The 288358-nt window shown below is 33.8% G+C and overlaps 1 long non-coding RNA gene and 1 pseudogene across 2 annotated transcripts; one reads left to right on the forward strand and one right to left on the reverse strand.

Moving 5' to 3' along the window:
• The first annotated feature begins 1871 nt into the window (after positions 1–1871).
• Positions 1872–154507, forward strand: LOC144287528 (uncharacterized). Of its 2 annotated transcripts, none has more exons than XR_013355313.1 (5): positions 1872–1924; positions 144680–144768; positions 151666–151710; positions 153330–153464; positions 154263–154507. It is a non-coding gene; the product is annotated as an uncharacterized LOC144287528 (long non-coding RNA). The 2 variants fall into 2 exon arrangements; XR_013355312.1 differs by having other exon boundaries at positions 1882–1914.
• A 121707-nt stretch (positions 154508–276214) lies between these two features.
• Positions 276215–276534, reverse strand: LOC144287529 (large ribosomal subunit protein eL42-like; annotated as a pseudogene).
• Positions 276535–288358: the final 11824 nt, after the last annotated feature.

The following is a 288358-nucleotide window of genomic DNA, read 5'->3' on the forward strand; positions in this document are numbered from 1 at the left end:
GTTTCACATAAATCTCTACTCTCAGATATATGTATTTCCTAGTTCTTACTTGTTTGTTCATACTTAAGACATAAATCTGCATTTAATACATTCTTTTTACATGTCAATTTATTTTCTATACTGAAGATTAAAAATAACTTTATTAGTATGATAAAGTATTTCCTTAAGTTAGAAAATGTGCTGTGATCTTGAAATTTCAAACTATGAATCCATGTTTTAAGTGGTATATTTTAAATGGTACAGGTCTAATTAGTATAAAAGGCAGATGGTCATTTGGCAGTACACCAAAGTTATAATTTAAGACTGTTTGAAAAATCCTAGTTTGATCCTTTTCTGCTTTCTGTGGCATATGCTTCTTCTGATGGAAGATCAGAATATGTGATGAAGTGAATGATAAATAAGGACATATGGTATATATCTGTCCATTTTTAATGAAGTCCAAGAGTTTAATATGTGTGTTTAAATGCTTCAATGAATCTCAAACTTAACAATGTGTTATAGCATTTGATTATTTTTGTCTTTTCATAATTATGGAGTTATTTTAATAATTGGTCTCTTCAGTTAATTTCCAATAAAACTGCTCTATACATTTTTGAAGATTATGAAATAATAATATTTAATATTTAATCTCAAGGACAGTGAAGTCGGAGAGGTCATACATAGTTCACAGTTCATAGTCTGTGCCAGCAAGTAAAACTTTTTTTAGAATGGCATTTAATAATAATTCCTCGGAGTATATCAGTGATTACATAAAATGATGCATGTTAAGGATTTAGTAGGCTGCATTTTGAAAATACTGAACAATTATTATTATTGTTACTATTCTATCAACTATTCTGTCATTTTATTCATGTAATGATGCTAGCTGATTTTCAGGTAGTTGCTATAAATATGTGCTGTATCATTTATACAGACATGCTTACATTTTGTTCAATGTACTAGAGAATTTTCATCTTGTTAGATAGCTGTCTTCAGTTGAAGTATCATCTTTGGCTTGTCGAGAGATCCAGTAGTTCCTATATAGCAGTGACTACTGCAGTTGTTAGGTCAGTATTCTAATCTTCCATATATTCAGCCTGTAGGGAGACCATATGCCGAAATGGCTTTGTTCATGCTTTTTATTTTCTGAGTTTAGTTGACACCCAATGTTACATCAATTTTAGGTTCACAGCAGAGTGATTCAACTTCTCTGTGTTATTCTATGCTCACCACAAGTGCAGCTATCATCTGCCACCATACAAGGCTATTGATTATTTAACACAGATGAGATCAGCAAGAATAGCATGGTGTCTATTATCTGTGTCACAGAACCAGAGGCATAGACAGTTGGTGCCATGACCGAATGGTTTGATGTGCCACCAAGAAGCCAACCTAGACTGTAGTTAAGTGGTTTTATAAGGGAGGTGAGACTGAAGTTTCTATGCCTTACTAGCTCTATAGAGGTGGATGAGAAACTGCCTCCAGTAAGATGGGGAGCCTCCCATGAGATAGAGAGGTAGATAGGAAATGGCATTTGTGATAGCCTCTTATAAGACTGCCAATTTGACATATTCCTGGGAGAATCAGAGGCCATTCTGCCAAGTAGGTCTTGGGTGATACTGAAGGTGAGATTCACCTATTTCATTTATAGGGAGACATACAAAGTCACCACCATGCCATGGCAGACCATTCACCTACATGTCTATGAATAGTATTCTCTCTTTTTGTATGGAGCTGACAATAGTTTTTGAAATATTTTCTTTGCTTAAAATCTTCCCCGTGTTCCAGGTTATTTTATCTCCATTGATACCACCACCACCATTGTCATCATCATTGTGTCATCACTACAGAAAACTTACAGGTTCCAGACATACATATCATTACCATTTAATCCTCACAGCAGCCCTACAGAGTTCGTATCTCAATCTAAGATGGGTAATGTTATGTATGTCATACAAATATATGCTAATTCTTTTCATAAAAAATATTTTTTATCAAACTTCTCAGCTTTCATGGAGTATTAACCCTATCTCCAGATGAATTGACTTTAAAACATATGGTTCTGTATTATTTGGGTAAATACCTAAGTTGCACAATTGCTGGTTCATAGGGTACTTCTATGATTAACTTTTTGAGGAACCTCTATACTGTTTTCCAGAGTGGCTGCACCAGTTTGCATTCCCACCAACAGTGCAGATCCCCACATCCTTGCGAACACCTTTTGTTTCTTGTGGTGTTGACTTTAGCCATTCTGACATGTGTGAGGTGATATATCATTGTAGTTTTAATTTGTATTTACCTGATGATGAGTGATGTGGAGCTCCGTTGTGAACCCTCCACATAAACAAATTGATGAGGGCATAGATCACTTTCATTTATCTGTGTTTTACAAAAACAAAAGTATATACAGATCAGCCTGATTGGCATTCAGTCTACTATTTGTGTGCTAAATAATTTTCTCACATTGTTCAAGACCAACAGAAGCCTTACAAACATTCATTATTTTACTTCTCTTACTACCGTTTTGGATTAATTGTAGTCAGGCTTTATAATATCGACCTATTTTAAAAGCTCTTACCAAAGAACTCTGAAACTCTTTATAATATTATAAATACTGTTGAAAATATTGTTAAATCGTTTTTTTCCATCATCTTTAAATAAGTATACAAGATAAATTTCTGATTTTCACTACAGGTGTTTTGTCCCTTTTTGAGTAACTAGTTTGTTTCTCCTTTTCATAATTCTAAATAATTTAATTCAGACTTTTAAAAATTCCTTAGAGGAATTTCCTGGTTATGTTTTTAGGTATTCTAGGATGAAAAAAAAATCCCTTTCACTAATAAATATGTTGACTTAATCAAGAAAGTTAATATATGTCATTTTTTTCTCCAGTTTTTCACACCTTTGCTATGTGAGATTTAAACTTCCTAGAAAAGAGTATACTATGTTTTGAAAATAAAAATTTACTTCAGTCTTATTTTCTTAATGTCTCAATAATCAATAATTGATTATATTGACCATATTTTCCTTTGCCCTCACTGCTAAAAAGGAGATAGTTTAAGTTATGGCCCCATATTAGGAAATGAGTAAAACTAGAGAGTAATCCTGGTTTCTTATTTCTATTATTCTTTGCTCTGAATATCTCAAATAATATATTCAACTGCAACTTCCTTTTATGTTCTGTATAAATGCTTTCAATACAGTTTTTCACATTAAAATAGTTGATAATACAATAAATGTTGAACTGATAACCTTGTTCTAGTTATAGAACTATTTCTATTTATTATCATTTCTACTTACCTAAAACTCATAGCAACACAGCAATGGTATATATAGCTTTTTTTTTTTAACAGTTTTATTATCTGGAATATTGTGGAATTTGGTTCAATTTTTAGACTGCATAAACTATGTTATTGAGCCTACTATAGAAAAAGTATTTCTTTCTAATTTTTTTTTACATTATAATAAGATTGTGAAACAAGCATGCATTATTAGGCCAATTGAATTCTCTTAAACATTTTCAACTCATACCACAAGTTCACAAAATCTGCCTCAGGCACTAAAAAACTTAAAAGCCAGTCTGATAGTGTTTCTTACAAATATTCTTTGAATTTTATGACTTGTCTCCCACATGAGGCGTAATAGTTTCAATGTTCTAATTAGTACTTGTGTATATTGCTATTACTTTGTCTCTTTAATCACATTATTAAGACTGTTATGGAGATTCCTTATAGAATCACACTTTATAATAGTGTTTCTAATTTGAATATGTCCTTTTTTATGTTGTCTGATTCTGAAACATCATAAACTCTTTTTATGGGTCCTTTGATAGTAGTCACTTTCCTTCTTTATGCTTGATTAGAACATACAGTACTAAGTAATAAAGAAATTTCCTGAAGCTTTAGAGTTTTAGCATCAGGGAACAAAAAAATGAACTTCCTCTCCCTTGTGTCTTTATGCTGGAACAAGGAAAGGTATTTTTAAGCCAATACCATTTTTGCATTCTTTTTTGGGACATATGCAAGGAATTCTTCTGAAGTTATATTTGATTTTTTTAAAGATTTATTTGTTTATTCATGATAGACAGAAAGAGAGAGAGGAGAGAGAGACAGAGACACAGGAGGAGGGAGAAGGAGGCTCCATGCCTGGACCCCGACGCGGGACTCGATCCCAGGACTCCAGGATCGCGCCCTGGGCCAAAGGCAGGTGCCAAACCACTGAGTCACCCAGGGATCCTCTTATTTTTTTTTTCATTTAAACCTAATTGCCTGTACCCTGATATCCTTAAGACCCTCCTCTCTAAATGAATTTTTTTTGAGTTAACATGTATCATTTTAAAAAGAAAACCTTTGATTTTTTACATATTGATAAACAATACAATAGGGAGAGGGAAAGCCTGATGATAGCTTTCTTTTCTTTTCTTTTTTTTTTAAGATTTTATTTATTGATTGATGAGACAGGCAGAGACATAGGCAGAGGGAGAAGCAGGTTCCCTGCAGGGAGCCTGATAAGGGACTTGATCCCAGGACCCCTGGCATCATGACCTGAGTCAAAGGCAGATGCTCAACCACTGAGCTACACAAGTGCCCTAATGATAGTTTTCTAAAGGCTCCTGAAATGGGACTTCAAGATCTGATTAGAATAGTCTCTGCCTTTATTTCTATCATTTCCCTTAAAAATAAAAATTAGAGAATTGAAAATGGAAACATTTAGCAAAAACTGTATTAGATAGATGTCTTGGCCTATATGTATTTAGGAGTACTTTCACAAAATCCTTTGCGAATATAGGGAGTTTTAGTCTTAAACTTTCAAATGTTTTGCCAATCACTTGGAACATGTGTCCTATACTATGACATAGACTTATTCTAATTGAAACAGAAACATTTTAAATATTTATTTATTTATTGGAAGGGGTGGGCAGAAGAAGGGCAGAGGGAGAAAGAGAATCCTGATAGGAGTTTCCTCTCCGAGCAAGGAGCCTGACATGGGGTTTGCTCCCTTGAGCCTGAGATCATGACCTGAGCTGAAGTCAAGTCAGTTGCTTAAATGCCTGAGTTCCCTAAGCGCCCCAGATGTAAAAATATTTTAATGACTTACATACATTTTTGTGTTAGTTTAATTTTGACTCTCTAGAACAGAATTGCAGAAATTCTTCTCTACAATTTGCTTAATTCCTTTCTCCATTTTAACCTTGCAAATCCCTTATATTAGAATAATTTCAGTCATAGCTGTGTGCCTCCCATTAACCCAGATACATCTGCAAATTCCATCACCATCATAGTCAAAAGAGATATGCAGATTGATTTTGCTATTCTGTTCTAGAATAGAATTTAGTTATGTTTTCTCACTGCTTTTTTGCATTGCTTTGGACAAGAGTTTGATATAGGGCTATCAGATTTAATAAACAAAAATTTAGGACATCCAGTTAAATTTGCATTTCAGATAAACAACAGATAATATTTTAGTTATGTTTTATGGAATATTTGGAACACATGTATACTAAAATGTGTATTTGTTGTGTATCTGAAATACAGATTTTACTGGATGTCTATTTAATTCTACCTTGACGCAGAAAGGGCACAGAACAAGTGTTAACTACTTATGTTCTAAATGTGGAAATGTGTGAGAGTAGAGATAAAGCTGCTGTAAAAGTGCTTTCTAGTTTGCCAAGATAGTTGGATTATACTTGTCACACTATTTCCACTTAGCATATGTAATTTAGAATATAATCAAAAGTCACTTTAAACTTAAAATTTAAATCTTAAAATACAATTTTTGAAATCTAAGGCAATAGTTTTCATTATATCCATTTAAATCAAAGAGCAGAGAATGATGGTTCTGGTCAATGTCAAAATACTTTTGCATCTTGATATGGGATGCCTGAGTGGCTCAGTCAGCTAAGTGAGTGCCTTTGGCTCAGGTCATGATCCCAGGGTCCTGGGATAGAGCCCCACATAGGGCTCCCTTCTTAGTGGGGAGTCCGCTTGTCTCTCTCCCTCTTCCTCTCCCTCTGTCTCTGCCATCCCCTTCCCCCATTCGTGTTCTCTCCCTCAAATAAATAAATAAACAAATAAAATATTAAAAAATACTTTTTCATCTCAACTGAAGATATACTGAGCCTTAGTTGAGTGAGTTGCTTGGGATGTTATACAAGTGTTTGAAGAATGAGAGAAGTGAGAACCACCAGACAGGGCATAGCTGGAGGGCAATTAAACACAGTTTATCATCAGAAAGCAACTAGGAAAGACAAACCAACCAGTTAGCATCAGTAAAGGCATAGTAAACAATCCAGAACTCCGGTTTGTTAAGTGTGGTTTTATTTCTATTTGCAGAGGTGAGAAAGTCTGACAAAAGCAAATTGGTGATAAAGTGGAGGAGTTAGCATGGCAAATTATGTATGCCTGGCTCCACCCTAAGATATTCAGGTCTAGTATATTTAGTAGAGCAATTGTCATTTTTATTTTTTTATTTATTTTTATTTTTTTTAAATTTTTATTTATTTATGATAGTCACACAGAGAGAGAGAGAAAGGCAGAGACACAGGCAGAGGGAGAAGCAGGCTCCATGCACCGGGAGCCTGACGTGGGATTCGATCCCGAGTCTCCAGGATCGCGCCCTGGGCCAAAGGCAGGCGCCAAACCGCTGCGCCACCTGGGGATCCCTGCAATTGTCATTTTTAAAAACCAAAGAGATCAGTTGTAATCTGAATCTGTAGTTGTGTTTGAGATCTCTGGAAAAATCTCCTTTGCCTAAAATATGTTAATAGTAGTATAGTCCACCCCCCCCCCACCCAGTGTATCGCTTGTTTTAAGGCTCCATTTTATTTTTTTATATTTTTAAAGATTTTATTTATTTATTCATGAGAGACACAGAGAAAGAGAGGGAGGCAGAGACAGAAGCAAAGGGAGAAGCAGGCTCCATGCAGGGAGCCCGACGTGGGACTCCATCCTAGATCTCCAGAATCACACCTTGGGCTGAAGGCGGCGCTAAACTGCTGAGCCACCGGCGCTGCCCAAGACTCCTATTTTAATGATTTATATTGTATATTCCATGGACATATAGAATTTAAATTTGTAGAAACATGTGTGTGTGCATGTGTGTGTGTATGTATAAAGGGAATAAAATAATATTTATAGCTTTCCTCCATTTGTAGTGTCAGGAAAAATTTATTTAGGTCAGGCCAGGATTTTTCCCAAGTGTTCTTAGATTAGATGCACAAATAAAATATGCTCTGAGTTCTTGTATATATTTCAATAGATTCCTTTCATGATAACATGTAAATATTATATTGAATACTTGGGTTTGGGAGATTTTTGACCCTTTCTCTCATTAGTTGGTACATGCAACTCTATTCTCATTTAGCTCCCAGTGTTGGAGAAAATATATAAAAGTTTAATGCAAATTCCTTTGTTAGTAAGTTTTTGTTTCTGCCTGAGAGGCTGTAGGTAAATCTCTTTATACTTAGATTTCAGGAATTGTGGAAAGTTGCATTCTAACAAGTTTTTAATTTTTTTTTGTTGAATTAGGAGTATATATTACTATATAAATGGTCTATTAGTATTATTTATGTGCTGCCCAAGCCAGCGAAGAAAATTCTATTTGATCTGTATATACTATGGTATTCAGAATGTATTTCAATAAAATGACTGAATTTCACCTGAGAAGGCCAACTGACCCCTGGAAATATCCACATAGAGAATGAGGGGGATTCACCATCATCCATAGTTTGAATGTTGTGGCTCAGAAAAGTATTTTTGTTATTGACCCAATGCTGACCATGCCCCAGATACTGCTTAAGTTTGGAAAGTTCATAAAATGTGAAGTATATAAAAATAATACAAATGTCTTAAATTATAATAAGTGGTAGACTAAATGGGAACACAAGATGTTGAAATTAGCGGAGCTATCATATTCTTCTCCTTGTAGCCAGGCTATACTCAAATCCACAGTGTCTAGTAGTCATAGAGTGAGCATTCTTTTCTTTAAGAATAAAAATATATTATTTATTGAATGTCTACCATGTACTATGTCTTGTCCTAGGTGTTGGAGATAGAGGATTAAGCAAGATAGGCATGATTCATGCTATCAGTAAGCTTATATTCTAGCGGAAAAGATAGATATTTTACAAACAACAAAGTACTAAATGCCAAATTACTAGGACAAAAAGGCAATAGTTTTCAGAAAGTATAGAATATGAGGAGATAAGGTAGTTTGAAGTGAAAAGGAAATATGCCCTGGGAAGATGATGTTCTAGCTAAGATCTGAAAATGGTTCATTTGGTGAGGAGGTTAGAAGAAGTACACTGAAAATAGAAGACTGCTTATATGGTGACTGCAAGGTAGAAAAGAGTTTGATTGTCAAGTCACTGAATGAAGGTATCTATGCCCGGAGGATAGAAAGCAACAGAGCTAATGGTGAGAGAGGAGATATAAATACAGAAAGCGGGCAGATCATGTAGGGTCTTCTAAGCAATATAGGTTTTATTCTGAAGGCAATAGATCTTGAGCTCTTTTAATCTAATAAATAATCTAACTTTTATTTAAAAAGGAAACAAACTACTTTTGGTTCTGGATGGAAGACAGGAACAAATGTAAATGAAGAGACTGGTAGTGGAAGAGAAAGGAGCAAGTTGGAGTAGGGTTGTATCAGTAGAGATGAAGAGAAATGGGAAAAAAATTTAGATATATTTGGAGATAGGGATCACAGAATTTGGTAGTGACTTAGACATGAGAACTAAATAAAGAATAAACAAAGTATGGAGGTAGTGGTACTGATTTTGAGCAAGTGAATGGATGGAATTATTTTTAGTCACCTAAAAATAAAGAGAATGTAGAAAGTACAGCAGATGAGAAAGGCAGATGATATCAAGATTTGAATTTTGGAAAATCTAAAGGATAAATGTGAGTAAGATATAAATGTAGACATGTTGGCTGTACATTTGAATAGATAGATAAATGATAGATGGTAGAGATAGATGATAGATGATTAGATAGATAGATAGATAGATAGATAGATAGATAGATAGATAGAGCAATCTGACCTGGCACTACAATTTCAGAACCAATGGAATAAAATTATATTTACACCTATGGGGATACACAAGATTTCCTCTTAAAACCATGGAAAGTGGGATATAAAGAGAAATTTATCCTTGAATCTGAGGAAGCTCCACTACTTAAAAAGGGGCAGATCCCTGGGTGGCGCAGCGGTTTGGCGCCTGCCTTTGGCCCGGGGCGCGATCCTGGAGACCCGGGATCGAGTCCCACGTTGGGCTCCCGGTGCATGGAGCCTGCTTCTCCTTCTGCCTGTGTCTCTGCCTCTCTCTCTCTCTCTCTCTCTCTGTGACTATCATAAATAAATAAAAATTAAAAAAAAAAAAAGGGGGCAAAGAAGCAACCAAAGAGGACTAGGAAGGAACAACCAGAGACATATTAAAGAAATAAGAAATTAGAAAAAAAAATGTTGGCAAAGTATATAGGAAATAAAGAAGAAACCTGACAGATTACTTGGGCTTAACTAAATTAATGATCTTTCATGATCCCAACAATTGCTAAAGCCAGTAGAGACTGAATTGATATGTGAATTGAGTAATAGGTGATGAAATGAAGATTATTTGTGTGGACAGCTTGTTCAAAAAGCAATGCTAAAAACAAGAGAAAAAAGCAAATGAAATGAGATTGGAGGTCAAGAATCTGCTCTTTTTCAGAGAGAGAGAGAGATTATAGCTGGTTTGAATATTAAAATTTTTCAGTAGAAACAGATTTAAAATCCAGAAAATAATGAAAATTATCATGTTGAGAATGGATGAGATTCCAGCATATATGAGGTTGTTGATATTTGAAAGGAGTTGATTCTTCATTCCCTGTAACTGGAGTGAAGAATACTCTGGAGGAAAAATATCAGTATTGATGGTTTTTGTTGGAAAGAAAATGGGAAATATGAATCTTAGAGCTATTGTTTTTTTTTCTCACCAAAATATGAAGGCAGCTGAGGTTTGGATAGGAGATGGAAAATGAGTACTTGGTTCAGAAGAAGTTAGAAAACAGAATGAAATATTTGACATAGTGAGTAAGAAAGTAAGCTTACAAGAGAATTACATTACATTTCAGCAATATGTTAAAAGCCTATCTGAGGATAGTGATCATGAACATATAGTAATTCCAAAAGTTTCTACTTTCTAATTTCATTGGGCAGAGAGGAGAATCTTGTGGGTTAATCTAAGACTAGAGTATTATAGGCAGATTATAAATGTGTGATATGTAAAGAGAACAAGGGATTTAAGGATATGTAAAAGGTATGATTAAAATAAAAATCTGTGCCAGGATGCCATTTTAGCTGTATCGAATAATGGGCAGATGGCAATGACTTAATTAAGACATAATTTTTCATGAAACAGTAGTAAGTCCAGAGTTGGTTTAAGAATTCAGTAATGATAGGAACCAAAATTTTCTATTCTTTTCTATGCCAGCCTCAATATCAGCTTCCATACTGTATTCTACTCTTATGTACCAGCTCCTGCCATCTCATCTACCTTCCATTCAGAAGGAAGAGTAGAAAAACAAGGGGATACCTGTTACTTTTGAGCTAATGGCTTAAGTCAGGACCTGAGCTCAACAATTCTGTCTGTATCTCATTGAACAGAATGTATTGATATGGGCATCCAACTGAAAAAGAACCTGAGTTATGTCATCTTTCTGATCCTTCCTATGCCTAATTCTAATTGTCACTAGAGAAGAGGAGGACAGCTAGCAGTGTCTGCCTCGGGCACTATGGAGTATATGTTGAGAAGACAGAAGAGAGAGGAGCTTAGTTAACAGCTCTTTCATGTGCTTGTATCACTTTAAAGAAAGGTAATCAAAGCAACATGTATTTCAGGTATAAGTGTTGTGTGGCAAAGGGTTAACTTAACTCATTGGGCTTGGGATGCTCAAACCCTGCATACTCCAAAGAAAGAAATAATTAATTAGAAATGACATTTATTTTGGAACCAAAAGGAATTTGACAAATTCAAAATAAATGGCAAAAAAAAATCAAATTTGTTATATGTGATGAGTTTTTAAATCATGGAAAAAGAGTTCTTTTTCTTTTCCTGGATGTGTATTTATGTACCTTGACCTTGTTTTTGTTTACACTTTAACAATAAAACTGTGGATTAGTCCATAATAGGGCTAAATTATTGGAACATGATCTAGCCTCAAAAGTTAATGAAAATATAATTAGCGTTGCTTGTGCTACATGTAGCTGAAAAGAGTCGTAAATCCTATTAATCCTTCTTAGTTCACAAATTATTGACCTGATAGGCAATAATCTCTTAGCTTATTATGTCAATTTAGCTAAAGTATTTGAAAACTATCTTGAGCTTAAAATTCTTTCCCATTATTTCAGTGGTTTAAAGAAACAAAAAATATTTTAATGAAGACCAGAAAATATAATAGAAAACTTAATAAAATTTTATAAAAGTTTATATATAAACATGTATTTATGCACATACATATATATAACAGAAGCAAAATATTTGGATACAAAACATTTGGATTTAAAACTAGGAAGTTCTTTCAAAAATACTTCTAAATTTCTGAACATAATAGTAAATTGAAATATCTTACACATTGATACATGCAATAATTATGGGTTTTATTTAGTTATATTGGAAGAATTAGCATTAATATTGCTCAGTTTTGAAACTTTCTTCAGCCTACTCCAGTCAAGAAAACAGATCATAGTCTGGAGATTATATGTTGTAATGAAACTAATACAAACTTGGGGGAAAGGTCTTCGGTTTATATTCTAGGGCTTTCCACTAACAGCTGCATAGCTTTGGTTGTGTTTTAAAATCTTGGTAATTTTCCATTTCTCATTGTAAAATTGGATTGATAACAAGGACCACACATTTTTTGTTGTGGAGACTGATTCATCATTATACCCAATCTTCAATAAATCCTAAATAATCTGAATCTGCTGAATGAGCACTGACCAGCATCTCTTTAGAGTAGAGCCTTTGTCTTGCTACTCCTGTTGCTTCTCAGCATTTGTCATGTGTTTTTCAATTTTGTGTTAACTTGTGGGTTCTGTGTTTTAAATGGCATTCAGCTATTCATAAATGAGTATGTATATAAAATGGTTAGCTCTCTTCAGATTCGTTTTTATCCTGAATTCCTCAAAGTAACATTTACTTACTTCATTTGTCATTAGGTCTTATGATAGAAACTTTGCTCTATCATTTAATTAAGAGACATAGCATATCATTCAGTAGTTGAATCTTTTAACAGTAATGAAAGCAAATCTTACACTTTTTAAAGACATTGAGCTACTCTATATACTGTGATGATACCTATGATTAAAATTGAAACTAAAAAGATGGATGAACACTAATATAGTCTGTAATTTTCTTATACCATAAGCATAGGCTTTTATTAGCTTTAATTGAGGGATGAATTAATCCAGAATCTTTCAGTTGTAAATAATAGAAATCCAACTCAGTCTTGCTTCAGTTAAGAAACTGTTATTGTCAAATAACTGGCAAGTTCACATAAATATCATTACTAATATGTGGCAAATATTAGATGAGTGCTGTTTAGGGGGGGTTAGTCAGTCTCTTACATACAGTCTTTCAAATGCTGCTCAGCCGCAAATAAATTAATTAATAATTTTAAAAAACGTCTTGGGCTTGGAACATGTCCCTATCAAAAGATAAAGAGCCCACAGAGCTTATCATTTTGTCCTTGTCTCAGGCTCAATTAGCCCTCTTTTGTCTTTGCTGAAAGCATGTTTAGCATAGGCAGCTGGCTAACCCCACTACCTCATGTGTCCTCTGCATATAGAGCAATTGCCCTGTGTTGGCCACAGAGAGACCCTCTGGCCATAGGACATGATCACCCACTATTGGAGCTATTTCTCTGTCTTCTCAGTAAAATGTTCCATCCAGTGCTTGACTCTGTTGTTTTCCTTGGTAACTCTATACCAAGATGCAGTGGCCAGAAGAAGGGTCTAGATTTCTCCTTTGGGATTCATAACTGGGTGCATAGTATTCTGCTTGACACACTCTTAATTTAAGACAGCATCTGTGAATGCTTAACACACATTGTTTGCCTTTTCCAGGGCATAGTTCTAAGACTTCCTTGGAAGACTTCCCCACCCTAATCAGAGTAACCCATCTAGCTCCAGAGTCTCTCTAAATCTGACTTCTGCCCAACTTTGGACCCATCCTCTTTCCTACAGTCACTGTCATTCTGCTTTCCATGGACCAAATGTCCATGTGCTGACTGAAATTCAAAATATTCCCTGACAGAAAAATGCAAATCATTTTCACATCTTGTCTCATTCACTTGTTAAGATACCTTATTGCTTTGTAATAGATCTATTGGCTCTTTGCCTATGCTACCTCCCCTTTTGCGGTCTGGATGAAGTCTTCTGACCTAGGAATAGGTTTTCTTGCAGCTTCTAGCTGGTAAGACTTCAACAAGAGCTTAGCAGATTTTCAGATCCTGTACTTTCTTAGAAAAGGTAAAAAAAACAAAAACAAAAACAAAAACATCCAGTGTATCTAGCAAGCCTGGCCATTTGGAAAAGTACAGCATACCCGTGGAAAGGCATATCACAATATCTGAAATCCAAAGTGGTGCTCATGTTTGGAACAGATCAGAAAAAAAGTTCTTGTTTATTCCTCTTGCAGTGATTATGAGACTTCTTTTCAAGGAAAAGCCTATCTTAGTTAAAAATCTTTGCAAAGAGTAGAAAACTAGAATAGAAATTGAAAACCAGATCTCAAGGGGGCTGAGTGCTATCAAGGGTAGATTTATTTGGCTGCATCACAGAAAAGGGAGAGAGATGGAAAAAATAGAACTTGGAGCTACAAGATAGCAGAATGCTGCAAGTGACATAAACTCCTTCCTCATAGCATCCTAAACTCCAATTAATTCTAAAACTCATTAGATATTTCATGTGAATGGATATTTTTCTCAAAACCACTGAAGGGGATATCTGTGAATCGAGGTTAATGTGGAAAAGAACTGATCCAGAAAATGAGAATTCAGAACAAGGAACTAGCAAGTCATGAGGAAAGCGCTGTCATAAAGTCACAGTACCTGGACCCTCACCAGTTGTGGATTTGGGAACTGAGTCATTTTTCACAATCTCCATGTGGCCAGGGAGCCCCAGCTAACTCTGAATTACATGTAGAGGAATATCTCACTTCTAGATACTATACACATTTAGAAAGGGTCACCATGCTTCTGAAAAAAAAAAGTATATATAATGTATTGTGTTCATTTATCTATAAATATTTTGGTGCATATATCAGAGAATAGGTTCTTCAGTGTCAGCAATTCCCCTAAACAAAATAATGTAAGGGAAATGTTTTTCTGTTTATACAGAACAGGCATGTAACTATGTGGTCAGGCATAATTTCAGAAAGGATGGGAAACATCCAGAAAGATAAAACACCACCCTCAAAATGGACCACATGAAACTTTTGGCTGTGATTTTTACTATGTGTCAGGTGCTTTTAAACCATTTAAAAGTATTAACTCATTTAATCCTAGCAATAATCCATATCAAGCATTAGCTTTCAGATGAGGAAAGTACGGCAAGACAGCTGAAGAACTGGTTGAAATTTTATAGCTAGTAAGTGACAAAGGCAGGATATAAACACAGGCCCTCTGACTGCAGAGCTCTTGCTCTTAAACATCATGGTTAAGGTGGGACGCCTGGGTGGCTCAGTGGTTGAGCATCTGCCTTGGGCTCAGGGCGTGATCCCGGGGTCTAGGATCAAGTCCCACATAGGGCTCCTTGTAGGGAACATGCTTCTCTCTCTGCCTAGGTCTCTGCCTCTCTCTGTGTCTTTCATGAATAAATAAATAAAATCTTTTTAAAAATCATGGATAAGGCTTTGGAGAAATCAATGATGAGTTATTTGTCATTTACAAACATGGCCGTTTTGAGCAGAGTGCAGCAGAGTAACAGTTATGTGAAGTAGTTCTTGCTGAGAGAGAATGAAGGTTCCCCAGGGGGATGCAAAAACCAAGAAGGGTGGCAGCACCTTAGAAATGTGTACTCTTCTCTCTGTGTGAATCTTTCTCTGTACAGAGAGATCATCTCATAAACAAGAAAATATTTCTGGTTTCAAGGAGCATTCCTAGAAATGGTCCCAAACTGTACTGTACTGTAAAAACTTGGGATGATTTAGAGAGAGAACTAACAGGTTGCATGGAAGCACTCTAAGGAAAGGGAATTATTGACAGCAATTTTACTGACAAAATAGAATCACCATATAATAAGCTTATTTTCAAATAGTACAACAAGCTGCTTCTTGAAGTGTTTTGAATTTAGGTACCTTAAAACATTTTACCATAATCTACAATTCTGCTCTGTCTCTGATTCACTTAGGCAGTAAACATTTTCTCCTCTGTTTGTAACATGTTTATTTTAAGTTACCCTCTGATAACCTTTCCTAATTGGAGAAGTTACTTTAACAGTTGTTAGTAGAATAAACTCAACTATTCATGTATACTAACCAGTGAAACTAATTGACAATCTTTCTGTCACAGTTGATTTCAAACATCTCTGTAATGAATCCTTTGAATAATTAAATGAAAAAATTCTTAGTAAAATAAAAGTAACTGCATTTATAAGACAAATTTTAGATAATTTGCTACAGATATAACCAGGAAGAAGCAGTGGAAGAATTATTTAAAAAACCTTAAAATAACAAGTCTAGAAAGGCTTTAGAAAGGCAATTAAAAACAACAAAAAATAGAAATAAATATTAATATTTCAATTTATTCCTTGTAGCATGCTTAAAATTCTAAATATTTAACAAGAAAATAAAAATATATTATGCAAATGATGGAATTCATGAAAATGAAAGATGGAAATAAAAGAGGAGATATTTAATGAATATGAATTGAGAAAATATTTAAAGTTTTAATGTGTCTGGATTTTATACATATGACACAATATTTTGTACTTATATATAGGAGGGACTAAATATACTACTTTAACAAATTTAATAATTGATATATACTTGTTACTAAGTAAGAAGGGATAGGAGGACAGTAAAAGACAACTGAACATCATAGTTGATATATTTATCAGTATAGACTATTCTAATTCCACACAATGGCAAAACTTACGGGAACCTGTAGAAAATAGCACTATTAGTAACCTTCCACAATAAGACCCCACAGGACCACATAGGTAATTTCTAAATACCAAGGCCAAGTGCCAATCCAATCATTTTTTCACTTTTACAAAAAATAGTTCTCTTTATATCTTTTTTTTATAATCGCTCACATACTATTAATGATCAAAATGATTAGCTCTAATGATTAGAGCTATGTCAGGGTCCTAACTTGATAGCTCTAAGACTTATACTGAAATTAGCCTTCTTTTTCACTTGTCAAATACAGTAAATTTTTGAAATAAAGTTTCTTCCAGTTTATCTGTTATAATATTTTTCATTTTAATGACTGATTTGTCATATTTAAAGTGAATTAATAAACTATCTCTCTTTTGCACTAATTTTAATTGAATTTCTGCCATTTGTTACAATAGTACTCTTGACTACCCTATAGCTCTTTCTTTCCATGCTTTCAGTTATCAGGGACCCTGACTCATCTTAACTTCAACCTTGAACAAACACTAAAAGAATTATATAAAATGTATAGTTAAAACAATATAAAACTAAGATATTACAAAATATTTGAACTATGTTAGGAAAAGTAACATGAATATAGGAGACACACACAAAAATAAATACTATAATGATGAACCTATATTTTGCCATTACAGTAAGTGATACCGACAAAACAATACATTTAGAAGGCAGACGTTAACAGAATGGATTTAAAGAAAATCAGTACCTAACTATGCTTCCTACAAGAGGCACACGTTAAATAAAAAACTACAAATATTTTGAAAATAAATTGATGTAAAAAGATGCACCATGTTTATAGTATACATAAGAAGCTTAATGTTGCTATGTTAGAGTGACATATGTCAGGAAGAAGATTAATAACAGAGGAAAAGGATACTTCGTGATGATAAATAAGTCAACTCATCAAGAAGACCTAGCAATCATTTATGTACATGTGACTAATCATAGAACTTCACTGTACTTGCAAAAACAGGATTGAAAGGAAAATAGACAATACCATAATAATTGTGAGATATTATAACCCCATCTTTCACTAAACTGATAGAACAAATGGGAAAAGTCACAACCCATAGATGATTGAAAAACACTGTCAACCACATTGACCTACGACATAATCAACCGTTTTAGAATAATCTTGATTTTTAAATGCGCATGATTGACCATATGCTAGGATGAAAACAAATCTGATTACATTCAAAGGATACATATCATTCAGAGTATGGTGAGAGAACAGTCTTAAATTACAACCACATATTTAGATACCTTTTCAATAATTATTGTAAATACAGATATAGGAATAATAGACATTTGGGTGATATGAAAACTATAGCTCAAGAACAGTGAGGGCATCTGGGTAGCTCAGTCAGTTAAATATCTGCCTTCAGCTCAGGTCTTGATCCTGGCATCCTAGTATAGAGCCCTCACATCACGCTCCCTGCTCCAAGGGAAGCCTGCTTCTCTCTCTCCCTCTGCCCCTCACCCTGCGCATGCTTTCTTTGTCTCATTCTCTCTCTCAAATAAATAAATCATTTTTAAAAAAAGAATAGATCTCAGTAACATTTCTGAAGCAATATTTACATTAATAAGTAAACCATGAGTTTTATGTATTATGCTCAAACATTATAATTAGATAGCCAAAGATTATTACTGAATAAAAATTATAAAATATTTTAATATCATGTTACTATATATTTTATCATGTCTTTAACCTTCCTTTAAAGCAATATTTAAATCCAGGAAAAAATCTTAAGCATGTATTTATTTTACATTTTTCAATGCCTGGAAATTATAAACAAAGCTGAAAATAATATTATATTGCTCAGTTTGTTCACATCTTTTACCAGTGGAGATGATAACTTGACTGACAAAGGCCAGTGCTAGGAACTGCAGAAACTACTTTGATGAATGTTAGCATGTGTCTCCTTTTAATCACACAAATATTTATGCTTCCTTGTTCTTGTTTTATTTTTTTATTGCATTTAACATTTTTGTTACATTTTTCAGATGGTTTTTCGACTTAAAAAAATCAACTTTCTAAAAGAAAATAACCAACAATGGTATTCCTTCAAAAGTGAAATAGCAGACATAGATCTGTTAGGTATTTTGTCACATTATAAATAGCAAACGACTGTTTATAATCATGTATCTTTAGATAATTCAGGCTCAACTTTAATTTCATTTATGTCAAAAAATGCAATTTACTGCTTCTTTCAAGATCTTGTCTTGTTTTGCTTACCACTTTCTGCATCATACATCTAGGTAAATGCAAAGCAAATCTAATTGTCTTACAGTGTTTAGTTGCCATTTTTATTGTATATCGATTGTCAGGTCAAATGTTTTCTATGTTTCATGTCTTAAACTCCTGTTTCCTATTTCAGAGTATAAGATTAGTACTATCTCAAGGACCATAAGAGCTTGAACCACCCATTGGGAAGTAGGAATTTCCTCTATAGATTGTTCAGTGTGACCATATCCATGCAAAGTTCTTTCGGTATTTTCTTACCATATAAATTATTCATTTCCATTCATCATTCTCAGTTATTTGAAATGTGTTAAATGTATTGGCAAAGGCATGTAATTGCATGTAGGACTCATTCTAAGGCCCGTTTTTATTCTTCCTTTTCTCTCCCTTGTTCCTTTCCTTTCATCCTTCCTTTTTTCCTTCCTAACCCGTTTCCATGGGTACTATATCAATAGGGGGTTTTAAATCGGCATCCCCGAATGTTTTGTCATCTTGAAGTAGTGTTGTCTACATAAATCTGATTCTTACTTAATATTCCCAGGAGGCATTTAAGCCCTTTGTTTCACTATGTATCTATGGAAGAGAAAGTATATATCAATTAAAATTACTGTTTTAATTTCGTCACAATAGAATGTGTTTCCATATACTTTTATATTCACAGTGATTGATATTATCACTAGCGGCCACTGTTCAATAAATTCTAGATTCCAGCAGATTTGTGCACATATTCCCAATTCAGACCACAGATTCTTATAGCAGTGTGTGGATTATACCATGAGAATCCAGTCAATGATATCCAGTTGTTAATTGAGGCAAGGTAAGAGCTGTGTCTTTTAGGCAGAGCTCCCAAATGAGCAGTAGTCTAATTCCTCTTTTCCAGAGAAAATAATTTCAGTGTTTTCCCCCACCATTGGTCATTGATAAGCACCTAATCTGAGAAGTGTGTTTGAGAATAGCAAAGTATTCTCTAGCTCTTTAGTGCTTTCATGGGAAAATTAGAATTATACTTGACCTTTCCTGGAAATGTGTGGAGATGTTTAGATTTAGGCACTTTATTAGTTGAAATTGGTTTTATAAATTAGTTGATACGTCTTTTGCAATTTAGCTACGAACATGCGTATTGGGATGAAATAGCTCTATTTTCATACTATTGAAATAACCTAGTAGCTAGTAAGAAAAGCAAGTATTCCAGGTTCCATTTAATGACATATAATATCTGTATGTCAAAAATTACAGAATGATGATAATAGAAATTTTAAAAAATACCTAGATAAATGGAGGGAGCCACTGTGTTCATGGAGTGGAAGTCTTCTATGGAAAATGTCTGTTTTCCCCAAATTGATCATAGGTTTTAAGCAATTCCTATCAAAATGCCAGCAAGGTTTTACATGAACAAGATAAAGCTTCTTCTATTTATATGGAACACCTCCAATTTTAACAATTAAGGGATCTTATGTTGCAATTGATTTAAGCCTTAATTATGTTGTAAAGACCCCAAATGAGGTCTACAAATGCTAATGTTCTTCATGTCTTCTTATAATATTGCATGGGCACTATTTTGTCTCCTATAGTTTTCAAATTCTATTTACAATATAAAATGGGCCTTTTCATTTTCCATGTTATTATAGTCACATTTTGCTATTTCTAACACAACATGGAGATAATTTTATCTGATATAGTATTTTAATAAGTCATCAACAAAGCCACTTGTGTGAGAATTTTATGGGGTGTGCAGTATTATGTTATGAATTTAGGTAACATGTTTAAAACTTTACTAGCATTACAAAGATGTGAATAAACCATTGGAGACATATACATTATCTGTTTACATCATGTTAAGATTAAAAAATATATATATCCTGAAGAGATGTACATTTTTAAAAATCCATAGTAAAAGACTGTTATACTACTTAATAATTGTACTTTGTATGAGTTTAAAAGCAAAAGAATCATGGGATCTATAAAATTAAATGAACTCACATGGAGTTTGTATTTCATGTCATGAAGCACATGTAATAAAAATTGCCAGTACATGGAATACTACATAGGAGTATTACAATGATTAAATTAGTTAATGTTTATAAATTACTTAGAATAGCGCCTTGCATACATAAGTACTAATTATGTTGATTAAAATAAATATAGTAAAAGTAAACTGAGAGATTAGAAGTGGGTTCAAGTTATTACCTCATTGCTTAGTTTTGTGCCTTTTAGAAAGGTATTTGTTTCAAACTCATTTTACCATCTGTAAATTGAGAATAATATCTAGCCAACTTTGGTAGGAATAAATACAAAATGTTTTAAATACTTAGCATTATGTTAGGTGCGTAATAAATGCTTGACAATTTTAGATGCTAGGTTAATAAAAATTGTGGCATGGCTACCATATATACACATGTATACATGTCTGTGTGTGCATAGACACATGTACATACATATATAAACTTATGTACATCTATATATATACATATATATGTAAATATACAAACATCTGTATACATGCATATATGCATACATGATGGCATGTATATAGATGTATTTATAAACATATACATATGTATATATGTACATAATGTATAACATACACATACATGCATACAAATATGTGTGAACATAATTTATGTACGTTAATAAACATGGTAGCATGACCACCATATATACATATGCATATTTTATGTATATACATATATGTGTGCATACAATATAAAATGTGTATATACATGAATATGTTGTGCATATGATAACTGTGCACATGTGTATAAATATATGTGGACATACATGTACGTGCACACAATATATGTAGGCATATGTGTTGTGCAGACATGGGCACATGAGCATATATTGTATATGTATACTTATATACATATATAATACAAATATAAAATACATATACATGTATTTTTATATATATATATATTCCATATTCATTCAATGTTAGGTTCTTTAATTATACATCTAGATTGAGCTAATGTGTCCATAGGTGGGATTAAGTTCAAATAATGACTTCTCATAATTTATAAGGGAGCTGAAGCTAAATGAGGGAAGATAGCTGCAGAGCTTTCTCCAGAATGAGTTTAGCAGAAAAAACACTAGACAAAGATTCAGGAAACAGAGTTCTTCATCTCAGCCTAACTACCTAAGTATTGTCTATTCCATAAGTCACTTCATCTCTCTGAATCTTAGCTTCAGCATTTGAAAAAGAATGTGGAGGTTGATACCAGTTTTATCTCCTGACAGAGTTGTGGAGATGATCAGATGAAAAAATTAACACATGTCCATGAATTTCAAATACCATGAAGCCCAGTCTCATGAATGTTGAGCCATGCTGAGTAGTTATATGAGCAAATCTAATCTCCAGCCTATCTGACGCCTGAATGTTTTTGCCAGCAGGCACACTTAGGTGTGCATCTGGTAGCCAGATGAAGCACGAACAGCATTAAGAGTGTTGAGCACAAAGTAGTAAAACAGTTTTTTGGTTTTAAAAATAAGAAAGATCAGGAACAGTGTAACTGGTAAAGCCTGTTGGTAAAACTCTGTTACAGACCAAATCTAGTAGTTTGGGAAAAAATCATCTGAAGATGAAAAGTCAGGTCCCTCTGGTGGTGGTATGTAAGAGGTCATCCAGTTGAGCCAATGTGATCATTCTGTGTACAGATGTCAAGATACTTTCAAAGTGAAATAGAAAAATCCAGGTGTTGATTTTGATCAAGAAAGAGACTGAGAGAAGGATTGTTACATATGTTCGTGCATTATCTTTCCTCACACAAGTGATAACATACTGATAGTTTTTTTTCTGTAAAATTATTACTGTAAAATAAAGGAAGCTGATCATACCATAATTGATTAGAAAGCAGGTATTAACATTGTTGATGGGGGAAAAATTACATGTTCGATATATTACTACAATGTAACTCCTAACCCCCGCCCCTTAATCCCGCTTATATTCAGAAGATAACCTTTAAAATCAGGATCAAAGGGTATGATAAAATTCCCAATGAGTAAGCCAATATTAACATTCAATTGCATACATTTGTGTAGTACTGCCTGAATGAATATCTTTCCACTGCCTATCGTAATTCTTTTTCCTGTTTAATTATAAACCAAAAAAAATGATAAATTTCAATTTTTAGGGAAAAATACCACTTATACTTTTCTTTCATGTGCTTAGTTTCAAGAATACAGAAATGCAGAAACACCCACATGATAGCCATATACATTTTATTGAAAAGAATAAAACTGACATTATTCAATTCCATTTTAAATAAACTCTTTGAATTTTCTAACAGGCACTTATTTTAATCTGAATATGGACTGTAAAGGGGCAGGCCATCATCATTACATGAAGCTGGTATTTACAATAAAATAGACCTCTCAGATTTCAAAGATGTGCCTTAAAAATCTATAATAGGTAGTAAAAAAGAATACTGAGAAAATTCTGTGGTTATATGGATTCAGGTGAGTTAAAAATGCTTTCCCGTTCAGAGAGAGGTCACTTTAAATTGCCCAACCGTGAATAATGTAAATTCTAAATTAGGAACTTAACTGAGTTACAACACAATGCATTAAAAATTCATTAAATGTTAAATAATATTTCTAAATGTATTTTAAGTCAGATTATTACTACATATTTAAACTATAAAATCTATAGTTGCCACCACCAGAATGCAAATAACAGAAAACTGGAATCAAAAATAGAAAAAAAAAAAAGGTACCCATTTTCCCCATTCCATTTTCAAATCATTATCACTATTAGCATTTTTGAGAAATGGTTACTTTCCTGCACTGATGATAGGAGGGTAAGTTGTATCCTTTGAAAACATACGGTGTCTTAAGAGCCAGCTTTTTTTATTTTTTAATTTTATCTATTTATTCATGAGAGACACAGAAAGAGAGAGAGAGAGACAGGCGGAGGGAGGAGAAGCAGGCTTCATGCAAGGAGCACACTGCAGGGGATGGGGATCAGGCCCTGAGCCATAGGCAGACAAGCTCAACCACTGGGCCATCCAGATGCCCCAGGATCCAGCTTTGATTTTGTTTGAAAATAGCATAATTTATTTACATCATTAAATAAATTTTTTATAAGAATGAAAATATATATCGGATCTCAAGTATTAACATTAGTATTCAGGTTTGAGAAAAATGATTTACTTCTATTGACCATTTAGAAGGATTTCAATTCATACCTATAAATACTTAGATTTTTTTGTTTGCGTATAAGAAGAGAGTAGAACCCAGTATAGCACAAAAAAAATTACTTATTTCAGATATATTTATTTGTAAGACTCAGGTGATACCATACTCTGCATAAATTAATCAATACTGTGGTACCCTATTAATTGTCATAAAAGGTACTGGTAACCCCAAGCAACCAAAAATATGACAAACTCAGAATGATAATGCAAAATGCAAAACAGCCAAATACGTGCACTTAGTCATCTGCCTAGCTGTCAAAAAAACTTTGACCCACAAAAAATTGCAGAAGTCACTTTAGAAGAGTTTATGTCAGTTACAGCTGTTGAGAAAGCTTGGAAGAGCAGCTTACAGTTTATAGGCTATGCTGATTCCCAGCCTGAACAGTAAAACCTGTATGAAAGGCGGAGGGATAGCTTGAGATGAGTTCCTGTTTACACATAATTCTCTGAGGACTTCTGAAGCTATCAGCTTTCTTCTTGTTTTTAACCTGTTCAATGTGTACTTTCGATATAAGGGAGAAGAGTGATTGAGCCCCTAGCCCATATTTATTTTACTAGCCAAGAGGCCCAGGAGAAACCTGAACATTTATATATCATTAATCTTTTAAGCCAATTATTCATTCAAATGTTCTTTCATAGTCATTTTTGAAAACCTACTATGCACTGTGCCCATATTTTCAATGGCCTAGTTATTTTGACAAATACCTTCAGTTATGTTACTCATTTATTTTCAATTAGGAAACACCTGACATTTCTTAAACTTCCAAAGATTACTCTTTCTGATTTGTGTGAGGCAGCGTGGAACTATTTTATTTTTTTCTCTTCCAGGTTTATTCTATTTCGCTTAAGTCATCAGAGACAAATTTACCTTGGCATTTTTATGAGGGCTTTTCTAAATGTGTTGACATTGTTATTCCTGATCATTTTTATTAGAATAAAGACTTGTATTTCAGAAAACTTTAAATGTCTAACATCTAACAGGGATTTCACCCAGTATGCTTGAGCGTAGATAAATGAGCATTCTAGAATCAAGTTTTCTGTTTCAGGCTAGCCTTTTCTAGAATAATAGTTTCACAGCACAAATGGATTCTTACTTAATCAAACAGTCAGTTGAAACTAAGCCTTGTTTTCTTAACCATATTTTCCCTTATGCATTGAAATAAAATGAAGAAAAATAGAGTGTGAAGTAAAATTTAACCTATAACATTTTTTTTTTCAGACAGAAGATACATGTAAAACATGGCCTATATAGCAAGCTCCACACACTGTATCTCTGTTTAGGATTATGTTATACCAAAGATCATCTCTATTTCTAGAACTTTCAGAAAACAGCAAAGCCAGTTTCTAAAAGATTAAATTCAAGGATTTAATAATTGACTTTGGTCCAGTTGTAGCATTCCCACTAATGAGGCAATAGAGACAAGGAGATGATACTGTGTAATGAACAGGACCTCAATTACCACTATAAGATAGAAACTACAACTAAATACCTATTAAAGTAAAATAAATATGTTTTGATCTGATTTCTTCTTCTAAACAATCAACCTAAAATATAAGATTTTTAAAAATATTTTATGTATTTATTTATGAGAGACACACAGAGAGAGGCGGAGACATAAGCAGAGGGAGAAGCAAGCTCCCTATGGGGAGCCTGATATAGGACTCAATCCCAGGACCCCAGGATCACGACCTGAGCTGAAGGCAGATGCTTAACCACTGAGCCACCCAGGTGCCCCAAGATCTTTTTGATAGGCAAAAGATTCTCTTTGACAGAAGATTCTCTTTTTCATGTTGATAGCTTGGCTAGTGTTCTTAAACTTCAGATATAGGGCCACTCAAATATAGAGAGCAAGCAGAGCTGAATGATTAGATGCTTCCTCTGACGTGATTTCTTTGTTTCTACTGAATCCAAAGGAACCCATGTTTTCAATTATCCCCTCTTTAAGTGGGAGTGATAACACTTACCTCATTTTTTTCATGAGTTATATTCATTTATTTGGGGAATAGTTAAGTGTGTTATTGTTGCTAGGCAGTTGTCCATGGGTCTCATGCATTTCTACTCCTCTTATGAAGCAAAGTAATAACTGCACTTTGTTACAGACCAACTTTTTAAAGATATTTATATAGTGAACATCTTTGGATGATAGAGATAGTGTCTCCCTCCAGAGCAACAGCCAGGTATACTTATAGTCCAGGGTAAGAAATGTGATGCCTCCCTTTGGAGCTAAAGTCATGCATGCTTATAGCCCATTATGAAGATTTAAGTTTCCTAAACTTAAATTTCCTGTCCTCCAGTGCAACTCACTGTGTGTCCAGAAGTCTGTGCAGTCTATTTATGTTACTATTGAGGAACTAGGGAGAAAGGATAAAAATGACAGTAATAAGCTGACCTCATGCTACTTTCTCTGAGTTATGAGTCTGTTCTTGCCCAGGAAATACATGCCTTCTGCCAGCATGCAAGAAACTGAGGCAGGCTAATTTGAAAGTAAGGCGATAAAGGTAGGATGCTTGCAAATAGAGTAACATACCAAGCTCTTCACAGTTCTTGACAAATATGGACTAGAAACCCAGGTTGATGCCAGACTAAAAAGATTAATACGTTCTCATAACTGACTTGGAAAAATTTGATCTATAAGTTACGACAGTTCAAGTTATGCTGCAAATGAACTAGGATTTGTGGGGTTACAGAAGGAGATTTTATCTCTGCTGACTGACGGGATGCTGTGCAATGGGTCACTGCCCTGTGTTACACATGTGATGCTCATCTTGAATGAAATTCATTTACATTCTCCTTTTTAAAAATATTCTTCTTTGTGAAATTCCTTATCAAGAATGGATTTTGAATTTTTCCAAATGCTAGGTTGAGAGTTATCAAGATATTTTTTTCCTAAGACAATTGTGATAATTTTATAAGATTTATCCTAATTTTGCAACATCCTTACTTTTATAAAACAAACGTCATGTCATCATGGCTTACTATACTATTAACATGTATGTCCCCTTTGTGAATATTTTTTTACATAAATATACAGAATCAGAGTTAGAATGTGTTGTTGTTTTTCTTTTAAAATTTCAAAGTTTTGGGATGCCTGGGTGGCTCAGAGGTTGAGCATCTGCCTTTGGCTCAGGGTGTGATCCTGCAGTCACAGGATCGGGTCCCACATCGGGCTTCCTGCGTGGAGCCTGCTTCTCTGCCTATGTCTCTGCCTCTTTCTGTGTGTGTCTCTCATGAATAAATAAATAAAATCTTTAAATACAATAGATAAAATACTTAAATAAAATAATATTTTAAGTTTCAGTATTTTTTTACTTAAGGATTTGGATTTCATTCACTTTTATGTGGCTTATAGCTAGTTTAATGTCATTGAATTTATCCAATTTTTAATTTTTTTGATAAAATTCTTAGTGAAAACATATATGCTTATTAGTGCCTGTCACCAGGGAGAAAGCAAGAAAGAGTTGAACTCCAAGCCTTTCCCTAATTTGTTCTCTGAAAATTAAGTTTACTTAACTGTTCCAGAGTCACTTTTGATAAATATTTTCAGTACAGTTAATACAGATTTATAAATAGTTATTTGTGTAAAGTTTAGAAAATGTATCTTATGGCACTTATGTTTCCTTATCTACGGATAATGTCCCTTAAGCATTTTATTTCTGTATTTGTAAACTCTTTCCAAAACTTTTCTTTCCTTAATTGGGTTAGCTATTAGCTTCTCTGTTTTTTTGTTTTTTTTTTTGAAATGAGTATTTATAATCTATTTATTCTAGTATCTTCAATGCATAATTTCCCCTTGATAATATTACTCCTTTTTTTTTCTGTTTTGTTTGTATTTTTTTCTAACTAGTCAACTTGGATTATTATTTAACTTACTTTATATTTCATGTCGCTGTAATCTTGAATGCTCTGCACATTTTTCTGCATTCTGATATAGATACAGTCAGGTGTATAACAGAATGGTTGTGACATTCAGAGTCATTACCTAAAAATGTTGATGAAAAGATTATTATAAGAGTGTGGGATGGGACAAATATATTTATCATTTTGTAATTTTGCATTGCAAAATGATAAATGCAATTGACATTATTTTGTATAATTTTAATTTTTTTTAATTTTTATTTATTTATGATAGTCACAGAGAGAGAGAGAGAGAGAGGCGCAGAGACACAGGCACAGGGAGAAGCAGGCTCCATGCACCGGGAGCCCGACGTGGGATTCGATCCCAGGTCTCCAGGATCGCGCCCTGGGCCAAAGGCAGGCGCCAAACCACTGCGCCACCCAGGGATCCCTATAATTTTAAATTTCACATTCGTTTTAGATTAGTTGTACCATTAAATGTATTCACTTTTATCAGTCCTTCAGCTGTAGTTTTCGTAATCATGTTTTCATTGCTTGATGTTTTTCTTCCAGTAGGTTTCTCAATAATGGTGCATACCAAAAATATTCCTTGTGTTCTTTCATGTTTTTTTGCTATTGAATTTGAGTGACAGGAACAACATTTAGGTTCCATTTTCTTTCCTTGACAAGTCTGTGTGTATTAGTGTGAGCAACAGGATAAAATTTTTACCTATTGAAGTGACAGTATTTTTGCCTATCTGCCAAAAGAAAATCCCATTTGAATTCTGAAAATACTGCTAGGATCTGAATCAATATTTATTATTCTTATTTAACTTAACCTGACATATATTGTGACCTTCCACATTTTAGAATACAGTTTCAAAACCTTTGACAAATATTTTGAATTACACACTTGATTCTTTTTCCTTATTTCAATTTTTTCCTGCAGCTTCTAAAATTTGTGGTTTATTTTTCTTGTGCCAATGTTTTCCATCTAATTCTTAAAATTATTTTTATTTGCACACTTTTGTCATTTTGGCCCTCTAAATCTCCTACCAAGTATATCACAATCTCTTTTCTCTTAATATTTGTTTATTTCTTTTTACTTATTTCTCTGGATGCTTTTAATGCTTTGATATGAATTTTCATGTTCTATTTTCTTCTTTTGAATCATACTAATTCTTTGAGTTCCGTGACTATGTTCTGTCATAGTGCTTCATAGGAGTAATTACACTTTTGAGGATTTATGTTTTTGTTTTATTTTGGTTGATAAAATTTGGTCATAAATTTCACTGTAATTTTTTTTTTCTGATGAGGTTTCTTTATAATTATTTCTAACTTGATTCCTTCCTTGGCACCATCCTCCTTTCTTTTTCTTTTTCTTTCCATGTAGTATCCTTGTAATGGTGCCATATTGGCTCTTTCTTTCTTTCTTTTCTTTCTTTCTTTCTTTCTTTCTTTCTTTCTTTCTTTCTTTCTTTCTTTCTTTCTTTCTTTCTTTTTTCCTTCCTTCCTTCCTTCCTTCCTTCCTTCCTTCCTTCCTTCCTTCCTTCCTTCCTTCCTTCTTCCTTTCCTTTCCTTTCCTTTCCTTTCCTTTCCTTTCCTTTCCTTTCCTTTCCTTTCCTTTCCTTCTCTTTCTCTTTCTCTTTCTCTTTCTCTTTCTCTTTCTCTTTCTCTTTCTCTTTCTCTTTCTCTTTCTCTTTCTTTTATTTTTAAATTAACCATTTAAAGATGCAAATTTCTCCAGGTATTTAAAGTTGTGTGTAATTGGTCTGCTTTGCTGGTAGTGGTAGAATGGAATGGGACTCTACTCCAAATTAACTGAGACTTGGGACACCTGGGTGGCTTAGTAGTTAAACGTCTGCCTTTGGCTCAGGGAGTGATCCCAGAGTCCCGGGATCAAGTCTCACATTGAGCTCCCTGCGAGGAGCCTGCTTCTTTCTCTGCCTATGTCTCTGCCTTCTATATGTGTGTCTCATGAATAAATAAATGAAATCATTTAAAAAAAACAAATTAACTGGACTTTTTTTAATGATGGATGATTTTGTATGCATTTCTGTAGTTTTTTTTTTTTTTTCCTTTCCTTGCCAATGGAGATAGAGGATATGTTTTCTTAGTTAGGTATTTTCATTTCTCATGTTGCAACAGAGACAGACTGTGATAGATTTTACTTTGGTGGCCCCAGTGAACCATAGTCTTTTATACATGCTCTTCTGTAGTACCCTCTTCCTGAATCTGGGATGACACTGCTTTAATCAGTGCAAAGAGACAGAAGTCACAATGTGACAGTTTCAAGATTTCAAGATCAAGCATTGAGAAGGCCTAGCAGCTTCCATCTTTGAGTTCTTGGAATCTAGTCCCTGATGTCAGAGTTCTTGAAACCCTGAGGCATCATCTGTGAGGAACTCCAAACAGCCATAAGAAGAGGCCCAACTGAATCAAGGCCATGGCAGCATCACTTGCCAGCCATAGGAAAGAGGCCATTTTGGACCTTTCAACCATGTCAGCATCTCAACTGACACCACTCAAGACATAAAATAATTCAGTTCACCTTAATCATGAGATATAATTGTTGTTTATTTGAGTCACTGTGTTTTAGGGTGGTTTTCTGCATTGTAATAGAGAACTGAAATGACCAATGAGTTGTAGAGCACTGCTACTGTCACTTCTTTTCCTGTCATTAGAAGCTTTTGGACTCCAGCAGTAGAGTTTACTTTGAGAAGTATAATCTTTGTGTTCTAAAGCTACAATTTTTTTTGTCTCTTTCATTCTTATTCCTCTTTTGGTGATATTTTCTTGCCATTTGCTACTTGCATGGAATCTTCCTATCCCTACTGTCACTCTATTGATTTTAGCAGCTCATGCATCTACTTGAGAGAACAGGAATTTTGAAGAAAGTAAAGTTGTATTGTTACTACTGTTTTCTTGTTTCTTTTAGATGTTTTTCAAAAGAAGGATGAAATGTAGACTTAATGATAGTACGTCTACAATTATATTGTAGACTTAATGATAGTACGATAGATGAAAGGCTATCAACAAGAAAGGCTATCAACAATGCTCATAGGGTAGAAGTTCATTAAGCATTCTAGATTTTATTTTAGCAGACACTTGTTATTTTTGTTAATCGTGTTTTATTCTGGTGTAATTAACATACAGTGTTATAGTAATTTCGGGTATACAATACAGTGATTCAACAATTCTATGCATTATTCAATGCTCACCATGATGAGAGTACTCTTAATCTTCTATACCTGTTACACCTATCCCCCCACTGACCCCTCAGATAAGCATCAGTTCTCTATACTTAAAGAGTCTGTTTTGTTGGTTGCTCTTTTTTTTTTTTTTTTGCTGTTTGCTTGCTTCTTAAATTCCATATATGAGTGAAATCATATGGTATTTGTCCTTCTCTGACTTCTTTGACTTAGCATTATACCCTCTCGACCCATCCATGTTGTTAAAAATGGCAAAATTGCATTAAATTGCATTCTTTTTTACCCACTAATGCAGCAATAAATAAAGGGGTATATATATCTTTTCAAAATAGTGTTTTGGTGGCTTTTTGGGGGCAAATATCTTGGAGTAGAATTATTGTATCATATGGTAATTCTATTTTTAATTTTTTGAGGAACCTCCACATTGTTTTCCATAATGGCCACACCAGTTAGCATTCCCACCAACAGTATATAGGATGGTTTGTTTTTCTCTACATCCTCACCAATAATTACTGTTTCTTGTGTTTCTTTTATTTTTTATTTTAGCCATCTGACAGGTATGAGGTGATAGCTCATTCTGGTTTTGATTTGCATTTCCCTGATGATAAGTGACATTGAGCATCTTTTCATGTGTTGGCTGTATTCATGTCTTCTTTGGAGAAATGACCATTCATGTCTTCTGCCTATTTTAAATTGTATTATTTTGTTTTTTAGGTGTTGAGTTGTATAGTTTTTTTTATAAGTTTTGGATACTAATGTTCTATCAGATATGCCATTTGCAGGTATCTTCCTATTAAGTAAATGGTCTCTTAGTTTTGTTGGTTTTCTTTGCTTTGTAGAAGTTTTTTTTTTATGTGGTCTCAATAGTTTATTTTTGCTTTTGTTTCCATTGCCTCAGGAGAACTATCTAGAAAAATATTGCTATGACCAATGTCATAAAAACTACTGCCTATGTTCTGTTGTAGGATTTTTATGGGTTCAGGTCTCCCATTTAAGTATGCAATCCATGTTGAGTTTATTTTTATGTATGGTGTAAGAAAGTCATCCAGTTTCATTCTTTTGAAAATAGTTCAGTTTTCCCAATAGCATTTGTTGAAAAGACCATTTCTTTTACATTGCATATTCTTGCCTCCTATATGGAAGGTTGACCATATAATCATGGGTTTATTTTTGGGTTCTTTATTCTGTTCTGTTGATCTATATGTCTGCTTTTGTGTCAGTAACATACTGTTTTGATTCCTACCACTTTTTAGTATATCTTGAAACCTGTGATTGTGCTACCTCCAATTTGTTCTTTGTCAAGGTTGCTTTGGCTATTTGGAGTCTTTTGTGGTTCTATCTACATTTTAGGATTATTCAAGTTCTGTGAAAAATGCTGTTGGATTGCATTAACTTTGAGATTGCTTTGGGTAGTATAGACATCTTAATATTTTTTCCTCAATCCCATGAGTGTGGAATATCTTTCCATTTGTTTATGTCACCTTCGATTTCTTTTTATAGAAAAAGAAAAAAAGTGTTTTATAGTTGCAAAAGTATAAATTTCACCTCTTAGTTAAGTTAATGCCCAAGAATTTTAGTTTTTATGCAATTGTAAATTGTACTATTTTCTTAATTTCTCATTCTGTTCATTATAGAGTATAGAAATGCAACAGATTTCTAGATATTGGTTTTGTATCCTGGGGCAAGGATCTTACTGAATTCATTTATCAGTTCTAATAGTTTTTGTGGGAGTTTTATGGTTTTCTATATATAGTATCATGTCATCTACAAATAATGAAAGTTTTACTTCTTTCTTACCAATGTAGATGCCTTTTATTTCTTGTCTGTTGCTATGGATAGGAGTTCTAGTATTGTGTTGAAGAAAAGTGGTGAGAGTGGACATCCTTGTCTTGTTCCTGATCTTAGGGGAAAAGCTGAAAGCTTTTCACCATAATGTTGGCAGTGTTTTTTTTTTTTTTCTTTTTTTTTTTTTTCAACTTTTTTTTTTTTATTGGTGTTCAATTTACTAACATACAGAATAACACCCAGTGCCTGTCACCCATTCACTCCCACCCCCCACCCTCCTCCCCTTCTACCACCCCTAGTTCGTTTCCCAGAGTTAGCAGTCTTTACGTTCTGTCTCCCTTTCTGATGGAGGTTTTTTTTTTTTTCATAGATGGTCTTTATTATATTGAGGCATGTTCCCTCTAAATCTATTCTGTTGGAGTGTTTATCATGAAGGGATATTGCACTTTGTCAAATTCACTTTCTGCATCAACTGAAACAATTGCATGGTTTTGATCCTTTCTCTTGTTGATGTGATGTATCACATTGACTGGTTTGTGAATGCTGAACCACCCTTGCATCCAGGGAATAAGTTTCACTTCATCTTGGTGAATGATTTTTATGTATTGTTGGATTAGATTTGCTGATATTTTTCTGAGAATTTTTCATCTATGTTCATCAGAGCTATTCACCAGCAGGTTTTCATTTTTGTTTTTCATTTTTGCTTTGTAGTGTCTTTGTATGGTTTTGGTGTCGGGGCAATGTTTGCCTCATTGAATGAATTTGGAAGCTCTTCTATTTATATTTATTTACTTACTGAATGGCTAAAGAAGATAGATATAAACTATTCTTTAAATATTTGATAGAATTCACCTGTAAAGCTGTCTGGTCCTGGGCTTTTATTGATGGAAGTTTTTTTTTAAATTACTGATTTAATTTCATTGCTGGTAATGAGTCTTCAAATTTTCTATTCCTGATTCAGTTATGGGAGGTGATGCTTTTAGGAATTTATGTATTTCTTCTAGGTTGTCTAGTTTGTTGGTGTATAATTTTCATGATACTGTCTTACAATTTTTTGTATTTCCGTGGTGTCCTTTGTTATTTCTCCTCTTCCATTTGATTTTGAGCTCTAGCTCTCTATTTTGTTGTATTTTTAAAAATTTCTTCTTTGACATCTTGGTTGACCTGTTCATTGTTTAGTAGCAAGTTATTTAACTTTCATTCTTTTTAGATCTTTCTTGCAGTTGATTTCTATTTTCATAGAGCTGTGGTTAGAAATGATGCACAGTATGATCTTTTTGAATTTTTGCGACAGGTTTTGTGGCCTATCATGTGATCTATTCTTGAGAATGTTCCATGTGCACATGGAAACAATATGTATTCTCTGTTTTAGCATTTCAAATATATCTGTTAGATCCATCTAGTACAATATGCCACTCAAAGCCACTATTTCCTTGATGATTTTCTGTTTGGATGATCTATCCATTGAACTAAATGAGGTGTTTAAAGTCCCCTAAGATGATTGTATTACTGTCAATTGGTTTCTTTGTTTGTTATTAGTTGCTTTATGTATTTGGGTGCTTATACGTTGGTGCATAAATATTTATAATTGCTATAAGTTCTTGCTGGATTGTTCTCTTCATAGTTATACATCATTTTTTGTCACTTGTTACAGTTTGTTTTAAAGTCTCTTGTCTGATATAATAAGTATTATTACTCCAATCTTCTTTTTCACTGTCATTTGTATGATAAGGCTTTCCTTTTTCTTCTCTTTGCATCTGTATGTATCTTTAGGCCTGAAATTAGTTTCTTGTAGGCAGCATATAGATGAGTCTTGTTTTTTTATCCATTACATCACCCTGTGTCTTGATTAGTGTCTTTTGACCGTTTATTTTCAAAATAATAATTGATAGGTATGTACTTTTATCACTGTTTTGTTACTTGTTTTTTAATTGTCTTTTTGGTTTTCCTCAGTTCTTCTTTTTCTCTCATGATTTGTTGTCCTTCTTTAATGATACTCTTTTTCTTTCTTCTTTTTCCCTTGAATATCTGTTACATTTTTTTATTTGTGGTTTCAATCCAGTTAATAAATAGCATGCATATAGTAGTCTATATTAAGTTGAAGTTCACTTAAGGTTGAACTCATTCTATAGGCACTAAATGTTTGTTCCTCTCCTCCCACATTTTAGATATATGATGTCCTATTTTACATCCTTTTATTTTGTGAGTCCCTTGTCTGATTTTTATAGATAAACTTAATTTTACTGCTTTTGTGCTTTTAACTTTTCTTACTTCTGCTAATGATTTTTCTTTTTAATTCAGAGTCCCTTTAACATATCTTATAAGGCTAGTTTAGTGCAATGAACTTCTTTCATTTTTTCTGGAATACTTTTTCTCTATCCCGCTACTCTGAATAATAGAACTGCTGAAGAGAGTATTCTTCTTTGCAGAGTTTTGTTTGTTTGTTTGCCTTTTGCAGCACTTTACATATACTGTGCCACTTTCTTCTGGCCTATAAAGTTTCTGCTGAAATATCAGCTGATAGCTTTATGGAATTTCCCTTATTTGTAATTGTGTGTGTGTGTGTGTTTGTTTTGTTTTTGCTTGTTTGTTTTTATCTCACTGCTTAAAAATTCTCTCTTTTAGGTCACCCAGGTGGCTCAATCAGTTGAGTATCTGCTTTTGACTCAGATTGAGATTTCGGGTCCTGGGATTGAGCCCTGCCTCATTCCTGCTCAGCAAGGAGTCTGCATTTCCCTCTGCCTCCTCACTCTGCTCGTGTTCTCTCTCTCTCTCTCTCTCTCTCAAATACATAAACAAAATCTTAAAAAATAAATAAGTAAAATAAATAAAAAGTCTCTACTATTAATTTTTGGCATTTTAATTAACATGCATCTTAATATATAGACAACCTTGGGTTGATTTTGGGGGGGAGATTCTTTGTCTCCTGAATCTGAACTTCTAATTCCTTCCCCAAATTGGAGTTTTCCACTACTATGGTTTCAAATAAATTATCTACCCCCGTTTCTCTCTTCTCCTTCTGGGATCTTCGTAATACAAATGTTACTACACTCGATAATTTTTCTGAGTTTCCTTAGTCTAATTTTCCTTTATTATTATTTTTCTCTCTATTATTCAGATTGATTACTGTCCATTACTGTATCTTCTAAGGTGCTGATCTATCATTCTACTTCTTCTAGTCTACTACTTATTTCTTCTAGTGTATTTTTAATTTCATTTATTGTATTCTTTATCTCTGAGTGATCATCTTTTATATTTTCTAACTCTTTGTTGAGAGTCTTACTGAGTTCTTCTTTTATAAAGTCAAATGAGTGTGTTTATGATTATTACTTTATATTCTCTGTTAGGCATATTACCATATCTCCATTTCACTTAGCTCTCTTGCTGTGATTTTGTCTATTCTTCCATTTAGGACATAGTCCTCTATCTCCTCATTTTGCCTAACTCTTTGTGTCTGTTTCTCTGTGTTAAGAAAGTCAGCTATGTCTCCTGCTCTTGAAAGTAGTGGCCTTAAGAAGAAGAGGTCCTATAGTACGCTGCAGTGCAGTGTCTCCTGTTCACCAGATCCTGGTGCTTCGGGAATGTCTTTATGTGTGTTGTGTGCATCCTACTGCTGTGACTGAGCTATGTTTGGCTTTAGTCTGGTCATCTGAAATGGCTCTCTTTGCCTGTGGGCAGGGTTTGGCCACTGTGTTACTAGTAGGCCAGCCTGGAGTCATCTGAGGCCTGTAGTGAATCAGATGAGGCATTAGCCAGAGATGCAATAGCACCAAACTGCAGGACCCTTTCCCTGTGTTGTCTCCTGAGAAACCTTGGTCGATGTACAGGGCCTGTAGTCAGAGAAGATGTCTGCTCCTGGCCCACTGCTGGGGCTGCTATCTGACTGGTATCTGTGATTATCTTCCCCTCTCTCCAGGCCACAAGACTGGAAAGGTGAAATCAGAACTGATTTCATACTGCCAGGTTTGTGGCACCACTTTGGATGGGCTCTGACCAAGAATGTACCCAAAGGGGCAGGTTCCCAGGAGAACATGGGGCGGGGTATGCAGTGTCAGCAAGGTCTACCCTGTCCACTACAAGAGGGGACTTCATCTACTGGGAAAATTTCTCCATGTGCTGGGTGGGTTGGAGGGGTAGGAACCTATAAAAGGACTTGGCAATGGTATGTGCAGTGTCAGCAATGTCCTCACTCTTCTGTTGGAGGGGACCCTGCAGCCGCTTTAAAATTCTTATTCAGGCCAGATAGAGGGGGAGGATCTGCTGAAGCATTTAGGGGAAGGGTGTGCTGTTAACAAGTTGGGTGAAGAGAGTTGGGACTGTGGTGTTTTCCCAAAGTGTCTATGTAACTAGGCTGGTGGGTAAGGGAAGGAAATGGCACCTGCTAGCTCTTTGATTCTTGGAGAAGTTTCCCAAAGATCTCTTGCCCATTTAGTACAAACTCTGAGGTTAGTAAATGCATTTCTTTCCTATATATCCCAGGTGCTTTTCACACTGCTGCTTCTATGCTGTATTTCTGCAGGGCTGTTATTCTGCTATCTCCTTAAAGTTAGGGACTCAGTTTAATCTTTCTGTCCCTACTCTCCCATAGCTAAGGTCACTGATTTTTAACATTCCAGGTGTTAAGTTCCACTGATTGTTCGAACTTGCAAAGTTAGGTTCTCTTGTTTTCAAAGCTGTATTATGGGGATTCGTCTTCTCAGTGTAAATATCTGCACCTGGGGTGCCGGGAGTAGAGCCTGATCTTCTCCTTTCTGTGTGCCCACCATATGTCTCACCCATGAACAGTCTCATGGGTCCTTTTGACTCTTGACTCCATCTCCTTCCTTCTTAACCACTTTAATGAGGCCTCTTCATTACATTTAGCTACGAAAAGTCTGTTGTGCCTCTGTTTTGGTCATTTTCTGCATTATTTACACTGATGTGGGTGTTATCTAGTTCTATCCATGAAAGGAGATGAGCTTAGGGTCCTCCTACTCTGCAATCATCCCAGAAGTTCTATCATTGTTTTGTTTTGTTTTTCTTCTATGCTTATTTTTTTTAATTCTGAAAGCAACTATTCCAAGCTCATTAGTTCAAATTCAAAAACAAGATTTTATACATAATTGCAATTTGAGATTATGAGATTTTATTTCATTGAAATATCAGAAATATCCCTGAGCCAGTGGTCATATTTTTCAAATTCTTTCCTCAGTGATATAACTTTCTTCTCCATTCTTAAAATTATCCTTCATTTTATGCAGTAAACTTCGTTTTATGCAGTAACCCTAAGGATAGAGGAGGATCACAACAACATTTGCAGTTAGATTACATATAACTGGCTTTGTGTGTGTGTGTGTGTGGGTGTGTTTTGTTTCACTTCGAGTTGCCTGCTTCAAAATAAGAGGGACTCTTACGAGGGTCCCTTTACTTATTTCTTTCTCATTCAAAAAGAAGTTCTGAGGTCGCCTGGATGGCTCAGTCTGTTAAGCTCAGGTCATGATCACAGGGTCCCTGAGATTGAGTCCTACATGAGGATACTGCTGAGCAGGGAGGCTGCTTCTCCCTCTGCCCTTCCTCTCTGCTTGTGATGTCTCACTCTCTTTTTTCTCAAATAAATAATAAATAAAACATCTTTTTTTAAAAAAATTCTGAAAGTCTTGAGAAATATTCCAAATGCTTTCATAGAAATTACTAAACAAAGCCATAAAGAGGATATTAACCAACATTGAGTAACAGTGTAAGAAGACAGATAAAGAGGAGACATGTATGAGCCCCGATTTGGACAGGACAAATTAGAGGAAAAAGCTAAAATACCATTTCATTTCTACCAATTATCAAAATATAAGATAAAATAATTACTAAAATTGTAATTCCTCCCATTATTATTATATCAGGCTAATGAATTATAGTAGATATATTAACCTGAAATATTACCCTTTAAAATATTTGTCCTTTGTCTTATCATCAATTTTGTGAGTTATAATAAATTGCATGACCATGATAAATAACATCAGTTTATTTAACACCAAATATTTAGTTGGGTTTTGAGAAATTTGGAGTGAAAAAGAAAATTCGTTCATCAAAGTGCTTTATTTTCCCACAAAAACTCTTCTGGGCTGGCAGAAGCAGCACAATATTCATAGGTAAGGTAATAGATGTGGAGAATAAAGTGCAAGAAACCACATGTTTAATAAATAGGGGAGATTCCTCATACTCAACACTGAGTCTTATACATAATCCATTTTTAGTATGATCATAAAATTGATAAGAGAATAATACACAGATATTCACAATCTGTATTTTTTTTGGCACAGAGCCCTAGAGGCAGATATATTTAGAGGCATTAGCTATATTCATAAGACAAAGAGAATAAATCAGAAAAGTAGAAGATGAATATATAATCATGCAACCATTATGTACATAACATGTTTTTCTAGCACATTATTTTAGCTCACTTTTAAAAGCTGTATATTTGATTGAAATATATGTTATGTTTTATAAGTGGAAAAGTATGGTAGAGATCTCACTGAACATCTTTTTAATTCTATAGTCTGTTTCTTATATAACAAACTCAGTGTACCCCAATTATATCTTGTTGCTTGCCTGACTGAGCACAGACCTTATGGAATTTAACAGAACAATCACTTGACCTGTTTACTGCCATTCAGCAGACCACAAAGGATGAAACACTTTCCTGTCTGAAGTCATAGAGAAAGACAGGCAACTCTGTATAATATATTTTTGATTTCATTCTTCCAGGGCATGAAGTCCAGGCTGAGAAAAACACACACTTACAGTAATATGAAGTTACTAAGTAGATAGCCAAGATATATTTTAAAATCTAAAATGGTACTTAAATACTATTAATAGAATCAAATGAAAGGTTTTAAAACCCCAATTCCAGCAGAACTGAGGGAAAGATCACAGAAAGGAAGGTAACTCTGTCAGGCTGAGAGCATATTTCCTATAAGACTGAATATCTGAAGTTACATATGGAAATGGATTGGGATAGTTCTCTTCAGAGTCTTACTGTTTTTAAAAGGAAATCAAATTAGATTGTCATTATAAAATCACAGACGTATCCAAATTCCCAACGATGTTAAGAAATGTAATGAAAGCAATGGAAAGAGTACATGAAATATACACTCAGTAGTCAATTCATTTGAGTTTAGAACATTTGAAGACAGACACAATTTTAATTTTATTAGTGTAAATAAGACAGATTTCTTCATTTCCCTAGAGATATTTATGCTTGATAAAAAAAAAAAAAAAGTCTTTTTAACAAATCCCAAACCCTTTACCTCACCCCAGCTGTTAGATGACTAGGGAACCAGAAATGCAGAGATTTGTTTGTACACACTAGCATAATTGTGTGCTAGCTTTATTTGTATGCATTCCTATAATAGTAAAGTCCTAATGTATTTTACTTGATAAATTTTTATGCAGATCTTACAGCACATTTTTTGACCACATGTTGGAACATTTGTGCACAAAAAATTCCCATCTTTATGTTTGAAATTTATGGGAACACAATTAAAATGAGAGGGGTCCAAAGGTATCAAGATAATTACATTTTTCTAATCTTACTAAACAAGATAAATTACCTGCAGGCCCTCTTATAAAAGATGAAATCTTCATAATAAGTGAATTAATCAAGCAGCAGCTTGCTACTGCACTTGCATTTATAACAGAAATGATTCAAAGACTTATTTTATGGGGAAATTAATGGAAACAGGCTTTTCATTCTTCTGCACCAATTGAAAACCTCAGCAACCAGCTGCCCACTTGTCAAGAAAACAGAAAGAAGCTGGAAACAAAGATAAATAAAAACACCTTTTTCCTGGCACTTTTGAAGAGAAAAAGGAGCTCTCATTTACAGCAGCCATCTGTTTGTTATTTAATATGGGTGAATTACATGCTGTAATGAGTTTGTTTCTGCATCACTCACTGCAATGGAACACAAGTTCACTCTCATAATGTGCAGCAGTTTTTAAAAGCTAATCATTTAATTGGACACAATCGTCAATGACAAATGGAGATGTAAAAACTTCAGCCAGCTGTAGAGTGAATATGTAATCATTGTGAAATCATATTATTTTACACGCTTGAAGACTTCTTAATAGTATCTGATGTTGGTCATCACTGCAGACTGAAGAATTGAAGAAACATGGCGAAAAGCAGCCTTTCCCAATGGCTTTATGTAATTGGCCCATGTTAATGCTGATTTTAGACCCACCATTTGCCTTGGGTACCTGTAGTCTCTCTAAAGTATCAATTGCTCTCCTAATTTCAGTTTTGATTTTCATGTATCTTTCAGATATTCCATGGTTTAGTAGGCGAGAGTGATTGTTTAGGAGCAGCTTCAGTATTTGTATTTTTCAATCTGCTTCAGTAAGGCATCCACTGATTTGTTGCTTTTGCACGTGACCTCACACACACGGATAGATGCAGAGATGGGAGGTTGTGTGCCTCCAGATTTTTTTTTTTTTTAATCACGCACAAAAGCTCTACTTCAGGAAACCAAACCTGAGTGCCTACACCTGCATGCATTACAGTCAGAATTTACCCAATGCTGCCATAGTCTTTAATAGAAGAATAAAAATCTCCATTACAAAGAATTTTCCCTTTGGATTTTCCACAAAGGAACTATGCTTATTAGCAGATTTCTACAATGACAGTCATTTTCCAATTTCTAGGCATCACAAAGAAATAAAAACAAAAATTCAAGTTATTGAATAGGCTATTTTTGTACTTAATTATGCAATTTGTGGCTGTTTTAGATGTTGTGTTATTGTTAGGGACAGTATAACCAGATGTATTTTCATCTTTATTGTCCTTCCAAGAATGTTAGACTTAGTGGCAAGTTCTCAAGACTGAAAAGTGTCTGGGGCATATCAATACGTAATTAATTTGGATTAAAATTCTATGGGGCTAACTCTATACTCCATTTAATCTTAGCCTTTTTAAAACATATTTCAGAAAGGGAAATAAGAGAGAACCCTTCTCCCATTTCAGAAAAATCCTACTATCCTTTCTCCTCTGCAAAAATATTTAAAACATAATCATTCAATTCCAATAAAACACAAGAGTTCATGTCTTATAAACAACTCCTATCTCGAAACATTGTGTTTCATTTGTTATGCAATATATGTGTATAGATAGATAGATAGATAGATAGATAGATAGATAGATATGCTTATGACTGTATATGCCCTCCTTTCATATTCAAAATCAAAATTGTTTTCTGGGTATCTTAGCCCTTAAAGAATGAATGTTGTTTGCTCTTTACAGCCCTACCACCCTTTTAACGTAGGGACCCTTTAATAAACATTGTTGAACTGAATTTACAGTTTGCTAAAGAGAAAGCAAATTTTGAACTCTTTTGAAGAATAAACATGTGAAAAGGGGGTATGTTTTAATGTTTTCCTTAAGTGTCACATTACTATTTATATATAGAAATTCTTGACATTGAAAATGAAATACAGTACTAAAAATGTAAGTCCACAACCAGAAAAAAAAATTGCATTAACAAAAAGAAAGAAACACAGATGTTTAAAAGACAGAGTAGAAAAGCAACTTCAACATACTAGAATAATCACTCAGGAAATAAGATAAAGACAGAGGCCTTGTAAATTAAGAAAACAACCCAAATGTGCAATGTAAGTGTGATCTGAAAGAAACCACTGTCACATTCTTTCTAATGAATGATTAACACATAGGAAAGGAAAGATAGGACATCTGAGTAAATTAAAAAGTGAAATAGAGTAACTATGAAGAAACCAGAATTCAACCCTAAACATAAATTCACAGAAGTGCAATTAGCTAGATCATTATTCTTGGGTGAACCTGCTCTAATTACAATATTTGAGTTGCATTCATTTAGACAGACCTATTGTAATATGAAGAAACAATGAGATACCAGAGAAAACCTCCTTGGAGTAGAGACTCATGGACTTAGACATTGGTGATATATTTAAATGGAAATTACCCATAGGAGACAATGCCTTATTTTTCACTTTGCCTTGATTTGCTCTTAGAAGTACTACTTAACAATAGAAATCGAAGAAGAATCCCAAAGGAAATAGTAGTTTAAGAAGGAAAAATGCCGAGTTATCCCCAAGTACCCTTACAAAGAAGAGGGAAAATACTGTTCCAGGATTTATGTTCTAGAAAAATACATGTGATCACCAATACCTCACAACTGAGTATCTTTCAGTAGCTTCCCACTGCCATGAACATTCCTTTAATTTGTGAAGACTTTTCACAGTATAATGCTTTCATATCTCAAATTGCATGTTGACTACTCTTTACAGAAATACTTCGCTAGGGGTGCATAGGTGGCTCAGTCTTCAAGCATCTGACTCTTGATTTTGGCTCAGGTCATGATCTCCAAGTCATGAGATTGAGCCCACCTTGGGCTTCCATGCTGGGTAAGATTCCAAGCCTGCTTAAGATTCTCTCTCTCCTTCTTCTTTTGCCCTTCTTTTCCCCCCACACCAACTTGCTCTTTTGCATGTGCTCTCAAACAAACAACTAAACTGGAATGAATGGGAAGAAATTATAAATATTTGTGACTCCTAATTGTTAGGTAAGATTGTCTTTTTTTTTTTTTTTTTTAATATTAGATTCTGTTACTCCAAGGCTGAGTTCTTCTGATGGGCTCTTCTCCATGGTCTCCATTCATAGTGATGTTGCCCTAAGCTAAATCTCTAAAGTATTTGTCTTCACCATTTATGTGGAATTAATGCATTGTGTATGAGCATATTTTGTTCTGACTATTCTTTTCATATGACAAGTGTTCAATAAATATTTGAATAGGTGGTCGTCAAAGCTTTTTAGAGGACAAAGTTAAATACGGTTTGCATGATATTTTAAATGTGCCCAGCCGCTGATACTAAGAGTGCCAATTAGAATTCATGTAACTGGTAATTTCAAATGCCAACTTTTTCAGAAGTTCCTGGACCACTTAAGAGTCACTCTCCCTATCACACCCCATAATGTATTATAAATATACGGTATTTACCTTGTTATAATACATTCATTAACTATAGTTCAGGGGTTTGTCTTCTTCATTTTTGAGTCTTCAATGTCCTGCCATAAATTCTGGAGTTATTTAGAAGAAAACTATGGATATTTACTAGTATCTCTAATGCAGAGAAAATTATTATGACTTCTTTCTCTTATTTTTGATCAACTCTGGAAAAAAGCAGCATCATTAATCCTACATTTTTCCATCTTTCATAGAGAAATAAAATATGCTTATACAAAGATTATTATACATTTGGAAACAAGACTATGCTATATTATTTTAACAAATTACAGGTGTGAACATCTCTTTTTTAATTAGGTATCAGAAATTATTTTCATGTCAATATTTTAATATTGAAAAACACTACTGATTTTGTAGTATGTTATTTAACCTCCATGTACTTGTGGTCTTTCTAGATTTTTTTCTTGTAGTTGACTTCTAGTTTCATAGCTTTGTGGTTAGAAATGATCCATAATATGACTTCAATCTTCTCGAATCTATTGAGTTTTGTTTTGTGGCCTAATGGTAGTGTATTTTGGAAAAAGAACACTACTGATTTTGAATCTTGAGTATGTAAGTGACACATAAGGAAGTTAAAGAAGAACTTTAAAAAAATAATTCTATCCCAAGCTATGATCAGAGGATTTATTTTCCCCTCTAGAAGCATGCCTTCCCAATATATCCTATGAACAGTGGCTTTCCTAAGGATTTAGTATAGCTCTCATCATTGTGAAGGTGATCATTTAAAAAAGAAAAAATATATTTATTACAAGGATCTTCTAATACATAAAGGTAGTTTAGGAGAGAAAGATAGGAGCGATTAGATTAAGAATATTTCCTTTGTATTTACTCCTAATTCTGTATGAAATAGAAGATATCTGTGTAAAAGTCCTACTTTGACTTACTTAATGTGTACTAATATTACTCTGAATATTTTCATTGAAAATAAAAAACAGAATTTCCTCTGATTGCCAAAGTGAAAACGTTTGGTTTATTGTTAATCTGTATTTTATACAGCTCCAAAGAGCACACACACAAAAAAAATTTCCAGTAGAGGTACAGTTTTTTTTTTCACCTGCCCAATTCATTACATTATAAATGAAGTTCCAACAATTGCATACCATTTAGCTATATCTTATTGTTTCAGATTTATAAAGAAATTTACATCCGTCAATCAGTAGGCTGGAGACCTATGGAAAGTAAGGTAATTGACCATAGTTGCCACCCAAATTCAAACAACCCCAGGGTAATAAGGATATTGTTCAGAAGGTAAATTATTTCCTTTAACTGAGAAATTATAAAAGCATTTATCATAATGTCCAGATATTTTTCTTGCTGATATTGTAACTCATCCATTTAACTGTCATGGAAGCCCCTGCATCTGTGCTCCTAATTTAAGTGAAGAGGAAATAACGAGTGAATGCAATATCTGAGTTAAAACAAAAGAGAAAGTGAAAATAAGCATGATGTATTTGCTGCAGACAACAAATCTTAAATAATTTTAGAACTATTCTGTTTAACTAGCATAATATATGCTTTTCTAAATGTAATTTTTCAGATGATTTTTTTTTTGTTTCTACATTGTTCTACACAGTGGAAAGTTTTGTCCAATCCAATTGAACAGTATAAAAAAGGACCATTGCTACCACTTTAACAAAATTGCTGGGAGTTTTTTTAGAAAATTATGGAACAGATGGGTAACTTACTATATATAAATTTTCTTTTTATCTCCTCTCTAGTCTTTTCTAATTATTTCTTTCTAAGATTCAGTACTCAGATTGACAATTACATTGTTTCTCACACTTCTAATGGAGAATATACTGTATATAAGAAACAAAATATAAATTTATTTCTATTTTATAATAGAAAAAGGAAATAATTTATGTATTTTTAAAATTATCCCTTGAAAGAATGGTTCATATATTAAGAGAGAATTTTGCCAGTTGCCAAGTGACAGAGATTTAAATTATCCAATACTGGAAATTATAAATAAGAAGAAAAATCACTTATAGAGGGATTATTATAAGTAATATTTTTACAAATAAAAGTGAATAAGTTCATGTGAGGATATGTGATCCAAACTCTACCATTTGAAATGTGTGATCTTGAGCAAGTCATTTTCATTTATAAAATGGTGGCAATACATTGTTCAGGACTTATTGTGGGTGGTATTATACATATATGTACTACATATATAATATATATAATACATATATATATATCACATTTAATTATTTAAGAGTTTGTTGTCTAAAACTTTGGAATGAGTACAGTTCAGTGGATAAGAGCATAAACTCACTCTTGGGATCATATCTTGGAGATATTATACCCTACTGGTTTTTTGAGAGTGTCCAATATGCAACATATATGTAAAGAGTCCAATCCATCTCTATCAAAAGGTGAAGATAAAGGCAATCAAACATTTATTTATTTTTAATTTTAAATTAAAAGGTGTATGTTTTTTTTTAAAGTTGCTTTTTTAAAAAACTGCATTTTATCATATCCTCATTTCTTGCTTAGATTTTAAATTCCAAAATGCAAAATCTAGGCTGAGTTAACATCACTAGAAGATAAAATTATAAAAACTCAGTCTCATTGCAATAATTACCCTAGGAATTGTCAGGATATTTTCTGGAACATAGTAGGTACCCAAACTATTATTTACAATGAATGAATACATCTCTCTAATTCTGTAACGTTGGGGCAGCCCAGGTGGCTTAGCGGTTTAGTGCCGCCTTCAGCCCAGAGCCTGATCCTGGAGACCTGGAATCGAGTCTCACATCGGGCTCCCTGCATGGAGCCTGCTTCTCCCTCCCTTTGCCTGTGTCTATGCCTCTCTCTCTCTCTCTCTCTCTCTCTCTCTCAATCTGTGTATCTCTCATGGATAAATAAAATCTAAAAAAAAATCTGTAACATTAGCTAAAATTTATTTCTTTTATTTAGTCATTAATAAATAAGTATCAATCGGAGCGTCTATTACATACTTTGATTAGAAGATGGCAATGTAGAGATGGATGGCCTTAAAAAAATAATATCTAATGATGAGATTGAACCAGACACACACACACACACACACACACACACACACACACACACCATACAAACTTGTATTAACGGGTACTATAGAAGATGTTGGAAGAGTATGTAGATGAAGAAGATGGAGGATTGGTGGAAACTTCTGTGGCACTGTATTTTATTTGATACTGAAAATTAAAAAAAAAAATAGTACTCATCTAAGTAGAGAAGCATTTCAGGAAGGAGAGACTTCCAGGCACAAGAAGTAGCATGTTCATATGCAGTGTATTTGAGAGAGGGTGACTAAGTAGTTCAATGTGGCTAGCTTATTTGTAGTGGTACAAGTTTTAAAATGCTTTATAAGCCATCTAATAGCCACTATTTAGTCTTCATAATTCAAGTGAGTGGGGAATGCCTCAGATTGTTCAGATTGCTGTAACAAATAGCATAGTCTGAATGGCTTATACACAATAAACATTTCTCACAATTCTGGAGTCCAGGAAGTCTAATGTGTTGGTACCATAGATTCAGTGTGTCTGGTGAGGGTCCACTTGCTCATAGATGGTACATACCTTCTCACTGTGTCCTCACACTATGAAAGGGGCAGAGACCTCTTCAGAGCCCCTTTTATGAGGGCACTAATCTCATTCATGTGGGCTCTGCCTAGATCCATGATCTAATCACATCCCAAAGACCCTGACTCTTAATACCATCATTTTTGGGTTTAAGATTTCAACATAAAAATTTGGTGAGAACACAAATGTTCAGTCCATAGCAGGGAGCTAGTGTAAGCTTTTACGTAGAGGAGTGATTTTATTTCTATATTGGCAACAATTGTACCATGCACATGAGGGGAAAACCTTAATAAATATTCTTATTAGTAATGATGAAAGCCTTGTAGAAATTAATCAAAGAAGAAAATATATAACACAAAGCAAATAACTAGATATGACATTCTTATTATTATTATTAAAATAGAGCCTCTCAGCCACCATTCTTTTCAGTGGTCTGTTATCAAAATAAAACAGCCAATGAAAAACAAAGACATTATTTAAAATCTATTGGTTGACATGAAGTTTACCTTATTATGTTTGGTGTGATCAAAATTCTCCTCCCTTTTATGAATGATTTATTGTGTGTCAATATCCTATATTACTATAGTACATTAAGTTGTATTGTGGAGAAGAAAATCACAAAAGGATGAGTCCCATAACTTGCAAAGAAGCAGAGTAGATGTTATGAGATCTTATTTTATTTAGCTGCTGTTTTTATTAAATAACAGAATTTCCATTAGATCAAGTTCTTCATTATCCGTAGCAGCACATAAATATTTCTAAGAACGGTGGCTTGGATGAGTACAAATGATAAGATTAGGCTACGCCTTACCCTGAAAACTGCAATTCAGAGTTTTGCTATTTGATTAAGAATTGTAATGACCTACCTTATTTTTGCCTGTCCATTTCTAACTATTTGTGACACTATCTTGATCCTGGCAAAACTAATGAAACATAGTACAAATAACACTTTTTGCTGGATCATTCGAAAGTGATGAAATGTTAATTGATAGCCAGAGCACATCAGTAGACTTAAAGTAGTGGATTGAGGGTAACTGGAGATATTCTACGACTGTCAATTTAGTGTCTTTTGAGATCTGCCAATCAGTATGTATAATTTAGTATCCAAACCAGAACACTTGTGAAGTGAAGGGAGGCAGGGGGACAATTAATAATTATGTCAAGGCCATATGTTTAAACTGAGACTGCTCTAGGCAAATGGGGATGTAGTGTCACCCTACCAATAGCATTTGTTTCTATTCTTTTTCATATCTAAAGATTGGCATAGGTAAGACAGGATTTTGCTGAAGAGAAGTATGTATGTGGCATTTTAAACATTGATTGACTCACTTAAACTATCTGGCCACCAACATAGATAAACAATTCTGAATACTTTTTGACAAATTTCCATCTTCTCAGTTTTCTGCATCTCAATCTTAATCAAAGTTGACCTCTACCTTAGAAATGATTGTTTCCTTGGAAGCCCTGTGCTTAATATCAAAGTCTGCAGTTCTTCTTTGAAAAGATCCCCATCCCTTGTGCCAGGAGAGCTAAAGCTTTTGGTGCTGCGTCTCTTGCTAAAATAAATGAGAAGCAAAAGTGAATACTCTTCTCCACTTGGAACCTGTTATTTTTCAACATGATTCCCAAGTCCATTCTGGTTCTACCAGAGTTCTTGCTTAACTACCTATCAAAGCAACTTAAAAAAAAGTGAGGTGGATGTGGGGGACAACTTAGAAAGAAACCCAAGCCCTGCCTTGTAAAGAGAACTCACCTCCAATTGGAGCACCCAAGCCCTGAAAGCTGCCATATTCGCCAGACATCCCAAGGTCCAATCCTACCTCCTAACCCATGAACTATTTTCATTATATCTAATCCTACTATGCTTTGGATATAGTGTGGATAAGTGTATTTATGTAATTTAGTTTTGTTCTACAAAGGAAGGGCGGTCTGTTCTATAGGTACACACTTGATTTCCTGTGGTCATAGGTGAGGATACTGAGACTCAGTTTTTCTATCATCCTCTGTTAAAACATGGAAATCTCATGAAGAAAGTCACAATGGAAAGTTAGATTCCATAGTTCCATTAATAGTACAGTGCAATGGCCTGGGAATGAGTTCAATGGGCTTTTAAGAGCTTAGCAGTAAAGTCATAACTTTTAAAGGAATTTCCAGACCAAAAAAAAATTATTTTGAGTTCCAAACCTCAAGGAAATCACCCATTTAATTCAGTACTAGTTTCTAAAGCTTTTACAACATCCTGTAGGAGTCCGCCTGCTTGCTCCAGATTCACTCAGGTGATTTTTTTTTTTTGATCATAGTAAATATTAATGCCTAAAACATACCCAAATTCTGTACTTTTTCAGTGACAATTTGAGTCGTCCATTGAAGCTTTAATTATATCCAAGTAGTAGTTGGGGATATATATGCTCTCTCTTTGTAAAATAATGGGGGGGGGGGATATATATATATAAAGAACATTTACAACTTTAGTTTTTCCTCATGGCTATGCTTTTGTAGATGTATATTTTACATAGATATCAATTGGAATCTACTTCAGCATTCAGCATTTTAGTTTCCAAATCCTTGGCTTATTTTTAACCACAATATGTTGGACTACCTAGTCCATGAATCGAGCCCCCAATCTTTAAGCCCTGTCAAGCTTCTAACTCCAAGAAGCCCCCTAACTAACAGCCTCTGCCATACACCTAGCAATCAGCCAATGACAATATCTGTGTCCAGACTTCTCTTGATTTTGGTTCTCCACTAAATCTGTATCCAGTTAATGCCTATGTTTTGATATTGAGTACTATGCAAAGATTTGTTGAGAAAGGCAAAAATCTCGATTTATCTTTTTGGAATAAAACTGAATGATAAACTTTATAAAATTGAATAATTTTGCATTATCTCTTTGAACTATACACTTGTGATGTCTTTTCTTATTGAAAACTTCTAACTTACCTATGCAGTCTTTATGATGTTTACACTGTCTTTTGTTAGATTAATAGAAGTATCTTCTATGCTGCCTTCTCCCAGTGGATGCAAGTTTACATTATACTCTAAATATACAGAACTTACCATTCTGTGGTCACTCAGATTTTTCTACATGCAGATGTGCATACTTTAGAAGTGAGGAATATTGGATGCTTTATTAAATGATTGATTTCTCTTATTTCATTTCTTAAGTTCTGTATTAATCAAAAGCTCAGCCTTTACACCTGTATTAAAATACACTGCATTATTTTCTCATACTTCTCTTTATTTGTGCCATACATTATGATATGAGTATGGATTTTGAATTTGTCTCTCCGGTTCTGCCTTTAGAATAAAATAATACATTTTATTTGTTAGAAGAACGTGCCTAAGATTTTTGACTGACTAATATAATTACTCTTGAGAGAAAAGCAAAGCAGAAACCTAGTTTATTTTGATGTTTGCCAGCATACCTAAAATGCCAACATGGAAGGAGCTCAGAAGAAAAATGCTAGAATCTTTCAGATGTTAAAGGGAAGTAGGATAACAAAAAGCACAAAAAAGACAGCAAAATCAATAGATGTGCTGATCTATTCACTTTTATTACTGAACTTCGGGGTTTTGAGCTGAATTTCAGCTATTTCACATGTCCCTTGATATAATGAAGGGATGATATAGACTTCAGTAAGTTATGGGGTTTATCTCATACATGTGAGCGCCTCATAACTTATTAGTGCCTGAAGCTATAATGAGTTATGTTACAGTTCTCATACAGAGCCTCCAAAACTTGTAACTCACCAAAACCTTGGGCAATTTCATTTATTTAATGCCTTTTTAGTATTGGAGTTCTAATCCAGAATTTGTTAATTTTTTTTTTCATGGTTACTGGGTAGTGTCCCCCGTGGTATGTTAAATTCAAAAGGTCATAAGTCCCTATATATTTTGCTGAAGTGAACACTCTCTGCCACAACATCTAAAGAATAACATTTGGGGGTGGCACTCTAATACATCATGTCAAGCTGACATTTATATCATGAAGTTTACTGTTTTCTGGTGATATTGTTCATAATATAAGCCTTTGACTTGTTTGCAATCACAAGTTGGTAGGATATAGTGTTCTGTTAAGCATCTCTGGTGGTGGTTTGCAATGAATATGTGACTGCTCTACAAATTTTCAGAGATGTTTTGCCCTTTCATTTTGGTAGGAGTATAGAGAAGATGATAAAAGGCTCTATTCATCAAATGTTGTTTCTGTGGGAGTATCTTCAAATTTTCCTGGATTCTCTTTTCAGGTGGCCAGATGTGTATATATGTGGTTCATCATTCTGAACAATAGCCCTGTAGAAAATTGCATTTGTTGTAACTGATTCCGAAAACAAAGTTGTATTAAAAATGTTTTTTTTGAACATAATAAAACAAGATTGCTTTTGGTTGAATTTGCCTCTCCACTGTATTATGGCTTTTAGTAAGCTTTGTCATCAAATACAACAGACAAAAAATAATGGAGACTTTTTTTTTTTAATGGAGAAACTCATTAAGTGCTAACATGCATTTCTCTTGGAAAAGAAGTATAGAAATTATTTTACAAGAAACTAAGATCATTTAATGAAAAAAAATATTTCTGAAAGAGTTCAACCTTTCATTACTTACAGCTTTATAATGAAAGTAACATTTTAAGACCTAAAGACAATAAATCCTTGATTAAATATGTCTACTGTTTTTATTCCTATCATCAATGGCTACCTGTCTGAAAGAGCATACACATGAGATTCTAACTATAATATACATTGAAATGGCTACCTGCCTCCTCCCCAAACTGGTATATCTAACAAACACAAACCAATGATATATGAAACTAGAAAAAATATGATTTAAAAAGTCTTTCTGCCTGGGAACAATATAACAGTCTATTTCAAAGTCAAAAGTAATTATTGTTGGATTCTCTCCTTTACTGGAATATCTATACAACTTCTCTGTATTCTTGGGAGTAATTGAGAGATGATGGCATTTATATCTTACTTTTTTTAAAGCACTTACATTTGCTAATTCCAAAAGCAAAAGTCCATTAAAAAAGGACCTAATTAAAATAAAGTAGTTGAAATCCCTGGAGAAAACTAGTTTTTCCCCTAAGAGCTCAGCTGCAATCAAGAAAAGCAGATAAACATTCATGTCATAGAACTTGACAGACCTAAAATTGATTCCTTTAAAAGTTAAAGAATTTTTATAATGGGTGATATATAAGTAAGTAAACTGAAAAAAAAAAGAATATACCATTTTCCTTATAATAGGTGTTTTCCCTCTTATCACTATTTTGCTACTTCAATTTTATGTGTGTTTCTAAATTTTGGTCAATGTATATTAAGGAGTAATTTTTTGCATTATAAATGCAATATAAAACTAATTTAATGAGATGCTGACAAGCCCAAAAGAGAGATATAGGGAAACATTATAAAGGCAAATGAACAAGGACACTCTCCAGTAAATGCTAAGAACCTAACTGCAAAGGAAATGAGTTGTTTTCACAATAAAGTGGCAAGCTGTTTGATTTGTATTCTCTTGCCTCCATTGTCCTCTTACTGTTTAAAACAAACAAAAACCTATAGAGGCCCACTGAATACTGCCTGGAACTAACATTTTTTTTCTTGATTTTAAAAGAAAAAAAAAAACAAAACAACCTTTGTTTTAGAAATAAAGTCTACATAGAGTATACCTTCCCTGAACATGTATCTGAGTACAAGTTTGGTTACTTAAATCACTTTCAAAGTTCAAGTTGTGAATATATAGAGAGACTATTGATGTGTGGATAAACTAAGAGTGCTAGGCACAAATAATCTATAGAGAGCAAAGCAGAGAAGTTAATATCAATTTTAAGACATCCAGTTCTTAGATTATTTGAGCAATTAAGTCTTACTTTCAAAGAGTACCTCACTCTGATACAGAATATTAGTTAAAGAAATTACACAAGAAAGTGCATAGAACAACGTATAAGGGGGGGGCTGATAAAATAATTTTTAAAAGATTATAAAGCAAAGTTATCATAATTTTGGAACTGAAAATGGCTAAACCTGGGATACTAAAACTCGAGAAGAGGCCCACAGAGGTTAATATAACTTGGTTACGGTAATAGAATCCATTAATAGCAAGAGTGAGATTAGATCTGTGTTACGTACTATGATTTTTGTGTCTTACACCATTGTTTAAAAAGGTCTTCTTATAATGTCAGTCAACCAAAACATCTAATCTTTTATATTTGCAGCTTAAACATCGTTTATGAAATTTTTATATGTAAGCTCTGTGTAGGGTGTGTGCCTATGTGTGTTTGTAAAATCATCAGGAAATGTACTAAATATATCTACATTCACCTCACTTCTCCAACCTTTAAGTAAGAATGATCATTGTACCAGTGCAAACCTAATTACATAGTATTCTTTTAGGTACCCAAAGGTAAGATTTTTTTCCTGGCAGAATTTTGTAAAGCTGCTATAGGACTCCAGCTGGGGTACAGAATAATTACTGTATTCTTGATGAGTATATCATGCCATTTCTTACAATTACCTTGTATTTCCAGATACATTATTTCTATAGTGGTCTGACTTGGAAATTTTGACACTCATAACAGGAAAACAAAAAGCATTTGGGAAAATACATCCATCCCTATATAAAAATCTTGGTTGCCATGTCTTCATAACTGAACTGAAAAAGTAGTGCTCTTCCTCAACTACCATATTTCACCAAGAAGCTGTCCTAGCTATTTTGAATAACTTAGATTTGCAGAGATAATTCAATAGATGGCTCTAGAAGAATGCTAGGACTTCTATGATATTCCTCCTGGCTGCTAGCAGAAATACCATAAATGAGAAATGTTTTTATATCAGTATTGGAGATTAGAAGTTTAAGACCAGACTGCCAGCATGGTTGAATGGGAGCTCTGTTTCATTTTGGAAATTTCTGGTATCCTTTCATAGTGGAAAGGGCAACTTAGCTTCCTGGGGTCTTTTTTATCAGAGCACTGATTCCATTCATGTGGGTGGAGGCCCATGACCTCAGTACCTCTCAAAGTCCCCACCTCTGAATACTTTCACATTGCCTGTAAGTGTCAACATTTTGAATTTGGGGACAGGAGTTGGGGGGAACACAAACATTTATTCCATAGGAGCTAAAGAATAGAGATCTTAAAAAATAATCTCTTCATACTCTCTTTATCTCATATACACACATATATATGTATTTATACACATATGTACATTTTAAAATATATTTTTCCATATATGTATATATTGTATATATACATATATGGAAAAAATAGTAGATATTTTGTCTTGTTTTCAGAAGGCTTCATTTTTTAGAGGACTTGTAGATTCACAGGAAAAATTAGAGGAAGGTAAATATTTCCCCTGTACCTTTAGTCCCCACATATACACAGCCTCCCTTATTATCAATATCTCCCCCCACCCCTGCCAGAGTGGTACATTTGTTATAAGTAATGAACTTACATTGACATAGCATAATCACCCAAAGGCAATTTTTTATAACAGGCTTCGCTTTCAGTGTTATACATTCTGTGGGTCTGGACAGATGTATAACAACATTCATTAGCCATCACATTGTCATGCAGAGTAGTTTCACTGCCCTAAAAATTCCCTGCTCTGCCTCTTCATGTCCCTCTCCTTTTTTTTAAATATTGTATTTATTTATTCATGAGAGGAAAAGAGAGAGAGGCCAAGACATAGGCAGAGGGAGAAACAGGATCCTTGTGGGGAGACTGATGCAGGACTTGACCAGGACCCAGTGACCTGAGTCAAAGGCAAACACTCAACCATTGAGCCACTCAGGTGTCCCTCTCCCTCTCCTTTAACTTCTGGAAACCACTGTTTTCTTTACTGATTCCATAGTTTTGCCTTTTCCACAGTGTCCTGTAGTTGAAATCATAAAGTAGCCTTTTCATACTGTTCTTACATTTAGTAATATTCATTTAAGTTTCCACCATGTCTTTTCTCAGCTTGATACCTCATTTATTTTCATTGTGGAGTAATATTTCATTGTCTGGAAGCACCACAAATTGTCCATTTACCTACATCTTGGTTACTTCTAAGTTAAGGCATTTACGAATAAAAGTGTTAAGCCATGTGCAGTTAAGTGTGTGTGTGAACATAAGTTTTCACCCTGTTTGGGTAAGTACCATAAAACATTGCTAGAGTGCGTCATTATAATATGTTTACTTTTGAAAAAAATGTCAAACTGTCTTCCAAAGTGGCTGTACTATTTTGCATTCCCACCAACAATAAGTGAATTTCTGTTATCCACATCCTTGCCAATGTTTAGTGTTTTTGGTCTTCTAGATTTTGGTCATTTCCCTAAGAGCATAGTGCTATCTTATTTTAATTTGCATTTCCCCAATTACATATGATGTGTAGCATCCTCTTATGCTTACTCTCTATCTGTAGATTTCTTTGATGACGTGTCATTAAGGTCTTCTTTCCATTTTTAAATCAGGTTGTTTTGTTACCATTGGATTTTAAGAGTTCTTTGTATATTTTGTATAGTGGTCCTTATCAAATATGTCTCTTGCAAACATTTTTTCTAAGATTGTGGCATATTTTTATTCTCTTGACAGTGTTTTTCACAGAGCAGAAATTTTTGATGAAGTCTAAAATTTGATGTTGTATCAAAATTCATTGCCAAACCCAAGATCGTCTAGATTTTCTCAGATTTAATCTTCTAGGAGTTTTACAGTTTGTGTTTTACATTTAAATTTGTGACTCATTTTGAGTTTTCATGAGGAGCCTGTGTCTAGATTTACTTTGTAAACATATGCTTCTTAATTTTTTTGGATATACAATTATTTCAGCACCATTTGTTGAAAAAAACTATCTTAACTCTATCACATTGCCTTTATTCCTTTGTCAAAGATCAGTTGACTATTCTTTGGAGGGTCTAATACTGGGCTTTCTATTCTATCTTATTGATCTATTTGCTCTTCTTTCACCAACACCATACCATTGATTAATGTACTTTATGAGAAGACATCAAGTTGAGTAATAGTAGTCTTTCAACTGTGCTCTCCTTCAATATCGTGTTAACTCTCCTGGTCTTTTGCCTCTCTATGTAGAGTTTACAATTCATTTGTCAATATGAACAAAATAATTTTCTTGCATTATGATGGAAATTGTTTTGAGTCTGTAGCTGAGATTGGGAAGAACTGACATCTTGACTGCATTTCCCATTCATAAGCATGGACTTTCCATTTATTTAATTATTTAATTATTCTTTGATTATTTCTTTCATGAGAGTATTGTAGTTTTCTTCATACAGATCTTGCACATATTTAATTTCTAGCTAATTATTTCATTTCCAAGGTTGATAATGTAAATTATTTTAATTTGAAATTCTACTTGTTTATTCCTAGTATATAGACATGCAATTGACTTTCATCTAGTAACCTTGTATTTTGCAACCTTGCTGTCATTGCTGATTTGTTTCAGAAGTATTTCTGTTGTTGAGTCTTTCAGATCTTCTACATTAGCAATCATGTCATCTGTGAACAGTTTTATGTCTTCTTTTTCAACCTGTATACTTTTCATTTCCTTTTTTCTTTTTTCTTTTTTTTTGTGTGTGTGTGTGTCATTTCCTTTTTTCTTACTGCATGAGGTAGAACTTAAAGTATAATATAGAAAAGTTGTGGTGAAAGGGGGGAGATCCTTACTTTACTCTTGATTATAGTATGACATCTCTAAGTTTCTTCACAAGTACAGATGGTCCCCAACTTACAGTGGTTGGGCTTACAATTTTTATTATTACAGTGGTGTGAAAGCCAGCGCACATTCAGTAGAAACTGTACTTCAGATTTCGATTTTTGATCTTTTCCTTGGCTAGCAATATGTGGTAAGATACTCTTTTGTGCTGCTGTGCAGTAACAACTTCCTTTCAGAAATAGGATCATGAGAGTGAACAGCCAGTACACTCATACCCATTCTGTTTTTTGCTTTCAGTATCCTATAAATTACATGAAGTATTTAACATTTTATAAGAGGTTTTGTGTTAGTTGATTTTGCCCAACTGAAGGCTAATGTAAACATTTTGAGCTTTAAGACAAGTCTAGCATAAGCTATGATATTTAATAGGTGTATTAAATGCTTTTTCAATTTATAATATGTTTAATTTATGCTGGGTTTATTAGGATGTAACCCCATTGTAAGTCAAGTTTCCTGATTGTTTGCAAGCATCCATTCTCAGGACCCATGTACATTTTTAAAGAACCTGTGAGCACTTGGAGAGCCTAAAGAATCTGCAAACAGAAGGTACCAAAATAATGTTGGTTGATCAACTGAATGAAAGATTTTCTCTAAGGACTATTTATTATTTATTTATTTATTTATTTATTTATTTATTTATTTAGGGAACTACATGATGTGAATGATAGGGTTTTTTTTTTTTTTAAGATTTTATTTATTTATTCATGAGAGAGGCAGACACAGGCAGAGGGAGAAGCAGAGTCTATGCAGGGAGCCCGATGCGGGACTTGATTCCGGGACCCCAAGATCATGCCTTGAGCAGAAGGCAGACACTTAATAGCTAAGCTGCCCAGGCATCCCAACAATAAGTTTTTTGTAGAAATCTTTATCAAGTTAGGGACATTCCTTCCTATTCTGCTAGATTATTGATAGTTTCTTTTAATGAATGTTTATCAAATACTTTTCCTGCATTTATGATAGGATCATGTGATTTTTTATTTAGCCTATTGATGAGATAGATAATATTAATTGATTTTTGTGAATGTTGAATCAGCCCTGAATACCTGAGAAAAAGCTACCTTGGTTGTGGTGGTGGTAGGTGTTTATGAAAGCAGATAATAAGCTCAGAAACATTATCCCATTTGTGTGACAAATAGGGAAGAAGCTATTGCTAAATATCTGTCAGCAATCTGCATAGGTGAATGTGTGTGTGTGGGGGGGGCACATAAGGAAGGGGAAGGAGAGAGAGGAAAGGAAGAAAGGAGAGACACAAGGATGGGAAATAGGTTTCAAAAATCCTACTATGAAATAATCCATATTGATTATGAATGTGTTTTTGAGAAAATTGTATGTATAATGGTCAGGAATGTGGTCTCCAAAGTCAAACTCTCTAGTTTCAAATCTTGTTTCAAGCACTTATTGTCTGATCTAGGTCAAGCTTCTTGGCCATTTTGTTTCTGTTTTTTTCATCTATACTAGGAACAATGATGAAAATTATAGTTTCTTCTCCCTAAATTTGTTGTAATAAAATGGTTAACATAAATGAAAGACCTAAGAAAGCACCTAGCATTAGTCATTTAATCATTCATGTTTAGGGGATCCCTGCGTGGCTCAGCGGTTTGGCGCCTGCCTTTGGTCCAGGGAACAACCCTGGAGTCCCAGGATCGAGTCCCGCATCAGGCTCCTTGCATGGAGCCTGCTTCTCCCTCCTCCTGTGTCTCTGCCTCTCTCTCTCTCTCTCTCTCTGTCTATCATAAATAAATAAATCTTTAAAAAAAACATTCATGTTTAGTATCCATGCTTACAGATATAGCAGTCAATAATAGGGCATTCAATTTTCTCAAGGTATTTGTGAATTACAAAGAGAATATGTATGAGAAATGACAAACTTGTGTTCAACAAACTTGTGGTCAACAAACTTGTGGCCAAGGCCCCAATTTTTTCATTCTTTGTGACATTAAAAGTTCTTTAAGTTAAGAACTTCACAAATACCTTTTAGTCTGTTATTTTCACTCACATTCAATTGACTTTTCCAAGGTATATTCTAATCTTATTTGATTTTGGGTTACTCTGAAATTTCTTACCTTTTGGATACGTTCTCTTGAAATGAAGCACACTTATTAGCAAGTAAATTGATTTTCAAATGTGTATGTCACCCAAAGTGTACATGAAGGTACACATGGGTGTTTTAAAAGAGATTAATCACAAATATTTGGAAGAGAACCTTTTATTTCACCTAGTAAATAGAAATAAAGTGTTTCATTAATATATCCAGGCTAGCAATGAAAAGTTTGTTGCAGATGCTTTTCTGTAGAACCCCCACGTTTAAGTCAGTATTGAAGTGATGCCTCGGTACAGCAGAATAATGAGTAAACTGAGTCACATACCTCATCCCAGCAGCCTTCAAATGGTGAATAGGAAAGTTGGCAGTGACTTTCTACAGAGATGAGCAGTTGGGTGAATGACTTGTTCGAAACTTTGTATAGAACTCTAAGTAAAGTAATTTATAATCAGATAGTTAAACCATTACTCTTTTGTTTGCGGGAAAACCTGTACCGTTTCTACACTGTGTATCTTTTAATCTACTCCTCATGGTAGCTGTTCTGTAAATTGTGTACGGTGCCACATATAACTGCTTATAAATCAGTTAATGCATGTGTCTCACAAAAGAATATTCTTATATTATTCATGTCAAAGAGTTTTAGATCATTTAAAAAATACTTTTAATGCAAGAGGCTGTTCTTTTCGTGTTTGCTTTTTCCCCTCAATGGGAAGATGGAAAAATTATCCAAAACCCACCAATCAATACATCAGAACTGTTGAGACTGTGGTAACACATTTAGCAATAGCTTTTTTTTTCTCTAGTTGGCACACAAGTGACATGAGCTATCTATGGACTGTCACCAGCTTTATAAAGGACATTTATACAATGCTATTTCATTATAATCCATAGCTTCATATATCAGCAAGTACTTTGTTCTTTATTGTTTCAAATGTTTAAATTTAGCTATACTTTGTGGAGTGGGGGTGGACATTTATTTTTCCAGGAAAAATATTTTCTGAGTCATAATTTAATCATAAGGAATGAGCAGAGTAAGAATTTGGATGTCTTGCTTTGCTGAAGTTTTTTCATTCTTGAGACTGGTATAAAGTGGTTCTTTGTTTTTTGAAGGTCAGGTGACAATTACACTAACTATAAACATTCATTCTATTTCACTGCTAAGTGATTTCTACTTTAAATTGCTTCTAAATCTTTTCTTACCCACCTTAAATCCAATATTTATTTTAACCTTGAGCTGCCTAAGACCTTTAATAGGAAGCTTCAAAGCATTTTAAAAATCGTATCCTTTTTAAATCTTTCTCATTTGAATGCAAGTGCCTTGAAAGCTCAAACAGTGTTGGTTGTTCTTATTGAAGTTTATAATGCTTTAGATATTCAAATCAGCTCTATGTCTTCCATTTGTTATGCAAATCTTTAAACTTTCTATACCACATGGTTTATCTACATTAATACAGCTCTCACTAACAGGTCTTACCAGAGCAGACATATACTCTAAAGGTGCACATTTTTAGTGTCTTGAATTACCATAAAATCATAAAAATAGTGTGTATTGCTTTGCTCTAATCAGACTCAGTTTTATGTGGTTGTTGAAAGCCCTTTTACATTCCATTCTGTGTCTGGAGGTCTGTGTATAAAACTGATTCAGAAAAAGCAAAGTGAAGACACCTGCTGGCTTATAGCACAAATACTAAAATATCTTAGAGCCTGCTGAAAGGAGAATTGGAACAATATGTCATTACTGAAGGCTCACTTGCAAGTTCTAATGTATTATAATGAAAACAGTATGACAAACCTAATGAGACAGTGAAGATTTGGGTAATTGTTCCTACAATGTATGGTAACTTTTCCAGCCTTTATTGGCAAACATAAAACCTAATGAGATTTTATTAATTTAAATGCAGTACATCTGCAAAACATTTCCTTCCTTGCATTCTCCTCTGATAGTCTTCCTTTCCTCGTGGACTTGATCCTTTTAAGTTAATTGTTCTGTATAGTACACTCTCCAAACAAAACACTTGTCATAAATTTGAATCAAACTTTTTTCCATTTATTTTTGTATACCTTGTCCTGAAACATAATGGTACATTGCAAGCTGGCGAAGACAATAAGTACAACATTGAATGTATAGCATAAGAATTGAATTTATAATAAAAACTATTTTGCTGGACTCTTTTTTGAGTGTCCTTTGAAGGCTCTAGAAATGTCATTATTTTCTTAATTTGTGAAGGGAAGAAATCAATTTCCTGTTACTTACAGCCATATGTTTTAAATTGTCAAAAGACAAAAAAATGAACGGGCAGTACTGTTCTGCCCATGGACTGCCTCTTCCTCCACCAGTCACTATTTGTTAATTTTTTAAGTATGAAATATGATCGAGAGGCTCAGTCTACTTCCATGAGGTCTAAATTTAAATTTTCTACACGTCTTTATATATGCAGCACAAATATGTTTCTGTTTAAAAATGAAAATGTTTCCACACAGTGGATTTTATACATAGCTTTACTTTATGCATGAAAAAACATGAAAAGAATGCTCATTTGCTACTATTAACCTTTAATTGTTGTCTGTTTGGGGCTTAATTCACTTTGCTCTTTTTCAGGCTACAGTGTCATAAAGATATGATAGGCGAAATCTTGAAATCTTGACTGTGCAATGTTAGGTGAAAGAACATTTCTTGATGAAGGCACTGGTAACACATTGCCAGCTCATGGTAGAGAAAGCAATAGAGCTGTCAGGAAGTTCAAAAATTATATTGTCTCCGCCAGAATAACTGGAAAGAGATCATATTCACTTTCCCCCTGAGTTTTGCAGGTCATTTTGGATTTACAGTACAGCATTTTATTACAGTTTGAAAACTTTATAAAAAAAACTTAGTTGTCTAGTTCATTGTTATTGAATGCTTTTCCATGCAAACAGATACAGTTGGATAAAAACACATTTAAGTATTTCTGTGTATTTTTTTCTAAGTTCTGATTATAAGAAATTAATTGAAGCAGAGGGTTATTCTCCTTTATATTTTGGACTTTATGTGAATTCATATTTCATATTATAAATGGGATAGATTTTGTAAAATACCTTGAATATTGAAGTGCTAAATAATTTTATAATGACCTTTCGAAAGTTTGAGTAAAAAAAAAAACTGTATTTACCTTAAATGTCAAATATTTGGTTAATGAGTTTAGAGCAACATGATTTTAAATTTACCATATGTTCTATGAATATTGCTTGTTTTCTATCTCTTCCAAAATGTCTATGTCACTTGGGGGAAGCATTTTCTGTAAGGAATTACAAAACAACTCCTACCATTGGAGAAAATGTAAGCATATTGTTCTCTCCCTCGTTGATTTTGTGAGAGGATATTAGGCTCTTAATTAGTAAACTGTTTAGATAAGTATATGATTTTATGAATGTAACTTAAGAGTATTTTGATATAACATGATCTGATGGTTTCCTTTATCTTGTTATAATGTTTCAGAGAGGTATATTTTTACTATAAAAGAAAACAAAGAAAGATACAATTGAGTGGCCTAAAATCTATGAAAATCTATTGCTAACCATATTTTCATTATTGAAATTTTCTGGTGGTATTATGATTAAAGAATGAGCTCTCTGGGTCATTACTCTAACCTTGTTTTATATTGCTACCTGTTAATGCTGTTTCATTAAACTACAAATATATTTTAACCATACCTGTACATTTCACTGTTTCACATTTAATCTTGGCCAGTCTCCTTGAAAAGCATAGGTGTAGTGAGAACAGGCATATAAAATGTGTATTCTCAAAAGTGTAAGAGTAATAAAATATGCAGATTCAAAAAATTGCACATTTCTATTGATTAATTGTTTATAACAAAATTAAGTGGTCTTAATTCTGACTTTATATTACCTTTATATAGATTTTTGAATGATTCTGCAACCAAATATTCAATGGAAGTCTCTCTATCTATCTTTCTTTCTTTCTTTCTTTCTTTCTTTCTTTCTCTCTCTCTCTCTCTCTCTCTGTCTCTCTCACACACACATACACACACACATACACACACACTGAATACAGTTTAGTTGGATCATTTGGTTCTTTGGTGATAACATTTAGCTAAAATGAGTCTGTGAAATAATCCTGACTTAATAATTTCCAGTAATTTATTTAATCAGAGACAATAATCCTTCCACTACAAACTAAAGTATAATGAATATACAGAAAGATTTACCATTTTTTTTAGTATTGTCTTTTTTCCCCTTTAGGGTTTTTTCAGGAGCTAAGGCTCAACTTTCATATATATATTTCATAATCTGCATTTTGGGGGCAATGGGAAAATAAGCTTTTAGTCAGGCTGATCTTGATAGAAATCCTGTATGCCACTTACTAGCTATGCAAATTTTGGTGAGTTATTAATTTCTTTTCATCTCTAGTTTACCTATGGAGATAGTTGCGAACACTTTGAGAATAATTCAGAAAACATTATATGAAATATTGTATAGGACATGCTGACTTCAAACCATGGCATATAATAGAGTCTAAAAATGCTGCCCTCACCTTTCATTTTAAGCATTTTGTTTTTGTTTACTTAATCACAACTTAAGCTGTAGGTTAATACAACTTAATTTCTTTCTCTTTCCATGAACATAGAAATGGATAGTGACCATGTGCCACATCCTTACTAGTTTCAACAACCCATCCTCTCTATAAACTAAATAAAGTGTATTTAATAAAATTTTACTTGGCTTGTTATGAAAAGAACACTCATAAATTCAGTAAAAGCTCTTTTATTTTCATTCTCATTCTCCAAATGTCATGCATTTCTTGCTTTTGCTTTTCTTCCCAGAGACAAAGCTGCAGTGCTAAAATTTACAATTGTGAAGCATTGTCTTTGAGGTGGGGGGTGGGAAGTGGCTAAGGAGGAGATTGCCAAGAACAAAATAAATTTCCTGCTTAGCTGCATTTTTAATGGGATTGGTATGGTTACCATATTTCTCTAAGGAGAGGGGATTTTACATTTTGGAAACTGATAAAAAAAAAATTCCTAAGGTGAAAGTGGGAGAAAGCAGTAAAGGCAGCAAGAGAGTATATTATCAGTAGAAAATTTCAAAACAATAATAATACTGACCCAATGTCATCTACATTTTATCATAACCATACTCTAGAAATTATAAAGAATTCCAGTGATAAAATTCTTCTTCAATCTGGAGAGGCCTGACCCAACATGCCACTTAATTAAAGATGGTTCCCATTCCATCATCCCAAAATGTGGGTGTGGAAAGTATTTTTCTGACCTATATTTAGAACAATAGGAGTAGTCAGTGACCTATACTGCTACCGGTGCTCAAATTAGGTGACCTTATCCAAAAATTCACTTAGGTCCATGCAGCATATTTTATAATGAAAAATAGCACATAATATCTTTTTAAAGAATCCCGTAGATCATACTCAACACAAAGTAAGTTAGCTTTGTTTTCCCTTGGTACATATTTTAGGTTCAATTTTTGCTAATGTTTATGTCCTTGAGAGCAGAGTGGGCATTACAATTTGATGCTTAACAAAAATAACCTACCTCCCGTAATAATAACTGATCACATGGTTCAAGGAAGATTTCACAAAAAGTGTTGAGAGAGAACTGGATTTTTTGTCCATTTACTACGAGACATCATTTCTAATTCATATGCCATTTTATAGTAGTTGAAAAATGTGTAATAAATTCATAGATTAAATACCACTCCAACTAAGAATAATCAATCAAAAATGACAGCTGATTGATTTCTTTTGTAAATGAGAATATACTTATTGTTTAATTGATTTCAATATGCTCAAAAGGTGATTTGAAAGTCATATATTCAAAAGAATATTGCTGCTGTTTTAGTGAAAATTTTAGGAGTTCAAAAAAGTGAGTCATTGACTGACTTAAGATCTTTTTTCCCTGTCAAGACAAGGAAATTTATGACCTAGTCACTCATTTTGAATTCATTGTGAATGTAGATAATAGGAAAAAAATTTAGACTTATAAAGAAGTCTCAGTTTTTAATTTTATCAACAGTTTCTTCCAGTTACTTTGGAGTTTGAATCAAACAATTTATTTTGAAGGAAATGTAGAATGCCTCCTATATCACGAAGAAAAATTATGATCTCCCTTGAGTGCTATGATTATAGAACTTAGGTACCATAATAGGCAAGAAACAGATGGTAACACAATACAGGAACATTTTAAAATAAACATTAATACATGTTAGAATAAAAGTCTTATAAAAAATGCAGTTTTAATCATGTTAACTGTTGTTGACTTTGCTACTTAAAACTATTTCACAGATCCTAGAAAGGAAAAAAACCAATTAGTACAGAGTATGATGAATGTATGGCATTATGTTATTTACAATAAAGTCGTCTCTTAGAAAAAAATAGTTGTATTTTGGTTTCATAAGACATGGTCTATAAATATTTTTAATTGCTTTCATAATATTTGAGTAGGCTTATTACATGTGTCTACTTATTTTCTCATCCTAAAATATGTTTGTTAGTTTACGTGGTACACTACCACATAAGCATCCACACTAAGGAATTTTTTTCTTTGGCTTGGTAATCTTAAGTGTTTAATAGACCATATAAAAATGCAGATCATTTCTATATTGAACTAAATGAATGCATAATGGTTAAAGACACATTTGTAAATAGCTGGCTTCAATATCTTTGAAGGCATATTTCCCTGGTAACAATATACTACATGTATAGACAAAAATTGCATTGAATATATTTCTTAGTCTGCTAGAGACTTAAAGTTGGTGATGATGATTTACATATGTTTTGTTTTTGCAACGTCTGATTTTCACAAATGATTGACATTAGTTAGAACTTTTTAGCATAAAATTATAGGACAGATAGACAAACTCCCTCATTTATGATCTTCTATAGATTCAGGAGAAACATAGGAGTGTGGCATGTTAGAATATAGTGAAAGGAAAATGGACTATGGCATTACACATGGTTTGAAAATCTAGTTTCAGGGATGCTTGGGTGGCTCAGTCCGTTAAGCACCTACCTTTGGCTCAGGTCGTGATCTCAAGGTCCTGAGATGGAGCACCGCATTGGGCTCCTGGCTCAGTGGGGAGCCTGCTTCTCCCTCTCCTTCTGCCTGCAGCTCCCCCTACTTGTGCTTTCTCTGTCTCCATCAATTAAATATATCTTTAAAAAAAAAAGAAAAAGAAAATCTAGCTCCTACATTCTCTTCTTTATGTACTTTGGCATTACCTTTCAGCTCTATGCCTATTATACTCCAAAAGCAAAAGCAGCTAATTACACATTTTGCACCCAGTTTTGTGAGGAGCAAATCAGTTATAATACATGATATGTTTGATACATGTTCAGCCTTTCAAGTAATATTAGTTTCATCTTCCTTCCATTTTGTATTTTCTAGCCTAAAGTTATAGTATGATGTTTTTAAATTTGGCAAAATAAACATTAAATTTATAATCCTGAGGCTCATTACGTCTTGGTTCTATACCCATCTTTTCCCACATATTTACTCCTTTAAATTTTGTCTACTACATGGTAATTTTCTAAGCTCAGAGCTTTGCCAGAGTCCCATACTCTGATGTTTAATACAGTTCTTTTCCCACGTATTAAACATAGATTTTTGGATATACCAAGATTTTGAACATGATAAAATGTGAGCTATTTTGTTGTGGGAAGGAAAATGAACTGAAATTTTTTGCCTAAAATCATGCAACTAGCAAGGAGCAGATCTTAAATTTAAATAAGTGCTATTTTTGTTGTTTTATACCATTGTTTCATAGAAATATATGTGTCTTTAATATGATTTTGTTTTTGAGTAGTATGCCAAAGAGGAAATCATATTAGGAAAACTAAGAAGCCATTTAAGCTTTTGGATGCTAAGTCACAAAAAATAATTGCCTACCTGAAATCAATCACAACTACTATTTAAATAATAGTCTAAAGGTGACAGATCTGATATCAACAGATGATTTGGGTCTTAAAAAAAATCTAGTGAAATCATAATATATCAGGATTTCACTGATGTTCTTTCTCGTGTTTCCTACACACATTCAAGGGGAATATTCATTGCTTTATCAATTTAATATAAACTAATATTTTTATTACAAAACTAACACATGATCACTAAATTAAAAAATAAATACATAAATACATACATTGAAAAATGCTTATACATGTATTTCCCAACTGAAAATTGAACTTAGAATATGAAACTTACTTTCTCAGACCACCAAATATGAGCAAACAAGATGCTGTGTAGTGTCTATAAAGTTCATTTTATGAATGCATGATTATATGGATACACATTATACATATGTGACAATTATATAATCCTATATAATTATATATGTAACAATTTTTATTATATAGTTTGGTTGTTTTTAGAGTTTTTCTATCACAAATTAAAAACCACAATTCTAAACATATGTGATTTTATCCCTATGGTAAATGAAAGACAAATTTCTGTGTCAAAATTATATGATTGCTTTTAATACATTTGATAAATATAGTCAACCTACATTCTACATGATTATATCAATTTAAGTTTTTTTTTTAAATTTTATTTATTTATGATAGTCACACAGAGAGAGAGAGAGAGAGGCAGAGACACAGGCAGAGGGAGAAGCAGGCTCCATGCACCGGGAGCCTGACGTGGGATTCGATCCCGGGTCTCCAGGATCGCGCCCTGGGCCAAAGGCAGGCTCCAAACCGCTGCGCCACCCAGGGATCCCTCAATTTAAGTTTTTTATTCAGGTAATTTACTTCTTTGATGTTATGTGTTTCTCTATTGCTACCTACAGTTTGAAACCAATAGTTATGCCTAAAATGTGTTTAATAGCTTTTTCCTGTTTACTAAGGAAATGTATAGAGCCTCACAGTAGAAAATCAGACAACCTAGCATTAAGTATTGTTTCTATTTCTTGTTGGGTATTTTTCCTTTCTGAGTATCAAAGTTAGGGCTAAAGTTCTTATTCTTCAGGCTGTAAGATGGTTGCATTGCCACCATTAAGTACCTGGGTATTTGGAAGAAGATACTGAAATTATGAAAGAGAGTCAGGAAATATCTGAAAGGATATATGTGGATGAACACGAGGGATTGTTTTATTATTTGTTATTTGCTTCATTAGCTTGTTGTTATTATTTTAGAGTTGTAATTGATGATTTACCTCACCTATTAAATTTTTAGGACTGTATAATGGAAAATTCTAGCCATTCTAATCTACACTCACAATAATGAACAGTTAGTTTTCTTTGCCTTAACAAGCAATAATTAAATATTTGACATACAGGGACCCTTGGGTGGCTCAGCAGTTGAACATCTGCCTTTGGCTCAGTGTGTAATACTAGGGCCTGGGGATTGAGTCCCTCATTGGGCTCCCTGCAGGGAGCCTGCTTCTCTCTGTCTATGTCTCTGCTTCTCTCTCTGTGCCTCTCATGAATAAATGAATAAAATCTTTAAAAATGAATAAAAAATAAACATAGCCATAGCATAAACAAACAAATGAATAAATAAAACCCAATGATGTATAAAACCATTTTTCCAAATTGATAACATCCATCCTTAAGGTCAGAGCCAGGATCCCTGTTCCCATGTTCCAACTGATGACTTGTCAATATTTCTCACTCTGACAGTTTAACAAAATACCAGTAGATTTCCTAACAGAACACATTAAGAAGAGTTAGTGATTGTATCTTTTAAAATCAAAATAGAGGTGCCAGGGTGGCTCAGTCAGTTGAGGGTCTGACTCTTGGTTTTAGCTCAGGTCATAATCTTAGGGTCATGAGATTGAGCTCTGCATTGGGCTCCATGTTCAGCAGTGTGTCTGCTTGAGATTCTCCCTCTCCCTCTACCCCTTCCCCTTGCTTGTGCTCTCTCTCTCTCTCTAAAGTAAATAAGTCTTTAAAAAATTAAAAAATATAAAGTAAGATATTTAACAGCCTCATATATACTTTTCACTGAATTATCTAGTCTGATTCCACATGTACAGTAAACTATCCAAATAAATGTACCTTTGTCATTTGAGCTATTTTTTTTGTCTAAGATCTTTTGTGGGATTACCTTTCCAAGCTTATTATCATGTAATGAGAAATACATAGAATATGAGTCATAGAAAACTTAATAGATGAACAGCCTTAATGTTTCGTCCACAGTCAGCTCTATAAGACTACCATCTGTGTGAAAATTAGCTACAGTTAGGTGATGCCTGCAAAGAATCCGTTTCATTCTGAGGCAACTCAAGTGATTGTAAAATTCTTTAATATATTGAGCAAACTCAGTCTGCTTTTTAACTCTTTCCTCTTTGCCCAGTTTTCTCACTTTTAGTTAATACGCATGTAATTGACCTCCATCATTCACAGTCCACCTTTTCAAATCTAAGAAGGCAGCTTATTTTATGAACCAAGAGTTGGATCCAGGCCAAACCTTAGCTTTTGGTTTGAGTATCTTTAATTCTTTTAGTCGTTTTGAAATGATATGGTTTTGAAGACTTCTGTTATTCTATTTGTTTTTTTCTGTACCCAGTAAATCTTCTATCATATGGTTTGTTTTGTGACAGTTATTTCACTGAAATAGTTAACTAGAGCTCTCTTTAAGAAGTATTTTAGAAATTATTTACCACTCTGAATTGTAACATGATAGTTGGTACAGACAAAACATAAGATAGATGTATTTAAAATAATTAACTTCTTTCAAAGATATTACACTATGATTCAGACTCTACTAAAAACTTTAACTCTTCATTAAAAATAACAGCAAATCTTAACTACAATTCTCTAAATCGATATGAATAGTGTATAATAACAGTTATGTAAAAAATGATAATGCAAAAAATAAAAGAAAAAATCTGATTTCTCTCATCAATTTCGTTAATTCCAAACAGATTAATATTACGTTTTCTTTTTACCTCAAAGATCTTGGACCTCTAAAATTCTAACTCCTCCAGCATCAGACTTTGGATGAAACAGATGAAAAGAGATGTTTTCATCTGCTGCTACATTAACAGCAAAACTTTATTCACAAAACTTATCAGAGAAGGGTTTCAGCATTGCCTTTTAATTTGGCAAGTTCTTTAGTAAATTTTCTTTACCCATCCTTTGCCTGTTGTAACACCTGTCCTTTCTATAAAATCTGAAAGGACAATGAATAACATACCATATAACTCTTACCAATGAATGGAATTTTAGCTGGTCAGAAAGAAAAAAAAACAACAACAACACTTTTTTTAAACAATACCTCCTACCTCTGTAACATGACAGTTATCATAGCCAAAGATTGTATGAAAGCTTCTCTGCCAGTAGTTTTAAAATTGAATTATTTCTCCCATCCTATCAGAAAAGTTACAGAGAAAAAGTTGTCTGTTTCAATAATGATGAGATTATAAAATGAAAGAAGACACTGAAAGGACCTTTGTGGAGAGTGAGTCACAGATATATAACTTTCTAAATTCAGACACTAAAGCTAATCATCAGTAGAACTGAAATCTAATGAGATTTTATTAGTCCCAAAGTCTATATTCTTTCATTGATACTTCATTGCCAAGATTTGGAGTCTTAAAACTATGATTCATATCAAAAAAATCAAATCTGAATGTGATCAAACAGATGTCATATATCAAACTAGCTCACTTATCAATATTGAAGAAATAAAAAGGGTAGAGGGAAAATTGAAAATGACCACAGCTATGCAATGAAAAAAAAAATCAATGATCTGACAATGGATAAGCTACTTTTAAAGATAAATTGTGGGATTAGAAAGAGAAAAGGAGGATAAATTTACACATTAAAAGTGATGTAGGGGTATTAACATATTGTATGGATTGTCTAGAAGCAAACAATTAGAAAAGTAGACAATTAGGGAAATCTGGGACACTAACTCAATAGTTGATCATAGGAAAAAATTGTTAATACTTGAAAAATTTGGCAATATGGAGCTTGTTTTAAGAAAGAATTCTATATTTTCAGAGATTCATATAAAATACTTAACTGATAAATTATATGACATTTGGCACTTCCTTTAAAATAATCTGTGTGCCTTGCCAGGTGGTTAAGTGGCTAGGATCTAGATAAATTTAGATTAGCACTAGGTGATGGATTCAGGAAAAGTCTTCATACCATTCTTTTAGTTTATTGTGACTGAAAATTTCCTTAATAATAATTTAATCACTTTTAAAGTACCTTTCTTTATAGAAACATTGAAAAACTATTTACATATTAATTGTTTTCAAATATATCAATGTCATACTGTAACAGGAGAGGCCATCATTGTACTAGGTATCACTTAAAATTTATTGAATAAGACCATTATTTCTAAGTTACATTGTGTTTTTATCTACCACATTCCTCATGTTTTGGTAACATATAATCAAAAGTAAAAAGGCAGTTTCAAAACCATTTTTAAACATTGAGAATATTTTCATTAATAAGAATTTTCTTGATATCAGAGACATGAAGTCACAGTCTTTTTGGTTTGGTGGGGGTGTCAGCTATTCTGTCTACATTTTCTATTATTAGACTGGATGTCAACACAGAGAAAAGGATGTTCATGCTGTCACAGGGCGTATACTTAGACTACTTCTGAACATTATTTTTCAGGAAGAACTGTTCAATGATTTGATCACTTGTCAGAAGCGTCTCACTGAAAGATCTTGCAAAGCTTTCAGTTTTCTTTTCTTTTCCATCTGGAAAACAAAGAACAAAGGTTCCATTCTTTAGTGTGGTGTATTAAAACCCATGCATTTCATACAAATCCTTCTGGATATCAAGAAATATATTGATTTTTACCACTTTTATCACTCCTATTACCAATTTTGTTATTGTTACTATCCTCAGGCTTAAACCAATTTGTTCAGATTTGGGGGAGTGTGGGGTGCTTGGAGGAAGTTGTTATACAATTGTGTGGTAAGAAACTTTTTAAAAGAGCTCTGCAATCAAGTCATATAGTAGACAATACTGATGAATATGTTGTGAAGAATATTTTAAGCAGATGGTATCCACAGTGGTATATCTACATTTTCCTCTAAAATTGCCTTCTGTCATTGAATGAGCCATACTGTAGCTGAAAGTAAAGCCTCAAAATATACTATCTCTGAAAAAGATGTCACAGTTTGATAACTTGCTCCCACCTCACAGGAATGTTGGGTAAACAAATGAGATAATCAATGTGAAAATTCCTTGAGCATTTCAAGAGTAAGGTGCAAAAAGAGTCCAATATTTTCATATTGTTATAATATTTTAATTTGGGAGTTGATACATTTTTATATGTCTATATATAGTTATGATTAATCATAGGATATGAAGAATATTTTCTATATTCTACAAAATTCACTGGCATCCTATATTCTAAGATTATCCATATGAATAATACATGAATACATTTCTTATGCTGTGTTTCATCTTCATACATGCTATTTTTTTTAATCTTATGGGGAAGAAGCTAGGTAGATTTGCATAGTCTTGGAAGATACCAGTCTTAGGCAAGTAAGGATTCAGATCCCACTCTTCCATTTTTAACTCATCACTACAAAGGTTCAAAATATATATTTCCTTAATTGGTAAATAATATTTTAATGCAATTAGGTACATATTATTGGCCCCCAAACTTGAAACTTTACATGTAGAATTAGACTTTCTTTGAATAAAGAAAGGAAAAGGCTATCTGAATTCATAAATAAATCTATCAAGCATCAGTGTTGGCAGTGACTGCATCTACAGTAAATTACATTTACCAATTCAAAAATATCATAAAGTTTATAGGAAGCCAAGTTCTTAACCCCAAACAGTAAACAATGAAACATCTGACTTCACAACTCTGTAGACCATCTTTAAAAATTTTAATTTTTCCTTTTTAAATAGAAACTTCTTACTTTAGTTTTCACTTCAGTTTATCCTTATTATTTCTCTACATAAAATTTCTTAAGACATGCTTGAAATTTTCTTACACTGTCATATAAATTATTGATAAAAACTTTCTTAGGGCATTTGCATATTAAAAGAGATCAAAAAGGTAAACTTGTTGCCCTGAATCAGTAGTTAGTTTTCAACTGTATGATTATAATTTAATCACTACATGGGGTGAAAAAATTGGAGTAGGGGCAAAAATTAATACTTATTGAGAGGTATCCTTATGTAGAACCTTGAGATTTAATTCTTAAAAAAATCTGCAAGGATTTGCAGAATGCAAGGGTTCAGTGAGTTCCCATCAAAATTACTAGATGACAAAACACAAGGTGTATCATCTTGTGATATCCAAACCCCATGGTTAGTGATGAGCTCATGAGAGCTTTGAGACAGGCAAAAGCTTTAATTTTGTAAATATGTAGAATGGCATTGGATTGCTTGTTAGCATCTAAAAAGTTTGGAATATGTGATGCCTTAAAATTCTGAAGGAAGATTATTTCAAATTTTCAATTCTACTTCCAGAAATCTAAACACTTAAAGATGGTAGAATTTTCAAACATACAATGAAAAAAAAAAACCTTTATCAGCTTTATTTTCAAAATAGAATTTGGAGGACTGTTACATAGAGGACTCTTTTAGGATATAATATTTTCACCAAGACTTATGAGTGAAAATCAAGTTAGGAGTAACTTCCTAGCTTCCTTTTGAAAACATTTTGACTTGACTTTTATTCTCCCACCTGTAATGCTAGTCTAAGAAATGTTTACACTTGCATCTGTCTCTGTGTGAGAGGGGGAATAAAGCATCTCACCTTCCTCTGCCCCATTGTTATTTTAAAGAACAGGGAAATAATCCTTAGAACTAAACTGGAAATAAAATGTCCACTATACCCAGAGTATCTCCCAACTGCATTTCAGATAGATTGCACTGTGTTTAAATCCAAATACTTAGTACTTTCAATAAATATACCTTAGCCTGGCTTACCTGGGTAGCTCAGTGGGTTAAGCATCAACTCTTTATTTCTATTCAGGTTGGCCTCAGGGTGATGAACCTCCCAACCCCCAAATTGGACTCTGTACTGGAGGCAGAGCCTGCTTAGGATTCTATCTTCTCCTCCTCTCCCCCTGCCCCAGTGCACACATGTGCACTCCCTCCTCTCTCTGTCTTTAAAAAACAACAACAACAACAAAAAAAAAAAAAACACACTTGAGCAGAAAGAGTGGAGTAGATTTTGCCAGGAATAAGGGACAGTATGGAAATTCAGCATGAATTTCAATCCTTATAAGATGCAAATCTACCAAGACATGATCTAGAAGTCCATGGAAGGCAGTGGGGTAGATGGCTCTTTAGATCAGAGCTATTGGGATTTTAATGAAATAGTAAAATCAACCCAATCAAGCTAAACAAAACGAATAAAATACTGTCAAAATTTGAAACCAGGCTCTAAGTACAGGGAATAAGACAATTGCCCTATTTACTATGTTAAAGGAATTGGTTCTATTTGACTCAACTTATTCAATGAAAAAGGTGTAGAAATATGGATTTTTTTCCTCTTTTCTGTTTTCAGATTACATCTTCTACATTTTCTAGCAACAATAATGTTATTTTATTGTTGTGTAATTACCCTGATATTGGTAGCTATTTTATACTAACTTGGTTTGAAGGCCTATCATGTCATTATCTAATGTAATTAGCATTTTTACTTTGGCCATTTACTGATAGAACCATTACCATTGCATCATACCACTTCTGTATAAATACAGACACCTTCATGATTTTTAAAGTATAAAATCAACATTCAAATAGGATTCTCTTTATTTAAATAGACTTATTAGAAATTTAAAGCAGATGAAGATGGTTTCAATGAAATGAATAAATAATTAAGGCAAATCTGTATACTTGTCAGAAATTCCATATTAAGAATCAGGTGAGGGGAGACAGTCTCCTGACAGAGCTGTCATTTTTTTTAGTTAAAGGTAATGTTAATTTTTTTTTAAATCTTGATGTTCTTTTCAAGTTTACTTGATCAAACCAAAAGCTAAAAAAAAAAGCTGCCAGATAACTTACACAGGTAATAATCAGAACCTTTAATCACACATAAAAAGAGCCATTCAATTCTATGTATTGCAAAAATCATCAGCTGGTTGGGAAGGCAGGTTTTTGTACTTCAAGCAGTTTTAATCATTGATCAGGTTGTGAAATAAAATAACAGATTGCATTTTACAAACTGGTCACTAGCAATGCCTCGTCAGCAGACCTAGACAATAATCCCCGAGTGTTGTAGGACCGCGGCCGTTAATAACCTGGCTTGTTAGTTGAAAGCTGGCAAAGTCTCAAGCATTTAAGAGGATTACTGCTATAAACCATATTAATTTTTTTTCTTAACATTCAAGCCCGTGGTGATGAAGAGCTTCTGTAATAGAAATAGTAAAGTCAAACACACAGCAAAACCTCATGCAATTCTTTTTTTGTTTAGCGGCTGATTTTACAAGAGGAAAATAACCGTCAAGCTTCATTGTACTAAGTTGGAATATTAATTTTTGATGAAATAATTTTTAATTGCAAATCCTACAAAATAAAATAAGACATAATGCTAGAGAAGCTTGCCCAAAGGGTTTGTTTCTCATAAGACTTGTTCAAACAATTTTTTTTTAATTGGCCTCTCACTATGGAAAGAATTAGGCAAAGAGCCCAATAAAATCAAAGCTTCCAACTTTTGACCTCAAAGAAATTTATCAATCTCATGTCGGAGGCAAAGAGTGTGAGTTAAGAGTATAACTTTGGGCCAGATTGCCTGGGCTTGAATTCTGATTTCATCACTTTGGGCTACCTGCAGGGTCCTGGGTGAATTATAGAGCCTCTCCTTGTCTTGGTTTCCTCACCTGTAAAAAAAGAGGTAATAATATCTAACTCTTAGGAATGCAATAAAGATCACATGGTTTGATAAGTGGATAGTTCATTAAACAGTGGCTGGCATATGATAAATTCTATACAGTTTATAAAATTAAAACCCAAGAATATAAATTAATGTATGTCAGAGATACAATAAAATCAATAAGTTTTATTTATTGGCCTTTAGTGTAGGATACAGCCTAAAATAGAAAATAGTTGTTCAGTCAAAAATACTCAAGCATCTGGTATTTACAGACACAGCCAATGATAAGCTTGAATATATACCTCTGAAAATTGTGTACTTAAAATAATTTCCATACAGTCACAGAAAATTTACTTTAATTCCATCAGCCAGAAAATGTGAGGATGTATGCTCAACTGATTTGAAGATTCTTAAGTGAGAATATTACATGTTGTACTCCGTATCAAGACTTTGTTGAATAGAATATTATTTTTTGAAGAACATGAGCTCATAAAGGGTCAGAATACCAGAGGTTCTTCAACTTAGAAATACTTAAGAAACACCACAGGAACTTGTTAAGAATGCAACCTTGGAGATTCTAACTCAGGTGCTATGTCAATGAGTCCACGAATCTGCATTTTAAGAAGGATCACAGAATATTTTGGAAGTTCCCTTGAGAATCCATTTTTAAGGAACAATTTATAGTCAAGTATTGCTGCTGCAGAAAGCATTAGTAATTTTTCTAAATTATATCAAGCTCACAAAATACCAGGTAACTTAAATAAACCCACAGGATCAAACTGTTTCCTTACCTTTCCTCTCTTTTTCAAAGAAAAGGTCCTCTGGTAATTTATATTTTAACCACATTATTATTAAACGTTTTGATGAAAGGAGAGTTAAGCTATTGTGGGATTAGATGTTTTACTAAATATATGCCAGGAGAAGAATCAATACCTTCTATTCGACCCAACAAAAGTCTCGATTCATATAAACCATGTTACGTAGCCATTACTCATTAATTCCATTATATTTTTAAAAGATGATTATAAATATGCCTCCTAATAGTTATTTTAATTACTAAATTGAAATCATATTTCCTTATTTATTTAGAACTAGCTTATTTTTATGCACAACATTAAAAATTTGAGGACGTCAACAAAGCACCTGGCTATTTCGCATTCAATTGAATGCCACTGTTAAGGGGCCAGTAAAAGAGGAATGGAAAAGAACATGTGCTACTATACAATGTTCTGTTCCTATTAAAAATTGTGCAGGAGTTTATCCAGTATTCTTAAGAAGTTATATTTTGTACTTAACAGGTCTTTTTAATAAATTGTGAACTTGTTAGGCAGAGAATCTAAGCATTGATCAATGCAGTAATTGTCAATATCTGAGACACTGACTGAGGGTATCTGACAAACATATAGCTAAGAAAGGAAGTCCTGGACTCTACAGCTTTAGCACCAATTGACTTAGTCAATGACCTTACAAAGTCACGTGAACATTTTGAAGGCTTTTCCTCAGTAATACAAAAAGAAAGTTAATTTTTAAGATCCTTTTCACCATTGTGATACTTAGTGTCCCAATTATTTGTGACAGTTACCCTTGATCAAAGGCATTTTGTCACTATATAGTCAGTCAGTTTCTGTGAACATGACCAACCAGTCCAGTGTAGTTCAATTTTATATCATGCCTAATTTAATTAGTTTGACAACATTTAAATAATACCTCTAACATTTATTAAGTGTTTACTTCACCTAAATGTGCCTTCTAGTATTACAATTAATCTTCACAAATTTGAGAAATAGTTATTGTTGTTCATTTTGTTTTTTTAGATCAGGTAACTGAGTCTCTGAGAAATAAAATATACTCCGGTTACACAGGTCATAATTGACAGATCCTAGGTCTCAAGTGCAGTCCTCTTTGATAAATGAGAAGCTGCCTGCCTTTACCCTATGCCTTGTTCAATGCATTTCTTACATCTGGCTGTTCCATGTTATATCCCTTTATACTAAACCCATGATCTAGTAAGCAAAATGTTTCTCTGAGTTCTGTGAGCTGCTCTAGCAAGTTAGTCAAACATGAGGAGGGAGTCATTGGAGCCTGTGATCTCTAACAGGTTAGTCAGTGACAACCTGTACTTGAAATTGACTTCTAAAGCAGAGTAGGGAAAGAGATGGTTTTGGGGGGCTTAGCCTTAAACACATTTCTGGGTACACAGTATCAGAATTTAGTTAAATTATAGGAACCGAGCTGATGTTGGAGAATTGCTTGGTCTGGAGAAACACCTTCCACCCATTGTAGTTGATGACTGGAACTTTAATGATAATATTATCTGACCTCAGTTTATATTTAAGAGCTTACAATTGCTTTTATTCTAAGTAACGTAACTCTCTGAAATTCTCTTGATGTTGATAGACTCTAGAGCAACCACTCATTTTGTTGTTTTTATTGATATTTATTTTTATCAACCAGTTGACAAATACACATTGACTAGTAGAGTCTGTCATTGCTATCTAGCTTAATTTTAGGCAATTCTAATGGCAAGTGGTTCGCTAAACTTTGAGGCAGTCAGTTCAATTATTTGTATATCTCTGGTTGTTAAAAATGTCTTCTTTATATTGAATAAGCTCTATCACCTACAATAGTCCTACATGTATAACACAAATAAATGCATATATTCATAAAAGTTGATAGAGAGCCTGGATACAAACTTGAGAAAGTGCTTACAATATGTTACACTTTTACAAAATCAGAATAATGAATATATTTTTGTATTTTAAAATCATACTGCCTTTTTGCATAATCTTTTACTTTTCTCTAGCTAATAATATTTTCCTTGTTACTCTATTTTCCTAACATGCTGGCACTTTAGCAAAGTATTTTTTTTCTATAGAATTATTTTGACAGCACCATGCAAATAAATGCTTATTTCTGGCAGTGTAAGGTAGTAATGGAAAGATTCTGAACTTTGAAGTCAGAAAAGCAAGATGAAATTGTTGATTCTGTCACTAACTATGTGACTAGGGCTGGTTGACTCATTTACTGCAACTCTGTTTCTTCATTTGTAAATTACAAGTAATATCCAACTCAAAACAATACTGCTCTGTGGATTCGTCATGATACATGGACAGTGATCTCAATCAATGTTCTTACACCTTTGTCACCTGTTTATTGCATGGGGAAATCTGAAAGCAAAATTCTATATTTAATTAAGTAATTAATACTTCAGAGTCCGGAAAACTGTTTACTAAGTCCTACATCAATTTGTTAAATACCATAGAAATGTGATACTTTTCAAAATTTTGACAGATTGTAATGTTCAATTCTATAAAACTCTCCAGAATTCCAATCACTTAATTTTGTTGACTTTGATAAATACTGCATAAGTAATAAGAAATCTAAGTATAATTATTGAGACCTGGTGTATGTGTACACAGGTACTTGTTTATCTCAAGTAGAAGAATCCAATCTAAAGTATATTTTCAAATCCCACAACTTAGTGACCTACCTTTTGAGGGTCATTCACAAGTATTTTTGAGAATGATGACCAGATGATATTTTTCAGATGTCTTCATTTACAAGAACAATTTGGCCTTGCATATATTCAGAAATATATAACACTTTTTAAATGTTCTTATAACTCTCTTACATTTTTCTTTGTTGTTAAATGAAAAATAAGCAATCTCCCTGCTATTTCTCCAACTTATTCCTAAGAATAAACAATGTTATGTAATATATATTAATCAATCTTTATTAATATCATTCTAATGGAAAGATTCATGCATGTAGTTTTTTCTTTCAACATGAAAATCAAATCTATCATAGTGTATTGATAAATATTCCATAAATACACATTGCAAATACAATTGAAGTTCTTTTTCACCAAAATCTAATTTCAGAATTTACTGATAACTCTATTCAAAACAATATTAAATACAACTGGAATCGTAAAGGATAGGGGTGGGTATTGGTAGATATAGATTTATAATGTAACCTTTCACTTCTTACTTGGAGGTCAAATCTGATTCTATCAACTGAATATGATTGCTGTTCAGACTAATTTTATATAAAATTATAAATCTTTACTGATTTAAGTCCAGTTATATGTGTTTTTCTTTTTCCAGAAATCAGGCACATAAAAAAGATTTAACTCTGTTAAATTATTTCTTTTTAAGTCAATACACACACACACACCAAATCCCATAAGCTATATGCCATGACAGATTAATATGCAGTAGTTAAGAGTCAGATTACCTTGAATCTGGAAGTCTGGAAAATAATTAAGCAATATATAGAAACATTCTGTTGAGGAATTCAAAGATTCAGTTGGGTCTGTGGATTAGTAATGACATCTTTACTACTAGTTTAAGTACAGGGAATCAAAATTCTCAGCCATCTGCTGTTTTGGATCTGTTTTCTAAGAATTGCTGACATGATAGCTAACAGATTTAGAAAATATATTCAGCTTGCAGTGACCCAGTATGTGACAGTATTCATATGTCCCACTACAAAGTGGCTTTAGAAAATATCAGGCTATTGTAATGAATATCACATTACACCTGTAGGGGAAAAATGCTTAAATATCCCACTTCAGGTAGAGCTTTCTTTATTTTCAAATATATGTTTCCCAAACACAGATAAAGTAATTCCAGAGGCAGTATTAAGAGAATAAGTTTGATATTTTGAAGTGTGTAGTAGAATCGTCATTGCTGTTTTAATTAATAAATAAATTTCTGGAGTCCTGCTTTCTCTAGGATCCAGTCTACTTATCTCTTTCAGAGTACATTTCAGTTAGAGGGCTTGGGACAATTTCTGGAGCTATCTTCATGAAAGATATAAAGAGGATATTTTGGGCTAAGTTTCAGATGATTAATATTATGAAACAAAATCAGTCTTCTTCATTAAGTTAAATTGGATGACCTATCATTAGTTATCTGAAGAAGACAATATGCTAATTCATAAGGGTCAGTAGATTTCTCAGTTAAATTGAGATAAAATAGGAGATTAATAAGCCCTTTGAACTAACCTGGCATCAAAATAACTGACATATAAGTAGGATATAGATAGATGATAGATAGATAGATAGATAGATAGATAGATAGATAGATGATAGATAGATAGATAGATAGATAGATAGATAGATAGATAGGCAGATATGTACAACTCCATGCAGATGCAGATAAGTACAGCTAGATACACATGGATACAGATAGGTACAACTAGATACACATGGATAGAGATACAACTAGATACACAAGGATGCAGATAGATACAACTAGATACACACAGATAGATGTAACTAGCTACACAGGGATACAGATAGGTACAACTAGCTATACATGGATAGAGATAGGTACAACTAGATACACATGGATGCAGATAGATACAACTAGATTGGATAGAGATACAACTAGATTGGATAGAGATAACTAGATACACGTGGATGCAGATAGATATAACTAGATACACATGGATACAGTTAGATACAACTAGAGATACACATGGATACAGATACAATCCGATACACATGGATAGAGAGATAGGTAAACTAGATACCCATGGATACAGATAGATGCAACTAGATACACATGGATATAGGTAGATATGTATATATTTAATTACATGTAACTATAGATATTTATATCTATATCCAAAAAAATCACAGCTCTGTATTTTTTTTATGTCAGAATTCCTGACAGAATTGAGCTCTCAGTGGATATTTGATGAATGGTTAGCAGCATAATGAAGACTCATACAGATATTCTGACTCAAAAGCAGTTCTCTTATATTCATTCTATGTCCATTAAACTCTTTTGTTGCCATATAATATGGTAGAATTTGTTTACTTGTTGAAATATATATGCCTTTGCTTGAGCCTATTGAGTAAGGGAGACAGAAGCATAAGATGTTGTTCTTACTACTTCGGTTTGGAAAGAGTATTAAGTAGGAATTAGAATACATAGTCTTGACTCTGCCACTAAAAATGGTTACTTGTTCTTCCCTGGAATTAAGAGTATCCCTTTGTACCTGTTTCTACACCTCTGAAATGAGAATAATAATAATAGCTACTAGGCAGAAATCTTGTAAATATCAAGTAATACAGACAAAAGTCCATTCACAAATTAAGTTCAGACTAAATATTATCTATTAACAGTATAATCTGCATTTATAGATAAGAAAACGGAGACCTACAGTCACTGAGTATTGTTTTGTATTCATTAATTTACTTTGAATTTTTTATATATTTATGTTGTAGTCCTTTAGTTGTCCAACACTTCTGGAGGCTGATAGCACTCTCTCCAGTGTCCTCTATATTCCCCAGCTATAGCTAATAGATCAGTTGTCCAGGATTTTGAAGCTCCATGAGGGAAGAATAGGAATGCTCACTTATAACTACTGCTTCCATATTTATCTGTTCCCACCACCTCATAATCAGGGATACATTTTACAGCTATATAAAATTATAGTTTAAAAGAAGACCCATGTTTTGCTTATAAGTTATTTTGTAGTAATTGATAAATATTTGAGTTTTGACCTAGAAGAAACAAATATATATGTCAAATAAAACAGCCAACTTTGCTTCTCCTGTGTGTAAATTTGTTGGCTGATCACTTATTATGTATATAATATAATTTCTCAAATGCTGTTGGAGAAAAAATATTGTTAAATTCTGTAAATTATGTTAAAATTCTGCATGCCAGAGACCTATCAACAAAGTAGTTATATGGAAAACATTTTCTAAATAATAGATTTATATATATGAACTATTCTTTCCAAAACACATGTATGATCTACATTAAACTTTATTAAAATTATGGATCCAGTCCTGTTTCCCTAGGAAAATGTACATTTATTGTTCAAATTTGAATACTGTGCTAAAAACAAAATACAAGGGACTTCTAATTAAGTTGGGTAACAGGAACCTAACTTACACCCCCTGATCACACAACTGAAAAAAAATCTGACGAAATATATATAAAATTGTGCTCTTCGGATATAGGAAAACTGGCAGTACAAAATAGGGCTCTCTTAGAAAGCAAACAGTGTGACCCTAAGTTGTCCCAGCTCACTGCCTGGAGGAATTTCCCAACCACAGTTAAGGAATGGGAATGGAGCATGATGATCTTCCTGAGTAGAGAAACATAGAGCTAGGAGACCTTGAGGGTAAGGAGGTTAACAGTTCACATCAAAGAATGCAGGAAAGAACTGCATAAAGAGAGAGCTCAAGAAATCTGAAGAGGGTCTCTCTTGAGTCTTCAGTTAAATACTTTTAGAGCATTGGTGTGAAGAAACAATATGAAGCTGGTGAAAATGGCCATATGAATGGAACTGAAGAACAATCACTAAAGCTCACACAAGACCAGGAATGATCTGTATTCCCTATCAGCTATATTTGAAAATACTGAGAATTTTGAGAAATCACATAGAGCACTCTTAGAGACATTGCCTATTAGTGGACAAAGTTAAGCCTAGAATTGTGGTTGCTCTGGTCCCATATAAAAAAGCTTAAAAGAAAGCCTCTCAAATATGTTTTTTCAGTAATGGTTCTATTGACATTTGGAGCCAGATAATTCTTCACTGTGGGACTGCCTTGTGATTTGTAGGATGTTTAGCAGCATCTAGCCTCTACCCACTAGATTATAGTAGTAAGCAGCCTCTCTTAACTATGACAACCAAAAATGTCTTTAGAAATTGACTAATGTCCCAGGGAGGAGGGAGTTACCTCTAGTTGAGAACCAGTGTCCTAAGCATCAGATTCTTTCCAAAAAAACTGCATCCAAGAACAGAATATTTATAGCAATATGGAAATACCCAGCACTTATCAAAGTAAAACTCAGTATGTCTGGGTTCCATGTAAAAATTATCAGGCATGCATAGAGCAGGAAAACAGAAAAATATATCAATTAAAACAGACCAAAAAAAAAAAAAAAGCAGATAATAGAAGTAATAGTCTCAGACACAAAAACATTTTGTTCTATACATTCAAGAGACTAAGCATATGAAAAAGAGGACAATGTAGGACGTGGGGGGAAAAACACAAAAAACTGAACAACTTGAATGGTGGCTGAAATAAAAAATACATTGTGTGATAGTAACATAAAATTATATACTGCAAAAGAAAAGATTACTGAACTTGAAGAAATAGCAACAGAAACATTCTAAAATTAAACATAGGGGAGAATACTGAAAAAAAAAAGTGTGAAAAGAGCATCAATAAATTGTGGGCCATCTTCAAATAGTGGAAGAAAGAAAAAAGAGAAGAAAGATAGAAGAAAGAAAAGAAAAGAAAGAAAGAAAGAAAGAAAGAAAGAAAGAAAGAAAGAAAGAAGAAAGAAAAAAGAAAAAAGAAAAAAGAAAAGAAAGAAAAGAAAAGAAAAAAATATATACACACATATATATTTATCATTATTGGAATTCAAAAAGATTGAAGGAGCTGAAAACATATTTCCAAAAGGTTGAAATTTTTCTACATATGTTGAAAACAGTAAACTCATAGATCAGAAATGCTCAATATATTTCAAGCATTAACAAAATGAAGAGAACTGTACTGAAGATTAATATCAAAGATATAGAGAAAATCTTGAAATCATCCAGAGAGAAGAAATTATGTAGAGATGAAGGATAATGATGACAGCCAACTTCATAGCTTATAAAAGTACAAAGTAGAAGATAGTGAAACAACATCTTTAATGCCCTCAAGTCCTTGGAAAAACCAAGGACTTGGCCAAGATTATACAGTTGTGTAGTGATTCTTGATCTTTTCTTTTTATACCCTAGTCTGTCTTACCCTGGAACTTGAAGACAATGTCAGATTATTATTTTTTTAATATTGTGAATTTTTCTCTTGAATTTGTTTCATCAAAAAAAATATATGCCTCATGACAGCTTTTCCTTTGCTTTGTAGAATTGGGGGTTATTATCTAATAAAACATAATAACAGAATACCAAAATTTCAAAAAAAAAAAAAAAACAGAAAAAAAAAAAAAAAAGTGCGCTCAAGTGAGGGCGATCCCTGGGTGCCTCAGCGGTTTAGCGCCTGCCTTTGGCCCGGGGCGTGATCGGGTCCTGCGTCGGGCTCCCAGCCTGGAGCCTGCTTGTCCCTCTGCCTGTGTCTCTGCCTCTCTCTCTCTGTATCTATCATAAATAAATAAATGAATAAATCTTAAAGTGCTCAAGTGAGAAAAACTAAAATCCTACCATAATAATTAAAAATTATATATACAATTTAAAATTCTGTACTCAGGGAAAAATCTATCAATCACACAGGTGAACTAAAGACTTTTCAGATATGCTAAAGCTGAATTCATTCATCTCTAGCATATCTGAATTATAGTAACTGTTAAATTATTTCTTAGAGAAAGGAATCATTAGATGGAAATCAAAAAGTGCTCAAGAATAAAAGCATCAGAAGATATATATAAAAGATTCTTCACTCTTAAATTAATGAAAAAGAAAAAAGGAATATGGATTCAAAATATATGTGAAGTGAAATGTGTGGAAAACACCATAAATGCATGAAAGGGGAAATACAGGTATTTTTGTAAAGCTGTTATATGTGAAGTGAAATAAATTACCTATAAGGTAAAGCTGTATGCTATAAATCCTAAAGTAATAATAACTACAAATAAAAGAGAGTTATGGCTAAAAAGCCAGAAAAAGATATAAAATGAAATTTTAAAAATTATTAAATCTGGAAAAAAAAAAGTAAGGATGGAAATGAAGAACTAAGAGATGAGTCAAATAGGAAACATACAACAATATGGTAGATTTAAAGCAAATCACATTGTTAAAGCCAAACATTAAATGAAGTGATAGAAGCACTATACAATTAAAAACCGAGGATTATAAATTCAGATTAAACATTAAGACCAAAATATTTATTGTGTTCAAGAAACTTTATTTAAAGATAAATAGTTTAGGAACTCCTGGGTGGCTCAGCGGTTAAGCATCTGCCTTTGGCTCAGGGCGTGATCCTGGAGTCCTGGGATTGAGTCCCACCTCAGGCTCTGTGCAGGCTCCATGCTTCTCCCTCTGCCTATGTCTCTACCTCTCTCTCTCTCTCTGTGTGTCTCTCATAAATAAATAAAATATTTAAAAAAGATAAATAGTCTAAAAGTAACGTGATAAGGGAAAAAATATACCATACTAGTGTATGCTTACACGCATGCACACACACACATCTGGGAGTAATGTCTTAATATCAGATTAAGTAGTTTTCAGAGCAGAGCATATCATTATGGGTATTATTTTATAATGAGAAAGGTGTCAATTTATAAATAGGACCTCGCAATCCTAAAAGTTTTGGCTTCTAATAACTAAGATTTAAAAAGCAATGTTCTGCATAAAGTAAAAATTTTAGGACTTCAAAGAGAAATACACAAATCCACAGTTACCATTAGAGATTTTAACACCACTACTTTGATAATTGATATTACAAAGAGAGACCAAGTCAGTAAAGATAGAAAGGATATGAGTAACACTATTACCACCTTGACCTAGTTGTTATCTATAGAAACTCCACACAATGAGCAGAATGCATGTTATTTTCAACTGTATGTAGCACATTGGTCAGGCAAAAATACATACAATGAAAAGATCATTAAAATTGTATCAAACCTCTAGACAAACTAACTAGAAAAAGATAGGAGACATAAACTATAAAGAATATTTGTTTATTTTTAGTGAGAGAAAGTATGTATGTGAGTTGGGTGAGGAACAGACAGAGAGGGACTCATGTAACATGAGTTTCTACAAGTATTAAAACAATAATAAGGATATATTAATATACTGATCATTTAGATGAAATGGACAAATGTTGAATGTTACATATTTACAATGCTTACTAATATAATTAAAAGCAACCTGAATAGCCCTATATCTCCTCAGGAAGTTAATTTGTAATTGAAAACATTCCCACAGAGAGAACTCCAGTCCCAGTGAATTTGGCTTCACAGGTGAGTTTTATCAAATAAAAGGAAGAAGAAATGCCAATTTTATACAAATTCTTTAAGAACATTGAAAAGCTCTGTATGTGTGTGTGTGTGTGTCTCATGAATAAATAAATAAAAATCTTTATTTAAAAAAAAAAGGGACAGCCAGGTGGCTCAGCAGTTTAGCACAGCCTTAAAACAAGGGCATGATTATGGAGACACAGGATTGAGTTCCATGTTGGGCTCCCTGCATGGAGCCTCCTTCTCCCTTGCCTGTGTTTCTGCCTCTCTCTCTGTGTCTTTCATGAATAAATAAATTAAAAATCTTTGTTTAATTTTTTTTTTTTAAAACGAACATTGAAAGTATGGAATATTCTGAAACCAGTATTATTCAAATAACAGAGTCAGACAAAGACATTTCAGGGGAAAAAACTGAAGACCAATATCCCACATGTACATATATATATAAATAATAAATATATTTATAAAATTATAATTTATTTATAAAAATTGTTAAAATTTGTGCAAACCAAAACTAATAATATATAAGAGGGCTAATACATCATGGGCAAATGAGATTTATCCTACAAGTATTCGTTTGGGTTAATATTTAAAAGTTAATGTAAATTATCATTTTACCAAACTTAATACAGAAAAAAAATGATAATCTAAATAGGTGCTGGACATATATCTGACAAAATCTTATATCCATTCTTAATTTTTAAAATGTCCCCTGTAAATTGGCAATATAAGTGCTTTTCCTCTTTAGAAAAGGGCATCATCAGTAAATTGGTATGATTTTTTCCAAACATTAGCAACAGAGCAAGGATCTCAGAACTTCCATCAACTTTGTACTAAACGGGCTAATGCAATAAGGAGAGAAAAAGAAGTGTCCACATTGTATAACAAGAAATTACCTTTAATTCACAGAAAATATGTTTTTTTTTTTCTATACAGAATCTACCAGAGAATCTACTGTAGATTCTACATGGAATCTACCAGAAAGATACTAGAACTTATGAGTAAATATAGCAAGAATCTTGGATCCATGATCAATAAACCAAGAGGACAAAAAAGTATTTCTATATATTAGCAACAATCAGAAGTGAACATTAAAATAGCATCAAAAGGAGATGGTGGCTCAGCGGTTTAGCACCTGCCTTCTGCCCAGGGCATGATCCTGGAGTCCTGGGATCAAGTCCCACATTAGGGTCCCTGCATGGAGCCTCCTTCTCCCTCTGCCTGTGTCTCTGCCCCCCCGCCTCTCCCTGTGTCTCATGAATAAATAAATAAAATCTTTTAAAAATAGCATCAAAATATGAAATATTTGAAGATAAATTAGACAAAGTTGTGTAACATCTGTACACTGATGTTTGAAATGAAATACTAAGAGAAGTTAAAAATCAAAGTAAATTAAGGAATCTGTTATGTACTTACGATAGCAAGTTTCTTCAAATTTATCTGTAGATTCTACTCAATTGAAATAAAAAACCTAAGAAAGTTTTGTTTTGTTGTAGAAATTGATAAGCTACTTTGAGGTGCCTGAGTGGCTCAGTTGATTAAGTGTTCAACTCTTGATTTTGGCTCAGGTTATGGTCTCAGGGTCAAGAGATGAAGCCCTGCATGGGACTCTGGGCTCTACAGGAAATCTGCTTGGACTCTTTCCCTCTCTCTCCCCCTCTGCCCTTCCCCTTTTTTTGTGCTGTTTCTCTAAAATAAATAAATTGGGAAAAAATTAATAAGTACTTCTAAAATGTATATAACAATGCAAAATACCGACAGCAGCTAAAACAACTTTGAAAAAATAGTAACCATTTCAACATGCATTATAAAGCTAAATTATTGGCATAAAGATAGGTAGATCAGTGTAACGGAATGAAGTCTATAAATAGACTTAAACATATGAAGAAGGAATAATTTTAATAACAAATAATACTGGAACAATTGGTAGCCATTATCAAGTTTTACTGCATACTATACATGAAAAAATGACACAAAATGGATTTTAGTTCCAAAGGTAAAGTCTAAAACCAGAACATTTCTAGAATTAAACTGGAGAATATTTGAGTGATCTTCGTTTTTTTTTTTTTTTCAGGGATTTTCCAAATACAACATGAATAGCCTAAGCTATTAAAAAAAATCAATATATTGGATTTCACAAAAATCGAAACATTTTGTTCCTCAAAAGGTACTGTTAATGAATGGAGAGGAAAGCTATAGACAGATAGGGAATATTTTAAAAATACATTCCTAACATAGGATTTTTATGTAAAAAATATTTTAAAATCCTGTAGCTCAATATTAAGAAGGCAGACTAATCAGTGTAAAAAAAATGGGCAAAATATTTGAAGAGACACTTTCCCAAAGAAGATACATGTATAGCATCTACGCATATATACTATACAGAAATGGAAATGAGCATCAAAATTTTATTTTTATTTTTTTAAAGGCTTCATTTACTTGGGGAACACAAACAGGGAGAATGGCAGAGAGAGAGGGAGAAAGAGGCTCTCTGCTGAGCAGGGAGCCACATATGGAGCTCAATCCCAGGACCCTGGATCATGACCTGAGCTGAAGGCAGATGTCTGACCGACTGAGCCACCCAGGTACCCTGAGCATCAAAATTTTAAAGTGGAAATCTAAACTACTGTTGCAAATATAAAATTATACATCCACTTTGTAAAACAATTTGTCATTCTCTTATGAAGTGGACCATATAGTTACCATGTAGCATAGTCATTCTACTCTTAGGTATTTATCCAAGTGAAAGTATATATTTACACAAAGAATGAATGCAAATATTCATAGCAGCCTTATTGTTATTAGCCCAAACAACAAAAATGTCCAACTGATGAAAGAATAAATTCTAGTATATCCCAATAATAGAATTGTACTCAGCAATAAAAAAGAAATGTACCACTGATACATACTACAACATTAATCTCTAATATTTGTGGCTCAATCCTAAATAATTATTCTGAGTAAAAGAATCGATTTTAAAAATAGTATACATAGTGTATGATTCCATTTGTATGCAATTCTAGAAAATGAAAATTTACCTATAGTGAAAACAAGCAGCTCAATGTTTGTGTGGAAATTGAGGAAAGTTTGGGGATGTGTAGAATCCAAAGAGATGTGAACTATGATTTTTTTAAAAGATTTTATTTATTCATGAGACACATGGGAAGAGAGGGAGAGAGAGAGAGAGAGAGAGGCAGAGACACAGGCAGAGGGAGAAGCAGGCCTCATGCAGGGAGCCCGACATGGGACTTGATCCAGGGGCTCCAGGATCATGCCCTGGGCTGAAGGTGGTGCTAAACCGCTGGGCCACCTGGGCTGCCCTGAACTATGATTTAATGGTCCGAATGTGGTATTGACTTCATGGCTGTATACAGAGGTGTATACATATGTGCTTCATGGATATATACATATGGAAAATTTATCGAATTGTTCAGTATAAGTAAGTACAGTTCATTGTATCCCAATTACACCTGTCAAAATGAGTTTCAAAGATCTAGATTTATGATTACTCCTAATGTAGCTTTTTAATAAATTTTATATTAACAATCTCACTTTGTATTATGAATACTGTTAAAAGTATTATACAGATATCAATATGACTTGCTGATGCAGTTTCCATACTACTCAGATCATTTTGGAAAATATAATTCAAACCCTCTCTAGCATTTTAAAATTATATTTGGAAGCATAATCATTTCATGTATGAAAAAAATGCAACTCATTTTAGTAATCATATAATCAAAGGTATTTTGCTTTTAAAAAAGAAATGTTAAATATTAATCCAAATCAGAATAGTTGTCAACAGTCATGAATTTGGAAAGTTTCTGTAGTTGTTTAATACTTGTTTTTATTTAGTACCATGTATCAGTGAGAATATTGCATGGTTTCTTTCTTGGGTGGTTTTCATAGACATAATTTTACAATTTCTGACCTGATGAACTGACCTTCAGGAAGTAATGCTTTCTATAAATTATCTTCTTCAATTTCCCCTTGCAGTTCTGGGCCTACTAGCTACACTAGCACCTGGCAACTGTGTCCTAACAATTGCTGGCTGTCATAGACTGCTTTTTATTTCTCACCTTTTTACAGTGGTTTTCTCATGTGTAAAATAATTCTATTACTGCAGAGATAATTTTTGCTGAACAAGAGACAATAACTAAATCAGTTAATAAAATGCTTTACTAAGTGCCTTGAATACAGTAAATACTATGTGTGTTTGCTGTTACTATTTTTAAAGCACATTAATAAAAGAGAAGAGAGGAGCTGAAAGGGAAAGAATTGAGCAAAAAAAAAAGTGTAAAAGCAAAAACAAAATAAAAATTCGAGGATTGGCAAGTATTTTCAATGGAACTGTTCAGAGTATCTTCACCATCAATAATCATTCAAATCAATCTAAATATATAGAATTCCTTTGTTCACAACTTTCCTTAGTGTTTTACAGTTTGAAATTTCAATGTAACTCAGTGAAACTGTCAAGGAAAAAAGTGGAACTAACATAAGTCAAATCAGGTACTTTGAAATAAAACCCATTTGGAGATCAGTGTGTCTAATATAAATAACACAAGGTAGTTCAAGGGAATGGCTGTAAATTTAGAGATTAAAATTTAAAATTTGGGGCTTACTCAATTAGTTATATATATTTTTTTTTTCAAATTTTTTCCAGAGTTAACTTTGGTAGAAAGTGAACATGTCATCACATATTCAATAATAAATATATATTATTTTTGAGATACTAAAGGAATTGACAAGGAAGAAAAAGAAAAGCTATTCTCCAGAATTCTCAGCTTGATCTTAGTGAAAATACCGAAAAGTGATGTCATGGCCACTATATTATTCTTCTGGTTTAACATTTCCTTTGACACTCATGCTCTTTAGCTTCAAAGACATTTCATTTTAAAGAAAATTGATCTTTTTTTTTAATTTCATCAGTGGCATAATAAGTTTTGATAAGAAAAGATATACGTCTTCCATAATATTAAAAAAAAACTTTGTTGACTGATATTTTGTTAGTAAATGAGAATAGAAGCTACATTTGATAGTGAGGACTGATCATTAATTAATTGTAATTAATAGTCACAACCAGTTTCAACAAATGTACATGGACTTTATGGACTGTTAAATGTTTCTCTTTGTTTTGAAGTTAGCACAATGTATCTAGGCTGTACTATGAATGGTTTTTATCTAGTAATGGTGATTTAGTTATCCTATTCTATTTATAGAGCCTCAGTACATTTACTTAGTATAATGGGTAGAGAGCAGGTAGGATAATGTTTATAAGTTTGGATTCTGCAAACTACAACAAAGATATGACCAGAATCTAGCTTCTAATAGGTGTGCCAAATCAAATACAATTGTTTAACATCTTTTTTTCCCCCCTTCGGTTATTTAACTTCTGTAAGCCTCATTTCTATTTCTCATGTCTTGTTTGGGGTTGCAGCAGAAGCACAATTTTATTTTATTTTTTATTTGTATATATTTTTTTAAGATTTTGTTTATTTATTAATGAGAGACACACAGAGAAAGGCAGAGACACAGGCAGAGGGAGAAGCAGGCTCCATGCAGAAGCCTGACGTGGGAATCCATCCGGGATCATGCCCTGGGCCGAAGGCAGGCACTAAGCCACTGAGCCACCTAGGGATCCCCAAGAAGCACAATTTTAGGCAAGGATTCTAGAACAAGAAATTTATCTAGGTATAATTGCAGGAAACCCTGATAGAGCATAAATGAAGTGAGATAGAGAAAAGAGGGTAGCCAATTAAGTTTGCATTATTTAGACAATGCTACTGAAGGTGTTTAGAGCTGAGCCCTGCTGTAGTGAAGAGGCTCTTCAGAGTTACTCCATCTGAAGAGTGAGGAACTAGGGTGCTCTTCGTGGAATGCTGTTGGGTAGGCCTACGGGTGTGGAGAAGGGAGAAATATTCTCAGGAATATCCCTTCCATTTGAGTGGGTTCTGGCCCTAGAGAAGGTCCGCAGCAAAGAAACACAGATGTAAGTCTGGCCTGCCTATCTCAGACAGGGCAGGGTATCCCGAAAGGACCTGCTGTCATTATACTACACAAAGGTTCACAGCACACAAAATAATAATAAACAAAGAGTAGTTTTTAGCATGGCTTCTGAGATTCCTTGGCATCCTCCTCTGGGAAATAGAGATAACAATGAAACTTATCTCCAAGATACTCTGTGGGATTTTAGTGATAGAATACATGTAGTGTCTGGCCCACAGTTAAAAACTATTAAACTTTGCTATTCATATTTCGTCAGTGTTATCTCTTGTTTATTTTGATCAAACTATGAATTCAAAACTAATCCTACCTATAGCATAGTCAATTTACTTAAGCAGGAAATAATTTTATGTTTTAATGGCATGAATACCAGAATTTTAAAGACAAGATGGCAATATTTTTATCACTGTGAGTCTTGTCAGTATTGATATGTCAACCACCACTTTTGGATTGACTCTGAAATATATAACAAAGGAAAAAAAGCCCCAAAGCTATTGCAAGAATTATCCTACCTGAAGTTCTCTTGCAGGTGCTACAATTTCCAACACTTTCTAATAATTTTCAACTGCAAAAGAAAATTTCTGAATATCTATTTTAGGTGTTAAATACTGTACATATCCTTCATTTTAATTTTAAAAACCAAAATATTAGGGTACCTAGGTTGCTCAGTGGTTGAGCATCCGTCTTCAGGTCAGGTCATGATCCTGGTGTCCTGGGATTGAGTCCCATATCAGGCTCCCTGCAGGGATACTGCTTCTTTCTCCCTCTGCCTGTCTCTGCCTCTCTCTGTGTGTCTCTCATGAATAAATAAATAAAATCTTTTAGTGAAAGACACAGAGAGAGAGGCAGAGATATAGGCAGAGGGAGAAGCAGGCTCCATGCAGGAAGCCCAATGTGGGACTCAATCCTGGGACTCTGGGATCACGCCCTGAGCCAAAGGCAGACGCTCAACTGCTAAGCCATCCAGGCGTCCCAGGTAAATAAAATCTTAATTTTTTAAAAAAAGTATCTTAAAGACCAGGCAGCCCCAATGGCCCAGCAGTTTAGCGCCGCCTTCAGCTCAGGGCCTGATCCTGGAGACCCAGGATGGAGTCCCACGTCAGGCTCCCTGCATGGAGCCTGCTTCTCCCTCTGCCTGTGTCTCTGCCTCTCTCTCTCTCTGTCACGAATAAATAAATAAAATCTTTAAAAAAAAAAAGATAAAAAAAAGTATCTTAAAGACCATGAAATATTTTGCACTAACTTGAACTAAATTTCTTTTATACTGCTGCCAATTATTAAAAATATAGTAACTGAATACATGGTTGGTGATTTTGGTCTTTTGGAATTATGTATTCAATGTTTTGTAGATTTTCCCCCTGAAACAAAATGTCGAATGGAAATCGTTTTTCTTAGAGTTTAATGATACCAAATTAAATTCTTCGAAGCAATAAAGCTATAGACCTAGGAGGAACCTTGGGAACTGTCTAGTATAAACACACCATTGCACAGATGAGGAAATTAAGGTCCAGAGGGGGAGTGTGCCTTGGCCAAGGTTGCATGGCTCATTGGCTCTCCATACTTCACTACGTTGCATTTGCTGATCTTTTCTTTTTTAAAACCATAATTAAGGTATTCATTTCCTTCACCTTGGAAAAATTACTTAATATGTCTTAAACTTAGTTTTTTTTTTTTTACCTATTATGTGATGATAATTTTATTAACACATTTTGTTACATTCATGCACAGTTACTATGTGCCGGGCATTCTTCAGAGCACTTTACAAGTAAGTGTTTTACAAGAGTAAATGCTTTGCAAGTATTCCAAGTGTTTGATGCTTATAGCAACCCTGTGAATTAGATACTGTCATCATCATCATCATGTAAAGGATGTTACTACTGAGGCCCAGAGAGATTTTGTGACTTAGCCTAAAGTCACACAGTTAATAAATCAGAGCAAGGCTTCAAACCCATGCAGCCTGGCTCCAGAGGCCATGCTCTTAATTATTATACAGGGCTGCCTCTCATAACTCATACTGAAATCACAATAATGTATGGAAAACCAATGGAAGCCCATATAGTCATTATTATTTTTTAAAATGTGGGAAAAATGAAGATATCAAGATCTTATGTTTGAATATTGGCTCCACCATTATTAGCTGTGTGACACTAAAAGAGTCACATTTTTTTTTGATTTTCAGATTTTTATTTTTTAATTAATTAATTAATTAATTAATTTTTAAATTTATTTATGATAGTCACAGAGAGAGAGAGAGAGAGGCAGAGATACAGGCAGAGGGAGAAGCAGGCTCCATGCACCGGGAGCCCGACGTGGGATTCGATCCCGCGTCTCCAGGATCGCGCCCTGGGCCAAAGGCAGGCGCCAAACCGCTGCGCCACCCCCAGGGATCCCGATTTTAAGATTTTTAATCTTAATAGTGGGAGCAATTATTATTCATGTAATGAAATTATCCAAGGTAATATAAATATATTAATATATCATGTAGTATATTACACTATGTTAAATAGTACCTATGGAAGTTCTGTATAAACTTTGAAGACAGGTAGTGATTTACTATGAGGACAGATTGTAAAATGTATGATATATGATCAGTCCTGAATAAAAAGAACCTAAACACAACTTTAATTATTAATGAAAAATATTTTTCCATCTTCAAATCAATAGGTTGTAGAAAATGTGAACAAAAATAATGAAAAGATAATAAGAAAAAGTAGATACCTATTGTGGAGGCCATGGAAGTGAGCCTTTCATATCGCTTTCAAGAGAACCTGCTTTGGGAGCAGAGTTGATGGATGGCCCCATTTGCAGCCCCTTTTCGATCTTCCATTACGTTCATTCAAATAGGGCCATAATTCCCCTGGCCGCTTCCAGCCAGTAGCCAAGCACAACCAACCTAGTGTTGGCATTCCCATATGATGCAGATCTCCTCTAAAGAGCAACTGTCACTTGGGGTCTCCCCACTGTCCTAGTAGAGATTTTCCCACAACTTATGTTGAGGTCTGGGGTCTCAAGCTCTTCCTAATTAACCTTTCCATCCCCATCCTCCTTTCACAAGTGGAAAACCTACCTTATGGCCTGAAGACTCTCTCCTTGCCTTATCTAGCTCTCTCTTCTTATATCTTTCATAGACTTCTCCTCACCGAGTCCCTTGTACTTTTAAACTCATGTTTTCTCTTAGAGGACCTGAAATGACACACATTCCTGCCATCTAGAATTTACATTTAGTGTGTGGCATGCTAAAGCCAGCCTGTACTGGCTCTCAAAGCTAAGTATTTGTCTCTTCCCAGGTCTGGTAGCTTCCCAAATATTTTACACAGGTAACTTAAAATCAGCCAGGATGTGAGCATTCACATTGTGGAAATATTTTTCTTCCCAGAGAGCCAATTGTTAAACATTTACCAGCACACCACCAGTATTTTTCTTTTTTATAAATGAAATGATACATTATTTAGTAATCTGTTTACTCCCAACTCAATAAACCGTGAATAGTTTTCACATGCCAGTAGTCTTCTACTACAATATTTTTAATGCTTTCATATTATTCCATCCTAGGGATAAGCGTACTATATAACTAACCCTCTACTGCTGACATTTAAGGTTTTCCCAACATCACTTTTGTCAAAATACTGCCACCAGGATAGCACCCGTGGCCCAGCGGTTTAGCGCAGCCTTCAGCCCAGGGCCTGATCCTGGAGACCCGGGATCAAGTCCCACGTCAGGCTCCCTGCATGGAGCCTGTGTCTCCTTCTGCCTGCATCTCTGCCTCTATCTGTCTGTCTGTCTCTTTCTGTCTGTCTCTCTCTCTCTCTCTCTCTCTGTGTCTGTCATAAATAAAAAATCTTAAAATAAATAAATAAATAAATAAATAAATAAATAAATAAATAAATAAATAAATACTGGCACCATAAGCAATATAACACTTTCAAGTTTTTGATTACTCATACAGGTTAATTTTCAACATTTTAATCTTAAATACTAATGAATACAGGAGTTTTGTTACAAATCTCCACACTTCTGACATAAAATTCATAACAACATAGCAAAGATATTTTAATGGTTAGAAGTATGGGTTCCACTATAAGGCTGCTCTGTTCAAATCTGATCGTAGCACTTTTCAATTAAGTGACTTTGGGGAATTTGTGCTTTAGCTATTTCTTCAGTAAAATTGAAATAATAATAGTATTTGCCTCACAAGTTTTTTATGAATATATAATTAGTGTATTAAAAGGGCTATAGAATACTCTTCTTATTACAATTGTTATTATTTTTATTTTTTTTATTTTTTGTTATTATTTTTAAATCTCAATTGGTACTATTTAAATGTAGTCCAATGATTGATAAATGGCATTTTCAGATAGTATGTTAGGCTTCATTCAGGAGTTTCATATATGCTTGTTTTTGTGGGGAATATATAAAGAGATAATACTTGTCATTTGCTAATGTTTTATGTGTAATATTAAATATATATATCAGGAATTATTATTTATATTTCAATGGCCAGCACTTGGCATATAGTTATACCTAACTTCAGATGGGTGGGAAACTGTAAGTTTTCTCGGTATTCAGAAATAGAGAAAAACCAAATATTGGTATATATTTGTAGTATATACCACACTTTCAAAGATCTAGTTTTCCTATAAAAACAAATTTAAATTTGGAAAAAATTTACTTGAGTATAAAGTGGAATAGTGTTCTTTTTTCAGATTATATTCTAGTCAATATCCATAATAGTTTCTATCATTAATTCAAATTATTTCACATGAAATAAGATAATTCATATAAATATGTATCAATAACTTTATTCTACCAAGAAAATGTGCTAGAGTTTATGTACTATATAAGTGATGGAGATTTAAAATAAAGCAAAAGAAGATGTATAAATCCCTGTCTCTGTCATGAAGTTTATAAAAGCTAAATCAGTTTTCAGCAAACTAGGACCTGTGGGGCAAATCCAGTGTGCTGCCTGTTTTTGTAAATAAAGTTTTATTAGCAACCATTTGCACTCACTGTTTTATGGATCCTTTGTGGCTGCTTTAGTGATTCAACAGCAGAGTTGAATAGTTGTAACAGAGACCCTATAGCTTGCAAAGCATGAGATATTTACTATCAGATCCCTTTATATTAAAAATCTACTGACTTCTGTTCAGAAGACAGAAACTGACATGGAAATTAAATAAACACACATGCAAAAAAAAACCAAAACAAACCCACAATGCAATCACCTGAAATTCCTACGAACAAGAGTAAAGTGATAGGGTTAGTATATAGAAAAGGATTAACTCTAGTTGAGTTTTGACAAGAAGATTCAGATTCTTGCAACAATAACCAGATGGTATAACAGAATTACAATATTGCTTGTTAACCATAAATCATAACTGTTATGCATCTAAATTACTGGTAAACTTTAGCAGTTTAAGAAAACCTGGGATATGACTTACTTTGAGATCTAAAACTTTATTACATTGTTTTTCAAAGAAACATGACCTAAAATACTGTTGTGCTGGGATTTTATAGAAAAGCCAAGTGAATAATTAGGGTAATTATGTGGAAAGTTTGGGCAAAAGCCACACATTTGCCTCAATTACAAGCAATTTGCAAAATCACTTTGCATGGTATAATTTGGTAATTTCTGAGATTACAAGAGAAGAAGGAAATTTCTGGAAAAATTGTAACGCTTTAAAGTTGGGGTGATTTGGGGTATAATGACTGAGGTAAATCTTTTAGTTTTAATGCATATTACTACTTTTAATGTGCTATAATTGACAATAGGAAGCCAGGAGTGGCGATAGTATAAAAATTATAAACTATTTCATTCCTTTTCATTTTTATCTCATTGTTGTTATTTGACCTCTGATTATTAGTTAACTAGACTTTGTTTATCTGCAGCCAGAAACAAAGTGGAAAATGTTTTACGAGGTAAGAACAAGGCCTTGTCTTCTACTTTGGCTTTTTACCTTTATAATGTGAACACAAAGGAAAAAAGGGCTTCTGTGTGAAAGACTCCCTAGAGGCAATCCTAGAAACCATATATCTCTCTACAGTTTAGGTTTTCATCGTATTTTTAAATTAATAAGTTAGACTACCTCAAAAGCTTTAATCCGGACTGTGGTATTGAGGAATGTACATTAGACATTTCTGTTTTAATTTCTACAGAGCTTGATATAAAAAGGTTCTTTTTTTTTTTTTTTCTTTTACATTTGTTGAAGAGTATTGAGGACCTTAATGCACCATATTGACAGAGTAATAAAAATAGCAAATTGCATTTCAGGCCTTATGCCAACATCATTAAACTCCCAGTCATACCCAAAACAATAACGAGGGCAAAACAAAAGCTGTAGCTCTCTCCAGCTCAACTAGGAGGCCTGTTGAACTATAGTCAGTAGCCCCTGACTTGGGTTCCTTTTACACTCAAACTATTGAACAACAGCTTGAGCGTATTTTGGCATCGGTTCTATAAACAGCCTGCCCTTTTTTCCCCCAGGTTTATGTCTTAAAGAAAAAGTTTCATTGATAACTCTTCTGTGAGTTGGCCACTTAGATGCTGTTACAAAATGTTTGAGTGTCCCTCTCCCCTACCTAGCCAACCCCCTCTTCAGATTTACATGCAAAGAATTTAAATGTGCCAGAATTAATTAACTAAAAAGTTAAATCAGTGACCTCCCACATAAAATCACATTCCACAATTTTAATACTGTACTTGTCCATGGCAAATTGAGCAATAGAAAGGGCTGTTTGACCCAGTCTACCAAAATACAACCCTGTAAGTTATCAGAATAAATTCAAGTACATCTTTAAAGTGGTCCACTCCATTTCAAATCGATCAGAAAAGAATAATGTCTTATAGCTGCATTTATAGATTACTAACACTTTTTTTCCAGCTGGCACAAAATAGTATTTTAAAAAGAAAACTTGAATTTTTTAAAAAAAAATATTTTATTTATTTACTTGTCAGAGAGAGAAGGAGAGACAGAGCACACAAACAAGCAGGGGGAGTGGCTGGCAGAGAGGGAAACAGGCTCCCCATTGAGCAGAAAGCCCAATATAGGACTCAATACCAGGACCCTGAGATCATGACTTGAGCCAAAGGCAGACACTTAAATGACTAAGCTTCCCAAGTGCCCTGAAAATTTGGATTTTTAAAAGAAGTATGGTGCTCTTAAAATTATTTTGATGTTTAAAAATATATAAATATAATACTGTAGCCTGTAATTCAAACCTGCATTAAATATTGTCTACTATGTCTGCATTCATTTAGAAATAAGACAGCATCAAATACTTTCTTTTTCCCCTTTATTTTCACATTCTTTCCTTTAAATAGGAAACATATTCTCTTTCTTAATTCCAAAATCATTTTTAAAGAAAATAAGTAGGAATCAGTGGAGATATTGGTAGAAGAGCAAATCAAGAGAACTATGCCATATATACTCAGGACAAAATTTTTATCTGTTACTTTTCTGAAAATTCTTTGTAATAGAGAGTGCAAGAGTATAACTGTTCAACATTACACCACGCCATCTTCAATTGCTTTATACAATATCTCAGGAAATGGTCCAGCAGGTTTGTAGTAGCTCAAATGAGATTCATCTCCAGTATCGATTCACTTATCCCATGACAGCATTCCCATCTTGAAAGTTCTCAGATGCTTTGAAATCCTCATTTTTGTTCACTTGACTGTGAACTTAGCTGCTTGTTCTTTCAAAATTGCAATATGTGGGCAAGCTTTCACTAAATTTGTTCATGAACCATTTAAACCAACCTACATTTAAGAACTTCTGGAACTACAAACTCAAAATTTTTGGTACTTTTCTCCCCTCACCTCCCAGTTAAACAAAACTAATTGTGAAATAGTTCATACATACAGTACCAAAAAAATGAGCAAATAGTCTTGCATCTTTGACTCGTACAGACTTGTGTGCCTATTACAAAACTAGATTTCTATTTCCACATGGCACAACTATTGCATGTGCCATGGTGTGTGATCACTATGTATTAAGTCAGGGATGATAAATCTCTTTTATGAAACCTACACTGAAAGACTGTGTTTCATAGACTAGATTGTCCTCACCTAAGCAACAAGTCAAAATTGGGCCCAAACCATCTTCCTATAGACAGAATATAATTGTAAAAAGTGGAAATTATAAAGAAAGACCAATGGAAACCCAGATTAAAGCTACATTGTAGCTAACCATGGAAAACGGAATGAGGAGGAGAGACAAAATCTGAAGGTTAAAAACTGTTTAGTTTGGGGAATCAGATAAGGTTTTCTGTGGATGTAGTTTGAACAGAAAATGGGAATTACATACTAAATAAGAGTTTCTACTTCCATTGAGCTACAATGATTCATCTTAAATCATGATTGAAAGCTTAGTGAACAAAAGGTTAGAGAAGAACTCAAGAAAGGAAAACAAAATCATCCAGAAGAAAGGGGCATTCGATGAAATGAAAATCCGTTGATTAAGAAGTTGAATTGGCTATCAGTAAGGACAATTTCTTTTAAAATTTTTAGAAATCACCCTGGAAGCATTTTGCCAAAATTAAATTTCTTCAAATGTGATTGTTTGACAAATCTATACATGTTCCTTGTGTGGGACAATAGTTTTAAGATACTGCATACTCATCCCCTGTTATCTGTTGGTCAGAGAAAAGTATCCCAGAGGTAGATTCCATCAAATAGGAGTATCTGCACCTTTGTAGTGGACTTACGTTGATTTTTTTTTCTGGTGTCTATTCTTCTTATGATAGTATTCTCTTGAGTCCCAGTCACATGATGTATAATTATTATATACTAAAATATTTATATTATAAAATATAATAAAGCTATATAATTACAGTATTATACTGAGACTAAAACTTATATAACTCTTATTATGTATCAAAAACCACGTGGAAAGTTTCATCCTTAATATATTCATGCTATTTTTTCTGCATTTTACTAATGAGACAAGTAGGAAGAGGAAGTTTTAATGTCTTGTATAAGATCACTCAGATAGTTAATTGGTGGAACCAGGATATAAATCAGAAAGTCTAGCTCCAAATCAATCTATACATATACATATGTATACATCCCCTCCATATTTACTAGCTATCCTATCTGTATATTTTTTCCTTAGCTCCTTGACTATTTTCTGTTTTCAGAAAATTTTCCATAAGAATACATAAAGTTACTTCACCATTGGTCACATTTGCATGTGTGATCATAGCATAATTTATTAAGTCATTCCCCCATTGATGAATATTTATATGTTTCATTTAATTTTTTGCTGGTACAAAAAATGCACCCAAAAATCTTTATAAAAGTTTACACATTTAAGAGTGAATCTTTAGAATAAAATGTTTGTTGGATCTAAGAGAATATTTAAATGTAATCTCAAATGATGTCACCAAGTCACTTCCCAAAAGCAAAATATAGGACTACTTATTTCCCCACAGCTGATTAGAAGAGTGTTTTATCAAATATGGCTTTAATTTTTTTTATCTTACAGATTAGAAAAGGAATCTCAGTACGATTTTACATAGAAATTCTCTCATTATTGATTGAGATGGAGCATATTTTTATAACTTCAAGAGTCATTGTATTTCCCTTCCTTCTCATTTTCTCTTCACATCATTTTTTCCATTTTTCTATTACACTGGTCATTTTTTTTCTAAGAGCTATTTATACATGAATGAAATTAGCCCTTTGTGATATATTTGAAATTTTTTTCTCCACAGATTTGCAGTCATTTTTATTTGTCTTTTGATTTTCCCTACCACTAAGACATTTTTTTCTTTTTTCTTTTTGTTTTAATATAGTGAACTATAGCAATTTGTTAGTTTATGGCTCTGAATTTAGTGTTATGTTTTGAAAGAAAGGAAGGCCTAAGACCTTTTTCATTTGAGTTTAATAAATAATTTCTCCATATTTTAATTTCATTTCATTTCAAAACATTTAGTCCATTTGGAATTTATCATTTAGTCTACTTTGGAGTTATATATTTTAGATGTGGTATTTTTGGCTAGGGCCCAGCAGGCTATAGAATTCTTTCTTCTTCATCAATTCAGTTTTTCACTCATTCACAAACATAAGTTGAATTCTTATCGTATGTATGGGCTATGGCCATACAAATATGTTTAAGACTCAGACATTAAACATGTCAAAGGCAATAACACAGTACTTTCTGCTTCTTGGTTTCTACATTCCTATAAATTCTATCTTATTTTCATACTCAAAACTAAATTTTGGTAATAGGATGCTAGAAAAAAAATCACCAAAAATATCTAATCAAGAGAAGGCTTAAAAAAATCTTTGAGTATTACTTAACTTAGAAAGTTATCAAACACTAAAGTGGTATTTCCCCAGACTAGTATCCAAGCATAATTGCTGGCAAGATCAAGGGAAAACCTTTTTAATGGCATAATGGAAGTTCTGTTACTTGATGTAGTTTCTTTTCAATGAACTATGGTTCTATTGAACTATTTTAACCCTTTTCATTATAGTGAAATTAATACTTTAATAATATTTCTACCGTATGTAGGAATGGACAATTGTACAAGATTAAAGTATCACCTGAGGATCTGGTGAGATTTTTGGCTCACAGACCTAATGCTGTCTTGAGTGAACTTTGAAATCTCAGGCATAAGATCTTTTATTTATATAAAGGAATTGGAATAAATGGTTTCTAATTTCACTCTCAATTCTAAAATGCTATGATCCTTGGCTGTTTTAAACATTCATCTGGAGTCCCTGATTGTTTGATAGCTTAGTTCAAACAACAGAATTTGACCTCAGCACAAATTTGTTTTGAAGTCTGGTTTAAAAAAAATTGCAATGAAGGCTCATATCTTTATTTTTTTAACAAAATCTAAAATAATAATCATTTGAAATTCTCCTTGAGTTGAGGCATAAGTTATTAAACCACAAGAGAAGTAAATTGAGTGGAACATTGTATAAATAACAATGGAGAATCACAGCATTAAAATATTATTGAGTAATTTCCTAGCCACAAAACCTGCAACCAAATATCAACTCATGAAGGCTTCTGTCTATATTTGGATTCATTCAAAAGATTCAAAATAGCATATTCTACTACATCAATTTACTCTGTTCATAGGAGAGTAACCTTAGTGAACTTTGGCCCATCTATAGCTCCTAACCATCTGCTTCCAAAGGAAAATGATGCTTTCTTCAATGAAAGACATAAAAACACCAAGTATATGCCTAATTGCCCAGCTGGCTGAGTTTAGAATAAAACACTGCAAAGCTGATTGGTGAATTGATTTTGCCATTTGCTGTGGTTTTCTGCAAGCATCTAATCAATTGGATAGTTTGTGCTGACCCATTTTTGGGTTATTGTGTTCTCTGTAATATTTATCTTCAATACCATTTTAGCTTTATGTATTTTTATACATTTGTAAAATGAAAGCACTCTCCTTGTGCTGATCCTAGAGCTTTTGTATGACAGGTCCATATAATGTATAAGTATACATAATTTTAAAAATTAAGCCAGTGTTCAGCATAACAAAAAGTTTCTACATCAACCATATTCAGGATAGATTATTTTTTTACTTAATTAAGCTAAGGGCCAACAATTTTGAGATTCAGAAATTTGAAAAATACATCAGTGACCAATTTGAGACTTTTTTCTTTATATGTGACCCATTAATTGACAGATTCCAGAATTCGGAAGTAACCTTAAATGTCCTCTATTCCAACAAGCCCTCTAACACTGGAATTCCCTCTACAACATCTCCACCATGTGGTTATTTGGCCTAAGTCACCACCAGTGACAGGAAACACACTATGTCCAGAGAAAATTTTATCTGTGTTCAGCTGACTGTGCATAGTCCCTTTTTGTGTTCAACTCAAACTGATCTACCTGAAGCTCCGAACAACTGGTTTTAAGTCCATCCGTTAATCATTAATGTGCTGAGCCTAAATCATCCTTACTAAAGCTTCCTTCCCGTTGAAAGATCTTCCAATATACAAAGAGATACTAATATCCTCTAAATCCCTATATAAATTTTTTTTTACTGATCTCTTCTAAATTTCTGTAGTGTTTTCACATACCCATTAAAATATGAAATGTAAAACTATACCTTATGCACTAGGTGGTAGCTGAATACAGAGTTAAAGGAAAATTTTTACTTTACCCACCAACGTTCTTGACATGATACTTCTGTTAATGCAGCCCAAAGGGATATTAATTGAAAGTACACACTATCGAACTATTGTCTATAGCCCCCTACATCGCTAAAGGATAGACCTGTTTTCTGTAATCATGCAGTTTGCTTTTATCTTTCCATACCTAATGGAATACATTTAAGTTTGCTCAGAGTAACTATGAGCTTTCAACCGTCAGCCTTTCGTTCAAATTAAAAGCTTAATGAATTTGATTTTACAATTTAAATTCTATATTTAATATCTATACTTCAATTAGCTAGTTTAGCTATAGATGATGAGAAGAAACAGTAATTGTGACTGAAACAAAATAAAATTTTATTTCTGCCTTATGTGGAATCTTCAGGAGGCGGTGTAGTCCTAAACTGCTACCCTGTCTCCACAGTGCCTCTAGCGGCTCAGGTTTTGAATTTCTTCCCTCTCAGGCGCATGATTTCCTTCTTCCAGAACACTGTGTTCCATAGGGAGCACTGATGCTCCAGCTGTCACCCCCAAGTAGCCTTTATCACCATAGAACCCCTGAACTTAAAGAGAAAAAAATTGGAATGCCTACGTAGTTCATCCCTTGAGTGTCTGCCTTTGCCTGAGGTCGTGATCCTGGGGTCCTGGCATTGAATCCCTCATCAGGCTCCCTTCAAAGAGCCTGTATCTCCATCTGCCTATGTCTCTTCTTCTCACTCCATGTCTCTCATGAATAAATAAATTTAATCTTAAAAGAAAGAAAAAATCAAAACTGATGTTGTAAATTATCTGAAAATCAATTGGCCACATTTCATACCAAACCACCAATGATTAGCAACATGGTATGCAGAAGGAAATGTGAAGACTTAATCATCTTCCTTATTAAATTAAAGAAAAAAGTAAACTAAGAAATCATTTTTTTAATGAAAGAAAGTAGAGGTTTCCTAAAGAGCTGAAGTTGAATAAATAGGAAAATATAAAATAACCATTGATGTTGCAGAGATGAGAATGTCATTTAGAAGCTTAGTGAGATTGAAGAAACAAGGAGGACAAAATATAAATATTAGGAGAATATTAAATAGATATGACCGTAGATATGGATAGAATAAGACCCAAATCTATATTTACAAACTTACAAATATATGGTAATTGAATAATTAGTTAACTAAAAATATCAATGTTTACGCAAGAATGATTGGAAAATATATCATGAGAACTTGAACAGTTGATTTAAAATCTTTCATTAAGGGATGCCTGCGTGGCTCAGTGGTTGAATGTCTGCCTTTGGCTGAGGACATGATCCCGGTCCTGGGATCGAGTCCCACATTGGGCCACCTGCGAGGAGGCTGCTTCTTTCTCTGCCTGTGTCTGGGCCTTTCTCTGTGTATCTCTCATGAATAAATAAGTAAAATCTTTAAAAAATAAAATCTTTCATTAAGAAATACAATAGAAAGGGACACCTGGGTGGCTCAGTCACTTGAGCATCTGACTCTTGATCTCAGCTCAGGTCTTGATCTCAGGGTCATGAGTTTGAGCCCCACTTAAAAAGTATGATACAACAAAATGATTTCACATCTGAGTTCTGTATGAAACTTGTATATCATTCCAAGTATGGAAAAAGCTACTTGATTTCTTTGATGTGCCATCATAAATTATAGTAAATTATAATAAAGATGAGTAAAATTTTTAGACCCACAAACATCTTCCAAAAGTAAAAGATACTGAATTTATTTTAGTTAATAAAAAGAATTGTATCAGCATTTTTACTATTGCAGTCATAGTTTTTATAGCAATTTCAATAAAATATGTATAATATAAATTTGCATTAACATATGTTAATCAACATATACAATATAAGTGTATTTATTTATACTTAAAAATTTTGATAGTCTATTCCTGTGACTGTACATTATACTTTAAGGAAACATATAATACTCTGGGGGAAGAAGAAACCTACTAGAATTCACAAACTCAACTGACAATGAGGTAATACTGAATGTTAACTGCTCTCACAAGCAATAAACACTTAAAATTGAAATGTGGAAAGTAATCTATGGGTAACAACAAAAAAACCCATAAAGCACCTTGAAAAAATTAATGAGAAAAACAAGCACTTTAAAACTGTAGTGATTGAAAGGCATACATCAAGATAAGAACAAATAGAAATAAATAATGCATTCTTGGATAAATCCTTAATATCCTAAAAATATAAATTTCCAAAAACCCAAGTATACACATTACTGCACGAAACATTTTATATACTGATTTATTTTAATTACTATGTTGCCAGAGTTAACTATCCACTGAAAAATGTACTTTGATAAATTTGAGGACATAGTAAACGGAAATGTGACAACTGACAGTCAAACTAGTTGCCTGGTACACAGAATCTTGTATACCGTGACCTTGACTTATGACATAATTGCTATTCATCAGTAGGTATTTGCATGAATGGTTTTGGAAAATAACACATTAAAACTATTAGGTAATTTATTCTAATATTTGAGCAATACTAACATTTACAAAAGCTATTTTAAAAACGTTATTTCACAAATACATAATTCCAGGTACTCTGCTCATTATTGCTATTCTCTTGTTGTCACCAAGCAAGTGGATAGCTGGTGTGTAAGCTATGGAATCTTTCTAGAATCCTGTTTCTGTGACCTTATTTTTATTGTCTTGTAGAGACTATCACTGGATTATACTATTGATGTGATACACATGTATTTTACTTTAAGTTAGCTAATAACATGCAAACCGCTTAGATTCTTTCTTTAGTGCATTATCCAGTGTTTAAAGAAAATGATCTGCCACTATTTGAGTTCTGTAGGCTAAGGCACATCTTCATCTCCAGCTAATGCGGTATCTGCGCTCTCAGAAGACACGGGCAGAGACGATGGAGGATGCCTCCACATCTGTCTCCTCCAGGTGGCAGTTGTGCTTCCTTCCCCACTGTTTTCTTCATTAATGCTAATTTAGTCTTTTAAGAATTGGCAACTGTTTCGCAAAATTTGAGCATTTTTTCCCCTTAGAGGAATAGGTCTGAGGATTTGCAGGACTGATTAAATTTTTAAAAAATAGTTATGGAGTAAGCCTCATGGCCTCACAGATATTACTCTGTTTCCCAACCTGAGCATGTCGTTTACTGGCGTGATTCTCAGCACTGTAAACAAATCATCATTCCAAGAAACCTCATTCTGTGAGGAATTTGAATAAGTAGTTTGAAAAATAAAATATGTATTTTTTTTTTACAAAAGTAGTGAAATTTTAATGTTACCCTAAAATGAATCCCATTCTCCTACCCTGCAAATCTTTAGCATGTGCGAGAGCTGAATGTAAGAGGCAGTAACAACTTTATAATGTTTGTGTTCGGAAATAGAAGTCTCTTTAAATAGAAATGGGAAAGACATTTTCTTTTTTTCTTTTTATTTTTTTGGGGGAAAGACATTTTCTATGCTTCTTTTTTGAAAGCTAGGAGAAATAATATTCTTTTATTTCCATTTATTCACTCCTTCACTCAATAAATAATTGAGCTTTTCGACATATTGTAGTTGCTGTGAGGATCAAGTACTGTTTTTAGGAAACAGATTTTAGCAGGACAGATGATATATTTGCAGTAGTTCTAGATAAAGTGAGAAATCATGAGAATTTGAAAAGGAATTCTGATGGGGGGGTAAAGTATGTTCATGAGTCAGAGTGCTCAGCGGTAGACAGCTCCTGAAATGTTTCCCCCCTTTGCATTCTCACCATTGTGTAATTCCTTCCTCTTACATGTGGCTGGATGTAGCGACTTGCTTCTATGCAAAAGCATAGAGCAGAAATGATGGGGAATTACTTCTGAGGTATAGGTAGGTGTAAGAGGGACTGACTTTCATATGACTCATATGGTCTCTCAGTCTCTTCTTTCCTCACCGTATTGCCAAAGTACTGCAGTGTTGTGAGGTACCCTATGGTGAGGTCCATATGGGAAAGAACTGAGGTCAACTCCTGGCCAACAGCCAGCAAGAGACTGAGGATCTCAGCCTTTTGGGAACTGAATGCCAACAAATATATGTATGAGCCTGGGAAATAGATCCTTTTACAGTAAAGTCTTGAGATAGCTACAATCTGGGGGAATCCCTGGGTGACTCAGCGGTTTAGTGCCTGCCTTCAGCCCAGGGAGTGATCCTGGAGTCCTGGGATCGAGCCCCGCATTTGATTCCTTGTATGGAGCCTGCTTCCCCCTCTGCCTGGGTCTCTGCCTCTCTCTCTGTGTGTGTCTCTCATGAATAAATAAAAAATAAAATCTTAACAACAACAACAAAAAGAGATAGCTACAGTATTGGTGGGCATCCTGGCTACCTACTACCTTGTGAGAGACTCTGAGCCCAGAGTCAGAGTTCCTGGATTCCTGACCCACAGAAACTATGAGATTATAAATGTTTACTGTCTCAAGATGGTTTGGGGTTATTTGTAAGCAGTAATATATTAACTAATCTAAACCTTCAGGAATGCTGAGAGGAAGAATCCAGTACTAATTCAGGTAATAGTCTTGGAAAACCACTGTATGCTAGGTACTAGTTACACAGTGATGGACAAAACAGACAAAACCCTGTGTTCATCAACCTCATGGTCTGCTAATAGCAATAATTGTGCAGATAATTATTGAAGTTGTGCTAAGTTCAGTGAAGGAAATGTGCCATGTGCAGGGAGTACGTAAAGTCATGATATCCTATTTAGGCTGGGAGATAAGTAATGACTTCCATCAAGAAATCATATTTAATGCTATGAAAAAAATTGGGTAGGAGGATGAGAATAGTGGTTGGGATAGAGTAGAAAACTCCCCTTATAGAGAAGGCAAAGTGCATGCAAAGGTCCTGGGGTTAGAAACTAGTTTGTCAAAGGCTTCAACATGTTGAGTTTTATAGAACATTAAGTACTTGGAATTATTTCCTAAGAGCAATAACAAGATATTGAGGTTTAAGAAAGGGTACTACATAATCATATTTAACATTTTAAATGAATCATTCTAGTTACAGTGTGGAGAAAACATGGATATTGGGAGTCCTGTTAGGAAGCTGCAGGATGATGGTGATTTCATCTAAGGTGGCTATCATGAGGATAAGAAGTAGAGAGAGAATATCATATTCTGTAGAATGTGATTAGGTAGGACACCACAACAAATATTTACAAAATATCTAGATTTTACAGAGACACAGAATATTTATTAATATAAATGCATTTTGTTCAATAAATCAGAGGTACTTGATGATAACTTGTAATACATAAAAATAGTCTTCACATATGAAAAAATAATCCATGAGGGCAGAGGAGTAAAAAAGAGAATACTTCTATTTTGCTACAGATTTTACTAATAAAACACTGTTTCTTCCCTAAAGAAAAAGTGATCATGATAACTTCTTTAAAGTGTTTAATTTATGCCAAGAATGAGCTAATGGTGTTTTTATTTCCATGTCCATTCTTTTCAACTATTTTGTTTTCTAGCATGGCTACAAAGATTGACACAAATTGAAAAACAATATTTTTTTCCAAATACATGTGAGGAAGAGATAAGTACATAATATATAATAGCAGAATATTTTTTTTTCCTTTACAACATTTACTCCCAGAAAGATCATAGTTCAAGTAGTCAGACATGTAAAATGAGATAATGCCAGACATATTAAGAAGTGAAATCTATCAATGGACACTTAGAAATCACCTTCTACTTTAATGTGATAGATTCTAGAGGGTAATCCGGCCCAGTCACTTGACAGAAAACTTTCTTTCCAACCTGCTATTGTACAAAGAATGATATTTCATATTTTAGGATATTCTATGTTATTCTGCTGTATGAAAATATAGTCTGATCATTTGATCTTGCCACATCTTTGATGATGAGATCACATAGCAAGCAGGATTGTTTTTCTATCCTAACAGTCACTTAGAGGGAAATTTAAAATAGCGTATTTTGCCCTGATATGCTACTTTGCTTTTCATCTTCTACTCTACCTCAGAAAGATAAATAACAAGTATGGAATTTCTCTAGTTAGATCCTATGTTGTAAAGATCAACTTATGAAAAAGGATATTCTATAAATTGCAGAGTCAGTATTGTGGCTATTATAAAGTATTCTAAAAGATAATGTGCATTCATTCCTCTCCAGAGGACTATGAAATTATTAGCCTTCCTAATGTACATACTTTTTCTGTAGCAAGTTTTATACAAGTATCATATTTAACCATGCCCTCCTAATATGCTAAGAAGCAGCATCTAGAAATTTGACTTTGAGTTCACTACTACCTTCAGCTCCAAATTCTGCAATTCTCCTGATAAAAGCAGGCCTTGTTTTGCCAAACACTGGTGCTTTCCCAAGAGTCTAGTTCCCTGCCTTCATTTAATGATTATTGGGCATAATTGTTCAGGTTTCACTGATTAGCGTCTGTCACCTTGACAGCCGTTTTAACCTTATTCTGATAAAGGGCAAATACTGTCTCATCATCTTTGGGTTATTACACTTGGTTCATACTCAGTGATTATTGACTCTGTTCCTCCAACTCAGATTTAAATAAAAGGCCACTTATACCATATTAGTCAACCCATGCTTTAATTTTATGAAGGTCATGCTTATGTCAGGCGCTGTTAAGCCATCAACCTAGACTCCAAACATCTGCTCAGGGTTAGCATTAAATAGATCCCCAGAAATCCACAGGAGAAATAAAATGAACTTATATATGGGGAAAAAAAGAATACACTTATTATTGTATTAAACAATACTGAAGATAAAGCTATTTAAAGACATTTTGACGATTGTTCTTGTCACTACAACTTAGTGTACATAGAAATGTGATAAATAAACATTTATTGAACATCTGTTGAACAATAAAATACAATATTATACAAATAAGAAGAGGTGATAAATGACTTGATTCTTCTTTATTCACCACCTAACCAGTTTTCTTATAACAACAAAATAAATAAAACACTGTAATAGGAATATTTGTTAACATATTTTTATAAGTCTGTAATGCTGAACACCATATTTTACCTAGTACCTTAGAGAAAACACTTATGCATGTTTTTTCATATGATAATATAGTCCTGTAATACTGCCAAGAACAGTAAGGAAGTCGGTCAAATAATATCTTTTTCTTCAAAGCTTGGCAGGATATAAAGCTCTGTTCTTAAAGATAAAGAACTGCTATTGAGACATCTGCCTTTGTCACTTACAGACCAGTAGACTACTGAGAATTGTTTCAGAGTGCAGCTCTGTTAAGTGAAAAATAACTAATAGAGGAAAAATAAAATGCCACTTGTTCCTAGCCCTGAGTTACCACTGAATCACTGTTTCTCATTTTGACATATTAATCAGTTACAATTTACATTCATTGTTGCATTAGTTCTCATAACGAAATTGAGTCACAAGCATTTGTTTTTAAAGATTTTATTTATTTATTTGAGATAGAGTGAGAGAGCAGAAGCCAGGGGATAGAGAGAGGGGGAGAAGCAGGCTCCCCACTGAACAGGAGCCCAATGTGGGACTTGAATCTAGGACCTCAGCATCATGACCTGAGCTGAAGGCAGACGCTTAACCTACTGATCCACCCAGTCGCCCTGAGTCATGGGCATTTTTATTTCCTTTTCACAGGGAAGACAACCAAAGATCATAGAACCTCAAAAATGTACCAAGACAGTGAGAGTTGAGGCCAAAATGTAACTCAAATCTGTCTGGTCACTAATAATGTGAAATCGGTGAAACTATAGATTTTTAAAACTTAAGTCTCTAAGAAGTTCTCCTTCTTCAGAAAATAAACATATTATCCTGACCTGTAAAGTCTAAATGGTATAAATTCTCTTGTACAAGTGTTCTAAGATACACTCTTTTGACTCAGATTATTTATCAGAGCATTTATTTCATTAAAAAAATACTTTATTTATTCATGAGAGACACAGAGAGAGACACACAGATATAGGCTGAGGGAGAAACAGGTTCTCTGTGGGAAGCCTGATGCAGGCAGGACTCGATCCCCGAATCTGGGATCATGCCCTGAGCCAAAGGCAGAGGCTCAACCGCTGAGCCACCCAGGCCTCCCTTATCAGAACATTTAAAAGACATGAACTAACTTAAACATTTTGGCTGCTATGGAAAACATGTGTTAGGATTTCTTGGTCCAACTGGTGCCAGAAATTTAAATCAGTTATATAGTTTTTACAGCTTTGTATACAGAAGATACAAACTTGTAGTTAATATATAACTAATTCCAATTATTATATGATATGCAAAACAGAGGCTTGTTATAGTTCACTAAGATTCATTAATTTATGGGGACATGTTATATACATGACAAAATCAATGGGGAATTAAAGGCTGCATTTGGAAAAATTGATTTATTATCTAGAAAGAGGAATAAAAAGATTCCTACCTAATATTTTACAAAGATAAATTATTAAAAGATCAAAGACCAAAATATGAAATGTCAAACTCTAAGGCTAATACAAAGAAACATATGATATTAGTGCTGGAAAGAACTTCTTAAACTTGACATGAATGACACAGTCTATAATGTAAAAATGAGATAGATTAGATTACACTGATATCATGGACTTCCCTTGAATAAAAAACACCAAATAAACATAAGAGTCAAGTGACAGGTTGGTAAAGGTTGTATGTAACCTTGAAAACTCACAAGGAATTAATATCCTTTGGCTCTAGCTTCAAAATATGACCAGAATTCCAGTAGCTCTAACCGAGGCTATAGTTAAAATCACATTCAAGTCCTCATCATCTTGAACCTGGATGCTGTCTGTGGCTTCCGGACTGGTCTGTCTGCTTCTCCACCTGCCCATCTAATATCCATTTTCAGCACACAACCAGATTATTATTATTTTTTAGATAGAGAGGCAGACATGTTGTTCCTTTATTCAACATTTGCTACTGGTCTTCCATCTCCATAAAATCTGTTTCTTCTCTGACTAGATGTCCTACTCTTTCCTCTAACTCTCATCCTCTTTCTCAAATACTTGCATAACATTAAGTCTTTGATTACCCTCTTCTTGGAATCCTTCCTCCAAGTATCTTCAAAAATAATAATCATGACTTTGTCAAGTCTTTAAATGTCATCTGCTTGGAGAGTCCTATGCTAATCATCTTTCTCTTAATTTCTTTATTTAATTCTGCTTTTCTTTTTCCTAGCACCTGTTCTCTCATCACCTTCTAACATACTATTCTCTCATTTATTATTTACATGTGTATTTTTTCCTACTCACCCCTATCCATTTCTCCTTCCAACTAAAACATAAGCTGCATGGTAAGATCTATTGTATCTATTGTTCACCAATACAAGTGTCTAAAACAATGGCTACAACATGGCAAGTGCTCAATAAAAATCCAGCTAGTGGATTAATCCATGCATGGATGGATTAAAATAATGAAATTATAAAGTATTTCTGAAAATAAACCAGAGAAGGACTAAAAAACAAATAGACAAATGGGCCTACACATGAAGTGGTTATTCATGGAGAGAAAATTCAAATGATTAACAAATATAAAAAGAGATGTTCAAATTCATCAAAGTAATACAAGTTAAAACTTTATGAAATAAAACTTTCCATGTAAGATATTAGAAAAATCAGAAAGTTGAATAATATTCTGGTTTAATAATGTGAAGAGATCATCCTTCCTCGTGCACTATTAAGGAGTATAAACTGGTATAACAATTTAGGGACATATTCAGGCAGTTCTTCGTTAAGTTAGTTATGTTTATCACCCATGGCTCAGTGATCCCTCAGCTTGATAGTCATCCCAGAGGTGCGTGTGTGCATATTTGTCACAGTAATGTTTGAGGCAGCAGGGGACTGAATCTGACTTAGTTATACATGATTAAGGGGGTGGATAAATAAAATATGCAGATACACACAATGGAATCCCATGAATTAGTTAGAAATCAGGAATTTGATATATATCAAGCAAATGAGAGAGATTATAGAAATGCATGCTGAAAAATATGAAGAATGTAACTGATACACAATTTTAGTGCATGCACATTACAAACACATACTGCTTATTTACAAGGACATCTATTCAAGACTTTAGAATGGTTGTTGTAGTTGTTGTCAGACAGAGGGGAATGGGCATTATGATCAAACCAACTAAAAGAGTATTTCCAAAATGACATGAGCAGGATCTGGCTCCTGGCCTTCATTCTAGTGGTATTAGCAGCTTCTGTTGTTTCTGCAAACCCTCTTCTTTAAGCTTTGACGTCCTCTTATAACTTTGCAACCAAATTCTATATCTATACCTAAATATATCTGTATCTATATATCTACATCTATAGGGAGAAGACCAAGAAAATAATTATTGATATTGTACCAACAGAGCTAAAAGGGCAGGTTGTCCCCAAGAATAGGGCATAGTTTTAGGTAAAAATGTCCTTTTTTCATGAGGGAAAACCTGGGAAGGATGTCAGCTGTCAAGCTCTTGGCAGCCAGTACCTCTGACAGCTAGAGAATAAGTGCATCTGAGCAGCACACAACAGTGGCCATTAAGGTGCCAGTTTTCTGTTACACCACCCACTATACCAACCCATTTTCCCTCCTTACCATCTATGCCGACACTGAGAATGAGCATGCAGTAGAACAGCAGCTGGAAAGAGATTGCCTTATCTCCTTTTCTTCCTCTCTTCCTCCCTTCCTTTTCTCTCTTAACAATACTCTTCTAAACAATAATTAAGGTGGGCATTGTGTTTATTATGATAGCAGATAAAATATTTCCTTTCCCACTTAAAAAGATTAAAATAATACTTTATTTTAAATCCTTTTTCTTATATTCATTCAATGCCGTTTTTTATATAATTACTATGTGTTTAGTAGTTAAAAATAAACTTTAGCTTTTATATTTGAAAGCATTCTTATTCCACTAAATATTTCCCTGGGTTTCTTCATATAAACCTATATCTTGATATCAGAGTAAAATAAACACAATATGATGACAGCCTAATGACAGAACTCCAAGAGCTGCCAAGAGGAAATGAAATGTTAGCTACAGTGTATCCAAATCTTTCTTCTTCACATCTAGTTTGTCTTGTAAAGCAAAAAGGAGCTATATTTCAGAAAGCAATTTGTAGACAGGAAAGTTAAAACATTTCCGTCTTTTTCCAATAAACATGAATTATGATCTTATTCAGTGGAAATCTTCAACTCATTAAAAAAGTAAACTATTCTTATTAGAGAATCGTAAGATGAACATTCAGACTTCAGTTATACTGATACTGACAGCCAAATCCATATGTTAAAGTATCTGGGATATATATATTAGTACCTCAACTTTTTGTGGATTTTTTTCATAATAGTATAAATAATTTATATTTTGAAACAGCATAGTCCTATGTTTCATTCTAGCAAGGTAATATTGAGTAAATTACTTAATTATTTCAAGTCTCAGTTTTCTCCTCTGTAAAATGTGAATAAGTATGACCATTACCAGTGCAAAGAAATAGAATTGTTAAGACAGATTAATTTGATTTTTACATCTAAAAAAATAATTTAACTATCTGGAATAGCAATTTATGTAAACATCACAGAAAAATGTAGAATGGATAAATAACCATTGTTCTAGACTTAAGGAATCATCAACTCTTTTATATTTAATTAAGATTGCTTATATATATTATAACTTGAAATATATATTTATGTATAAATTGAAGTAGGCTTATGAAGAAGTAGGATTGTGTGAAGAATAAAAGTGGAAATGTAGAAAGGAAAGCATGTTCAAATTAATAGAATCAAAACTTGGCACATATTGTTTAATATCTGTCTTATAGGTTGGTTTTCCCTCAAAGCAGACTTCAAGATAGAGATTAGAACACAGGGCATTTGTTAAGGAGTTATTTTGGAATCAACAACTGTGGATGAGCCCAAAAAAAAAAAAAAAAAAAAAAAGCTGAATTTGGCAGAGAAGTTGAGCTTGATGCATTTCAACCAGCCTGATAGGCAGTTGGAACGTGGTATGACCTTCTAGAGTTGTCCTAAACTGAAGAAGCTGGGGGTGGCAAGATTTTATAGACTTATGTTGATCAGTCACTGGATGCCGTTGGCCCATGAAAAGAAGTGCGGCTTTGGACAAGGAAGATTTCTTTAGCCGAGGCATTTGTCAAAGTGGGCTGACATCTGAGAGTCATTTTCTGTGACATTCACAGCAGTTGGGGAGAATGAGTTCATTCTTAAAAGGTGATCTAAGTAGCACACCAGAATCTACCATATTCTTTAAGACCAGTTTTCTTTTTTTAAATAATGTAGACATATGTTATTTGTCTGGATGGGATAGTTCATATTGAATATTAATGAGTGATGTATGTAACCATACTACTGAGAGCAGAATTTTGGGTTTTAAACCTTAGAAGAGGAATTAGGTTTTGATATGAGTAGGCAGTAGGAGTCTTCATACTGTCATGATTGGGTTACCAGTCATGGTAATCTATTACTGTTGGAGTTGAAGGACAGAAGACTAGAAGTAGTAAACTAGAGTCTAACAATAATACAGATATTAATGAATATGGGCATGCACTTGTTAATGAGGATAATCAAAGCAGAGAAAAAAATGCATATATGAGAAATTTTAACAAAAAGACAACAGGTAAGCACTGCAGAAAGTGGGGAAAATGAATTGAGTTTTGTTATGTCAATAGGAAGTCAATGATACTACTGAAGGAACATTTGTATTTGTATAGACTTTTACATTAGAAAATGAAATTGTATTTTTTAAATTTTTTTGTTTCTGTTTTGGTTTTTTTTTGAGAAAATGAAATTTTAATGTAGAAAATTGCATTTATTCAGAAGGATATGGGAAAATTTAGATATTCTTAAATAAGGAATTTAAAAATATAATATGGATAAACTTCTACAACTATGTATGTGAAGGTGGCATTTCAATTAATATTATAGTGCATTTAAGACAGGCAATATGTGGATTGATTAGTTTTAGAGGAAGAGACATTAGTAAATATTAATGTGTAGTAAGATAGTATTGGATGTATGTTAACTGTTTTGCCTCTGAAAATCTAAGTTATGCTAATCTGGAAAAGAAATATACCATAGATCCACTGCCTCCTGACCTATACAAAACAGGCCCATTAGGTTCTGAACAAGTAAATGGTAACAGGCTATACAAGCGCCTGAAACAATGAAAATTTTCCGTAATCTTCAGCTAGGAATAGCAGACACTGTTCCATGTAATAAAATGTCAAAACTAACAGAAGAAAGTGACCATCCACATTGTAATATATTTATTTCACAGAGTAAATTTCAACTAGAATTTATATCACGATTCAATCTGTTACCTTTGCAGTTCTTTTATTAAACAATGGTTTTACTGAGATATAATTGACATGTAATACAATTTACTCTTTGAACCATTCAATCTGTGTGTCTTTTTTTTCATTCACATAATCATGAAATAATCAGTACTACCTAATTTTAGCATGTCTTCTCACTCAGCCAAACTCCATACTTGTTAGTGGTCACAACCCACCCACCTACCCCCATGCCCCTGCCGCAGACCCTTGCAACCATTGATTTACTTTCTATCTATATATGAATTGCCTCATCTGGGCTATTTATGCAAACTTTTCATACTTTTATATAGAACTTGTAAGACAGAGGGATATATTTAAACTAAATTCTATTTCAAGTTAAGATGACTTGTTCTTATACCAGTTACATCATCCTGACTCAAGTAGGGCAATTGAGTTAATACGAATAAAAGATAAACTTTCAGGAAGCTCTCATTTAACACTTACCTAGGTATAAGTATGAATGGAGGCCAAATGACAAAGTGTCTAAATATTTTAAGATTCTAAATAAAGCTGTACATTTACCATTCTAGAGGGCTCTTGACATTCCTCTATCCCTCTTCCATATCACTAGTTTCTTTCTTTTTTTTTTAAGATTTATTTATTTATGATAGACACAGAGAGAGACAGAGGCGGAGGCAGAGACACAGGCAGAGGGAGAAGCAGGCTCCATGCAGGGAGCCGGATGCGGGACTCGATCCCGGGACTCCAGGATTGCGCCCTGGGCCAAAGGCAGGCGCCAAATCGCTGAGCCACCCAGGGATCCCATATCACTAGTTTCTGATCATAGTCCATTCCTCTTCTCTTCTGAGGCTAATTCTGCATCATGAGCAGTCTCATGAAGATCCATAGAGACTCCCTATCATCAGTTCAAACTCTGTCCTTCCTTTCTCAGAAATAATGATGCTTTGGTTTCTCATATAGTCTAGGTATGTTGGCACAGTCTGTCCTTATAGTATATACCAATGGGAAATTCTCTACCTGCCCTGAACATTGGCACAGAGACATTTGGTAGGAAATTCTGGAATCCTAGGTGCTTGGAATGGTGCAGATGGGGTTGTGTTGCTGCTGAGTAGGTGTAACTGTTTGGCTTCAATACACTTCTTTTTCCAGAGTGAGTGGCTAGAGAGAGGCCAAAGCAGAGTTCCATAGTGTATGGAGCCCAGACAGTGTCACCTCTTGATTAGTTATCCAGGCAGTACATGCAATAACCCAAAGAGAAAGGTGTTTGGGAAGAACCTCACTTTTCAAAGGGCCCCTAGAGCCAATGGTCCCTCAACCTAATCTAACCATAGGACTGCTTTAATTCAGGCAATGACTTCATTAAATTTTTCCCATTGTTAAAATAACAAAATGTATTCATGATGTAATGAATGTGTTTTTGTCATGTTCTATATCTTGAATGATGAAACACAAATTATGAAAGGTTGTTACCATAGTTAAGGAAGCTTATGGCACATTTAAATCCAATGGCTATTAGTGAACAATTGGAATTCTGTGAAGAACTAGTAAAACTTGCTTTATTTCCCAAATCTTTTTATGGATGGTAAAAAGAAAATATTAAAAGAGAGAAAAAAACCAAGTTAACCAGCGCAAACAAAATTCTCATAATTCTGTGATTTTTTTAGAGTAAGTTGAAATCAGTGAAGAAAAATAGGTGATAAATTTTTAAAATGAGTTGCTAATATTATATTCTCCCCAAGTAAAGGAGGTGAAAGTCAGGCACACCTAACACATATGTCAACAGTGAAGCAGTTCAGATTTTTCTATCCTTACAGCAGTTCTGAGACAATGATATATGAAAATGTATTGACTTGAAAGAGGAAATTAATTAAAAATGAGAAATTCATAAACGTAGAGGTTGAAGAATTCTCTGGGGTCACTTCCTTCCTACAAAATATTTTCTTCAGGTTCTCTATGAGTGATACTCCCTCTTTGCCAGCTTAGTGTGACTGAAGTGAATGTCCCAGCCAGCTCTCTGGTTTGCCTTTTTTCCCCCACTACCTGTTCAGGTAATCAGTCAGAGAACAATATGAATGCTGTTGCCTATGTCAATTAAATTAGGTCAAAAGTGTAACAGCAGTGGAAAAAGAAAAAAAAAAAAAAGATCAGACAGGAAAGCAAAAGCCCAAGACGCTGGAGCACCTTATGGTTTGAGCAAACAATTCACTACACAATTTCTAGAGAGAGTAAACTCACAAACTGTTAAATACTGTTTTCCTTTGGGTAAAATTTTAATTAAAAAAGCAGCATGGATGCAGATTTCAGATCGTCACTATTCAAATAGCTGAGAAAGCTGTTTGAATTTTAAAATCTTACATTATGTCATTTAAAATTATTTTTTGCATGTATTTAAAATGTGATTTGAGCAACACTTTTAGACTACTGTAGAACAGGAGAAACCCAAGATAAGATTATTCTTTGTATGATACTCTTGGAGAACAGTTGAGGTTGGCCTGTTTAAGTGTTGGTGAGATTGGTTATTTCCTAAGAAAAATTATAAGTTAAAGAAAGTAGTCTAATGAAATATATAGTTTCCTTATCAATCAGTTATTGGATGTAAAGAAATTAAGTGACAAGAAATCAAATAATCTCAAGGAGATATTGAGAGGGAAATAAAACAATAAACAAAACAAATGAAAATGGCTAATTGACCTGCTTTCTTTACTGTAGAGATTATATATTGTAGCATTATTTATGAAATTGGGAGTTAAAAAGTGGTTCTGTTGAATGATTGATAAGTTTTCAAGGAATTAAAAGAAAAAAACACTTTAAGTAGTTGGAACTATACTAACATAGTTCTATTTTGTTTGCTTTCATAAAGTTCTTTTGGACATATTATACTATATCTAGAAATAAACAATACAACTGGCCAGTAAACATAGGCTTTATTTTTCAATTTCAAGAAGTTTCACTATTATGCCCAGTGCAATATTTATCATTTCAAAAAATGTACTACGTAAGCATTTAATTTAGTGTATATATTATAGAGCTTTCCTTGTTATTCCTTTGATATTGTTGCTAACAAAAGCATTTTCCATAATGGAAAGTGTAGGTAGTCAAAAATTTATTTATATGAATTATACACATACATAAACTAGGCATACAGATTTATGTTTTGTGTGACCCTTTTAACTCTCTGTACTTGCTGTTAAGTTGTATATTTTTCCATGGGAGCACGTAACTCATGAGAAAATGACTAACATTGAAAACTCAGTTAAGTCTCAAAAATAGGCATTAGTTCTCAGGCATGACTCTCCTTTTGGGAAATCAAAATTTTTATTGCTAGATAAATTAATGTTTCAAATGTATGAATACAGATGCTGTTTGCAAATTTGTCACAATCTGTCTTCCAGCAGAAGAATTTATACTGTATACAGTAATAGAAAACAGAAAACTGCATATTTCACTAAATTGCAGCTGTGTGTGGAAGATTTATGTGATTATTTTTTGTCAGTGAAACATGTAGTGAAACACCCATGTATTTCACTGGAGTATTGTAAATGGACCATGTACATTTATTTTTAAACTTATTCTACATTTATTTCACAAAATATATAATGCCCTTATCACATTAAAAAGAACAAGCATATTAAATCTGTTCAGAGTAATTTCATTACTTGAAAAGCCAGTTTATATTTAAAATATTGAGTAGGATTTTAATTTTCAGTCTTAGAAGAGAAACCCATATGATTTTCCTTTCAAGCATTTTCTTATCTGGAAAATATGTCAACACTCAACAAAATGAATTGTAAATATATTCATATATCATGAACTTATTATATTGGTAACTAACACCGGGCATTGCACGCCCAAAGGCAAATGTCATATACAGAATTATCTAATTATCTGTGTCATTATATGTGCATATGTGACACTCACATAGTCATTTTTGCATAGATTGGTTACATCCTGGGTTGTTAATGAGTAGGAAAACCTTAATATTATATAATATGTCTCACGGTGCTGGGATAATGAAAAAAATCTGCTCTCAGTTCATATTCCAAACCAGAAGAGAAGAGTATAGTTGTCTCTTTCCAGAGAAGTTTAGAAATTAGTGGTCCTCCAATCTCCCAAAATACTAACCTGTGGATGAACTTGATGCCATGACAACACCACCACAACAATGACATAATATCCAGGAGTCATGGAGCATTCTAACTGAGGAGCAAATAACAAAATCACTTCCAGAGTTAAAAAAAAAATAAAGTCAGAATTTATGCTTAAAATCAAATTGAAATCAAGCTTTCAAATAATTAATTATTAATTTGCATTTTGAGGAAACTTTCTGGGAAAGCTGGAAGAATAAATTGGGTCATAAATATTTCTTGCTCCAATATCTAGCAGAATAAATTACAAATAGCAGTAAAGAGAAAAAAGGACCACCATCATCCAAATGAGGAATGGTGCAACTTCTTTCCATAACACTTCAAGGCAACAGCAAAAGAAAATAGATTTTTGTTTCACGAGACAGAGCTTAGCTCCCAACTCAAACTACATTCTTTGCAACAGATAGTAGAGAGTCAACAAAATCTGAAATGGTCTCATTAATACCCTGAATTTGGAAAATGGTGAAGTCATCAAGGTTCCTTATCTTTTTTTGTCTATAATGTTGGAGAAAGACAGAAGGACCAGATGGGAGAAGATACCACAGGGCATGGGACCAACCTAAATTTGCTCTCATCAATTGGACTCATAGAATACAGAATATGACAATGAAGGGGAAAAGAATCATAATTCTGTGTTTCCTTTTATGGTAATAAGATATAAACCACGCCAAAAGAATGAACTCTGCTGGATATTTAATATATCAGAAAAGAAAGAAGAAATGCAGGCTTTCCAGAAAAGCTCTATTTGGGATACAGAAAAGTGGCATTGGTGGAGAAATTGATTTCAGAAAGACGAAAAAGGGACAGTTGGATTCTGATAAATATATCTTTTAGCTCAAGCAACATGCAGAATATGACATGACAACTATACAAATAAAGCAAGAAAAAAACAAAGCAAAAGTAGCAAGAACAAGATGAAAATGGCAAAAAAAGAGAGTGGGAGGAGAAAAGAAAAGGATGAAAGGAAAATCTATAGCATGAAAAATTTAGAAAAATGACTACTTTTTGAAGGAAATGTGAACCAAAAGAAAAAATTTTCTGATGAGTGCTTTTATTATGAATGGAAACACATCAAAATGACAGGAACTCAAAAATCACATAAGCAAAACAAAACAAAACAAAAAACTAGAATGAAAGAGGAGATGATGAAGCAAATAAAAGGAAATTGTTATCACTATAATAAAACTCATATCTACATTAGAAAAAACTAGAAAAACTAAAATTCATGTTACTGACATATATTTGATTGAGATGACTTTGAACACCATGAATGTTTTTGAGAAGTTAAGTAATTAATAAGATTATATATATATATATAAGATTATATATATATATATGGAGGACAGAGATAACATAAAATTTGAAGAACTAAACAAATAAAATGTATTCAAAATGTTAATAGAAGAAAATTTACCTGCAGTGTAGAACAAAAGAATTAATAGTGAAAGAACAGCAGTATTTCCAGACAGGTGATATGGAGACACAAAAATTATTGTTTTGGCCACAGAGCTGAAGGGTTATCTTGAATTCTTCTTGAAACAATTTTTTGATAATAAAATTTATTCAAGCCAGAGGGAGTATACACACAGACACACACATGCACGCAAAAACAAAAGATAAAAACCCAAGCTCTAGTGGAAAAGCAATGGTGGGAAGTATCAAATCCTTTCATAAGTGAAACTGTAGCTGGGAATTATGATTTCAGGACATTACAGATATTTAAACCTTGTCAGTAAATAATAAAACCATGTGTAAAAAAAAAAAAGGAATGAAATTGGCATGCTGTTAAATAGGATGAAAGAGAGAATTCTAATATACCATTCCCTAACAGAAGTCAATTAATACTGTCTACAATTGAAATAAATACTTAAAAAATATATTCAATTTCAAAACATTTTGTGAACATTCTTTTCCTGTCAGTGGCTATTTTAGGGAATATTTCTTAGATACAGAAATTACTTTTTTAATATTAGAAAGAAGTATATCCAATTTATTTTAGATGTTTGTTTTGAACCTGACCAGATGAAACAAATACTACATTAAAATTTTTTACTAAAATATACTATACAAAAATCTTATCCCCTTTCTAGTTTTCTTTTAAAATCTTTTTCTTTTTTTCTTTTCTTTCTTTCTTCTTTCTTTCTTTTTTCCTTCCTTCCTTCCTTCCTTCCTTCCTTCCTTCCTTCCTTCCTTCCTTCCTTCCCTCCTTCCTTCCTTCCTTCCTTCCTTCCTTCCTTCCTTCCTTCTTTCATTCCCATGTTACCATGCCTATTTATCTAATCTATATAGTTCTCAAACTTTTTTCACCTCGGGCCCTCTTTGCAATCTTGAAAATTATTTAAGAGTCCAAAAAGCTTTTGTTTATGTGGCTTAATATACAGATACCATATTGGAGGTTAGACCTGAACATTTAAAAAATATATACTTATCTTTAATCTATGTGTTCTATTTAGGCTATGCAAAATTTAAAAGCTCATTATATGTTAACATTAATAATACAGTTTTATGAAAAATCAGCATATTTTCCAAAACAAATATTTAATGAGAAGAATGATATTGTTTTACATTTTCATCATTCTGCATAATATCTAATTTAATAGATAAAGCTTCTACTACATTCAATTCGTTGCAATCTGTATCTACATCTGAAGTATATAGAGAAAAATCCAGCTTCATACAGATTATATCTGATTATATACCATATTATATCTGATACTACACTAAAACTTTAGAAGAGGCATTTCATGAAGCCTAGCTGCAAAACGAAATCGTATCAATGAATTTTTCATATTCTGTTACATTGAAATCAACTAGTTTGTCTTGCAGTCTGAATCACTATCTAGCCACGCATGATTTTGTAACATGTCTTGATTATTGGGAATATTTTGGTTTTAAGGAATTATATAAGTCTCACAGAATATCAACATTTTACTACATAAAATAAATCACACTAATTTTGTTGTCCTTCTCATCAGAGATATCTATAAGGACCAAGAGATCACAAATTTCACAGGGACAGATTTCCACAATTCTTTTTTTTTTTAATATTTTTTTTCAATTTTTATTTATTTATGATAGTCACAGAGAGAGAGAGAGAGAGGCAGAGACACAGGCCGAGGGAGAAGCAGGCTCCATGCACCGGGAGCCCGATGTGGGATTCGATCCCGGGTCTCCAGGATCGCACCCCGGGCCAAAGGCAGGCGCCAAACCGCTGCGCCACCCAGGGATCCCAGATTTCCACAATTCTAATTGCTACTTGCAAGCTGGAATTTTATCCACCACAAAATTGCCTGTTATCTTCTTGTTTTCCTTGGGTGTCATAATCTCAGTGACCATTTTTGATAAAATGTCTGCCAAGTATCTACATCTAAATAACCATATTTTCCTCATTAGTCATTCTTTTATATTTAAATATTTTTTCATGGAAAATGTGCCTAGTTTAGTACATAATTCAAGTATAGAAAAGCTTTTCTTTGAGATCACCAGAAGAAAATTTGGGATGCTCTTCTTTAAAGAATATTTTGAGAGAAGCTGGCTTTATATATATATAAAACTGCTAGTGCATTGTAGTGAAGAATAGAATCACTGTAAAAATTGGTGACACTGCCTTAATTCATGCTAAGGAGGCACAATTTTACTGATCCTTGTTTTAGCGTCATCAGAGCAAATGACCATACAGTAAAAAAGGCAAATATTATCTCGGTATTATAGTAACTGTAGTTTGGCCTTGTGCATTCCCTAAACGGGAATACACCAGGCATTGCAGACCAGATGTTGATAACTAATCTATTTTAATCATCCACCTATGAGTCTATTAATAGATCCTTTAATGATATCTATATAAATATATACTATGTAAATAGTAAAGATAGTAATGTTAGTATTTTAGTAATGATAGTATTATAAACTTAATAATTCTTGTTTCCTGTTGGTGAGACCTGGGGTGTCCTTTATTTTCTTCTTTTACTTTGCGATACTGCTTGAATTGTACATGATCAATAACATGATTAAAAAGAAAGTATCTTGGGATCCCTGGGTGGCTCAGCAGTTTAGCGCTGCCTTGGGCCTAGGGCATGATCCTGGGGTCCTAGGATCGAATCCCACATCGGGCTCCCTGCATGGAGCCTGCTTCTCCCTTTGCCTGTGTCTCTGCCTCTCACTCTCTGTCTCTCATGAATAAATAAATAAATAAAAAGACAGTATCTTGTTCTTAAAAATAAGAAGAAATTGTGAGAGATTCATTGCTTGGAAATGACTGAATTAGGGGAAACAATAAAAACAAAGATACTGTAATGAAAGGCAATGAGAAATGATTATTCTAGAAAAAAACAAGCCTAAATGGGACAAAGGCAATATGAATTTGCAGAGAAGATACCAAACCAAATAGAATGTTAAGGATTGTCTTGTGCTCACAAGGAATGATCCTTCCTCACTGAGGAGGAACTAGAGGCCACTATCAGATCTGCCTGTTTATTACTTACCTTTTGGTGCGCAGTAACTTGTACTCATTACTTTTATATATTTCTTAGTTATTTTAAGAGAATGTTTTTGCTGTCATCGCAAAAATCCTGGCAAGAAATCATTGTAAATGTCAAGTCTTGGGGCTGACAGGGAACAAAATCATGTTAGCCTTTTCTTCTCATAGTCTCCCCACTTTACTCCTATTTTTGACCCAGACATGTACTCACATGTATAAGCTTTACAGAACTATATTTAGATCTGATTAGTTTTTTGGGTATGAAATATAGAGCATAAAGGTCAGCATTAGATTTCTTATTTTTGGCCTAAGATATCATGTTGCTTTATTGGCAGAAAATTAAAGAGAAAGGTACCATATTCATTTTATTTGAAACAAATAAAAAAGTACTATCACAAACAGCTTTGAGTTGTCCCTAACACATAGACATATACAATTTACATAGTAGACTATTTTCACATTTTATTTGGACAATTGTATCTTACATAGTACTTATAGCCCTCTTGTTTTCTAGTGTCATCCTTTTCAGTAAGAAAGATTAAAAATGGAAGCCAACATTTTTCAACTGTGAAGTACTGGATCCAATTACTCACAGCAACTAAAAGCAGAGTTTATTTTAATAGGATTTGCAGTAAAACAAGGCATATAAAAATCAGATGCACAGGCAAAGACTTTTTCATCTTTAATCATTAAGCTACCAGTACAAATTGAGCCCTGAAGTTATTTCATTCCCAAAGGAGATCAGAGATTTAAAGAATTCAGGGGGATTAAACATTCGTGTTTGAGTGAACATGCTAAGTGTTTTTGTGCTTGCTATTATCAAAATAGTATTTTCAATACTTTATTTTAGATACACATACCCTATTTTTTTCTTCTCTCCTAAATAATGTCTTATAACTGCTAAGACATAGCATTAACCAGTTGAATGTTTTATTACTGACTTACAAATATGACCTTATATTTAAAGTTGCTGTTTTCCTTCTTCCTTTGACATTTCTGAGAGTCTAATTGTTCTATTTATCTTTGATCTCATAATTTTTGTGCGAGGGATGAAGAGTGAACAATGGGAGAGAGCCTCCCATTAAGCTATGGCATCTGAGGATAAGTGTTAGGGTGCTACATTTCCAGAATCAAACAACCAACTTTACAAAGTTTCAAAGTTTATATGACAAAATACTAGCATGGGAAAGCTTTTGTATCTGTAAATATATAATTGATTATCTCCTTGTAAATGAACCATTTTCCTGTGGAGGCTAAGTAAGGCAGATATATAAATGTCATAGGAATCGTTCTTATCTACACATAAGAACACAAAGCTTCCTTTGTGTCAGTTACTATGCTAGCCACTGAATTGTAAAATATCAACTAATTGCGTATCAATAACATTGTTTATAAGACAGAACATGTATGGGGAAGGTGAAAATTGTGGGAAAAAAGCAAGGTTTACATGAGGATTAGGCTAATTGATAGAAGCAACTTACCCAAAGTACAGAAGAAACGTGTTGACAAAGGAGACATAAGGGCCAACCTGTTCTAGCTAAAAATAGCCATGTGCCGAGCACTTTGCTAGGTGCATTATAAATTTTTCTCATTTATTTTTACAGTTCAATATATGAGATAGTATATCAGTTATTGTGTTCTTCTGTGAGTAACAGAAAACGCTAAGTCAAATTGGTTTAAATATTAAAGAAATTTAATATCGCACAATAATTGGAATTTCAGAGATAAGACAGGCTTTGGGTACAGTTCTGTCTGGGGCCCACTCATGTCATCAAAACTCACAATCTTTCTGCCCCTCTGCTCTGTTTTATTAACCCTTCATCTTCAGCCTAGTTCCTATCATGGTACAAGATGATCACCAATGGAAATGGAAGGCCATGGTTTTTTGTTCAATTCTGTTTAGAAGGGAAAGGAGTAAGTCAAAGACATACTATAAGGTTTTTTTCCTTTGGTGTGATTATTCTTCTTAGGTCACACACCCACTCATAAATGAACAGTTGAGTCTAGAGGGATGCCATAGATTGACTTAAAATAACCAGTATCCATACCAGAAATGGGAATGGGCTCACCTTTCTTTGAGTAATTTCAAGAAAGAGGATTCTTGAACCAAATTGAGGATGAAAAAGGTGGTCAAAGTTGTGGATGGAAATTGACCAGGTTTTTATCCAAAGGAGAAATACACACATACATTACCATTTTACAATTAAGTGAACTGTGTCATAAAGCAGATAAAAATAACGGTCAAGGAGCAGCCAACTATGAAAAGGAAGACTTGTGTTTTAAATGCAGGGGGTGTGGTTTCAGAACTTATGATCTACATCAGGACTATAATTGCTAGAGGACAGTGACTAAGACAAGATCTTATCATCAGATGACCCTAGAAACCAAGCCTTTAGCAGAGAGAACCAAGAGATCTTAACTTCCCAAGAGAGAATAAAATCATTTTGGGTACAGAAACATGTCCAGTCTACTCTGATTACCATATCATGTTATGCTAAAAGGATTACATTTGTTTTATGTTCTCTGCCAAATGTGGTGACTTTAAATATTTACCTTCAAACTGATACCTAGCTTTTTCTTTATAATGAAACATTTCAGATTATGGAAAAAATATAGAATGCCCAGCATTCTATATTGCCAAACATTTTTTGTTTGCTTTTAATCTTAAAAAAATATAGAGATTTAATAAGAGCCCTTTATTATCTCAAATAAAATTCTATTCATCTCTCTCCATCTCTACATATAACCACTTCCCTCAGTTTGACATTTATTACTCTTCTGGATATCAACTATTTTTGCCACACATGTAAGCATTTATAAATAACCTTACTATTATTTTATGTTTTAAAGCCTTAGAATTTTCCCACACATTTCTATTTTCACTCATCATTATGCTTTTGATATTTGCATGTGTTGATAGATGTAGCCATTGTTTATTTCAACTGCTACATGGTATTTTTTTATGAATGGTTTATATTTTTTCTTTTTTCCTTCTGAAAAGCATTCTTCCACATTCTGTCACAATCATTTGATATTTTCTTTTTTTTTAATTTGCAAACTGAAGAACATGAAACATAAAACTTTTAATAAAACTTAACCTTTCAATCTCCTAATTACTATTGAAGCCAGGAAATGTCATTTCTTTACTGGGTTTCCATTTCTTATCCTTTGTTCATGTCTTCCCTATTGGCTCATATGTATTTTTCTTTATGATTTTCAGATTATATATTTATTTCTTCTGGCTATTAATCCTTTGTTAATATTTTTCACAACCTGTGCCTAACTTTCACTTTGTAGAGTTGTTTATTATGTAGTTTCTGAAAGTTTAACATATTCAGATTTTTCGATCTGTTCATTGATTTATTATTTTTCAGTGACTATTTAGTTTTTACTATGTTCCACACACAGATATGTTGGACAAGATCCATGGCCACAGAGTATCACAGCATGTTCTTAGTATATGCCAAAGAATACAAAACCTTTGTTACTCTTTACATAAGTCATTCCTCAGGATTGTGTTTGCAGTAAGAAACTCTGAGAGATGAAGTAATATCTTCCTCTACACGGAGTGGAGGCTTGTTTACCCCTCATTATAAAAGGCAAATTCATAAGCTTGTTTTTCCTTAGCTTTAATACAAACCCACTGTATTTGCAGGACTTACCTGTGTTCATATCAGATTACCCTCATGGAACTTGGGGACTAAGGGGAAACTGACAAAATATACTGATGCTCTCTTGATGCTTGTAATGCTATGAAAATTAAATTCCTTGGCCCAAGAGTCTTAAGTCTTTTGCCCTGAGCATGTGCTAGGCATAAAATTACAGTTTTTGGTGTTAAGAATGCATCATGGCATAAAACAGACAAAGCATGGAGCTTTCAGCATGGAGTTTGTATTCTAGTGGAAGAAAAGAGACAACAAACAACGAAAATAATAGATAAGTGCATTTGGTAGTAAACAGGGTGTTAAATGCCACACCATTATATATGTTTCCATAATATATAACATACATAGAATATGTATCTTAAAATATGTTATATTATAAAGGAAATTAGGGGTTGGAAGTGCTAGGACAAGAGGATTGGTCTTTTTAGATTTTGCCTGTGAAATCTTTATGTTAAGGCCAAAACATTAACGTATTTTCTTCTGTACGTTTTTCATTTTGCTTATTATATTTTGGTTTATATTTATTTTGAATATGTTTCTGTTCATGCCACCAGTCTAATTTTTACTTTTTCTTGAGATTAACCAACAGTTTCACTTCTACTTATCTTGGATTTTTTTTAAAAAAGAGAATAGACTTTGGTTTTGCAATGAGACATATGTCCTGTGGTTTAAAATATCACTACTAGAGGGGCACCTGGGTGGCTCAGTCGACCTTTGGTTCAGGTCATGATCCCAGCATCAGGTTCTCTGCTCAGCAGGAAGTCTGTTTCTCCCTCTCCCTCTATGTGCTTGCTCTCTCTCTATTTCTCCCTCTCTCTCAAATAAATAAATAAATCCTTAAAAAATATATCCTTACTAGGTAAAGTGATATTTTCATATTATTTGTTTTCATACCAAAAAGTAATATTCAAAAACACCTATAGTTGACCAATGCCAAAGTAAGTGTTCTTTTCTTGAAACAAAATGAAATCAGATGGTATCAAATCATTCAACCGATATTTGTTGGCCATGGTCTTCTGAGTTATTTTAATTTGATGCATATTGTGAGAATATACTGGTCTTCCCTTTATGGCCAATGACAATACCATATACATTAAATTTGAGGTATCCTCTTGAATATCAAGTAATTAGGGGAGGACTAATTGTATCCCTCAAGTGTATGAGCTAGTATATTTTTGGGGTTAGCTTCAGTGCTTTTTTGGGGCATGGATTTCTCAGCATTTTTAACATTCCTATTACATTTTGGAGTTTCAATTTATATAAAATGGTGAGAGGGACTATATTATTTATTCTTGCCAATTAAAATACTTTGATAGAAACTGACTCTCAAAATATCCCTCTTGCTTCACATATGCTTGTGTACACTCCAAATGGAGAATTTTTTTTACCAGTCATCTCATTATTTAGGCTTTCTGGTGCCAAAGAGAATATCCCTGGAAATAGTAATTAAAAATGTCTGTCTCTATAAGAATATTGTTCAGGTGCGTATTCTAAGAGCCATACAGTCAACATATGCTAATTCTAGGTGTCTGCAGTTTTAAATTGATTATACATTGGTCACTTTCATGGGAAGTAAAATGTAGAAATTGGGTACTGGTGGACATCTTTTTTCTTTTTCTAAATCTATGGATGCCATACTCTCCTTGGGGTCCTTGGGCAGTATGTCTAAGGAAGAATCAAATTCCTCAAAAGTTCTGACTAGCAAATATCACAGGGTTATTTTTTTCTCAGGTCCTCCTGATAGCATATGACCCTCCATCCAGATTTGCAAATTGGCATCCGTGAGTGATTCATTTGAATGGTTTAGTGGGGACCACAAAAGCCAGTTTATTAGCATCCATTTTGTCTCTTGGCCAGAGCTCCATTTCAGCCACTGTTAGCCAAATACTCTGGTGTCAGAGTGGTATGGACTTGACAAACTATCTCTAACACCCATGCAGTTCATTCTATTAAGTTTGTGGGGCATACTTTATGGAAGAGGTTGAGAAAACTTACAACATGTGACCATCATAACCCTTTCTTTTTAAGATTATTCATTTTTTTGAAGAGTCACTTCTTAAATTTATATAAAGTCCTCAGAATTACATCATCTAGATATTTCAGCATCTACAGATTTTCACACCCTAGTCAAACTCTTCTTTGTCTTTATTTAACCCCTTGCCCCATCACAATCACTTTCTACTCCCACCTACATTCCTCTTTAAAAGATAGCTAGTAGTCCGGAGATACTGAAGCTACTCTATCTAACTGGACAAAGAAATGAATAATAAAAGAATCATGAAACTTTACTGGAAAAAATGGAAACTGCTTTCATTTCATATTCATCTAATTTACTCCTTAAATCTTACTACTAAAGATCACAATAAACTAGAGGGTACACGTATTAGAGTAAGGAGTATTAATCCATTTGTGTAGCATCCTCTAATCCACACATTCTATATTTTTCCAAATTTCCTACTTAAAAATGCAGTTGAACTTGCAGAAATAACTTAGAAATAACATTGTTTAAATGCAGTTTCTAACAACTGTCCAAATTCTGGCCTCCACACTAGTGTTGTTTTCCAGCCGAAATTACTATTAAGAGACTGGCATTTCAATTCAGACTGTCCTACTAATTAATTATGTGACTAGGAATGCATAATATAACTTCTCTCATCGACAGTTTTCCTTATCTTTGATGTAGGTAAAAGTCTGTGCTTTGGAAGCATTGTTCTTAAGTTCAAATAGTACATACATATTAAAAATCTCTGAAAATGGAAAGGCACCTATAATTGGTAAAGTATTATTATTATTATTATTATTATTATTATTATTCCTTTCCATATACCAATATCTGTATCACCTAAGAACAGTTAAAATATAGAATTTCAGCCATTGACACATAACCCTAAGTGGGCTAAACAAAGTCATCTTTAGGATTTCCTCAAACTATCAAAAAGGAGATCCTTTTGCTTTATCTCGGGTTACTACTTGGAAGGAAAACAGAAGTCTAGATCTGATCAGTGATCATTTTAGCCAACTGCACAGAGAAACCTTGCCTAAGAATGAAACCACCACAGAGAAGAATAGAAAACAAACAGACAAAAACAAGCAAACAAAAAACCCCAGAGAATCACAGATCCTTAAAGACAAGATTTGAGTCTTTTGGAAACCAGATCCTTCTTTTGAACACCCTAGTTACATTAAGAAATCAATAAATTCACTTTAGTTGCTGCTATTTAACTAGAGTTGGATTTAATTTTTTTTTTCAATTTCCCATGAAAGATGAGTTAAAAAGTCAGCTTTTGTAAATTCTTCAGAAGAAATGATCTTCATTTCTGGATGTAGGCCTCAAAGTCTACTGTAAATTCTATGATTTAGTCAGATATTCCCTGACAGAATTAGAAGCTACTTCCCATTATCCCATCCCATAAAATAGACACAAAATTAAGACAGCCTCTTGAGAATTTTATTCTGCATATCACTGAAAGAGAATGTTATTAAAATTTTATATATTTGGGGGGTATGTGGGTGGCTCAGTCGGTTAAGCATCCAATTCTTTGTTTCTGCTCAGATCATGATCTCATGATCTCATGAGTCATAAGATTGAGCCCCATGTCAGGCATCACACTCCGTGGGGAGTCTGCTTGAGATTCTCTATCCCTCTCCCTTGGCTCCTCCTCCTTCTCTCTCTTGCTCACTCTCTCTCTTCAGTGTTCTATATGAAAAAATCTAGGACCAGTGAGTAGAAGACACATGAAAGCATATCCTAAACACAGGTGTTTCCTCTAATATTTAAAGAAACATTGTCCAGGAAGGTAAGAAATTGCTTTGCCATCTCTAAGTTTGAGAATGTTAGAAATGAGATTTTTCCCTGAAATGGGAGATTGCATTAATGTCTCCAAGATCCTTAATAGCTCAAGATTACTTTGGCATGTTCATTTCTTTTCTCAAAAAGAGTGCAACCTATAGATATAACCTTTTGTAATTTTGTACCTAGAGGTAGGTACAACTAAAACCATCTGTCCATGCTGTAAACTAACTGCAGAAAGCAGCAATTTCCTGAATAAATGGAACTAAGTATAATGTTGACTGAAATGGCTGGTAGTCATTCAGTGAATGGAACTTAAACATTATGATGTTATTGCGTGCAATCTCTGATTCTAAATAAAATGAGAAATATATTGATAACTTTAATTAGGAATATCAAGCTTTTCAAATTTTCTTAAAACCTTTTTTTTTTTTTTTGCTTTTGTCTGCAAGTGATATATTTCAGAAAGAATGGCAGAACAGAGCACTTACTTTGATAGTTTCCATAAAATCATTATTAGGGAAAGTTCAAGACTAATTACTGAAATTCCCTTTAATTAGGTTTAAATACTGAATAGTTTTATTCATCATAAGTTATGTACATATTTATTCTTTACAATGTTTCATACATAATTTGATATTTAAACCACTTACCATTTTGGGAATTTAGCTTGACATTTCATTCAGCAGTAATCTGGGCCTTTGTTTCTAATTACATTTTTCAGAATTCTTGCTTGTTCTGTTTTCCACTTTTAAAATTATTTCTGAAATTTAATTGACATCTTAATGAATACATATTTTTTCATATCCTTTGAACATAAGCCAATTATAGAAGCTTTCCTTAAAAGGTTGAAGCACAAAAAATGATTATAATTTTAAAAATTTGAGGGAATAATAGTAATTTTCTCATAAAATAATACTGTTTAGAAATATAGTCATTTGACTTTCTGCATAAGAGAAAAAAGCTTTGTAAATTATTGCTAAAACCTTGCTTTTTTCAAAATAAATAACATTGGGAAAATAATTGAAACATAATGATATATAGACATAGGTTTAAAATATATAAACTCTCCTTTAAATGATTATCTAGCTTACAAGAAATATATGGGATTAAAGCTGAGAGTCTTAATAAGTATAAGCAATTTATAATTATAACATTAGTTTCCACATTAGTCTGAGAAGAAAGCTTTTGGAAATTAGTTTCATCAGTGGATAGTTGATATGTTTTATGCCTGATGGGAATATAGTACAAAAGAAATATTGTTTCTTGTAACAGGTGTATCACAGAAACAAATTTTAGTGATAGCCAATGTAAATAATAACTAAGCTAGAAAATACTGTTCAGTTACATTCTCATAGCCTAATGTAAACTTCTTACTGAAATAGCAGCAGGCCCTTATAATGGTTACACTGACCATTTCTGTTACACACACACACACATACACACACAAACACACGCTCCTTAAGCTAGTTCAAAATTTGTACTGATGATGGTAATACTTTATTTAGCCTGGGAATCTGACTCTTCCTCTCTGACATTATGAGTTGAAATTGATTGAATCTTGTTGGTTCCATAACAAACAGTCCAGGAAGGAAAATTGGGAGGTGTATGGTAATTGCTTTGTTTTGTAGAGCACTTCACAGTTTTCGAAGTCCCTATCTTATTTTATATCTAAAAATAGTACATCGATGTACCTGGATAACAATTTTTGCAGGGTTGTTTATTTCTAATGAATCTGCATCTATAAATTCCACTTATTCTTTATTTTTTCTCATTCATGAATTTGTGCAATAGACATTTACTAGAAAACAGGCTTTAGGGGTGTAAAAGCATTTCCCCTTGAGAAACTGATAATGTAGTGTGAGGGACAGTTAGATAAGTGAAATAAGAGAAAGCAAAAAAATTTACATTGGAAGCACAAAGCCTGGGGTCTTCATTTGTAATTGGAAGGCCAGGAAGTGCTTCAAAAAAGTTATGCTTAAGGTTGCTGGCCAAGCAGATGCGGTTAAAGCAGGGATTGCCAAGCAGATAAATTTGGAATTTTAAAACATACCTGGCCTTGTCTGAAAACGTTTTTGATTTTCACCAGTAGTGGTTGAGTCTTCTACAGATATCTAGTGGGTAGAGCTAAGGGATGCTTTAAACACCCTATAATCCTAAAATAGCTCCACACACACCCTCAAAAAAGAACTGTCTTAAACTGTCAACAGTGCCAAAGTTGAGAAAGTTTGGGTTATAGGCATTATAGGCAAAAGGAATAAATACATGGAGGAAATATTCTGGCTTATGAAAATATAAACTGCTTGATGTTCATGAAGGGAATGGGGACAGAAGTAGCAATAGTGCCTGCTTAGACTATGGAGGGGAAGAAAGAGCCTGAATTCTCTCTCAGCATAGATGTTAAGAAAGATAGAAATCTTTGTTTCTGTAAAGTGCAGCAGTTTCTGTACATTAGTAGAAAATTAAAATAAGAATAGGTCTTTAATTCCTCTACTTTAAAGAAACAAAAATTTACAGACTAGAGACAGTTTGTTGAAATGGTCCCATGATCTTAAAATGTTAAAAAACAAATGAAAGTAAAAAATACATAGTTTATTATTTTTGCTCAAAAATCACTGGAAGGATATATGTGTCCACTTGTTCAAATTGTATTTTATCAGAAATATATTGTGGGCTCTCACTTCACAGGATAACATCTCCTGCTTCACACCATGCAATCTTACAAGAAACTAATCAGGTGAATTGCTATCAGGCCCCAGATATAGAGATGGCTGTTGTGGGATGGAGCCCATACTTAAACCTATAAAATGAAAAGACAGTGGGTTCTATATGTGGTAAATATATTTAATAGATTACTGGTTGTCTCCAGTGTTGCAATTTTTAAGGTTAGTGTCTTACAACGGTTTCTAGTAAATGTTTATTTAATGACTGTATGAATAAATACATGAGTGAATAAAATAAGGAAAAAAGAGGAAAAAAAGGAGGGAAAGAAAGGGTCAGAGTGAAGGAGGGACATGGAGAGGTTAAGCTCAGTGTTGGTTAAGTTCTAAGAGGGCAAATTTTTGAGTGTTTTGACCACTACTGAATTCCTAGTAACTAGAATATGCCTGAGCCCTAATTATATTGGTGCTCAGTATTTGTGAACTGAATGAATTACCCTACTCTTACACAACTTCCTACCTTTCAGAATGCATACAGGAACGTTGTTGGGGATGGGAAGTAGCAACATGATAATCAGCAATTATAACACTGATAACTATATATTTGGGCAACAGATGTATTAATTATAAATTAAGCTACATTATTTAGAAGTGATTCAAAAAGAATATAAAAACAATTCAGTCATGCTTGAATGTTCAGGAATAGATTACCTTACCTAAAACTGTGAATTTGGCATTTTCAGGATTGGGTGTGTGTGTATGTGTGTGTGTGGTGTGTGTGTGTATGTGTGTATGTTTTGGGGGTTGGGGGAGAGAATTGAGAGGAAGAAAGAAAAGACATAAAGACATGCTCTGATAAAAGAAAACAAAAATTAAGAAGCTGTAGGAAATATCAAATTCTTTTTGTTACAAAGTAGACTATATATGTTATTGTACACTGTATCTTAAGGATTTTATTTACTTATTTAATTATTTTAGAGAGAGAGAAAGAACATGAGTGGGAGGGACAGAGGGAGAGAGAGAGAATCTCAAGCAGACTCTCTGCTGGGTGCAGAGCCCAGCATGGAGCTCAGTCTCACGACCCTGAGATCATGAGCTAAAATCAAGATTCAAAGGCTTAACTGACTGAGCCACCCAGATGCCACTGTTATTATATATTGTATTTTTAAAATATACATCTTGGGAAGATCTTATCACAGCAATACTTTCATACTTGCTCTCTATTTCATTCATCAGCCTTTTTAAACTACTAGTTTCTAGGACATTATTCTCTTTACCGCACAATTTGTAAGCTAAACCTCTTTTTTTCTTTTCTTTCTTTTTTTTTTTTTTTTGAAGATTTTATTTATTTATTTATTTATTCATGAGAGACACAGAGAGAGAGAGACATAGGCAAAGGGAGAAGCAGGCTCCCTGCAGGGAGCCTGATGCAGAACTCAATCCCAGGACCCCGAGATCACGACATGAGCCGAAGGCAGATGCTCAACCACTGAGCTACCCAGGTGGCCTCCTCCTTTTTTCATTGAAAATTAGGGCACATTTTGAAAATTCACATAGCAAATTAAATATTCGATATTTTTGTATAATATTATAGCCTTCTTATCCACTCCTCCCCCCGCAAAAAAACAAAAAACAAAAAAACTATGCAGAGAAGGAAAGAATAATTCCAAAATCAATAATATTGTTCAAGGAGCCAGAACAGTTGATTACTATGTCTTGTGTATTTGTTTCTGGCATATCTTTAAGTGTTTTTTATATCAGGTATTTAATAATACTTAGAGAGTGTCCATGTAGTGCATTTAACTCCTAAGATTTATGCAGCTCCTGGCAGGATAGCCCACTAAAAAAGGTAGTAGAAAGTCAAGTCTTCCAGCATAGAACCTTTGCCCCAATTCCATGACCTTTATTTCTTTCTCACTCAGTGTCCTCATCTGTTAAATGGGGATGATAATTCTGTCTCTACTTACCTAAACTCTGAATGGATAGCTAGATTTAAAAAAAAAAAAAAAAAAGATTTTAAAATTTGGAATGCCTAATAGTAAAGTTAACTAGAACATAGTTGTACTATATATTAATACCATTTTCTCTGTTATTTCTCACTTACATGAGAAAGAACAGGCTACTAATTTGAAAATGCTATATAAAATTTTGTGATCAGTGAAAAGTTTTAGTTGGGAAGCTTTTTATCTTTGGCTTAATTGCCCTTTCAAGGGGACTCTTTAATGTTATGAAAAGAAGAACACTGAAAGTTACAAACTCATTTAGGAAAAAAAAAAAAAGAATATAAGCTATCAATATGGTTTTTCCTCAGAGCTCTTAAGATGTATCTGAGAGTTCATTACTGATGGCTTTTGGTGTTTTCCTCATAGTACTATTTCTGTATTATTCCAAGAATAAATTATTAACATGAGATCTAATTTGAAATTCCATGCTACTTAAAATTACTGGGATGATAGTTTTGCCTTAGTGCTCCTTTTGCACCAGCATGGAATTTACTAATGGAGAAATAATAATTCTGTTTGCTCTTTCCTTTTGTTTTAGTTGTCACTACCATATATATTGTGAATAAATGTTTGGGAGTAATTTTGCCTTTTAAGTATCATAAACATTAACAAATGCTGTTTGATTCACTTACAAATTATATGAGAAGAGCCATGAAATTTTCCTAACCTTTTCTGTAGCTCAATAAATCACAAACAGACAAGAAAGTTAAGTACTACTTCAGTGGAAAATCAGCAGACAGATGTAGCACACATTCCCCTCAAAATAATTCAGAACCTGTTTCAATTTATCAAATGCCTGCTTTATCTGTCAAAACAATGTCCTTTCTCAAATAAAGGGCATTGTTTCTGTAGCAAGAAAAAGGTTCTGATGTATTGTTATCTGAAAATGGATGGCGGAATAATGGAACAACAGGCAGTGTTTCAAACTAAGAGATCAAAGGCCAGAATGCATTACAAATCTTGTTAAAATAAATGAGGGTAAGAGCATAATTCCAATAAAGACATTTATAGTCTGAAACAATCTCTCAGTCTTTTTAAAAGAGATCTTTAAAAATGAACCTAAATCCCCTTACAAACACCAAAAGGTTTTTGCTGCTTCCCTCAGAGAAGTTCAATATTCAAAGAAATACAAAATCGTAGAACTCCATACAAGCTAGATAACACTACGTTTTTTAACATGCTGACATTGTAGCATCTTACTGATGCTACTAATCTGTTTGTTGCATTTATCTGTGCACATAGTATTCATGGAGGAAAGCACTTATTCATAAAACATCCAAATTTAAAACATATTTTGTTATGAAAGTGTTTAGCTAAATAAATTTGTTTAATGTTTTAGGTTAATTTTACCACATAATCTCCCCACTTGTAAGCAATTTTTCTTAAGGAATCTCAATACTTGGATTTGTAACAAATAATATAAATCTTTTAATTGCAACTTCAGATGAGATACTTCCTTTTTTAACAGTATAATGAGGGCCATACCCAGCATTAAGGTTATAGTGTACTTGTACACAATCAGTTAGCTGTTATTTCCTAGCTGTTGTCATGCCCAAACATTTACTTTAACCTAAACGTGTCAGATATTTATGATGATTCCTGCAGCCTGGTTGATCTGGAGCTGAAATATGACAATATAGCCTGATGTGTCTATCTTCAGTATGATGGCAAGTTGTTCTCCTTTCCTTTATTCTAGCTCTTTGTTTTGTTCAGTTTTGTTTTTAAATGCAACCAGACCTTTGTCAGTAGCCAGAGTATCTTCTTAAAACAAATCTATAACAATTTTGTTGTTAAAAGAAATTCATATTCAGTAACAACCTTTGGAACTGAGGGCTATAAAATGCATTAATTCATGATCATCAAATGATAGAAGATGCATTTGTGACCATATATACTCACACAATCACATAGTTGAAATTTTTAAAAACTTGTGGGAAGTTATTAAAGTTGTATAGACTATATCAGTTATCTGAGGACAATTCCTGGAAATAAAAAATGTTTTGTTTCATCTAATGTAATATAGATTATGATGTTTACTGTCTGACACTAAGATTGTAAGATACTGTGATTAAGCATAGTTTCACCATAAAAATTTAGTTTCCTCACTTATACCAATAAATACATGAATTCAACAAGAGATATTTAAAATAAATGTGAATTAAGCAGTTAGAACAAAAGCTGGCATTAAGTTAAAATTACTACTTTTTTACAAAAATGTCTCTGTATTCACCAAAACCCTTGGCAAAGAGAAGATCCCATGAATACAATTTCTCCTCACAGTTTTATACACCCTATAAAAGGAAAATATTAATTGATGTCCTTTGGGACATTCTGTTCAAAATTGTCTAATAGGCCTGTATAATTTGTTCCAAAGTATTTCAATAGGCAATGTAGTCACCAATCCATGCCAGTCCAAACCTCTCCTAATTTTCTGTTATATGCCATCGACAGAAGGAATTGTAAGACTACATCCTGCCCTCAGGGAAGCCACAAACTCAACTAAAAAAATCATCTTAAACACTCAATTATTTTGTTCACATGTTCCAAAACATCTCATGTATCTAGGTCATAGACTTATGTAATATGAATTGAAATTAAAACCAGGCTTTAAATATTTTAAAATATACTATTCCACAAATTATCTAACTATTCATGTTTTTACTTTATTCCAAAAACATATAAATAAATACAGAAACATGCTGTATATTCATAAACTCATTTATATATTTATATATTCAAGGATGTGTATATATATAAATGTATGTGTGTATATATATAGACAAACACATACATAGTCTGTTTATCCATCAGCTTGTCCATTTATCTATCCATCTATCCAACGTCAGGAATTAAGACTTGAAATTTGAGTCAAACAGATTTGAATTCAGCTTATTTCTTAGGAACTGTATGACATATTCATAAACCTCTCTATTCACTTTTGTTCATAATCCCATTCTGTGACCTGAGTCACTCGGGGTAGGGCATGGCTAGAGGAACAGATCCTGCTTTCTTCCTCAGTAAACCTAAATTCTGGCAGAGATTTATCACAGGACCCTCATAAAACATATTAGTTTATTGCGATGTATGAAGTTTGTCATCTGAAAGATCTGAGTACACATATCCTACACATGATGTACTTGAGTTAATTTCACTTTTTTTCCAATTGTATGGTGAGTATTTGAAAACTCTACACCTATAAGGGGGAATTTGATCTACGGTGCCAAGAATATATCTCTGTTTAACAGAATATGTTTGAAAGATGCTCTGGGCTTTCTCACCTATTATCATAAACTTTAAAGATCAAGTTGTTTATTTTTTTAAAACTATACACAGGATCTGTCTATGCTTAAGATATGTCATTTAAAGCAGAAGTACATGTGAGGGGCACCTGGGTGGCTCAGTGGTTAAGTATCTGCTTTTGGCTCAGGTCATGATCTCAGGACTCTATGGCTGAGCTCCAGGATGGGCTCCCTGCTCAGCAGGGGGTCTGCTTCTCCCTCTGCCTCTCCTCCCTAATTCATACACCCTTGCTCTCTCAAATAAATGAATACAATCTTTAAAAATATATAAATAAAGTAGAAGTATATGTGAGATGAGAGAGCAGTTAATAAAGCATGAATGGGAGAGTCTTCATCATGGTGAAGTTTTTGTCTTGAAGATCTTCCATAGTGCACTCACTAGCAGCACCAATACCTCTAAGTACCTGAGTATGGGGAATGTGGTAGAGTAAGGAAGGGGTCGTCAGTGTCCAAATACTTCTTACACTTTACCTTGATTCTATGGAAGAACTAAGGAAGGGTTAGGACAGATATGTCACCCTTTGAATGATGTAGCAACCCATTATAACATTTAGAAATACATAGGCAAGTTTATGTGATAAAATAAATTCCAAAAAAATTCTCCATCAATTCAAGATTAAGAAAATCAAGAAAAAAACTAAATCTTCATCCCCCCCCCCCGCCTCCACCACTTCTCTCCAGAAGACAAGCACAAAGGACACCGGATATAAAGTGTAACATGAGTAATTCTGAAGAAAGAGATAAGGAGAAAAGATCGTTCAGGGAAGAATTTGGCTAGGGCAAACTTTATTTAGAATCTGTTTCTATAAACACAATAGACAATATTTGGGTTGAATTCAAAGCCTACACAATTCAGATAAACAATGGTTTCTCTGCTTGATTAGATAATTTGGTTAATATAGAAAACTCAATGAGGGGAGAAAAATTAATCATTCAAATTGGAAGGATTTGCAGGGCGGATTACTCACTGGTTTAAAATTTTTCATTTTAAAAATAGTTACAGTAGCAGCTTCAAATATTTCATTGAAAAGAACAAGATAATGACTTACAAAATGAGTTATTTAAAACAATTAGTGTGGGATATCATTTAAATTGATGCATTTTGTGACTTAAATTGAGAAAGGTTAAGTAGTAGAGAGACAGTTACAAATATGACTTATTTTTCCCAGTATCACACATATTTTTAAAAGCCCAGTTATCTTTTTGATCACTTTATCATGTCTTCTTTTTAAATTTTTGGAACATAATTGAAAATATTATCAAATTTTAAAAGAGAAATTATAGCATGAACACATATTCCCTAACAAACTATAAGAAAATATGACTTTACTAACAAACATCCTTATAGTTAATAAACGTGTATATTCTCCAAGGTTCTGATTAATAGGAAGACAGCAAACTAAAGCAGCAGTGATAATGCAACCATTTAAAACAACAAAAATGCCTCTATGAATATTAAGTCAATGACTTTCTTCTGAAATAAAAAATGTGTTTGGCACTGAAAATTAATGTGATTTCTTGCATGTAAATTACCATATTTTAAACAAAAGATATCTTCAAGAACCATTTTAATCTTTGCTATATTTTACATATAGTACTTTCAAATTCATATTTCAGTGTTGACATATTTCAAATAAAGAAAATGGACTGTTGTAATCCTTTGCATGGTGTTTTCATTCAATTAGCTCTATCTTTCTTTTTCTAAGCAAACAAGATGGCAATTTACTCAAAGTCAACCCATAATAACATATATCAGCCAGAGTCAAACAAACACAGTGCTGCTCATGCTACACCTTTTAAAATCAAACAATTTTAAATAAAAGCAAACATGAACATAAATAGTGTTTCCCTTTGGAATTTGACTGTTGACAGAAAAATGATAAAAACATAAAAATGGTTTGAATTTGTAAGGAAGTTAAATAATTCAGGAAATGTTTTATTAACTGATAGCAGAGAGAACAGGATTTTGGTCTTTGCATTATGCAGTAATGAAAGAATAAAATATATGATATGTGGCTTTAAAAAAAAACTGTTCCTAACTGTATTAAAATTTCGCAAGGTAGTTGAAAACCACATTCTTATCAAGCGCTCACAAAAAAATATAATTCTGTTTAAATATTTTTTTAGGTTAGCTGCAACATTTTCCAAAGTGAAGGAAAAGTTGTATGTTAGTACATTGTTTTAAAAAGGGCTTTTGGCTTATATTTTCAGTATATTAGAACAGAAATTTGAAGGAAACAGAATCTGAAACGATAATCTGTTGCACTGTTGCATAGAAACATTACTCTCATATGATGAAAATATAAAGTTATCACCCCCAACATATTATTGCCAAAGCATTTTTCTCTTAATTTCAACACAATACAAGAAAATATAAATAATTATATTGTTATGCAAACACAAAGTTTGTAAATGTTCATGATTACTTATTCATACTAAATTCACTGACTATAAAACAAATATTTATTACAAAGCATAATTATTTGATATAATCATGCTCCAAATCATGCTCCAAATGTATTAAAAATTAAAGTTCTGTTGGTTTTTCACTTACTCTCACATAGTTTAAATTTCATATTTGTATAACAGAGATATAGAGTTTATATTTCTGAGCTTGGATTCTGAGTCTTCTATTTACTAGCTATGTGACACTTGGCACATTACTAATTTTTTACTCCAAGTATCTTTATCAGAAAAAAATGCACATACTATAATTGGTATGGTGAGATTGAAATAATGAATTGATTTAGGAGAGCTAGTGTAAAAAGAGTCTTTATTACTTATTTTAGGTTTCCTGCGTACTGCACAATGCTTACTTATGATAGTACTCAGTGCACCATCTCTGGAAAAAAAAGGAAGCAAAGAGAAAAAAAAACAGGTAACTTTACAACAGTTTTAGTAAATTATATGCTTATATGCCTTTCCTTTAGTGACAGGGGTATTTTAATTGAAAATATGACCTGAATTGTCCATATACTTATGTAACCTCTCTTTTGAACTTGCTGACCATTTGAATTAAAGGCAGAAATGCTGAAAGGAGTATTTTCATGTAACACAAGTAATATTATAACTTGGTACAACTTGTTTGGCATGTTGAACATGATATAAGTGTTTTGTTATATGCACAGTTTATGATCAGAGCTAAGGCACATTTATAACTTTTAGCATGGTATATCAATCTTAATATGTAATAGAGAAAATATAAAATAATACGACCAAAATGTTATCACTGTAGCGTTTTTTGTTTTTTTTTTTCAGTAAACTCTAAACCCAGCAGGGGGGTTCGACCTTACAACCTCAAGATCAAGAGTCCCATCCATGCTCTACTGACTGAGACAGCTGGGTACCACCATAATATTTTTAAATATGAGGAATTATTCAAAATAATTCTTACATAGGTTAAAACATAGACACTCTTAGTGTGGTTCCTGGCAGTCTTTTTAGTGATTGATAAATATTAGGACAAGAGGAAAAAATACTAAGTCTGCAACAATAAATACTTTATCTGCTTATTCTCTGATGGGATATTATGCACCATCAGGATGAATGCAGTTACATGAACAGAGGCTCCTGACATAATATAAATGTACATAAGAAAGTATAAAAGCACTTAATATAAAACCTAATGTAAGAAAGAATATAGAAAAATAGTTTTTCAAATGTTAGGATAGTTATATTTGAGGAGTGTTTTCTTCTCCTTTATCCATTTTTAAATCTTAATATCGATTTTTATATTTATAAAACAAAGAGGAAGCATTTCTAAAATAAACATTTATATTTTCACTATACTATCATTCATCTTAATTAATTAGAAGAGAAATATATAATGAGTCTGTGCTTGTTGTAGTTGTCCATGGATTTGCCTACTTTAAGTGTCAATATTATAGCTTCCCTCATTATTCTATTATTATTTTTAGTTCCCATATGGAGGCATTCGTTTATAGCCACTGATCTTTATTCCAAATAAATTGGTATAAAGAAATGAAGTATAAAGAAATGACTCATTCAGAGTCAATAGTCAAGGTGAAAGAATATATATGTAGGAGCAACCACAAAATTGCCATGCCACTATTTAAGTGGGTTCACCTGATACTGTGTATAACTTGTGTAAATATATATGATATGGACACTGGATATAATGATCATTTACCTGAACAGAACCATTTGTGTGAGCATGCCCTCTCTACAAATCTTGCTAACTGACGGTATACTCAATACATTTTGGGAACGTATCTTGTGCATGCTAGAGAGCAGTCTAAGCAAACATGTTCTATCATAAGCCTGCAAAACTTTCATACTAGTAAGGGTGTTTCAAAACAATTTCACCAAAAACAAGATTCTGTTGGGCTTTCTGGAAACCTCTTGTTTAAATAATCTTTTTAAATAAGTAGTCTTGTTTTTCAAGTGGGGGAACTTTTTTTTTTAAAGATTTTATTTATTTATTCATGAGAGACACACAGAGAGGAGAGAGAGACAGAGGGAGGAGCGGGCTCCATGCAGGGAACCTAATGTGGGACCCGATCCCGGGACTGCATAATTATGCCCCCAAACAAAGGCAGGCGCCAAACCACTGAGCCAACCAGGTATCCCATCAAGTGGACCTTTAAAAATGACATTTTCAAATTATAAACCTTTTAATTCCATATAAGATATTAAAAATATAAAATTATGCCAGTTATATAACTAGTCCATGTACTATGGGAAATATTTTATATACTATATGTATGTACATTCTTAAATTCAGAACAAAATAAAAATTATTAACATTTGGATTCATGTAAGGATAATTAGAGATAAATAAATATGCCTTATTTATTTATTTATAAATTTAATAGTGTTGACCATCCACTTTCTCTCTCACTCAAATTATCTTCTCCACTACTGCCTTGGTCATGTAGAAAGCAAATCCAAAAAAAATTAATAATGCCTGAAATGAGTTTTACTCTAAAGTATATTATTTGTGTTATAAATGTATTATATTATAGAGGTGGGTGAATTTCTCCCTGGGTATTGTTGGTCAACTTGTTGGTACATAATCCAGATTCTGCTTCTAAGTAGTATAGATCAAAAGCATATGAAAAATATCTGGAGTAACATAAAATCATTGTTTGATTAATTTTACATAATAAAGTTCTGATCAAAGACATAACCCTAGAAATACTAGAAATACATGTAGGGATGATAATGAATTATTAAATATCAAAAAGGAAAGGATGATAATTATTTTTTTAAAGATGGTAATTTTTTTTAAAAAGGATGTAATATTTAAGGCTCAACAATTTTCAGGTACAAAAATAAATTCATTTATATATAGTATATCATTTTAAATTTACTTAAAAATAAGGAAGATAAATATTTTCCTGGTAATTTTTCAGAGGAGGAAATAAAGGCCTAGAAGACTTAATAACTTGTTTTAGTTTTCTCAGCATTGAAAACCTTAATTGAATGACACCTGTTGTAAATGCAAATAGCATTTATAAAAAGTCACAAAATGTGGGCAGTCATGGAATATCAGTCCAATATACATAAGTGATGCACATTGTGAGTGAAGCTGGCAAGCTAAAGCTAAATATCAAACAGCTAAATGTATATGAAGATAAAAATATAAATATTTTACCAAAAATTGAAGAAATATAGATTGGTTAATATAAGCAATATCGTCGGGGCGCCTCAGTTGGTTAGACAATGGACTCTTGATTTCGACTTGGCTCAGGTCATGATCTCAGGGTCATGACATTGAGTCCTGCCTTGAACTCCATGCTGGGTGTGGAGCCTACTTAAGATTCTTTCTCTCCCCCTCTCTCTACTCCTCTCTCTCTCGTTCACAATCACGCTTGCTTTCTCAAAAAAAAAAAATGTGTGTGTGTGTGTGTATACATACACACACAATGCATGATATCTTCAAATTTTTCTGACGTGTTACCTACAAAATCTTCAGTAGACATAATTAGTATTAGATAAGCACAAAATATATAATAAGTAAAATAAGTTTTTAAAAATAAATTTAGATACCCATATTTTATGTAGTGGACCCAGATTTTTACCCTGATTTTCAAAAAATATAGAGTCTATGATTCTTAGAAGACTTTGTACTGGCAACTATATATCTTTCAAGGCAATACTAACCATGACACTAAGTACTGTAGTATTTGGAAAGATATACAGTAAAAATGATTGCTTAATGACAACTTTAAAATGAAAAATTTCTTGCCTAATTAAAAGCATGATAATTAATGGTATCTATATTGAACTCTTCTGGAGTTCCTATCCTCTTGAGTTACAAATCAAAATCTAGGAATGTGCTATGCTCATGTGTAGGTTTTCAAGACTAGAGCCAGTTAGTGATATATGGTTTATTCAACTACATCTCACCTAAAATTTATGGAATTATTTTGGGATTATGTGACATGTAGAGTTCTATGTGTTATACCTCAAGCCACCTTCAGATATGACCCATGGTCCTGGCCCAAAGAACAGAATGATGCTTTGTTGCCTTAATTGTTAAATATTGACCAGTGACCTTGTGAGACTATTGGTCTTGTTAAAAGAGGTAATTTTGACTATTAATGCTAAAGTAAATTAATAAACAAAAATGCTTGGCCTCATACACATAATCTATAAACATTTACATGCCATCATGAGACTAGCATTCTAATTCCACACAGACTTCTGAATTCTTTTTGCTCTGAATTCTGCTTGCTTTGTTTAATGTTCTTCAAGATTTTCTTTAGTTTTGCTTTAACTTGATTTGATTTGTATAAAGGTATCAGGGAATATCAGATCAAGTTACTGGAAGCAAAAGGGTAGAAAATGTCAGTCATGAAAATAAGGCATGTCATAATACAAGTGTCAGCCTATAAATATGGGAAAGTTTTCTGGATAAATCCAAGGAAATCAATTGGAGCACAGAAAAAAAAGAAATGTGGTCCTGGAGATGTAAAAAGGATTCAAAATCCTGGGAGTCTTAGCACTCACAGTAAAACTTGGATATTCCAGCTGCTAAGAGAGAAAAGCCTTTAGTCCTCTGACTTGCTTTCTAGTGTCTGCTTGTTATGGGCAGCTGGGAGTAGGGAGGTGTTGACCATGAACAAATGAAAATATAGGTTAATCTTATCCTAAACAAGGCAGGGAAAAGGTAACAAGATAGGTTCAGGTCGGGGCAGTTTCTATCTCTGTAGTTCCTACACATTCCCAGAAATAGGTCTGGTGGAAAATCTCCCCCAAATTGACAATTGAATGTGATCAGACAAAAAAAAAAAAAAAAAAAAACCTGCTGATATTTTATTAGACCAATAAAATAGCATCAGGAATGTGAGTTTGAATGCAAGCTTTAATATTAAAAATAGAGTGTAATGGGCACCCTGGGTGGCTCAGCGGTTTAGTGCCGCCTTCAGCCCAGGGCCTGATCCTGGAGACGTGGGATCAAGTCCCACGTAAGGGTCCCTGCATTGAGCCTGCTTCTTTCTCTGCCTGTGTCTCTGCCTCTTTCTCTCTCTCTCTCTCTCTATCTCTGTGTGTGTGTGTGTGTCTTTCATGAATAAATAAATAAAATCTTTTAAAAAATAGAGTGCAAAAATGGCTCTAGAATTAATTACTCAAAAAATAAGAGTTAAAAAATTTGTATAAAGTGTTATAAAGAAATTAAAACCCTTGAGTATAATCTAAAACATATTAATATCTAACCATTAAATAGTTTACCATGCTGCACAAACCTGCTCGATGTTTACCCATTTAATGCTTACAATTTTATAATGTAAGACCTCATATATGGTAGGAAGAGGTACCACTTTAATTTTCTTAATTTTTTTTCTTATAGTCCCACTCTGGGGATCCAGCCAATTTCAGAAAACAACAGTAGTGGGACCTGACAACATTTTGAACCATCCACTAGTCAAGAAAACTATTCAAACACTTACATACAGAACTCTGAAATTAAGCTTTGGTCCTGCCAGTCCCTGTCAACAAATGGAGAGAAATAACTATTTTGTTCTTTGTGAAAGGAGACTTAACATTTGCATTCCTACTTTTTTCTATCTTACACCGATTACGAATGTGAATTTACATATACAAGATTGTTTAGACCACAGAATTTAAGGCTAAATTTTTTGTTTTTTTATTTTTTATTGTTTTTTTTATTTTTGTAAAGATTCATTCATTCATTCATTCATTCATTCATTCTCTCTGTGAGAGACACACAGAGAGAGGCAGAGACATAGGTAGAGGGGGAAGCAGGCTCCCTACTGGGAGCCTGATGTAGGACTTAATCCCAGGACCCTGGGATCACATCCTGAGTCAAAGGCACATGCTCAACCACAGAGCTATCCAGACATCCCAAATTTTTTGTTTTTTAAAGGTTTTATTTATTTATTTGATAACGAGCACAAGAGAGCACAAGTGGTGGAAAGGGAGAAGCAACCTGCCCATTGAGGAGGGAGCCCAATGTGGAGCTCAATCCCAGGACCCCGGGATCATGACCTGAGCCAAAGGTGGACACTTAACTGACTGAGCACCCAGACACCCTTCTTAACGCTACAATTGATAGTAGTCCACATACAGATTTATATTATCAGCCTATTTTTGAGACAGTTTCCATGCATTCCACTTATTATATCTGAAGACTCATTCCTACTTTCTTATACATTTTTTTTGAAAAACAGCTGAAAATTGATACTGTATATTTGAGTGGTTAAAAGTGTAAGTTCAGTCAAACATATCCATATTGAGTTTTTTTTACACATAAAAGTTCTTAGTTTATTAGTCCTCTCATGAAAAATCTATATAATCACCACAATAAGCCGCTGCAGAATCTTTATTCATTCTATTGTCCAACCTTCACCTCACTTCTTTTTTCCCAGCACCAACATTGGCTTTTAAAGTCCCTTTGACTTTCTTCATTCTGTTTTTGTGTTCCTTTCACTATTTTCTAGACGTTGTTTGCTTCTCATACAGGCCATATCTTGCAAGTCTATATTTGGGTTCATTTTTTTTTGCATAATCTAAGGAATCATAAACCATAACAAAGTCTCTTGTCTTGCCACCATCAAGTGGGTTCTGACCCCAAATACGAAGATTACATCTAGTATGATCCTGTACATTTTGGCTAGTTTTTCCTGAATTTCTGTCTTAGGTATTGTTGCCTTTCCAGGATTAAGGACAGCAATGACCATTTAGTTTCCACTAAAGTAGTTGGTTGGTCATGAACTTCCTGGTCCAGGTAGTTACTATGTTGTACATGATGGTGGCCAAGCTTTAAGCAGCCAGTAAGAAAATATTGCAATCTCTTTTTTCCACCTTCTAAATAGATACCCTTGGAAAATGCCTCAATCATTTTAAGCTCTGGTTTATTCAACCACAAGGGAGGCGCCATAGTTGCCTCTATCTAAGAAGAATTTGGAGAGGATTAAAGCAAAACTTGGTTAATTCACTTTGAAATTTTCAGATATCAACCACGGATTCTCACATTAAGTTACAGAAAAGGGAACAGGCCCAATAGTATAACACACTAAAAAAGAGACTGGAAGCTCTAAAAATAAAGAAGCATTTTTTATAGAGTCATATTGGGTGCAAGCAAAGGTTGATTATATGAACAAAAGAGAAGGATTTGCTAATATCTAATTAACAGAAGATTTTACTATCAAATTCTAAAGAGAGCAATTAGAAACACATTGTTGTTTTCCTCTCAGGTTTATAAAGTTATTCACAAATAAAATTGTATAGGAACCCATATTTTCGTTGTCTACCTTATTTTTGAGAGAGATTTTTTTTTTCTTCGTAGATATGGACTGGTAGGCAGCTGCAGTTTCAAAGTAGCCGTGACCAGGTGGGTGTAGACATGTGCATTTGGATTATTGATACCTATATTTTACCAACTGGTATGTGTTTTGAATATTAGTGCTTGGTAGGTAAGGAGAATTAATATCATTTTAAAAAAATACTTATTTATTTATTCATTTATTTGTTTATTGCTCAAGCAGGGCAGAGGGAGTGAATCTCCAGCAGAGTGTGTGCTGAGCAGGGAACAGATTTAGAGCTTGATTGACTCATGAGATTATGACCTGAGCCAAAATCAGGAGGAGGTTATTTAACTGCCTAAGCCACCTAGGCATCCCTAAGATCATTGATTTTGTTTTAAGTTTGAAAAGTAGAAATGTATATTTCATAAACATTTTGAGATCAACATCTTAAAATAGATAAGATACGAATATATGAATAAGGGTATATAAAAATAGAACATACATTATATATGTTTCAGGATTGAAGAGGTTTTTTTTCAAATGCTCCAACATTTATCTGTTTTTAATTAATGAGGAGACTTAATATTTTTTCAAAGGATAACAAGATTCACACTTGAGTCTTCTTACCATGTACTCCAGAAATTACTACATGGAAATGTATTACAAAAGACTGGTTTAGATTTTATTTTTTTTAAAGATTTTATTTATTCATGAGACAGAGAGAGAGAGAGAGAGAGAGAGAGATTGAGAGAGGCAGAGGGAGAAGCAGGCTCCATGCCAGGAGCCGATGTGGGACTCAATCCCGGAACTCCAGGATCACACCCTGGGCTGCAGGCATCACTAAACTGCTGTGCCACTGGGGCTGCCCCTGGATTAGATTTTAAAGCCTTAGCTGGGCATGGTCTTATTAGAAATTGTGGCTATTAATACCTGTTTTAATTACTGCTATATTCAAATCATTTAAATGTCTAAACCAGAACTTTTAATTTCAGTAACATACCCTGCTAGTAAGGATTTTTCTTTATTTCCATCGGCTAATATATAGACTCTTATAAATAATAGGATTTTGAAGCCGACATGATTTTTTGGGGTAAATTATAGTCCAATCTACTAGTAATGTAAATTAATAAACTAGGATCAAGAATATTTTAGTGACTTGGTCAGAATTACATTACAGTTGGAGGACAAATCAAAGATAAAATTACAATCTGAATCTTTTCACTAGGAAAGAAGAGAAGGATAAAAAAAAATTCAAAGTACCTACAAAATCTCTTTGTGTTCATATTTCCTCTGTATATTGTGTTTGCTCATTTCCTAGATAGGACCTTACTGTGCCAGCCATAATAACTAGACAGAAGAAGAAAGAATGGTTATTTGCATTCAGATTCATGACTGGGGAAAGAAGAGAGCTCAGAAATTACTTATAGTTGGTTCAGTGATAGACTTCCTGGCCTCTCTATCTTCACACCACTCTAATGCTTTTAGACAGGATGTTTTCACAACTCTGAATGGACCTTCTGAGGATTTGGCTTCACTGAAGCACTACTTTTCCCCAGTATAAACAAAGTACTAAATTAAATAGTTCAAGTGCAGAGCTGGGGAATCAGGAGGCCCAGTGTGTTAGCAAATGTTAAGTTCAGCTGCTTTTAACAAGACTTTAAATAGTGGTGACTTAAGGCAGAACTCTGTTTCTCTCATGTTTCAGCAAAGCGGGAGATAAACATAGGACCAAACTTTCTGTTTATGCAAGAGGGGAAGATGCTTCAAACAAATGGAAGGATTGGTTTTCATAAGGAATGTTCTTGGACTGTCATAACAGGAGTAAAGTCAGAACACATAGGTAAAGAAGCAGAAAGATTGGTCATTCTGGTGGTGGGCCTGTAGAGCAGGCTGTTCACAGATTATTCCTTTAATTTTTGAAAGTATTCTGAGAAAGGATCATTAGCAGGGTATGGACTTGGTTGTGCATTCCTGTGGAAACACAGGGTTTAGAGAGGAGACTTGATGATAACTTAGAAATTATATAAGCTACAGAGGCCAATAAAGAAACAGTGGACCCTGGCTGAGATTCTGATACATGGGTCCATCCTGGAAGACTGTCAGAGTTCACAGAAACTAAAGTTGTGAATAAAATGGTAGTTATGTTAGGTTGTCTTTCACCTTTTCGCTTATCACACCATGAACTCATCAGATGAAAGAGCTGTTTTAAATTCTGCATCCCTAACATTTCATGCAGATTGTATTGACAAACACTTTGTTGAATGAATGAATGGTGTACATTATTAAAAATGTGGGGTAATCATATTTTTTCATGTTCAAATATTATGTCCAAGGATAATGCTGTATTAAAGACAGCTTTTTGCATGTTATGTACTAACATTCTTTTAGCATATGATCCCTGAAACTCATAGTAAATGAAAAAAAATGCTTTTATATAGAGCCTGTATTTTGGTTTAGACTCCACACTAATTCAGTGCTCAAAAAGAATAATCAGAATTCGAAATGCCCCAGGCCGGTATGATTTCTACATAATACCAATTTCCTGAGATTTTTAAAACATTGCTTACAATAGGTCACTTTGTTTCATTCTAACCCAAAACCTAAATACAGCAGTAACTTTTTTTTTTTTCCTCTGCAGGCTGTATTGTTCATATCTGTGGAGTCTTCTTGAAAGACAAGAAAACACCTAAAAATAAGGCCTAGGAACTCTACTAAATGGCCATAAGATTCTTCACAAAATGGAAAATAGTTATACTGATTATTTCAGTGCCAGAAATGTTCCATGGTTACAGGTTTGGCACCTTTTGAAGTTGCACTTACTCTTTGAGGCTGTTAAGGTGCTATTTAATGAATCAATTGAGTCATTTAATCAATAAAAGTATCCCTGTCTCCTAAAAGAGTTAATATGCCTTTTCAGCGGTGCTTCACCTATAAAAAAGAAATAGTTAAAACACTCAACAAATCAGATTTAATATTGTTAAAATGCACATTTTTCAAACAATGGATTCTTCTCTACCCCAATGATATACATATTATTTGTAAACGAACTCCTAGACTCACGTAGGAAGAAGCATCCTCTGTTTAGAAATGTCAATGGAATGAAACACTGTCATAGAATAATGATCTCTTGTTCCCACATAAATGCCTAGGGAAAACTAAGATGTTCATTTTCAAAGCAGGAAACATTGATCCACTGGGTATGTCCTATTAAAATGACTTTATCTTATTCCATCAAATAGCAGATGTAAATTCAGTCATTTAGTCTGATAGATATGGGTTCCAGAGAATGACATTTGTGTGCTATAGTACTACCAAAGAGATGAAAATCATTGCATTTTGCTTTGCTTTATTTGTCAGCAAAACAGAATTAAGTTTGTTCATGAACACCCTAAGGTTTAATATTGGCAATTTAGGAATGGTATATACTGATTTTATTTTTTTTATTTCTTTTAAGTAAACCTTTTCCAGATCTAATAGTCATTCAGTTACATAATTCTGAATTATATGCATTCTATTGAGAATTCTACATATTGTTATATATCAGAAAGTAGGCACTATAACACAACATCTGAAGATTTGTGACCAATGACTGTTCAAATGAAGGTAAATGTTACCATAATAAAAAAATGATGGAGATTCATGCCTGGTTTTGATAGTATTTTAATCTGAACAGCAAAAAGAAAAGATGGCCAGAGCTCCGGAGGGAAAGATGGAAAAGCATAGAGATTTATATGTTCAAATAATGTGCATGTACATACATATAAGTCTGTGCACAGATGATCTGTAGGTGGACACATTCTGCATGATGAATAGTCACATAATCCCTCAGAGCAGTTTTCGTACCTATCCTTATGGTGTATGCTGTGATACATGCTGTATCTTACTGGCAATTCACAATAAAATTGTGATACAAATTAACGGATTCAGAATAAGCCTTTATATCATTTCTTTCATCAGGATCCAAATTTCATGTTACTATCCCTTGTGCAGCTGGCTAAATGCAGTGATTGTTTTTTGTCATCCAGGCATATGATATTATAGGAGTATAAGAGTCAAATGAAAAAGTACTTTTTATTGAAACAAGGCCCACTTCTTTTCAAAATGGGGTTATTACGTAGCATTCCTGAAATGAAAAACTTTAAAGGATAGTGATTATCAATAAGATGAAAACTGTACAAAATATCATAAAAGATTTGGGTTTATCTCAGAGCTTAATGTATTAGTTAAAGGGAATACATTTCCCATGTCTTGCTAGTGTATTTTAAGAAAAGACGGCGTCTGTCATGCTTATCATGTGGCACCCCTCACTTTAACCCCTCATACATACCAGCTTCTCATATTGTCTCCTGTTTTGTCCCCATAACCATAGGCCCAGTTTATGTTCTGGTTCTTCTGTGACTTCTCTCTTGCTTTTGCCTTTGTTTGGGTCCATCATAGGACCGCTGTATCAGTGAAGACATCATGTTGTTAAACCTAAAAAGATGCATCCAGGCACCATCAAGTGGAGAAGATCTTATTTGGCTGAACCTGGAAGATTATACAAGTAGGAGACCCTGTAAACAATAAGTGGAAAGAGGAGTAACAAAGACTTGCCAAAGGAAGAGCAAATCAACAACTTGTTTATTGTGTTTGGGGTAGAACAAAAACAAGCCTCACTCTACAGAGTATATTGAGCTAAGGGTCTGAGTGATCTCAGACTAAAGGTGTCTCCTGCCAGGGAAGGGAGTTCCCGAAGGAATATTGAGCCCACATGTGTATAGTAAATGGCCCTGATTTCATCAAACAGGTCGTCGTGGTGGTAGGTACCAAATACATCTGTACGGGTTGCCTTCACATGTTCTAGTACTGGCCAGTTGGTGTTAGTGATGCAACATCACCATCAGGTCTCTGCTCCTTTGCCACCCACACATACAAGTGCTAGATGAAGGAGTCACTCTAAGACACATTTGCTATTTGCAAGCGTGTGTTGAAAAAGAGCAACACAGAGTAAAGCCAGCTACCTTACTTCACCCTGCTTTGACACAAAAGCTTAGTCTCTCATTTTTCTCTTCATTGGATCCTTCAGATTTTGGCATTCAATACCCCCCTACCAAGTGCATTTCTAATCTTAAATAAATAAACAATAACAAAAACTCCTGGTCTCTCTCCATCCAGTCCCATGACCTGTGCTCTACCCCTTCATATGCTATATTGTCCACACCTTGCAGTCGGCTCAACAGATTTGAAACCCAGATATTTTATCCATCATTAAATATGTTTTTTTACCGAACTTTCTCAATTCTATGATACAAGTTCTTAACCGGAGCTTTAATTAGATTTTTAAATCATAAATCAGATTAGAAGATGCATATTATTTCAATACTTGACAACTCAAGAATCTTTCGTGAAACATTTTTTTTTCATTTCTCCACCCACCTAGGTTTTAACATTTCTCACCGAGTGCTATTTTCTCCAGATTATTCTACCATCGTAGATATATAAGGGCAGGCACATTTCCTTTCAAATCTATTTTTACTGACTCTTTTGCTTCATAGATGAAAATCAATTAGGATATACTTAAATACTCTAATTTAGCATCAAAAATTACAATCGGTAGGACTAACATTTTCTTGGTTATATTTCTAAATGAAAAGTGAAAGGGGATATATATTGGCACATTTAACTGAATAAATCAATACAATTCCAAATCATTCTGCTGTATTTTAAAGTGCCTTTGTTTAAAAAATCTATAGTGACTAATTTATGAACTCCTAGAATCATTTAATAACCTTGTTTAACCTTTGAAATGTTTCATAACTTTAAAAGGCCCAATGAATGCTATAATCTCAGAATTACTAACTTCCTTTCAAGTAGTGGAATATGCGTGAACGGACCTAGATTCCCCTTAATTTCATTGAATACACTTCCTTGTATGACCCTCTCCACATCTCCATTATTTCTGCTATCATAAGTCAAAAAGCCTATTATGTTTATAAATGCTGAGAGCAGGAGTGAACTTGTTAGCAGCTTGCATACTTAGAGTAAATGAAAAATGTATTACCAGGCCATAGGAAAATTTTAAAGCTCACTTAAATTGGTAGGACTTTGCTTGTTATGTGCCTTTCACTAAATATGAATTTGTTTCCTACTACACACCAGAACTATATATGATCGTAGATATTGAAAGTACTTAGAGATAGGTAAATTGCCATATCCAGGATTAGCAGTTTTTATAGTTCTTTTACCAAGATACATGCTTAGTTCTCTACCCCCCTTCATGTGTGTGTGTAACTCTTGAAAACCACAAACATTTGTTAAGTGAGCATTTAAACTTTGTTAATCACACATAGAAAACAGAATACATAAAGACATATTGCCTGGTCACAAGTATATAGTCTCAGTGGGGAAAAAGTCAACAAACATAAATCAATAGAAAATAATACAAAGCAGTGCATCACTTATTGCCTTGTTTTATGGCCTAATAGTTTCCATAGGAACTAAGAGGAGAAGTAGATAACTGGACGAAAGTCAGAAACAAGGTAAATGGCAATAGTAGTGCTTTACTTAATACCTGCAGACAAAGGAAAAGGCTAAAGATACAGGGCGAGCTTCCGGGATAATTTAAAACCAACCAAACCAACCCATGAATTCAGTCTCCGTACATATTCTAAATCAGTCATTCTCACATGAGGCACTTTCCCCGCCCAGGAGACATTTGGCAATGTCTGGAGGCATTTTTGATTGTCACTACTGAGCTGAAAGTGTGAGTCCTGGGGAAATTGGTAGAAGGAGTGGGAGGCAGATAAGGGCCAGGGGGCAGAGAAGCCTTAGTGCTAAATATTCTATAGGATGCAAAAGTTAGTTGCCTTACAACAAAGAGAACTATCTTGTCCAAAATGTCAATAGTGCCAAGGTTGAAAAACCTTCTCCTAAATACATAAGACTGGCCAGTAAGTTTCTCATATCTTGAATCCCATATCAGATTGTGAACTTTCACTGCATTAACCAGCCGAACTAAACAGTGTTTAGATTCCAATGAAAAGAAATAATGATTAAAAATGTTTATTCTGACCTCATTAATTTGTATCACTAAAACATGTGGCAGCCCATAAGTACTTCACAGCATACACCACAGTGTTTACCATAGGGAAACATAGTATCTTTCTATTTACTGAGGTCTTTAATTTCTCAGCAATATTTTGTGGTTTTCAGTATCTGAGTATTGAACATAGTTTTATTCTTAATTATTTTTCTTCTTAATGCTATTGCAAATTTAATTATTTTCTTAATTTCAATTTTGGAGTCTTCATTACTAGTGTAGAAAACTAGAAATGATTTTTTTAAAAGCCACTTTATTGAGCTGTGATTGGCATCCAATAAATGTACATATTTAGTATATATACTTGGTGAATTTGGAAATAAATACACACCTGTGAAATCATCACCACAACCTCTGCCATTAACATATCCATCATTTCCAAAAATTTCCTCTGGGACTATATGTTGTGTGTCTCTGTGTGTGTATGTGTGTATGTGTGTGTGTTGGTAAGAATAGTTAACAGAAAACATACCCTTTTAGCAAATTTTTAAGTATACAATACAGTTGAACATTGAACAATGCAGGTTTGAAATGTATGCATCCTCTTATATGGGGGTTTTATATATAAATATAAATATAAATATAAATGACCTATAACAAAATATGTGTTAATCGACTATTTGTTAGTGGTAAGGCTTCCAGTCAATAGTAGGCTATTAGTAAAGTTTTCGGGGAGTCAAAAGTTACAAATGGATTTTCAAACAGCACAGGGGGGCAGTGCCTCTAACCCCTGCATTATTCAAGATTCAACTGTACATCTTATTAACTACAGGCACTATGAAATACAGTAGATCTCTAGAACTGATTGATTCTGCATAACAAGCAGTGTCCTTTGACCATCACTTTCCTGTTTCTCCAGCCCTCAGCCCCAGTAATGACCATGGTGCTTCCTGTGAGTTTGAGTCTTTTAAAGGTTTTTTTTTTTCTTTTAAATTCTTTATACATTAAGATAAACATAGTATTTGTTATTCTGTGACTGGCTTATTGTACTGGCCTATGCCTTCTTAGATCATCCATATTTTCACAAATGGCATTATATCCCTTTTTTTTTAAATTTTTATTTATTTATGATAGTCACAGAGAGAGAGAGAGAGAGAGAGAGAGAGAGAGAGAGACATAGGCAGAAGGAGAAGCAGGCTCCATGCACCGGGAGCCCGATGTGGGATTCGATCCCGGGTCTCCAGGATCACGCCCTGGGCCAAAGGCAAGCGCCAAACTGCTGCGCCACCCAGGGATCCCTATATCCCTTTTTAAAGGCTGAATAACATTCTATTGTCTGCAGATACCATATTTTCTTCATTCATCCCTCACTGTATATTTAGGTTGCTTCCATGTCATGATTACTGTGAATAATCCTGCAGTGAATATACGGACACAGGTATCTCTTTGATATCCTGATTTCTATCCCTTTGGATAAATACCCAAAAGTAGGATTGCTGGATCAAGGTAATTTTATTTCTAATTTTTGGAGGAAGCTTCATAGTATTTTCAATGCTGCTGCATCAATTCACATTCACCAACAGTGTGTAAGAGTTCCCTTTTCTCCACAAACTCCTCAACACTGTTTTTTCTTTTTTTTTTTTTCTTTTTGGTGTGTGTGTGTGTGTGTGTATGTGTGGTGTTTTTTTTTTTGATACTAGGTAATATAACAATCTAACAGGTGTGAGGTTATATATATCTCATCATAGTTTTTATTTGCATGTCCTCGATAATTAGTGATGCCGACCACCTTTTCCTATACCTACTGGCAATTTATATGTCTTCACTGGAGAGATGACTTTCTCCATTTTTAATAAGATTTTTTTTTTACTGTGTTATAGGAATTTTAAAACTATTTTAGATATTAATCCTTTATCAGATATATGGTCTCAAAATATTTTCTCCTATTCCATAGATTGCCTTTTCACTTTGTTGTTTCCACTCTGCAGAATCTTTTTAGTTTGGTAAAATCCCATTTGTGTTTTTGTGGTCTGTGCTTTCAGTATCATATGCAAGACAACTGCTAAGCCCAATATGAAGAGATTTTTCCCATTTTCTTCAAGGAGTTTTATGGTTTTAGTCTTGAATTCATTTTGAGTTTTTTGTTTGTTTGTTTGTTTGTTTTTGTATGGTGTAAGATAAGAATTCCATTGCAGGCTTCGCATTTATATATCCAAGTTTTAAACACCTCTTGTTGAAGAGACCATTTTTCCCCATTTTGTTTTCTTGGTATCCTTGTGTAAGATCAGTTGACCGCATATGCAAGGGTTTGTTTCTGTTCTTTATTCTGTTCCACTGGTCTGTGTTTTTATGCCAATATCATACTGTTTTGATTACTGTATGTTTGTAAAATGTTTTGAAATCAGGAGATGTAATGCCTCCATCGTTGTTCTTCTTGATCAAAATTGTTTTTGGCTATGCTGGATCTTTTTTGGTTCCATATGGGTTTAAGGATTTTTGTAAAACTGCCATTGAGATTTTGATGTAAATTTTATTGAGTCTGCAGATTGCTTGAGTAGTATGGATATTTTAACAATATGAAATCTTCCAATCCTTGAACATGAATTTATATTTTGTCTTTTAAAATTTCTTTCAACAATGTTTTATAGTTTCCTTGTAATTCGAATTATGCTCTAGGGCTTACGATATACTTCTTAACATATCAAAAACTATTTTGGGAAGTCCAGTAAAATATAGAAACTTTACTACTATATAGATTTTTAAATCTTCATCCTTGTGCAATTATTATTAAACATATTATGTCTATACAAGTAAGAAACCCAAGAAAACATACTTATAATTATGACTTTATATTATCTTCTAGCTTTTAAAGATGCTGATAGAATAAAGGAAAATGAGTATATATTTATAGAATTTGTTATGTCAATCATTTTAATTACTGTTTTTAAATTTTTTTTCCAATGGATTTCAGTTACCTTTTGGTATAGATTTTTTCATATCCACAACACATTGTTGTTAAATATGCTTCCTATTTGTGTGTTATAATCTCAATAGTACTATTCTAAATCACTAGTAATTATATTCTCATTTATAATTACACACAGATACACACATATACCTGCACAGTTATACTTTTGTATTTGTATGTGTATTCAAATCATTGTTTGGTGTCACTTAAAGGACTTACATTGGTATGTTTTATAGGACAGATCTGCTAGCAATACATTGTATAAGCTTTTGTTAGCTTTGGAATGTCCTTATTTTGCCTTTATTTTGGAAAACTAGTTTGCTAGAGATAAGATTCTTGATTTTTTTTTCACTTTTGGCTCTTCAAATATATCATCCTAGTTTTTCAGTCTGTTGTTTCTGATGGTAAGTCATCTGTTAATCTTTTTGCAGTTCACTTATAGGTAATTCATGTTTTTGCTCTTGCTGCTTTCAAGATTTTTAAAAATTTGTCTTTCCGTGTTTTAGTTTGATTTGTTTGGGTATGGTTCTCTTTTTGTTTATTTTACTTGGAGTTTGTTGAGTTTCTTGATTGTGTAGATAAATATTTTTCATTAAATTTCAAGTTTTAGCAACTATTCAAATATTTTTCTCCCCTTTTTTCTCTCCTCTGTTTCTTTTTTCTTTTTAAGATTTCACTTATTTATTCATGAGAGACACACACAGAGAGAGAGAGAGAGAGAGAGAGAGAGGCAGAGACACAGGCAGAGGGAGAAGCAGGCTCCCTGCAGGGAGCCTGATGTGGGACTCCTCCCTTGACTCTGGGATCATGACCTGAGCAGAAGGCAGAGGCTCAACTGCTGAGCAACCCAAGTGTCCCCCCTCCTCTATTTCTATTATTTTCATTACACGTGTGGGTGTGCTTAATGGTGTCACATATTCCATGAATCTCTTTGATTTTTCTTTACTGTTTTTATCTTTGCTTTTAAAACTGTACATTCAATCTACTTTCCAATTTGCTTCTTTCTTTTGTAAGCTGAAAATTCTGTTGAGCCCTCCCATTGAATTTTTCATTTCAGATGTTGGGCACTTGATGTTATACTATATGTTGGCAAATTGAACTTAAATAAAAAAAATGTAGGGCTCCCTGGGTGGCTCAGCAGTGAGCATCTGCCTTCAGCACAGGGTGTGATCCTGGAGTCCTAGGATCAAGTCCCACATCAGGCTCCCTGCCTGGAGCCTGCTTCTCCCTCTGCCTGTGTCTCTGCTTCTCTCTCACTCTGTCATGAATAAATAAAATCATAAATAAATATAAATAAATAAATAAATAAATAAATAAATAAATAAATAAATAAAATGTAAATTAAAAAGAATTTTTCATTTCACTTATAGTTTTCACCTCAAATTTTCATTGGTTCTTTCATAAAAGTTTCATATTTTTAATCATAGTTTCTATTTGATGAGACAGTGTTTTATTTTCCTTAATTACTTGGGCATGGTCTCCTTTTACTTTTGAACATATATATAAAAAATACAATACTATAAAAATGCTTTGAATTGTCTTTCTTCTCTGCTTACTCCAACATCTGGATCCTTTCAAAAGAAACTTTTGATGCCTTTTTATTTGTTTGGTTTTTGGTCATGTCTCATGATTTCTGCAGTTTGGGTAATATATTGTAGCAACATTGGATAATGATGCCCTCACCAAGGAGTTGATGTTGATGTGGTTTACTTAGTCATTTATTTATTTAGTGACTTGGCTACACTAATTCACCGCATTTAGTGAGTTTCCCCTGCAGTGTGTAGCTGTTTGGTGTTTCTGCTCAGAGTTTTTCTTATTTTCATCTTTTAGACTGGCTACCTAGGCATCCCTTCCATGTCAGTATAAGCTACTTACTGGACAAAGCTGCATTAGCCAGTGGGATTGTCATCGCTCTTACATTAGACCGTGTGTGTGCGTGTGTGTGTGTGTGTGTGTGTGTGTGTGTGTGTGTTGTAGACTGGGAGTGTTGGAGGGGGGCAGATTGGTAACTTGGATATTTTCTCTTTCATCACTGCCAGAAAGGTGTGGCTTTAGGCATGCACAGAAGCTCAAAAAAACATCCAAGGGTTCATGTGATTTTATTTTTAAGCCTGATTTTCAGAGATTGTCCTTCGGTCTGTGTTGCATATGTTCAGTCAGTGTTTGGTCAGAGATTGAACTTAAGTCCTTCATTTCAGTGAGGATTCCACTGCCTATTGATTTGTGTACATCCAGTTTGTGGAGTATTTTTAAGTATTCTTCATGCCATTCTCTGATTGCTCCTGCTGTATTCATGCTGTGTCACACTTATGTCCAGTCTTCCCAATCCTAGAGAGTGACTGTGATGTTAGAATGATTCTTTTTAGCTGCCTCTGTTCCTGGTTCTCTCTGCTCCACTACTGATTGCTCTGCCTTTTCACTTGTAGCTATAGTAGCAGGAGCTAAACTTCCTTCTCTATTTCTCTCCACTATTTTGAACATTGTCATTAGGTATGGAACTATTCTCATTCTATTCTGAATGAAATCGGTCCCCACAAGCATAGCTATGAGGCTCTCCGTCTTGTGGCACGTCTCTTTGACTCAATCAGTGCACTATGTCATAAGAGCCAAGGGCGAGCCCTGTAATACCCTTCTCCTGGAGTGACATACCTGTTTTGTGAGCCAGGCCTGGTACTTCTTGGCCTATCTGTCTGGGCTTAGAATCTTCCATAAGTGCTAGCTGGGTTGTGAGTGTTCAGAGCCTAGCGTTCGCCATCTGCCACACTTTGAACTTATGCCCAACACGTCAGGGCCACGTAGAGGAAGGATGCTGTAGTTCTCTTAGTTATATCTGCCCCAAACAGAGGTTCTGCTGCCGGAGGTTGGAGGGATAAAAAGCATCAGCAGCTTGCCCACTTGAGGTGAAATTGTAGCTCTGGACTGGGAGTTAGAGGGAGAGGGAACCTTACCTTCTTGATTAGACCACCTGTCTGAAATAGAGACCCAGAGAGGGATAGCTTCTGTAAGATGAAGCAATTTATATGGGGGAGTTAGTCATGGTTCCTGTACAACGGATTCTTGTTTTTCTTACATAGATTTAGTAGATTCTCTTGAATGAATGTTTCCTATTTGCCGTATATTCCTAGGAGATTTCTAGAGACTGTAAATGTTCTGTGTGTGTATCTGTGTTTGCATAATTTTCTCCAGATAAAGGTGTTGGGAATGGAGTCTGCTGTGCCTGGACTCTGCTATTCTAGAAATCATTCATATTTATGTGTGTGTCACTGTATCTCAAACGTGCTGACTGCATCTCAAACCCTAGTGGTATTAAAGTGTTCTATGCTCACAAAAACAACTGATCCTAGAGACTGTGAATAGGTTCTGTTGGGGAAAAAAAAAAGCAAACATCATGACTAGCTGCATAACAACTGAAAAGTTGTGTCTGGTTGAAGGGATGGAAGAGAAGTGGAGAAAAAAAATTGGTGTATGTGGGCAAAGCAGAACAATATCACAAAAGCTGCTGAGAGAAAATTAAAAAAAAAGAAAGTGAAGGTAAAATTACTTCTAATTACTGTTTTAAAATACCTACTGCATTCACAGTATTAAAAATTATAAATAAAATTATATATTAAAATTTAATATAAATATGCCTGTTAAAACAATTACGCATTAAATCTCTTGTGTGCCATTAAGCCATTTATAAAATTCAGGGGAATCATGCTTTCAGTATCAAATTATCTTGAGATTTTAAAATGTATTTCTCATAGCTTCAGAGAAATATAAACTTCCTCTGGCCTTACTCTCTGTGCATATTAAATACTGGTTTAGAATATTCCTTAGTTGATAGTTTGCTTTTCCTGAAATATTGCCTCTAGAGCAATTCCTAATGACAACCACTCCTCTAAACACTTTATTACAACTGCTTATCAATTAATTAATGAACAGAGGGATATCTTTAATGAAGCTTCTCACCTTTTTGGGAAGGCCAAATTAAAATCAGAAATCCCCTCTAGTGTGAAATAACAATTTTCTACTTTAAGCTAAATGATGTTATCAAAACCAAAGTATCAATGGTATGTTTTTATGTACTGGCCACTCTTTTAGTGTCCACTATTTCTGAAAATAACAGCATCATGTGTATACTATTGGTCTAACTGTTTTCCACATAACTCACTAGAGTTAAATCACAAACCAAAGAGGGTATGGTTCCATGTCTGCCATTGTTGAATAGAAATAGAATTTTAAAAAATCTCTCAATATAAAAAACTTCAACTCACAGCTGTATAACTGCTTAAAATTTTTGACAGCTAAGAAATTACCAAGACAGCATAAAGAGTGTAAAATGATAGAGAAGTTTCTGTTCTAATATGGAATAATCTTTCTAAGAGAATGTGTCTTCTGGTTCCATGAAAATGATTACTTGCCTGATTATTGTATCTTTATCTACCCAGGATACTAATCATTCAGTGACTTTAATCAATATAAACTCTGAAAAACATACATATATATATAAACTCTGGATAATTTAGGGTTTTAAAACATTCTGTAGTCAAATACGGAATAAACTTCCTAGCATCTTACTGGAATAGTCACAGTAATATTGTTCTACTAGTCAGTATTTTTTAACATTTATTCAAATGCAATTTTTTTCTTGCTAAAGGTAAATGCAACTAAATTAGGTATAACATTCTGCAAAATGTATTTGAAAATCACTTATAAAGTGCTTACTATGTGTCAGGCACTATTCTCAGTGGTTCTCTAACAAGTAACCTATCTAACAATGCTGCGGAATCGGTATTGGCATTATTCCTCTTTCATAGAAGAATTCACATAAATTAATTGTGACCAGAGAGGATAGGAGTCACAATGAAGATAAATAGCAAAGCCAAAGTTATGACTCTAAATTGAGACTACTACTTCCCATGCTCTACTACCTGTTTTTCAAAAAAGATCTCTAAAGCTTTTCATCTGATTTCTTTTTTAACATGTGTCATTATCATCAACACATTAAAGTACTGGAGGCTGCTATACAGTCTGTTCTGTACAAAATCAGTCTCATAGTTTTCCTTCTAAGAGATTTCAGGTAAGTGTGGCCATGGATTATCTAAATGTAATATGGATTATAACAATCCTAACTGTATTTATTTTTGAAAGATTTTGTTATTTTTGGCTGACAATTTCCTTTCCCATTGTAAGGAGAAAGCTGTGTCATTTAAGGACAGTCTCCATTACATTTCTTTCCTACACCTATAAAGGAGTTCCCTCTTTTTTTTTTCTTCTATCTTTAAATATGCGGTGTATTTTCCCCGTAGCTAACGAAAAATTGAAGGTCCTTGAGTGTCACCTGTGAGAGTACCAATGTTATTCAGTGGATAACAGAATACTCAAGGCACCTGTGTGGCTCAGTCAGCTGCCTTCAGCTCGGGTCATGATCCCTGGGTCCTGGGATGGAGCTCTACATTGGGCTCTCTGCTTGGAGGGGAGTATGCTTCTCCCTCTCCTCCCCACTCATGCCATCTGTTGCTATCTCTGTCTCTCGAATAAATAAATAAACTCTTAAAAAAAAAAAAAAGAAAACAAAATGCTCTAAAATGTAAAACTACTCTTTGGGAATTTATTTTTAAAATCAATGAAAGACCACAATCAGTAAATATGCTAAAGATATCTGTCATCTCTAACTTATGTTGATACACTTGAAATTTTTCTTCTGGTGAGAACTATTGCTTTCCTATCTGATTTTCTGATTAAGTTTCAGTAAAATATACATTTCATAATAATAAAATATACAGTGTATGAAATATATCCTATACATGGCATCTTTTTTACTTTGTCAATGTTTCTATGTCTGTTAATGACACCAGAAGTATTATTAAAGTCATATTTATTTGAAATAATTTGGAATTCTATCAGGAAATAATTGAGAAAGAGGTAGAAATTGGAGGTAAAGAGAGATTTCTTAGGGTTTAAGAAAGTTTTTTATATAAGTAATCACTTTTATACTCTCTTCATTCAAGATTCTGACAAGGCAATTTTGTTTATTCTTTTAATAATTTCCATGTATATGTTTATATGTGTATGTGGGGAAGTGTAGGGGATGAGTCAGTCTTCAGCTGACTGAATATCGCTACTGTATTGTTAATCCTGTCATTTAAATAATAGATTTGACTCTTTTAAGTTAGCCACACTGTTTTCCTTTTTATTTTCTCATAAAATTGAAATACTTCAAAGCAGTGGCTTATGATAGGTTTTATTATTTTAAGTTTTTTCCCTCATTTTATTTGGACATTTATTTTTAATACTGTGCATTTTTCCCAAGTTGTAACTTTTTCTAGACTCAAATTTATTTAAGGCATTCTTGTAAGAGACCTTTACATGCTAAGGTAATGTAGGCATAGTGTAAAGAAACAAAGAATGTGGGCACCTGGGTGGCTCAGCAGTTGAACCTCTGTCTTTGGCTCAGGTCCTGATCCTGGAGTCCCGGGATCAAGTCCCACATTGGGCTTGCTGCATGGAGCCTGCTTCTCCCTCTGCCTGTGTCTCTGCCTCTCTCTCTCTGTGTCTCTCATGAATAAATAAATAAAATCTTAAAAAAAAGAAAAAAGAGGGATCCCTGGGTGGCGCAGCGGTTTGGCGCCTGCCTTTGGCCCGGGGCGCGATCCTGGAGACCCGGGATCGAATCCCACATCGGGCTCCCGGTGCATGGAGCCTGCTTCTCCCTCTGCCTCTCTCTCTCTCTCTCTCTCTCTCTCTGTGACTATCATAAATAAATAAAAAAATAAAAAAAAAAGAAAAAAGAAACAAAGAATGTCTTATCTAGCAGACCTAAGCTTTGTTAGCCATGGATTTTTTTTATTCATTCCTTTTTGAACTCAGTTTCCCCATTTTAAAAAGTCTCAATATTTATTTCAAGGAGTATATGATATTTAAATGAAGGTTATACACATGCATGGATTTGTGCATATATATCATATTTATCTCAGGTAAATTACTGTTAATTTTCAAAAATTTTTATTTCTCTGACATCTTATAATCACCCATTTATTTATTTTTTAAGATTTTATTTATGTATTTATTCATGAGAGACATGGAAAGAGAAAGAGAGAGAGAGAGAGAGGCAGAGACACAGGCAGAGGGAGAAGCAGGTTCCATGCAGGGAGCCCAATGTGAGACTTGATCCCAGGACTCCAGGATCATGCCCTGGGCCAATGACAAGTGCTAAACCACTGAGCCACCAAGGATCCCCTAATCACCCATTTATTGATTTACTTGCATACATGTATTTACCTACTCAGCTCATCAGGACTTCACTATATCCTCATGCTGTATAATGTTGTAATACATAGATATATAAGACAGATTTGGCCCCATAAAACACACACACATATAAATGGCAAGAGATGAAGATAAATAAATGTAGTTGAGTAAATGTAATAAATGTGCCAAAATACACTTGCTCAGAGGGTAGACTTTTATTATTTTTGGTAATCATGTGCTTCATTTTCAAAATTCTATTTCTCACATTTTCAGAAGTCTATAGGTAAGTCACATACTTATTAATAAAGTATATTGCCACATTTTTACCTTTAAAAATTAATCCTTTGTTTTTAAGTAACCTAGCAAAAACATGGTTTAATTTTTTTATTTTTGTCTATGAAAACCTGTTTTTGACTTTTTTGAAAAGTGGCATTCAAATACATTATTTGGATGGTTCTATTTGTAATAGCTAAAAATTCCCCATTGAAATTAATGAAGTCTAGTTGACAACAAATGCTCCATTGAAATGAATAGGTTTTATTAGTGAGTCATCCTTCCTGGAATGAATGGCATGGATAGCTTATAGATCACATAGTTAGAGAAGGAAGGGACCTATTTGGTCAGAAAGTCTGGCTTGTCTACTAGGTTAGGATATAGTCCCCAAATAGAGGACAGAACATTTGATCTTAGCCAAAAGGCCATGAACAAAAGCTATTTTAATTTATTGCAATTAAAATGAATGGGATTCAATCTAACACATTTATGAGGATGCGATAACTATCGAATCACATTCATTTCAGTGGGGTGTGTTAGTCATCCAATTCTATTCATTTCCATGGGGATCCATTATTTATCGAATCACATTTATTTAAATGGGGATTCATTAGCTAAAAAATCTAATTAGTTTCCATGTGCATGCATTAGCTATCATGTCATCCTTCCTTTCAAAGACAATTCTCTAGTTATCAAATCCCATGCATTTATGTTTGGATTGGATTCTAGAGTTTGAAAAGCTGTTACTCTTAATTAAATGGTTGCAATAAACTGTTATCGTTATTATACTGTTGCATATTTAAGAGTATTTTCTAAATATCTAAAGCCTTAGTCACCCCAGTTTTCAATAGCTAAATGAAATGATCTCTCAAACAATAAAACATTTAATTTAGCAAGTGTCCAATGGTCCAACATGATTTTTAAAATATGAAGATGGTATTATCTTTCTAGGTCAGACTCATTTTTTTCCTCTTCAGCCTAGCTATTTGGGGAAGTTTTCATATTCAGAGAGATTTTGGAAATGAGGGGGGAAATGCCAACCTGGTAAGAGTCTGATTAGGTGTTTAGATTTATGAGTTATGTACACTAAGCTAAAGAAATAGTCTATGTGTTATTAGAATAAAAATTAGATGGATTTCATTGTGACTTCTTGGCCACAATTCCAACTCTGCAGTTATTCAAAACAATACATGTTTTGGAGAAAACAGTTTCTTTTATGTCCAGTTTTACATTATACCAAGTTAAAGGGATAGCTAGAAATTATCCTTTGCCTAGGTAGATTAAGTAGCAATAGTAATTACTTTAGACAAACACACACCTTTCTCAAATAATCTTGATACATCTCTGATTTATTCAAATAACTATAGCTTTTCCTAGCCTTAAAATAAATTATCTTTTGAGTAATAACGTGATTAAGTCACTTTAGTTTTTGAAAAGTTCAAGGACATAGAATAATGTGAACATATTATATCAGTAATATCTGAAGGCTGTGTCAACTCAAGGGGCCTTTGAATTATCATGAGTTTAATACTTCAAGGTGGTTATTGAGTTATTTAGCTCTTCTTAAAGTTATTTACATATTTTACAGGTTAGATAGCCATAAACATATTACTTGATTTACTTTAGATTTAGCAGTGACACTTTTTGTCCAAATAAGTTTTACTGAGAAAAATACAGAAGAGAAATGTAGAAATTGTATATAAGTGCTTCTTTACAACAGCATAACCAAATAAAATTCTGTGTACTGGCTGCTAATGATTTTATTGCTTTCAGTTTCCATCTTTTAAAAGTTAAGAACTATATAATCCTGTTAGCATTTCTCTAATATTTGAATATTGCATCTATCCTTATTTTTTTTTTAAATTTAAAACTCACCAAATATAAATTTATAGTGATATGCTGAAAAGTCACAATGCCTAGGATTGGATTCAACTAATGTCATCTGTTACCCACTGAGACCTTGGTAGACTTTTTTAAATTGCTCATGCCTCTATTTGCTATAATATGAAGAACTAAAATCAAAGCTACCAAATTGATCGGTAGAACTATGAAATACAATCCTTGTGAACTGTTTACTGTAATACCTGTATGCATGCTCACCATAATACCTGTATAAATCTGTAGGAACTCAAAGAATGTAGTATGTGCTCAATATAAGTTAGCTATTTTATTACTACTATTTTTTTTATAAAAAGACAAGTGGGCAGCCCCGGTGGCGCAGCAGTTTAGCGCAGCCTGCAGCCCAGGGTGTTATCCTGGAGACCCAGGATCGAGTCCCGCATCAGGCTCTCTGCATGGAGCCTGCTTCTCCCTTTGCCTGTGTCTCTGCCTCTCATTCTCTCTCTGTGTCTCTATGAATAAATAAATAAAATTAAAAAAAAAAAAGACAAGGAAAGCAATTAGTGTCATCCCAGGAATTTTTTGTTCTTTTTTTTTCTTATGAAAATAACTAAGATCAACATATTTCAAAATTTAATGCTAGCGTAACTTAGAAAAAGCATTCATTTTATCTATACTATTAATATTTTATGTATATTTATGTAAAATTCCTATTTATAATTAAAGGCAAATAAGGATAGTCTTAGATTTACTGGTAAGTTATATTCTATCATTATTGTGGAACTTAGAATTAGTTTTTTTTTTTTTTTAATAAAATTCAGCTTGGTAGTTGTTGCCTTTAGTTCAGTAAAACATGGCTGAGTGGCTATGGAAAGCAGGTAGACACTAAACTGTGAATGGTGTCCAAAGGATCTCAGGTTTTCTCCTGCCTTGAAAGAAAACATGGAAGTACTGAGAGAGTGAATACACTATAAAAGTCTGGGGTTGAAGTGAAATGACACTTATTCAGGAATTTCAACATCAGGGAGAAATGATTAGTACCTTAAACTAAAGCAGTGGGTATAAGTGTGTTTCCTGATGACTATTCAGACATCCATGTTTAACTGACGGTATTAAGGAGCAACCTATGCCCTGTTTCATAAGCCATACTTACTATTACCATCCATCTACCTAATTTATACCCAAATATTAGGTCAGAAACAAAGAGAAGAAATGGGATTCCGAAAGACCAAGTCTTCCAAGCAACTGAATATCCAAGGACATGTTAAAATTATGGGATCCAGTGGAGATTATCAGCTTCAATTAATCTGATCTCCCTTGCCTTCTAGGCTAATGAAGTATTAGATAAGATCAATTATAGAAAAATACAGAAGCTTTATTTTCTTTGCATTTCTTTGAGTTACATGATTAATCCCATAATTCTATCATGCTCATTTAACTCATTATATTCTCTACACATTATTTTGGTAAACATGCATCCCAGAATTCATCAATTTTTCATGTCATGTACCTTTTAAATGAACATCCCAATTAAGTGGTGGGAGCTGAATATTTTATTAGATTCCTTTCCCTAGATATTTCTGGGAATCTTCCATTTGGAGTCTTAGGAATCCAGAGAGTCACCTCAGAGTAGCTTATCTCCTCACTAACTCTTCTTTTAGAAAGTCATCTGCTTTCATATTGCAGTCACCTCCTTCAGACCTTTTGTCTTTATCATACTACTTTGCCTAAATATTGATATCAGGCTCTTCTGTCAGTTTCCCAAATGACAACTACCACCAAGTTGTAATCTTTATCAAGATTTTACTAAATACTTAAGGATGACAGACAGGAGTTAAAAATGAGGGAAACAAAATTATATACAGCTCTCTCAGCCTTGACAGAACTAAGCCATTCTGTAGCTATTTCCTACGAACTAATATTCTAAACGTTCTATCCTTCAGATAGCAGTAGATAGCTTTCTTTCTGCCTTAGTAGGACCCTTAGGCATTTCTTACCTGGTCTAGATTTCAGCTTTTAAGACCCCAATTAAAAATAATTTCCAGGGCACCTGGGTGGCTCAGTCAGTTAAGCAGCTGCCTTTGGCTCAGGTTATGATCCCATGGTCCTGGGATCAAGCGCCACAACAGTCTCCCTGTTCAACGGAGAGTCTGTTTCTCCCTGCCCCTCTACCTACTTGTGTACTTTCTCTCTCTCTCACTCTCTCATGCACTCTCTCTGTCTCTCAAATAAATAAATAAAATCTTTAAAAAAATTAAAAATTTCCCTACTACCTTCCTACCTCAGGCAATGGACCTCCAAAGTCCTCATCTTCTACCCTAGTATGGGCCACTTGTCAGGCTGTCCTCTAAGGATGATTAAAATAAAAACATCATTGCATTTCATCTTCCCAGAATTGGTTTTGCCATAGAGCTTCTACCAAATATGGCCACCAGAACACAATAAATAAGCATCACATCCTCTACTAAAATCTAGATTTTTGTGCTTTTTAAGTAATTAAATGACAGTGAGTATAGTTTACTGTCTAAACATTCCAACTTGGCAATCCAAGTCTATATAGTCTATATAACACAATATAGTCTATATAACGCAATAAATAAGCATCACATCCTCTACCAAAATCTAGATTTTTGTGCTTTTTAAGTCATTAAATGACAGTGAGTATAGTTTAACATTCTGTCTAAACATTCCAATTTGGCAATCCAAGTCTATAGTCATCTTCTGCCACTAGGAAAGGCTATGCATCAACTTTCACAATTTCAATGTGTTGGTTCTACAATAGTTTCAAACATCATTATTCCCAGAATAGGAATACTTTACATTCTCATCATTAAAAGAACCATGAAAATTATTTTCCCCAAACCTAGGATGGATAGTTTTGAACAGTAAATTCACAGCTATTATTAGAAGAAGACAAACAGAAAAAAATTGCAGTTTTGAAATGACGATCGATCATCACTTATCACTCTTGTCCCCTCATTTTATTTACATGCATACATGCTATATTTATTTTTACCACCAATATGCCAAAAAAAGGAGTCTAATATTAGCCAGAGAATTGCATTTCATTTTGAATTGGTAATGGGAAGAAGGGATGAATTGGTTTATAAAGGTTGGATTCCTCCTAGCAAGTAATCCAAGAGATAGCCTTAGGGGATACTTCTGGCCTAAGTCAACAAGCCATGAATTGCTTTCATTATAATTAGATGTCTGAGAGAATGGTCTACCTCTTACTTGTTTTTTTCATTGACAGTGTATTATTTTCATTGGAACTTCTTTCCATCCTGGTCCATTGTGAGATAAAACATAATCTCAGAAATTTTCTTTTAATTTCCCTTTTCCAAATAGGAGTATTCAGTAATTTTATGATTTTTCTATGACATGTTATTGATCATAAATATGAGAAACAGAAACAAGTGCTAACTTCTTATAAACTCATTTGCTTATTTAGAATCTGTAAGAAATGCAAATATCCATTTAAAATCTATTTTTACTTATAGAGATAAAAATAAAATTATCCTATATTTCAATGTAAGGTTTCATCTGTTTTGTAAATACAATTCCAAGAGCCTTGTTTTGTAAAAGGGTGATGAATACATGGTTGTAGAGTAAATAGCAAGATGAATCAAGGTAATATTTGCGATTGTTTCACATTTACTATTTGTATTTTGTTTGTACTTAGCATTCATTAAACGTAAAAAACTATTTTAATATGCAATCATTTTTTCTATTATACTTTAAGCTCAGTGTAAAAGGGACATAGAACCGTATTTACTATGACTTCCTTAAAATTGCTCTCAGCTCAACTCAACTTTATACAGGCTTCTTTGAGAAGTAAGTCCCTGACTTGCTCTTCTTAGAGCATTAACTTTAGATAACTTTCATTTGTAAATTATTCCTCTGTTCTTTTTTTTTTTTTTATTCCTCTATTCTTAAAGGTGGGTGTAAATCTTCTCTCAAGGCCTTGCCAATTTTACAACACAGAATTGTCTCAGGAATGTTAAAGGAGTCATCTCTGAGACGGAAAAATTGAGAAGCTTAGAGCCCCTACCTCCCAGTCTGTTAGGAGGACAGGAACCTAGCTTTGAGAAGTGCCTGTTAGCAAACACAGATGGCCTTTTCATACTGTCTGACTTCTCTTCCAATGCCACCCTCTAGTAACTCTTCCATCAGCTGATCCTCATCGTAAAAACCCCCACCTTTCATGTCATTGGGGTCAGTGCACTTATTGTCATTGCAGTTGTGTTACATAAAGTCTCTCTTGACTGTTTAATACATTCTGGTGCAACTTTTCTTTGACAACATCTGCCTTGTTCGTGACTGTAACCCATTATTTAGCAGACTATATTACTGAGTACTTATTATATTCCATTCTGGAAATGGTCTGTGGAAATGGCAGTGACAAGATGCAGTTACATCTCCTCTCTCAAGAGTCTCAGTACGTACTAGAAGAGGCAGGCCTATAAACCAAAGATTATAATGCAGGGTTGAGAGTAGAGTGACTCTTTTATGTGAATGAAATCATACATTAAGATGTGTGTGTGTGTGTGTGTGTGTGTGTGTGTGTGTGTGTGTGTTGGGGAGGGGAGCAGGGAGAGAGAGAGAGAGAGAGAGAGAGAGAGATTGATTCACTAAAGTCCATGGGAGAAATATAAAAATACACTGAAGCTACAACTGGAGACTCAGAAGCCCATTTAAGGGAATTACATATTTGTCACTCTTTGTCTCTCTGAGACCCAGTTAGGAAAAGGGCAGCAGGCACCTGAAATATGACCTTTCATGTTTTTCTGGAAGGAGGATATATTGATGAAAGACAAGGAGATGTTTCTGGACTTAGTACAACTCAACCTTTGGAACATGTTAAATTTTTATAATTATGAAAGGGTGGGGAAAGTAGACTTTAGTTATTTTAGTCTGTATCTGTGGGTATAATATGTTAAAGACCATGTTTGTATTTATATGCTAACACATATTTCTGCACGTATAAGAAAAGTAGCAAGAATTCATAGTATGTTGGAAAAGTCGAGGAGTTATAAGTTCTCAATTCTAGGCAATATTCTTTCAAAAGTAACTTTAACACTGGGAAAATCTATTACCTCTATGAATCTCTCAATATTCTCAGTTATAAATTGAAAATGTTGAGCTAGCTAAATCCAAAATACATATATTTAAAAAATATTTTACTATGTGCTAATCTAAATGAAAAAAATAAAACAATAGGAATATTTATGTATACATCTGGTGACTATGTTTTTTTAAAAAAATATTTTAGTGCTTTTCTTTCTTTTTTTTTTTTAAAAAAAGATTGTGTTTATTTATTTGAGAGAGCACAAGCAGAGGGAAGGGCTGGGGGAGAGGGAGAAGCAGACTCCCCACTTGAACAGGGAACCCTGTGTGGGGCTTGATCCCAGGACCCTGAGATTGTGACCAGAGGTGAAAGAAGATTCTTGACTGACTAAGCCACCCAGGTGCCTCAGTGATTTTTTTCTAATATTAATTATTTGACACTCTCATCCTTAGGCAATAAGGCTCTTTAAATTTTAGTTCCAGCCTATCTCTCTAAGTTTATCTCTAGCTACTGCCTTCTCCTTTTCCCTAAGATCTATTCATGCCAAATTTTTCATGGGTGTCCCACATGCCAAGGCCTTTCATATTTTCTGTGATGGAATTCTTTGAGCATCCTTTTCTGCCTGAAACAAACAAACTAACAAACATAATTTCTCTCCTCTCTCCTTTATTTACCATTCCTACCCCAGTGCTCCGGGCAACTACAAGTGGCTACCTCTTTTGTGTATATCTCCACATATGTGCTTCACACCTCAAAACCCTGAATAAAACAAGGTGAGCCTATGACATCATGACATCATGAAAACAAGGTGAGCTCATCATCAAGGTGAGCCAGTCAGAAAAATCCAGCGCCCAAATGTCAGCATTATCTCTTTGAATTATACCTATGAGGTCAGTTTATTTAATATATTTTAATCTTATTTTTTTTAAATTTTATTTATTTATGATAGTCACACACAGAGAGAGAGAGAGAGGCAGAGACACAGGCAGAGGGAGAAGCAGGCTCCATGCACCGGGAGCCCGACGTGGGATTCGATCCCGGGTCTCCAGGATCGCGCCCTGGGTCAAAGGCAGGCACCAAACCACTGTGCCACCCAGGGATCCCTTAATCTTATTTTTTAACACAAGGGAATATAAATTCCTGCTTTAGATTGTCACAACTATTCAGTGACAGTGTAGGTCATGGTCCTAAGACACAGTAAATTCCAGATAAATGTTGGAGTCCTTCCCCTCATCCTTCATATTATCATATAAAAAATGTCTGTCAATAAAAGGAAAAAAATGTCTAATTCATGACCCATGACTTAGGTAAACAAAACTCTCTTGTGTACCTTTTTAAAAAAGTTTTTATTTAAATTCTAGTTAGTTAACATACAGTGTAATAGTTTCAGGTGTACAATATAGTGATTCAACACTTCCATACAACACCCAGTGTTCATCACGGGTGCACTCCTTGATCTCCACCACCTATTTCACTCCATCTCCCCACCTACCTCCCTCTGGTAACCATCAGTTTGTTCTCTATGTTTTCTTGGTTTGCCTCTCTCTTTTTTCCCTTTGCTCACTTGTTTTGTTTCTTAAATTCCACATATGACTGAAATCATGGTCTTTGTGTATTTTCTACACCACAGAAACTGCTTTTGCATTTACATTATTGCAGACTAACTAGAGTTCCTGACATCACACCCCATCCTGGGAGAAATACTACAATTGTAATCTCAAGGAATTTACCATTTAGCTTATGTAAGTCTCTCTTGTGAGCTCAGGTAAAGCATACTTCTATCTCATGTTCTCTATTCCAACTCTTGGGCTGTGAAGTATCATTTATGGCATTTGTTATTCCAAAAGTAACAGCCTTCACTCTGCCCTGGGGTTTTCTTTATCACTAGAATTGGCTCATTAGGCAAAATTAGAATGCATAGTTGTAATAACAAGGAATCTCCAGCAATTACCATGAAAAACCTCCAATTGGTAAGAAATCCATTGTAGTAAATGTCTTTTCACTGAAAAACCACTAACTAAACATGTAATGTGGATGTTTTACTATGGAATAAAGGAATAGGAACAATGGTGAGAAAAAAATCAAGGATTAAGACCCTAAATTCAAACTATTTATAGAAAAGAGCCTTGAGACATCTGGTAGGTCCAGAAGTTATTTGTCATTGGCAAGATGAGTATGCCCAACCTATTTCTTAAGAGATTATGAAAATAAAAAGAACAACTGATCTGTTGATGTGTTTTGGTTGTGAGTCCAGTAATATATTAATTTGCTTGTTATTGCAGAGGGATGTATGGATGTTAGAATTAGGGAGGAAAGGTCTCCATTATCTCTTGACCATATAGTGCTGGTAGGGGAGGCTGTCATTTTTCAGAAAAATATCATGCAATTCACTTATCAATAAACATTTATCAGTTTCTCATTAAATTTAATAAAATACATACCTATGTCATAGGCAAGGAACAATGAAAGTATCTGTAATACAGGATTCTTACTTGTAGACAATGTTAAAGTGTAATATTATTATAAAAACAGACACACTATTATAACTTTATTATATGGGCATTTTATTTAAAAACATTTTTTCATAATGGAATTGTAACATGTTTACATATAGCAAAATGAGAAAGCAAACATGATTTTAATTTTGGGGTCAGAATTATTCCTGGCTTCTATTGGTAACTCTTAAATATTTTTAAAAGAACCATCTAAATTCTCAAAGACAGACCATATGAAGTATAATTTTATATGTTTTTAATTAGCAATTTTAATACCTCATACTGCAGTGACGACTTTTTTATGCTAGAATACCTCCTCCGTCTTTTCCTCCTGAGAAGGTGAACTACATATCATATGACTTATTCTTGGCACTGTAATTTCAACCACCCTGGCTTTTGAAAAGCACCCTATACACTTCACAGTTTCTGTTTTGCTATCACTGTTACAGCTTTTTGAGATCTGCAGCAGTAAACACTATGCATTTTAGATAAGAATCTGCTGCCCCCTCCCCCCACTTTTAATCATTCAGCTTTCTGGGAACTTCATCATTCCTGTTAATGGAAAGAAGACATTTAAACATTTGTGCAATCATTGTGTTTACAGTCTGATCTATACACTAGCTCTAGTACAAGGACATTAGATCGTATATACTCTGACATCTTCTTTGCAGTACCTTTTCCTATTCATTAAACAAAAGATTTTTTTTTTTCATCTAATAGGGTGATAAAATAAAACACTTATATTTGGGGGTTGAATTACCTGGACACAGTCATCTCAGAAATAATTTCCATTAGATAGCTGTGCTATTGAGTGTCTAGTGATTAACAATGCACGCAGAAAGTACATTTTATCATTTGAATTGGTGATTTTATTTATTTATTTTTTACCAGAAATCAACACTAGAAGATTATGGAACCAATGTGAGAATTGTCTTGAAAGAATTTTATATTTTCCTGATAGCAGTAGGTTCTCACCTTTTTAATTATTTTCAGAGTGACAAAGTATAATCAAGAAATTCCACTATTTTTATATTGGTCATTTCAGTAAGAATTTTGATCATTTTTTTCTAACTCAAAGTAACAACAGGACTAAAAATAGCAATGAATGACCCAATACAATCTTTTTTCTAAAAACAATTTCCAACGTATCCACACACACCCCCAAGAGATATCTCAATATAAATATAACAGCTATCCATTATTTTTCTCCTTAAGTAACTTCAGGATACAGGGCTTAATACACATGGTACACAATATTCAATGTGAATCTTTTTATTTTTATTTTTTAATAATTTATTTTTTTATTGGAGTTCAATTTGCCAACATATAGCATTACACCCAGTGCTCATCCCAAGGGCCCCCTCAGTGCCCATCACCCAGTCACCCCAACCCCCTGCCCACCTCCCCTATCACTACCCCTTGTTCATTTCCCAGAGTTAGGTGTCTCTCATCTTTTGTCACCCTCATTGATATTTTCACTCATTTTCTCTCCTTTCCCTTTATTCCCTTTCACTAATTTTTATCAATTTGAATCTTTTTATAACTGTTGTAATCAATGAGACAGGAAAGAAAACACTTTTGAAGGCTGTACTTTTTAGAACATTATTTACCAACAACACAAGGTAGTTTGCCAAAACATTCACTTTCTGTCATCACATCTCCATGCAGTAGTTATGGTAGTTATGAAGATATTTGGGGTACATTTTATCCTGCAGATTAATTTCAGGAAACTATGAATTTAAAAACCTGTATTTATGACTAATAGACAATTTGAAATTTGTGCCAAATCTTAGCAGTTTTCATATATTCTGCGTATTTCCCTGAACCTGTTTTATTTTTTCTTGAACAGTAATGCCAAAACCTGATGTGTACTGTTGATTTAATTTAATTATAAACATGTGAGGCTGATAGCATGAAATCCATGTTTTCTTATACCAGAGAAGACTTTCCCCATAGGGAGAAGAAAAACAAGGAAAAAGCTAGGGGGCATTTCCTTAATCTGTACTGATGGGTTGGTGAAAATAAATTTATTTAGGAAAATATGTGATATGGTAGGTTGTGGAATGATGAGATGGAAAATAAAGGTCTAAATTAGGAACTATGCAAAAGGAAAGCAACATTTTTAATTTATTTCCAACAGAGCAGAACCTAGTCTTCAAAGACTCTAAAGTCCGACCATTAAACAATAAGGTAGTTTTTATTGAGGAGACATGCAGGATATCCAATATAATTAGATAGTAGGCCCTGGAGGATTTACAGGACTTAGGATTTTTTAGAGTCAAAGAGCTAAGTAAGCCAGTATTAAAAGACCTACCCCTGATATGAGTAAATCCCACATCTGTAAGTTGTTTTGTAATTTTGCTTTGAACCTTGTGAGGTGCTATAACTCAACAGCCCTTTTTCTTCCATGGGCTTTGTCCCTGTTTAGCCTTAAACTGGGCAATCCTGTGTTTTCTTTTTTTTTCTATGTCTTTCTTGATAGCTCTCTTTCTCTTTCTGTTTCTCTCTCTCTCTCTCTTTTCTTTTTTCTTTATGTACCTGCTTCTCTCCAAATCATTTAAATTAAGTGCTAAAATATTTTCAATGCAAAAAAAAAATAAAATAAATAAAAAATAAAATTAAATAAAATATTTTCAATGCCAAAAGATTATCTTCAGGTTTTAAATGTTGCATATTAGGGGATTTTTGCACTGCTCTTTTATTTCTCATGATTTAAAATGGAAATATATTTCTTCCACACAATTGCACTCTTAACATAGGCATAATTTTCCAGAGCATTCATAATGAGCTCTTAATTTAGAAAGGGAAAAAATGAACCAATGTGATTCAACATGTGATAGGGAATTTTATAGACAGAAAATTCAATGGTTGACCAAAATGTTTTGTGCTCTGATAGGCAGTCTGAGGCATTGTTTAGATTTATTATATTTCTCTCCGGTTCAACCTCGTCTTGTAGCTTTTCTTGTCTCCCATGGGCCCATTTCTCTTGGTTTGCTTTGTCTTCAGTGTCTAAATCTGGAAATCTCCTTTCTTTACTTTCCCCCATTCTTTCTTTATAAAAGGTTTCTGGATGTAAGCGCTTTCTGGTCATTTTAATTTTTTAAACAAATAAAAGAGAGCTGCATGCATGTATTAATCCATTTTTAATAGCCACTACTGAAAGACAGGGCATTTTCTTGGTATTGTTTTGAATTGCTATTATCTTAAAAGAGTTTTATTTTTATCAATATCTTTTGTGACATTCAGTTAAAATGACAAAGACTCCCATGCTGGGCAAACTGAAGAACCCTTTAGTTCACTGAATAAAGGACTGAGACTGGCTGTGGAGGATTTTTTTTTTCTTTTACATTTTTGTTCATATTCTATTGATGCTATAGTTCTTCTTAAATAATTTTCATGTCCTATTAAGAGAACATGGTATTTAGTACACAGAGAACTTTTTCACAGGGTTGCCTATGAAGTTACCTAAGATTTGGTACATTGCTGCCATCTATGGACAGAAAACAGATACTGATTTGAACAGTAGCTGTGGAGCTGACATTTTCACACACATGTACATTACCATGGAGAAAGCTCTAGAGAAGAATCATACACTTATTTATACATATAAAGAGAGTCTATATATTAATATATATTAAAACCCTGAAAAGAATCAATCTGAGACACAGGTTCCATAAGCACAGATGCCAATATCACAGCATTTTATGGCTTTAGTACACAATCTCTTATATGAGTTGACAAATATGCACATATGTTTATTTTTTAGGGTTATTGGTAGAACATACTATCACCCATGTTTTACAAATCAGAAAACTGAGGCAAAAAGAGTCTTTGCTATTTGCCCAAGAGACATTGCTTATCAAAGGGAGAGTTCACTTAAATGGAAATGTACTGCTTGAGTCCACTCTCTGGGACTCTGTCTAATAATTTGCAGGACCTGGCTTTTCAGGACACTTCTTCCTTCAACCCTTGCTCCAATTAACTATTATGTATAAACAGCTATTCCCGAACCAGAATTCTGTCTTTTCGTTCTTTCAACAAATATTTGAGGGCCTCCTCTGGGCCATGAACTTTTCTAGGGATTGAGAAATCACGAGATCAAGAAAGAAAAGATCTCTGCACTCTTTGTGTTCACATCCTAGTGTGGGGAGAGGCAACAAAAATGTGTACATAAGTGGGTGCCAAGACCACCAAAAAAGATAAAAGTACATGATATGATAGTGAGGATCAGGGCACTGCTAATCCTTATGGAAATATAAAAGAAGGAAAAAGCACAATCCATTTTTGCAAGAAAATATAGCCTAATTAAGACAGAAGAATTGATGCGATATGTAATTATGCAATATAATGATGTAAATGTCAGGGAAGAGTAATAATAATAATAATAAAGTGCTTCATTGTGTTTGTAGCCCCCATGCTACTTCCTAGATTTCCATTGTGAAGAATTAGTGAGGTTCAGTATTAGTGAGGTTCAGTACTGTCCAGAAAGATCAAGCACAGGCTCACAAAGGTTGGAGGTCTCAGCAGTGTCTCAGAAGAGCTTTCGATTGTTATAGATATAATTCTGAGACAAAGGGAAAATTTTTGAAAGGCAGATATTTGGAGGGAAGCGAGGGCATAGACTTGGTTGAATCTAAGTACAGGAAAAGCATACTTGAGGTTCAGCGGATGAGCACCTGCCTTTGGCCCAGGGCATGATCCCAGGGTCCCGGAATCGAGTTTCACGATGGGTCCCTGCATGGAGCCTGCTTTTCCCTCTGCCTACGTCTCCGCTTCTCTCTCTGTGTCTCTCATGAATACATAAATAAAATCTTTAAAAAAAAAGAAAAAAAAACATACTTTTTTCCCACACAGGCATTTAGTGCCACCTCCAGCTTTGTTAGATATTGCATTTCCAAACCTTTGCTGGTTTGAGGACTTGCCTCTGTGTCTAGAACCACATTCCTAAACTCATCTTTTCCTCTTTTTTTTTTTTCCTTTCCTTTTATTTTCTTTTTATCATGCAGGGTTTCTTTGAAAAAAAAATAATGCCATAATCTTCATTATTCTTAGGCATTTATTCCAATTTATGTTTTGAAATATTTAAGAAATAATTTATTGAAAAAAGCAAATGAATTAGCAAGAAAACTTAGAAATGTGTAGCAATAATTGTTATTAAGTGCTATTCTCTGTATGAAGTGAGAATTTCTTATTGAAATATTTGCATTCTCAAAAATTATCCTAGTTGAGGGGCACCTGGGTCGCTTTGTCAGTTAAGTTTCAGACTCTGTTTTGGCTCAGTTCATCATCTCTGTGTTGTGAGGTCGAGCCCCACTTCCACATAGAGTTACTCTGAGCTTAGAGACCACTTAGGATTCTCTCTCTTCTTCTCCCACTCCCTTTTTCTCTCCTCCTTCTTCCACTCTTACCTGCTCATATGTGTGTGTGTGCTCTCAAATAAAAAAATATTCTAGTTGAATCCAACTTTCATAATATATCATAAAATAGTCTTTGTTATCAATGAATTGAACTTAAATTCTAACAAGACTAATTGATCACATAGAAAAAATATACAAATTTCTCTGTGTTCTAGGAAGCAGTAAAGTACTATGAGTAATCTGATTTTTTTTTTCTAATAAAAGATACAATTCCCATTCCTTGTCACTAACAGCCCCTCCTTCCGGTTCTAAAGGGCATAGTCAAGGACTACAACACCTGTGTAAATATTAACATCTCAGATCAAGCACCTGTAAGTGAAAATATATGGAAACTTTCTTTATGTTGTGGTACTTGTGAAAGTACAAACATAGAAGTTTGAAACTACAATAATTTTTAAAATGACTTGTAGAAATATATTTATTTCCAAGTTATGTCCACAGAGTGCAGATTTATCTCTGAACTGGTTAATTCGATCAGTGTAAATAATCCTTCCTGAATCTAAAATCCAAAGTGGTTCTTTGGGGATGTAATTGAGCCAATGAATTGATGAATTGTCAGTTCACCTCTCTGTGCAATTTGGCCGCACTTGACTCTATATAAAGGCGATGATACTAATTGAAAGCACAAGTACATTTTAGCTGTTATTCAGACAAGACACACAGTAATAAACCAAATTTTCTAGTTTTATTCATCTATCATGAATAACGTTATTACTATAAAATGCATTATGCAAGCTATATTTTATTTTCTTCACAAATTACATAAAATGAAATCTGAACTATGCATTTTTACAGCACATGCTATAATGAACACTTTTGATTCAACCCTTTCAATGTACTTTGCCCTATTCTTGGAACTTCCTGCACCATTACTAACTTAAAATGATTGACATTGTTAAGAAAAAGACTATCATATATTGCATCTGACCTTTATTATTTAACTGTTATAGTATATAATCTTGGGCATACCACTGAAGCATGATAATACCTCCTCTAGTTGTGTCTCTAATTTTAAGTGCGAATACCAGGAGGTGCTCTGTATTTGTTCCTCCATGCTAACTTTGTGACTTCCAATATTTGTAGATTTCTAATTTTCTCGGCTTTCTGGGTATTTCCTGTAACACTTGTTTAGCTCTAGGTTTTGAAGAGGTAGATAGATAAACAGATGGAGCCTATAGATCGTTCCCTTAGATCAACATTACAGTATGGTGTAGTCAGAGAAAGTTTTTTCACAGGAGATGTATTTCTTCCTTGAACATTATTTTATGTAATATACTCAGGATAAGGATCTGATGGGAGGGTAGGGAGAGGGAGAGCATCCTAAGAAGAAAAATCAGAAAGAGAAATACACAGAAATACCAAGGCATGTGCAAACCTGAAGTCTTATGGGTGTATCAGTTATTTTTTTTCTGGACATCAGATACATGAAAGGAAATGCAGTGAGGTGTGACCTGGATCATGAAGGCCATTCTGTACCATACTAAGGACTTCAGGCTTTATCATTTTTAATGGGGTGGTGGGAAGAAAAGGAAGGAAATGTTTTGAAATATTTTAAACAGAGAAATTATGATCTGATTAGATTATTCTCTTTTTAAAAGAATTACCTGATTGGAATGTAGACAATGGATTTGGCAGTCAGGAAGTAGTCTAGGTTACTGGAGACCTAGTGGCTTTAGGTATGAAAAATAGAAAATAGAAATGTGGAACATCTGAGAGGCTTAATCATCAGTGTCTGCTCACCAAGGAAATGTGGGAGCTGAAGCAGAAGGGTTTAGCATAACTCCATCATATTTTCTGGCTTGAGCAATTAGATGAATAGTATAGTAAATAATTATAGTAAATAATAAATGAAGAGGAAAAGGTTTGGAGGAAAAAAATGATAGTTCAATTTTAAGTGTGCTGAATATTCTGAATGGAGTAGAAACAGCATTTATTTCATCACAAGAAAACAAAACAAAACTATATATGTGCACAATTCTTGTATTGAGATGTAAAATATGTAAATTTTAGGAAAGCGAATCTGAGGGATAAAAAATAAAGTGACACGAATAAGAGGTCTTATACAATTTCTAACACACTTGAAGTGCGAATAGATATTTGTTGAATGAATAAACAAATTATGTGCCAAGTACTGGTCTGCATGCTAAGAACACACTGTACTTGTTTTCAAAGAGCTTGCTACCCATTGCATGAGATAGAAATGCAGATAGATAAGCAAAGACTGGGCAATAAGTACAAGCGCCATGCGGGAGGATGCTCTCAAAGTAGCCCAGGAAGAGAGTATGATGGATTCAGGAAAGCTTCTAACAGGTGTTTCACCTATGAATTGAAGAAGTGGTTGTGGGAAAGACAAACTCGCTGCAGTGTGAGAAATGGATTGGCAATGACCAGGACAACCTGAACATTCTTCTTGGGTTGACTGAGCTTCGGATATGTTTCTCTCTGGCAATGACCCCTGCCTTTTCTGCCTTTTCTTAGAATATTTACTTTAGAAAACTTGGTATCAAGACATGCTTCTCTGCCTTTTTGCAATGTAAAATCTTCTATAACTGAAGAATATCTTTTTCAAGGACCTGGGGACAATTCCTTTGAAACATAGTCTATGAGGTAGCACCCCTGTATCGCAGTATCTGTGGGAGGGCAGAAGCCTAACTTGGAGAAGGGCCAATTACAAACAGGGATGCCAAGTCACGTTGACCAACCTTCCCGTTAACTTCTGGCAGCACCTTTCTGCCAGCTTGCCCCAGTGCATAAACACTTCTCTGCCTTTTGCTTCAGCAGAATTTATTTCATTCTCTCCCATACTGCAATAGCCTCTCTCCCCTCACCAGTTTCACTTGTACTCATGTGTGTGTATGTATGCAATTAGTTCTATGCAAGTTTGTCTCCTGTGTGGACCTGTGCTTCCATCTCACAGGCAAGATACAAACAGTCCTATGCCTGCAAGGATCCTTTGTTCTGTCCTTTTCCAATTGCCTCAACTCACTATTCCAGCCTCTACCTTCTTTCCACCAGGTCCTTACCTTTTTGCAACTGGTCTGATCTCTATTTCTGTAATTTTGTCAATGCAAGGGTGTTATATAAACAGATTCAATTTGTGCATTTGTATTTCTCCCTCAGCGGAGTTCTCTGGAGAGCTACTCAGGTTGCACGTATATCCATACTTTGTTCCATTTTACTGTTGAGTAATAATCTATGGCATGAATACACCATAGCTTGTGTAACCATCCATTCTGATTGTTTCCAGGCTTAGGCTATTATGTGTAAAGCTGTTGTAAACATATATACAAAGGTTTTTATGTGAATGTGTCTTCATTTTTCTGGGATAAACATTCAGGATTATAATTGTTTGTTTTATGGTAGTTGCATGTTTAGTTTTTTAATAAACTGCCAAACTGTTTCAAAATGGTTGTACTATTTAATATATCCACCAGCAAAACAGGAATCAGTTATCCTCTTTCTCTGTATCCTTGTCAGCATTTGATGTTTTCTGTTTTTTTCTTTTTCCTTTGTTTTGGTTTTGGTTTTGGTTTTGGTTTTGGTTTTGTCATCATGATAGGTACTTAGTGATACCTCATTATGGTTTTTACATTTCCCTTTTGGTGAATTGTGTTCAACAACTTTTCACAGACTTATTTGTATCTTGTTATCTTCCTCAGTAAAATGCCTGTTCATATTTAGAAGCTTTCCAGACTGCATACAAATTAGTCTATTGCAATAAACCATAGAAAAGAAGTTGGGAGACAATAATAAAAAAAGTGTTAGGGGCATGAGGAAAAAAAATTTAAGTGATCTTTAAGGGATGGTTATTTGGAGGTAAGTATGTGGAAATGAGTAAATTTAGGGACAACATAGGTTTCTGAGCACTTCATTGTAAATTAAATGGGCAATTCAGTTGGTTGAGGAAAAAGCACAGGAGAGAATAAAGTAATCAATAGGTATTTTATGAAGAAGTTTGAGGTAGTTGTAGATCTCTGTGAGTTTATTTCATTATTTCATTCAAGAAATCCAAATAGCTTTTGAATATATGACTAAGTATGTTCATTCCGTTTGGTCATTTTGGCTTGTCAATAAATTGTGATAGGCTAGGAATCAGTTGAGTTTCTGGGGAAAGGTGATTTGAGATGGAAAAGTAAATAAATGTAAATAAGACACAAAAAAGATAATTCATATCGGAGCATCTGAAAATATAGTACACAATAAACATTTCTTATGGCAAAGGAGCAGAGTTTGCTAACTATTTTCCTGATGAATACAGACTTTCCTTGTTTATTACATAATTCTAGAATCCTTCCTCAAATGTACACACACACTCACACATGTACATACCTAGAACATGAATCATATTCCCACATGTAAAATAATACGGAAAATGAATAGTATTTCTTTAGAATTTTATCTGCATATTTTATTTATTTTTTTATCTTTTTTTTAATCTGCATATTTTAAATCAGTATAGGCTTTGGAGCTACATTGCCTAGGAATTTGCAACAACTCGGAACCCTAGTGTCATCTGTTCAAAGAAAGTGGAATACCAAAAATTTTTGTGCAGATTTGCTGTATGAGAAGATGTAGTTTTGAGTTCTTGAACCATATGAAAATAAGCTGTAGGTGAAAAGATTACAGATTATAAACACCAAATAAATAATTGCATACATGAATCTTTCCAAAAGCCTGCAAGATGAAATTGGTTCAGTTGATGTTAACTTGATATCATCGAATAAATGGCTGTGCTCAGGAGGAGTTGGATACAGCTTAAAGGTTAACAACTGCTTGCAAAAGTGTGCACTCTATATTTACATAAGCATCAATTCCCTTTATAAAAATTGTTCCAATGAGACTAACAGTTTCCAGTTATCAATCTCCAATCCTTGTCCTATGATAAAAAGGAGGACAGGATATCATAAACAATGTTCACACCACCTTGTCTGTATTGATGTTGATGACTTTTTACTTCAAAACATATTTCAAAGTAAAAAGAGAATTGATAAAGCTTTTAAAAACTTGGAAGTCTCAAATCCACAAAACATTGACTAAAGATGGGGAAAGTTCAAAGAAGATAATACAATGAAAAAAAAAGCTAGGCTTTAAGGACCAGTTGGTTCCCTAGACTTGAGGATAACTTAAAATATAGTCCTCAATTTTAGAATAGTGGTTAATATTTTGCAAATATAATAAGCATGCTTACTTAAATATGGTAAGCAAAATGTACAAGGCAGAAATTAGAAAAGTAAAAATGTATAGGAAGAAATTAGAAAAAAAAAGGAAAGGAAAAATCCAATTGTATCATCCATTAATGATAACTGTCATTTATATTTGCTGTACATTTAATTTTTAGAAGTTGTCATGTAAGTCTCCTTCGCATTGTCATGCACTACTGTTGTGTACATATTACAAAATAAAGGTTTGGAAGATTTTATATTTTATCAAATAATTCACACAAGAGAAATATTTCACCAATTTTCTTTGACAGTTATTTTAAGTTTATATTGTTCTTAACATGTAGCTTCTCTGATCTGTGGATTTTTGTGGAAACATTAAGTGCTTCAGCATTCTTGATTTTAGTGATACAGGCCCACCCCCAACCAAAAGTTCAGCTAATGACTTTAGAATGGCTGTCCTTATTTGCATGAAGATATTGATATGCCAGGTATTTCTCGGATACTGATCTGTCAGTCAAACCCTTTATCTTGAATATAATATCTAACTTCCACAGTATAGAAAGCTGTCCATTTATCTAAGACAGTCCCAGGCAGGCAGGAATATGCTGTCTTGGACTACATTCTTTCCTTAATATATAACCCATGTCTCTTGAATTGTCAGGTAATTTGAAAGGAAAAGTATCACTGTACATCTTTCTCATTCAAATTACATTGTCCATCTTCCTTCTCCTAGCCCTTACCCTGTCTGTATCTCTGGGAACTCTCTCAGAATATAAAATTAACTAGGCAAAAAATAGGAAAGTTACCTATTCCAGTTATTGAAATATGAACCTAAATTTTCAGTCCAATTCCTTTTCATAGCCTAGCATTTTATAAATGTACATAAGCAATTTAACTATCTGTTATTGTTCATCCAATAAATTGGGGATTTATAAGAAAAATGCTCAGACTCCTGCCTCCATGAAGCAGAGGGTAGAGCAGAAGGAAAGCCTATGCTTTGGTAGCTAAAGAAGCAAAGTCTCAATCAGATGGGGATTAGGGTAGGTGGGTTTGGGAGTGAGCCTAAGGCTTGCATTTGTAGGGGAATGAAAGCAAAATGCTGGGAAGAGCCAAGTCAGAGTACTCCATTTTATTATGAAATGAGCTTTCATAAAAGCTCAAAGCTTGAGAGATAGAGATGTGTGTGTGTGTGTGCGTGTGCGCGCGCCCACGCAAGTGTGATGCACACATTTTTAAATTATGTTTTTAATTGAAAAGTTTATTAGAAAATGAACCAGGGCATAAATGAGTTAAAATTCCATCTTGCAACTAGGTAGAGAAGTTTTAGGTTGGAATTTTAACTTGTTTTGGGCCATTGGAAAATCAGGAGTTTCCACTGGGAAAGGGCATCTGCAGTTAAATAGATTGGTGTGAACATGACTTCATAGTCACTGAATTAGTGTAAATAGAGACAAATTATTTCAGACATTTTCTTCGGGTATTCTATTATCTAATAGAATCCAGAAAATTCACACACATGTAATATGAGTATGGGGGCAACAATAAAGAGGATCATTTTCTATTTGACTGGATGTTAGAGTTAGGTTGCAGACAATCTCTGAGTTAATAGGAAAGCAGCAAGAGCGTGCACTGATTTGAAAGTGCAAGAACACAAGGATGAAGTAGAAAGTGGAGGGAACTTATCATTACTCTTTTGTAAATATTTTTATCATGGTGTTATAAATATTCTTATTTTCAAATGTAACTTGAAGGTGACAAAGTCTTAATTTGGAATGAGAGAGGAAACCTAGGTTTCTTATAAAATGAGAAGTTGGGGGTGCCTGGATGGCTCCTTTGGTAAGCATCTGACTTTGGCTCAGATCATGATCTCAATGTCCTGAGACTGAGTCCCACACTGAGCCCTGCATATAGCTCTGCACTCACTAGGGAGTTGATTGTCCCTCTCACTCTGCCTCTCCCCCTGCTTGTGCTCTCTGCCTCTCTCAAATAAATAGTCTTTTAAAAAATATAAAATAAAAAAAATGAGTTAAAAATCTCTTTCAGAGCTATTGGACTGTGTATTTTTTAATAAATAAGACATTCAAATTATATTTGAATATTTAAAAGGATTAGTTTTTAAGAAATTACAGTAGAGATGATTTTCAAGTACAAATTATATATGATGGAATCTTTTAGTGTTTTTAATTAAATTGATCAAGCTTGGAGAATATTTGCAAATGAGCAATTTAACATGTTTGATAAACATGGTGTAATATGTCTAATTAAAAGACATTTGTTTACCAGACTAATCTTTGAAACTATTCTGTACAGTGCAGTAATATCAGAGATTGCCTTAGTTTTGAAATCTTACCATGCTTCTTAGAGGGAGATTCCAGATCTTGGGATATTTTTATTCTTATATATCAGTATATTTTTAGAAAGTGATATTTTTTTTATAGAGGACTATGCCAGCTAGCAGAATAATTTGAAGTGGGGTGGGGGGAGGAAGAAAGGAAGGAAGAAAGAAAGTGATAGAGATTGAACCTTGGAATCTATGGAAAGAGCAACAATGAGCTCTAGTGGCAAGACGTTATAATGTCAAGCATGGGTGAAATTCAGCAATGATAGACAGTCAGTCTTCCCTTTATACATTCAGTAAAGATTTCTCAGTCCTCCAAATGAAGATTAATTTGTGGAAATAAGCATTCCTCTAAATCAGAATCTCATTAACTTCAGCACAATATTAACTACCTGGGTATGATATCTATAATTTATATATTACATATAATTTATCTATCATAGTTTTTACAAAACAACACCAACAAGATTGTTCTATTAACAACATATTTTATGTTGGAGATGACATAACTTATACTGCATATGATCAAGTCATTCTGAAGTTAAACTTGGATTTTAAAAGAGTATTGATTTATGTGCTGTGCACTTGATAATATATGTGAGCCATCTCGTCCCTCTGCTCTACCATCTGGTTCCTTCACACACACAGGCACAATTTTAAAACAGGAAGAATGCTTCTTTTCTCTAAATCTGACAAAACTATATTTTACTTCCTCAGTTCAGGGCAGTGGCAATGTATAAATACAATTTAACAAACATATAACAGACATCAATCCAAAGAACATTTTAGTTTTTAATATGTTCTCACAATTCTGTGCAGAAAGGAGTTGGAACTTTTTCTTTGTTGTTGCCCATTTGTCTTGAGATTATTTTAATTACAGGTACTTAATCAGAATAGCAACTAACATTTGTGCCCTCATGTGGAATTTAAAAAGATCTTTATTTATTGAATATTGAGCAACTAACATGTGCCTCAAATTGTGCGGATGTTAAGTGATATTATTCAAATGCTTTATCGAATTTACTCCCAATGGTAAATATCATCCTATTAACTTACTATCTACACTTTCCTGAAGAGAACACTAAAACTTGAGAGGGGTTAAATGAAACCAAGCCAATACAGTTTAGATTTAGGACCAAAACTCAGATAACCTGCCTCCAAAACCTGAGTTCTTGTGCTGAGGACTGAATGTTGTATGTAAATGACAAATCACTAAATTCTACTCCTGAACCTAATGTTATACTACACATTAACTGGAATTTAGATAAAAACTTGAAAGAAATGCTGAGCTCTTACTACCACAACTCACTGCTACTATCTTGGTTGCTTTTTTAGGGCAATTCATCACAATCAATACAGAAGTACAACTACTTTTACCAAGTATACTCTATATTGTGTCAAACTTTACTATTTATAAATTTGTTCTCACATACTAATATATTAAATCCTCTTTGAAAACTCCTTGATGTTGTATAGGACTTTTTATTCCACTCAAATTGTTTAAAAGGTAAGAATGTTTTATCTGATATCAACACATGAAAAATTATCACGGTCTTAATCCTGAAACACAACATAGCTACACATGCTTGTCTGAGCTACAGAGAGCTGGAGGGGAAAACCTTAACTTAGGTATAATATTTTGTTCATATTTCTTTACAGCACTTCCAAAAGCAAGTCTAAATTATTCAGGGATTTTGATCAGATTCAAATGGAAGGAATTTTAAACATGGGCAGTTTTGCCATATGGGATAACAGCATGGGGCACATGACAACCACTTCCCACTGGACAAGAGTGTAGAGAGCTGTTTAATACCTGCTAAATACATCAATTAAAAATCCTTACTACTTGTAAAAAAATGCCATTTAAGAATCACATTACTTAGCAGCTGTTACATTACTTTCCCTGTAGAATTATAGAACTACAAATCCCACTTCAGTCAATTCTAGAGAGATTAGCTGTCATGTTTTAACTAACAGGCATATTGTATCTCAAAAACTTTCTGGGCCAAATTTGTACATTAGCCTCAAGTTAGCTTTTAAATCAACATACTTATATAATTTTGAATAATTAGATTTCGCATAAAGTAAAACAAACACACAAAAAGGAAAAGTAATTCAACCTAGGGCTCAGTTAGCCTGGTGGGGTTTGATAGTTTTGATTCTGTCACAACTCTCTGAACTATCTTTTAAAAATTTGATATACATATATAGCGAAATGATTATCACAATAGAGTTAGTCAACACATCTATCACCTCATATAGTTATGCATGGTGAGAACATTTAAATCGATCCTCTTAGCAAATTTCAAGCATATAATACAGTATTCTTAAGTATAGTCACCAAGCTAAATATTAGATCTCTAGAATTTATTCATCTTAAAAATGAAGATTTCCCTATGACCAACATCTTCCCACTTATCACGCTCCCCAGAACTTGGTAATCACTATCCTACTCTCTGCGTCTTTGAGTTTGACTCATTTAAACTCAACATTTAAGACAGATAATATAGTATTTCTCTTTGATTTACTTTACTTAGCATAATGCCCCCATACATCCATGCTGTCACAAGTGGCAAAATTTTCTCTGTTATGGATGATAATATTCCATTTCATATATATTATCTATACATTCAATTATATACACACATGTATTCACATTTGGTTTATTCGCTCATTGGTGGACACTTAGGTTGGATTCATGTCTTGGCTATTATGAATAATGCTGCTATTAAAAATGGGAGTGCAGATATCTCTTTGGTCCTGCTTTGATCTCCTTTGGATATTTAGCTATCCAGAAGTAGCATTGCTGAATTACATGAAAATCAATTAGTATGATATACCATACTGATAGAGTGAAGGTTTAAAAAGATATGATCTCTTTTGATTCAGGAAAAGCATCTGACAAAATTCCACATTCTTTAAGGTAAAAACTCTCAACAGCGTATAGAAGGAATGTATCTCAACATAGTAAAGGCATATATGACAAGCCCACAGCTAACATCATATTCAACTGTGTAAAGCTGAAGTCTTTTCTCAAAGATCTGGGTACAAACTTTCAACATTTCTATTCAACATAATGCTGGAAGTCCCAGTCAGAATAATTCAGCAAGAAAATAAATAAAAGGCATTCAAATTGAAAAGGAAGTCATCAAAATGTTTCTATTTGCAGATGACATATGTAGAGAACCCTAAAGTCTCCACCAAAAAAAAATAAGAATTAATAAATTCAGTAACATAACAGGATATAAAATCAACATACAAAAATCATCTGTCTCCCTATACATTAACAATAAACTATCTGCAAAATAAATGAAACAATTTCATTCACAGTAGCATCAAAAGGAAAAAAATACTTAGGAATAAATTTTAACAAACAGGTCAAAGATCTGTACATGGAGAAGTACAACCCTTTAATGGAAGAAATTAAAGACACAAATGAATGGAAAGATAAATGTCCTGTGATGATGGATCACAAAAAATTAGTATTTTTAAAGTGCCCATACTCTCCGAAGCAGTCTATAGATTCAGTGCAATCCTTATCAACATTCTGGGGGCATTTTTCACAGAAATAGATAAAACAGTCCTAAAATTTTTATAGAACCACAAAAGGCTCTAGTCAAAGCAATCTTGAGAAAGAAGAACTCTCTGAATTCTTACTTAAAAGCTTTCATTTAAAAATAAGTGTGTCACTGCATTAACAAAGTATTCAGTGACATTTTAAGCATAGCAAGGAAAGATTCTTTTTATGGAATCCATTCCGTATCACAAGTTTTCTTGATCACCATCAAGAGCTTTTGAACAACCAACCACTTGGTACAAGGCATTCTGATGAGGGAAAAAGGCAGCTTAGTGCTGTTTTCCCTACACATTATTCATAGCTCACAGAGAAAGACAAAATCCAGTTGGGGAAATGGTCAAGTTGAATATTAACCAGTCTATATGGCAAAGTTTTCATTTTTTCCATTAAATATTCCAAATAAACCTAGGTAAGTTATATATCCCTTCAGTATTGTGTAAATACATGATTTGTTTAGAAGTAATTTACCTTTATTTATCCATTTTCAATCTAAAAATACTGTAGTCATTATTGCAATTTAGTATCAACATTATTTCTTAACAGTTCTTTTAAGCTCTGAAGGATCACTTAATTGTCAATATAATTAAATTTCAGAACAAAAAAAATAGAATATTTTTGGTTGGTTGTGACTGGGCCACAAATGAATGGTATTGCTTTATGCAAATCTCTCACTCTTCCATTCTATCACATATTTTCTCTTATTAGGATACTGGGGAGTATCTGTAACTCAATACAGCATTTTATACCTAATTATTTTGATTTACCAGATGCTAATTTAAATGTTTTTACATTTTAGTTATTCCAAAGATAGTTAATATTATGGATGACCAATTATGACTTCTCCTAAATCATGTGACTTTATTAGCTTCCCCATTAGGTTGTACAGTGATATTTTGTCATTTAAAAAATCTTCCTGTTGAGAGCAACAGGTTATAAGCTTCTAAGCCCTGTCAAATCTTTTTTTCCCTAAATTTTTAACCACCAGACTGCTGTGCTTATCATGAGTATCTCTCAAAAATGCCTTTGCCTGTCAAATGCAGATATGTACTGACATATCAAGGACCAAAAATTTATATAGTGAAATGAATATTTTTATAAAACTATGAAAATATGTTACTGTGAATATTTTAAATTAAAAATAGACATTAAAGTTCTACTGTCTTACGTCCGAATTGTTAAAATTGCATAAAACACCCAGCAATAAATCATCACAAGGGATAATACACACAGTTCTATTTAGACAGCAATATAGGTGAGGTGATTAGATATTCAACAAGTTTTACTTCACTTGTGCTTACCCTATCATAAGTCAATTTATTCTCACAAAATAAAATCAATGTTTACAAACCACAGTTACTATGTGCTGACCACAACGGTGGTATCTCCCTGACTACCATGCTATTTTAATCAGAAATGTTGTGGGTCTAATCACTGTGGTACACTGATTGATTGGGGTGCTGGGATGTATCTCTTCAGCCCTTTGCATGGCAGGAGTGAACTGCTGTTTCTCTCTCTAGGAACTCTAAGAAATCCTCCAAGTAGGTATGTGTAGAGGCAAGTTGACTTTAGAGATGTTTCTGGAATTTTATTAAAGATTGAATATTTTATTCTGACATATCTACTCTGAGAGGTTATTGCAGCTGATCACACAATGCAATTATAGCAGCTTATTGACCCATAATTTCTAATATCAAACAATCTAGGTTATCACCTTATAATTTCCAGGTAAAAACAGAATCTCGAAATAGACATGACAAAAATTGTGACTGCACCCGGAATACATTTCATATGTCTTAAAACTTTTCTTTAAGTATGAATGGAAATAATTGAGGCAAGTCCCAGGGCACTGCAGACTATTAATAATTCAATAGTACTGATTGTGCAAGTAATGACATATCAAGCAATAAAAATCTGGCAATATTAATTGATATCCTCTAACAAGCTGCTCCAGGGCATATTTAGTAGTTTTTACCACCTTTCAGCCAGACCACTTGCTTAAGGGCATTGAGATTTAATAGTAAAAGTTTTAATATGTTTTTTCTCTTTTGATCTCAGATGAGATCAATGAAGATTCATTCTCAGGAAGAATAGAGACTATTAATCCATTTAACACTAATCACAGGTGCAGAGCTGTAATTAGAGGAGTTGAATTTTAGATTAAACTGGGAGCGCATTTTTTAAGGAGTTATTTCCTAAGATCAAAAAGGTCTTTCTTTGAAAATGCTCCACAAAGTTCAGGAATTTCAACTGCAAATAGTGTTTTTTTCTGTCAGGTTACCCAGAGTTATCCCTACTCGTTTTTAAGGCCATTGGCATTTATACAATTCATTTCAGTTGAAGAGACAAAGCTTCTCAGAGAGCTAAGGTGAAGACTTCTTGGACTTGATGCATTGCATGAACCATGATAGCATGAGATTGTCACATGTAGGAAAAATATGTTTTCACTAAAACCTGTAAAATCTACAGCTCTTTTTTCATTTTAAAATAGTAAAGTTGTTTTGCTTTGTTAAGTACCTTGTATACAATCAGCTGCTTCACTCAGTTTGACATTCCCATTTTGAAAAGTGGCCCACTGGAAAGTCATACAGCTATCAATGTGACCTATAGGCCTGAAGGTGTGGGTCACAGAAGACTTCTTAGGTAACTCCCAGGAAATCTGACCCAGCATAGTCTGAGAGTGTCAGCAGCAGATGGCTCATGGAGTCCGCCTGAGCTATTGCTCCCTCAGGCTGTAAGACAGGTGTCTGGTCATAAGTATCAAACAACAAAAACACCCACACTGCATACGTAGTACCACAATTAAGGCTTTAGGCTTAGAAAATAATTCTCAACCAGAATTATGATCAGTTCATGTACAGTTACTGTGTGTATTTGCTGCCTTTCAAAGCAAGACAAAGATAAGTAGTTCTAGATGTTGTGACTCTCGGTAATACCAATATTTTCATCCTTGAAAAGTAAATGTATCTCTTGTAGCTGTCACTGTTTTTTAGTAGAATGCATAAATTGATGTCTCAGTTGATGGCTCTAGGGAATACTTGAAGAAAAAAACTGAATTTGGAGGCATAAGTGAAGGACTTAGTTAATTTTTATCATTCACAAATTATTTGTCTAAGGGCCATTAACTTAAATTTTTCTTGGTTTTCTTATCTGTAACTTAGATAAATAATATGCCTCTCTGAGAAATGATGTTAGAATTCAAGAAAAAATTATGTGGAAACACGTAGGAAAACATTTATCACATAAAAGCTTACTGATAAATGTTTGTTGGGTTAATATTTTTTCCGTTTTATTTTCCCAAAATTTTGAAGTGATCATCCACTATTAGAAAATCAATTTTTAGTCATTTTTGATTCCACATAAGGTGAAATAAGGCCACTATATTATAAATATATAACATTTATAAGATTATTAGAAACATTAGATAAGTGAAATTCAGAAGAGGAAAATTTCAAACAGATGAGACTGGTGTACACATATCCACACTCCATGACTCTGGACATCACTGAAATAGTGTCATAAGTCCCACTCAAAGTCCTTAATACCCAGAGAGGAAAGGACAATATTTTCACAAGGATGATAAAGTTCATAAAAAGCAACACAAGCATATGTTTAAAACAAACACTTGTTTTCTTAATGCTGAGAGACAATTTTGTGAAGTCTACAGTGTAATTATAAAAAAGTCCTTGACAACATTTCTACAGCAAATAGATTTCTATGATTCTCTTACAGGATCTCTAATGTAAAGTAGGTATTATAGTAAAGGTAACTCTTTGAGTATCTAAAAATTGCAATATTGTATTTTCTGGAATTTCCAAATCACTGTTCATTGACACCGTGTCATGTGCCAGGTACAATTGTAGTCTCTTTTGATAACAGTGGTGAATAGAAAAGGTGTTATTTTCACATATATAGTGTTCAATGTTTTTGTGGAGTGAGATGGAAATTCACACATAGAATAAGTAATGTAATTCCAATCTAAATTTTAATTTAAACTGGTAGTACATTAGTATCAAAAAACTTGAACAGAAGAGTCATAGGATAAAGTAGGACTGGAATTATGTGTGTGGAAGGTATTTAGTGACTCCTTTACTAGCTAGGATGGTAAAAAAGTCCTTGTAATTAGATGTAATTTAATCCAAGTGGTTCATATAAACTAATGGTAAGTACACATAGAATAGCTTTCAGGGAAAAAAGAATGGAATTTTCAAAGGCCCATGGACAGGAATGAAATTGCTGCATTCAAGATAGAAAGGAGGCCAGTGTAAGTAGAGTACAGTAGACGGAAGTCGAAGTGCAGGATCAGGTGAGTTTGAAAGTAGTAAACAGAAATTGAGCCATGCACAGTCGTTTAGGCCAGTTAATATATTCAACTTCTATTATAACTTGCGATGAAGATTTATTAGAAGACTTTAAGAATAGTGATAGGGCGTGAGTCTAGTTTGATAAAAAGTTTCAAATTAAAAATATTAAATTTAAGAGAACTACATTGGCTATTTAACTCTTCTTCCATACATGTTATTTCTTTCAAATTTATCTTAGTTAAGATTAGAAAGTATATTTTTAAATTATAGTATGTTAAACATTTGGAGAGTAGAAACATTCTGAGTATTTCCCCCATGGCTACAATGGCAGTACTTATGGTAGGTTACATTTTAAACTCCACTTAAAAGGGAATACAGCTTCCCCAGCTGAAGATCTTTTTTAAAAGATTTTTTAAAAATTATTTATTCATGAGAGACACAGAGAGAGAGGCAGAGGAGAAACAGGTTCCCCTGTTGGGAGCCCAATGCGGAACTCGATCCCAGGATCCCGGGATCACGACCTGAGCTGGAGGCACACACTCAATCACTGAGCTACCCAGGTGCCCCCCAGCTGAAGTTCTTGATCAGCTATTCAACTACTTGGTTGGAATAATCTGAAACTTTACTCCATTTGTGTAGACAGATACGCCCTCCTGAGGAACAAACATGCATATGTGATATCCACAGATTTTCAGTGTTGAGATCTGTGCTGAAACTCATAAATATAAAGAGGTATAACTTAACTATAGTGTTGATGTGTGTGAGATTTAAATCTCTATATGTTCTGTCCCCTGCCTAAATATTCCTCTGCCCTTACCTCAGTTCATGCTTCTGCTCTTTCTTTATGATTCAGCTATGCAAGACTTTTTCAGTTTTGGTGTTGTCTGCTTGTTTTAAAAAGCAAATTGCTGGGGCACCTGGGTGGCTCAGTTGGTTGAGCATCCAACTCTTGGCTTCAACTTAGGTCGTGATCTCATGGGTTGTGGCATCAAGCTCCACTTTGGGCTCCATGTTCAACAGAGAGTCTGCTTGAAGTCTCTCCCTCCTTTCCCTTCCCCCACTTGCATACATGTTCACTCTTTCTCTCATTCTAAAATAAATGAATCTTTAAAAATAAATAAGTGAAAAGCACATTGTTCCTTTGTTTATAACTCTCTTTTCTTACCTTGACTGTTACCTGTTTATTTAATTTTTTACTGACTGTAACATTCCTCCGTCTCTATTGGTCTCCATTATAACCCTCACCTTATGTTTATTACATGTCACTCAATTATTATATTCATATGTTGTTTTTTTCATTTATTGCCTGTCTCCTTCTTCATTCTCTGTTAACAAATGTAAGCACATGAGACCACAGATAAAACTATATGACTATATATTGCAGATTCTGGAACAGTGCCTGGATCTTAGTATTCATTCAGTGAATTTTGCTTAATGAAAGATATTATGGATGGAAAAAGAGTTTCAGTTGTCCAAATTCATAATTTTTAAAATGTTTTTATCTTAAATAAGAAAAGGCTCAGAGTGATCTTCCAGTTTACAGGTCCTATAAACTGAGAATGCTTGCTGCCTAAACACAGAATGAAAATTTTTTAGCCTGTTGGAATCCAAGAAGGAAATAGACTAGTGTTCAAATCTGCAAAAGATCCCAATGTAGCCAAGGGTCATAAAACTTACTTACCATTGGATGGATATAATTATACTGCTTCATTATTATTTTAACAATGCTTCATCTGTACTGACAGCAGATTATGTTTTGGAAGTGGTGAAGGGACACTGGATGAACAGGCCTTCATCAAACATGTGTAGGTTATCATTTATTAGTGACATTTAACGTGACTTTGGGCACATTATTTAAATTCCCTGAGACACACTTTCTCATCTGTGTATTGAGTATATTATGGTTTCTGCCTAAAGGTCATTGTGAGCATTACCAAAGATTATGAATGTACAGTTTCTGGTGTATCATTTGGCACATAATAAATGCTCATGGGCAATAGCACTTTTTTGTCATTATCATCTTCGTGGTGTATTAGAGAAATACGGACTATTTAAGATTTTAAGTGAAATCATTACAAAAAAAAAAGACAAAGGAGATGGAAATATTCATTCTAATAAGTAAAAATATTAAAAGTCAGAGATATCCTCTATAATAATGGTCCCATTAGAAATTTTCGGAGTTCAAATTAAAGAATTGTGCTAGATAATAGAACTCAGAATAAATCCACACTAGCACCTATATTGTCAACATCAAAGACCTTGCCATTAAGAGAAAATCTTACACCAGACAAATTCTTCTCCAAATCATATGCCACCACATAATGCTTTCTCATATTCTTCACAGTAGATACACTTTGAATGCTTATATATCAATATTGATTGATTTACCTATATATCATATGAAAGTTACTCCCAATACAATTTTAGAGATGTGAGAATCACTAAATAAGAAAGATAGCATTTAAGATTTTTAAAAAATGCATATTAAAAATATTTAATAAGATATCTAAAATGTAGTCTTTAGTCAAAAGAAAATTTAGAAATAGCCTTCAGTCCTTGCACTTTCAATTTTTATCTCCTGACTCTTCTATTTTCATCTTTTCTTATGTATCTCTTTAACTTAAGAAATATAGAGCACAAAAATAAATATAAATATCAAGAATTTAAAATTTAACAAACAAAATTTCCCCTGAATCTCTTTCTCTATGTGCACATGCATTTAGGACTTCAACCAAGAGAGATTAGTACTATTCATCTGAAGTCCATTCAAATCAGTATTTTTCTCTTGAGTTTTTTTTTGTTGTTGTTTGTTTGTTTTGTACCTGTACATCTTCTGTACACAGATGTGTAAATATGTGAAAAGATAGATAGAAATATTGTAGTTCAGTTATTTGGGTATTCAGGAAAATCTATACTTAAAGAATTAAGTTTAAATGCCCTTATACTGAAAATGGCAGAGGGGCACCTAAAAATATTATTTGGTTGAAATGTTTCATGAATGGTAACAAGACTGACAGTGCATTTTGATATCAAGGCACTTCACGGTGATTTTTACAATTACCTTAATTGACAAAGTCTCTGGAAACTAATACAATGGCTCTGATTTATTAGGCTGTATAAATATAATTACAGATTGGATAGTAGCTTATTCATGCAGCCTTTTGACTCATATAGACAGTAAACTGGCCTTTCCCTTGCTTAGTTTATTAACTCTAGACCAGTGAGTCTTCAGGGCTTTCTTCTCTATACAAGGAGAATAAGCATTAAACAATCGGCTATACTGTTGACTCCATTAAGACTGAGAACAACATGATCTAGTTTCAGGAACTACTTTTAAACTCTGGCTGCAAACACTTTGTCATTTTTATACTGATCATCTTAGCAGAAAAATAACATATAGCTCTCTAGGCAGAAATCCTCTTACAAAGTGCATAGACCTTGTGTACCCAGTGACAACATAGATGATAAATATGAAACAAACCCAGGAGAAAAATTCTCCAGCTTCCTTGCACCCATGTATCCATTATGCTGGCATATAAAAAAGGCCATGTGCTCTAGAAAATGAAATCTAAATGAACCATTCTTCATCCTACTCTCCATCTTTCATAGGTCATATGAACATTATTCTACCAAGAAAATAAGGAGTTCTAAATATACATTTAAAAATTCCATTTGACCAGCATTTATTAAACATACACCATATGAAAAGAACTATGTTTGGCATGAAAGGCTACAGAGACAAGGACTATATGGCCTTTAAAGATATGTTCAAAAAAATCTCAGAGTACACATAATATGAAATGTTATACTTTTACTTAATAAGAAAAGATATAAACCTCAGATTTAATTTGGGGCCAAAATTCTTAAAATTTGGAGACCAATAAATTTGTAAATATGCAGTTTCTTTCCTATAAAAAGTGATACATGTATAGTCTTTCCTAAGTAGATATTTTCATTCTCATAATTTTAGTATTAGTAAATATTTGATCAATGATATTGAAAAATACATAGGAAAAGCTATTTGGAAATACAGTATTAATGCTTTGCTTTTTAAGTCGTGTGTTTGCAATAATAATTTACATTTCAAAATTACAATCCTTCTAAAATAACCATTTTTGTTTAGAAAATATTTTTATATTTTTATTTATTTTTTAAAAGATTTTATTTATTTATTCATGAGAGACACAGAGAGAGAGGTGAGTGGCAGAGGGAGAAGCAGGCTCCCTGTAAGAGAGTCAAAGGTAGGTGCTCAACCCCTGAGCCACTCACATGTCCCCAGAAAACACATTTTAAAATATTTTTAGCTGATTTAAATAGAAAGCAGATTGTGTTACTAAATAGAAATAAATGACTGGTAATGTATACAGTTGGTAAAAATTAAAGTTTATCATTCTTATGGTAAGTACTGTTTTGTTATACTAAAAACATGTAGCCCAGAAATATATTTTACATATGGTTTGATATTTTATTGAGAAGTAATTATTCAGAGTTTTCTCCTGTTAGTTAGGTCATATTTTCTTCACATTCTGTCTCAAATCTGTTATGAACTTGTGATCCATTAAGATTTTAAGACTATGTATTTCTGAATCCAGAAGATTTTTATCAAAGATATATCAGATGTTGGAAACATTTTAGGAAGAATCAAGGCCTTAGCAAACTTTATTTTACAAGATTCAATTAAGAAGAAATGTAGTATAGGAGAGGAAACTGGTTTTTTTAGAAGACATAAATCTTAGTTTTATCATTAGTCTTTTCTATGACCTTAGGCAAACTATTTAATCTTTGATATACTAAATTCCCTTATTTTAATTTGAATGTTCTCTCGGAACATTTTACAAGCTGTCTATGGAAATTCTGAAATAATTACAGTTTTGAAAAGGAAATATATTAGGGAAGATGTAATCTCAGATTTTGCTGTGAAAAAACAAATTCATTGAAAGTGTCCCACAAAACCCCAGAGGTTCCCACCATCTTTCAGAGGTCTTTCTGTGGTCAAATGCTTTTCATAATATGCCCAAACACTATTTGCTGTCTCCTCTGAATTGATATTTTTATTTATGGTACAAAAACAATCATAGGTAAAATTGCTAGTGCATTAGCATGAATTAAGATAGTGAAATCAAAACGAACTAGTTGTCATTGTATCTTCTTCAGCATATAATATGTTTTAAAAAAAAGCAGTTTTATTTAAGAATGCTTTGATGAATCAGCAAGACATTTTTAGAAATCTCAACTTCTGAATACAAGTCTTTTTAACATTCTGTATGAAGAAATCAGAAGTATAAAGAAGGCACTTCTGCTCAATCCCCAACTTCAAATAACTTCCTTGGGCAAAAAGTATTTGTGTGATTGTTTAAGTTGAGAGTTGAACTAGCTATTTTTTTTTCCATAAAAAGTCATTTTGCTTTACAAACACTGTTATTGGGACATAGGTATTTGGTAGATAATTCTCAAAAATTAATGTCAGTCCAAGGAAAAGAGAGTATTTTTCTGTCAACAATAACACTCAGACTTTTAAGAGAATAATAGAATTTTGGTAAAATAGTATCTTCTCATGTGAGTTTAACATCTTCCCAACACTAAAGATTTTCTAATGAGATCTGTGATGTATTAACAAATGTGTTTTTAAAAATGTACTGCATAGTAAAATTTGTCTGTAGTTATGTATAGCTCAGTGAAGCAGTATTTTATGGAAAGTTGCATAATATTTTGAAATAATGCATGACACTTTGAAATCACGTAGAAGTAAAAGATGCATTAAAAGGACAATATAGAACATTGCATTAATGTAGCAGCATACAAAAAGATCTTTAATGTGATTGAAGATTCTACATTGCAATTCATACTTAAGGAACTACCTGTTTGTTTAAATAAGTATCAAATAATAATATCCATAATTATCTCAAAAGGCTTTTAAGTTTTCATTTCCAAAAACACATTTTAGGCCGGATTTACTCTTTATATTTTAATTGACACCTATTACAGCAGATCGAATACGGAAGCAAATATGCAAACCTAGTTGCCTTCTAATAAACCAAATATTTTAAAGTTCACAAAAATGATACTACTCTTTTCAGTAATTGCATCAGACAATGTAATTATTTGTTATTTTTGTTAATATAGATTTATTAATGTGTAAATGGGCTAAAAATCTTTTTAAGATTTCTCAGGTTTAATTTTAACTCACTAAATATTAATAGATAAAAACCCAAATAAGCAAAAGTTATTTGGGGTACTTAATGACTTTTAAAGATGTAAAAACTTCCTGAAATCAAAGTGTGTAAGATTCACTACTTCAAAGGAACAAGATTTTTCCTTTAGCATGCTTGTTTTCTCATGTGACCACTATGTGATACCAGGATTACTAGTAATATCTGCAGCAAGGAGACCAAATAGTCTCTATCAAGGAAAAGAGAATTGGACAAGGAAAGGCCATAAGCTTGTTTATTGTCTGCATAGGAAATTATAGTATAAAAGTACCCAGATTTTTTATATTAAGTTGTATTTCGTAGAAGTATATAAGTACCCAGATTTTGGATATTAAGTTGTATTTTATAGTATAAAAGTACCCAGATTTTGGATATTAAGTTGTATTTTGTAGAAGCACATAACATTAATATGTAATCAATGTAAGCTGCAGAGTAGGATAGAATGTGTATCAAAGAGTATAAAAGAATCTGAAATTTTAATCAAGGAATGTTTGAATGTAAAATGTTTGTAGCTTACCCCATGTTATTAACACACCCTCAAGAAAGAAGAAATGCCTTAGAAAGAAGAAGTGGTCATTTTGGGTCTGTGAGTTGCCATGGTTTGTTTTGGGCTACTACTACTACTAGCTAACCTACAGATACTTTATCCTAGGTACTGTTATATTTTGCATAATATGCATATATTATGTAACTAGTCCTTCTCCAGCACATTGGGCTAAAACCTGTAATTTCTCCTATTTTAATTTCTCCTATTTTACAAAGAGGAATTTAAAGCACAAATATCTGCATTAACTAGCTTTCCCAAATATATATATATATATATATATATATATATATATATATATATATATTATGGGGTCAGAATTTAGTTTTCATCTGTTTGATTCCAGATCATGTTCTTATTTACCTCATCCTGCATACAGAAGAAATATAGTCTGTCTCAGGCTATATGATGAATCTGTCTTCATCAGATTTCATAGTGGTTCAGTTCAAACTTGTTTTCACAATAAATTTCAAAGCTTAGACTCAATGGCCATCTGCTAATTACTTGATTTAAAAGAAATTTCTCACCATAACTCAGTTCCATGAAACAGTCATATAAATGTAATGGACTAAAGCTGATTTTCAGTACCCTGGTCCAAGAGCTGTTCCAGGGTGAGCTCCTCGAGTGGCTGGATGACTTTCCCCAGCTCATACCACTCCCTTGTCACCAGCACCTCTGCTCTGCCACTCAGTCTCTGTGTTGCCTAGAAGAAAACTTAAAACTTCACTTTTGTATAGTTCTTTGGCACTTTTACAGAAATCTTATGTGAAACATACTGTATCTCATAAGAACTATGAAATAAGATTAATATCTCATGTAAAGGAACTAGAAGGTACAGAAGTGGTCCCAAATTGGAAATAGACTTCTACTCTTCTAATTATTAAAGACCATGCTTTTCCCCATTCTGGATTGTCATTGTTAGGCATCAGTGAGACTCTTTTCTTATCTGCTTAACACAGGGTTGGACAAATTGATGTCAAATTAATTCATTTCAAGCCCTGTTATCTATGTACTCAGCTTAGAAAAACAAATTCATTTTGATAATATACACTAGATACCCATACAAAGTCCAAAGAAGCTTGGGTTTTAAAGGTCTAGAAATAAATTCCCTGTAAATTATTCTTAAGAGAATTGAGGAGGAGTAAAATGTGTGATTCCTAAATGGAATTATTCCTATCTGAATGATTTCCCCTAGCAATGGTTAACTGTTTCTGTATATGGCTGTACTTAGACTTACATAGACTTTCTAAATTCTCATTATTCCAAAATTCATTCTCAAAATAGTCCATGACGGTGTTATGAATATCTTTGGTATGCTTCCCTTCCTGCAAAAAGCATTGTTATGTCCCTATAACCTTGTAGAAATGAGACATGTTACAGTGTGTCTTATCAGAATAGAATTTCATGGAGTAGTCTATGAGGTACAGGCTTGAACGCATAAAAGGTATCAATTCTGCTGTGTCATGCTGATGAAATTATATAATTTTTCTAATATTCATTTGTAAAAATAAAAATTGAAAAAGGAACAAATTGATCATAAGATATTCAGTGCAGTGTCTGGAAAATGGCAAGGCAAATATGTGCTAACCATGTTATTATTATTATTATTATTATTATTATTATTATTAAAGAATTTCCTTTATTTATTCATCCATTAGCACTTTTATGCACGCAAAATGTGCAAAAGCTGGCGGCCAAAATAAATTCAAGGATCTTGTTTTTGGAAGATGGCTTTGACCTCTAATATGGAGGTTAGAAGGTTGAAATGGAATGGGAAAATTAGTTTTCCTGATTTTTTTATTGTGATACTTTAAGAAAATGTTATGTGCTCAAAATAGGAAGATATCTTAATAATTTTGATGTTTCAGGCTTTTTCTGGTGTAGTACTACTGAAAGTATAAATTTACTTTTAGGAAACTGAAAAATCAGCTATTAACCTCTTCATCAATTAAGAACAATTAATTAGAAAATGTAAATTGGATATTATTGTGGAGTATACAGAAATAGGAGAAATTACTGTTGGGCTTAGGTTTGAGAAGTAAGACATTATTATTATTATTATTTTTTAAAGATTTATTTATTTACTTATTTATGATAGACATAGAGAGAGAGAGGCAGAGACACAGGAGGAGGAAGAAGCAGGCTCCATGCTGGGAGTCTGAAGTGGGACTTGATCCGGGGACTCCAGGATCACGCCCTGGGCCAAAGGCAGGTGCTAAACCACTGAGCCACCCAGGGGATCCCCAGTAAGACATATTATTAACATCAAATACATTAAAGACCTCCAATTTTAGGATGGAAAATTATCTTTATATATTTTTCACATAATATAGATTAGAAAAACATAAAATTAGTATAATTACACTCAGGAAATATATATTTATATAGAATTATAATATTTATAATAATATATAGTATATATTTTTACATATAAATATATATATGATATATATAATATGACTATAACATACACACACATATACACACACACACACTCACACATATACCCAGAAGAATTATCTCTGGAAAAGAACATAATTATCAGCAGAGATAAGGAAATTCTCTACAAAGATCAAGTCTGCCTATTGTATTTCTTAGAGTGTACAACATATAAAAATACGTATTTGATTTTGAAGGTGATAAATTAGGAGTAGTAAAATATGTTATCACTAACATTTACAAACATACATATGTAATGCTGTGCAGAGCAGAACTTTAATTAACACTTCATGAACATAATGGAAATCATAATTTATGTTTGTATCAATATTCACTGAGAAGAATGCCATTAGTTTTGATTTGTTTCTTTCCATGCCTTTATCTGGGGATTTGTGTACTATCACTTTAATCAGACTAATTTATTGTATCTATTTTCTCTATGTATCATTGTAACATTTTTAAGCTTTCTAGAATAGTATGAGATGTGCAGAAGTAATATTATAGGCTTAATTAATTCACTCTTTTTAACATCGTCATACTTTTACAGGTTTCTATCACTTCTACACTGAATATTTAGGTTTGTACTAACAGGAGGATTTTATTTCCTGGAAGATAACAAGATCTAGGAATTACTCAATAATTTTTCTATTGCCATATTTTATACACTTTGAATCGTCACCATAAATAGGTGGTGAGATTTTCTAAGGCATTCACCACAATTTATAGTTTTCGTGTATTCCACCCAAGCCCTCACACAGAGCTCACAGAGCTTGTTTATTCAGATATTGCGTGCTCTGTGGGGTGTTGTGGCAAGCTTTATGCTAAGTACTGAGTAAACAGAGATAAAAGACAAAAATCCATGCCCTTAGAAATTCATAGTCCAATGGGTAGTAAAAAATCAACATGCAATTAAAATGAAGTGTGATCAATGCTCTGATAAAGGTACAATACAGTGATTTGAAGGCCATTTCCCAAATACAATATTTTTTTATTTCTTTTTCTTCCAAATGGTTAAAACAGGCTTTTGCGTGGGGAAATACTGAAAAAGAGCTCTGCCAATCTCAAAGTTACTAATAAATTTTCTGATGAAAAATACAAACATTTTAAAATTCTTTTTACCAAAATTTTAACCAAATGGTATTAATAAATTTTTAACCATTTTTAGCCAAATGGTTAAAAAAAAAATTGTCCCACTGAGGAAATACTGAAAAAGAGCTTTGTCAAAGTTTCTGACAAAAATAGAGAAATCTGGCTCTTGAAAGAGATGTGGAGTTATCAATTGAGGTAGTAGATAGCAAATTTGAAACTGAAAGGACAATACCATTAGCAAGTTAAGAAATCAGCAATGACTTATTCAGGACTGGAATTTCCAGGAAATATCCAAAGAACTGGTAAGGGCAAATGATCAAGAGGAAGATCCAGTAGCTTTCAGGCACAGTAAGATTTAAGTTTGAGACAGCCCTGTTCCCTGGTTTTGTCCAAGGCATTTTTCCTGCAACTTTACTATACCTTCCCTGTACATGTGGCATACTGTAAGGTCCTTATGGTAGGGGCAATTCAGAAGAAAGGGAGTCATCAAAACAAATAATAAGTATTTCCTGAGTTCTACTGTGGAATCAAGACAAATGAACTGACAAGAACCATATTAGTCATAGAACTAATGTAAAAACCCAATATACTATGATATGTAAGCTGTAGAAATTTAAAGAGAAGCTATGTTACTTTTGCCTGAATGATTAAAGAAGTCTTTCTGGATAAAACGTTTCTGGAGATAAGCAACTTTTAGCAGCCTGAAATATGTGTGCAACATAATTATCCATGCACGTATGGTAGAATTAACATCACAATAAAAGACAGCATTTTAGACTTGAGAGTCTTTGAAGGTTCCTATCCAAGCTTTTTGACTGTGACAGGTGAGGAAACCGAGATCCAAAAAAGGGACTCGCCTAAGGAAACCCAATTACTCAATAAATAGGAGTCATCAGAGCATTACTCACATTCCCAATATCCAGTCCTGAGCCTTTCTCTTATTTTCCTCCTTTACGTTAGTTTGCTGATGAATTCACAAATATGCAATTTTTCATGAACAACCATTCAATATTATGTACCTCTAAGGTCTTTTCATAGGTTATGAAAACTCATAACTTACAACTTATAAAATGAAATATTCATAAAATATTAAGACTGCAGACTCAGTGTTTAAAAATATACTGTACTCTGGAGTCATATAACACAGTCCTAACGATTTGGAACTACACTATACGGTGACCACTATTAGCTCCAATTTATAAAAAGGATTTGATTCTTCCCAAGGCAGTGAGAGTAAATCCCCACACAATTTCTTTGTCTATCTTATTCCAAGCAATTTAAAATTGTGGATTAGTAAATAAATATGGCATTCTTTTGTGGCATTGTGCGGTATAAATTGAAATAAATTGAAACAAATAGACTTAATTTGCCATAGAACACGTCATTAAGTGTCTGAGAGTTTTGTGTGTTACTACTAAAAAGGTAGGCAGCAAAAATAAGCACTGAGGACAAATAATTTCAGCATTAGCCTGTATTTTTGTTTTCCTGAGCCCTCCGAGGTATAATAATTTTTAGTTGATTTACTTGTTGCCAGAGATTGCCAATACCATTTACAGATGTTGATCACAATGATGCAGGCAAATGCTAAGAAATAAGTGACTTTAATATGCTGTTTCGATGTATGAATGTCGTGGGTATACTGATGCATTTTAATCTCCAAATGGCACCCTTGGCCCCTGCAGGCCCCTGGATTTATCTAACTTTATCCAAATTACTTAACTGCAACCAAAGATACTTTCAGTAACAATTCAAAATTGAAAGGCTATTTTTAAATATTAAGATATATTTAAAATTTAAGCTATTAAAATTATATATGGATTTGCCAGCACATGGAAAGGACAATTGTGTGACATACAGTATACTATGTAATTATCAGTGAGTCATAGGAAAAGAAAGATAGATAAATTACACCAATGATGTTTTCAAAATTTTTTTGGCCTGCAAAAGGTACATAATAATAATGAAGGATTCAAATAATCTTAACAGGTGTTTATATAGAAATGCTGAACTTTTTTTTTTTTTTTTTTTTTTTTTAGAAATGCTGAACTTTAAGGAAACTTTGCCAATAGTGGCTATTATCCTACTTATATTTAAGAGGATGTTTATGTTTCTTCAAACTAATACTGTTTTTCACATGAAATTGGTGACAATATCTTACCTTTTGTTACTTTGTATTCAATTTACTTGGATTTTTGCTTTTCTAAAAGAGTCAGGAGAATTAGTTTACAAGTACTTTTAAATTTGCTACATTAAAATAACATTCTAATGAAAACAAGCTAATTGAAAATGTCATGAGAATATTTTATTAGGTTTATAAAGTTTTCACATTTTAAGAAACAAATATATGTTTGTCTTAAGTATATTTAAATATAAATTAATGTTATTGATTGTGATAAATCTTCAGATTCTAATAGAAGCATATTTAGTAATATGTTTTGATCAGATATATTTATCATAACAAAAAGTACATTTTATTTAATTATAAAATATTTAGGGGTGAATAAAGTTGAATGGTACAAATTTATTTTTAAACCTCTATCAAGATGTATTTTATTAGTTATAGTATGTTAATTATTTGTGTTGAATTATTGTTATAGTTGATTATACTAATTGGCTTTATAACTACCTTATAATAAGCCATATTTTATTTGATGATAGTAAACTATCCATTTAGTATACTGCTGGATTAGGTTGCTGGTATTTTTTCTGATTATTATTTGTCTGAATGCTCATATATGAAATGAATTTATACCATTGCTTATTATCAGTTATAATTTTACAAATTATATTAAATTATATCATCAGGCTTTGGTATTTGGGATTTATGATCATAAAATTAATTGCAAACCATTTCACCTTTTTACTTTATGTTGGACTAGATTATTAGACATGAAAATAATCAGCACTTTGAAAGTATGAGAAAATTTCCATGATGCCATTTTTGGATGCAATTATTTAACATAATTAATTTACTAATGCTATATTTATTGCATGCATACACTTTGAGTACTCTATTTCTTCTTAAATTAGTAACTTCTCAGAAAGAAACATTTATCTTTAAAAAATTGTCATTAATTTTTATTTTCTTTCTTTTTTCTTTTTTTAATTTAAATTCGATTAGCCAACATATAGTACATCATTAGTTTCAAATGTAATTCATCAGTTCCATATAACACCCAGTGCTCATCACATCATGTGCCCTCCTTTGGGCCCATCACCCAGATACCCCAAGCCCCTCACCCACCTTCCCTTCAGAAATCTTCAGTTTGTTTCCCAGAGCTAAGTTTCCCAGTTTGTTTCCCAGAGCTAAGTTGCATGTTTTTTCTCTCTTTCTGATTTTTTCCCATTCAGTTTTCCCTCACTTGCCTTATGGTCCTCTGCTCTATTTCTTATATTCTACATATCAGTGAAACCATATGACAATTGTCTTTCTCCAGTTGACTTATTTCACTCAGTATAATATCCTCCAGTTCCATCTATGTTTATGTAAATGGTAGGTATTCATCCTTTCTGATGGCTGAGTGTATATATATATATATATACATATATATATACACACATATATACACACACACACACAATGTATATATGTATGTATGTGTATACTATATATATATATATATATATATATATATATTCCATTGTGTGTGTATATACACACACACAAACACATACTACATCTTCTTTATTCAATCATCTGTCGAAGGACATCTCGCATCTCTGCTCTTTCTACAGTTTGGCTGTTGTGGATGTCGCTGTGAACTTTGGGATGCAGATATCCCTTCATTTCACTACATCTGTTTCTTTGGAGTAAATACCCAGTAGAGTTATTGCTAGGTCGTAGGGTAGCTCTATTTTTAATCTCTTAAGAAATCTCCATGCTGTTTTCCAGAGTGGCTGCACTAGCTTTCATTCCCACCAACATTGTAAGAGGGTTCCCCTTTCTCTCCATCCTCACCAACATTTGTTGTTTCCTGTCTTGTTAATTTTAACCATTCTCACTGGTGTAAAATGGTATCTCATTGTTGTTTTGATTTGTATTTCTCTGATGCCAAGTGATGTTGAGCATTTTTTTCAGATGTCTGTTGGCCATTTGTATGTCTTCTTTGGAGAAATATCTGTTCATGTCTTCTGCCAATTTCTTGATTGGATTATTTGTTCTTTAGATGTTGAGTTTGATAAGTACTTTATAGATCTTGGATACTAGCCCTTCATCTGATATGTCATCAGCAACTATCTTCTCCCATTCCACAGGTTGCCTTTTAGTTTTGTTGACTGTTTCCTTTGCTGTCCAGAAGCTTTTAATCCTGATGAAGTCTGTCATTAATTTTTTTGTCATTAATTTTTAATAAGAAAATGTTGCTATACCTGCTCTCTAATACCTTTACAATGCAAAAATAACATCAAATTATTATTATTAATCTTTTTCTGTTTTTATTAAAATTGTTTTAGAAAAATGTTAAATTAAGTTCCTCACTGGTTTTGTGGAATCTTTCATTTAAAATGTATATAACATTGATCTATTTCAAAGATGAGCAAAAAATAACACAGGTTTCGAACTTCTTATTTTTTTCCATTTTAATGAAAGTTGGTTGCTATTTCCCTTTTCATTTGTTGTGATTTTATTTAATAATAAATTAGTTTTACTTCTATTACTACTCTAAGTTTACTATGCTACTTACAGAAAATATAGACTGGGTAATTTCCAATTTGGGAAATTTACTGGAGTTTTGTTTAAAATTATCATGCATATATAATTGTTTTAAATAATTTTACCGAAAAAAAAATAAATAATTTTACCGGTTAAGGAAAATCATAAGAGAAGCTTATCTTCTGCTTATAACACAGATTGGAAGAGCACTTTCAATTAAGTATATGTCTGTGATTTTATTTTTAAAATCATCAGTATTCTTGCTTTCATCAATGTTTTCCTCCAGATCTGACAGTTGTTAGTGTTCCATTATTCCTATATTTGGTTCTATAGTGTTACTTATGGTGCCACATCATCAAGTGTTCAGGTTTGTAATAGGTGATCTTCCTAAAATGAATTAGAAAAAGTGATAGGAGTGCCTGGGTGGCTCAGTAGGTTAAGCATCTGCCTTCAGCTCAGGTCATGATTCTGGGATCCTGAGATGGAGTTCCACGTTGGACTCCCTGCTCTGTGGGGAATCTGCTCTCCCTCTCTTTTGTCCCTCCCCCTGCTTGTGTTTGGTTAAACTCTTTCTCTATCAAATAAATAAAGTCTTTTAAAAAAAGAAAAATTAATGATTTTTATTCAATTTGAAATATTTTATGCAGAATAAATAGTAAATGCTATGTATTGTAAATGCTGCCTTATACATATATAAAAGGTTCATTTCTATTTAAATTTTACTCTGAATTATAAGATACATGATTTGTTTTATTTTTAATTTTTAAACAAGTAATGCAATGAGCATGAAAAACACAGATAAGAACAAAGGAATATTATTTATGTAATTATGTTTTCACTTTTTCAGTATAGCAACTTACGGAAATTCATAAAGAGGGTGGCATATTTCTAATTGTAATCAGATATAAAAAGAAAGTGTGGATTAAAAAGATAGTTAAAAGAAATAAAGACGTGTGCCTGCCATTATGGCCTAGCCATGATTTATGTGAACTATTAGTTGGACTCTATAATTACTATCTAGCATAGAAAGAAAAACCTTTCAATCATCAAAAATAACTGTGCCCGTGAGATAAAAAAGTAAACAACTCAAAAACAGCAATAGCAACTACTACTACTACTTGCTTACAAGAGTTAAGGTTGTTCCTTGTACTTACACAAGGGGAAAATTAATCTCAAGGTGCCCTAACTGAATTGAGGGTTAAGGGGAAAAGAAACTGTGTGATTGAAGGAGAAATATATTCTCATCATTTTCATAGTGAATTTTATAGGACCATTTTTTTTAGAGCAGCCTTCATTGTAAACCAATGAACTTTCAATCAAGGAGCAAATCAGTGAAAGTTGTATGGGAAGCCAATATAATATAACTAAATATGGGTATGAGGGTCCAGCAGAGTTTTGTGGTCCCAAAAGCTGCCTGAGATTTACAAACAACTGGCTGTACTTGATTTATAAAACTGAGAGACCTTGATTTCCCATGGATTAGCCAGAGTCTAAGGCTCCAAAATCAGCTATCCTAGACTCTTCCTTCAGGTAAGAGAATCTCTCAAGTCATATTCACATCCTTCTGGAAGAGGATAAATAACTCTTGGCCAAAGTGACATTGGCACCAAGTGAGCCGGACGACCAGATCTTCCGGAAGTTTGCTTGGTGGGGGAGCCTTGGAGGAAGAGTACATTTATCCTGGAACCAGATAGGATAAAGGGATTGCAGTTTGCTCCTTGCCTGACTGTGAAGAGTTACATATAATATTGTGAATGCTACAATGTTTTGCCGTCTCTCTAAAGTTAACTTACTCCTAAAACTTCGTTGCCAGACTGATTTTCAACGGTAGAAAGCTCTTCCTTAATGAATTCCTACCAAGGAATCCATATGTGATTTTGCAGAAGGGAGAGAACTGTCACAGTCATGAGCAGTGTTTCCCAAATCGTGTTAAGAATACATCATGTTCAGCTGTTTGGGGTTCAGAGCTACAAGAACATGGTTAGTGGACTGGAAGGGCTCAGATGGAGGTCAGGTGTCAGGCAAGGCGTTTTGCAAATTTCTCCCTAAGAGTTATAGTCAGGCACAGGGGTTTTGTGGCTTATTGTATTTACTTTACATTCCATATTTTAAAACTCTCTATTTGGTAATCCTTCAAGTACTTAAATAGTGTTGCTTTTTATTCTGAGATCCTAAATTTTTCATTGTAAGCTTGTTTGGATTCCACCATATGTTCACTTTTTCTATAATTATTCTGCATTCTCTAAATCTTTGAAATTCATACATTGAAAAAAGAAAGAAATTCATACATTGAATTGTTGAATGCTAGAAATCATTGACCCTGATTCTATGACTGCTTTCTTTATGTACATAGCCTTGCACACTTCTCTTAGTACACGTATGTACCCACTTCTGTATCATTACCCGAGAGTAGAATTTTGGGGTCATATGGTATATAGATTCTCACCATTAATACATGATGGCTAACTAATTTCAAAAAGATACAGTAATTATATTCCTACTAGCAGGATATAAAAGTTTTTCTTGCTTTAGATATTCACTTGATACTGTCAGGTCTTCATTACAGTGATTTTGATATATGTGTAGTATTTTATCTCACTATGTCTGTGTGTGTTTTCCAGAAATGTAATTAAATATTTTTACGGTATAAAGATACTGGAGAGAATAATGAAGAGAGTTTTATTGTGTACAAGTACTATTTAAAAATAGAGATATTTTTTTTAAATAGAAATAGTTATTTCAAAACTTTCATAATTTTATCACAGGAATATTATATCTCCTTATGAACAATGGTATCAGTCAGATTTTGGTTGTGTTTATTGGTTAGTGATATACATCACAAAACTCATCCTTGAGTCCTTTATTGGCAAAAAAAAAAATTGGTATAGCCAAACATGGAATATTCAGATAATTTTTAATATATACCTATGATAATCACTTTCAATACCTTATAGAAATCTGTCATTACAACATCATATTTAACTTCTTATTATATAGCACTTCAGTTCAAGTAATTCCAGTTATAGCTTGTAATTTATACAGTAGACCCTTAACGGGTCTGTGGCTGGCTCAGTGGGGAGAGCATGTGACTCTTGATCGTTGAGTCTTGAGTTGAAGCCCCAGGTGTGGAGTAGAGTTTTCTTAAAATTAAAAAAATTAATAAATAAATACATTTAACCCTCGAACAAAACAGATTTAAATTGTGTGGATCTAGTTATATATAAATTGGTTTCAATAAATATAATACAGTAGTGTAATTGTATTTTCTCTTCCTTATGACTTTCTTAAACTCTTTTTTCTAGCTTACTTTATTTTAAGAATACAATGTATAGTACATATAATTTACAAAATATGTGTTTATTGACCCATACTGATATTGGTAAGGCATCCAGTCAACAGTAGGCTATTAGTATTAAGTTCTGAGGGAGTCAAAAGTTGTGCATGAATTTTTGACGGTGCAGGGAGTCACCACCTCTAGCTGCCACATTGTTCAATTGTCAACTGTATTAATATTAATTAAGAAAGCAAATTAAAAAAAAGAAAGCAAATTAAAAACTATTAAACCATTTTCATATTGTTTTAATTTGGAGAACAGTCTGTATTTCAATATGTAACTCTAAAATTATTGGAATGCAGTTCAGGCTATTGCTTTTACCTTCAGAAGCTAATTTCAATGTAGGATATTAATCTAAATTGTTCTTGCCAAATAGGTTTCCCAAAGGTACAATTTTCCTGGGACTGAACAAATTAAATTAAACCTCTGTATGACTATTTGTGGAAGCCCTTTCAGAGAAACAATGTAATATCAACCAGGAAAAAAAAAAAAAAAAGGATTTTACCTAGGAGGAAATGAAGTAGTCACTTTGTTTCAATTGTTCAAAAAATTTACTACCATACCATGTGCTATGATACCCAATCTGAGCCAGCCTATGTAGTATAGCCAGCTCTCACATCACACATGCATTTGATAAAAGGACAGCATTAAAATTCCAGTGGTCCAAAGCATTAAGTGAAAGAAACTTGCCCAGTTATTTATACCTATTAACAGTAGGTAATAACAGGTAGGTAACAGTATGACAGTATGACATAACTCATTGTTCCAGATCCCGAGGGTGATGATGGCTGAAGGCTCTCTGCTGAGTTCTCTACTTGTAGTTGATGTGAACAGACCTGCTTTGCTCAAACTTATGCTCACTTACTGTAGTGTGATTGTTCAGGGTAGAATAGAAATGTCCAGATTATCCTAATTTGGAGTAACTCTGTATGACCATCCCAGCTTTCAGGTTCCTTGTGGGACTGAGACTTTTATTATGACCAACTTCTCAACTCTTCCAAATCCTGTTTTCAGATATTTTTACAGGTATTCTTTCTAAAAGGACTCCCCAGTAACTGCCTGCATGAATGTCCTTCTCAGAGTCTCCTGCCCAGGAAACTTAACCTGTTAAGACTTAGTGACAAGAGGAGTACAAGAAAACAGACTTACACTAGGACTTTGGAGCTCGACCATTGTCATTCGGTTGGTAATGAGGACGCTGTTCCTAGTTGTAGGTGTTATGTTCATAATCCCCACAGTCTCCATGCCATACATAGTTCATAGTTCAGTATATAGGAGCATTACGATTATTCAAATTTTCACTGAACTAGGTTCACATAATGGTAAGAGAAATTGTACGGCTGAGGCAACATAGCATGCAATTGAGTTGAGTTAAGGGCAGAAATCTAAGTTAAAAGGAAAATGGAATTAGATAATTGTTTCAATGAATGTTGCAGTAAATATTGCAATAAATGCTTTGGAGGAAGATAACTGAAGTGTGAAAAGTAGATGGCTTCCTTGAAAGCTATAAAGAGACTTTCCTGTACTCAGAAAGCAGGAAGAACTGAAGATTGAACTTAGGGCTCAATCATAGGAAAGTCAGGAATCCATAGAATCTTGAATTCTTAGTCTTGGTAGATCTGCCTCACTAAGGCAAGGGGCCTGACTGAATACTGGGAGAGTAAGGGAGGGGACTGGGAACATCTAGGTCAATTCACTTGAAAATCTTGAATTTCCAGATTTTCCTGAAAATGCAATTTCTCTATAGGTATGACATATATCTTGCTCTTAAAGGCAAATATGCCATCTTTCTGGAAGACAAGGCAAAGGCCTCTACTTTGCAAGAAAAGAAATGCTTCTTGTTCCCAAAGCTATTCTCAATATTTAAACCAACAAATCGGGTTAAATTGAGCATAACCTAGCCAGCATCGTTCTAGAGCCAGTGTGCATTCATAGGAGCCAGAAAAATATATATGGGACTGGACTGTGAGGGATGTTCAAGAGGAGATGTGTGGAAAATGAAGTTGGCTAAGGGAGAGTTTGTCAATATTCAATTTAATGTCCCAGCAAGGACACTTAGAGATGGTGCTAACATGCCCTTAGGATGGCTATTAGAAGCGTGAACAAGACTCATTACACAAAATAAAATTACCAAAGTGCTGTGGCCATGGTAGAAGAAGGAATCAAAAGTCTCAGAGAATCAGATATAATAGAGTGGATATATGGATACACTACATAAGATTGGAGAACTTACCATATGGCTGTGCTCTGTGAAAGGGCCTGGGGAACACTTCATTTATAAAATTAAAAAATATATATTTTGTTAAGAGCGGCACCAACATCACTAAAGCGACTTCTCCGTAGGTCAGGGCTCATGGCGGGAGATGCAGTAACTGGGCTTCCTTGATAGTAATGAGGGAAATCCCTTGATTTCCACTTTATACTTTCTTTGGCCTAATCCAGGAATTAGTCATTTCTCTTAGAAGCTCTGTTTCTTGTTAATGTGCCAAATCTAATTTAGAGATAAGTGTCTGGATGCTAGCTGTGCTCATTGTTTTGAGGGTATCACTGCTCTCAGGCCCTCTAAGTGGACAGGGCAAGGGAATCTATATATTCATGCACATATGTGCATGTGTAAGCACATACATGAACATCTGTGTTTATTTCTATATAGATTGATGCATATTGTACATCATGAGCTCACACTGATTAATTCTAATTTAACACAGCAGTTTATTCTTGTTTTTCCATTTTCATCTATGAAAATGGATAACTCCCTTATCCAATAGTAAAATGCCTGGCTCACATTATCTTTAATATATTTCCTTATTCAATTAATCCACCTCTATTTATTCAGTATTCCTTTGTTGGCCATGCCCATTTCCCCATTCCCTAATGATCCCCTTTTCAGCTCACTAAGGCTCTGGCAGCCCAACAACAGGCCACCACTTCAAGCTGTTCACATGGCCTATGTATGTTCTGATATTCAAATGTGTGTCATCTTACTCTGCACTATGATGCCCTCCCTTTTGAATGCCTTCTTCACTCTGCTTGGGCTCCCACACCCCAAGATGGATTCTTTCCTCACATTGCTTAGGTGCTAACTTTCTAATCTGGGCTGAATTTCTTTTTTTTTAAAGATTATTTATTTATTTATTCACGAGAGACACGGAGGGAGAGACAGACATAGGCAGAGGGAGAAGCAGGCTCCCTGGGGGGAGCTTGATGCGGGACTTAATCCCAGGACCTTGGGATCATGAACTGAGCCAAAGGCAGATGCTCGACCACTGAGCCACCCAGGTGCCCCTCCGGGCTGACTTTCAATGAACTGTCCCTCTCACCCTGTCTGTGTGCCAAAACTTTATAGTAATTGGATTCACTTTCCCCCAGCTCTGCTCTAGGTCTTTCTACCAAGGCACTCTCCTCAACTTTCTTACATTCTTGCATTCCATGTTGGATTACCCTTCTTGAATTCCAACACCCCATGACAGACCACTGTCTCACATGAGTTATCTTCTTTATTACACTTAGGCTCCAATAAACTACCTTCCTACACTGGTGTCCTTTTCACCCTCCTAAAGGTCGAATACCTTGCACCTGGCCAGTACTACTTCCACAACTACATGGACAATCTAACTCTGCTCAGGCTTTCATAGGCAGTGCCAGGCTACTCTCCTTTGTAGTAGCTCTTCTTGCTAAACTTGAGTTTTTATAGCATGTGCTGGGCTGTTATTACGCCTATCACTCAACACATGACCCAGCACTCTGCACTCACCAACCAACCACCTGCATAGGCATTCTCATCATGTGAGTTGTTTCAACACCCCACGTTAGGTGGCCCACATCTTACACACACACACACACACACCATGCACACACATACTCATACAGACACTTACCATCTTCTGCCCTTCCCCCCAATGGCTTTGGACAGATTTGTTCAGGAAGGGAAGGATAAAGGGATGAAAGGAAGAAATGGGAAAGTAAAGAAAATGGAAAAATAAATGAGCAAGAGGACTAGATCCTACATTATATTCTAAAAGCACTATTGTTCATAGCTTTTACAAGTTAGATTTTTTTCTTGTTTTTGTTCAACATGATTTGAGATGAAGATCAAGCTTTGGGTTTCTTGGTTTTGTTTGTTTGTTTGTTTTAATGTGTTTGTCCTATTTTTCTAGCATCATTTATTAAAAAGTCCATACTTTGCTCCTCACTTTGAAGAGCCCCTCTATTCTGAAGGAAATTAACTTTCCATAGAAACATGTGTCTATTTCTGTGCTCGTTATTTCATCTATTTTTATTCATTATTGTAGTTTTATTATAATTCTTCATATTTAGTAAAATAATCCCTCCCACACTGTTCTTATTAAATACTTTGTCTATTCATGGTCCTTTGCATTTCCTTATGTATTTAATAATTAGTTCTAAGGGCACCCTCTAATATTTGTCTAGAGAAGTTGAATTCTGTCAAATTATTTTTTTTTCTGAAAATAGCATTTTTTAGTTTTTAAAGATCTAGTCTCTGGCTTTAGAAATCTAAGTTGACACTCATTCTTTTTCATCATTTATATGAAGAATTGCTTTTCCATTTGTCTTGGTTGAGAAGTGTATTAGGATAAGCTTCAATGATAATATCTCTCTCCCGAGAGGTTAAATCAAAGTTTCCCACTCATAGTACACACATCATTCTTTTACACACATCATTTGATTCCATATCATTTTCAATAACCCACTGAATGCAGAAAATTTTATATTTTCTGGAAAATATATTCTAAAGTTCAATATTAATGTATGTTCTACATGCTTTTGCTTAAACCACTTTTTACTTAGTAGTTTCTTAATTTGTAAATTTTTTTATAGCACAGCATTTTTCATTTCTTTTCTTTGAAGATTTTATTTATTTATTCATGAGAGACACAGAGAGAGAGAGAGACAGAGAGACAGAGAGAGAGGCAGAGACACAGGCAAAGGGAGAAGCAGGCTCTATCCAGGGATCCTGATATGGGACTTAATCCCAGGTCTCCAGGATCAGGCCCTGGGTTGAAGGTGGCGCTAAACTACTGAGCCACCCGGGCTGCCCAACAACATTTTTCCTATACTTGAAAAACAAACTCTATTTATTGCTAAAAAGAAATAAATTTATTTTTCTCATTTAGACTTTTGTTACCTTTTTTGGATTCTAAGTGGTGTCCAGATTTTGTTTTCTAAGATTGTTTGTAGAATTTATTCGTAGAATTACTTGTAGAGTTTATTTAATTTGGAATAAAATAAATGCCTAGCTATGACTAGAAAACTAAGATTTCCTAGCTTTTATCTCACTCTTTATTCATGCAAGATCACCATTTTTTTCCCCCAGCTGCAATAGTAGGTCCTTGTTTAAAAAATATTACAATTCTGGCATTTTACTGTTATACCTGTACATTTCCAAACAAACTTCTTTCAACAGTTTTCATAGGCATTTTTATTTATACAGATATTCAGTCCTGATTTTGTCATTCCTAGCTTTCTTGCTTATTACCATTTCACACAGAAAACTTCTCAAGGTGCCTTTACTATAACCTAGAGTTTGTGAAGCTCACCTGATACTAAGGAAAATGCTTACTTTTTATTTGGCCATTAACTAAAACATCAAACACTAGGGTCTGGGATCACCCTTGCTGGATTTTTGTTTAGTTTTTTTTTTTTTTTTCCCTCAACTTGATCTTGATTATATTAAAAAAGAATGTAATATCTTTTTGTGTGCAGAAAAGAATGAAAAATTATGGTACTGATTTTGCTCTAATCACAAATATTTTTAAGAAATGAGAGGTTTACTTAATACAACCACCAAAAGTAGTGTATTCAAATACAGTGATTTATTTACATTGGTGTAGCTTTGTCATAATGTAATTATTCAAAGTGTAATCCATGAATAAATCAAATTAATTAATACCATAAAACAATAGCCACAACAATTCCAATTTTTCCAGCAATCTTAATCAATAATATGAAAATGAGAAAACAAATGAAAATACAAAACCAGCCTCTGTCAAAGTAAGTAAACACAAGTAATCCAGAAAAATCAATTACCATATAAACTTGATTTATTCAGTAGGTGACACTTCATTATTATATTTGTTTAACTACATAAAATTAATAGTAATTGTAAGCAGAGTAATTGAAAATATAGAGGAAATATATAAATGAAATATTATGTTTTTGTCCAAGTTCTTAACTATTTTTAGAAAGAGAGACAGAAAGGAAGAGAACTCACCTATGACTTTAAATTCTGAACTTTTAATGAAACTATTTTCAAATCTATTGTATTACCAACTTTTTTGGTAAGTTTCTTTAGAATTCTCAAAAATCTGCATTATAAAATAATATTAACAGCTTACCAATATGGTACATTTTATATAAAAGTCTCTACATTACTTACAGAAATAACAGCAAGTCCCCAATTAAGAATCTGTTTGAAATCTTCCTAAATAGATCTGTCCAGCTTTGATCATATTTCTATTTGCTAGGTATGCAAAGGTGAAGCTTTACTGAGTTACTGTGGCTTCAAATTTAGTGCATAATAGGTTCATTCTTTAAGAAATGTTTTATTAAGTTTTTTTTTTTAACTTTAATTCCAGTATAGTTAACATATAGTGTTAGATTGACTTCACGGTGTATAATATGGTGGGTGATTCAGCAATTTTGTACATTACTCAGTGCTCATCCTGATAAGTGTATTCTTTAATCCCCATCACCTATTTCACCCATCCTCCCACGCACAAATATGTTCATTTTTGAATCATAAAAAATTCATCAATTTCAACCATTGTTAACAGATAATTATTTTCTTTCTCATAAATGAAGACTTCTTTTGTTCAACTATTTCTTATTTTGATCTAGTCTAAATCACTAATGGTGTAAGTGGTATTTTACCCTAAAGAAATTTCTTGATATTTGTAAGGAAACTCTCTTATTGTATCCCTTATTTTACCTATATTATTTGAGCAATTATTGTGATTTTATATACGGAAAATATCTCAGAATGAAAAGGCACCAACTTTGAATAATTGCTTTATTTAAGACAAAATCACCGGAACTATGTTACAGGTGTTAAGAGATGACTATATTTCCTATATTTGAAACTAGGTTTTACATCTCTATAAATGTCCAGGATAGATTGGGTTTGCCAACAAATATTCTGGAGGAAATTCAAGCACCTAAATAGTATTGTTTGTAGGGAATCTGACCTGGGATATACTTAAATCTTCTCTGAGAACAATTAGTAAACAACCAAATATTTGACCTGCTGCCTATATGTAAAGTACCATAAAGGATGAAATAAAATATAAGATTTGGTCTCAAATATCGGGATCACTGGGTGGCGCAGCGGTTTGGCGCCTGCCTTTGGCCTAGGGCGTGATCCTGGAGACACGGGATCGAATCCCACGTCGGGCTCCCGGTGCATGGAGCCTGCTTCTCCCTCTGCCTATGTCTCTGCCTCTCTTTCTCTCTCTCTCTCTCTCTCTCTCTCTCTCTCTCTGTGACTATCATAAATAAATAAAAATAAATAAAAAAAAAGATTTGGTCTTAAATATCAAAGAATTAAGAGGCTACATGGAAAGATCAGATACATATTTGTTTATACATTTATATAAATAAAAATCCTGATTTTAAACAAGTTAAAAATTCATTCAGTGAAAGCTATAAAAATTATCACAGAGTTTTTGAATGAAAGATATCATGCTCCTAGTTAAGGTGTTCAGTAAAAGCTTTATGGAAGGGTAGAAGCTTGAATTTCTCAGAGAATGATTGGCTCATGCCTTGCTTAGTTTTCAGCCAAATGTTTGCTATTAAAATTGAATCTCAAGAATCAGGCCTAGGTCAGGATATGTAGTTACTCAAAATGATAAAAGGTAGACATTGTCACATAGCTTAAGCATTTTTGTAGGAAGTACTGATGGCACAAGTAAAGATACTAAAACTTTCTGGTATACCAAGACGTTCACAAGACCAGAAATGATGACAGAAAAAAATGGAATCAGAAAGTGTAGTAGTACAAGAAGGGAGGGCACATACAAAAGCAGTGGCAAAGAATACATCACAATAATAAAAACAATAAATGGTGCTAGAAAACTGAGGGTGGTTTTCGTTCCTTACCACCTATACAGTGATTCAGTAGCCAGGGTAGGATTATTTTAAAAAGTAACCATTCTATTTAAATGGATCTCAAGTTTTTCCTAAAATTTTATCAAGCATCTAACAGAATTAAATCCGGGCCACTCATATGGCTGAAAAGGTTGAAATGCATCTTAAATGGTATTTGAAAAGTATTGATGTGAACATTGAATTATGAGGTAAGAAATTTGCACTTTATTCCCTTGGTAACATGATCTCCTGTACCCTCTGTTACCCAGCTTCCCCCAGCAGTAAATACGGCTGTAGCACAACATCACAATTAGGATTTTTACAGATATAGTCAAGTTAGAGAACATTTCCTTCACCATAAGGATTACTCATTTTGTCCATTCTTAGCCATACCAAGATCCTTCTCCACCCTTCCTTAACCCCAGACAACCACTAATCTTTTCTTCATATCCATTATGTTATTTAGTAATGTTATATAAGTGGAATTATACAGTATGTAACCATTTAGGATTGGAATTTTTGTTTAACTCAGCATAATTCTCTGGAAACCCTTCCGAATTTTCATGGATGTCAAGAGTTCAGTACATTTTATTGCTTACTAGTATTCCATCATATGGATGTACCAGTTTGTTTATATATTCCTGCCTATAAGGACATCCAGGTTGTTACTTCTAGTTTTTGACTATTATGAATATAACTGCTGTATATATTCATGTACAGGTTTTATGTAAACTAAGTCTTAACTTCTCTGGGATAAATGTTCAAGAGTACAATAACTGGATCATGTGGTAGTTGAATGTTAAATTTTATAAGAAACTATCAGTTTTCCAGAAGGACTATGCATACCATTTTATATTCCCACCAGTGATGTATGGATGACCCAGGTGCTCTACATTATCACAGGGCTTGATAGAATCACCAATTTTTATTACAGACATTCACATAGGGAACGTAGTAACATTCACTGTGGTTTTCTTTTTTTCTTTTTGGTCTTTTTAAAAAATTTAAATTCAATTAGTCAACATGTAGTACATCATTAGTTTCCAATGTAGAGTTCAGTAATTCAACAGTTGCTTATAATACCCAGTGCTCATCATATCACGTGCCTTCCTTAATGCCTGTCTCCCAGTTACCCCATGTCATTGTGGTTTTAATTTGCATTTCCCTATGGCAAATGATGCTGAAGATCTTCTCATTAACTTAGTCTCATATGTGTAACCTTTTCACTGAAATATCTTTTCATGTATTTTGTCCATTTTCTAATTAGATCCTCTGGCTCTTTACTGGTGAATTTTTGATCGGTGTTTATATTTCTGGACATGAACCTTTTGTTGGATATGTGATTTGCAAATATTTCCTCCTTGCCTAATAGGTCTTAACAGGGATTTTCACAGAACAGTGTTAATTTTGATGAGGTCAAATTTACCAAGTTTTTCTTTTATTTAGAGAGTTATGCTTTACTGTCAAGTCTAGGAACTCATTGCCTAAACCTAAATTTCAAAGATTTTCCCTTCTGCTTTTTCTAAAATTTTTATAGTTTTAATTTTGGCACTTAGCATTTTATAGTTTTACTATGTATACCAATATACATGATCTATTTTGAGTTGATTTTTGTATAAGGAGTAAGACTTATTTTTTTTTTCATATTCTCCTGCATTTTCCAATTTATCCAGCAACATTTGTTGAATGGGCATCTTTTCTCCATTGAATTCCTGTTGTTCTCTTGTAAGAAGAAAATCGGTTGGCGTATTTGTCTATATATTGTTTCTCAGTTGTGTTCCATTGATCTGTGTGTCTGCTCTTCTGCCAATAACACAGTCAATTTGGTAAACTGATTCCTCCCACTTTATTCTATTTCAAAATCATTTTACATGTTCTAGTTCCTTTGCATTTCTTTATTCATTTTGGAATAATCTTGTCCTTAGTTACAAAAACTCTTGCTGGGATTTTGAAAGGACTTGCATTAAATTTATATGTCAGTTTGGAGAAATTGTTATCCTGATAATGTTGCCTCTTCTAATCCATGCACACGGTATCTCTTAATTTATTTATAGATCATCCTTGATTTCTTTCATCAGTATTGTACAGTTTTTGGTATACAACTCCCATATGTTCTGTTAGATTTGCACCTAAATATTTCACTTATTGAATGATTGCAAATGGAATTATATTTATTATTTCAACGTCTACATGTTCACTGATTGTGTGTGTGTGTGTGTATATATATATATATATATATATATATATATATATATATATATGAAACTTTGCCACGTTAACCAATTTTAGGTATACAATTTGATGGCACTAATTAGATTCACAATGTTCTACAACCATCATCACAACCTTACTGCAAAACATTTTTGTCATCCCAAACAGAAACCCTGTAACTCTTAAACAATTTCAAACTCTCTACAACACCTGGTATTCTCTAATTTACTTTCTGTATATAAATTTGCCTATTCTATATATATCATATAAATGGAATCAACAATATATAGGTCTTTATCATGTTGGTGAAGTTCCCTTCTGTTCTGATTTTTCCTAAGAGGTTTTGTTGTTTTTGTTTTTACCATGAATGGAAGTTGAATCTTGAAAACAAATGTTTTTCTGCATCAATTGGTGTGATCATGTGTTTTTCTTCTTTAGTCTGTTCATATGGTAAATTATACTGTTTGATTTCCAAATATTGAATCAGCCTTTGATCACTGGCATAGACCCTAATTGGTCATGATTTTAAATTATTTAAATATAATGCTGAAATCTATTACTAATATGTATTAAGGATTTTTATATCTATATTTATGAAGGGTATTGGCCCATAGTTTTATTTTTGTGTACTATCTTTGTCTAGTTTTGGCATCAGGATAATACTAGCTTTATAAAATGAATTTTGAAGTGTTCCTTTGTCTTCTATGTTCCAGGGAGACTATATGTCATTGGTGTTAATTCTTCTTTATTTTATTTATTTTAATTTTTTAAAATTTTTCTTTAAAATAATCTAGTTCTAGAGGATTTTGAGGGGAGGAATGATTAAATAAAAATTTATTTTCCTTAATAGTTATAAATTAGTCAGGTATCTATTTTTCCATTGGGTGAATTGTGGATGTTTTTGTTTTTCAAAGAATTGATCCATTTCATGTCAGTTGTCAAGTTTAATTGTGTAGATTAGTTTACAGTATTCCCTTATTATCATTTTGATGTTTGCAAGGACTATAGTGACATCCCTTACTTCATTCTTGTTTCTTTATTGTAGTCGAGTGACTATTGTCTAAAAGTTTTGTGTCTTTCCAGGAAGCCTCTTTCCTGGTCCCTTTTCTAGAGAGAAGGATTTTTTATTTTGTTCCTTTGTGTGTGTGTGTGTGTGTGTGTGTGTGTGTGTGTGCTACTGGTATTTCCAGCTTGCTGGCTTCTTCAATTCTAGTCTGGAATATATAAATCCCCTCCCGACCACCACCACCCCTCAAAAAAAGGAAGCCCAGAGAATTCACCATGTCATTCCTCAGCTTCCAAAATCTGTACCTGGTCTGCCTTCTCTCCATCATTTCTTTTATATACAATGTCCAAGTGTTTTAGTTGTACATAATGGTAATAATAGGCTAAGGTTTATCTACTCCATCTTACTGGAAATATAAGCAGTATTTTAGTGTAATCCACCTGAGCTTTTACTCCTAGGTAGGGGGTAATACAATAGAGCTTTGTTTAAAAAAAAAAAAAAAAAGCCTTGGAGTTCTGATCTTTAGTGTAGGCATAACCTTTGACAAATCATTACCTTCTATGACATTCAGTTTCTTATTCATGAAATAGGAATAAGCCCACTCTCCTCAGGTGGCCTATATGAAGATTAATATTGCATGTTAAAAGCCTTGCATATGGTATAATCTCCCCATATGATTTTTTGAAAGTATATTTAAAACCAATTTTATAGGTAGCAGGTGTTCACTGTAAAAAAACGTTGAAAAGTTACAAAAGCAGAAAAAATATAGACAATTGATCTTTTTCCCAACACTCAAAATAATCACAGCTAATATTTTTGTATATTTTCTTTTAACACTCTCCAAATATTTAGTGTTCTTTCATACTGTGATAATGCACTTCTCTAACAAAATATTTTAGCTCTTAGATAATGTTTATGGCTTTATCTGTTAGGTCTACATTAAGACTTTCACTATTCCTGTCTTTGTTTTGACAAAGATTCTTAGTAAACATTGTGTTTAGAAACACAAGCCACTTACAGGTACTAAATTTAAAGGGTTTTTGTGGTTTGTATCAGAAAGAAATGTTTTTGTGTGTCACAATAATAACTATAATTTGCATTTCTTAAGTACATGTAGATGTCAGATGAAGTGCCAAGTGTTGTATCTTCATAATAACCCCAAGAAGTGACTAATGTTATTATCACCGTATAAGAGATGAGGAAATGTAGGATCAAAGAGTCCACACTTTTCTTTGTAATTCCATGCCTAAAAAGTGGTGGGGCTCATGTCAAAATGATCTAAGATCTGTTTGAAACATGACTTTTCACCCAGCTATTGAAAGGACTAGGGAATGAAGATCAGGGAAACAAGGTATAACAAGAAAGCTTCCAGTAATGCTTTCAGACATCATTAATGCAGGAACAGGTTATTCACAGAAGCTTGCAAGGAAGCCACTTAAGACTTCAAGTCTGCTGGCCACCTTTCTGTCTGTTTACATCTGCTGCCAGAAAGCAGTGGCTTCTCCTTTCTTCCAGGATTCTGTGACTCAAGTCATTTTTCTTATGTGTCTATATTGCCAATAGACAGGCAGACTGTAGAGCCTGTCTAATACGTAGTTAGTATTGACTTATTTTTCCTTCATTGGCACACTGACCCTAAAAGAAGAATAGTTATTACAATAATTGTGCTAAGCATATTTCAAAAGTAATTGACAAGTATTAAGATAAATAAAGCTAAATATACAATAATAATTGTTGCAGTTATTTATTGAGCAGCTAATACATGGCAGGCCCTTTATATGTAACTATGAAATCTTTTTACCACAATAGTTAGTGAATTCTAAAAACATTGGCATAGTACTTTGTCCTTGTTGGCTCAATAAATACAATTTTCTAAATAATTATTTCTTTCTTATCACTATGATAACCCTAAAAGGTGAAATTATTCGTAAAATTAAACTGTAGTATACATTTCCCATCAAGTTGCTTCTCTAGTGTTCCCCTTAGATTTCATTCATCTCTCTGTTATTCCTTGAAGTCTGATTTGTATCTTGCTTTATCATTACTATGTTTAAAGTGAACTTCCAATGAAGTATCAAGAGTTGTCTTTAACTTAGGATGTCTTTCCTCTGCCATCCTGCCTATCATCTTTAGTTGTCTCTATATTCCCACTATTTAATGCTGTATCTCTGCTACTCTGATATGTCATCCAGTAATAATGTCTTTCAAGAAGGGAGAAATACATAAGATGAAGAAAATCTAAGAAAATTTTAGTCAGCAGACACACTGTGAAAGAATTGCTAAAAGATGTTTTCCTTTATACCAGTTAAAATTTTGAAATATCAGGAAATTATACCAGATAAAAACTTGAAATATCAGGAATGAAGGATGAGCAGCAGAATGGTAAATATCTGACAAATATAATACTTTTCTCTTCTTGAGTTCTTGAAGATAATATTCAAGAAATGGTTGAAAGCAACAATTTTAACATTATCTAATGGGTATTTCAGTGGACACAGATATATAAAATACTTTAGTGCAAATGGAGTGTACAAAGGAATCTATATTGTTTCTACATTCTGAACTGAAGTGCTAAATACTGATTCTAAATAGATATGCAGAAGTTAAGTATGCACTTTTAGTTACTGGATCAACCATTGAAATATATAAAAGAAACGTTCTCAAAATCGTGATAGGTAAATTAACATAAATTCTAAAGAGCTTTAAATCACTGAAAAGATGACAGAAAGTAGAAATGGGAACACAAAACAAAGGGAAACATAGAAAATATAAAATGGTAGACCTAGATCCAAAAATAGCAATGATTATGTTATATAGTATAAACTCAACATTTTGTAAAATTTCTTAACATTATTCAGTTATATGTTCTCTATAAGAAAGTTACTTCAAATAATGCTAATTATAGGTTAAAATAAAAAGATGGAAAAAGATATATCAAGCAAGTGCTGATTAAAAGAAAAATCGAGTGCCTGTATTAATAGCAGGCACTTTATAGTGAATTTCCAAGTGAGAAAAGAAATGCTCAGGGATAAAGAACAGTGATAAACTGGTCAACTTACCAAAGAAATATGATCATCCTAACTGTGAGTACACCTAGTAACCAAGCTTCAAAATACATAAAGCAAATGCTGACCAAAATGAAAGGGAGGGGCGGGCACCTGGATGGCTCAGGGGTTGAGCATCTGCCTTCCACTCAGGTCATGATCCCAGTCAGAGTCTTCCCCCTCTGCCTATGTCTCTGCCTGTCTCTCTCTCTTTGTCTCTCGTGAATAAATAAAATCTTAAAAAAAAAAGAAATAAAAGAGAAAAATAGGCAAACTATGACCATATTTGAAGACTGAAATAATATTCTCTTGTTGGAGTAGTAAATAGAACCAATAGAATACTGTTAAGAAAAGAAAGAACAAAACATCAGCAACCAGAAGGATCTAATTGGTATAGAACACAGTACCCAACAACAGGAGAATACACATTCGTCACAATTGCTCTTCGACCAATTACCAAATTGCCTGTATCATACAACAATCAATTTTATTTCTTTATTTTTTAAATTTTATTTCTAAATCCAAGCAATGAACACATAGAACTCAGAATTTCAAAAGTTATACTAATATACACACACATGCCGTAAAAATAACAACAAAAATGTAAAACCAAGTATTTCAGATATCACAGAAGGTTTATATAAAGGAGAAAAATACATAGGGAGACTCAACATCATAAGAGGTGACCTTATCCCAAACTGATCTTTAGACTTAATGCAATACCTATGCAAATATCAGAATAGATAGCTACATAGAATCTAAAATTTATATGGAAAAACAAAAGAACTAGACTAGTAATTTTGAAATAGAATAATATTTGAAGAAACACCCTACCCAATTTTAAGACTAGGAAAATCTTATAGCACTTGGCATAGGGACACCTGGGTGGCTCAGCTGTTGAGCATCTGCATTCAGCTCCAGGCATGATCCTGGAGTCTGGGATTGAGTCCACATAGGGCTCCCCGCAGGGAGCCTGCTCCTCCCTCTGGCTACGTCTCTGTCTCTCTGTGTCTCTTATGAATAAAGAAATTAAATTAAAAACAAACAAGCAAACACTTGGCATAGTGCTGCATTTGCTCACATGTCACTGGGATATGAAGCATGTAGCATTGCTGTATCTCTAGATGATGTCTCTGGAGATGGCCCCTATGGTCTAAGATTTTCAACAGCCTAAGATTAACATATAGCAGATCCAGATGTTCTCTAAGAGGGAATTCTGAAGTACAGAGGGAATCTTTACTAGAGAGGGCCTGAAATTGAGACAATAAGGATCAAATTTGGGAAATTTCATAAATGAAGATTTCACTGGGCTGCCAGATTTCAATGACAGCTGCCATCAAAATGGCCCTTATATTAGGACCCACCACACATTATTGTATCCGAGCATAGGACACATACCATGAAACATATCTTAGCAGAGCCCAGTGAAGACCCAGTGAAGAAAACAGCAAAAGAAAAAGTGAATTATCCACATCATTCCCACTCCCTCTGTGAACCTACTTGAATTTTTCTTTTGAATCTTTTTGGGAAACTGGACCAGGGGCTTAATGGGTGGAGGAGACTTTCAAAGGGAAAAAACAACATTGATAAGTTTGAAGTTTGCATTGATTTCCTTGCAACCAGTGTTTGAATTTGTCTCCATAGAGTTGTGTCAGTATGAAAAATGCCCCACCTGAAGATTAATAAGTTAAAATAGATTTAAATTTTATTATGGGGCACCTGGGTGGCTCAGTTGGTTAAGCATCTGCCTTCAGCTTACTTCATCATCCCAGAGTCCTGGGATCAAGCCCCACATCTGCTCAGTGTTCAGCAGGGAGTCTGCTTCCCCCTCTGCCCCTCCTACTGCTCATGCTTGCACTCTCTCTCTCTCTGAAATAAATAAATAAGATATAAAATTTCATTGTAGATAATATACATTTAGCTAATTTATTTTGTTGATTTTCAAAACTATCAGGATGAAAACAAATAAAAGCAAAACACTTTTAAGCTTAAGATTTTGTTTTAATAGACAACGTATCAGGGATGCCTGGTTGAGCATCTGCCCTTGGCTCAGGGCATGATCCTGGAGTCCAGAGATCGAGTCCTGCATTGGGACCCCCATAGGGACTCTGCTTCTCCATCTACCTCTCTCTGTATTTCTCATGAATAAATAAATAAAATCTCTAAATAAATAGACAACGTTTCAAAGTATATAGCACTTTTAATGAGTCAAAGGAATGGTTTTTGGACAATGTAAATGCCATTTGTTTATTCAAATTGTATTACAGTGAGTTAACCAAAAAGGAAATTTCTTAAGTAATATTTTTGTTCTGTTTTCTGGAACTGGAAAGCAAGAAAAGCATTTGTAGTAGAAAGATTTACCTTTTAAAAAATCAAATTAAATAATCCAATGAATATGTGATTGTAAATTGAAATTTATTTGTGATATCACATCAGAATTATCTCATTTGGGCCATACCATATATTACCACCAGATGGCGGTAGAAGATCAACAAATATTAAGTATCATTCCTACATTCCAGTGGGCAATGTTTTAACTTCCTACCCCTTTCAGAGCCTTTTTTTGGTGTGTGAAGTGTTTGAAATAATTTCTAAGTTCTGTACAATACCAATTTATTCTGAATATAGGACTCAGGTTATTGGAACCTTAAAATTATTGCAATTACAGAATTGTAAATAACAGAAGGAATCCTCAGCCATTTCAATTAAAAAAATAAGCATGGGCAAGAGCTTAGGAAAGAGATTAAAAAGTTAGGCAATCACTTGCTATGTTTTCTCTTATCAAAATGTTCAGGAGTATATCCTATATATTTACATGTTCTGTGTACTCTATACTGCATGGAATAAAATTGTTCATAGAATGGATGAATCTATTATGTGGGAGTGACTTAAACGTGTACAACATAAGAAGTCTAAAATTATTTTAATGTTACAGCAGTGATTCTGTGTGCAGCATCACATAAATAATTGAGTGTTACCTTCCAGAGCCCGTAATGGCTTTGCAGCACTTTCTATCAGGTACAAAACGCATGTGTGGTCTCATTGGGCACCCAGGGAAGACACACGGGCAGAGTGTGGATCAGGCTCAATTTCCATGGCCTATGATTCATAATTAACTCACTCCTTATTAAATTTTAATTTTCTTCGCAGATAAGTTCATACAAAATTTTAGATGCTAAAAAATTCTACATTGTAAAATCCAAGGTTCTTGAGAGGGATTTTTTTTTTTATTTGCCAATAAAATTTCCGCATTGCAGTTACTGATACTATCCTCAAGAACAGAAGAAAAAGCTTAATACAAACAGTATTTTATTTTATTTTTTTAGGTGACCTATCTAATGCATTTGACAGGAAGGTTTTTTTTTTTTTAAGTTCATGTATTATTTTGTTATATATTTTCACAAAAGAGCATTTTTCACATTTTCAAGGTTTTTTACATATTTTTTTCTCTTCTCTATGGGCAACCCAAATCAATCAGGTTCATTCAGTGATCACCTAGCAAAGAAGTTATGGGGAAAAGTAAAAATAAGGTATATTTCAGAGTTTATACTCAGTGACAGAATCATTGATGTATGCATGAGACTTTCCTGATAATTTTTAAATCTAATTTCAATAGAAGTGCATCTAATTTTATTTTAGTTTGAATTAACAAGTGGAAAATAATAATTTTACATTAATATTGACAGAAGATATACACATCACTCTGCATTTCTGATAAAATCTCCAAGAAAACAATTGGTGTTAAAATATAATATTCCATTTCAAATGTTTATGTGTAATTAGCTCATCTTGCAGAGCTGCCTTATATTTTAGCCCTGCACCAATATGTCCCATTGACATTTCAAAATTTGAATCAAGGGACCATTGGCCTTTGGGCTTATTCCAGTCCATCTTGCAAATACTGAAGATAAAAATAATGTAGTGATTTTCATTTATCATTTTTAATCTAAAAAGATTATCTCCAAAAAATGCTGAGTCTGATTTCTGCATGGCAGCAGTCAGCTTACAGATGAGTGGTGGTTGTCTGACTTAGATTGATTCTGTGTGCCCAATTTCTCAGCCTTCCTAGAACTACTTTTGGATTTCTGAAAATGGTCCTGAATGGCTGTTATCATCTATTATCACATTAATGCTGCTACTCTTTCCTAAAGTAGTAAATTGTTTGTTTATCCTCATGTCTCTCTCAAAAATGGAAAAGATCAAGACATCACAAGTAGCCACAAAAAAAGAAATAGCGTATTAATTTGTGTGATTCAACTATTTCTGTGCACTTAAGGCCAGGTTAACATCCAAGCCCCTGGAGAAACAGAAATCTTACTCCTGTTTAAAACCTATCAAACATGATAGGTTTAAAATTTATCTATCTCAGGAAACTGATGTGTCTACATTTTCATTAAAAAAATAATATTTGACAAGTAGTTCCTAAAATTGTAACTTTAAAATTCAGGGGTTACAGGAATACTTCTGTGTACCTGCAGGAGTTCCTGGACTCTCCACAGATGACCACTTTTCTCCTTCATGTTTCAGGTAACATCCATGCTTTTAAACAGTTGCTTTCTGAGTAGATCATGATTAGTTTTCTGAAGGCACAACTATAGTTGGTTTCAGATACAATAGCAAGTCCATGAGCTGCCTTTAAAAAAAAAAAAAAAAAAGCTCATTCATTGCATATAAAAAATTCTAACCACTTGGAATAGCACAGGGTTCTTTATCCCTTAGTCCTAGACTATCTCTTGGAATTTTCAAGAATTACTGCCCTTATGCATTGTGAGCTCAGCCATAGAAAACTACTACGTAATCCTGGGTCCTATTATATACAACCACATCTCCAAGCATTTTCTCCTCTTATTGTTGGAATCAGAAACACTTCTGAACTTCTCCTAACCTTCAAAATCAAATTCTAAAATACGTATTCTCAAACCTTGTTCATGCTTCACTTCCAAAAATTACTTGTTTTCTCCTCTCTATGTTCATACCAGTTTCTACCTAATTCTAGTTATTATAACTTTTTGCTATATAAATTCTTTTTTTAAAAAAGATTTTATTTATTTATTCATGAGAGACACAGAGAGAGAGAGAGAGAGGCAGAGACACAGACAGAGGAGAAGCAGTCTCCATGCAGGGAGCCTGACATGGGACTTGATCCCGGGACTCCAGGATCCTGCCCTGGGCCAAAGGCAGATGCTCAACCTCTGAGCCATCCAGGAGTCCCTGCTGTATAAATTCTTAATTAAACATCTATTTCACATTTCACACTGTAGTTTTACAGCACCAAGCACCAAATAAAGCATATAATATATGAGTGTCCAAAAAAAAAAAACCTGGCGCTATAATGAGAGGACATAATAGTGCAATTGTTTCTCTCTCAAAATAGATTTGAGGGAAAGAGGAGAAGTTGATATGTATATGTAAAATGCAAATCCTCAAGTTTTTCTGCTTATACTGGAGGTACAGACTCCAGAGCCTTAGCATCTGGGTAAAAATATTGATCACTTCCTAGGTAGTACGTCTCTAGCTTAAGTTTATTAATATTTCTGTATTATTTCTTCTTTGACAAAAATGAAAGGTACAATTCTTACTTTGTAGAATTGTAATCAGGATTAAACATGTTGATTTATCTAAAGAGTTTAGACAATCCCAAGTGATAATATATTCCATTTAAGTATTTACTATTATTGCTATTGAAAAAGTCTATATTTTTAAAGCACTAGGCATTTTCTCCAATGTAAAATATTAACACATAAAGAATGTAAATCATGAGAGTTGTGGTACTAAAGAAAAAAGAGAGGTATTTTAATATTAACCCAGATACCATGGTAATAAAAGGAACAAACTATCGATGCATGGAACCTCTTAGATGAATTGCCAGAGACATGCATAGGTGAAAAAAGCCAATCCCAAATGTTTCAGTACAGTGGGATTCCATTTATATTAGCATACATGCAAAGATGAAATTATACATATGGAGAACAGATCAGCAATGGCTGAGTTTAAAGATGGGGATGGAATGGGCCACATTTTGTATGAGGTCATGGAACAGTTTTGTATGTTAACTGCAGTGTTGTATATACACACATGGACCTAAGTATGTAACAAGCATGCACAGAATTAAATGTATGTGTGCACACCACACACACACACACATACACACACACCCCATACCACAAGTACAAATAAAGCTGGGGAAATCTGAATAAGACTGGCGGATTACATGCATTCCAATGTCCTAGGTACAAAATTGTACTAAGTTTCCCGAGATGTCATCATTAATGGAAACTATGTCTCTGTTGATTTTACAAGTACATGTACATCTATAGCTCTCTCAAAATGAATGTTGAATTAAAAATTAGTTATGATTGAAATCATGATTTGATCCAAAATACTGAAGTAGTTATAAATATCTATTTCTATCTAGGAATAAACTCAGGTAGTTACATGTACATAAAACTAGGAACAAAACAAACATCCATCTCAGTACTCTTTCTTGCTTTGCTTGCATTTTAATGAACAATAAAGAACAGAAAAGATAAATTTAATGGCACTTATGTATTTCATTCTATTATTAAATAACCAACTCATATTTATTATACTTAATTTAAATGCAAAGTAATCTCCCTTCCTGAAATTGTTTGGCTGATAAATTCCTTTCACATTGTACTTTCATAAGAGACATCTTCATCTTTGAAGTGTGGTATTTTCTCTATCCTTCATATTTGAAGTGAAAAATGACTGAGTGAAAACTGATCCCAGACAGCAACTGGATGTGTATAGCACAGGAAATTATTTAGAACTTAAGCCAACCCAAGATTTTCCTGGATTTTATTACTGACATTGTTTAACACCACCAGATCAAGATGAAACAAACAAACAAAAAACAACAACCAGATCAAAGTGACAATGCAAAGCAGGCCAGCTTTTCCTTGATTTTATAATTGTTGTCCAATTCTGTACAGACAATAAATGACCCCTCCCTTCCCATGCCCACTCTTCTCACAGACCTAGACCCCAAAGAGTTGCTGTCACTAACTTCCCTGACTTTGGCATGCAAACAACCCTAGATTAAAACAGAAATTCTATCTTTCCTAGAGTCAGTCCAATCATATTGTAAAATACAGAAAAGGAGCAAAAACTCCAGCAGATTCCTGGGACAGGTGAATAAAGGAGGTGACAATGATAAGAGACGGGTTTAAGGAATTAAATGAAAAGATTTTTTAAATTACCTGAAAACATAGTAAGATCATGGGGCATTTTAGCTGTACTAATCAGAAGATTTTACAGGCCATATATTTTTGAGTACTACTTAAGTACTTTGAGTCATGCACACCAGGGAGATTAAATGACATGTCCAAATTCATACACTTAATTACTTACAAACCCAAAATTTGTACTTATGTCCAATGTTGACTCATTGGCTCACACCATATTTTTGTGCTTAAAACACACACTTCTCATAAATAAAAACCATTCTATGGTTTCATATGCTTTATTCATGACACAACAGGATCAGAATGACGACATCTCTTTATTAATTATTTTATTGTTGTTTTGGTTATATTTGCAAACAAATACTATCAATAACTGGAAAAAGAAAAGCCTACCTACCTCTTTTTTCCTCATTCACTGATATTTATTTATTGTACAGAATCCTATGGAAGGCCCATTTCACTCCTTTGTGTTCACATTGACACTTCCTTCCCAACCTGCTTAGGCTGGGATATTTTGCTCTTTGACCCCTTGTATCTCATTGATCTGAGTCTCTCCTTTTAAACATGTTTCAGGGATTTAATATCCAGAAAGGTATAAATTAGATGAGCACTGTGTTGGTGGGCCAATAAAACATAAGCCATTTACCCCTGCACATTTGCTGACCTTTTGATCCTGAATTTGCAAAGGAAGTACCATTTGCAAAGTCTTCCAAGTAGCCAATGAAATGGGCCCACTGAACCTTTTAATATTTCACTAGAGCCCTTTGCTATTGTTTATTGTATATATCACATGTATACATTTCTCAAGGGATGAGAATAATTTTGAGTGATTTTTTTAAGGTACATATGAAAATAGTTTTCTCATGTTAGTTTTCTTCAAGGTGTTTTTTCTTTCTTTCCTGGGATTGATGATAAATTAAATTCTACCTGCAGGACAGAAGAGGTTTGTATGCTTGAATGGTGACACTATTTCTGAGATAAAATAAAAGTTCAGAGAAGAGCTAAACTTCATTTATTCATATGAAATATTAAAGCCTTTATTTTTAAGCATTAAAATTGAAACAGGATCACAGGATTCCAGGTAAGGTCATTTGAGGTTGATTTGTTTTAGAGAAAAATGTGGTAAAGAAATGCATCCTGAGATAGAATGCCTCCATGAACAATTTTTTAATCATTAAACACCAATGTTGTCAGGGTCTTTTCTTGACATTTTTATAAGAATGTGGTCATAGTTGATGAATAGAATAAAAACTAAAAGTTGATGGATTCCAATGGATACAATTATTCCAATGGATAAAGATTTTTACAGAAAGTATGTGTTACCAATATGTTAAAAGGATTTTTAACTATAAATTGTAGATACCATAGAAATAACTTAAACTTTTATAGGGTCATTTGGTGTCATTTCCCATCATGATTGAATGATCATACCCCCAGTCTATACTCTAACAGCCTTAAAAATTATTTGGATGAAAGGTGTTTGTTTCTGCAAGACAGTTCCAGGATTTTTACTGTGTGTGTGTGTGTGTGTGTGTGTGTGTGTTTAATCTTAGGTATATTATTTTCCCTTAAAAATGATACACATTAAACAATGTATAATTATACTATTAATCTTCAGGTGAACAATGCAAATTAGAGTCGATATAGAGTTCTATGTCTGAAAATAAATTATTAATGTATTTAAATTCATGAAGGCTTGTTTGATTCATGGATTGGTCTAGGAGAAAGTGTTGCAAAAGCTTTTGTTCTTTTTTTCTTCCTTTCAAATTGACTTTTCTGCTCTTCTTCAAAAGTTTAATAGAGTCAATATTAAAAAATAAAAATATAAGAAAAATATTTGTGAAGGTATCCCGATTTTCCTCATTGATTATGCTGTGCTTTTCTGAAGGAGTTGAAATCAAATGTTTTTTTTTATACAATTCAATTTAATGAGCATAAAATTCACTCTTTTATGAACTTATTCAGCACCTATATCTTGGGAGACCACTCTGTGTCAGGAACTGTCCCAAACACTGATGAGTCACAAACATCAGGCTGCCAAGGTCTCTTCTTTTCATATAAAAGTGAAAGCAAGCCAAAGAAGCAAGTCCTTTGCAGTGTAATATGTGATAATGAAATTAAAGGCTGCTATAGTAGAACCTAGAAAGAGTGACCGTGAAGGAACATGACAGTCTAACCATAAAGGCATGTAGGTGGGCACCTGGAATTTGAGGTGGTCAACAAGTGGGAAGAGTGTTACCAAAACCAAAAATCAAAACAGTTGGTGGGAAGAAGCACAAAGAAAGGCAACTGTAGATTAAATCTTGAATTTTTATAGAAGAAATGGTGAAAACAAAGAGCAGGGGCTAGACCATAATTATTTTAATATGAATTTTAACATAGGGTAGGAAAGACTAATAGAATACACACGTGCTTAAGAGAGTATGTCCTTTCATTCAGGTAACAGATACACACATAGGTCACTTGTGTTTCTGATGCATATATTACACATGATATTTGAGTATTCTATTGAGATGAGAAAACACCCATCTGTCCATCAAGCTAGGGAAGCCAGGTGGAAAGGACTTTTTTAGGAGCTTGGTTCTCAGTTTATCCTGGGAACTAAAAGTTCTATTTAGAGATGCAAAGTGAGGAAGATGGAAACAATATCATAAAACTCTTCTGAAAAAAGCTATTCATGCTAATATCTGGATCAATAAGTTTTACTTTCATATTTTTTTGCTATTTTTCTTCTGTAAATAAAAGGACAATTAGAAAAGGAATCTATTTTTTCTCCTAGAGTCTATTAATTTTCTCCATGGGTCCTCTGCTAGTCCTAATTTCATAGATACATGCATAATTATATATATGAAATGTGTATGATATATATATTTATATATGTGATTATGTATTCTATAATGTATTACATAATTTATATTAGATGTAAAATTAAGCATATACATATTGCTTAATTTTCTAAGCATATATATATAATGCTTAATTTTCTCAGGAAGATAAAACTGTCATTTGAATTAGTTGATAGGAAATAAAAATTGTCAACGGTATTTTATTGTGTTTTACACAATATTACAATTTTAAGCCTTTGTTGGCCTAGGAGCTGTAAAATACAATTTTTGAAATTTAGTAACACTGAATATCCCGTATTAGTGACAGCCTAATGTATACATTCAGAAGGCTGTCGTTATAAAATTTTTTGAGTTATTTCATTTTATAACTTAGAGCCATATATTAGGGTTATTGTTGGGCTTTTTTGGTTTTACCTAAGGCTGCTTCTAACGTCTGTTTTCAAGACTACTGGAATTAGACAATTAACAACATTAGTATAGTTGATGGTCTTGTCTGTAAGAATGGTAATAGGCTTCAGAAGATTAATAGCATGAGTAGAGTTTTATAATGGAACATCTGCAGAATAACCATTAAGCATATTTGTCATAGTAATTTTATTTGTGACTTCTGTAACAGAATTCTCAGTAACCAGCTAATATTTTGTACTGACCAAATATGTATTTGAAAACCTGGTGTTCATATGGGTATGTGCCATAGAATAAGGGCATTCGGGTTATGAATAATTCAAGCAAAACATAATTGACTATTGTAATAGTAACATTACAATTTCAATTTACCTATATCATGCCTTGAATTGAATATTTAACAGAAACCAAGAAACTTAACTAGCTAATTAATATTAATCAGTAAGAAAATTGCATAAATACATTAATTCATCATAAATATTAACTGAACCAGTATTTTAAATGGTTTCTGATAATTTTAACAAAGGAAATATACTTTCAAGGTGGATTATATTTTTGCTTCAAGTTAGGAATATAGGTAATAGTCACCTTAACTATAAAGATACATGCAATTCATGATCCTTTCAAGTTAATGTGTGGTACCATACAACACAAAGTAGAGAAGCGTTTATATCTGTATCCCAAGTAATCTCTGTTGAGTCCATTTCATGTACCCATCTGAAGATAAAAGGTCTGCCTTGACTTGAACGATTTTTTTTCCATTTTAGTTCATAGTAGAAGCTTATTTTAAACCAGAAGAGGAAATGTTTTAATAGTACAGAAAACTCCAGTATGAATACAAATTCTTATCCTTGACTCTGATCTTACATTGGGATCATATTTGTGGTTTCCACAGAGGGAATATATAACATTTTTCAACCCCTTCTTAATGTTCCTGGTGAAATTGCAAAATATATTATCTGGAAGGGTATAGCACTTATCACTTGCAGCCCACTTGGGTGGGCTCTGCAATGATAAGTTCAGAATTATGAAGCCTCAATGGATTTATGGAGTGGTGAGAAGTTCAGTGTGGTGGAGTGATTCTGTGAATGGGATGTTAAAAGGAAGATGGCGGCATGATAAAACTCTCTGACAGAGAGGTTGGCTGAGTTTAGATTGTGAACATGTTTCTTTCCCACATTAAGGGATTTGGTATTAACTGGGAGGTGATAAGAATGATTACAAGGTAGGGTCCTAGCTATTCTGGTGGCTGTATCAGAAATGATCTGACTGAGAAAGGATTACTGGCCAAGAAAACAAAAATTAGGAGGTTGTTGACTGCAAGACTATAAACAGAAGATGATAAAGCCCTAGGAAGGCTATAAATAAGGAACAAGGGATTCCCAAGCTCTTACTGAGGTAGATTACATAGAATTTGGTGATGGACAATAGAAAATAGCAGTGAGAAATGGAGAATCTAAGATGCTTTTAGTTTATCCACCACAAGCAAGAGTGAAAAAATCACTCTAGTTGTATAGCCAAAATAAGAAATTGAAGAAAAAGTTGAAGTGAGAGAAAAGTAAGTTTAAGTTTGGTTTTGGATTTCAGTCTGAGGTCCCTAAATAGATTAAATTTGGCATACACATGGGGATCATGAGATAAAACTACCACCGTGAGAATGGGTAATGCCATCCATAGAGAACTCAGAGTGAAAACAGAAAAGGGGAAATTTCCTCTTAAAAGAGAAGGCAAAGGTGGAGGAGGAGAAGGAGAAAGCTGAAAAAACTTACTTTGAAGACAACAAAGAGGATAAAAGAAAATTTTAGAAATAAGGCAAATCAATATTGCTGGACTATTAAGCTCTTACACATAAGAAATAAAATATATTTTTAGCCTTTGGCTATTGTAATTAGCAGGCAATTAGTAAAATTAATAAGAACATGACTAGTAAAACAGTGATGAAAATCATTCAGTATTTATTTGACTTATGGCTTTTGACTAGTTTTGTGTCAAACAATAAAGAAATTTCTTTTCCAAATAGCCACTTTCTTTTCAAAGCAGACACGTGACTCAATTAATTGAAACTGGACTTAGGTTTATTGGGAGGGTTTTTTAAATTAATTAATCTATTTATTTATTTATTTTTATTAATAAATTTATTTTTTATTGGTGTTCAATTTGCCAACATACAGAATAACACCAAGTGCTCATCCAGTCAAGTGCCCCCCTCAGTGCCCGCCACCCAGTCACCCCCACCCACCCGCCCTCCTCCCCTTCCACCACCCCTAGTTCGTTTCCCAGAGTTAGGAGTCTCTCAAGTTCTGTCTCCCTTTCTGATATTTCCTACCCATTTCTTCTCCCTTCCCCTCCATTCCCTTTCATTATTATTTATATTCTATTGGGAGTTTTTTGATTACTGATTCAATTTCATTGTTCATAGTTGGTCTGTTCAAATTTTCTATTTCTTCTTGATTTATTTTTGAAGGTTTATATGTTTCTAGGAATTTATCCATTTCTTCTAGATTGTCCAATTTGTTTGTAGATAGTTTTTCATAATAATACTCCCTTTAATTCCTTTGCATTTCTGTGATATCAGTTATTTTTCCTTTTTCATTTCTGATTTTGATTTCTCTCTCTCTCTCTCTCTGTCTCTCTCTGTCTCTTTCTGTCTCTCTCATTCTCTTTTTACCCCTTGGTTTATCAATTATGTTAATTTTTTTAAAGTAAGACTCTTGGTTTCATTGATTTATTTGGTTTTTCAGATTTTAGTTTGTTTATTTCTGCCCTATATTATTCCTTTTTTTTTTAGTATATTTTTTTATTGGAGTTCGATTTGCCAACATATAGTATAACACCCAGCGCTCATCCCATCAAATGCCCACCTCAGTATCTGTCACCCAGTTACCTCATCCCCCTGCCCACCTCCCCTTGCACTACCCCTTGTTCATTTCCCAGAGTTAGGAGTCTCTCATGTTTTGTCACTCTCTCCGATTTTTCCCACTCATTTTCTCTCCTTTCCCCTATGATCCCTTTTACTATTTTTTATATTCCCTGTATGAGTGAAACCATATGATGATTGTTATTTCCTTTCTTTTTTTTTTTTTGTTATTTCCTTTCTTAAGTGGTTTTGGATTTTGTTTGTTCTTCTTTTTCTAGCTCCTTTTAAATATAAGATTAGATTGTATAATTAAAATTTTTCTTGCTTCTGTAAGTGAGCCTGTGTTGGCTATAAATGTCCCTCTTAAAACGTCTTTTGCCACATCCGAAAGATTTTAGACAATTGTGTTTTCATTTTCATCTGTCTCCATGTATTTTTTTGATGCCTCTTTGATTTCTTGGTTGACTCATTTATTGTTTAGTAACATGTTTTTAACCTCCATGTGTTTGTGCTCTTTCCAGATTTTTCCTATGACTGATTTCTAGTTTCAGAGTGGTGTTGTTGGAGAAAATGCTTGGTATGACTTTGGTCTTTTTTTATTTATTGGGTCTTGTTTTGTGGCCTAATATGTGATCTACGCTGGAGAATGTTCTATGTTCACTTGAGAAGAATGTGTATTCTGTGTTTTAGGATGGAATATCATAAAAATATCTCTTAGATCCAAATCTGGACCAATTTGTCATTCAAAGCTGCTGTTACCTTGTTGATTTTCTGTTTGGATGATCTATCCATTGATGTAAGTGGGGTTTAAAATCTCCAACTATTATCATATTCCTTTATGTTTATTAGTTGCTTTATGTATTTGGGTGCTCCCATGTTGGATCCATAAACATTTATAATCGTTATATCTTCTTGTTGGATTGTTCCCTTTATGATTACATAGTGCCCTTCTTTATATCTTGTTTTGGTCTTTGTTTTAAAGTCTATTTTGTGCAATGTAAGTATCACTGCCCAGCTTTCTTTTCACTTCCATTTGCATGGTATATGCTTTTTCCATCCCTTCACTTTCAATCTGCAGATGCCATTAGGTCTGAAATGAGCCTCTTGTAGGTAGCATATAAATGGGTCTTGCTTTTTAATCCATTCTGTCACCCTTTTGACTGGAGCGTTTAATCCATCTACATTCAAAGTAATTATTGATAGGTATGTACTTATTGCCATTTTGTTAGTTGCTTTACTGTTGTTTTCATAGTTTTTACCTGTTCCTTTCTTTTGCTTTCTTCTGTCACAGTTAGTTGGTTTTCTTTAGTGACATATTTGCATTCCTGTCACTCTATATTTTTTACATATCAATTCCTTGTTTCTGATTTGTGGTAACCATTGTATATCACATCCTCTACATATAGCCGTGTTTATTAAGTTGATGGTCATTTAAGTTTGAATCTATTCTTTATTCCTGTCCCCAACCTCCAAAGTTCTAGGTATAAGGTGTCATGCTTTACATCCTTTTATTTTATGAATCCCTTGACTGATTTTTATAGATATTCTTATTTTTACTGCTTTTGTGTTTCCCTCTTTTCATTTTACTACCTATGGTCCTTTCTTTCCACTCAAAGAATTACCTTTAACATTTCTTATAGTGTTGTTTTAGTGGTCATGAATTCCTTTAACTTTTGTTTGTCTGGGAAACTCTTTACCTCTCCTATTTTTAATGATAGCCTTGCTGGATGAAGCATTCTTGGTTGCAGGTTTTTTTTCTTTCAACACTTTGAATATATCATGCAGGCCTTTCTGGCCTGCTGAAGTTGTTGCTGAAAGATCATCTCATGGCCTTTTGGAGTTTCCCTTTGTATATAACTGCTTTCTTTTGCTGCTTTTAAAATTGTCTCTTTATCACTACTTTGGCCATTTTAATTATTATGTATCTTGGTGTGGAACTACTTTGAGTTGATTTTGTGGGGTCTGTCTATGCCTCCTGGATCTGAATTTTCTGCTTTCCTTTCCATCTCCTCTCCTTCTGAGATCCTACAGTGTTATTATTTTTCCTCTCTCTCTTAGGAGACAGAGTGTGTGAGCTAAGATGGGAAGGGGCAGAAGTATATGGAGAGAGAGACAATCTCAAGCAAGCTCCACACCCAGCATGGAACCCAATGCAGGGCACGATCTCACAACCCTGAGATCATGACGTAAGCTGAAATCAACAGCATGATGTTTAACCAATGAGCCAAGAATTTTTATTATTCTTGATGGTGTCATTAAGTTCCCTAAATCTATTTTAGTTTATTATTGTTATTTTTATCTCTCTTATTCAGCTTGATTGCTTTCTATTACTCTGTCTTCCAGTTTACTGATCTATTCTTCTGCTTCCTTTAGTCTGTCATTTATTCCATTTTGTGTATGTTTAATTTTGTTTATTGAGTCCTTCATCTTTTATTGGTTCTTTTATATGTTTTCTATTCTCTTATTTAAGGATTTGACCATGGTTCTCCACTCTTTTCTCAAGTCCAATGAGTATCTTTATGACTATTACTTTAATTTCTCTGTAAGGTGTATTACTTATTTCTGTTTTCTTTGGGTCCCTTGCTGTGATTTTGTCCTGTTTTTCATTTGAGACACATCCCTGTGCCTCTTTTTTTTCTAACTCTGTGTCTGTTTCTATGTGTTAAGAAAGTCAGCTATATCTCTTACTCTTTAAGTCGTGGCTTTATGAAGGAGAGGTCCTATAGTGCCCTGTAGTACAATGTCTCTTGTTCATCAGAACCTGGCACTCAAGAGTGTCTCCTACATGTGTTGCATGCACCCTACTATTGTAGCTAAGCTGTTTTGCTTTCAGTCTAGTCATTTGAAATTGATCTCTTTGCCTGTTGTGAGCAGGGGTTGGTCCTTATATTGTTGTTGGGCCAGTCTGGGGCTGACTTGGGCTTATGCTGAATCAGACCAGATATTTGCCATAGGTCTATCACCAAAATACAGGAGAATAGGGTGCACAGTACCAGAAATTCCACACCTGTAAGAGGGGTTCTGTAGCTGCTGGAGACTGAGGCAGCCCAGTTTTTTGTGGGGAGGAAGTGAGCCACTGAAGCATATGGCAGGACCAACCTACAGTGTTAGCAAGCTTTTAACTGGTCTTCCCTGGGAGGGACCTGGACTTGAGGTCTGGCTGGAGGCAGTATATCCATAAGAGAACACAAGGTGGAGCATGCTACTAGCAAGTTAGGCAGCCAGTATTGTTACTGTGCTGGTTCCTGTTGGCATCCATGTGTCTAGGATTGGAGGTGATGAAAGGAAATTATGCCTGCCAACTTCTTTGGTCCTAGAGAAATCTTCTAATGATCTCTGCATCTTTAGCACATTCTCTGAGATTAGTAAACAAAGATCCCTCCAATATACCTCAGGGGTTTTTACTGTTTCTGTGTTATTCTATATAGGCCTGTTTCTTGTGCTGTGTTTTAAGGGCAGAGTGAATCTCCTCTTACCCTCCTTGGTGTGATACTCTCTTTCTCCTCCATCTCTGTGCCCATAGAATCTTTCCCTCCCATGGACAGTCTAGCAGGTTTGCTTAGTTCCTCACCTTGTCTCTGCCTTTCCTACCTTTTTTGGTGTCATTTCTTCTCTACATTTAACTATGGAAACTTTGCTCTTCGAGTCTTCAGGTCATTTTCTGGGTTATTTACACTGATGTGGCTGTTATCTAGGTATATGCATGAGAGAATGTGAGTTTAGGGTCCTTCTACTCCACTATTTACCCTGGAAGTCTGTAACACATTATGTTTTGATGAACTTCAACCTCTATTAAAATCTTGAGCCAAAACCTAAGAAATGTTAAGAAAAAAAATAATAAAGACAGCCTATTTCATCATACAATAGCACCTAAAAATAACATTAAAAAATATGCAAATAGGGGGATCCCTGGGTGGCGCAGCGGTTTGGCGCCTGCCTTTGGCCCAGGGCGCGATCCTGGAGACCCGGGATCGAATCCCACGTCGGGCTCCCGGTGCATGGAGCCTGCTTCTCCCTCTGCCTGTGTCTCTGCCTCTCTCTCTCTCTGTCTGTGTGTGTGACTATCATAAATAAAGAAAAAAAAATAAGAAAAAAATTATTAAAAAAAATTAAAAAAATATATGCAAATAGTATCATAAGAATATTTATTCTGGTCCACCAGGGAGGCTGGCAAACATCTTTTCAGTATCAATTTGGGAGACCTATTTCCCTGTCTGATCATTAGCTTTCAGCTGCCAAATTATCAACATCAGTAAACATTCCATGGGAGGAAAAAAAAACCTTCAGTATCAGATACTTGAAGAGTTAGTGTTTTTCAGTGCCACTAAAATAAGTGATGTCAGGTGTCAGTTTACATTTATACATGAAAATATAGTATCTATGACATAATGATGACCAGCCTTAAAATTATACCGTATATAAAGTAGCATATGGTTTAGGATTGTGTGCACAGGGGTTTATTGTTCTCTGTGAATCAGTTAATCTTTTCGGTTCATTTGGTTACTCTATTTGATAGGGTAAATAATTGTTTTAGTAATGCAGCATTTATAGTATTTAAATACATGGTTTTCACTAGCTTTGTATATGACTTTAACAAACATATATGTGTTATATTTCAATATTCAATTCAATTTTTAGGCATTCTTCCCAAATTAATATTGTTTTCTAAAAATGAAGGTCGTAATTTTGCCTTCTCTCTTACTGTGAAAAGATTATATACTCCTTCTCTTCTGTTCACATGGATATCTTTTCTGGGTATAAGCCTCTTGATTCAGAGGTCTATGAACCAAAAGGCAATGTTTCCCACCTTTACATAATGTATCATAGTAGAAGAGAGAGAAGAATATTCTAATTAACATTTGTCTCTTTAGTTTCCTTTAATTGAGATGAGTGGCAAACCATTTTTATTTTCTTCCATGACATTGAATTTTAATGAGTTCAAGCTAGTTGTTTTTCAGAATGCCCTCTATATCAGCATGCTTGATTGTTTTCTCATAATAAGATTCAAGTTAAACATTTTTAGGAGGCATAAACCAAGAATAATGATTAGCTACATTTGTATTCCCAGATGATAGATGAAAAATCTTAGGTTGTTGACCACTCTGTAGATTTGCTGCTTCTTGTGTCAGGTACTAATGTTGATGATGCTGCTAATGCTGGGACAATGATCTCCGACCAGAGCTGGAATGTGATGATTTGAAATATTTAGTAGGCAGATTTATGATTCTCTTCCCTCCAGCTCCCACCCCTATCCAGGTTCTCATTACTGGGTATTCCATCAAGCACTAACCTATGCATTTCTATTAAAATACTTTACAGATGGAGTTGAGATTATTAACTGACCTTGAAAATAAGTTTACCTTAAATTGCTATCCTGATCAGTCTGAATTATTCGGAGGCCCCAATTACACAAGCCTTTGAAAGGAGAGTAGTGTGAAAGATGTGTCAGAAGAGGGAGGGAGATGAGAGATGAGGCCAAGGAAAAATTGGATGTGAAACCTGAGAAAAACTAGACTTGCCAGTGCTAATTTTAAAGATGGAGAGCCAAGTGGGGGAAGGGCATGGACCAAGGAATGAGCCATGAGAGTGACAGTCAGTAGGGAAACAGAGAGCACAGCCCTACAACCTCTAGGAAATTAATTCTGCCAACTACTTGAATGAGCTTAGAATGGGATTTATCACCAGAGCCTCCCAAAAAGTGAAGACTTTTCCAGCCCTTGATTTCACCCTTGTAAAATTCTAAGCAAAAGACTCAGCTGTGCCACACTATATCTGGACTTCTGCTCTATAGTAGGTTTGTGTTAATTTTTTTAAAGAAGTGATTGAAAACTAATATAATATAGGAAATGGCTGTGGCTTCCTCAACAGAACATTTTAGTAACACTTTTATTAGAAGAATAGTGAGGATGGGACACGCATCATGTGAATCTGGTTCACTTCAAGAGATGGCTTTCCTATTTGGTTGTGTATATACTGTCTCCTTTTGTGAAAATATGCAGGTGTTAAATTGATTTCACATGGTGAATATGAAAAATAAGAGTTCAGCATATTAAGGGTTTGCAATGGTATGCTTCCTACATTCTGAGCAACACTCCAAAGTTAGCATAATCGATCAGTTTTCTCTAAGGTTAGTATTTGTTAAAGGGGTATATTCCAGGTTGTTATGGGCTTCTTCCTACTTAGACACCACTCCTTGCATTCAGATATGAGAAGTCTATTTAAGACCACAGGGTTTGCCAGGACTATTATAAGTAAATATCAACTTTTCCTGCCTATATCTCCTGCTGTTACAAACTCACTAATTTCTCTATCATTATCTAGGATTCATGTGTACCCTGTCTATTGAGAGAGTCTAGCAGCAATGACAGTCCTGTGGCAATAAACACAATCTGCATTTTAATTTTGCTTTCTAATAAAAAGAACTAGTATTCCTTGTAGAAATGTTTGATTTTAGGGCTGGGATAGGAAATACTCAAGAGAATCCATCTGCAAAGTTTGTCTCATGCTTCTAATGAAATGGAGAGCAACTGAAGGAATTTTAACAGATCAACAAAACTTGATTTATGCTTGAAAAAAAGTCAATATGGCTACTGTGTTGGAAATAGAATCCAATAGTTAAGAGCAGGAGCAAGGGCACCATATAGGAGACTATTGTATTAATCTAGATAATAGAAGATGGTAGAAATAGTGAGAGGTGGTCAGGTTCTAGATACATTTTGAAGATGAAGTCTAGAATACCCTAATTAATTAGAAATAGAAATCAAATATACATATAAGGGTGGTGTGTGTATGCATGTGTGAGACAGAGAAGGAGGGAGAGATGGTTAAATCCAACCCTCAGCTTCCAGGGAATTTTGGTCTCACCTATTGAGTTTAAATTGTTCAAAAGATGAGATGGAGAGACAGTAGGAGAGAAGAAAATTGGTGAATAGAGGGGAAAAGTCAGGAAATCAGTTGTGTACGTTATCTATAGGCTTCTAAGTAGACTTAGGCATTGACAGTGAGTTTGTAGCTAAGGGTAGAAATCTGAGCTAAAGATACCAATTTGGGGGTCATCAGCACATTGCTCATATTTAGCCAGGAGACTGGGTATCATTAAGTGAGTGTATGTAGGAAGAAAAGTCCCCAGACTTAATCTTGGGGTGCTACTATATTCACTGTATTTTAGGTCTGCAGTTCTAAATACAATTTGATATAAAGTACTTTTTTTTTTGCTAAGTTGAATTTTAATAATGATTATCACTGCCCTAAATATAAGTGATTTAGCAGGGAGACTTTAGGCCCTATGAGGTTAGATGTTTTTAGGCAAAGGGCTTTAATCACCATTCCTGAACTTTCTATAGGCTACTAAAAATAGTCTGATCATTGCAAAGTGTTAATTTGTTAGCACAGTGTGTGTAAGGGTTAGAGCACATGTTTTATTGTTTTACACATTCTGTTTTAGCCTATAAATTCATAAAACTTTTGTATTTTATGACAGATCTTCATTGATCTCAATCTGAGAAACTCCCCAGACAGTCCAGCAAAATTGACTCTTCATGAATATGCAGCAGGTTTAGACTGTTTTAAGGTCATCTTTCACCTAGTTCTAGAACCCTAGAATTTGAGTAGTTCATCTCCAAATTAGATGACATAAGTAGCCTTATGGCTTATTAGAGTAATCCATAGGCTTTGGAACCAGGAGGCTTTGAATCACACTCTCTACTCAATGTAGTTGATAGTAGCTGATAATAATACCGGTAAGGATATTGTTAAGTTACTAGAGAAATCTGTTTACAATGCTTAGAAGAATAAGGGATGGCTGGTTTTTGTTATCATATGTAACTAACAGCATCTATTTTATTTATGCACTAATGTCATAAATTTAGGAAATTCACCATCCCCTTTAAAAAGTACCTAGCACATAGAAAGCACATGTTGTGTAGTTCTTATTCTGATTATTATTGGCTATTCATTTCAAAGTCAAGTGAAGAATATGCTAATATCTAAAAAATCCTGGGTAAAACAAGTTTAAGAAACTCATACTATTATTTCTTACGTATTTTTATTTCCAAGGATTATAAACAATTTGTAAAAATTTCTCTTCTTTAATGAAAACTTTGTATAGCAAATATCAAACCTCTTGAAAATGATGAATGTTTTCTATTAGGGTATTCTTTATTCTTTCAATTAATTTTCTTATATTTAGTAATTTACAGATAATTAGAAATGTAATAAAAATATTCCACATATGTATTAATAATTTAGTATTTCATGTGCAGTTACAATTTCTTTAGTTCATTCCATTCTTCAAAATTTGACGTTTCTCTGAAAACAAAAGCTGAGACACGGTTATGAAATGGGACAACTGATTTGAATTTCTGGCAGACAAATTCACAAATTTATGTTGAAAATGCTGCTTTGCAAAACTTACCATTCTACCTTAGCTGAGATCATCCTTCCACTGTTTTTTTTTTTTTTTTTTTTTTTAACTTTTTCCTGTCTCTGGTGTGTGGTTCAAATTTGTAGTATAAGACTGGTATCCAGGGACTATTTCAAATTCATAAAATGTATATAGAAAAACAATTTAACATTTTAGGTAAATTTTGCTGCACTGACAGATACCCATAAATTAAGACATGCTTACTTTTCTACTTAGCACTGTAACCGTCTGCTTAAAAAGTGTTGATTAAATATGATATTGCAGGTCCTTCATTAAATAAGACACCCAAATTTCATTTGGGGCTCCAGTGAACAATTCTGAATGCCATTCAAAGTGACAGTTAGGTTTGCCCTTTTTTTCTCATGCACATTTGTAAAACTTTCATGTGTTTGAGATGCTCTTCAGAGAGAAAAAATCTAAATGGGGTGAAGTTGACGGCTTGCTCGCCCTTATAATGCAGCAGCTGAATAGACAGCTTTCTAGAGTCCTCTAACACATGGTCTGTCTGGTTTATAAACCACCAGATTGATTAACGGATCCCATGAAGTCCTAGTAGAATAAGAAACTGCAACTCCTGTGTGTAAATCAAGGTTTGACAAGCCGTAAATATGAGACATATGGTGTCTGCTTTATAGCACAGGCTTTGGAGTTCAGCAGAACAGGGATCAGATCTTGGCCTCATTGCTTACAGTTTGACCTTGGGAATATTTATGTTCTGGGTCTCATTTTCTCCAGTTGAAGAATAAAGATAATAAAAGCTACCTCACAAATTGTTTGACAGATTAAATAAGCTCATATGTGTGTACAGTGTCTGCTACTCATTAGCACCAATCAAAAATAACCATTTTATAAAATGTATTGTCACTCTTGAGGCTGGCTTTGTGTTGCCACAAGTGATAAAGGCATTTGGCTTAGCAGCTCAACCCCATACAATGCCTGAGAAAATAAAAACCAAGCATGGATGTTTTTAAGGAAACCCATCTTTATTAGTGAAGTAAGCCAGTGGTTTGCAACTTATCTGCCTTAAAACCTACGGTGGCGCTGACTTCACACCTATCTGCCAGCTATGCTGTTATGGTAACCTGTCCCAGTCCTCTGTGTGTGCCTAGGAATTTTTGTCAGATTTAGTTATCACTTATTCAGAACATGGATTCCAGTCCTCTTGAGTAGAGCCCTGACAGATGGCCAGGCTTAAATATTCCTCTTTATCCAGCAGACCATTTTTTAACCTTTGGCCTAGCTGCTGGCTAAATTCTAGATTTCACTTGGCTGCATCATCATACCCAATAACCTTAATCTTGCTGTAGATTTAGGATATTCCTTCCATTTTGGCATCCTGGGGAAGCTGGACCATACTGAAAAATACTAGAACTTAGGTCTCCTCTCACTTCTATGGCCAGATTAGTTCTCTAGTTTATCTCTGTTTCTTGTTCTTAGCTACAGTCCTTTGACACTGGAATATGTGATTTATAGCTTACAAGTACTCAGGGCAAGCACTTTTTGCTCTTTATCCCACCGCAACGATCCCTTCTTCCTTGCAACCATGATCCTGTTTTTGTTTGGGTAGCAGTATGCCCAATATTTAGTGTGAATTGTTCTAATACTGTTACATTAATTATAGTCCCTGTTACTAGTGATTATTTGAGGTGCAAGCAGGTAGCACAGTTCTTACCACTAAGATGTAAAGGGAAGACAACTGAGAGACTTTTGGAAAGATTATTCTCCCTAGTTTAAAAAACGAAAAAGAAGAAAAAAATTTATATAAGAAGACAACCCTTTTTCTTCTCTACCACCCTTTCCTGTTTTGAATATTATCATGGAAGAGGTTCCAAAAGCTGGACCTGAGGAATGAATCTTTCAAACATTAGATAACAAACCTGAGGATGGAATTCAAGGCAAAACAGGCTGGAGCCTCAGTTCTTGAAAGCATCACTGAAATATTGAGGAGCTGGACATTGCCTAACTCTGAGGTTTCTGTTAGTATCATTCTACCAAAATCCTTTTTATTTCAATTTTTTAATTAAAAAAAAACTTTATTTATTTATTCATGAGAGACAGAGAGAGAGAGAGAGAGAGAGAGAGAGAGAGAGAGGCCGAGACACAGGCAGAGGGAGAAGCAGGCTCCATGCAGGGAGCCTGATGTGGGACTCGATCCTGGGTCTCTAGGATCACATCCCAGGCTGCAGGGAGCACTAAACTGCTGAGCCACCTGGGCTGCCCCCAAAATCCTTTTAAACCTTTTTTTTTAATTATTTAAATTCAATTGTTAATTCAATTTTAAGTTATATTTAGCCAGGATATCTCAGCTGATTCATATGATATGCATAAATGAACTGAGAGTTCATTTAAAAAATTGTAACATTTAAGCAATCTAAACCTTCTTTGCCAAAGGATCCACTAAATTAGAAATTTCCTACTTTTTCAATGGTAAGTAAGCAAAAAAGAAGTCAGCTTGAGATTTTGTTTTACTATTTCATTTCATTTTTACTCACTTCCTTTCTTTCCTTTTTTTTTAATTTTTATTATTATTATTTTTTTAATTTATTTTTTATTGGTGTTCAATTTACTAACATACAGAATAACCCCCAGTGCCCGTCACCCATTCACTCCCACCCCCCGCCCTCCTCCCCTTCCAACACCCCTAGTTCGTTTCCCAGAGTTAGCAGTCTTTACGTTCTGTCTCCCTTTCTGATATATCCCACACATTTCTTCCCCCTTCCCTTATATTCCCTTTCACTATTATTCATATTCCCCAAATGAATGAGAACATATAATGTTTGTCCTTCTCCGACTGGCTTACTTCACTCAGCATAATACCCTCCAGTTCCATCCACGTTGAAGCAAATGGTGGGTATTTGTCATTTCTAATAGCTGAGTAATATTCCATTGTATACATAAACCACATCTTCTTTATCCATTCATCTTTCGTTGGACACCGAGGCTCCTTCCACAGTTTGGCTATCGTGGCCATTGCTGCTATAAACATCGGGGTGCAGGTGTCCAGGCGTTTCACTGCATCTGTATCTTTGGGGTAAATCCCCAGCAGTGCAATTGCTGGGTCGTAGGGCAGGTATATTTTTAACTGTTTGAGGAACCTCCACACAATTTTCCAGAGTGGCTGCACCAGTTCACATTCCCACCAACAGTGTATGAGGGTTCCCTTTTCTCCACATCCTCTCCAACATTTGTTGTTTCCTGCCTTGTTAATTTTCCCCATTCTCACTGGTGTGAGGTGGTATCTCATTGTGGTTTTGATTTGTATTTCCCTGATGGCAAGTGATGCAGAGCATTTTCTCATGTGCATGTTGGCCATGTCTAGGTCTTCCTCTGTGAGATTTCTGTTCATGTCTTTTGCCCATTTCATGATTGGATTGTTTGTTTCTTTGGTGTTGAGTTTAATAAGTTCTTTATAGATCTTGGCATTCAAATTGGCAAAGAAGAAGTCAAACTCTCCCTCTTCGCCGATGACATGATACTCTACATAGAAAACCCAAAAGTCTCCACCCCAAGATTGCTAGAACTCATACAGCAATTCGGTAGCGTGGCAGGATACAAAATCAATGCCCAGAAGTCAGTGGCATTTCTATACACTAACAATAAGACTGAAGAAAGAGAAATTAAGGAGTCAATCCCATTTACAATTGCACCCAAAAGCATAAGATACCTAGGAATAAACCTAACCAAAGATGTAAGGGATCTATACACTCAAAACTATAGAACACTTCTGAAAGAAATTGAGGAAGACACAAAGAGATGGAAAAATATTCCATGCTCATGGATTGGCAGAATTAATATTGTGAAAACTTCCTTTCTTTCCATTGAAAAGAACATTTATTAATTCAACAATCACTTCTCCTGTCCTCAATGTAACAAATAAGTTCCCTTTAGGAACAGATAATTGACAGGGAAAGATGAAAATTGCTCATGATTAACTGTAATATATAACAATATATGATGAATAAGCAATGAAAACTAAGATGTGAGTTTATTGAAAGTAGAAAGATTACCTCCATTAAACACTTTTTAAAACACGTATCCTAAAGAAGGGAAATGGGCATCTTGAAGTAATGAAAATAATGAAAGTTTAAAGTGGGGGAAAAATCTGAGTTTGGTTTTTGCTTATCAGAGGAATGACCCTACACAGGTTAATTCAACTCTCTTTTGAATTTTACATATTTGTAAGATGAAGATAATCACATCTTATTCAGGGAGTTGGTAGTTTTAATTTATGCATGTGAAACAAACATTTTAGGATAAAAGTCATTATCTTGTATCTGAATATTGCATTTTCACAAATTAATTCAAATTTTTTTCTTAAAACAACCTCAAAAGGTAGGCAGTAGAATTAGCATCATCTATAAAACGAGAAAAGGGGATGTAGGTGCTGTATTGTCTTGTGAAAAGTAAACTAAATGAGAACCCATATGACCTGAATCCAGTCTTATTTCTGTACAAATCTGGCCCATGAGCATGAGTATGTCGTGTAACCTTTCATACTCACACACACAAAAAAACTACTCAACTCTTTGTAAAATAGAGATATTCAACCATATAAACTCTAATCATCTATACCTCTTTGATTGCCTAAATAACCTAGCCTTCAAGAACATAGGATCTGGGACTTGAACTCACATACTCTGATTTTGAGTCCAATATTTTTGAGGAGGAGGACCTCACACTAGTTATAAATGAAATGATAACTTAATTAAACAGGATTTAGACAATTGCACAAAATGGTCCCATTTTAATGTCTCTAATACAAATTAACTATCTTTCTGCCATTTATAGTTTCAGATTAAAAGAATAACTTACTGTACTATATGAAAATCAACTAAATTGCTTAAATAAATTGATGAGGCTAAGGAAAAGGATTACACATCCCACCAGCAATGAGAACAACCAATGACCAGAACTTGGGTTTAAAATACCATTCTCTAATAAGATGATTCAAAACTTCTTAGATGCCTAGTTGAATTTAGGAACTAAAAGGGAAAATATAAGAGGTTGGAGTACCTTGTAGTGACAGAAAATAAGGACATGTTTGAAATACAAAAATTCAGATACATGTGAAAGGAGCACAAGAGTTAAACTAAAGAGCTACCAGTGGGCAAAGCTGAAACAATTTAAGCAACACAATAAATAACATTTATTTTTAATAGAATTTATAATGAACTGGATTACAACACAAAGAATAAAATAAACATCTATAAATCCATACTGATATAAATACATAAATGAATAAATAAATAGAGAAGAGATAGATCTTCCATATAGAAGTACTCCAAATAATTTATGTTGGCAATCCTTCTACAGTAGATTAGGCAGTGGAGCTAAATCTCACCCCCAAAACACACATATACACTCTGCTGACATGGGATATATGCAGTGACTTTCTCCCGAAGACTAGAATATGTGAAGATCTAGGCTAGTGGGGATATAGTAGGAGCTGCCAACAACTTCATAGTAGAGGAAACTGCCAAACACTGCCTGGGCTACATGACCAAGGTTTACATCATCAATGGTAAGTCATATTGATATCATGTATTCCTGTTATGATGTGAGCAGAAAGGCACTTCATCAGTGTGCTGCCTCCCCAAGCACAAAAGCCCAGTGCCACTAAAGGAAAGCATCATATAGACCTAAATCAAAGAACATTCTCCAAACTACCTGAGTAGTATTCCTCAAAACTTTCAAGATCATGAAATAGAAGGAAAAGCTGTGAAACTATTACAGACCAGAAGAGGCTAAAACATGATACCTAAATGCAATGTGGCTCCCTCTTAGGGATCCTGCCATAGAAAAAGGACATTAATGGACAAACTAGTAAATGGAATAAAAAGCCCAGAGTTAAGTTAATAATGTGCCAATGTTGGTTAGCTGTAACAACTGCCCCTTCGTAATATAAGCTGATGATGTTAGGGCAAACTAGGTGGGGAGTAATAGTAAACCCTTCTGTAAATGTCCATCTGTCTTAAAATTAAAAGTTTATTAAGGAGAGAGGAGATTTATTATTAAAAACCCAGGAGATTTGAAAGTTATCATATTCATTTCTTAAGTTTTAGTTTTTATGGATATAATACTGAAAAAGAATTATATTACATAACATATAAAGAAACATGCCCTCTTTTTTTCCTATTATTTTGTAGCTGTCATTTTATCTACTGTCACTTTACCAGCACAAGTATATTTGAAGGCCACCAATTTTCACACATGCAAAACAGCTTCTTACTCCAACACAGAAACAGATGAGTTGCTTATTTCTACAGCTGGCCTCAACATGCCCTCTGCTTTTAATAAGTAACTGGCTTAGGGACAATTTTGCTTTTTACAATTTCAAATGTTTATGTGTATATGTTTTGTTTATATAAGTATGTATTGCAATTATCCAAGCTTTTTTATTGTCGCCATCACTTCTTGGCTACTACTATAATATCTTAACAATATTTTCATCTACAAAAAGTTAATAATTAAAATGCTATGTCTGAAAGATTTTATGACATGAATTCTTATTCATGATGTATTTTCCCCTTACTAATATAATTAGTTGAAACATTTGAAAAAAACTGTCAAAAGTAATCCTCTGCAAAATGAAAAATTTTCAAAAGGAAATCTACATAATGCTACATAATTAGTGTAAAGCTGGAAATTTGGAACAAGGCTTTAAAGAAATGTATTTAGTCTATGTCTTGGTGCTGTTGGGAACCCCCACATGTAACTTGTCACATTGTACTCTCATTTACTTTTTGTTCTATCTATGCGGGGACATCTCTTGGATTGTTTTGTAGGAGAAGGATGTTGTACCCTTGCCCCTTTCTTCTTTTTTAGGGCATAAGTGAGAGTGACCTTTTAAGTAGAGGAGGTGTGCAGTCTAAGCTTGGGCATTAGCTGCTTGGGTTAGTTGCACACCAGTCCTGGGAATGCCAGCTGCCCAGACTGCTCACTCACACACAGCTTATGGGGAAATGCAGACTCTGTGTTGCCATCAGTTGAAGGAGGGGCAGCTGCCTCTAAGAGCTGTTGCTGTCAAGCAGTGGACAAGCCTGCTGGTTTTTCCTTAGTGACCTTGACTTCTTTTCATTTCACTAAATTAACAAATTATTTCAAGTATCTGCTGCCATAGACTTAGCAAAACATATGGAGCATATTGTGTTAGAGCCAGGGTTGAATTTGGCCTGAGTCACTATTTATATAAACCATTTAGAATTGCTGATATTTGGCTACAGCATATGCACTAGGATACCATTTATATGTACCACATATCGCTATCTTAAATGTAAAATGAGATCGTGCACATATGCATATGTACATATACACTCATGCACATATTTACAATTGCAAATTAATAATTTAAGTAAAACGGAGTCAAGAGTTTGTTGTTTAATTTGTACAATGTGCCTAAATGACAACTAAAATAGTTACTCATTTTATGAATAATGGAGATAAAGTGATTTTTTTGAGAGTCATATTTTCAAGGAAATGTGGATGATTTCTTCATTTGTTATGATTAAACATAATTCTCACTTCCATCCTATTTACTTCAAATATAACAGAAATCCTATATTGTTTGGAGGACTCATTGTTCTAGATCATGTCAAGTTTGGGAGAATAGAGTGAAGTAGAATTGGGATCAGTGTGATTGTCTTTAAAATTATGTGTTATTGTTATGTGTTGACCCACGTGTCTTTTGGCACGTTCAAATCTGAAATCTGCTGCTGCTGTACAATGATTTTGCAGGGATTCTTTTGCAAACAAGCTTAGCTTTGACTTCAAGATCTTCAAGATCCCCAGTGCTGCTGACCAGTTTTCTTGCCTAGTCATGATGCTAAAGTACCCTAAGTCATCTCTATCCTTATGTTTCTAATCTGAGAAATCTCTTTCTAATTTATTACCAGTGGAATGAAAATATAAAAATATTTTTTTTGCTTTTTCGAAGATATTCTTCTATGTCTATAACTGCTTTTGTCCATCTTTTATTTCTTTAAAATCTTCCTAATTGGGGGGTGCCTGACTGGCTCAGCTGGTTAAGTGTCCTGTTTTGTCTCAAGTCATAATCTCAGGGTCCTGGGATTGAGCCCCTGCTCAGCAGGGGAGTTGGCTTCTCCCTCCGCCTCTGCTCCTCCTCCCACTCATGTGAATGCACACTCTGTCTGTCTCTCTCTCTCAAATAAATAAAAAACTTTAAATAGATAGATGATAGATAGATAGATAGGCCTTCCTAATGAATGTTAAAAATTTGGTGCTTCCAAAGACAACAGCTAGGTAGACTGCAGTCTAATTCTTCAGTGTGCCATAAGCCTTTCAGGTTAACACCTTGAAACTATTACCAGCTTGAGAGCTGACAAGGAATTAGAAAAAATATGCTTCTAGGGAATTGGAAACATAAATAAACATAAGTTAATATCTTTGATGCACATTTTACTTATTTACACATGAAAAAGCTTGAAGCAGTAATGGAACTAGGAGCCTCGAGATGGCTTGCTGGCACTGAGAGAGTTAAAGGACATGTTGACGTAGCTGGACAACACATTTGAGGAACGTAAAGAAACACTAGAATTTATCATAAATGTATAGATAGCCCAAACATATTTATGTTACATAATAATGCCTTGATTTTTGGCAGGAGTTTCTAGATAAACATGTCATTTTGGAATAAAAATGAATGCTTCCTACTAGTTATATATGATGTCAAATATCAAGCTGAAGAAACTAAATTTAGAGAAATAACCAACTTTTTATTTTGCAATCTTGCAGAAGTACAATAAAACTTACCAACATAAAAGGAGAAGGGTGAAGTTCCTGACAGGGATTGTAATTAAGCAGCAGCATATTATTTTGGTGAAGGAAGAAAATAAACATATGAAGCTTCTGTATATCAATAAGAATGCATATCTGTGGAACAAGATAAATCTGCACTATAAATTACTGGCAAAGGAAGAAGCCTGATATGACAATTAAATTTAGAAAGTTAAAATGTGCAAAAAGCAGAATAAAGTAAATAGTGACTAACAATGGGAACCAGAATATGTTGGCAATGAGTGAATGCCTCTGTGGAAAATATTAGGAGGTTATTTCCCTGAAATGGAAATGTGAACATTAGAATTAAATTGCTTGACCAAAATTGTCAGCTTCCCCAGTTAGAATGTAGGCAGTGAAAGAGACATTGTATTTGACATTTCAGAGGTTGTTCATGTCCCTAAAGACAGTGATTTTGGTGCAGTTTTTAAAAAGGAAGAAGTATTAATTAGAGTGTGGTGAGAAGGAAAAACTCTCAGACTCAGAGCCATGGGAGGAGGCAGGGAGGCGAGGCACAGTGCTCAGACTTCTTGGTGAGGCTGGTCAGGAAGGGAAGGAGAGCCAGGGCATCTGCTGGAGGGCAATGCCCTTAAGGGCTTAAAAAATTTAAGATTTTATTTATTTATTTATTTGAGAGAGACGGAACGTGGGTGTGGGGAAGAGCCAGAGGAAGGGAGTTGGAGGGGGGCAGAATCTCAAGCTGACTCTGGCTGAGCACAGAGCCCATGGATTTGGATCCCATTATCCTCAGATCATGACTGAGCAAGCAGATACCAAGAGTCAGACACTCAACTCACTGAGACACCCTGGGGCCCCTAGGGTTAAAACTTTTTATTAATTTTTTTGGGGGGTTAAAACTCTTTAAAGGGTTAAAGAGTCATCCATTTAGATACTTTTGAACATGGCTGTCAGATGGGAGTATCTCCAGTGCCAAATAAAGGAGGCAAATTAAAATTCAGTCAATAGGGCAGTCCGGGTGGCTCAGTGGTTTAGCGCCGCCTTGGGCCAAGAGTGAGATCCTGGAGACCTGGGATGGAATCCCACATCAGGCTCCCTGAATGGAGCCTGCTTCTCCCTCTGCCTGTATCTCTGCCTCCCTCTCTCTCTCTGTGTCTCTCATGAATAAATAAATAAAATCTTAAAAAAAAATTCAGTCAAGAGTGATGTGAGTAAAGCCCTAGCAGAGGTGGAATTTGAGAGGAAAGAACAGTTGCCTTGAAAGGGTCAAGTTAATGATGACAACTCAAAAAATTTAAAATGAGTAGAAGAGTGGCATAGAGAATTTCAGTCTTTGTGACCTCTGTTTTCTCTTGGAATTGACTATGTGGGTGTATGTCATCACTCGCAACAATCTGGCTATGTGCTTTTGGGAAAACAATATGTAAATATTGGCAAATATTTGAGACTCAATACTTGCAGGGCTTCTCAAGGTCCTGATACTCAAAAATCTTAGTTTTCTTTGGATGAATATTGAAATCATTCCAGGATATTTTTTTGCATAACAAGTTAAAATGAAAATATGCTGAATAAAAATAGAATTTTCTTGTGGTTCATATACCACTTTGATGATATAAACTTGTATTTCAACAAAATAACTAATACATATAGGAAAAATAGGGGGAAAGATGATATGAAATCTATAAGTTATGGTAGATTTCTTTTCCAAGCGACGCTGAATGAAAATGTCGCAAATGGCAAAGAATTATAGTAAGAAACACAACTAGTTAGCTTCAGATGATCAAAAAACAGTAGTTTCATTGTAGAATCAGGTCATCATCTATAAAACTTTAAAATGGCTAAAAATATGGAATGATAATAACCAAGCTTATGAAAATCTTCAGTTTAATATTTACTTTCAAATCAAAGAAAGTAAAAGGATATGAATTTCAAACTATTATAATCAATGTAGGAAGGTTATACCCAGCCTTTGTCCATGAATTTTAGAAAGTCAGATTGAATTTGTGTTAGAATTTAAAACTATACCCATGTTATATACCATAGTTTTTATTGCATTCTGCATCAAAAAAGAAAATATAAAAATCCAAGTGAGTAAGTTCTGAGATCTTGCAGGGATTGAATTTATGTCATATCATCAAAGTTAGATATGACCATGTGATTTACTTAACACATGAAGGGAGATGGCATACCTAACCCTTCTTCCTAGAGGCATGGTTCTCCACTCATTCCTTCCAGCAGTAGTCCTGGACTGACTTCATGAAGGAGCACAGCTGCCTGGGAGAGTCACCAAAGAAATATTTGAAGTGATATGCTGATGTGATTTAGGGATTGTTTCTTACTAGAGCATAGACTATCATATTTAACTTATACAAGATCATATCTAATAATTCCTTAAACATTCTGATGTAAAATTTATATAATTGAAGCATAAATAAGAAGATGTGCTTAGACTACATTAATGGGATCTCTAAGCATTGAAAAACAATATATAGGGATCCCTGGGTGGCGCAGCAGTTTAGCGCCTGCCTTTGGCCCAGGGCGCGACCCTGGAGACCCAGGATCGAATCCCACATCGGGCTCCCGGTGCATGGAGCCTGCTTCTCCCTCTGCCTATGTCTCTGCCTCTCTCTCTCTCTCTCTCTCTGACTATCATAAATTTTAAAAAAAAGAAAAGCAATATATATGACTATATTTAAATTAAAATAGGCTGAAAAGAATTGCGCCCTATCTATAATTCTATAGTATCTATAATTTATATAGTATGAATATCCAGAAAGAAACAGTCTCTTGGCAGGCACATCATTGTAGGTTTCTTGTTTATTTTTTAAAAAGTTTTTATTTATTTATTCATGAGAGACATAGAGAGAGAGACAGAGACATAGGCAGAGAGAGAAGCAGGCTCTATACAGGAAGCCTGATGTGGGACTCGATTCCGGTACCCCAGGATTGTGTCCTGAGCCAAAGGCAGATGCTCAGCTGCTGAGCCACCCAGGCGTCCCAGGTTTCTTGTTTCTTCTTTGAAGGTTAGGAACAAAACTTATCATTTGAAAATTTATCAGTTTATCGAAACATACTTCTGTAAGCATTTTTAAATGTCTAAACTTTAGCAGGAATTTACTAACATTCCCTTGATTCTCAAATATCAATTACTGATCTCAAGAAAAATCTAATCAACTTAGTTTACTAAATTACCTTTATCAGACAAATAGGAAGGCAAAAGAAAATTCAGATTGCAATTTATAATTACATTGCCATCTAATTACTTTTGCTACTGAAGGAGGCCCCTTCCTCCAGCCAGGTGGTACTAAACTAAATAGTGAAAATAAGCTGGCTTGAGAACAAAACTAAGACCATGTCCTTTCATACATTATAAATCCTTTCACACCTAGATTTTCACTGTTATCTGCCACCATCCTTTAAAATTCATTATAAGCAATGACTCTACATTTCCATGGTCATTGTATCTTTACCAGATATAGGCAACCTTTTTATACTAATGAGATGGTAAATGTTTTCTGTAGTTCTCCTATTCGGTGTCATTAATTTCAGTGGATCATTTGATGCTTGTGCTGAACTTTTCCAAATTCTTGGAAGCCTTGCAAATATCTGCTTCCTACTTAAGAATTTCAAATAGAAAATATGAGCCCCCATAATATTAAATAAAGACATGAGTTAGGTACAGTCACTGCCTTCAAGGATGTCAGAGTCTACTTGGGGTAAGAGAGTCAGGCAAACAGATTACAATGTAGCATACAAAGCCCCATTATGAAGATATGTAGTCAGTGATGAGTGAAAACAGAGGAAGAATATCTAACCTAGTCTGAGCTGTGAATAAAAGCTTCCCAAATGGGATAGCATTCAGACAGAATCTTGAAAATCAAATAGATACTAAACAGGTGTTAAGATAGAGTATAGGTGTGTAATTTGGAGAGCAGCATTATGTGAAAGTGTTTAACATCAGAGTACTTAGGGATTCTAAAAAGAATACAACAAGATACATGGATGGAGTTAAGGTCATTGGCAGGAGAGCAAGCAGGAGAGGTAGTTAAAATTTATATCATAATCAATGTTGTGTATCATGAAAAGCTTCTCAGATTTTTATCCCATGTAATATGTAAAATGTTTGCATAAAATAAATGTTATAAAAAACTAGAAATTCTAATAAATTATTTGTTGAATTAAATTCATATATATAACATCTATAGATTGAATTCAATTTAATATTCACTCCTTATAAGATATTTTCCATTGGGTATTTCTTAACTTTTTCTTTAAAAGAAAAATAATCTGGTTCAGCATGTTTGAATAGTTGGGAGCTTTCCAATCAATTTCATCTTACCCATGGAAAATCTATTACATAATGTAAAGTTGACAGTATCTTAAACATTTACCTTAGTTACCGTAGGTGAAAGTGAAAATCAGTGTGCTAATAGAGCAACGTGGTGATTTTCTGTCAACCATGAAACATGATTATTTGGAAAGTCAGAGAGATAAATACAAAATATCAGTTCCTTAACAAAAATAGCTGAGCAAATTTTAAATTCATGAGCTTCTAAGGATATTATGTTGCTTGGAAATATTTATGTGAATATTAGGGTGTCCAAGTTTCATGATAAGTGGTTGCTAAAAAGCGGAGTTGCACCTCTAGCCAGTTTTTGGTGTGTGACTACATTAATCTTGAATGTGGGACTATATTAATTCTTCTTACACTCTTTTCAGCAAAAAGAAGACATGTGTCATCCTCAAAACAAGTCTCTAAACAGGTCGGCATGAATTTGAAAGCATATTGACATAAATGAAGAAGAGCAAGAGAAAAACGAGTGTCTGTAGAGCACAAAGATTTATTGTAGCAGGAAGAGAAGTTAAGGCAGCTAGAGAAATGAATTGTTGTTGCCTGTTTGTACAAGTAAAACACTGTTTTACAGAATTCATTTTGTTGAATTGATATAAGGTTAGAAATTAGTACCTCATGTCAAGACCAACTATATAAGGAACTCTTTATCTTTATAATAAATTTTATATACTAAGTTTAAAAAGCTGGATAAACTGTAATGAAATACATAAATCTTAAGAGCATGCAATATCAATATTTTTAAAAAAAACTAATTTTGGAATATGAAAAAAAACATAATGAATAAACTTGAAAACAGCCACTAACTAGTTAAGCTAATGCTCAAATATTTCAATAGTGAGCTGTAGAGCATTTCAGGGTAGTCCGTATATAATATTATGTGACATTGCAGAATATTTGTCCACCTAATCCATGGAACATGGGTAACTTTTATTTTTACTCCCTTTACTTTCAAAAATTCAACTTTTGAGATATTAAAGGTGTCACTGAGATTTATTTCTGGCAGTATTAGATGCTGTATTATACTAAAAATTAATACAGCAATGCTTAAGTTATAGGCTTGTTTTCTAAGTTACAGAATGATTTCCTTAAATCGTTCTACAAAGATTACTGACTACATACTATGTGGAAAACACTCCTCTTGTCTGGGAATGTGCAATTTTAGAAAACAGAGTCACTATTCTTCTGGTGCATCTAGGACAGCCAATTGATTATACATAAAATTCTGATATGTCAGGTGGCAAAAATTTCATGACTCTCATAAGACATATAGCATGTATAAATTATCTTATTGAACTCATAGTTAGAGATGGAACTAGGAAGATGGTCAAGTTGGTTCCAAAAATAATTTTTGAGAATGGCCTTTTATAGGCATTTTGAAAACAAGGCATGTTAGAATAACAACATTGGGTAATGTCCTATGGGTCAGTAAAACACAACGATTAGCATTATTTTTCTTCTGAGGTTATTTAACTTCTCTACAAGTTAATATGTTACATAACAGTATTGGCTCTGGTGAAATAGAAAATAGCAAAGTCAAAGAGAAAAATTCTCCTAGAAAATCAAGTAGTTCTTAGATGTTGTTGTGAACCAGTTCTTGTGAACCATGTCCTTTGGAAGGACATGCAGTGCTCTCTTTTGATTTCTGAGTCTATAATAATTTTATTATTAACATTCTCCTAGTATTTTATTTTCTACCTTATGTTTTCCTTAGGTGAAGACCTATGACTGCTTTTAGCTAATAAGAGTAAGAATTATAACAACACACTTTTATGTGATTTATAAAGCTTACTTATGATTGATTCTTTAGTATCTATTTTTCCCTGCCGTGCCATCTGAAGAATATACATGTTCTATACTACGTGGCTGTAAATTGGTGGGTCCTCCATGAGCGTGCATTCTTGAATGAAATGGGTATTATAAGTATGACCCTTATTCTGAGGGATCACAGATAACTAAAAACTAATAACACTTAAAATAAATGATTGATTATATCTTTATGATATTAATTTATTGTGCTTCGAGAATCAATTTGTTATCACAAGGATAACTATTCTATGCTGACTAATGTAGAAATTGTTACCCAAAGTATGGTGGAGCTATTTAGGAGCCTAATATAAGTGACTGGAAAGAATTCACGTTTCACACTGCAAAATATTTAGTAAAACTCTTTTAAAGTACCTTGGGAGGCAGATTCAGTATTCGATACAATTATATTTCTAGAGAAAGAGGTTGGAAAATGGAAAATTAGTAGCATATGTTGGTTGCTGTTTGTGGACTGAACTGTGTTCTGAAATTCCTATGTTGAAGCCCTAATCACCAATATGACTATACTTTGAGATAGGGACTTTAACACAGTAATTAAGGTTGGGGTAATATAAAATTGGGGAAAGTAATGGGGTCAGAAGGGAAAGAGACAGCAGAGATGCAGGAGCACAGAAAAATGTCATGTCAGGAGACAGTGAGAACACAACCATCTCCAAGATGAGCAAAGAGGCCTCCGAAGAAGTCAGACTGGTTGCTAGCTTGATCTTAGACTTCTAACTTCCAAAACTATGAGAAAATAAATTTCTGTTCTTTACACCACCAATCTATGGTAATTTGTTATGGCAGCTCTGTAAAGTAAAAGTTGCTATTGACTACTGTTGGCAACAATTATAAGAAAAAGATTATTAGCAAAAGAATTAAAAATGACCAATATGCCCCCCTTAGAACCTCAATTTTTCTAAAGCAGGGAAAGAACTGAGAAGACTGTGTGGCTCCCAAGAAAAGCATACTTTCTCAGCACACTTCAGATGTGGCCAAAGAGGATAAATGGAGAAGAAAAGTAGAAAGGATAGTTCTTCCAGGGAACAAAATCAATGCCTAATCAAGAATCATTTCACATCCCAGAGTAAGGTTGTTGGAATTGCTAGAGTAATTGCTGGGTATTTCACATTCTTCTTCTCAACTTTTTTTAAATTAACTCTCCCCATTTCTCTATTACACATTCTTTTGGGGGATGGATAGAAAAGAAAATTACCTTGCTTGCTCCCTTCCTTCCATCTTCTTCTCCACTGGACTGCACATAGAGATTGCTATAACCACAGTTAGGGACTCCTGGGTGGCTCAATGGTTGAGCATCTGCCTTCAGCTCAGGTCATGATCCCTGCAGAGAGCCTGCTTCTCCTGCCTATGTCTCTGCTTCTCTCTGTCTCTAATGAATAAATAAATAAAATATTTTTTTTAAAAAAGCCACACAGACCCTGACATTCAGTATGGATTCAGTGCCTGGCTGGACTAATTGACTTATCTCTACTGGGAACAAAGTGAGAGCTCTAAGTGTGGGAGGAAAGGAAATGGCTTAAATATATTGAGATATTATATCACTACAGAAAAACATTTCAGATAAATACATATGTAGATAGAATGCTTTGCAAATTTTGGAATTATGGTTAACTATTCTGATATCCAATCACATTGAACATTAAGTCATAATCAACATAGACATCTGAAGATTTGTTCTTAACTCCTTTTGGTTTTGGTACTGTAATATTACACATTACTTATTTTTAAACATCTTATGTAATTTCCCCCCCATTTTGAATTATAATAAACACTTAACTCTGCCTAGACTCCTTTGCCATAAAAAGGTAAAACAAATAAAAAGGACAAAAGGATCTTCGTTTGTTGTTCTGATCCCACTAATCCTACCATTTGAAGCACTTTTTTTTTTTTTTTGAAGCACTTTTTTTTTTTGGTCTATATGTCAAATAGAAAAAAAATAAAGTAAGATATTTAAAATCTTTATAAGGGACATAAACAGATTACATTTTTTACTACTAATATTTCTATAAAGTTAAAAAACTAATAAAAATATCTCTCTGTTATCAATATTTTTTAAAATGATTCTTTTTTTCTAATCAGAATGAGTTATTTTCCTACTAGGGTTATATTTAGTCCTGTGTTTCCCACTGGCTATTTCTTAGTCAGGTAGTTGATTTATATGAAATTCTTGTTTATGTCTCTAATGCCCTCATGTTATTAGGGATGAATGACTTGAAATAGCAAACAAATTAGGAAGATTTCTCAAGAGGTATTTAACTCTGGCAAAAACAAAATAATTAAAAATATTAAGGCAATTTATAAATTAAAGATATTAAGATGATTCTGAAAATTTATTTCATTACTAAACCAAGTTGGATTCACCTTTTCATCCTCCTATAAGTATTAAGAAAGAAATCAGAAGTCATTGCTTACCACACATAATGATGTTCACCAGACTGTAAATGCCTCAGATTCCAAAGTTAATTACAGTAGGATGTCAGTGTGGATAGGTTTATATTATGATTTCATCCATTATCACACCACTGAGGATATCACTCTTTTCAGTGGGATGCTAATTATATAGCAACAAAATTATCACAACTTACAGTCAGTATATATAACAGATTTTTTAAATCTCCCAGATTCTTTTATCCCCCCTCAATGTGTGTATATTATAAACCTTATGTAATGAACACAATAACCTTATGAGATAGGTATTATTATCCGCACTCATATTACAGTAGAGGAAGCGGATGTACCAGGAGATTAGTAATCACTCATTCTCATTTTCTATTTCTGTACAAAATCTCTCCCTTAACTTAGAGGATTAACACAACCTTTTATTTTCCTTATAATTTGTAGATCAGGAGATTAGAAAGGTCATGGGAGAGCAGTTCTCTCATGGATATGGCAAGCAACTAGGGATAGAGAATACACTCCCAACCCAAAGTGGCTTCTTCACTTACATGTCTGTTGCCTAGTTGCTGCTTCATCCCTTTCTCTCTGTATGACATCTCTTCCTCTAGACCCCTTTATGCAGCTTGCACTTGTTGGAGCATGGTGATCTCATTAATAAAAGTGGAGCGTGAGAAGCCAATGAAGTCTGCGCTTGCCACTAATTGAGGAAATTGAGGCTAACACCCTAAGGAAAATTTCAGATATCATAAGAACGTAGAAACCTTTACAATTTACCTAAGTTTGTTATGTTTTACCCCTATCTGTTTTTCTATAGTGACTTAAAATAAATTTCTATTTGAAATTTATTTAAATATTTAAATTTTAAATATTTAAATATTTAAATTAAATATTTAAATTTCTATTGAAATTTATTTAAATTTATTTAATAAATAATTTATTTATTTTCTATTTAACATTTATCTGTTTTTCTATAGTGACTTAAAATAAATTTCTATTTGAAATTTATTTTAAGGCTATAAAAGTAGAGGCGTACTAAGAGAAGCTGTGCCTCACTCTGTAAACTTGTTGAGGGGGAAATATAAATAGTAATAGATTTAAGGGAAAGAAAAAAAAGCTATATTCATAGGATCTGTGGGGAGGTAGAAAAAGTTAGAAAATTAGAATGCCCAGAAGTCTTTCTGGGAACTTAGCATTTGCAGATTTCCTATGCATGCAAAAGAAAATTTGAATTACTGTTAATCCTAGGAAACATTTAGAAGGCCTTTCCTTAGGATATCCCATATCTTGTACTATAGACATATCTCATAGATACTGTATAGGTTTGGTTCCAGACCACAGCAATAAAATGAATATTGTAATAAAGTAAGTCCAATGAATTTTTTGTTTTCCCAGTGTATATAAAGTTATTTTAGCACTATATTGTAGTCTATTAAATGCACGATAGAATTATGTCTAAAATATAGATATGCCTTAATTAAAAATGCTATGTTACAAAAAAGCTAACCATTATCTAAGCTTTCAGTAAATTAATTACTGATCACAGATCACTATAATAATTATAATTATAATAATGTTGAAATATTGCAAGAAATATCAAAATGTGACACAGAGACATGAAGTGTGCAAAAGCTGTTGGAAAATATCACCAATAGATTTATTCAAAACAGGGTTGCCATAAACCTTCAATTTGTAAGAAACACAGTATCTGTGAAGCACGATAAAGCAGTGAGCAATAAAATGAGATATGCTTGCATTTTTAAGGAGAAAGAAAGATCATATAATACACATGGAATGATTTCTCTTACCTTTTTTAATGCTTTTAATTTCGGTATAGTTAATGTACAGTGTTACTAGTTTCAGGTGTAAAATATAATGATTCAACAGTTCTATACATTACTCAGTGCTCATCATGGTAAGCATCTTCTTTAATCCCCTTCAGCTTTGTCCCACCTCCCCTCTGAGAACCATCAGTTTGCTCTCTATGGTTAAAAGTCTGTTTTTCAGTTTGTCTCTTTTTTTTTCCTTCGTCCATTTGTTTTGTTTCTCGAATTCCACATATGAATGAAATCATATGGTATTTGTCTTTATTTGGCTGATTTACCTCACTTAGAATTATACCCTCTAGATCCATCTTGGTTGTGGCAAATGGCAAGATTTCATTCTTTTTCTTGTGGCTGAGTAGTTAGTATTATATTGTGTTCTTTATTCATTCATCTATTGATGGGTACTTGGACTGCTTCCATAATTTGGCTATTGTAAATAATTAATAATAAAGATAGGGGTGTACATATCTTTTTGAATTAGTGCTTTCATGTTCTTTGTGTAAATACCTAGAAGTGGAATTACTGGATCATATGGTGATTGTACTTTTAGTTTTTTGAGGAACCTCCATATTGTTGTCCACAGTGTCCACATTTACACTCCCACCAGCATTGCTTGAAAGTTCCTTGTTCTCCACATCCTCATCAACACTTGTTATTTATTGTGGTTTTGATTTCAGCCATTTATGATGAGTGTGAGATGATATCTCATTGTGGTTTTAATTTGCATTTCCCTGATATGAGTGATGTTAAACATCTTTTCATGTGTGTGTTGGCCATCTAAATGTCTTCTTTGAGAAAATGTCTGTTTATGTGTTCTGCCCATTTAATTCGGGTCATTTATTGTTTTAATGTTGAGTTGTACAAGTTCTTAATATAATTTAGATACTAACGCTTTATCAGATGTATCATTCCCAAATACCTTCTCCCATTCAGTAGGTTGTCTTTTAGTTCTGTTGATTTTTTTCTTTGCTATGCAGAAGCTTTTTATTTTGATTTGTCTCAATAGTTTACTTTTGCTTTTATTTCCCTTGTCTTGAAGACCTATCTAGAAAAATGTTGCTAAGGCCAACGTCAAAAAAAAAAAAAAAATTACTGCCTGTGCTCTTTCTAGGATTTTTATGGTTTCAGGTCTCACATTTAGATCTTTAATCCATTTTGAGTTTATTTTTGTATATGGGATAGGAAGGTGAGCGGTCCAGTTTCATTCTTTCCCATGCAGCTGTCCAGTTTTCCCAACACCATTTTGGGAAGAGGCTATCTTTTTCCCATTGCATATTTTTGCCTCCTTTTTTAAAGATTAATTGACATTTGTCATGGGTTTATTTCTGGGCTCTCTATTCTCTTCCATTGATCTGTATGTCTATTTTTTGTTCTAGTACCATACTGTTTTGATTACTACAGCTTTGTCGTATATCTTGAAATCTGGGATTGTGATACCCTGTTTCACTCTTTTTTTTCAGGTTCACATTGGATATTCAGGGTCTTTTGTGGTTACATATAAACTTTAGGATTATCGTTCTACTTTTGTGAAAAAAAATACTGTTGGAATTTTGATAGGGATTGCATTAAATCTGTAGATTTCTTTGTGTAGTATGAAAAATTTAACAATATTTGTTCCTTTTTAGAAAAGATTTATCTATTTTATTATTATTATTTTTTAAAGATTTCATTTATTTATTTATGAGAGACACAGAGAGAGAGAGAGAGACAGGGACAGAGACAGAGACACAGGCAGAGGGAGAAGCAGGCTCTATGCAGGGAGCCTAACATGGGACTCGAGCCTGGGCCTCTAGGATCACGCCCTGATCACCACCCTGAAGGTGGTGCTAAACTGATAAGCCACCGGGGCTGCCCAAATTTATTTATTTTGGAAAGAGAGTGGAGAGAAGGGTAGAGGGAGAGGGAGAGAGAGTCCTCAAGCAGACTCCTCACTGAGTGCAGAGCCAGACAAGGGCTCAATATAAGGACCCTGAAATTATTACCTGAGTGGAAATCAAGAGTTGGCCACTTAACTAAGTCTTCCAGGTACCCAAACAATATTTGTTTTTCTAATCCTTAAGCATGGAATATTTTTTTCATTAATTTGTGTTGTCTTCAATTTCTTTTATCAATGTTTTATAGTTTTCAGAGTACAGGCCTTTCATCTCCTTGGTTAAGTTTATTTTTAAGTATTGTATTATTTTTGGTGTAATTGTAAATGACATTGTCTTCTTAATTTATTTTTCTGTCACTTCATCTTTAGTGTGGAGAAAGGCAACAGATTTCTTTATATGGATTTTTTTTTATCCTGCCACCTTACTGAATTCATTTAACAGTTCTAGTAGATTTGGGTGGACTCTCTAGGGTTTTCTATATATAGTATCATGTCATTTGCAAATATTGAAGGTTTTACTTCTTCCTTACTAATTTGGATGTTTTTTATTCCTCTTTCTTTGACTGCAGTGGTCAGGTCTTCCACTACTATTTTGAATAAAGTTAGTAAGAGCAGAAATCCTTGTCTTGTTCTTCATCTCTCAGTTTTTTACCATTGAGTATGATGTTAGTTGTGGGTTTTTAATATATGGCCTTTATTGTGTTGAGGTGTGTTCTTCTAAATCTATTCTGTTGAGGGTTTTAATCATGAATGGATGTTGTACTTTGCCAAATGCTTTTTCTGTGTCAATTGAAATGATCATATGTTTTTTTTATCCTTTCTCTTGTTGATATATCACACTGATTGATTTATGAATATTGAACCACCCTTGCATTCCGCTTGGTTGTGATAAATGATTTTTTTCAATTATCATTAGATTCAGATTTGTAACAACATCTATGAACATGGAAGACATGCTCAGTGAAATAAGCCAAACACAGAAAAATACTGCATGATATCACCTATATGTGGAGTCTAAAAAAGGTCAAACTCTAAAAATGTCAAAATCTAAAACAATAACAGAGAGCAGAAGGTTGATTACCAGTGACTATGTTAATTAGCTTGATTGTGATCATCATTTCACAATGTATACATATACAAAAACATCGTGTTGTATACTTTAAATATATACATATATTATTTGTTAATCATACTTCAGTAAACTGAATCATATGATAATAATAGTTACTCCACATGATTATGAAAAATACTGACTAAAAACTATAGCTTCTATGAGATGTGTGGTAATGTTTTATTGTGATTTTAATGTGCATTTCCCTTTTGAACAATGATGGTGAGGCAATTTTCATAAGTTAGACATGTGATTTTCCTATTTTACAAGATGTGACTTAAAGTCTTTAACCATTTTTCCCTTTAATTATTGATATTTATTTATTTAGTCATTTATTTATTTATTTTCAAGTGAACATAACCTCAAGATTTTATTGCCTTCATAATATAACAATATATGAAACTTAGAACTGGATCATTTCACCCATTTTCTTCTTGTCTCCTCCCAGTTCAAAGTGCTTGCATTTCTTAATAGCCAGCATTCTCTTACATCTGGAGTTGGGCTCAACACATTCAAGCCTCAGGACAATCTTCTTGGTATTTTAGCCTTTTCCGAAAAGATCAATTTAGTCTGCCCACCATAGCCATCCTGCTTCCTGTCATAACACCACTTTCCCTGGACATAAATAGAATCTTTGCTTTTCTTATATTCTGTCATTTTGTGTGGTTGGTGCTTGCCACACTTCTGGTGGAAAGTCTAACAGGTCTTAGGAACATTCACCATATTTACAAGTAAGGTGTCTGCTGGAAAGCTAATTTTTGATATTTAGAAGTTTCTTATTGACACTGGTCACTATGTATTTGGTCCCATTGTGTGAATTATCTTTTTATTCTTTTATTGAGATACTTGTACAAAATATTTATGAAATTGGATCTAGTCCATTTATAATTTTTTCCCTTATGCTTAGTGCTTTTTGAAAAATCTTTGTGTATCCTGGGGTCATAAGGATATTTTATTTCACTCCTAGAAGATTTATTTTATTTTTTTTGTCTCTCATTTAGAATTGTACTTCATTTGGAATATGTTTTTGTGTGATAGAAGACAAGATTTAGGATTTATTCAGATACATATGGTTAGCCAGCTGACTCAACACATTTATTCAGCAGACTATTCTCTTACTTTACTGCAGAGCCACATTTGTCATATGCCCTTTGGTGGATATACATGGGTGTATTTTTGGACTTCTATTCTATCGGTCTGTTTATTTATGCTTGTGCTAAGGCATACTGTTTTTATTATTATATTTTAAAATGAGTTTTGATAAATGTTGGTTAAGTTCCCTAAACTTTTTTCTTCCTTTGTATTTTCTTGGCTATTTTTGATTCTTTTTTTTTATTATTATTATTTTTTATTTATTTATGATAGTCACACACAGAGAGAGAGAGAGAGGCAGAGACATAGGCAGAGGGAGAAGCAGGCTCCATGCACCAGGAGCCCGACGTGGGATTCGATCCTGGGTCTCCAGGATCGCGCCCTGGGCCAAAGGCAGGCGCCAAACCGCTGCACCACCCAGGAATCCCTATTTTTGATTCTTTACATTTTCATATAAATATAAGAAACTACTTGCCAATATTTATACAATATTAATAATAACACTAATATTAATTATTGCTAACGTTAATAATCACATGGTCATCCCTGTATTGATAGATGTGAAGATGACTTTATTTTTTTACCAAAAGAAACAAAACATTTCTCATGTTAAACATTCCTATTTTTGTTCAATTTCTTAAGCGATATTTCTAGAATGCAATTATCTGGTCAAAAGGTAGAGTACTTTGATATGATGCACTTGATGTATTTTGCTATATGCTATCAAATAGCATAGTATCAAATACTCATGGCACCAATAGCAGGATACAAGATGATAGTCATTTCTGTACTCTTACCACCTGTATGTAACACCATTAAAAAGTGTAACATTTAATATACAGAAGACATAATACATGTGGCTATGCTTTACTTTGTGTTTATTTTGAACATTTAAATATATTTTTGTTTACAAGTTTTATTTATTTTCTCATAAATCAACCAAGAGTCAGAGAGACCTGACTAAATTTGTGCTTGTTGGCAATCTCACTGGTATTGCTTTAGGAAAAATAACTATTGGCTGAACATTAAGGTTTTATGTGTAGCATTTTGTGTGGGTGGTTGCTTAAGTACAGTGAAGGAAATAAGTTTACTTTAGATCTTTTGAATTAGAGAGACTTCCAGTTTAAAATGAAGAAGAAGAAGAAGAAGAAGAAGAAGAAGAAGAAGAAGAAGAAGAAGAAGAAGAAGAAGAAGAAGAAGAAGAAGAAGAAAGAAGAGGAGGAGGAGGAAAGAAAGGAAGGAAGAGGAAGAAGAGGTAGTTGTTATAATAGGGCTTCCCTCAGTTGTTCAACTTCTCTCTGGAGCTTGGATCCAGTTATTTGCTGTAGAGGTGAGCGTTCTGGGACCCCAACATCTAGACAGTAAAGGGGATATATGGGAACATGAGTTGAGTAGTATTTACAGTGGGTAAATCTTTCTCAGTATTGAGTCCAGTGTTCCATTCTTCTCAGTATGGTTGTCATCAATGCACATTTGTCAACATGGGGTAGCACAGGGACTTGCTCCATTATCCTGAAATACATCATAATCCAAGAAATTCCCTAAGCATAATTTTGACTCTCAATGCCATCTCAAAAGGGGTCAGTGCTAATGATCCACATTTGCCTTCTCTATGGGAATAACTTATATTTTACTGTGTCTGTTATCTCTTTGTGTAAGTAATCCACAAGCAGAGGCTCTCTTGCATACTCTCCCCTGTGTCTAGATACGGTTAGGAAGACTAATGAGTGCCCTGTAATTTGAGAACACAAAACTTCTCTCTGACAAAGACAGAACTGAAATTCTAGTAGCTCATTTCTTTGCGTGGTAAATATAAGTCATTTTTTTTCTTAAGAGGAATAGCTGACTCTTTCTTGAAGTAATATGCCTTCTGTAATAACTTGGGCAATACTAAAAGTATTAAGATGAAAGTTAAAAATCACCATTTATCTGGAGATAAGTGCTAGTAATATTTTAGAGTAAATCCTTCCGATTTTGAGATAGATTGATAGATGCCGACACACACATACACTAGTCTTTTGTAATCTATATTTTTCACTTGGTAAAATGTTGGGACTAAATTTTGTGATTTCTCCATGTCGATAGATAGCAACTTGCACCTCTATTTTAGCAAGTTTTTGTATAGAATTCACTGTATGGATGTATCCTACTTTATTTAACCAGCCATCTACTGAGAAGAATATAGTTAGGCTAACTTATATTTTAATATAGTAACATAGTTGAGCAAAGGCAGCAGATGGATAGAGGAAAGGACACACATTCGCCAGAGTGTTGGACACACACACAGCAGTAACACAGGTCCAGGTTCTTCTAGATCTTTATAGGGCATTAGAAAATAAGTATTGCCAGCAGAACTTAATCCATCTACCTTTGCATTTTAACAGTCGCTCCCACTGCTTCTATCTCTTCTGGAGAGCAGTCCTATAGAACAGTTCTGTTCTATATGAACAGAAAGCAGACTGAAACCCATTCCCTCTCTTTCTTCCTGTTAGTTCCTACAAAAAAACCACTGTTACTTTAGCCCACGAGATCTGGCTGGTCTTGTGTCTAACAGAAACCAAAGAAACATCACCAAGGGACCTGGATGTGGCATCTGCTTCCTATTCCTTTCTCATCAAATATTCTTTTTATTTTGGGGAAGGTTTTCAGATATTTTTCCTATCCTATTTTTGTAAAAATATTTTTGTTTTCTGCTCTTCACTTTATACATTTCTACATTTATTTTTTTACTTTGGAAAAATTTAGATTTATAGAAAAGTTGCAAAGATAGTGGGGAGTTCCTGCATACCTTTAATGCAGTTATATTTTCCTCTAATACTGTCATCTTCTATTACTACAGCACATTTGCCAAATGTACTAAGAATCAAATATTGGTACATTACTGTTAAGTAAACTCCAGACTACTTGGATTTCAGCGTTTTTCCATTAATTTCCTTTTTCTATTCTAATTCCTTCCAATATTTTTACGGGTACTTTATTTTTATTTTCAGACTTTCTTATTCTTCCTGGTAAAGTCTTTTATGCATCAAAACTGTTTCAGTGCATGCATGCATACACACACACACACACACACACACACACACAGAGTTTTGATTCAGTGGGTCCACACAGTTATTTTTGATCCCTTTGACAAATCATTGCTCTTCATACAGCAATAATTTTTAAAGACTATTCATTTATTTTGTCATAATCCAGGCTTCTCAGCTCCATTAAACTATAATAAAATATAGGTATTTCTTTTTTATACCTATTGTGTTTCAATGTTTATTAGATTGTTTCTTTCTCTGGTATATGATAAAATTCTGTATATGGACACCATCCCTGCCCTTTCTAGTATGTCTCCTTTCCCTCTTTTGATTCCTTGCTTTCTTCTTCAAACAAATAACAGGGCTTTCCCAGAGTTATCTCTGAGTTGTATGCTGGACCCTTGAGGGCAAAGAGATGTAGCTCAATGAGACAGAGTGATATATAAAGAAATAAGTAACACTCCCAATTGGAATCTGCTATAATCCAAATTTTAGTAGTGGTTGGATTATAATTTAGAACCAAATTAACATAATAGATTATAGTAAAATATTATTACAATATTAGAACAGACTTTAAGTCTTAAATATTAGCATGCTTACATGTTATTAATTGAGCTAAGCTAATGTCTCATCAGGAATCATGTGGCGATATGGGTTGGCAAAGAGTATTTCTATAAGTTTATGAAAGCTTGTGAAATATAAAGCAAAGATGATGTCAAAAACATAAAAAACAGATAACATAACTAAAAGTTAAACATGACAATTTGCGAGTTAAGAGCAGCCTCCCTCAAAAAATGAGTGTGAAAGATATGAAAGTGCCCCCAAACATGTAACAAGAATGTCACATTTTCCTAAATTAAACAAATCCAACACTAATCTTGTAATTGTTAGGCAGAGTCACCGAGAATGTTTGGTTTCTCCAGACAATTGAGAAACCAAAGGAATACTAGTGAGAATTTTACTTTTATTGAGGTTGTACCAGCACCAGAGAGAATAAACAATCTCAAATGTCTGGGAACTGCTCTCTAATTTTGATTTATATAGGTAAATACTTAGATGTTTGAAGGTGATTAGAGGGAAGTGGACAATTTACTTACTGCTAAGTTACAGTATGGGGAAATTTATTTTATTCAAGATTTCTAGTCACTATATCCAGGGTTTTATTTTACTTTAGCACATGGGTAGGAGTCCAGCCTCCCGCAGAACTACATGTGTGTAGAGTCTCCATCACTCTTGCAAACAATGCACCCTACAAACTAACATTATGCCCTATTCTCAGGGAAGCTCAAGTTTTCCTCAAGTGTTCCATTTATGCATTCTCCAGATACATGATCCCTTCTCTTGCTTGGACCAGCTACCCTTTCCCACCAAAACCAGAGAAAGATGAGATGGTAGTCTCATTGGTATGAAGCAATATTTGTTTCCAGTATTGCAAACAAAAGCTGCTAATTCCATCTTAAGGCAAGAGAACTTAGATTTGGGATTCAAAGTGAAAAATTCATGTTTTGGAAGAACAGAAAAAATACCTTTGACTTTCAGGAGATTATCCAGCACTGAGAGGAAAAACAAAACAAAACAAAGGAGAAAAGCAAGAGACCAAGACAAGAAGCATTTACAGAAGGCCATGTTGAGAACACTGTATTAAGATAAGAGTATTCTGGGCAGCCTGAGTGGCTCAGCGGTTTAGCGCTGGCTTCAGCCCAGGGCCTGATCTTGGAGACCCAGGATCGAGTCCCATGTTGGTCTCCCTGCATGGAGCCTGCTTCTCCCTCTGCCTGTGTCTCTACCTCTCTCTCTCTCTCTCTCATGAATAAATAAATAAAATCTTTTTTTTTTTAAGTATTCTGAAGAGGTAGGAGAATCTGCTTAGAAAAGTAAAAAGTGTGACCCAGTTCAGTATCAAAACCCTAGCAAGTCAAGGATTCACAGCTCTTAACTGTTCTATAGCAACAAAAATAGGTGTAAGTGAGTTTTGATAGTGAATCAGAGGAAAACACTCTAATTAAAAGACTTTTGAGGAGTAGGAAAGGTCTTAAGATTTTTTTTTTTTTTTTTTGGCTTCCAACTAGAGCTGGATGATACATAAAAAGTCTCTCTCTGAAGAAGAGCCCAGGGAAGGCATTCTGCAGAGATTTGATAGAACTTGTTATCACTTGGATATCACCTAAGACAGTTCCTGAATTTTCATCAAAATGTACACTGGTAGAATGGGAGAGAAATATAGAATAGGTTCATGACATATTATTTTAAATACTTCCCATTGAATAATTTGAGGGGAATTCATTATAATTATTTTATCAATACTGATACACAGAAAGTCAATCTAAACTGATGAACCATAAACAAATATAAGATAGAAACTATTTAATAAATATTTATTGGTAGGGTATCTATTGAGAAGCTCTCATTTGCAGGACGATACTCTACAAACAGAGGATACAGAAGTCTACAAAAAAATGCAACACCTCTGTATTAAAGAAATATGCAGTCCATGAAGGAGAAATCTTTGGCAGTGATTTCATGAGATTTAATAGTGTAGCCGTGCTTAGTGAGAAGTAAGGATGTTGCAAAGGGAAAAAGAGTCACTCTCAGATCAGGGTTGGGCTATAGAGAGAAGAGATTTGCCAGGTAATAATGTTATTGCTACAAGTGTAAAACTTATAATTTGTATACTTATATACAATTTAATGAAAATAAATATATTTAACCTATCCTGGTTAATTAATTTTCAAATCATCTCTAATAAAATTTTTAATGTCTTCAGAGTAAAAGTAGTAGGTAATATGATGGCATAGCCAAATAGGCATGCCCACCCATATTTGATATTGATATTCTAGAGCCAGAGAACACAGAATTTTCATTACCTCCTGTAAAACAATATCTGAATCAACCTTGATCACTTTTGGATGGATCTTCTCTTTCATAATAAATTGAAACTTGTTAATAAATATTGAACCATAAAAATAAATCACTATAATCACTATAAATCTAAATTTAAAATTTAAATTTTAAAATGCTCCAAAGCCTTTGTATCATAAGGCAGTTTGTGTATACATATATCCAAAAGATATACACTTTCTCTAAATATCTTATTACTTGAGCTGTCAATTCTGAATAAATTATGCTAAATATGACCTATCTATGTGAGAACAGATATGGCTTAGAGTATGATGTGAATAAGTTAACATCTGCAAAAGAAATTTAGTGATCTGTGGATAATTGGAATTCATTGTTTAATGGCTATGTGTTCTAAGTTTTCATTTCCTTACTCAGACTTTACAATTTATGGAGCAACTTGATGATTTAAGAAAGTTTTATGCTTCTATGAAAAACACAGTCAACATCCTTTTTTTTTTTTTTCCAGAATGACATTACTAAAGCAAAGGGATGCCCATCTCCCTTTGTTTCATGCAATGCTCTTTGATATTATTTATTCAACAAATACTCAATGAATACGTGATTTGATTCAAACTCTGTCTTCTCTGTTTATGGTGGAATGACAAATGAAATATGTTCCTGAGTCCTTGAAAAGAATCACACCAGTGGGACATTCAGGAGAGTCAAATAATAATATAAAAATTGGAATGTGATTACTGTCATACGTAATTTCATAGATGGTAAAGTGGTAAAGACTAATATTATATAAAAGAACAAGACTAGTGTCATGAAAAAAAACCCTAATATTTGACATAGGAGCTCATTGGTAGAATATGGCTAAGAGAAGGAAACTACAATAATCCTGGAAGAGAAAGAAGCATAAAAATAGAAAATATGTCTACAATTGAGGATGTAAGGTGAACAAAAGGAAAAAGAAGATATAAGAAATGATTTCCAAGAATCTTGATTATAACAGTAACAGGACTGGAAATTTTATTGTCTAGTATCTGTCATTGAATACACAAATCAGTTTCTCAATATAGCACTTTTTAAAACAATTATTTATTTCTCTAGAAGTTTCAATAACTCAGATTAATTTGAGCTTTCTTGGTTTTCTTCATGATTTTATTGGGATGTTCTAATCCTTATTCATTAATTTGTATTACTGATCATTCTGTTATTTTTCCTTTAGTATTCATGGCTCTATCTCAGTCTCTCCTTTTACCCCTAAACATGCTAATATTTGATGCCTACATTTTTTACTAATCATTATATTTATCATCACTTATATAATCATTTATATAATCATTACATCATTTATATAATCATTACATTTCATATATATATATATATATATATTTCAACTTCTTAATTTCATTATTTTGTCTGCACATTATCTCCCTTAGCCGACTCATTCATTCCAAAGGCTTCAAATATCGATAGATTCTTTTCTTGACCAAACCTTGTCAGCCTCTTTGGAGCTCTCTTCTTGCCCAGGGCTCAACCTTGACCTGCTGCCTTGCCCTTGGCCTGTTGAGGCCAGCCTTAGGAAAGAATCATCTTAAATAAGCTTAGGAATAATCTCCTACTTCTGGTATCTGGTCAAGTTCTTCATCCCCTACTCTTGATATCTAAATCCTCAGCTTGCCTTTAACAAGAATCATGTTATGCCAGTTTAGCAGGAATTTTTTTTTTCTCCTTGATATCTAATCAGGTTTCACCTCCTAATTTTCTACCCACTGACCCTCTCAGTTTTCTCTCTGGCTGTAAATCTCCAACTGTTTTTGCTATATTAAGAAGTAAATTTAGTGTAAGAGGACTTCCCTTTTTCTATATCCTCGCCAACATCTACCGCTTCCTGACTTGTTGATTTTAGCCATTCTGACTGGTGCAAGGTGGTATCTCATTGTTATTTTGATTTGTATTTCCCTGATGCTGAGTGAAGTGGAGCATTTCTTCATGTGTCTGTTGGCCGTTTGTATGTCTTCTTTGGAGAAATGTCTGTTCGTATCTTCTGCCCATTTATTGATTGGATTATTTATTCTTTGGGTGTTGGGTTTGATAAGTTCTTTATAGATTTTGGATATGAGCCCTTTATCTGAGGAGATATTTGCAAATATCTTCTTCCATTCTGGGGGTTGTCTTTTGGTTTTGTTGACTGTTTCCTTTGCTGTGCCAAAGATTTTTATCTTGATGAAGTCCCAATAGTTCATTTTTTCCTTTGTTTCTTTTGCCTTTAGAGAGGTGTCTAGCAAGAAGTTGCTGTGGCCAATGTCAAAGAGGTTGCTGCCTGTGCTTGCCTCTAGGATTTTGATGGATTCCTATCTCACATTTAGGTCTTTCATCCATTTTCAGCCTATGTTTGTGTATGATGTAAGGAAATGGTCCAGTTTCTTCTGCCTGTGGCTGTCCAATTTTCCCAACACCATTTGTTGAAGAGACTGGTTTTTTCCATTGGATATTCTTTCCTTCTTTGTTGAAGATTGGTTGACCATAGAGTTGAGAATACATTTCTGGGTTCTGTATTCTCTCCACTGATTTGTGTGTCTGTTTTTGTGCCAATATCATACTGTCTTAATGATTACAGCTTTGTAATAAAGCTTGAAGTCCAAGATTGTGTTGCCACAAGTTTCGGTTTTCTTTTTCAACATTCCTTCAGCTATTTCAGGATCTTTCTTGGTTCCATACAAATTTTAGGATTATTTGTTCCAGCTCTGTGAAAAAAGTGATGGTATTTTGATAGGGATTGCATGGAATATACAAATTGTTCTTGGTAACATAGACATTCTAACAGACATTTGTTCTTCCAATCCATGAGCATGGGATGTTTATCCACTTCTTTGTGTCTTCCTCAATTTCTTTCATGAGTATTCCATAGTTTTCTGAGTACACCTTTGCATCTTTGGTTACACTGTTGGTGGGAATGCTAGTTGATACAGCCAGCCTGGAAAACAGTATGGAGGACACTATTTCAGGACTACATTTTACGTACTTTCTTCCCAATGTATAGTATCTTAGCCAGTCACTAAATGTTTCTTCACATAAGCCTAGATCTCTCAAATGGGCTTTATATTTGTTAGAGATAACATCCTTTTCTTATTCTAGGCTTGGCATTTCAGTATCTTTCTGGGTATCATGATTTCATTGCCCTCTCCCCTCATACTTCAGACCAAAATTAAGTACATTCTTCACTATTGTGTCCTCTGCTATCCATTGAATCTTGTCTTTCTGTTCTCTGCTTCTGTAATTCAGTTTTATCAGTCCATGTTGGAATGCTTCATTACCTGACTAATTGGTTAGTCATTTCCTACTCTTTCTCCCTTTTAATCTTCCTGTAAAATACCATCAATTTATTTTCCACAGAATAAAACTTTAATCCAATTACACCATGCTCAAATATTTCTACTCCCCAGTGCCTACAAATAGATTTCCCAAAGGTGGTATATAAACTTCTAGTGATATCTAAAATAACAACATAGGTGAGCACATATTTTCAGACATATTATTATAATACATCATGTTAATTATTATTTGTATATTTTAACAATTACAACAAAATAATGCTACTTTCTGTGCACATCACTATACCATTTTCTTAGTAATTCGCCGATTTATTTTAGTAGTTGACAGTTCTTTAGTATAAAGCAGAGATTATAATATAATACATGAGAACATAAATCCCTGGCTCAGAACTAAAGTTCTGCTTCCTTTACCTATGTACCCTTTGCCAAATTATGTAGTATCTTATGCTTTAAATTTCCAATTTGTAGGATGAGAATAACTATGGAACTTACTTGAGATGGTTGTTATGAGATATAATTGAGACAATTTGTGTAGAAGACTGGCTAGCAACTTAATGTTTAGTAAAGGTAATCTGTTATTAATATTATTAATAATTATCCACACTTTTGAATTCAAATTTATATTGTGACCTGTTTTTTTTTATTTTATCCTCTCTCTTTGTTGAACCATCTTGAACCAGTTCTAAAAAAATAGAAGTTTAAAATTTAAATGTTAAAAGAAATGATAAAAAATAATTCATTTTAGTATATAGAGAAAGCATTTGCCACATCATCACACATGAATTTAAGAGAAGTACTTAATGATACTGCCATAATTGTCGATCTTGTTAAGACTAGGACTATAAATTTGTGACTATCCTTCAGCTTGGTGAAGAGATAAGTAGTTCCTATACACACCTTCTATTTCCTCATGAAACTTATTAGTTTTCATATGGAAACATTCTCACTTGGTTCCTATACACACCTTCTATTTCCTCATGAAACTTGTTAGTTTTCATATGGAAACATTCTCACTTGTCTATTAAATTGGAGGGAAAACTTCATCTTTCAAGATGAGATATTCAACCTCTGATATAATTAGGGTTGGTTTTGCAAATTAGCAGAAGTCATCTGAACCAACTAAATTTCTTCACACATGGCAAATTCATGTCAAGAATATATACATGAGAAGGAATAAATGTAGTGATTGCAAAACTTAAATCATATTGCTAATGCTTTGATAAGAGCGAATTGCATGTATCATATTATCTGAAATGTATGCTTATAAGTTCGTATGAAAAATCATAGAAAAAATTTTAAACATTATGAAAACCTTTTAAATCACCTTGTCTAAAGCCATAATTCACTGCTGTTATAAGTAGAAAAAGAATCCTTTTCCAATATGTCGTGCATATTTCCAAATAATTGAATATATTTATGGAGGTGTAGATTCTGGACACTGCCTCATGACTGTAACAAAACAAACGTTTGTTGAAAAACAGTTTATTAATCAAATTCAATCAGAAAATTTGATTAAATATTTTAATGTATTATTTTGAAATAATTTTACTTACCGAAGAGCTATGAAGACAGTATAGAGTATCAATATGCCTTTCACCCAGCTTCCCCTAGTATTACCATATTTTATAACCATGATACAAATGTCAAAACTAAGGAGTTAACATCAGTATAGTACTATTAACTAAACTACAGACTTTCTTGGATTTCCTCAGTTTTTCTACTGACTATTCAATTTAGGGCAATAATTTGCATAGTAGTTTTTTTCTCCTTATTTTTTTCCACTCTGTATCAATTGAACAGCACATTCTTCATTTCATCTTAAGTTCTCCGGACTTACTGACTGATCTTTGTTTTAATTTGCATGCAGGAAAATTCACCTTTACAGTATTAAGCTATAAAAATAAAAAAAATATTAAGCTATAAGGTTTATGATGAATATGTACAGTGCTCTCTCTACCACTTCAGTATCCATACAGAATTGTTGTTTTATTGCTCCCCCACAACCCTTCTATTATTATTATTCTTCCATTTAATTTGCAACATCTAGCAACAACCAACCTGTTTTCTGTTCCTTTTTGTTGCCTTTTCTAGATTGTCATATGAATGGAATTATACATCAGGTAGCATTTGGATTTGGCTGCTTTCACTCAGCTCAATGCAATTAACATTCATCCATGTAGTTGTCTGAATCAGGAGTTTGTCCCTTTTTAATTACTGAATAATATTCCATTGTGTGGGTATACCAGGGCA

Source organism: Canis aureus, chromosome 17 (assembly GCF_053574225.1).
Source record: "Canis aureus isolate CA01 chromosome 17, VMU_Caureus_v.1.0, whole genome shotgun sequence".
In the NCBI taxonomy this organism is placed as follows: Eukaryota; Metazoa; Chordata; class Mammalia; order Carnivora; family Canidae; genus Canis; species Canis aureus.